At 55.0% G+C, this 231,011-nt stretch overlaps 8 protein-coding genes, 1 long non-coding RNA gene and 1 pseudogene across 15 annotated transcripts; 3 read left to right on the top strand and 7 right to left on the bottom strand.

The window, feature by feature from the left end:
- Window positions 1-691: 691 nt before the first annotated feature.
- On the bottom strand, window positions 692-37,819 carry SRL (sarcalumenin). 2 transcript variants are annotated; one of them, XM_055561262.1, is made up of 7 exons: window positions 37,729-37,810; window positions 14,117-15,064; window positions 12,263-12,364; window positions 11,053-11,148; window positions 7,296-7,412; window positions 5,438-5,671; window positions 692-3,942 (listed from the first exon to the last, which is right to left on the bottom strand). In XM_055561262.1, the coding sequence occupies exons 1-7, from the start codon at window positions 37,787-37,789 to the stop codon at window positions 3,131-3,133; spliced, it is 2,370 nt and encodes a 789-aa protein (XP_055417237.1). In that variant the 5' UTR covers window positions 37,790-37,810; the 3' UTR covers window positions 692-3,130. The 2 variants fall into 2 exon arrangements, with proteins under 2 accessions (XP_055417237.1, XP_055417238.1); XM_055561263.1 differs by lacking the exon at window positions 14,117-15,064 and having other exon boundaries at window positions 37,729-37,819.
- Window positions 37,820-49,870: 12,051 nt separating this feature from the next.
- Window positions 49,871-85,212, bottom strand: TFAP4 (transcription factor AP-4). 3 transcript variants are annotated; one of them, XM_055561791.1, is made up of 9 exons: window positions 85,152-85,212; window positions 83,407-83,533; window positions 64,571-64,661; window positions 53,876-54,041; window positions 53,672-53,770; window positions 53,097-53,267; window positions 52,470-52,610; window positions 51,673-51,828; window positions 49,871-50,861 (listed from the first exon to the last, which is right to left on the bottom strand). In XM_055561791.1, the coding sequence occupies exons 2-9, from the start codon at window positions 83,474-83,476 to the stop codon at window positions 50,676-50,678; spliced, it is 1,080 nt and encodes a 359-aa protein (XP_055417766.1). In that variant the 5' UTR covers window positions 83,477-83,533; window positions 85,152-85,212; the 3' UTR covers window positions 49,871-50,675. The 3 variants fall into 3 exon arrangements, with proteins under 3 accessions (XP_055417766.1, XP_055417767.1, XP_055417768.1); XM_055561792.1 differs by lacking the exon at window positions 85,152-85,212 and having other exon boundaries at window positions 83,407-84,644; XM_055561793.1 differs by lacking the exons at window positions 64,571-64,661; window positions 83,407-83,533; window positions 85,152-85,212 and adding an exon at window positions 61,635-62,013.
- A 19,630-nt stretch (window positions 85,213-104,842) lies between these two features.
- Window positions 104,843-111,322, top strand: GLIS2 (GLIS family zinc finger 2). The gene is made up of 6 exons (XM_055561248.1): window positions 104,843-105,085; window positions 105,953-106,125; window positions 106,650-106,826; window positions 106,904-107,037; window positions 107,136-107,254; window positions 108,580-111,322. The coding sequence occupies exons 1-6, from the start codon at window positions 104,914-104,916 to the stop codon at window positions 109,377-109,379; spliced, it is 1,575 nt and encodes a 524-aa protein (XP_055417223.1). The 5' UTR covers window positions 104,843-104,913; the 3' UTR covers window positions 109,380-111,322.
- A 621-nt stretch (window positions 111,323-111,943) lies between these two features.
- On the bottom strand, window positions 111,944-118,575 carry PAM16 (presequence translocase associated motor 16). 2 transcript variants are annotated; one of them, XM_055561250.1, is made up of 5 exons: window positions 118,543-118,575; window positions 113,709-113,793; window positions 112,779-112,915; window positions 112,379-112,444; window positions 111,944-112,098 (listed from the first exon to the last, which is right to left on the bottom strand). In XM_055561250.1, exons 2-5 carry the CDS (start codon window positions 113,764-113,766, stop codon window positions 112,012-112,014), a joined length of 348 nt encoding a protein of 115 aa, XP_055417225.1. In that variant the 5' UTR covers window positions 113,767-113,793; window positions 118,543-118,575; the 3' UTR covers window positions 111,944-112,011. The 2 variants fall into 2 exon arrangements, with proteins under 2 accessions (XP_055417225.1, XP_055417224.1); XM_055561249.1 differs by lacking the exon at window positions 118,543-118,575 and adding an exon at window positions 117,518-117,674.
- A 1,349-nt stretch (window positions 118,576-119,924) lies between these two features.
- On the bottom strand, window positions 119,925-172,788 carry CORO7 (coronin 7). The gene is made up of 28 exons (XM_055561246.1): window positions 172,652-172,788; window positions 170,196-170,292; window positions 169,305-169,379; window positions 165,672-165,742; window positions 165,106-165,289; window positions 161,777-161,853; window positions 153,803-153,853; window positions 148,170-148,256; window positions 147,631-147,713; window positions 127,676-127,730; window positions 127,224-127,281; window positions 126,990-127,135; window positions 126,816-126,908; window positions 126,564-126,695; window positions 126,014-126,140; window positions 125,525-125,700; window positions 124,940-125,048; window positions 124,740-124,826; window positions 124,517-124,659; window positions 124,337-124,441; window positions 124,174-124,259; window positions 123,110-123,251; window positions 122,924-123,013; window positions 122,021-122,137; window positions 121,622-121,757; window positions 121,119-121,207; window positions 120,718-120,804; window positions 119,925-120,590 (listed from the first exon to the last, which is right to left on the bottom strand). The coding sequence occupies exons 1-28, from the start codon at window positions 172,709-172,711 to the stop codon at window positions 120,585-120,587; spliced, it is 2,769 nt and encodes a 922-aa protein (XP_055417221.1). The 5' UTR covers window positions 172,712-172,788; the 3' UTR covers window positions 119,925-120,584.
- On the top strand, window positions 132,997-144,125 carry VASN (vasorin). Its single transcript, XM_055561247.1, has 2 exons — window positions 132,997-133,131; window positions 141,019-144,125. The coding sequence occupies exon 2, from the start codon at window positions 141,028-141,030 to the stop codon at window positions 143,041-143,043; it is 2,016 nt and encodes a 671-aa protein (XP_055417222.1). The 5' UTR covers window positions 132,997-133,131; window positions 141,019-141,027; the 3' UTR covers window positions 143,044-144,125.
- A 2,641-nt stretch (window positions 172,789-175,429) lies between the features above and the next one.
- Window positions 175,430-180,955, bottom strand: LOC129637262 (uncharacterized). Its single transcript, XR_008707404.1, has 3 exons — window positions 180,236-180,955; window positions 180,017-180,131; window positions 175,430-176,963 (listed from the first exon to the last, which is right to left on the bottom strand). It is a non-coding gene; the product is annotated as an uncharacterized LOC129637262 (long non-coding RNA).
- Window positions 180,956-181,363: 408 nt separating this feature from the next.
- On the top strand, window positions 181,364-212,272 carry DNAJA3 (DnaJ heat shock protein family (Hsp40) member A3). Of its 2 annotated transcripts, XM_055561507.1 has the most exons (12): window positions 181,364-181,620; window positions 190,354-190,487; window positions 195,308-195,391; window positions 196,137-196,337; window positions 197,347-197,499; window positions 202,345-202,492; window positions 203,542-203,606; window positions 205,038-205,166; window positions 205,618-205,733; window positions 206,481-206,578; window positions 210,477-210,593; window positions 211,157-212,272. In XM_055561507.1, exons 1-11 carry the CDS (start codon window positions 181,410-181,412, stop codon window positions 210,578-210,580), a joined length of 1,443 nt encoding a protein of 480 aa, XP_055417482.1. In that variant the 5' UTR covers window positions 181,364-181,409; the 3' UTR covers window positions 210,581-210,593; window positions 211,157-212,272. The 2 variants fall into 2 exon arrangements, with proteins under 2 accessions (XP_055417482.1, XP_055417483.1); XM_055561508.1 differs by lacking the exon at window positions 210,477-210,593 and having other exon boundaries at window positions 181,367-181,620.
- LOC129637893 (40S ribosomal protein S20-like) lies at window positions 193,027-193,552 on the bottom strand (annotated as a pseudogene).
- Window positions 212,273-214,742: 2,470 nt separating the features above from the next.
- Window positions 214,743-220,678, bottom strand: NMRAL1 (NmrA like redox sensor 1). 2 transcript variants are annotated; one of them, XM_055562188.1, is made up of 6 exons: window positions 220,624-220,678; window positions 220,385-220,458; window positions 219,998-220,236; window positions 217,376-217,625; window positions 216,050-216,240; window positions 214,743-215,031 (listed from the first exon to the last, which is right to left on the bottom strand). In XM_055562188.1, exons 2-6 carry the CDS (start codon window positions 220,422-220,424, stop codon window positions 214,852-214,854), a joined length of 900 nt encoding a protein of 299 aa, XP_055418163.1. In that variant the 5' UTR covers window positions 220,425-220,458; window positions 220,624-220,678; the 3' UTR covers window positions 214,743-214,851. The 2 variants fall into 2 exon arrangements, with proteins under 2 accessions (XP_055418163.1, XP_055418164.1); XM_055562189.1 differs by lacking the exon at window positions 220,624-220,678 and adding an exon at window positions 220,587-220,605.
- Window positions 220,679-231,011: the final 10,333 nt, after the last annotated feature.

Below are 231,011 nucleotides of genomic sequence, written 5' to 3' on the forward strand. Positions count from 1 at the left end.
CCGTGAAATTGCTCTGGCTAATCCTTATAAAAGGGACTTCAGTGCCCATTTGCTTGCCCCCTAAGCAGATTCAGAGCTGGGTGACTATGATGTGTCAATGAAGATGGTCAGCTGTAACAAATGTACTGTCGAGGGGGGGCATAGATAATGGGCAAGCCTTGTGGGGAGGGGGCATGTGGGAAACCTCTGCCTTCCTCACAGTTTTGCTATGAACCGAAAAATGCTCTTAAAAAAGATTTGTCTTCCTTAAAATCAGTATGTGCATGTATGCTTGCGAAGTTGCTTCCGTCGTGTCCCACTCTGCAACCCCATGGACTGTAGCCCACCAGACTCCTCCATCCATGGGGATTCTCCAGGCAAGAATACTGGAGTGGATTGCCGTGCCCTTCTCCAAGGGATCTTCCTGACCCTGAGATCCAACCCAGTTCTCTTATGTCTCCTGCATTGGCAGGCAGGTTCTTTACCACTAGACCACCTGGGAATCCCTTCTACTGGATAAAAAGAAGAAACAGTTTACACTGGGGATGGACCAGTGGTTAAGAGTCTGCCTTCCAATGCAGAGGGTGTGCATTCGATCCCTAATCAGGGAACTAATAACTCACATGCCACAGGGTACAGCCAAAATTCTTTAAAAATTTTTAAAAAGAGAGAGAGATTACACAGGTTGGAGGCATCGAGACAGTACGAGGTGTTAAAGAGAGATGGGAACTTTATTGAGAGTTTCTCCCTGATGAACTCAGAACAGAAAGAGCATTGGAAAGATTCCGCTTTGGAGAGAAACAGCAACTGTTCAGGCACAAACGTTCACAGATACTCCTCCTAGGGGATTCCTGACTCCCCACCCAGTTCCCCACGATGCCCCACCCCCACCCAAAGAGTCAGAATTCTGCTCGAAATCCACTTCCACAGAGCAGGGCACCAAATAGCGCTCAAAGCCCCGGCTGGTAGACAAGCCTGCGGAAAGTTAGACACAAGGGAAGTCAAGGGTGAACAGAGGAACAGAAAGAGTAAGAAAAGGAAGCCGAACGGAGAAAAGGGGGGAAGATCACTGATGATGTCACACGCACCCCCAGAAATATAAATACCGTATGAATGTGTTCATCTCATTCCAGCTGCTGCTCCCAAAGCAGTGCTGACCTCGGCAGCTACGACGATGCCCAGTTCTGCACTTTTTCTTCCCCTTCTGCGCTGGGAAAACAGAAATGCCCAAAGTAGCTGAGGGGGCGAAGGGGCATTAAGGAGCAAGCTGGGAGAGTAGCCCCTTGAGAGCGTAAAGGATAGAGAGATGAGGCCAGGGCTGGTTTTGAATGAGAAGGAAGCAGCTCCCCGGGTGCTGGTCACCAGGTTCCTCGGATGCCCCTGCAGACTTGTTCTCTCTGGTTGACTCTGTCCTTAGAAACATGTCCTGGAGGTGGTGGGGCCTCTGGTCTTCTTGTGGGAGGTTCTAGATCCTTCAAAGGAGCCAGAAGAAGCAGCCTCTGAGGCAGCACGTGTCAGACTGCTGATACTTTCAAGAAACTCAAGGAATTCCAGACTGCAGATCTGTGTGAGCCTAACGTGGCCACCAGTGTGCCCGTTTGCCTCCTCTGCCTGACTCTCAGGCCACTTCTCCCTCTGCCTTTGTCTTGGCTTTCCCTTGGGTCTGGGGGACTCTCTGGTGCTGGCGGGCCTCTTGGAGAAGTCCCCCAAGACAGCTCACTCCCAGGACAGGCAGAAGGAGGCTCCGGGTTGGGGGGGAAGGGGCAGCCAGGCCGGGTCCCCTAGACTTAGACTCGTCACCCACCCATCCTCCATCAAAAGGCTTGTCCCCTCCATGCCCCGTCCCTCCGTCCTCTCCTGTCCTCTGAGGGGGCACGTCCCCTCCATGCCCCGTCCCTCCGTCCACTCCTGCCCTCTGAGGGGGCGCGCCAGGCAGGCAGGACTCTCACCGCTCGCTCCCCCTCTGTGCCCTCGGGCATCTGTCATCTCCCTAATCTCTCTTGGACAACATAACACACACACATTCACACTCATTGGTACTGGAAGGCCAGGCGCCCCTGCTATGCGCTCGGTGGGCATCAGCATCAAGTTCAAGTGGGAAACTGTCAGGCCTGGGTTGCCAGCGGCACCGAGTGGCTGGTGCTGCTTCTGACTCCCCAGGAATTACGCCGAGTTTCGAGTGTTGTCGCATCAGGGAATGGAGAAGCGAAAGGAAAAGCTGTGTGATGAGAACCAGGAAGGAACGACTCCTGTGCCAAGTGTCTCCACGGAGAAGCTGTGGCAACAGCAGGAGCAAGCTCTCCACTGTCCCCTCTGAAACCCAAAGCCTTTGGGGTCTGAGTTTTCCAAGACATGCAATAGACAAAGACACACTGCAAACCAATTAACCCTCTGAGCCCTGCCGGGACTCTCACTTAAGTCACTTCCAGAAATGACCAGAACACATGGAACAGTCACCCTCCTCCTGGGGCCGAGAAAGGGACCAAGCTTCCGGCTGGCTTAGAAGGTGCCAGAGAACTGGCCTGGGGAGCGCTTGTTCTCTCTCAGTGTCCTGGTATCCCAAACCGTTCCCTGCCCCTTGCAGAAACAAGGGAGAGGGCCCGGGGGTAGGCTCAACACCCAGGTTGATTCAGACGATTGTCTCCTGTGAAGCCAACCCAAGCTCAGGAGGCAGACAAGGGCTGGGGACAGACAGAAGACTGTGTGGAAGGCAGCCACGTGCACGGAGCAGACAGCCCTGCAGAACTCAAGTCTCCTCTAGCCTCTCAGCTGATCCGGGAAAAAGGAACTTCAGCTGCTTTTAGCCTGTGTGACACTTATTAATTCAGTTTACACTAGAGTTTAGCTGCTCTCTGCCCCCCCTCCACCCCACTGCAGAGAGGGGACCCAGGAAAAGCAGGTGTGGCCTGACATGTCTCAGTCAGGCCCCTACTTGAAGCAACAAGACAAGCAGGCCCTAATTCACAGTTTCCACTCCCCCCCTCGACCCACCCCTTCCCCCACCACTGGCCTCAATTAACTCCCGTCTCCAATGCACAACGGTTCCTGCCAGTGTGGCTCAAAGGGTTAATAAACCGGGACTTCTCGGACAGTCAGGACACAAGCTCATTCACCGACGACGACGGGAGCCCGAGAATGGCAACGCGGCCACCTAGGGTTTCTTATAACGGTTCTTTGGGGTCTCACCACACCCTGTCTTGTCACAGTTGAGAGCACCTGGGTTCTTCCCCAGCCCGAGGCTGCCCAGGAGGCTGGGGAGCTCCTGGGTGATGGCCCGCTCGATCTTATCCAGAAAACAGCCTCCCATGTAGGAGCACTGCTGGGACAGGAGCTTGAAACTGGAGATGGGGTTGATCCCAAAGAAGTCCTTGTAGGCCTCGCGGTGGGGAAGGTCAAACTTGCTGACGTTGGTCTTGGCCAGGATGGTCTTGAAGATGTAGAATTTATCAGGGTCTTCCACGATGTCCTTAAAGACCAGCTCCCCGTCACTAAAGAAGGTCATCTTCTCCTTGTACGTCTGCAGGTAGCGGTCCACCAGGAGGGCGTGAATGCGGACCCGGATGGCATGCTGGCGGATGAAGGCGATCTTGTTCTCCAGCCTGTTCTCGATCACCTGGTTCAGGTCCTCCAGGAGGGAGATCTCTTCCTTGAGAAACAGGTCCCGGTGGGTGTCGGGCTTATAGTCGTAGGGCCAGAAGGAGCTGACGTACACCCGCGGAGGCTCTGTGACGTTGATGAGTGGGGCCAGGCTCCAGAAGAGGGCCCCGTAGACCCTCATGAGCATCTGCGTGGCCAGGTTGTCGGCCTTGTTCAGGATGATCCTTATCTGGGACTCACGCCCCTTCAGCTGGCGGAAGAGCATCTCCAGCTCCAGACCCACGTCCAGCTTGGTGGGGTCGAAGACGACGAAGATGAGGTCCGCTCTGTCAATGAACCACTGGCACACGTCATTGAAGGGGTAGCCTTGGGGAGAGGGAACGAGAAGTCAGGCTGGGAAGACCCCATCCACCCCCAGGCCCCCTGCCCCTCCTTCCGGAACCAGACCATTCTGTGGCTTTGAAGGGACTAAGAACGTCAGGGATTTTCTGGATTTCTGAAGACTTAAAGAATTCATTACACGTCTCCTGCTCCTTGTCAACTCTCAGTCAAGAATGGCCTGGGGAAATGTCCTGGCGGTCCAGTGGTTAGGACTCCACACTTTCACTGCTGAGGCCTCAGGTTCAATCCCTGGTTGGGGAACTAAGATCCTGCAAGCTGTGTGCTATGGCCAAAGAAAAAATGGCCTGATCCTTGTTTTAATCCACAGTGGAATTCAAGGCTCCAGGAAAACAAAACATTTCTGCCAAATGGAGATTTTCCCACTGCTTGAAAAGATCTGGGGCAGTGGCAAAAATGCTAAAGGAAATAAGTCAGGGAATTAGAAGGAATAAAAGAGAGGGTGCATCACTTAGGGGAAATAAATGTGGACCTACCATCGAGACCTGGACTAGAATTTGGGCTCCATCACTGACCAACTGAAAATTATATGCTTCTAAGCCTTACCATTTTAGTTGAAAAATGACAAGAAGAACAATACCACTTAAGGTGATATAAAGATCATGATGCTGCTAGAAACACAGGAAAGCACTGAACTAAAACTGCCATCCAGTCACAGGGTAGGTGCTCAATACATCCTAATTCCTTTGATTTATTTCCAAAATGGGAAGAGTAGGGATACCTGTCTTGAAATGTTTCTACAATGATCAACCAATAACATATGGAAATTATCCAGTGCGTTAGAAGAGTGCAATAAAGGTTAGTATATTACTGTAATTATTAGCAATAATATTATTATTAGCTATAAAACAGGATTTGGTTATAACAAAATGAGAGTTATAACCATAAACTGAGATTCACCATCTGTTCATATATTCTGACAAACGCCCTGTTATGACTCATCTCTGCAGATGGTGCTGCGTCACGGTGACATTCAATGGCACTCCTCTGCCACCTGAAGGCAAGCGGGGCTTTGGAAAGTCTGAGACAGGATTGTGTTGAAGCAGGTCTGGCAAAGCAGATACTGGGACGAGTTGAAGGTCAAGTTTAACCCTGACCCATGTTAGCCAGAGGTCAAGTGCACCAGGACAGGGATCCAATCAGTCCAGGCCCTTGATCACCTGGACAGCTTGTGCGTCCCAAAGACACAGCAGGGACCTCGAGGAGCTCCTGGCAAGAAGGCCAGCCCTCCCCCCAGGAAGATGCTGATGGCCTCCAAACCAGATCACTCCTCAGGGAAGTAAAAGGATGAGGTATTCACACCTAGGAGGCACCACAGTTATGACAAAGAAAGGGCTGGAAGCAAAGAATGCATCCCAGAGTCTTGGACAATGCTGGTCTCCTCCGGTCTGCCTACCATCCTCTGCCTTGAACAGTTTCCTAAGACAGTGCTCATGCTGTTCAGAAATGAGTGTTGAATTACCTCTTTCTTGCTGCTTGCGGTTCTCAATGATGCCTGGTGTATCCACAAATGTGACCCGCTCCAGAAGTTTGTGGGGAACCTCAATGCCGATCAGCTTCTCCAGGAAATTCTGGCCAAACTTCTCGAGGGGCGAGAAGGACCGGGCGCTGTCAGCAGCCATGACAATACCCTCGATGGTCTTCAGCTTGGGCCCGTGCATGAGGACCGTGAACTCTGAGGTGGTGGGCTCGGCACCTGCACACACAGGTTAGAAAGAACACAGTCATGTCACATCACAGCAATACAAAAGGAGGCACAGGAGAGATTACTGGGAGTGGAGAGTGGAGGAATGAAAGTTAGTGTTTATTTATTTTTATTTTTTGGCCATGGCACCTGGCTTTCAGGATCTTAGTTCCCCAGCAGGAAAAGTGCTGAGTCCTAACCACTTGACCACCAGGGAATTCCCTCTCCTGCACTTTCTGTCTCTATGAATTTGATGACTCTAGGGACCTCATATAAGTGAAATCATATGAAATTTGTCATTTTATGTCTAGCTTATTTCACTTAGCATAATGTCTTCAAGATTCAGCCATGTTGTGGCATGTATCAGAAATTAATTCCTTTTCAAGGCTGAATAATATTCCCTTGTACAGGTGGAATGAACACATGTCTTTTATCCATCATCAATTGATGGACATTTGGGTTGTTTCTACCTCTCAGCCATAGCAAATAATGCTGCTGTGAACATGGATATAACTGCTGGTTTCTTGCACATAATTTTCATTACTATACTGAAGATGTATATGAATATTTTCATTTTTCTTTTTTAATCTGTCAGACTCTAATTTTTAAATTGAAGTATAAATGATTTACAACATCATGTTAGATTGAGGTATACAACAGTGTGATTCAATATTTTCGTACATTAAGAAATGATCTCTACAGTAAGTCCAGTTACCATCTGTCACCATCCAAAGTTACTAGTGTTGTTTTCTATATTCCCTGTGCCACACACTGGGCTTCTCTGATAGCTCAGTTGGTAAAGAATCTGCCTGCAATGCAGGAGACCCCAGTTCAATTCCTGGGTTGGGAAGATCCACTGGAGAGGGAATAGGCTACCCACTCCAGTATTCTTGGGCTTCTCTGTGGCTCAGCTGGTAAAGAATTTGCCTGCAATGTGGGACACCTGGGTTCAATCCCTGGGTTGGGAAGATCCCCTGGAGAAGGGAGGAGCTACCCACTGCATTATTCTGGCCTGGAGAATTCCATGGACTGTTTAGTCCATGGGGTCACAAAGAGTCGGACACAACTGAGTGACTTTCACTTTCACTTACGCCGTACATTTGTTGCTGTTCAGTCACTAAGTCATGTCCAACTCTGCAACCCCATGGACTGTAGCTGACCAGGATCCTCTGTCCATGGGGTTCTCCAGGCAAGAAAACTGGAGTGGCTTGCCATTTTCTTCTCCAAAGGCTTTTTCTGGACCAGGGATCGAACCTGAATCTCCTGCATTGGCAGGCAGATTCTTTACCACTGAGCCACCAGGGAAACCCTATATTAATGCTATACCATAATTAAAAAAAAATAAAATTTCCTGTGTAGTCAAATACCCTTTTAACTTACTTCTGATTTTACATATATATATATATCTTTTTAAACAAATGTTACCCCTTTAAATCTTTGTATATTGAATCATAGATACCTCATTATCTCCAAGTTCTTCCCCATGGCATTACAGCTTAAGTTTAGTGGGTACAGGATCTCTTTCCTGGTACTTTGTGCCATACACTACAGCCCCTAAATGTTTCATTTTTTTCACAATGCTTTCTGCATGTGACATTGAAACACCAACAGGCACACAAGAAAGTCACACTGTTACCTGTGTAGAGCTGGTAGCGAGTATTTTCCAAGCCAAGGAGGTAGTTGATCATGGTGGATTTGCCAACGCTCCATGGTCCCAGGAACAAGACCATTGGCTTGGATGTGATCTCCCCATCTGTGGGCAGCAGGGACAAGACATGGACATGAACTCAAAGCTCCTCACTGTGGAGGGACGGGGTTCTTCACGTTGTGCCCCAGACAGTCGATCAGGAGCTGTGGGTTTCTACCCTGGACCGTAGAGCATGGTATATGGTCTGGAGCACGCCTTTTTCTGTGTTAGTGTGATGACCCAGTTAGCACCCACGAGGAGATAGCATTTGGACTGTGGCACACCAGCATTTGGACCATGCACAGACCCACAGCACACCGGCCCCCGAGAGGGAGGGATCCACTGAGGTCAACAAACAGTGACCCAGAGCTCACACTGGGGGAGACCTCCAGGCTCAGATCTGGGAGCGCACCATTCATAAGAGGGGCAGGAGAGAGCAGCCACCGAGGAGAGGCTAAAACCCTGCTACCTGTATTGGTTACAGAAAAACAGTCATGGAAGAGGTTTATACACTCTGGGATGGTCTGGACCAGGCACTGCCTGCCCCCTGCCTCCCTCTGCTTAGCTGCACCTCCCAACACCCCTCCTCAGGCTCAGCCTAAGCCGGCCCACAGGGCCAGTCTCAAACGTCAGCCTCTAAAGCCCAAGACGCGTTTGTCAGGGTCCACCAAGCACTGACTCGGCAATTCTCGGGTTCTTGTCTCATGTTGGGGAGAACACCCTGCCTGGGCCTCTCTAGTGCAGGTCCCTGAGAAGAAAAAACAGAATTTTCCAGTGCTTTCAAAACCCAGGGATGGGGAGGGGATAGTGAGAGGCTTTCCGCATGGGAGATTCACAGTCTCCTGTTGCAGACTTCCAGCCCTTAGGGCACATAGGGTCAGCCATGCACAGTTTTGTGTTTTTTTTTGTCCCTGCAGCAAGGCATGTGGGATCTTAGTTTCCAGATCAGGGCTCAAACCCACACCTGCTGCATTGGAATCATGAAGTCTTAACCACTGGACCACCAGGCAAGTCCCCAGCCCTGCACAGCTTAGTACCTAAAGTTCTCCAGACATCTTAGCCCCGCTGAGCCTGGCAGGCAAGGCCTCAACACAGGAGGCATTGTGGTGGGTTTGTTTGTTTTTTTTTTTTCTCTCTTTCAGTTATTTTTAAAATTTTTAATTGATTTCATTTCTTGATTCAAAAATCAGAAGTATAAAAAGGTATACAGAGAAAAGTCTCCCCTCCATGTCCTCAAGCTGCTTAGGCTATGCGTCCTTTCCAATACTTGAATGCGTGTGTGAGACCACATCTGTGATTCCCATCTCTTTAAGAATTTCCCAAAGTTCATTGTGAGATCAAACCAGTCAGTCCTAAAGGAAATCAATGATGAATATTCACTGGAAGAACTGATAGGTGAAGGTCCCTCCAGTACTCTGGCCACCTGAGGCAAAGAGCCGACTCATTGGAAAAGAGCCTGATGCTGGGAAAGATTGAGGGCAGGAGGAGACGGGATGGGTGAGGATAAGATGGTTGGGTGGCATCACCAACTCAATGGACATGAGTTTGAGCAAACTCTGGGAGATGGTGAAGGACAAGGAAGCCTGGCGTGCAGCAGTCCATGGAGTCAAAAAGAGTCAGACATGATTTAATGACTAAAGAACAACCCCTGGCTGGGGAGCAGGAAGGAACAGGAGGGTGGGGGGTGGGGTGGCAGGAATCCCCAGTCACAGCCACAGAGATCCTAGAAGGAGCGTCTTTTTCCCTGGCCCAGGCCCCACTAAGGGTAACCTGGCCTTCCAGCTCCCCTGCGAGACCACCTTTCCAGTTTTCCCAGCTGCTGTTTCCGCTCCCTGCAGCAGGGGGCGGCACTGGCACACGCAGGAGGCTACAGGTGTGGCACCCAGGAGGGAGGTCACAGGAGGATGACCCTGGGCTCGGAGGAGCCCAGACACTGGCAAGAGAAGAGAGGAGAGGAGGGGCGCCTGGACAGAGAGATCAGGCCCCGGGGACGCCCTCTCTGCAGAGTGCCATGCCCACCGGCCACCTGCCTGCCGTCTCTGGCCTGCACATTCTGAGAAGCCTGCGAGGGAATGGTGAAACAAGGAGAAGTTACAGCTCCTAATTCCAGCCATGTGGCCTGGGCAGCCCAGCATCTCTCTGAGCCTCTGGTCTGCCTTCTGTAAAGCAGGAATGAGGGAGGTCCTACAACACCCCATCCCTGCGCAGCCATCAGAACAACACAGGAGACATGCAGAAACAGCCAACTAACACAGGAAGGGACGTGCAATTTCATTCCCTGTTCAAACGCAAATTAGATTCCCGCCTCAGGCTGGGTCGTATCGGGAGACTGAGATTGGCATATACACTATTGAAGTGTGCGTGTGTGCATGTATGCACAGTTCCTCAGTCCTGTCCAACTCTGTGACCCCATGGACTGTAGCCTGCCAGGCTCCTCTGTCCATGGGATTCTCCAGGCAAGAATACTGGAATGGGCTACCATTTTCTCCTCCAGGGAATCTTTCTGGCCCAGGAATCAGACCCATGTCTCCTGCATCCCCTACATAGGCAGGCAGATCCTTTACCACTGCGCCACCTGGGAAGCCTATGAACTATGTGAAAATAGATAACGAATGAGAACCTACTGCATAGTATAGAGACCTCTACTCAGTGCTCTGTGGTGACCTAAATGGGAAGGAAATCCAAAAAAGAGGGAATCTATGTATAGGTATAGCTGATTCACTTTGCTGTACAATAGAAACTAACACAGCATTGTAAAGCAACTATATTCCAATAAAACATTTTAAATTAAATTTTTAAAAAAGAAAGGTGACCAAAGGTGAAAGAGGAATTTTTCTGCTGCCCCTTTAAAAAACAACAACTAGAACAATAATAGCAATTAGATGTCATTGTCAACAGGTGTCCAAGACAAGTGACACTTTAAAATGGCCTTGCTGTGAGGCAACAAGAACTCTATCCTGTTGCTGGGTACACAGAGGACAACCTAAGGCACCTGGGCGACAACTATCAAGACGCTGAATTCCAGCATTTTTTTAAAAAAACATATCCTACAAATGAACTTGTGTGAAATATGGAACAACTATAGTAGTGTCTGTAACACTAAAAAGGGAACGAGGCAAACGCCCAGTGGTTCATCAACAGGGTACGCTATCTAAGGTGGTGGGTTCACAAAGACCAGAAAGAGCAATTGTGTGCTGTGATCCCATCGTTGTCAAACAAAGGAAGGACACCCTTGAGCATGGAAGCAGAGTGCTGTCTGGAAGCCCTGATGAGAAACCTTAGCCACATGCGTCTCTGAGGGTGGAGTCAGAGAGCCTGTCAGAAAGCCTGGAAATCAAGACAGGGATTTTTTTTTTTTCAACTTATACTATTTTGCACAGAAATTTTTTTGGTTGCCAGTTTATCTTATTTTTAAAAAATTATTTTGAAAATCAATGTTTAAAAGAACCCAAACCCATGGGAAGTGGACAGGAGACAGAAGACTCGATCTGTAAGTGAATGAGGAGCCCCGTGGGGGCTGGAGCGCAGCAGTCAGGGCAGCTGGCATCTTTTGGAAACCCAAACTGCACTCATGGATCTCACGGAGGAGGAAACGTAAATCCCTGTGTAGATCAAGGGGCACGCCTGCAGGGAAAGGCTGGCCCTTGTCACTGAGGTCTCCGCCCCTCCCCTCCTCGAGGGCTCAGGGGAGAGATGTGGCCGGTACCTGTGATCTCGTGCTGCCGAAGCTCGTTGTATTTGTAAGACTGCTCCAGGGGCTTGATGGACGAGTGGTAGATCTTTCGAAGCCGCTGCAGCACCACTGGGGGCAGAGAAGGGTGAAGGGTTAAGGGTCAGGCAGGGGCTTAGCAGCTGTGGCACTGTCTAGAAGGCATTCCCCCTACACACACCCCTGAAAGTCACCACAGCATTTTTGTTTTTTAACTTAGCCCTCTGGTCCTTCCCCTCAACAGTTCACAGCACCACCTCGGCCTGCAGCTACCTCGAGGTGCTGGAAACTCCAGCTCCTTCTCTCTGCCCCCTGCCACTACCTGCCTTAGGATCAGAGGCAAGCAGGCATGGCCACCCCAGCCCTGCACCCTCCACCGCATCCCTGATGCCCCTGGGAGGATTCAGACATCCCAAGTGTCTTCTTGGGAAGAATGTGGCTCCAGGGAGAAGCAGCTCACGGGGTGAGGTGCAGGGAGGGACAAACTCGGAGCGCGAGGGTCAGGCTCTCCAGCTGCTCGTCAGTGGCCCATCTCCTGCTGTTGCCAGAGCAGACCCCAGCCTCACCCTGAGCTCTCACTGGCTCATCGATTAGGAGACAGAAAGCCCTGCCGACAGCCTTGGGTTATTATGAAGGTAAAATGGAATACTGAACACGAAAGGGCTTTATAAACTGTAAAAATTGAAGCCAGTGTGATGAACAACCTTTCCCCGGCCACGACTCGGATGCTGGCACCGTCAAAATGACCCTGATGCTGGGAAAGAGTGAGGGCAGGAGGAGAAGGGGGTGACAGAGGGTGAGATGGTTGGATGGCATCACCGACTCAATCAACATGAGCTTGAGCAAACTCCAGGAGTCAGTGAGGGACAGGGGACCCTGGCATGCTGCAGTCCATGGGGTCCCCAAGAGTGGGACATGACTGAGCAATTGAACAACAACAGTCCCCAGGTCGCAGCTCTGCCATGTGCTTCCCCAACCAGCCCCTCGGTTCGGATTGCCTTTCCTCCTCCCTGCCAACCCAAAGCCCTCCAGCTCACAAAGCCTCCTCCACGAAGAGAAAGCACTCCTCTCCCTTCAACTCCAGGGCTCTCCTCCTCCCCTGGCGTGTCTGCCAGCTTCAGCTACAGACTCAGAGGCTCTGCCTGGCCACTGGCCCCGGGGTTCTCCCAGCCCCACCCGGCCCCACCCAGCTCCTGCCTCTGGTTACCAGAGAAGTCATCAGCTGGCTTGTCCTCATTTAGCATCAGAGTTTTCTCGATGTGGGAGCGATCCCTCAGCGGGGCTTCCTCACTCACATCCTCCGCCTCTTCTGGGGAAAGAAGCAGAGATCGGGGGTTAGGGTAGAGCAAGGAGCCATTGGCTCTGGGGTCTCTCCAGTCAGGCAAGCTGGGGAGTGGGCAGAGTGGGGCAGGATCGCAAGCAAGTGCTGACCCGAGCCGGTCCAGGTTCAACTGCACGGAGTTCTGTCTCTAGGAGGGACTTTGAAAATCCAAACTCAACATCTGTGAAGCTCCACGATCCATTCTAGGTGTTCAGCAAATGTTGACTGAGCACCTACTATACACGCGCCAAGCACGGAGCACTGCACTGTGAATGCTGTGGTGCCCCAAACCGACCCAGCTCTGCCCACGTGGAGGTTTCCACAGTCTGCGGGGAGAGGGGGAGAAGTAACCTGGACAGCAATACAATTACAGGCATCGATGTGGCTTCGGGAGGAAAGAGTCCAGAAGCTGGGAGGGCCTAAGACGTGTGCCTATGACATCTTAGGTGGGGAAGTTGGAAAATTTCCTGAGGGGTGCCTGTGAGCTGAGATCCAGGACAAGGGAAGGAGTGGTTTATAGGAGACTGCCTTTCAGGTTCTAGGTGGACCACTGGCTTGGTCAAGTGAGCATTTCATCAGAAAGGGCTGCTACAGGCAGTCTTGGGGAGCAGAGGGGGAGTAGGGAGAGGGAAGAGAGAGTGGGGGTACACTGTTGCTTCTGACCGAGACAGAGGTGCCCGTGACCACTTGCGGCTCCCAGGGAGGGGTGCTCACATTCCTGGGCCTCTTAACATCACAGCCGTTTTTTGTTTGTTTGTTTTGTTTTGTTTTTATCCTAGGCTAACTGCACAAAGAATTTTAGGTGATGGAAGGAGCATGGACCTGGCCTGTGGGAACAAGGGGAGACCAGTTCCAGGAAGGATGGGAGCAGAGAATAATCAATGTGTCTCGACAGGATGATCCTTTCTGCAATCAGACCCAGATCTGGGAGGCCAGGGGAAGGGTCCCCCATTGCAAGTACCCAACCAGTGTGGAAATGAAGTTCTTGCAAGGAAACCTGCATCGGAAACTGAAGACTGACTCCAGTGCCTCCATCCTACAAGCCAATTCTGGGTCCAGGTCAGCGTACTCAGTGGATGAGGCCATGGCCAGCGCTGGACACACCTCTAATGCTGCCCAATAGCTTAGGTCCTGCCCACTTCCATCCCCCCACCCCGTCCCCTAGCCCGGAGAGTGGCTGCTGCAGCCACTCATCTGCAGGACAGACATCTGCTGGACGTTAGTGTCTCAGCCGGCCCAGTGTTTAAGGATCCTGACATGACCTAGTCTTCAAGGGGAGGTCCCAGGAGCTAGCCGACCAACGTGGTCCCCCAATGCCCCTCACACCCACCAGCCTGCCTTCGGCCTCAAATCCTGCCCGTGTCCCTTGTCCTTGGGGTTTAAGCACTGGTCTGTGTTAAAGGAGGGACTCTAACGGATAAGTTTCTGATGGCCTAACTCAGATGTAACCAGGTTCCTCTGGGCCCTCCAAGGTGCAGGCTCTCAGTGGGTCTCTCTGAAGTGGGGATAAGTGATTAAGGAACGGCCTGGAGGCACCCAGAGGGCCGGAAACCCCCATGGGGCCTATGCCCCACGACCCCCGCGGTTGGCTAAAGGCTCTCCCGCGCGCCCTGCGGGTCTCTGTCTGCTTCTACATACAAAACCTCCGGGAAAACTGCAGCCGCCAAAATGCCCGAAGCAGCCCCCTCCGTTGAGGTGCCGGGCCGGGGGGAGGTGGGCAGCCTCAGGACGCCCCCCTACCCTGTGGCCCCTCCTCCTTGGGCTCCTGCGCGTCGGCACCCTCGGGCGATTCTTCCGGGGACCCCTCCTCCCCGGGGCTCGCGCTTCCCGCTGCCGCGTGGTCTCCTTCCCCAGCTTCTTTCTCGGCTTCCTCCTCCTCCGAGGCGCCCCCGGCTTCTTCCGAACTAGCCCCGTCGCCGCTGTCCTCTTCGTCGCCGCTCTCCTCTTCGGATTCTTCATCCCCCTCTTCTTCAGAGGAGGCCTCGTCCGGGTGCTCTCGGGAGCCCTCCTCCTCTTCGCGCGCGGCAGCGTCTTCCGCGGCCGCGGCCGCGATGGAGCTGGGTTCCGCCTGGTCCTCCGTCCTCTGCGCGGCTTCTGCGTCCACATCCGCGGTTCCATCAGTCACTTCTGGCTCCAGACCGGGCCCTGGGCTGCCCTCCCCTCCTGTCTCGACCTCCTGGCTGGGAGAGTCCCCTGAGTCCTCAGGCTCTGGGGACCCCGCCGCTGCTTCCCCTAGCGCCTCCGCAGCTTCCTCGGGGACCTCGCCGCTCCCAGCCGGTCCCTCCGCCTCCTGTCCTGGACCCTCTCCGGAGCTGAGCTCCCGCGCCCCTTCCTCCTCCCCGGGCTCCTCCTCCCTTCCTGGAGGAAGGGCGCTCGCTGCTCCCGGCGGGCCCGCATCTTCCGCCCCGGGCCCCGCAGGTTCCCCGGGGGCAGCAGACTCGGAGGCCAAGGCGTTGGAGAGGCTGGCTTCGGGATCGGGATCGGAGCCCAGGCCGTCGGCGGCTGTCTTCTCCGAGCTCCCATCCTCCCCGCCTTCTGGGGGGTGAAGGAGCGGGCGCGTCTCTCCAGGGGCCGCCTCTGCCCGAAGCGCCCTTTCTTTCTCCTCTAGACTTGCGTCTCCGGCAGAGAAATGATTCTCCAGCAAATTGCCAACATCTTCCGTGCCACCCGAAGCGGAAACTTGCAGTTCTAGATGATCAGAACACGAGGGGTCAGTGTCAAGGGGTTGGCACGCGCTTTGCTTCTCACAACTCTAAAAACTCAGCCTGTCTCCCAGAGGCAGAGCGGTGCGGACCTGCGGGGACGGTGGGGCTCCTCCCTCCCTGGTCTTCGGAACCGCCCCGAGTGGCCGGCAGAGCGGGCGTGCCCCCTCCTGACCCGAGCCTGGGCTCTGAGCGAGCAGCTGACCCGCCCCAGCCCCGCCCCGGCATCCCGGGGGGATGGAAGCTGGGCGCCGCCCTTCCAGTCCTTCCTCAACCGTGCGGGCGGGCACGTGCAGCCTGGCTCGCCCCGCAGATCTTTCCAAGACAGGGCCGATGGGAACTGCCATCCCTGGTCAGTTCCTAGAGTCATTAAGCAGCATGCTTTTTATACTGCTATCGGCAAAGGAGTGAAAACAGGTGCCTGCGGGCCAGGTCCTCTTGGGTTACGGGGCACAGCACTCTGGGGATTACTTATGGCTCTCAACCTTATTAAGTCACACATCCAACTCTGTCCTCTTAAGGGCAAGCATCTGCTGGCCTCTCTACCTTAGATTAGAGGGGACGTGTGGCAGGAGGAGATACCCATGGGGGCAGGCCTGGGCTTCTCGATGGCCTTCGCCAACCCCTTCCAAGGGGATTCCCTTCTAAGGGCTGAGGGCTTTAAGGGGAGAGCCAGGGGCACTGGGAGGGCAAAGCAGAGGGCAGGTAGGGGCCCAGAATGTGCCAGGAGCCTCTGTCAAGGGACGAGCGTGATGCATTTGGACAGTGGGGTCAGAAGAGAGGGTGAGGTCTAGTCCTTCCGAGCCCTCCCACCCAGGTGGGGACGTATTTAAGGAGGAGCCCTGCAGAGCAGGACATCACAGGCACAGGGGGAAGAGGGCAAAGTGGGGGCCCTGCCTCAGGGTCGCTGAGACGCTCCTGGGTCTCCCTGGTTTCACAGGACTCTTTCTGAGGAAGGAGCATCCTGCCTCAGTGCCAGCTCAGCTCTGCCTCCCGCAAAGAAAAGCCACTTCTTGGGAGTACCCACCCCCTTGTTCCCTGAAAGCTGGGGAAGCCTCTTAAGGGCCAGGCACAAATAGTTTCTCATTAATCCCCACAGACACAATCTGCTATCAAATTCAGAAGGATGGGAAGTTAGGGTGCCTTTCGTTATAAAGGAGCCCATATGTTGATGTAACACTCCCCCCACTCATGTTTGTGACCCCATTCACCTCCGTTATTACTATCAGCCAGATTTCAGAGCTGAAGGTCTAGAGTGAGTGTTTGATTTGCCCAAAACACCAGGTGGCTAGTGGGCAGGTGGAACCCAGAACTGCCCACTCCTTGTCCAGGCCTTCCATGCCATGCTATGTTGAGAGGAGCACATGGGAGCCCCTTCTGACTGGTACCTCTGCCCTCCCTGGATGCACCCACTCTGGCTCCTGGATTGCAGGCTGGGAACCTGCCTGACCCACCCCACCCCCAACCCCAGAAAGTGCTGTGAAGAGGTCCATGGGGGAGATTTGGGTACATTCATAATTCCTGGTCCCTTAGTTGGGGAGCTAACGCATTAAAATTTTCTTTCATTACCACCTGAATACCTGTAAGTCCTCATTCTTCTGCCTGAATCTCTTATCTGCCCTGCCCCCAACCTCTGGGGAAATAAAAATCTATGGCAGAAATTTGGTTTAACCCAAGAGCTTGACATGGAGAAGGCAATGGCAACCCACTCCAATACTCTTGCCTGGAGGATCCCAGAGGACAGAGGACAGAGGAGCCTGGTGGGCTACAGTCCATGGGGTCGCAAAGAGTCGGACATGACTGAGTGACTTCCCTCTCACTTTTCACTTTCATGCATTGGAGAAGGAAATGGCAACCCACTCCAGTGTTCTTGCCTGGAGAATCCCAGGGACGGGGGAGCCTGGCGGGCTGCCATCTATGGGGTTGCAGAGAGTCGGACACAACTGAAGCGACTTAGCATCAAGAGACTGACAGGCCTTTGAGCAGCAAGATAGATACATAGATATCATATGAGATACATTTGGACAATTATTCAGGGTTCCAGGCAGTGCTTGAGCACTGGATGTATAAAACATGAACTTGATCTTACTCTATTTGCTTGCTTCTGTGAAACAAATCTTACTCACCCCGATTTTACAGATGAGAGGACTGGAATCAGAGGCACTGAATGTCTTGCCCCCAACATCACACAGCTAGCAACTGGCTGGGGCCATTTAACTTCGGAACTGCAAAGGAGATTTTCTGATCCTGCAGCAGGGGTTCTCCCCCGCCCCCTTCCCCACCCCGCACCCCTCCCAACACTCCTCAGCCTGTGGTCCAGGCACCTGCAGCATCAGCATCACCTGGGAGAATCAGTAGAGATGCCAACTCTCAGGCCCCAGCCCAGAACCACTGACTCAGGATCACTAGTCAACCCGAGCCTATAAAACTGCCTCTAAACCCGTGGTTCTCGCCACTGTCTGTACGTGGAAACACCTGGCTCTTGATCCCACTCCTCTCCCCCTCCTTAAAGGTTCTCATTGAATTAATCAGTCCAGGGTGTAGCCCCAGCATCAGGACTGTAACCCCCTCCAAAAATTTAGCGGGGGTGATTCTACTCAGGGGCTTCCCTCATAACTCAGTTGGTAAAGAATCTGCCTGCAATGCAGGAGACGCTGGTTCAATTCCTGGGTCGGGAAGATTGGCTAGAGAATGGATAGGCTACCCACTCCAGTATTCTTGGGCTTCCCTTATGGCTCAGCTGGTAAAGAATCTGCCTGCAATGTGGGAGACCTGAGTTTGATCCCTGGGTTGGAAAGATCCTCTGCAGAAGGGAAATGCTACCCAGCCAAATAACCCTGACCCCAAGGCTTCTGCTCCTGGCCTCTCCACTCATGTGCCCACTGGAGGCTTCCAAATTAGATAGGTCACCAGGGCTTGGCAAATGACCTTGGAATAGCAGTGATCGGGGCTTCTCCTCTGGGGAGTCCAGCCTCTTTCAACAGGCCCCGTCACCCTCTGCTGTTAATGCTGTTGATGCTGGTGGTGATGATAATGAAGATGGTGATGATGGTGATGTTGCTAGTAATGGTGATGCTGGTGGTGATGCTGATAATGGTGATGGTGATGGTCATGATGGTGGTGGTACTGAGGATGATAATGGTGACTCTTGTCATTCAATCGCTAAGTCGTGCCTGACTCTTTGTGACCCCATGGACTGCAGCATGCCAGGCTTCCCTGTCCTTCACTGTCTCCCTGAGTTTGCTCAGATTCATGTCCATTGAGTTGGTGATGGCATCCATCCATCTCATCCTCTGTCATCGCCTTCTCCTCCTGCCCTCAATCTTTCCCAGCATCAGGGTCTTTTCCAGTGAGTCTGCTCTTCTCATCATGGTGACAGTGACATGATGGTGATGTGATAGTGTTGATGGTGGTGACGATACCAGGCTGAATGGACTCTGGGTCTGACTACCTGCAGCATTTCTGCTATTCTCACAACACCCTCTGGCCCAGTGGAGGTGGGAGGGCTGCATCATCTGAAGGGAGATAAGGAGCCCAGACTCTTGGGATACACATGACCTTTGCACTGCTGTGTATTTCCACACCTGGGCCCTAGACAGGAACTCAGGTGTGTGCATGTGTGTTTACTTATTTACATCCATACTCTTCCCTGGTTTTTATGACTTAGTGCCAAGCTTCCCCTACCCTTCCAGTGACAAAGAGTGAGGGTGATGACTTCATGCCCCATGATCTTCCTTCCCAGGCTAAAAATAACTTCTCTGAGAGAAAGTCTCTCAATGAAATAAGCTGTGCCATTGGGTCTCTAGAGCTCAAAGCCCAGGAAGCAGCTGTGCCATTGGGTACAATCTCTCCTCCTGGAAGCAGCTCAGAGGCTTAAAGAGCCTCTGGTTAAACTTAGTTCAATTCTGTGACATCAAACCACCCACCCTGACTTCCTTAAATTCTTGCGGAAGCCCCCCAGCGGCCCCGGAGGAGGGGTGGGGGGCGCAGAGGACCCAGGACACCCTGGCCAGGTTGAGAGCCTGGTAAGATGGGTCTCAGTCTCTCCCAGGACATGCAGTACCGCACTGTATGTGCTGCCGCCAAGGTAGCCGCCCAGGCCCCAGGCAAGCCGGGGTGCTAACGTCAGCGTATGCAAATAGCAAGCCCCTGGCTCAACCCTGGAAATCAAGGAAGGCCCCTGAGCCCGACAGGTGCCCCAGGGCAGAACACAGCATAAACTGGCTCCGTTTTCTCTCCTGACACCCTCTCTGTCATCAGCTTTCTCTGCGGGGGTCAGCTTCTCGGCTGCTCCCCTGCCCATAGCCTCAGTGGGGGCCCCAGGCTCAGTTCCTCTCTCCACTGCCAAACACCAGATTTTTTTTCCAGCTCCTAACTGTTCCCAAATGCTTTCACAGGGACTCAGATTACTGTGGAATTGCCCAGGGCCTTGGTGAGTTCATTACAGAGGAGGAAGCTCTGGCTGGGGGGAGGTTTAGAGACTTGCTCAAGGTGAGGGGTAGGGTTGGGACAGAGCCCAAGGTCATGGCCCTCAGTCTAGAGTTCTTTCTGCTCCCAGAGACCATGTCCCATGGGGTGCTAGGGTTCCATGGAAGGGTCTAGGGGGTGAGGGGAGATGAAGGAGCTAGGGTTCACCCACCCCCTTGGTACTTCCTGCCCAGCCAGCTCTCCTTGGGTCTGTCTGCCCTACTGCCTAAGGGGGGTGTGACAACCACTATTCTGCCTCCGCTGCCTTTTTCCTGAGAATTCCTCCTCTTGCTCATTTCCTCTAACAGCCCAAGAAGCCTCCCCAACAGCATCTTTTCACTTTGCTGATCAACATGCGCCTGGCAGGGAGCTAGAGGCCATCTGACCTTCATGCTGAATTTCAGGCTTCCCCTCAAATAGCTCTGTGTTCTTCTCCACCCCCCAGTGGTCCTCTGAAGCAGGGAAAGCAAGGATTATTAACTGATTATTCACTTCTCTGGAAAGGAGGAAGCAGACACAGGAAACTCCAGTGGGCTTGACAGGCCATCCAGGAATGGGCTAACATTCTCACCAAGGAACAACGCCCGAGATCTCTTGCCTGTGGCAAGTGGTACCCAAGCCCTGCAGGGCTTTCCCAACAAAGATGCCCTGTGTCCAGGGTTGGGTCAATGTGAATCCGGGTGTTTCACAAGGTGATTCTAACGAACACCTGCATGTGAGAAGCCCTGCTCCGGGTCACCCCCAAGTGTCAGAGAATCTGTCCTGAGGTTGGGACTGGACCTCAGGAGAAAAGAGATCATCACAGGTAAGATATACCATTACTCATACACCAGAATGCACATGCAGTAAAAAAAAAAAAAAAAAAAAAGTCCCCGGGGGCACAATCCCTTTCCACTTCTACCTCCAGACACGTCTGCCCCCAGGAGCCAAGAATACTGGTCAGGGTGCCCAGGGAGTCCCCTGTCTTTCACTAGGCTTTCCTCTGCCCAGACACTTGGATGTCTCACCGGCGGTGCCTCAGGTACAGCAGAGAGCACTTCGGAGTTCACGTTCACGTTCACATGGCCGGGGCGGCAGGCTGACCCCTCTGCGTCCCTGCGCACTCCTGGACTGAGCAGATGGCAGCGGCCCCTCTGGCATCACATTTTTTCTCGACCTTATTTTACGGAGTAAATATTCGCCACTCGAGGCCCCTTGTTCCTTCGCTTCACAAATGAGACTTCAGATGGTTTACAGACGCTGATACTGGAAAGGAACTTAGGAGGGAAGTACCCACTTCCCCCTGGGGACCCTAAGGCCCTCTCCCTCGCCATTCTGTGGACACCCCCCTCAAGGGGCCCCGGCAGGCAGCCGTTCTCAGAAGGTTCTTTGGCTTCCTAGCCAAGCTCCTAAAGTCAAGGCTAATCCTGACAGGACAGCTTGTCCCAGGCTGGACTCTAGCCCCAAAATGATTCACCCAGGGCATGGGGCAGGATGACAAGGGCAGTGGCCAGTGGGAACCATGGGATAGGGGGTCAGAGGGGACCTCCTCACAGACCAACTGGTTTGATTTCACTGGTCAGGATCCTAGAACTCTGATAAATGATTATCCCAAGATCACAGGGCTAGTTAGGCTAGTCAGCAGTGAGCTGGTTCTGGGACCCAGCTCTGTACCAACTCCAAGTCTCATGCACTGTCCCTGTGCCTGGTTGCTCCCCACCAGCCTCGGAATGAGAAGGGGTGAGTGAACCTCAGAAGGACAGCGACTTCTCAGCCTGCCCTCTTCTTCCTTGCTTTGAAAACCATGCTCAAGACTTTAATACAATTGTTCTTAACCCATAAAGTCCAGAGACTGACAGAATAACTCCATCCCCATTCCCCACCCCTAATTCCCAGGAAGTCTCAGTTCAGGAGGTACACTGGGAAATTCGCCCAGGATTCCACAGCTGTGGTGTATACACTGATGCCCAGAGGATTCATGGATAAGGGTAAGCACTCACTTTCAAAAGGCAAGTACCTTTGGAAGAAGTAGGACATTAAGCCTTAAGCCCTGGGGGGTGACTGGACACTCCATGGAGCACACGGCTTTCCCTGCCTCGAGGGAGCACAGATCCTCGCAGGAGTCGTTGGCAATGCTTCCTCCGTTCAGAGGGGCCTAGCTGGGCGGGGGGGAAAGGCAGGGAGTAGGGACACAGGCTGGATTCTGAGACAGGCTGAGGTAGGCAGGTAGCCTCCCCCACCTCCACCTCCCCACCCAAAGAAACAACCTTCCTGGGAGCGTGATGACCACCTCTGGGAGGACTGATGGTCTAACTCTGGGGCACCGGACAAGGGGCGACCGACCGGGGGCCAGAGGAGAGTGGCTCCCGGAGGCCCCTGTCAGATGGATGCCTTGGGTTCAGCTCAGAGCTGTCCATTGTCGTGGGTTTGGCAGGTGGGGGAGCAAGGGCACAGACCCACCTCCTCCCCAGGCCGGGGAAGTAGGGGGAACTCAGCTTGGTTCTTGAGCTAAGGAACTTGATCTGACACCTTCCTGGGCCACACCCTCATCTCAGGGCTTTCCTTTGCCACGAGACCCAGAGCCAGACTGATCCTTCTGGACTCAGTCAAAAGCCAGGAGAGCTGGGCTCTGCTCTTTGACGTCTTCCTCACCGCCCACGCGGTTAGTATATAGGCTGCCCCTCACTGACTTGCACCCAGCTCCTTCCCCCCATAAAACGCAGCAGGGAACGATACCTGCTCGGCCAACCTCTTCAGAGTATTTTAAACATCGGTGATGTTTAAAACACTCTACGGGGAATTCTTCAGCAGCCCAGCGGTTAGGACTTGGCACTTTCACTGCCGTGGGCCCAGGTTCAGGGAATTAAAAGCCCGAAAGTTGGTACAGAACCAAAAAAAAAAAAAAAAAGCATTCTACAAATGTCAAGTATAATAATAATAATTTCCTAGAAGAGCAAAGATGCCAGATTGAATCCCAAGTTCACTGGGTAGGGCAAAACAGAACTGGCTTCGGATGAGAGCCACCCTGGCTCACTTGCACCCTACTCCTCTCAACCTCGTTTCTAAGCGGTCCATCCGTGGGCCAGGTGAGGTCTTTCTGCCCTGGGTCCTTCTCCCCCTTTTCCAGCTGGAAGCAGCTCAGAGAGGAGCTGTGGGTGTCCCTGCTCTCTGCGGTTCCCACTGGCGTGGGACAGGAACAAGGCTGAGCTACTGGCACGCTTGTGCCCAGACTTTGTCCTGCCGAGCCCCAGGCTAACTCTTGAGGTCACTGACTCCCACTTCCATGCAGCCCCGACTCACTCAGAAACTTCCACGACCATGCACAGCTCCCCCTCTGTCCTCTGCCTCCCAGGCCCCTCCTGTCACTCCGAGGTGGCCCTGCGTTTCACCCCAACGCAAAGGCACGTGAGGGGTCACATCGGCATGAGGACAGGTGAAGGCCTTTCCCGCTCTGGGAAATGGCAGCACAGTGGGAAACAGGCCACTCGGGGGGCCCGAGCAGCCTCGACACCATCCCCCTGATCAGTGAGCACAGGGAGCATCAAGCCCTTCAGGAGCAACTCGGGCCTCGAGACACAGCTCTGGCTGCACCTGAGCTGGTTGAGGGCGGCTCCAGCTCCCGCTCAGCGGCACTTGGCAGCTCGGGGCGGGTGCCTCGCATACCACTCTGCCCGGCCCAACCACAGCCGGCTGTCCCTTGGCCTGGGCGCCGCCAGCAGCCCCGCCCCCTCAGCAGCCCCAGGCCCTCTCCCGCCTGCTCGGGAGTGAGGCATCATCCTTAGCAGATCCCACCCTCAGGGGCCCCCCAGCCCTAGGTCCACTAGAGGAGACTGCAGAGGAAGGTCAAGCGAATAGGAGAAGCTGGGGCAGCAGCAACACAGGGGATACTCCACCCTATGGACCCTTCCAGAACAGCCACTGCCCACAGCCATGATGCCAGATCCTCTGCCTTTTCTCCCAAAGGGCTTCCCCAAATTCGAGACTGGCAGGTTCTACCTCTGAATCTTTAGGTTCATGGCCCCCGAGCTCATCTCGTTGTTCAGCCTTAGAGTGGTTTTCCTATTACAGCCTTGTTGAACTAAAAGGAAACTTAGGAATTCTCTAACCCAGCTCTTTCATTTCACAGATGAGGAGACTGAGGCCCAGAGACCAAAAAGAACCTGCCTGTATGTTGCCAAGCCCCTTGGGGCAAAGCCAGATGTAAAGGGATGGCTCCTAGGCTTCTAGCTCTGGCCTTTCAGGAAGGCTCCAAATAGTAATGGTGTTCTTGTTAACCTGATATTTCCAACCCCTTACACCCAAGTCTTACCCCGTCCCTGGGGCCCGGTGTTCCTGGGATCACCCATCCGTTCCCCTATAAAGTGCAGCCTCCCAGAAAGAGCCAGGGGAGGGCGCTGATATCAGGCTGGGCCCCTGAGCACAAATCTGGACACATACTTGGAGAAGACCTGGGGTCACAGAGGAAGGGCAGAAGACCACCTCCCACCCGCTGCTCCTTGAACTGCACCAACCCCCAAAGCCTCCAGAGCATTGATCAATTGGTAATGGATGGTTACCAGAGCAGGCAACCATCTGTTACCCTCAGTCATAGCTCCAGAGCTTGGACTCCATAGACAAAGATGTCTGGAACACCTAGGCTGCTCTCTGGTGGAACGTTCTGGAAATCCACATCTCCTCTGGAAGTAGACTTGTTTCCCGTTTGTAGCCTCAGACACGTGGGCCACACTTTCCCAGGAAGCCAGGGTCTGGCTCCCTCTCAGGACCTCCCCACTCTGGGGAGGAATCATGAAGGCAGTTAAACCTGAGAGCAGCTTCCTTCCCATGTGAACCCAGTGTCACTGAGGACCCAGGTACTCCTTCTCATCTCTTCAAACACTAAAACCCCAGACAGGGCTCTGATTGTGCAGGAACCTCTTCTTCCTCTGGTACCTGGTGGCCATGCAGAGGGCCAGGGCCAGTCACCGATTCCTTAGTTCTCGGGTCTCCCCTGGGGAGGGGAAGGTTAAAGCCAAGGGCAGGACAGAGGGCGGGGCAAGAGCGAGTGGACATTCCGCACACACTGTCCCCAGGGTGACCCTTCCTGGTCATTGGTGCCAGCCAGACTCCACCAGACTGCACTTGAGGATCCAGCAGGCCACCTGCCCAGGGGGCCACCCACCCCCGCCGGACAAGACTTCCAAGTCCCTGCACAAAACCTGAACCTGGTCTTGTATTCCTTTCCTGAAGCTAGTGTAACAAAGTCCTGCAACCTGGTGGCTTAAAGCAACAGAAACGTATTCCCTCATGGTTCTGGGGCCAGAAGTCCAATATCAAGGGGCCCTGTTTCCCCAAGGTTCTAGGAGTGGTGCCTTCCTGTCCTCCAGTTTGGACGGCTCTCAACAGCCCTTGGCTCATCAGTGGGCATCTCCAGTCTCGCCTGCCTTGCCCTGTGTCAATCATGGCCTGTTCCCCCTGCCTCCATTCTTTGTCTCTCCTCCTCTTCCTCTCAGGACACCAGTCACACGAGCTTACTACATCTGCAACAAGCCCATTTCCAAAAGTGGCCGCCCTCTGAGATGCTGAGGTTAGGATTTCAGCATATCTTTTTGGGAGACACGACCTAACCTGTGATGGGTCTGCCGACAGCCAGGCTACCGTGCGCCCGGAACGCTTTCTGCTTCCCACAGATCTGGCCGCAGGATTTCGGGTCAGCCTCCCCAACACCAGTCGGTTCCTCTCTCCCCGCTCCCCAGTGCTGCCTGGCTAATTCCAGCTCCCGTTTCAGACTTCAGCTTCGAGGCCGAACCCCTGGGACACATCCCTGGACTTGGTACTGAGGGGCTTCTGCTCTGTGTCCCCACAGCGCCTGTCAGCCAATGTGACAGCCTTTTTTTTTTTTTTTTTACTACACCAGGTGTTAACTGCAGCATAAGGGATCTTTTGTTGCAGCATGTGAATCCTTAGTGGTGGCTTGCAGAATCTAGTTCCCTGACCAGGGATCAAACCAACACACCCTGCACAGCAAGAGTGAAGTCTCGACAACGGGACTAGCAGTGAAGTCCAGAGTCTGCTTTTTTAACGAGCACCCAGGTGATTCTCACACATGCTAGAATCTGAGAATCACTGTCCTTGGGCCTTGACCTTGGCAGTCAACCTATACCCATCTTCCCAGGAACCTACTGGGTGCAAAGTGTGGACCACGCCTGCCCCTTGTTCTGCTCCCAGCCAACAGCCCTTCTAAAATGACGCTGATGGTTGCCCATTTCTGTGAATACACTAAAAACTATTGAATTGTGCACTTAATTGGGTAAATTGTATTACACGTGAATTATTATCTCTCAAGAAAGCTGTTTAAAAAATAAAGCATCTACAATTCTTTTCCTTCTCCAAAACTTTAGTTGAACCTGTGGTCTACTTTCAAAATCTCTCAATCTGTTTCCCTCCCACCAGCCCTGCCCCCCTGCCCCACCCACCCAGCAGCCCAGGACCCAGGTAGGCAGGCACTGCCCTCTCTCACCTGGATTATGGAACAGCCCCTCCCTGAGCCCTATGCCCTCCTCTGCACACACCCTCCGAGCCCTGTTCCCCATCATCCATTTCTGTCTCTTTGCTTTGCTCTTCTGGGAGCGCCAGGCCCCCCCTTGCCTCCCTATGCTGTGCTTTCAACTGCGGAATGCTCCCCTCACTGCCTGGCTATCTCCCATCCTCCCCTGAGTCCTGGCTCCTTGTCACCTTCTCCGTGAGGTCTCCCTGGCCACCCTGCTGAGGCTGCCTCCCAACCCTCTGTCCCCTCTTTTCATCCTAGTCTCTCTTTCTCCACTGAACCTATAAATGTCTAAAAGACTAGATAAGTTGCTTATCTGACTGCCTGTCTACCAGAGATTGTATGTCCTGGCATCTAGAACAGCCATCGGATGGATGGATGGATGGATGGACAGACAGATGAATGGATGGATGGATGCATGCATGGATGGGTGGATGGGAGGAGAGGATAGGTGAATGGTGACAAAATGTAAGGCCTTCCCACAAATCAGAAAGTTCAAAGTTCCAGAAGAGAGGAATTCAGAACCAGGATTCAGAACCAGAGAAGCACCCATGGGTGGAGGCACTTAACTGGCCTATTATTTTGTGATCAAAGGGTCCTAGGAGTAGCTGCCAATGTGGATTCCTGAATATAAAGATCCTCCCCTCAAAGACAGAGCAGGTAATTGGAGGGAGTAGCAGGCAGGGAGAGAGAAATTTCGTTCTGGTAGCGGAGTCTCAGCGCCAGACAGGGATGTGGACCCCAGGAGCTCGTTGCAGGAGCTCCTGGGGTAGGGGTAGTGCATTTGGGTGTAAACTGGATTCACTAGTGAGCATTTCTGGAAAGGGGAGGGGACCCTGGAGACTTGCCCCCCACCTCTTCGTCCCTCCAGAGCCAGGACAAACCACAGAGCTACAGCCACCAGCTTCCAGAGCTGGCTGACACCCCAGTCTCTGGGTTGGGGACCCCTAACTCCACCCTGAGGAGCCCCAGATACATTGCAGCTGGGGGTCTTTCCGGCGAGGGGAGCATAGGAGGCTGAGAAGTGAACCCCTCACAGATGGTGGTGGAGGGTCACCCAGACGTTCCTTCTGCATGTGATATCTGCTGAGTATTAGGAGGGCCCCCCATCCTGCTCCTCTCTGGCCACCCCCCCGCAGGAGACAGTGCAGAGCTGGGCACAGGCACTCCCGGGGGAGTTTGCTGGTTCTCAGTTCTTGCTGCCTCTCTCCATCACACGACGGGCCACCAGGAACCAGACCCCTGCCCTCCAGATGTGTCAATTCCAACTCACTCTGTACCTGGACACACGTGACCAACCACAGGGAGCTGGAAAATCTTCCCCACGATCCTCCCCAGGACCACCACTAGGCGAGTAAAATTCCTAAAATTCCCTATCCCTGGCCAGCTGTCCATCCATTCATTCAACACACTCACCCTGGGAGTGTCTGCAGAGTTCCATATTAGCCTTTGGGGACAATTGTGTGGGCTGTGGGGCCGGAGAGGGGACCAAGGAAACAGGTGTGACAACCTGGGAGACAGACGAGAACTGCTCAGAGCCAGCAACGAGGGAACTTCTGGTGGTCCAGTGGGTAAGACTCTGTGCTCCCAATGCAAGAGGGCCTGGGTTCAATCCCTGGTCAGGAAACAAGAAGATCCTGAATGACGCAACTAAGAGTTCCCATGCCACAGTCAAAGATCCTGAGTGCTGCAGTGAAGACTGAAGACCCTGTGTGACCCAGCTAAGACCTGGTGCAGCTATTAATAAACAAATAAATAAATAAATAACAAAAAGAGAGAGTGTTCCGTCTAGAATCTCAGGATATGACATTATTTGGAAATAAGGTCTGTGAAGAGGTGATTAGTCAAGATAAGTTCATATGGGATTAGAGTGGACCCTGAGTCCAAGACTTCTGTCCTTATAAGAGGGGGAGGAGACACACAAAGAAGAGGCCATGTGAGGACACAGGCAGAGATCAGAGAGACGCACCCAGTAGCCAAGGAAGGCCTAGGCCTGCTGGACCCGCCAGAAGCTGGAAGAGGCAGGAAGGAATCTCACCTGGAGCCTCTGGGGGAGCGCGCCCTGCCCACCCCTCGACTTCGGACTTCCAGCCTGCTGACTGGGAGAAACTGAATTTCTGTTTTTTGATGTACATTACCACATGTGGAGGGGCTTCTCCGGTGGCAGCAGTAAAGGATCCACCTGCAATGCAGGAGATGCAGGAGACACGGGTTCGATCCCTGGGCCGGGAAGATCCCCTAGAGGAGGGCATGGCAACCCATTCCAGTATTCTTGCCTGGAGAATCTCATGGACAGAGGAGCCTGGTGGGCTACAGTCCACAGGGTCAAAAAGAGTTGGACATGACTGAAGCAACGCAGCGCACACATGCACACATGCACCATGTGTGAAATGGACAGCCGGCGGGAATTTGTAGTATGACTCAGGAAACTCAAACCGGGACTCTGTCGCAACCTGGAGGGCTGGGATGACGTGGGAGGTGGGAGGGAGGCTCAGGAGGGAGGGGGCATATGTATACCTGTGGCTGATTCATGTTGATGTATGGCAGAAACCAGCACAATACTGCAAAACAATTATCCTTCAATTAAAACAAATTCTCTCTTGTTTGAAGTCACTTAGTTTGAGGTCATTGGTTACAGCAGCCCAGGAAAATAATACAGGAACCAACACCCGAGCCGGCCCTACGAAAGCCTCCCAGCCCCCGCTGAGGCTATGCTGGTCGTGCTCCTCAGCCCCGGGGCCCCGTCCCTGCTCCCACTTACTCTGCAAGCTCTGGCCATTTATTTTTAGCCCCGATTACACCTGCCTTATATGGCTCCCTGCTCCTATCACCAACAGGGACGGCCTGCCCTCCCAGTCTGTAAGCTCGTGGAGGACAGAATCCAAGGATATCTGCAGCGCTGAGAAGGGGCAGCTGTGCTGATGATGAGATCCTCAGAGTCGCTCGCGTTTCATGATATTCGAGGAAACCAGAGGCAGGTGTCAAACTACAGGAATACTGTTCGCAGTGAGAGCCTGTAATCGCTGTCACAGCCCTTCTAACCTTAAAAAGTATCTGAGATCGAAAACCATCCTAAGCATCCGATAGCCACTTTCTTATTTTAGTCGCAAAACAACCCCATGCTGTAAATAGGGCGAGTATTATTCCACTCTACGGGCAGAGCCAACAGGTGCTGAGGTGGTAAGGGGCTCACTGGTGAACTGTGATGATGCCAGGGCTTGCTCTGTCCTCGAGTCTCAGAGTGCATGCCGCCCCCGCCCCCTGGTATCCTCATGGACAGCCTCAGGGGAGGGAGGTCTGGGTGGAGAGGACATCGGCCTACCTACCTACTCCGAAACGAAACTGAGGCAGGAAGAAACAGGAGAAAGAGGTGGATTCGCCGCCGGCCTTCTGTTCCTGGGACCCCTGGGACCCAGGCTTCATGTTTTGGGAGCCTGAGGCCGGGTTGGGCTCCCCCAGGCCACTGCGAGAGCTGTGACCCCTCCCCGATGTTTCCAGACCCCTTCCTAGGTCCCAGGGAATGTTCCTGGTGTCTTCAATCTCCTGGGATAAGCTAGAGAAATAAATGGTCTTCTATTGCCTGACCCTTGATTAATAAAGCATAGGAGGAAGTTTGGGGAAAAGCAAGTAACCAGCAATGGCTGGAAGTGTCTCTGGGGGGGCGGTGCGGGTATACAGGGCGGGCACCCATGGAATCAGAGGCACTTTGGGGACCTAGAGATCAAGGCAATGGCTTTGTATTAACCTGTTGCCATCTAGGGAAAACTCTATGGGAGGCAACTGCGCTGGCTGAGGTCCTAACTGAATGGCCACTTGGAGGAGAACCAGGGGCCGCAGGTTTGGCAGCGGCCTGAAGCAGGGAGGGAGGGAGGGCAGGGGCTCCAACACCCCAGGGCTCCCCTTGGCCTGGTTCTGGGCAGGGCTCCCGGTGCAACCCACTTCCCACAGGCCCCAAACTCCAGGCCAGACTTTGCCTGCACCTGTATGAGCTCAGAATGCAGTCCCTGCTCTAGAAGGATCCAAAAATATGTGAGAGGGAAGGGAAGGAGAGGAGCTTACTGGAAGGGGAGGGGCTACAGCATGCTGAGGGCTTAGGGAGACAGTGGCTTGGCTCAGCATTCAAGGCCCTTTCCAGCGGGCTCCAGCCCATCAGGGTGGTCTGGTCTCCCTCAACGGGAGCCCCACGTTCGAGCCAGAGCTCTTCTCATCCCGTTTCTGCCAGCACCACGGTCCGAGCTTTCCCGCTCCCGGCTCTGATCCCCAGCTCCAGATGCTCCCCTACCCCGCCCCGTCTCTGCTTACACGAGTCACCTTTCATCATTCATCAGACATTGCCAAGCACCTCCAGTGAGCCAAGCGCTGTGCTACGCATCGGCGATGAGGCGGTGAGCAAGTTAAACAAATGCTCAGCCCCGTCCTCTTGTAGCTGACCCAGTGCAAAACCCTGCCCTTCCGTGAGGCCAGACCTCCAGCCCTCCTCTGAACTCCAAACAGAGCTGCCCAGAGCATTAGTTACATCTTTTTTTCAGTGCCTGTCATCTCCCCAAATAGAAGGCAGCGCCTCAGGGCAGGGGCATAACCGGTTCCTGCCAGCACAGTGCGGCCAGCCCGGACGTCACAGTGGGCATGGCCTGGCCTCAGGGCTAGAGAGCTGGGCCTTTCCGAGAGGGACCCTGCTTGCCTAATCGGTCCTGCCTCGCTCCTTGAGCCTCCACCCTGTGTGATTACCCAGCCCTGCCCTTCCTTCCCTCTTCCTGCCATGTCTGAATCCACGTTGCACCCTCATGCCTCTTGATCACATACTGCCCATCACCCCGAGTCACGTGTCCATCCTGATTCCCGAGGCAGGGCTACATTGCCTGTTTCTTTAGGGAGCTGTGCTGAACCCTCCTCCCCAGGGTTGGCCACACAGTCTGCACTCGTCCTTTGCCCTTGGGCACTCTGAGCTGACAGAGGACTAGAGGTCAAGGGCCCTCAAGGTTGTGGAAGACAAGGACCCCAAGGGCCAGAGGAGAAAAGCCTCTTCTCATCACTTAACAGCCTTGCCATGATCATGGGGAGCCTGCCCCACTGGGCCAACGTCCCACCCGAAATCCTTCTGGGTCACGACTTGGGAACTGGACAGAGCAACAGCGACTGTGCCTTCCTATGGTCCCAACGACGTGGTCCCAGGAAGCACAGGCTCCTGGGATGGCACCAGGCAGGAGCTGCCTGCCAGCCCCACGGTCTCATGGGCTTCAGAACTGGGCACACCCACCACCAGCCTCGGGCTTCCCAGGCAGCTCAGCAGTAAAGAATTTGCCGGCCAGTGCAGGAGACCCAGGAGACATGGGTTCAATCCCTGAGTCTGGAAGATCTCCTAGAGGAGGAAATGGCAACTCACTCCAGTACGCTTGCCTGGGAGATCCCAAGGACAGAGGAACCGGACAGAGGAGACTGGTGGGCTACAGTCCCTGGGGTTGCAAAGAGTCGGACACGACTCAGCAACTAAACAATGACACCAGCCTTCCCTGCACACCAGCAGGGAAGAGCTGGAGGGTGGAAGAGGCAGATGCTCTAGGCCCTGCCAGGGGTGTGAATGGCGGACCTGACAGCTCAGGCATTTTAAGAGCAGACTCCACCGCCCCAGCCCCTCACCCTGAGGACTGGCGGCTCAGGAAAGGCTGACCTGGAGGTCTCTGAGGGGACAAGGAAGTGACAGGGGCAAGCATCTGCCCACGCCAGAGGGGTGCCTGGGACCTTGACTCTGAACAAATCCGTCTTCGTGGCTGGAGAGGGATGAGGCTGAAACCAAATGGGATGGGATGTCCCTGAGCCCCGAGAAAGATACATCCCAGGTAACACAGACCAGGAAACAAATGTCTCCAGAAACTCAGCACAGATGAAAACTGACCCATCCCATTGCTGAATTACGCCACCCCCTTTACCTCCTGCTGACTACAGCAAGGCTGGGGGTGAGCAGCGGGTGAGTTTTTTAACCGCAGAGCAAGTCCTACAGCTGTGGCCACCGTGGCTCCAGTCCACTCCCTGTCTCCCTCCTTCAGGGTCAGGTAGAGGAAGCCCTGCTCTACAGCTCAGGACTGGGGACTATCTATTGCCTCAACACCATGACTAGGGACTTAGGGTAAGACCTTGCCCACCAAAGCAATGAGAAATTCCATGTTAGAGATGCATTTGTTGAGCTAAAATCTTCTGACTCCTTTCAAACAAAAAGTGACTTGGGAAAGTGACAGTTTAAGTGTTGAGCCATTAGCCTTTGCTGGAATGAGTTTCAGGGTACGTCTCATGGGGACAAAGCAAGGCCAGTGTCCGGGGAGAGAAGGGAACCTCCAAGGAGAGAAGGAAATGGACAGGGCAGAGGCAGGCGCTGAAGCCATGTGTCTGAGTCTAGAAGGCCCCTGAGAAGGCAGGTGAGGAAGGTGTGGGGGTTTCTGAGGGCCCTGGCCGCCCGGAGCAGATCCTGAATTCCCTCAGCCTGAAATGAGTCTTGCCGATGGGCCAGGGAGCTGTGGAGGGAGGCCTTGTAGCCACCTGGAAAACACCCAGAGGAAACCTGAGCCTGGCTACCTCTGGGCCCCGTGCCCTGCACCATGCCCTGCGCCAGCTTCCACCAAAGTAATGGTCCCTGCAGAGCCGAACACAAGTGCTTCCTGGGATCAGGTCGGTGCATGTCTGCAGAATGAACACCTTGGGACAGAGCTTGGGGTCGGGTTTTGCCCCCTTCTCTGCAGCATCTGAAGGCTCAAGAAGGCTGGTTCACCAACAGCGAGAGACCAGCGTTTGCTGTGATGAAAATGCTGATTCACTGGTCACCTCCTGGCCTCATCTCAGCTGGACTGGAGACCAGATTCTGGTCTGGCCCTGCTGTTCGATCCCACGCATCTCAGGACAACCGGCCTCCTTTTCTACCTCAAGGGGTTCTTGTACAGCTCTGGCTGGTTCTTCCCCTCCACGGCCTTCTCCCCGCTCTGTAGCAATCCTGTTGTAGACCAGGATCCTCACTTCCTCATTGAACTCCCTGGTGGGCACAGACACTGCTGAGTGAACTCGAGTGCACGGGGGATCCCTCTGAGATCCCCCCTCAAACCCCCTCGGACCTGTCCACCTCGCTCTCAAACTCTGACGTCCACCCTATGCCCCATGATCATCAGCCCTTCCTGCTCCTCTGCATCCTCCCCGTCGGCCCAGGAACACACTGCCTCCTCTGCAGACTCAGCCACACCACCTCCTCTCACTGTCCTCTAGCTCTCGTAGACTTAATATTGAAAGTCTCTCCCAGTGAACATGCCTCTGCGTCCTCACTGAGTGACCGGTCCGCAGCCTCCTGGTGTCCAAGCCAAGGCCTCACTTTCCCTGGCCTCTCCTCAGGATTCACAGCCTCTGCAGGAAGCACCCTGTCCTCTGCTGCCAGGTCACGCCTCTGCCTGGATCTCGTCCCATCTTCCTGAAATCCATTTATCTTCCTCCTCTTCCTACTCCCCAGGGACTGGTCCTGGACTCTCTTCTTTTTCTCTCTCTGCAGCAGTGTCCTCAGGGATCTCACAGCCTCGCCCTCATCTTTACCCAAATGAGCCTCATTTCTGGATCCCCAGACCCGACCTTCCTCCGAAGCTAACCGTCTGCGTCCAGGCGTTCCCCCAGGATCCAGAATTCACGATGATTTCAGATGACCTTTTAAAATCAGTTATTTTACGATCCTAGTCTTTTCTTATTTTTCTGGCAAGGTGCTGCCTGCTGTGGCCTACACGAAACCCTTGGGGGCTCCTTCCTGCCCAGCTTGCTGGGCCAAGGAGTCCCTCAGATTATTCCCCAGCATCTGTGGGGCCTGCCCTCCAGTCCATCTCTCTCCCTTGCCAGAGTACACATCATCCCAGCTCGGTCTACTCCTCCCTACAAACAACTGCCAGACGTACTTTTCCAAACCACGCCCCCCCAACCCCGTGGTTTACCTGCCACCCACAGAGCAAAGCCCCCTCCTCAGCCCAGCACCCCTCACACTCTGGCCCCAACCCAGCCTCCCGGACTCCCCACAAACCCCACCTCACCCTTCCTCCCCGTGACCCTCCTGGGTCTTGCCTGAGCCCCACCTTCCCTGCTGCATGAATGTGCTCATCCCTGCTTTTCCTCAGCATTCTCTTCTGAACCCTATGCTTCTCAAGGCCCATCTCAGATCTTCCCCTCACCTGGAAGACGTTTCCTGATCCACTCAGATCTACTTCCGTCCATCCCGCCCCATTTACCTGGACCTCCCTGAGGACACGCGTGTGTCTTCTTTGTGTGTGCACAGCCACAAGGGGGACACCCTATCTCCCCCAGCCCCAGACTATAAGCGTGCCAAAGACAGAATGCCTATCTGCGTTCCCTTGGCCCCACACCTGCGAATCAGCAGGTACACACTAAGTCCGGGATGAATTAAGGAAGGTGTCTGAGTGAAAGTGCTTTGCATCCTCGAGCAGTATTTAAACAGAAGGGATGGTGAGTCTGGCTTTAGATTGGATTTGGAGTAGAGGGGTGCACCCCATAGTGGCAGACCCCATCCACGCCCCCCTCTTCCAGCCACACCCCTCCTTCCAGGCCAGAAGGCATCGTATCTGTGCCCTATCTTGATCCCTCAGGCCATATCAACGGAGGAACGGTCGTCTTCCTCCTGAGTCCACAGGGATCAGGCTCCTTCCTGGCCACCACACCTGAGTGAGTGCCCAAAGGCCAGGTGGATGCAGCCAGCCTCACCGGACCCCTCTCTGGTCCAGGATTCCAGCTCTGGCCTTTGAGCTAGCTGTGTGAGTTTCACTGCCACACCCACATGGGAGGCAAAGCCCGCATTTCCCAAACCTTGGATCCACAGGCCACCAGGCTCAGTGCCCACATCTGGGGGCTGCATCCACTGAGCAGATCCAGACTAGCACCTCATGCACCCAATGTGGAAGTGGACCACCTGCTCCTCACGGCTCGTCTGGCAGCACCAAGCCAGGAGCTGGGGACCTCGCTGGGGACACAGCTTGCAGTGGAGGGGGAACATGCTGGAAAGGCTTCTGGGGTCTACTCCCTCCCTAGGATCCCCCAGCTCGAGCCCTCCCCAACAGTTGGATCATGGAACCTGGGCTACCCTGCTGAGGGGCTGTGAAAACCACTTCCTTCTGGGTGGGAGAGGAAATGTCACGAAGGGGTTCCTAAGAGACCCCCATTGCTCTTGGAGGGCCTTGGGAGCCCCAGCACGCACCAACCTCTTGCCATTGGGATGGCAGAGTGGGGCCAGAGCAGACGGGGTGAGTTTGCAAACCAGGGCTGGGCTGGAGGAAGCAGAGGAGCAGACTCAGACACCCTGTCGTCCCTCAATCGTTGCCTCTAACAGGTAACAGGAAGCAAGGCTGTCCTGAATTCAGCCTAACAAACACCAGCCATTTAAGCCCAAAGAAATGTTTTCCCAGCACCCCCATCCCAACATGCTCTCTGGGGAGTCAAAGTTCAAAGGCATTGGTCTTGCCCTGTATCCCAAGGCAGCCATGCGTGGCCCCACACCCACAGGCAGAGGAACTGGGGTGTCCAAGGAGGACTGGGGTGTCCAAGAAGGACTGCAGAGAGAAGGGCCAAAGGAGGCCAGGAACTCCCGGGTGGGCTGAGACCGGCCCTGGCCCGGCATGCCTGCCGTGGACTCGCTGTCTGACCTTGACCACGGTTCTTTCCTCTGGTTTTTGCTCCCTCACCTGGACCATGAGCAGACTGAGTAAACCCTCTTGGGGCTGTTTTCCTCTGTCCTTGAGCAGGCTTGACCCCAGGCCAGGTCCCCAAGACAAAGAGGAGGACGCTGGCGGTTACAAAGGACTGGGGCGGACTGGGGGTCGGGGAGGCTGTGGAGCCCATCACCCTGGTGCAGAGGACCACGGGAGCAAGGACGGCAAATAAGAAGGAAGGGCGGCTCTGCAGGGTCCCCCCAGGAAGCAGGAAGGGGGCCTGCCTCCAGGGACGGGTAAGCAACACGCGGATGGAAATGAGGATTCAGCACAGGGGTGGGAAGTTCAGGAGCAAAGCTGTGTCTGTGGGCATGGTGGCATTTACTGGTAGCATATTCTACAGGCAAGTCAACCGGTAGAAAAGATTGTCACTATGGGGTGGGGGAAGCCATTCATGGAATCCCCTACCCCGGATCATAGGAGGAAGCCATCTGGGGTTTATAATCTGCAACTGGGGGTTAGGAAGCCCACCACTGTGAAGAACACACAGCACAAGCCATGAGCATGGGGAGGAGGGCGGGGACCCCGCACACGAGTGGCCAGGCCAGGGCCAGTGGGGGTGCTCACTGCAGAGTCCAGGAAGGAAAGGACTGCAAAGAAAGGATCTTTGCAGAAAGCACCTGCCTGCCTCCTTTCCCAGTGGCGAGGTCCCCCAACAGGGCCTGTGGGACATTCCAGATGTCCAGTTCCCTTGGTGGGAGGAAAGATAAAGGATGTCCCTAAAAGGCTAAAAGTTCCTGGGGCGCCGGCGTGGAAGCTGCGGAGCTGGCAGCTGGGGCTGGGCGGTGCAGGGGAGAGGTCGGCAGTGGCTCCCGGGCTCAGGCTCCGATTACACGACTGTTTCCATACTTAGCTGCCTGACAGCCGCTTGGAATCCTTGCCACCCCAGCCACTGCAGCCCCACGGAGCCCAAATTAAACTCAAGGGCAGACAAGGGCAGGGCCCAGTGGCACATGCGAGGCCGGAGCCCCCCGCCTCGGTCTCCAGCCCTCGAGGGACTGGCTTCTGCTCCTGCCTGCCATGGGCTCCCCGGTCTGGGTCTAAGAGCTCAAGAAAGAGAACCCCCAAGGCCCCACGGTCCCCAGCGCAGATGAAGCCTACAGTCATCATGAAAAGGCAAAGCGGAACTCCTGTACTCCTGGGGGGTCCCCAGGGCACCCCTGAAGCACCTTGGAAGGGCATTCAGCCCCAAGAGTCTTGGGAACAGAGGTGGCAAAATGCTCTGGTACCCCCTCCACACCTATAAATAACCCCTATGCTGTAACCGGAGCCACCGCCTCTGCCACACAAAGTGCTGAGATGTCACAGGAAAACCACGGCACACAGGCCCCAGCCCCCTTCCAGTGAAGCCCCCAGCCTAGCCCAGCTCCACTCCAGACTGGGTCCCGGCCCTCCTCTAAACTGCCCAATTTGGTTTCCAGCTCTTCGCTCCAATCCCACCCCAAACTGAGCCCCTCTCTGTCCCATTGTTTCCAAGCCGTGCCCCCCACCCGCCCTCACCCATGCAAAGCCAGGCACCCCTCCATCTCCACCAGGTGGGAGGGTCAACTCAGTGACCTCCAGGGGTTCCCTCCACCTCCACGAGCAGGGTCCTCTGTCCGCCTAGGAGGCTCTAGTCTTGACTCTTGGGGTCTTCTTCCCCTACCATCTACCGGCCAGCCCTTCTCCCCAGCCCCCTGCTCAGGCCTTGCACCTGCCTGCACCTCTCAGGTCACGGCTTCCGCTACCTCTGGCTTCCTCCCCACAAGCCCCCTGACTGCTCTCAGGTCTCCACACTCAGTGCCTTCTCAGTGAGACCAGCCGGGAGGCAAAGGGCTGCCATCAGCCTCCAGGAGCCATGGAGGCCTCATCCTCCGTCCACTGCCCGAGCCTCCCACCCCACAGTAAACAGAAAACCTCGGGGGCGTGTGGGGTTGCAGGGTGGCCCGGCCAACCGGCTGGGGGTTGTACCTGCTTGTCCTGGGAGCAGGAGTGAGGCCACGAAGCAGCAGAGCAGGACCAGCGCCCTCATGGTGACTGCCAAGAGAGCCCAGCTGCTCCGGGCCTCTATTTATAGGGCGGGCGGCGGCGGGGGCGGGCGGCAGGGTCACACAGTCACCGGGGCAACTGGGCGGACGTGATGGGCCAGCGGCGTGGACCCCGGAGGCTGCTCTGCGCCTGCAGCACCAGCTGCCACGGGGAAGGCAGGGCCCAGCTGACTCCTCTCCCACGACAGCCCCAGGGTCACGTGACAGGGGTCTCAGGGTGGGCAGGGGTGAGGGTTGTACAGCAGAGAAAAAGTGGGGTGTCCTTTTGGGTCTGGTCTGGGAGTCAGGGATCGAGTCTTCTCAGCACCTGCAGTCATGTGAGCTGAAGTCCGTGTGAGCAGTGCCTTTCACACACCTTGGCTTTGTGGACCAAAGGCCTATTAGACAACAGCCACTGACACACATCTGAGCCCCTCTCCGAAGGTCAAGAGGGTAGAGCCTTGATGGTCAGTTGAGGAAAGCCCGTGACATCTGACCTTTGAGGTCAATGGCGAGGAGCCTTGGCTTCCCTCTCCCCTGGAAGAGACAGAATGCTTACGGGAGGGAAAAGGTACATCGGATGCTGTGTGGTCGGGCAGAGCCTGGATGGACCGGTCCCTGTCCAGCAGCACTTCTGCAACATGCTACTTGATACACTCTTCCTGGGGGCACGTGACGGCCCCCTGAAAGCCAGCTCTAGAAGGGGTGGCGTAGGCTGGTCTTGCTGGGGACGGCGTCCCTGTGGGGGTGACTGTTGGCCGTGGGGGACAGGACAAAAGTCTGGTTGGCATCTTTCACGCACTTCCCATTTAAAACGGTTTTATGAGACACAATGGCCACACAGCAAACAACGTATTCAAAGTGTACAATTCGATATATCTTCACACACGTACACAACCACAATCAAAATGACAGATTCCCCATGCTCGAATTGTCCTCATGTTCATTACAGTCCCTCCCTCTTACCCTCTCCTACCCCTTCCCAGGGCTTCCCAGGTGACGCTGGTGGTAAAGAACACGCCTGCCAGTGCAGGAGACGTAAGGGACACAGTTTCAATCCCTGGGTCGGGAAGATCCCCTGGAGGAGGGCACGGCAACCCACTCCAGTATTCTTGCCTGAAGAATCCTACAGGACAGAGGATCCTAGCAGGCTACAGTCCACTGGGTCGCAGAGTCGGACATGACTGAAGCGACTTAGCACGCACGCATACCTACCCCTTCCCAGGCAACCACTGATCTGCTTCCTGCCACTATACATTAGTTTGCATTTCCTAGATTTTTATATAAATGGAATCATCCCATCTGCGTTCTTTTTTATCTGGCTTCTTTCACATAGTATAATGATACTGAGACATTTTCACATTGTAGCACATATGAATAGTTGACTCCTTTTGATTCTGGGTTGTATTTCATGGCCTGGATAGACCCCAATTTGTTATCCATCACCTGTTGAGAGACTTTAGGTTTTTAAAGCTGCTATAAACATCTATATACAATTCATTATGACATACACTTTCATTTCTTTTGGGTAAATACCTAAGAGTTGGGCTTTGCTGGCAGTCCAGTGGTTAAGACTCTAGGCTTCTACCTCAGGGGTCATGGGTTCAATCCCGGTCAGGGAGCTAAGATCCCACATGCTGCACAGTGTGGCAAAAAAAAATTTTTTTATTCTTTTCCATTATATGTTATAACAAGATATTGAGCACAGTTCCCTGTGCTGTACAGTAGGTCCTTGGTGGTTATCTATTTTATATATAGTAGTGTGTATATATTCATCTCAAACTCTTAATTCACTCCTCTTAGCCTTAACTTTTTTCTAAGATGATCATGCTGCTGCTGCTGCTGCTAAGTCGCTTCAGTCGTGTCCGACTCTGTGCGACCCCATAGACAGCAGCCCACCAGGTTCCCCCGTCCCTGGGATTCTCCAGGCAAGAACACTGGAGTGGGTTGCCATTTCCTTCTCCAATGCATGAAAGTAAAAAGTGAAAGTGAGGTCGCTCAGTCGTGTCCGACTCTTTGCGACCCCATGGACTGCAGCCTACCAGGCTCCTCCATCCATGGGATTTTCCAGGCAAGAGTACTGGAGTGGGGTGCCATTGCCTTCTCCGTCATACCATTTTATAATCCCAACATCAGTTACTCCACATCCTTACCAACATTTAATATGGCCTGTTTTTCAAATTTTAGTGATTCTTATAGGTGTGTAGTGATATCACATTGTAGTTCTAATTTGCACCTTCCTAACAACAAATGATATTAAGCATGTTCCTGTGTATGTATCTGTCATCCACTTCTTTGGTGCATCTTTGATGAAGTGTCTATTCAAATATTTCTCCATTTTTTATGTCTTCTGGAGACAATCCTTTATCAGATATATCATTAGTAAATATTCCCTATCCAGTCTCCGGCTTATCTTCTCATTTATATGTGTATTTCAAAGAGCAGAAATGCTTAATTTTTATAAAGTCCACTTGATCAATGTATTATTTTAAGAATTATACCTTTGGTGTCATACTTAAGAACTCTTTGCCTAACCCAAGGCCATAAAGATTTTTTCCTGTTTTCTCCAGAAGTAGTTTCAGGCTTTACATTTAGATCTATAATACATTTTCTGCTTTTTTAAAAAAATATGTTGCAAGACTGGACTAAAATTTAGATTTTAACAAATGGATATCCAGTTGTTCCAGCACTGTTAAAAGGACTCTCCTGAAGTGTGAAAGTGTTAGTGCTTACTTGTGTCCAACTCTTTGCAACCTCATGGACTGTAGCCCGCCAAGCTCCTCTGTCCGTGGGATTCTCCAGGCAAGAATGGGAGTGGGTTGGCATTCACTTCTCCAGGGAATCTTCTCAACCCAGGGATCAAACTCAGGTCTCCCATACTGCAGGCAGATTCTTTACTGTCTTATCGACCCTGAATTGCCTTTGCATCTTTTAAAAAAAATCAACTGACTATATATGTGGACACCTTGGTGGCCCAGTACTTAGAACTCTACACTTTCATTTCTTCTTTTCCCAGACTTCCATTTCGAGGGGCACAAGTTATATTGCTGGTAAGGGAACTAGGATCTCACATGTCAAACAACTTAATTGACGATATATGTGAGAATCTATTTCCGGACTATGTCCTGTTCCATTCCATATGTCACATATATCACATTCCATATGTGTCTGTCCCTTCACTAATCAAGATTATCAGGAGAAATATCAATAACCTCAGATATGCAGATGACACTACCCTTATGGCAGAAAGTGAAGAGGAACTAAAAAGCCTCTTGATGAAAGTGATAGAGTGAAAAAGTTGGCTTAAAGCTCAACATTCAGAAAACTAAGATCATGGCATCTGGTCCCATCACTTCATGGGAAATAGATGGGGAAACAGTGGAAATGGTATCAGACTTTATTTTTGGGGGCTCCAAAATCACTGCAGATGGTGCTTGCAGCCAGGAAATTAAAAGACACTTACTCCTTGGAAGGAAAGTTATGACCAACCTAGATAGCATATTGAAAAGCAGAGATATTACTTTGCCAGCAAAGGTCCGTCTAGTCAAGGCTATGGTTTTTCCAGTGGTCATGTATGGATGTGAGAGTTGGACTGTGAAGAAAGCTGAGTGCCGAAGAATTGATGCTTTTGAACTGTGATGTTGGAGAAGACTCTTGAGAGTCCCTTGGACTGCAAGGAGATCCAACCAGTCCATTCTGAAGGAGATCAGCCCTGGGATTTCTTTGGAAGGGATGATGCTGAAGCTGAAACTCCAATACTTTGGCCACCTAATGCGAAGAGCTGACTCATTGGAAAAGACCCTGATGCTGGGAGGGATTGGGGGCAGGAGGAGAAGGGGACGACAGAGGATGAGATGGCTGGATGGCATCAGCGACTCGAAGGACATGAGTTTGAGTGAACTCCGGGAGTTGGTGATGGACAGGGAGGCCTGGCGTGCTGTGATTCATGGGGTCACAGGGAGTTGGACACGACTGAGCGATTGAACTGAACTGAACTGAATACCTCACTATCTTGATCACCGTGGCTTCCTAATAAATCTTGAAAATAGGTAGTATGAATCCTCCAACTTTGATATTCTTTTTTAAAGTCATTTTAACTGTTCTACATGAATTTGGAAATCAGCCTATCAATTGTTTTTTAAAAGTCTTCTTGAAGTTTAATTGAATTATGATGAATCTGTAGATCAGTCTGAAGAGAACTGATGAGGTATCAGTTGCAATGGGTTATTTTGTGTGTCAACCTGACTAGGTCATGACACCCAGTTGCTGGTCAAAAACAGTGTAAATATTGCTGTGCAAGTGTTTTTCAGATGTGCTTAACATTTAAATCTGCAGTCTTGGACTTCCCACTTCCCTGGTGGTCCAATGGTTAAGAATCTGCCTGTCAAGGCAGGGGACATGGGTTCGATCCTCAGTCTGGGGAACATTCTACATGCCAAGGGGCAACTAAGCCCATGCCCCACAGCTACTGAGCCCACATGCCCTAGAGCCTGTGTTCCGCAACTAGAGAAGCCACTTCAATGAGAAGCCCGCTCACTGCAACTAGAGAGTTTCCCCCACTCACTGCAAGTAGAGAAAGCCCGCACACAGCAATGAACACCCAACACAGCCAAAAATAAATACTTTAAAAATAATTAAACCCCAGCCAGAGTCAAGTAGATCATCCTCTCTAATGCGGGTGGGTCTAACCCAATCAGTTGATGGCTTTAAGCGGCAAGACTGAGGTCCTGCCATGGGGAGGGAGTTCTGCTTCCAGACTGCGATGTCCACACACCTGACTTCCAGCTGCTGCCTCCCCCTTGGATTTCTGATTTTCTGGCCTCCTCTGTAAACACAGATCCCATTGACTGTTTCTCAGCAGACCCCGACTGACACACCAACATTAAGTCTTCCAACCAGTGTTCATGGCTGGGGAGCTGAGAGAGGGCCTCCTTGTGAGGAAGGGGGCCTCATTCGGTCACAGGAGAGAAAAGGACATCTGAACCAAGGAGGCACCCGCTCCACAGGGGGCTTCGAGGGATGGGAGGCGAACGTCACCACCTCACAGAGGACCCCAAGGCTCTGGGCTGAAGGGACTTGTTCAGGGTCACCAACTAGGAACAGAGCTGCTGGGCTTGAGCCCGGATCTGTCCGCCTCACAAACCTGATGCTTCTCCCATCAACCAAGTGAACAGCATCCATGGTGGGGAGAAAGGAGTTAGCACATCAGGGAAGAGGGTGGAGGGCAGGGCGGGGATGTGGGAAACAGACAGAGGGTCAGAGAAACCACAGGAACCCAAGCCAGGAAGACAGGAAGGGTGAGCCCAGCTCCGCTTAAAGGGTTGACTGCATCTGATTTAAAGATGTCCTGTTTGTGGTCAAACAGGTCCTTGTACACCCAGCCAACAACGCACCACAGCCAAAAGGTGAAAAAAGCCCAAGTATCCATCAGCAGATGAATGAATAAATTGAATGTGGTCCAGACATACAATGGGATATTATTCAGTCATTTAAAAAAAAGGAAGAAATACTAAGGTATGCTACAACATGTGGCTAAACCTTGAAAATGCTATGCAAAGTGAAACAAAAGTCACAAAGGACAGCATGTTACTTTGCTAGGATTGCCGTAACAAAATAGCACAGACTGGGGGCTTAAACAAGTTTATTTTCTTACGGCTCTGGGAGCTGAAAGTCCAAGATCAAGGTGTCAGCAGATTTCATTTCTTCTAGAGTAGCCCTCATCAATAGGACCTTCCCATTTACCTCAGGAGTTAGAGACTGTCTTCCTTGGAAGGACCCACATTCCCACCATCCTCCCTACAATAACCCTCACAGAGACCCCTGTTTGAATACCTCCAGTGACAGAGAGTACTACCACAGAGTACTGACTCTGCTGTTCTGCATGCCAGGTGAGGCCCACAGCCAGCCACATGCTCCAGACCTCCTCCCCACTGCCATCCCACCTCCTCGCAGGAAGCCAGGGACACGCACCATGAGGTCCCCGGAGAATGGAGACCGCCCCTCCCCTCATCTCAAACAAGCAGACCCCACTAATCCTCAGTGCCTGTCCACTCCAGACAATTTCTTCTCCCTACAAGGGAACAGGCTGCTATCAATTCTTTTTCCCCGTTTTCAGAGCATCCTCTCTATCTGCCTCAGATAGGCGAGAGGCAATGTGAGAGGGACGACTAATCTTTGGAATGTGTGCAGCACTCGCACGCAGGCTTCTCCAATCGCTGTGCGGTTTCCTCTTGAACTTGATCCTGAGGCTGCCATGGAGACACGCCGCACCCGCGGGAACCTGTGACCTAGGCCCCCTAATTCAGGAAACCCTGCAGCTGTCACTCCTAGCTCCTTTTCAACACCAGGGGTGTGGTGAGGGGGACAGCCGGTTCAGGGAGCTCATTCCTTCCTACGGCTGCCGGATTCAGGGCCCATCCTGCCCCCCAGCCCCCAGTCTTACCCCCCTCCTCTCAGCCAGCACGTGCTCGCGTCAATCAACACCAAAATCTGCAACTCAGCAGGGCAAGAGGAGAGAGGGGACCAAGGCAGGGGACGCCACTGACCCCACGCCCCAGCCCAGGACTTGCAGGGCAAGGGAGGGTACGCGGAACTCCAGACGGAGGGGGAAAGACAAAGGCGACAAGGACGGCGGCCTGCAGGAGAGCACAGAGAGGCAGCTGGATGAAGAAGGGATTGTGGAATGGGTCCAGGAGGGGCAGGGGCAGGCAGGGGAGAGCCAGAGACAAATCTGGGGCTAAGAACAACTTGGCCGGCCAGCCCCAAGAGGTGGCTGGAGGATTTGCACGGGCTTTATGTACTGGTCTGAGGCCAGTTAACCAACTGCTAAGGAGGCCAAGGTCACAGGGAGTCCCCTCCCTCTTTCTGCTAGATAGCCCTTCAACATCTCACAGAACTAGGGGGGGCAAATGTTCTGCTGCCACACACCCCCAAATCAGGGCACAAGCAGCGTTTATCATAACCCACCCTGTGCCAGAAAAGCATACAAATGGCTCCCAAATATCCATAAAGTACACCAAGAAAACAAGAATGGGAAGTAATAGGAGATGAAAACCACACAAAGACAGGCACACGAAATGGAGCCATGTGTAAGGCTGATACAAAAGCAAGCGGCAGTGCATACGTAAACCCTCACGTGTGTGTAACTTGATCACTTGCCAATTCAGTATCCTTAAAATAAGAACAAACCAACTGTTCCAGAGAAGTGAAATTATTTCTGCTGCTGAGACTCGACAGGAATTTCTTCTGAGGATCTTCACAAAGAGGACATGGTGCAATGTCACGATCCTTGAGATCAGAGCAGACATACATTTCCCATAAGATTTAATCCCTAACAAAGACCTTAAAATAGGGTGGGGGAGGCCAGTAGGAACCAAGAATGCCTAGTCCCCTCCCAAAGAAACCACCACAAAAGAGGGTCCATGGCACAGGCTTACGATGCCCCTTCACCGTCACTCTGGTGACAGAATCCATAGGCTGGCACAATCTATTTGGGGGACAGTCTCTACTAGAATATATTCACAATGGTCATAAGTTAGAAACACCCTAAGTGTCCATTGTTAAATGACTGGCTAAACAAATTGTGGTATATTCATACAATGCAGTATTCTTAGAAATAAAAAAGAACAAACTGCTGCTGCTACTGCTAAGTCACTTCAGTTGTGTCTGACTCTGTGCGACCCCAGAGACGGCAGCCCACCAGGCTTCCCCGTCCCTGGATTCTCCAGGCAAGAACACTGGAGTGGGTTGCCATTTCCTTCTCCAATGCATGAAAGTGAAAAGGGAAAGTGAAGTCGCTCATTCGTGTCCGACCCTCAGCGACCCCATGGACTGCAGCCTACCAGGCTCCTCCATCCGTGGGATTTTCCAGGCAAGAGTACCGGAGTGGGGTGCTATTGCCTTCTCCCAGAACAAACTGCTAATATACACAAAATCAAATATGAATCTCAGAGAATTATATTGAGAAGCCAGACAGAAAGCGTATATATACTGTACGATTTGTATGACAATATAAAATAAGCAAAACTAGGGACTTCCCTGATGGTCTAGTGATTAAGAATTCATGCTTCCCCTGCAAGGGGCAAGGGATCGATCCCTGGTCAAGGAGCTAAGATGCCACATGCCCAAAGATGTGGCCAAAAATATAAAAAATAGAACTGCTGTGAGATTCTACTCTACACCTACCAAATTGATTGGAAAAAAACCCTGAAAAATATAGTGATCTGACAATATAATATCAAGTAGTGGTGAGGATGCAGAGCAACTCCAGTTCTCAAAATCGCTGTTGCAAAATGGTACAGAGCAACTGTACACACACGTACGTAACTGAACCCATGCAAAACTGTAAACTCTGAATAAGTCCTGTGGCCTGCACCAACAACACTCACCTGGTTTCCATGGGGTACATTAGGTAGGCAAGATGTTAGCACTGGGGGAGGCACGGTGCAGGTGGCCTCCTGTACATTTCTGTAACTACTTCCAACAATTTTTTGTTTGTTTAAGAAACAAACCACTTGAAGTCTTGGTAAGATGATGGCTATATGGGTGTACATTCAGTCTGTGAAAATTCATAGAGCTAAACGCTTCATTACAAGCCCTCTAAGTGTACGTAATACAGTACTTCAATACAAAAGTTTATAAGAAAGGTTTTGTTGAACTTCGCATTGGTCATGTCTCTCCTAGACTCCTTTCCTTTACAAAAAATACAGTCCAAGCTTCTTCTTTTCAGGTCAAGTGGCATGACCTGAAAGTCCTCTACAATCCAGTTCCTACATTATCTCCACTTCTTCCTCCTCCCAGGCCAGTGTCTGCTGTGCCCTTTGGACACCATGCCCTTTCTGAACCCTAGGCCTGGCTCCTGAGTGCCCAGATCCACGGCCTTCCCCACAAAGGTGTGGCCAGAGCAAGATGCACACAGTTCAGTTCAGTTCAGTTCAGTCGCTCAGTCGTGTCCGACTCTTCACGACCCCATGGACTGCAGCATGCCAGGCCTCCCTGTCCATCATCAACTCCCAGAATTTACTCAAATTCATGTCCGTTGAGTCAGTGATGCCATCCAACCATCTTACCCTCTGTCGTCCCCTTCAATCTTTCGCAGCTTTTCAAATGAGTCAGTTCTTTACATCAGGTGGCCAAAGTATTGCACACAGGGCTCCCAGATTCAGCAGGAAGAATGAGCTATTTCATGTGTAGTTTGTAAACAAGAGGGAAGTGGGTAGGGCACAACCTTTGAAAGAATGATGGACACGAGGTAAACTGATTAGAACCAAATGGGTCCAAGATGGCAGACAGGTCAACTTCAACTAGACCTTCATCCTCAGTAACAGCTCAGCAAGCTAAGTGACTCACCAGAAGCTCCAAGACAGTTCCAAGAACATCAAAGACCAAAAAGTGGGTGGTGGTCCAATTCCTGGAAATCTCCACCTCTTCCCCAAAATTGTTGGAATAACTGTCTCACTCATTAGCCTATGAATTACCCAGTCCTTAAGAGCTAACTACCACATTTCGGGGCTGCACTTGCGTTCTTCCATGGTCCACTCGGTGGCATGAGTTTCTCCTGAAACTGCTCCTTCCTTCTGAAATGGCCCACATACTGTGGAGCGTTTCTCTTTAAATAAATCTACTTCTTACCTACCACTCTGTCTCTCACTGAATTCTTTCTGTGACGAGACATCAAGAGCTTGAGCTTCATTCGGTCCTGAAACCAGATGTATGATCTCACAAGACAGTGAGTTTTGGCCACCTTCGAGTCCCAGCCATCTGGGTTTAACTTCCAAGCTGGGCTTTGGCAGGGTCCACACGGGTTCAAGTCCCAATTTGAGGTGAATGGTTTCAGTTTCTTACATTCACTACCTGTGAGGAAATAACATCTCAAACATTGTGGGTTAAAAGGAAACAAGTTATTAACTCTACGGTCATTTGTTCCTTTTCTGACTGCGACATCGTTAAGTCACTGGATCGGCGGGCGCTCCAAACTTCTGCGGCGAAGGAGCCACCACACGCCCCAGCGGGCACAGCAGAAAGCCTGCGAGCGCCTCCGTGCGGAGGACACGCGGGAAACGCACGTTTGCCGCGTCTGCGTGCGGAGCGTGCGTGGGAGGGCACGGGGCGGGGTCGGGCCAGAGCCAGAGAAGCGTGCTATCGGGAGCGCGCGAGATGGCCTGAGGCACCAAAGAGCATGCGCACCGAGGGGCGGGGCGGGGCGAGTCCGGGAAGGGGCGGGGCCGCGGCCGCGCCCCCGATTCCCGCCGCCAGCTCGTGAGACCGCCTACGGTCGCTGGGCTCCCAAGGACAGGTCTTGGGTATTCCCTTGACTCCGCCCCCGAGCTCCGCCTCTGGCCTATAGGAACTGAGTAGTCCCGCAGACACCGGAAGGAGGCGGAGCCTCTGCCCTTGCTTGCCAGACATCCTGGTTCCACAGCGCCCTCTATTGACCCTTTTAGGCGCTGCCTGCAACCCGTAGGACGCGTCTTGCACCTGGCTAAAAGGGGTCGCTCTGCTGGTCTTGGGAAGTGGTGTTCCCGCCCAGATCCTAACTAAGCCCCTTCCCTCAAACACGCGTTTAATTTATGTAAATACACCTAGATACACCCCCCAAAAGAGAGAAACCTACAGTGATAATGCTAAGTGAAAGAATCCAGATTCAAAAAGCTAAATATGTAATGTCATATACTATAAATGAGTATATTTATAGCATGACATTTTAGATAAGACAAAACTACATAGGAATCATAGGAATAGAGTCTTGGTTGCCAGGAGCTGGGTGGATCACAAAAGGACAGGGGGAAACATGGGGATGAAGAAACTAATTTCTATTTTGATTATGGTGATGGTAACACAACTATATACATTTGTCAAAACTCCCACAACCAAAATCAAAAAAGTGAATTTTTACCTAAGATAAATTATACTTTAATTTCTTTAAATACTAAAAAACAAAAAGTAGATTGGTGGTTGTCAGGGGATCAGAGAAGAGAGGAATGGGGAGAGATTGATTAATGGATCATTTTAAAACGAGAAATGTTTTGAAACTAGATAGAGGTGATGGGTGCACAGAATAGTAATGTAGTAAATGCTGACTCATTGAAAAGACCCTAATGCTGGGAAAGATTGATGGCAGCAGGAGAAGAGGGTAACAGAGGATGGGATGGTTGGATGGCCTCACTGACTCAATGGACATGAGCTGGAGCAAACTCCAGGAGATAGTAAAGGACAGTGAGGCCTGGAGTGCTGCAGTTCATGGGATCTCAAGGAGGCAGACATGACTTAGTGACTGAACAACAACAAAATGTCATTGAACTGTTCACTTTTAAATGCTTAATTTTAAAATCTGTTAATTTCACTTAAAACAAAAAAGTATTAAAAGTTAAAAAAAATACAGGCCCCTGCCTTCCTTTCTATCCAACAAATTCACATCTAGAAGCATTCAATGTGGGGTGAGGTGTGAATCCACTATTCTGCTCTGACCTCAGTCCCCACATACCTGTCACATACCTGAGGAAAAGCAGGTCAAGAGTGAGATGTTATTAAGCCATTTCTGGTCATACAGGATTAAGAAATTTAACCTTGAGCCCTTATGATTCCCAACTTTCAGAAGAGAAAACTGAGTCTCAAAGATCAAGAGATGTGGCCGAGGTGAAACTGATCAACACCAGACTGATTCCAGGACCTGAGCTCTTAAACACTGCACCTTACTGCAGTGCTCCCTTCCCTTCTGTAGATGAGGATCCTGTGGTTCAGAGACGTTACACAAGCCAGGGAAGTGGCAATCGGGAGCCCTGAACATCCTGGGTCCTTTCTCTAGCAGATAGGAACTATTGGCTTAGCTGTTCATTCTCTCCTGTCTCCCAACCAGGAGAAACTGGGAACTGCTCACCTCAATCCCAACACCATCTCCCATCTTTGCAGAATCCCCAGAGTAAAGCCAGGGAATCTCAGGACCCTGATTTCTCATCATAACACCACAATAATAAGTTGGGGGAGTAATCACGCTCATCCACATCCAGTCCCCTTCCAGCAGGCCCAAACAGTACCCCCAGGGAGCTTTCACCAGCCCCTCAGGACAGCACACACCCAGGAGACAGAGAATCTAAAAAACAAAGTACAAACTTTATTTTGTTTCTTTATAAAGGCACAGGGGCCTCTTGGTTTTCCCCCCCACTTTTTTAACAAAATATAATAGTTTCTCCTTGAACACAAAGACCTCAAAATTGTAAAAAAAAAAAAAAAAAAACCAAAACCAAAAAAGAACCAACAACAGACAAAACAAAGAGAGAGACAAAGACTTTTTTGGGGTGCAAGATGGGAAACCTGGAGGGAGAGGTGGGGGGCCGGGTAGTGAGGGAGGGGAGGGGAGAAGGGCAGCAGCAAACCCCAACCGAGAAGCAATGGAGACCCCCCGGACCCCCAGAGCCCCGACCCAGCCAGACCCCCAACCCATGTAAGTGCTTAAAGGAGAAAGAACACCAAAAAAAGAGGAGGGAAGGGGTAATTAAAAACTGACGGTCCCGGGTTGGCTCCGGAGAGGGCAAAAATACCTTGGGGTTTTGTTTGATTTTTTTCCCTGGTCTTAAAAACATGTTTCATTGAAAAAATGCTTTTTTGGCGGAGAGAGGCCAGTCACCTCCACGTCCGCTTCCCCAGCCTCCGGGGCCGAGGCCCAGCCCCAGGTGCCCGGGTGCTGCCAGGCGCTCCTGCCGCCCCAGCCCGACTTCGGGTAGGGCGGCTTCACTCAAAGGACGATTTACAGTATTGAAAAAAGAGGTCATAAAAGAGACCCAAATGACGCCGTAAATTTTGTAAAAATTTCTCACTCGTTCACCCTCGTCTCTCTCCCAGTTGCTGCCCCGCCCCCTCCAGCCCCCAGAAGGGAGAGGAGGGCTGGGGGGCTGGTCAGGGAAGCCCCCCGTTCCCTGCCGGCTCCTCCCGGCCCTGGTCCATGGCGTCGCTGTCTGAGGCCTCCGAATCGGAGGCGGTGTCCGAGGCGTGGGCCTCGGGGCAGCCGCGGACCTGCTTCACGATGACGACTCGCCGCTGCTCCTCCTCCTGGCCCTGGGTGCCCTCGATGTGCTGGATTGCCTGGGATTGGGCGGGGGAGGCTGCCGTGAGGATGCGGGGGCCATGTGGACCGCCAGCATCTCCAGCAGTGTCTCCCCCACCACCCACACACCCCAGAAAGGACCAGAAGGAAGCCTGGCAAAAGGAGCAGCCCGTTCAGAGTCAGGGGGAAAACAAACTTTAGACGCTCTCTCCTGAGCTGAATCTGGCTTGGAAGAGGGACAGTGCAAGCCTGCCTGAAGTCATAAGCCTCTCTCCCTCATTTATGTATTTCAAAAGCCTGCCTGTTGGCTTTACTGAAGGTCTCTGTTATTAATTTTATTATTCAGTTTGCCGGGTGCAACTCAAGTTCCCAGGACTTCAATGAACTTTTTTTTTTCCGTTTGGGCCTTTGGGTTGTTTCTTTCTTTGTAATGTCATTGGGCCTCCTAAAGGGGGTCTCTGCACGAGGCTGGGCATAGCAGGGACTTCAGGCTCAACCTTCAGAGTTGAGCATCTTGTTTCTTCCTCCTCCACCTCCACCCTCATCCCAAAACCCAAGAGACAGATGCAAGAACTCTGAAAGCAGGAGGCTCCTGGAACAAAGGACAGCCCCAGCAAACCCCAACGAGGGAAGGAATGGGGTCTTCCCGGCCATCCGGTCCCTCCCTCTCTGCCCCTCACCCAGGATACAGAGATGGAGACCCATCTGGCTTCCAGACCTCCTCCCCCCACTCAACGCTCAATATCCCTGTCTCTATCCCCTCCACCCCCCCACTTTCTAATCTCCCCCCAAAGGGCCTGTTCCCAGGGAGCAGCCCCCAAGCACTGCCCTCTCCCCAGGCCCAGGTACCTGCACGATGGTGTCCAGATTTTGCCGGGACGTTGAAACAGAGTTGATGACCGAGGAGGGGCCCATGGTAACGACGTTGATGTGGTGGGAGGGAGGGGGTGCCGGCGCCGGCACTATCACCGTGGGGTGCTGGGTGGGGGCCGGAGTGGGCAGGAGCTACGAGACAAGGGGCCCTCAGTCTCTTTGCAAAGGTTCTAGGAGAAGCCCCTTCCCTTCTGTCCATCACAGAGGGTGCGGACAGTCCTCCAAACCATCTCCCTCCGCCCACCACCTGGGGAGCCTCCACCAAACACCCCAGCAGCCCATCAACCTCCTTCACTCACAGCTCGGGGATGCCCAAATCATGACCCCTCCCACCCCTCTTATTTTAAGAAATGAAGGCAAGGTGACCTGGAGAGGGACTTCTGGCCATCTGAGACTGCACGGGCCTTCTCTCTCCAGAGCAATGCCAGCATTTCACATTTAATAAATACAGTGGTTGGGAGTTCAGATTGAATCTAGATGGCCAGGGTTCAAATCCCGGCCCCACTTCACTGAGAAATCTTGGGCGTATTAGTGAACCTTTCTGTGCCTCCAATTCCTCATCAGTAGAACAGGAGTAATAACAGCTTAGGCCTCAAAGCGCTGCTATAAGGAGTCAACGTAATCATGTAGGCAAGACACCTGGGAGCCAGGAATGTCCACACTACTGCGACTGAGGCCCTGGGTCAGCCCTGCTGGACACCCGGTGGCACTGATGTTGGGTCTGAGAGCCCCAGCCCAGGTGTGGGCGGCCCCTGCAGGCCCCTCCCGCTCACCTGGGTCCGCAGGTGCTGCTGTTCCCGCTCCAGTTTCTCCTGGTGCAGCAGCCGGACCTGCTCCTGCTGCTGCTGCAGCTGCACCTGCTGTGCGATCACCTTGAGCTTTTCCGGGTACATGTGGGCCTCCAGGGAGCGGACCTGGGGGTGGAGCAGTAGGGCTCAGGGGCGGGGCCCTTCGCAACGTATTCAGGATGGAGACCAAAGTCCTGCACCATAGCCGCGGGGCCCAAGCTGACTCCTCTCCCTCCCGCAGGCTGTGCTCCCTCCCTGCCCACCTCCAGCCCCAGGCCTTTGCCCATGTAGTTCCCTCTGCCTGGAGCACCCTTCTCCCCTCTCTGCTCCTCCCACCCTCACAAGGAAGCTGTGGGGTGGAACCAGCCCAGATCCCCCCTCGCTGATGCCCACTGATCCACTGTGGCCTTTATCACGGATGAGTGTTTACAGTGTGAGTGCCTCTGACTTATCTCCCCAGGCGCAGACAGGGACCACCCCCCCCAGGGCAGGAACCTGTCTGGTTTGCTCCCCACTGATCACCCCACCGGACACCCGACTCCCAGCCCCGGCACAAAGCAGGAGCTCTGAGCCAACAGCATCGCCTCGCCTGCCTCACCCCACCCGCCTCACCTGCTCCTCCAGCATCATGCGCACTGAGCGCTCCTTGTCCAGTTGCTGCCGCAGCTCGATCATCTCCCGCCGCAGATCCTCTGCCTTCTCGTCCTCCCAGATGTCCGGTGAGCCAATGCCCTCGTCTTTGTCCTCTGCCCGCCGCCGCTTGGGGGACGAGCCGCTCAGCTCCTGGGGAACCCCCAGGGGCTGATGAGTGTGCGGTGATACTGCATACATCACCACCACCACCACCAGGGCAGTGCGGAGCTCCATCGCAGCCCCCCCCAGAGCTGTCAAACCCAGGTGCACATGCACGAGGGAGCCCCCCTGTGCAAATCCACCAAGCCAAGGCTGGAAAGGGAGGCAGAAGGGACCTGCTTTCCCAAAGTCACTCGGTTGCTTCTAGAGCCCGCCCCACTGCACTGCACTTGCCCATGGCTAAGTCAGGACCCTGGGCAGGAAGGCAAGTGCCAGAAGTAGGCAGGTCAGTAGGAAATAAGGGACCCACAGCAACATCACAGTCCCAAGCCAGTGGTTGGGCCCGGACATGCCCATGCCAGGGAAAGGGCACCAAGAGGAGGGCAGAGCGCTACCTGGATAAAGCGCTTGAGCTGTGTGTTCTGCTGCAGGAGCCGGGTCTTCTCCTGCTCCAGGGAGAAGATGTACTCTGCCGTCTGCTGGAGAATGGCTGCCTGAGGGCAGGAGGGACGAGTCAGGGACCCCAACTGTTGGTATCTCCCGAGTCTCCCCCTCCAGCCCACCTCCTCCTCCAGGAAGTCCTCCTGGCACTCGCTCACCTTGCTGAGCTTCTCTCCATCTGTGTGGGGGATGAGGGTCTTGAGGGACTGGAAGCCCGCGTTGATGCTCTGCATGCGCCTCCGCTCGTTGCTGTTGGCGATCTCCCGCCGAATCCGCCGCTCCTGGTCCCGCTGAGTCTCAGGGGTCAGTGGAATGTTGGCCAGGCTACGGGAGAACAGGGATGGGCTCAGGCTGGGTGCCCTCCATGCCTGGTTCCCAGTGGGCCCCTGTCTTCATCTCCAGAGGGCCCAAGAGTAACAGGCAAGCTGCCCCTACAGAATATACCGACTCTGTCTGATGCCTACACCCCCCAGCAGACCAGGGGGCTGATGGAGTAGCATGTTCTGAAATGCCTGGCTGTCAACGTCAGCGTGTGGACCCCAAGTCTTGACCCCATTGTCTGGCCAACAGGCCTGAGTGGGACCCGGAAACCCACATGGCTAAGAATCCCTGTGATTGGATGTGGGTGGCCTCAGGTGATAATCAGAGACACCTGCTCTTGGGACATCTCTGAGCTCCTCGCTGTGCCCCCAGGGCCCCCTCCTTCAGGGTCGCAGGCTTGACGATGGAGGAAGATGTCCCTCCTCCCTTCCCATCTCCGCAGCCACGTACGCTCCTACGTAAGCCTCCAGCCCAGCCCAAGACACTGTGCTAAGACTGCCAAGACAAGCCGGGTACCAGTCGCTCTAGGAAGAAGACCCAGCCAGCACCCCCTAGGGACAGTTTGTGCCCAAGCCCACCCACCCTGAAAGGCAGGCCCACCCTGGGCCAGAAAAGCGAGGCTCCCAGCACACAGCAGGCGATGTTATTGCATAGTATGTGATCGCATCTCGCAGGAGAGGCAGCCAGTGGAAGGGGACGAGGCTGCAGGCTGAGAGGCGTTGGCGGGAGACAGAGCCAGCAGCGGGGCTGTGGGCCCAACGCCACTGCTCCCGAGGGGTGGGCCTGTGTGTGGCCTGGAAGAGGGAGGCTCCCCTCCCCGGCCCTCTCCTGCAACTCCCCCACCCTGGCCTGATGGCTTCCAGATGCCAGGCTCCCAGAAGAGGCCACCGGCCCCACCCAAAGCCACAGCCCCAGCTTCCTCCTGAGGGGCCCTGCTGGGGTGACCTGGTCCAGGCCCGGGCCAAGACAGCTCACACCCCCAGATCTGAGGAAACGTGGGGAGACGGTTCTGAGCAGCTTTGTTCCATCGATGGCGGAGCAGCCTGCGCTCAGAAGCAGGTGCCCCGGCCCCTCTGACCACCCCCAGGAAAAAAGGAGTTTGCTGGGAAACCGTGGAGGGGAGCGCATCTCCCGCAGCTGGAGACCAAGGTCTTCCTGGCCCCCCACCCACCCTACCTGTCCCTCCTCATTCCCCTGAGCGACCCCCTGAACTTGCCCTTGCCCCTTCCTGGGTCTCTGCCACCTGTCCCCACGTGAGGGTGATCGGCTAGGGGTGAGCTGGGAGCAAGCTTCACATCAGCTGCTGCCAGGGGTCCACAGACCAGCCCTGTCCTCCACCAGCAGCCCCAGCGTCTCCCAGGGAGCCCCCCAACCCCCCCGCCAAGATACAGTTCCCTCAGAGCACTGGAAAAGGGGGCCCATGACCCCCCGTTTACAAATGAGACTGAGGGCTCAGAATGGGAGGGATGTGGTTTCCCGGTTAGCCGGGCACCTGGCTCCCCCATTTCCGGGCCAGGGGCACCTCACATCTCTCAGTTTCCCTGACCTGACAGTGGGAAGCTTCCCGGGTGGCGCTAGTGGTAAAGAACCCACCTGCCAACGCAGGAGACATAAGAGACGCGGGTTCGATCCCTGGGTGTGGAAGATCCCCTGAAGGAGGAAATGGCAACAACCCATTCCAGGATTCTTGACTGGAGAATCCCATGGACAGAGGAGCCGGCGGACTATATAGTCCATAGGGTCGCAAAGAGTAGGACACAAATGAAGTGACTTAGCATGCACCCGCACAGTGGGGGTGATGGAGAAAAAAAGAAAATGAAGGTCAGAGACCTGATGCACAGTGGCTTGCCTGCCCTTTGCTGGTTGGGGGAGAAGGGAGATCAGAGCTGAGTCTGGGCTCCCAGGCCTGCCAGCACCCTCCAGACCCTCTGCGGCAGGTGGATTAAAGAGATGGGGAGAGATGTCCCCAGGAATCCAACGCACCTGGTGACTGACATCCATCTGGGAGTTTCCTATTCCCCCACCCGGAGAGATACAGGGAGAGACGCCCCCACTCACCCATTCCCTGGGTTCCCTCCTGGTGATGCCCAAAGACCAGAGCTGACCAGAGCATTAAAGGGTCAAAAAGGAGCCCCACCTGCACCCCTGGGCCGCTCTGAGTGCTGGCCCTTCCAGAAGGCCCACCTGTAGAGCCTAGCCACAGAGTTACTGTTTTTTTAAAGTCTTGAGAATTAGGACTGGTGCTTTCACTGCTGAGGGCCCAGGTTTAACCCACCCCTGGTTGGGGAACTAAGATCCTGCAAGCCACTTGGTGAGGCCAAAAAAATTAAAAAAGTAAAAAGTCTTAAGTTCTTAACATAATATGCTAAAGACTCACTTCGCTGGAATTATCTCACTGAACCATCTCAACCTTCCTCTGAGTCAAGTGGCCTGATGGGATGAAGACACTGAGGCTTGGGAAGGGAACAGCTTTGGTGTGTGCTGAAGCTGGGACTTGAACCCCGGTCCCAGCACCACAGGTCAGATGCCCTGACAGACAGGTGACAGTCATGGCGTAGAGAGGCTGCGCACAGGTGTGCACTGTCAACCGGTCAGCTCTTACTGCCATTCACAGGACTTTTTTGTATTTTTCCTTGACCGCCATGGACACCTAGTGGCTGAGCTGCAATGAGGAATCCAGGGTTCTGGGAGGGGAACTGGCATGCCCAAGGTCCGGCAGCCACACCAGGATACGACAGGCACCTGCAGGAGCCAAAATGCATGCTCTCCTCCACTGCCTTCGGGCGGCACCCTTTACTGAGGGCTCACATACAGCCCTGTAGCCCCCCTGCCTCCCAGCCGAGACTCACCAACTCTCCAGCCTGAAGCCAGAACCCAACAACCCACCCCCTACCCCGCCTGCACCCCGCCAGCCCACTCATCTGCTCAGGAAACCTCAGTCCTGGGGAGCCAACCTCTGGCCCTTCCCTTCTCCCCAAGATGCCCACGAGGTGGGGTGACACCAAAGGAGACCACAGGACCCCAGGCCTGAAAGCTCCAAACCTCCCCAGAGGGAAGGGGGCCTGGCTCTTCTGAATGGTCCATGCTGTCCCCTTCAGCACCAAGTCCCTCAGCCCTGCCTCCTGGTTCTGGAACCAGCTGCTGGTTAAGCTCGTGCAGACTTAAGCTCAGAAAACAGACTTCACCCCAAAGCCATAGTTCTTCATAGGGATTTGGGCTGCCACCAAGACCAACTCACCTAAATAGCCCTGGAAGTTTCTTTAATAGAATGCAGACTAACCCAAAGTTCTGATGAGTGGAATCACGACTAACCAGGGGTTCTGACTGCTGGCCTGCCAGGGGCTCCTATAAAGTATGGCTAATTAGCATTTCCAGCTGCTACTGTACTAGATAAAGTGGGTTTTTCTGCAAACGCCTGGAAGTTCCTTACCTTTCTTTATGAGTTTTGCAGAAGTACACCCGATTTACAGTAATTGTAAGGTCCTTCCACTCTTTCACATCAACTTCAGAATCCCCAGGTCAGCGGTGAGGCCTGGTCCACAGACACTGTCTCTCTCTCCTCTCCCTCCTTGACAGCCCTCAGCCAGCCGGTCTCCTGGGGTTGGGCAGCTGGTGGCAGAGCCTCCAGTGCCAAGACCAGAGCTGCTGCTCCCACTCTCAGGGTACCCCCACGACAACCCCTCCCTCCCTCCCCACAGAATAACCCTGGCATCCCAACCAGAGGCTCAAGGGCAGGAAGCAGGCTCTTCAAGTCTAGATCCCAACCTATACCCTTCCCTTCTGCCCAGCCCAAGTGCAAATGGGTATCCCATTCCCCACACCCACCCCCCAATACCCACCCAGCTCCAGCCTCAAATTAGCCATTGAGAGCTCTCATTTCACGCTGCCCCAAAGTCATTCACAAACCTACCACTCAATGTCTACGCAGTCAGAGGTGGGAAAGCCCACTTGGAGTTTTTCCTATACCCCAAAAAGGAGGACAGGAGGAAGATGACCCTCTCACCAAGGATGCCCAAGGCCCCCATCCTTCTCCTGCAGCAGCTACTGAAGCAGCCTGAGGCCCTGGCCCATGCCCGTTGCTTCTATCCATACACCCTGCCTATGGTTCCAGAACAAACCATGTCCGGACTGTCCCCATGAGAAATACCCCCTCCCCCCAGTTCCTTCAGCCTCTCAGAGGGAGGCCTGTATTGGGTTCTAGTGGAAACTCCAGTCCTGCCACTTACTAGCTGTGGAATCCCAAGCTTAGGCACTTTGTCTCTTGAAGCCTCAGTTTCCCCATTCAAAAAATGGGCACATACTGCCTCACTTCACAGGGTCATAGTGAAGTTTAAAAGAGATGGAGGAGGAGGACTTCCCTGGTAGTCCAGTGGCTAAGACTCTGAGCTTCCAGTGCAGGCGGGCCTGGGTTTGATCCCTGGTCAGGGAACTAGATTCCACATGCTGCAGCTCAGTGTTCTCATGCCACAACTAAAGATCCCTCATGCTGCAATGAAAATCGAAGATCCCGCATGCCACAACTAAGACCCAGCGCAGACAAGTAAACAGAAAGGTAAATAAATAAGAGAGAGAGATCGAGAGTAACAAGATGCTTTGCTTTTCCAGAGTCTGTACCCAAGACTCCAGAATTCACGCACCTAAGGAAACTGACAAGACTCTGTAGCACCATGAGACTTCCATCTCTTAGGAGAGGGGCAAGTTCTAGTTCATTGCAGTGTCTTCAATCCCAGCACATGGTGTGTATGCTTAGTCGCTCAGCCATGTCTGACTCTTTGCGATCCCATGGACTGTAGCCCACCAGACTCCTCTGTCCATGGGATTCTCCAGGCAAGAATACTAGAGTGGGTTGCCATGCCTCCTCCATGGGATCTTCCCCACCCAGGGATTGAACCTGTGTCTCTTATGTCTCCTGCACTGGCAGGTGGAGTCTTTACCACTAGCGCCACCTGGGAAGCCCCAGCACAAAGTAAGTGTCTCATAAATACCAGACCAGGGACCCAACACACACTCCAAAGCCCCTAATTGTTCTGTAGCTCCCTCTGAGGGGAGCTGGCCTCTTTCTCCCTGGCAGCGGGTAGCTAAACTCTTTAAGACCACCATGCTCCTGATTCTAAGAATCCAAGCGCCACTTAATAGCTACCAGGCACTTTCCACACGCATAGCCAAGCTTCACAGGTGCTTCATTTTACAGACGCTGAGAGCAGTTAGTCAACGGGTCCAAAACCACACAGTGTGTGAGGGTGCCGCTGTCAGGTACGCCCATTCCGTCCCACCCCCACCCCCGCCCACGGTCCGGTACAGTTCACTCCTGCAGGCAGGTCTGGGAGACCGAGAAGAGAAGCAGGGAGCCCTGCTAGTCAACGAGGGATGGAGCAAAGTCCACCAGCCTGAGAAGCCAGTATATCCGGCCAGAAGGTCCTGCCCAACCCACACTCAATCCTACCTCATCCTGCAGCTCCGTCTGAAAATGAATAAACCCAGAGGCCCCAACTCCACACCCAGCACATAGGTTGACAACTGCCTCACAGCTGGGCAAGCCAAGCAGTCCCCGTGCCCAAGCCTGGGGCACTTGGTCCCTAAGGAACTGCTGGATTTCTCCGAAGCGGGGCTTGGAACAGAAACAGGTCAAGCTGGAGTCCTAGGGGGCCCAGAGAGGACTCAGCCAAGGCTCAGGCTTTGTGGCCAGAGGGTCCTATGTTGCCACGCCTGCCTGAGGTCGGGCCCAGGATGTCTGCTCCAGCATCTGGGGCAGCTCAACCCACCTCCTCACTGCCCAGCCTTCCCTTCCCGGAGCAACCAGCAGCTCAGGGTAACAGCAGGGATCAGAGTTCAAGTCCCAGCCCCACCACTTGCCCTACCTGTTCCTTCCCAAACCTGTGTCCTCCACCCACACAGAAATTATAAAGCCACTTAACTAACAGAGGAAGACTGTTAACAATTTGATTAAAGAAGTCTTGCAAAACGAGACCCTACAACGTATTACAAGCTCCAGAATTGTTTTCTTTTTCTTTTCACTTATTACAGCTAAGCCCTCCAGGTGGATGGACCTTGGGGAAGGGCCAACACTCAGGACTGCTGACTGCCTACCACCTTGAACTTGAGAGTAGTTAAGGCAGAAGCCCTGTGAGGGGAGAGGGGGCGGGAACGATGTATACGTGTGCAGCAACCTCCCCCTAGCCTGGTTTCTGCAGCCCGCGGTGTCCACCAGCCTTGGCCACACCGCCTGCGACTCCTCCTCCCTCAATCCCCGCCTTGCCTGCCCGGGGCGGCAGAGCACGTGGCCCCAGCCCTGGGGAGCCATTTCTCTCCGAAAGCCGCACGGGAGGAAAGGAGCCACAGGTCCCAAACTTGGACCCGCAGAGAACAGCCCACGCGGTATCGCCGTCCCGCAGACAGTGTTCAGTATGCTGATACACAGGCCCTTCTAGCGATCGGAATTGCGGGCGTGTGCATTTTAACAAGTGTCCAGGGCGACTCCCCTAACCCATTACTCTTCTGCAAAGGATAGATCCCGGAGCAACCCGGGCCAAATTTAGGGAGCAGCTCCTGGGGAGGGCTACGGATCTTGGACCACCCACCCACCCAGCCTGCTGGGCAACTGGATGCTTTCGGTTTATGACTGGGGGGAGGGGCGTGAGACACGAAAGTTTGCAGCCGAGGCCTACATGCGGCGGGCAGAGATCCGGCGAGACTACGGGTAGCCTACGGTGCCCACTCCCCAAAAAGCCCCCTACCCGGCCTGCCTCGCCCATCCCGCCCGCGGGGGCCGAGCTTTGTGCGGGTAAAGCATGGCCTGGGCGCGCCTACAACTCCCACAATGCCGCAAAGACGCGGCATGGAGAACTACAGCTCCCGCGAGGCTGCGCGCGGAGGTCCGCCTACTCCAAGAGGGCTGCAGAGTCACGTCCAGGCCTCGCTAGTAAACAGCGCCCGGGCGCGGGCGGCGAGCTAGTAAGCGGCCGCCAACGTGCCCGGGTCCGCGGCGCTCCTGGCGGGCCGCGCTGGCTTCCCGGGTCCCGCCCACTCCCTCACCCACTCTCCAGCACGCCCCCAGACCCCGCTGCAGCCCCGGTCCCAGCAAACACTCACAACCACCCGGCTCCCCGCACCCCCCTCCCCGCGCCCGAAGCCGCGGCATGGCTGCATTGTAGCCCCTGGCCCCTTGGCCCCACGCGAGACACGGGCCCCCCAGTCTCCCTTGGAGTGGGGGGGCCCAGAGAGAGCGATGAAGGAGGGAGAGGAAGGAAGCCGCTGCGGGAGGGGGGAGGAGGAAGCGCGGGGGGGAAGCCACCAGCACCAAGCATGGCCGGGACTGCTGCAGAACCACGTGGGTCTGTTTGCAATTTACAAACGTCGCGACTCGCCCGCCTGCAGCGGACAAAAGTGACCGGGGCCGCTCGAGGCCCCCATGTTCCGAGGGAGGAAGGTCCCCAGACGGCCCAAGCCTGGCGCGCGGGGCTGCAGCCGCCTCGGCGGATAAGAAAGGCGAGAGGGTCCGCGGCGCGGGCCATGCGTGCGCACACGCGCGCCCGCCCGGGCTGACTGGCCGGGGGCTGCAATCTTGGGAAGGGGGTGAGGGGGAGGAGGAGTACACACCTACAGAGCCCTCCTATCACTTCTTTCTCTGTTTTCCTGAAATGTTGCAAAGAGGGCACCTTCTGAGTGGGCATCATGAAATACTCCATAGCGATCAGCCCCCCTCCTTTGCACGAGCCAGGTCCCGCGGTCCGCCGGAGAATGCAAGATGGAAATCCGAATCAAAGGGCAGCGCCGGACGGAGGTGCAGAATCGGCCGGTCCCAGATGCTGGCTGCGGCGGCGGCGAGGGGAGGGAGGCGGGCGGGAGGGGCGGGAGGGAGGTCTCTCCGGCCTGCCTCCCCGGGCGTGTGTATGTGTGTGTGTGTGTGTGTGTGTGTGTGTGTCTGTGTGTGTTTGCAGCTGATCAGATGTCTGTTTCAAGGCGGGAAACAGCTGGTGAAAACTCAGCACTCCCCCGGCCTCCTTCCGCGGAGTAAGGAATTGCATGTAAACAAAGGACTATTTGCAGCGCCCCCCGGGCGGCGCGAGGCCGGGGCGAGAGGGGCGCGGGCCCCCGGGGGCGGGTGGTGGCCCCGGTCTGCGGGCCACCCCCCACTCCAGCTCCGGGTGCTGGGGCCGCGGGCGGCCTTGGGGGCGCGGCGTGAATGGAGCGAGCTGCGGCCGAGCTACATGCGCCACTATGGGTGATGAGGTCCATCAGCTGACAGGTTGGCAAGCGTAGCAAAAAAAAAAAAAAAAAAGAAAGAAACGGCCAGCCACAGCTAGGGAGCCCAGCTTGTGCGCCCGGGGTCCGACGGGGACTGCCCGGTACAGGGTCTGCGCCCTCGAAGACCCTCGCGGGGCGGGAGCGCGCTGCTGGGCCCGGCGAAGCCGAAGGCGGCCTGGGGTGCTGCTCGGAGCTTTTTTTTTTTTTTTTTTTCTTTTTTACGGTTGCAACTGCTCCGAGAGGAGCCGCTCTGGCGCGCTCCCTCCAAGCCCAGGGCCCCCTGGAAACTTGCGTCACAGCCACCGCTTCCCACATGTAACTTGGGGCCGACTTCAGAGGCCGAACGGCCCCCTCCCTCCCTCCCTCCCTGCCCAGCTGCCCGCCGCTGGCCGCTCGGCCTGGGCTCCGGAACCTGGGAATCCCGGAGCCGGGGAGGGGAGGGCAAAGGGGTGGGGGTGGGGGGCGCCGGGCGCCTCAGATCCTGGGGCTGCCTTAGGCAGCAGGGGCCCGGGCGGGGAGGGAAGGGTGGAGGCGGGCCAGGACAGCAGCAGCCCCGGAGGCCGGCTGCCGGCGCGGCCCGAAGGTCCGGTGGCTGCCGCGCGTCGCCTCCTGTCCCCTTCTCTTTAGCCCTTCGCTGGGAGGCTGGACAGCGAGAGGCCCGCCGAAGCTTGGCCTAGGCAGGCGGAAGGCTGCAGCTGCCCATTCGTGGCGAAGCTAGGGCGAGACTTGCTCCCCCGGCAGGGTGCGCTCGCTACCAAGGGTGAAGGCCTGGGACTGAGGAGGAAAGGACTCCTGGCCGGCGAGCTTCCGTCCCCCGCTTCCCGCGTCCCCTCCCCCGGCTCCTGGAGGTTGGCCCCTGGCTCAGGAAGACCGCGCCTGCCTTGGAATGTCCTTTCTCCTGCCCACCGCCTTTCCCAATCCCATCCGCCTTTCTGGTTCCCGCCCAGATCGCGCCTCCAGATTGAAACCCTCTTAATAACAAGGATTACTGTTATAATTAGGAAATGTTATTGTTTTTAGATATTCGGAGCCCCTTATAGAGGCCTGGCAGTTTTGCCTGAATGTTTTGCAATCCTTCAAGTCAGCTGTTGGGTAACATCGGGGATCCCTGGGAGGCTTCACTGCGGGAGCAGGAAGGATGACATCGGGGACAATAGAGGATACAGGGCCACTTAACTGTGTACACTGAGCAGTGTCCACAGTGCCTGGTGAATGAATGAAGGAGAGCTGGGGGAAGTGCGTCCACCCCTCACTCTGTCTTCTTCAGAAATCCCTTGACCCAGCCGGAGCCTGGTTCCCTGGGCACACTGTCACTCCAACTGGCCTCCCCATTTCTGCCAAAGGCACCTTCTCTTCTAGGGCCCTGTCTTGTCTCCAATGCACAAAACCACACCCCCTGGCACAAACCCACACCCCTGGCTCAGCTGCACCAACACCTGAAATACCACTGCCCTCAGCACCCACCCAACTCTTTCCTGTCACCTCCTTCATGACAGTAGCATGAGAAGTCCCCACACTCCAGGCTGGTTTTTTTCTTTTTGGGTGTGTTGAGTCTTTGTCGCAGCCAGTGGGCTTCTCTAGTTGTGGTACCTCAGCTTAGTTGCCTGACCAAGGGTCAAACCTGTGTCCCTTGCATTGAAAGGCGAATTCTTTACCACTGGACCACCAAAGAAGTTCCTCCAGGTTATCTTTCATTCCCAGGAGACTCTGTAGACGCCCCCCCTACCTCTGACCCTTTCTTATTTCCTTCCTGACTCCTAAATCTGGGCCACTGTGCCCTCTAGAGTTCTCAGAGGCTGTTCCGCAAAATTACTTTGATCCTTGGACCTTCCCCCTCCCCTTCTTACTCTAAATTAGGCATCAGCAAACTTTCTTTAAAGGGAATGTAAAAGTTATTTGCACGTGGAATCTAAAATATGACACAAATGACCATATCTAAGAAACAGAAACACAGACAGAACAGACTCATGGTTGCCAAAGAGGGAGGAGGAATGGAGTGGGAGTTCGGGATTAACAGATGAAAACTATTATATATAGGATGGATAAACAACAAGGTTCTAGTGTATAGCACAGTATTCAATATCCTGCGATAAACCATAATGGAAAAGAATATAAATATATATATATTAAAAACTCAATCACTTCGCTGTACAGCAAAAATTAATACAACGTTGTAAATCAACTACACTTCAACAAAAAAATTTTTTTTAATATTTGTATAAGCTTCCTATTGCTACTATAACAAATTACCACAAACTTAGTGACTTAAAACAGCACAAGGGAGTTACCTGCTGGTCCAGTGGTTAGAATCTGCACATTCATGGCCATGGCCCGAGTTCAATCCCGGGTTCCTGGTCAGGGGGACTGAGATCACACAAGCTACATGGTGCAGCCAATTAGAAAAAAAAAAAATATATATATATATATATATATTTATATACACACACTTTCTGGAGGTCAGATGTCCAAATGGGTTGTATTTGGCTAAAACCAAGGTGTCAGCAGGGCTGCATTCCTTCTGAAGGCTCTAGGTTAGGAAGGGGAATCCATTTCCTTACTTTTCCAGCTTCTCGTGGTTGCCCACCCCTTCTTGGCTCCCAGCCCCTTCTATCTTCAGAATGCATCACTCCAACTTCTTCAGTCATCACATCTCCTTATGCAACTCTGACTGCCCCCCCCACCACTCCCTTATTGATGACCTTGGGCCCAAGCAGATAATCAGGAATAATTTCCCCATCTCAAGATCCTTAACTTAATTATATCTTCAAAGTCCCTTTTGCCATAGAAGGTAACTTATTCACAGGTTCCACAGATTAGGACATGAACATCTTGAGGAGGTCATTTTTCCATCTACCGTACAATCTCAGTTCATACAAAACCTGGCAGAGGTTACAGTATGCTCCATCAATTTCACTCCTAGGTACACATCCCCCAAAAAGTGAAACCAGGGACTCAAACACATGATCATATACCAGTATTCACAGAAGCATTATTCACAACAGCCAAAAGGTGAAAACCATCAATGGATCAATGGATAAACAAACTCTGATCTATTCAAACAACTGCGTATTATTCAGCCTTAAAAAGGAATGAAGTTCTGATATATGCTACAGCCTGGCTGAACCTTGAAAACACGATGCTAAGTGAAAGTCAGATACAAAAAGTCACACGTCGTATGACTCCACTTCTATGAATGATCTACAATAGGCAAACACATTGAGACAGAAAGTAGATTAGAGGTTACCAAGGGTGGGGGAGGGGGAGGGGAGATGAGGAGTTATTGCTTAATAATGGGTATAGAGTTTCTGTTTCGGGTGATGGAAACTTTTGGAAATAGTGGTGGTGGTTGCGCAATATCATAAATGCAATTAATGGGACTGAATCGTGCACTTGAAAACAGCAAAGTTACCATTCAGGTGAACACACAAAAATTTAAAAATGGCAAATTTTATGTTATATGCATTTTACCACAGTTTTTTAAAAAGTTAACCAAAAAAATAAAAAAGGTCAGTGGTCTGGATTTGACTAGTGGGCTATAGTTTGCCTGACTCCATAGGTGAGGGGAGGGGGCTACCGCAAGCCCCTTCTCTTCTCCCTTTGCTCCTTCTCCAGTTTAGGTTTCACAGCCCAGCAATCTAATCATCTTGCATGCACGCTCCCTCCTGGGTCCAGCCCTCCACCTGTCCTCCCCCTGCCCCCACCCCTGGATCTGAACAGCGCTGGGAAAAGGAAATCCCACCATCTTACTTTTAAATGCTGGACCAAGATGCTCAAGTGGATCCTTTGCATAGCTGGCCATCCCCTCGTATGGCCCTGGTCCCTCCTCCCTCCCTTCCCAAGGCTTCTCTGCCTCCCCGCTGGTACCTGAAATCTGCTAACCAGCCAGCACCTAAATGTGGGTCCATGTTCTGTTGGTGCCTGGAGAACACCTCCACGTGTATTCTCTCCAGCAACTGTCCCCCACTCCTGCATCCTTCCCTCCTGCCCGCTACTGGCTCATTCCCATGTGGAGAACAAGCCATTTTTATTCCCATTTAAAAACGGTGGAGTCCCTGGTGGTCCAGCTTTCACTGCCATGGGGCTGGGTTCAATCCCTGATCAGGGAACTAAGATCCCATCAGCCCCGTAGTTTGGTCAAAAAGGAAAAAAAAAAAAATCAGACAATCATACATCCCCTTCCAGCTACCCTCTTGACTGCAAAGCTCCCTGAAGTGGCTGTCTATGCCCACTTTCTCATCCTGTTCACTCCATCCAGAGCCAGGACTCCATGAAAACTGCTCTCACTGGTGACTCCAAGGAGCTCTGTTTCCTGTCTTCACTGTATCTAACTTTTTTTTTTTTCAGTTCCCCTGTTCAGGGATCGAACCCGGGCCCCCCTGCAATGGAAGCAAGGAATCCTAAGCATTGAACCACCAGGGAAGTCCCTAAATGACCTTCTTGAAGCTCTTTTCTGCTTGGCATCTGAGATATCCGGGGGCTATAGTCTTCAGACCTCATCTCTGTCTACACACACTCCCCACTCTTTGGACCACAGAGTTTCCAGAAAGGACTCGAGGCCATGCAGTGTGATTCAGAATCCAGGAGGTTCTGCCCCAACCCCAGCTCCTGGTGTTATCAGGGTGACCGCAGTCAAGTTCCTTAACCTGAATCAGCTTCCTGGTCTGTAAAACAGAAGCCCTATAGTACCTAGCTTGCAGGCTGACTGTCACAAGAAGTCACTGGCACACCTGGCTTGTCATAGCATTAATAAGCGGTATTTCCTGGTATCACTGGGTTGCCATGGGTGACAGTGGCCAGAGGTAGCTGGCCAGGGAGAACAGGGGAGGGACAGAGGAGGGGCCCAGCTTTCCCCTTCCCCTGCTCAAACTTGTCACAGTAATGAGACTTCCCTGGCAGTTCAGTGGTTAAAACTCTGCACTTTCAATGCAGGGGGTACGGACTCAATCCCTGACTGGGGAACTAAGACCCCATATGCTTTGTGGCACAGCCAAAAAAAAAACAAAACAAAACTTGTCACAGTGAAAGGAAGGAAGCATGTTGCAAGTTTCTTTTCTGTTGATCGTGGTGCTCACCGGCTTTATAGTAAAGACACTTACAGGTAGGATCTGGTGTGAAAACTGGCCTGCAGACAGTTTGCCCTTTAAAAGGAAAGTCTCTGTGAAGACTGTCATCAAATAACTGCCGGTGGACAATAGGTGTTAGAAACGCAGATGATCAGAAATGCAGATTACAGAGCTGACAGACAGCCAGCCCACCTGCAGCAGGGCTCTGGGGCTGGAGACCCTGGGGCAGACAATGCTTTGGAGAACAGGTGAGGGGACCGGACTGACTCAGCCTAGGGGAAAGAGCCAGGGGCCACAGTGTGGCCTAGGACACCGCAGAACCCCTCCCTCCTTCCTCTATATTGTCAAACCCAAGCCCAATCAGCCCACTTCCCCCCATTCCCCTTTGCTGCCTTTCCCCCAGCCCCACTCCCAGATTCCAGGTAGGAAGAGTGATGAGCAACAGGCTCTATTGATGACTGGATACAGAAGCCATGGTCTATTCACCCAGTGAAGAATTGCTCAGCATTGTAAAGGGATGAAGTACTGATACATGGCACAAGGTGGATGAACTTTGACAACGTGACGACCAGTGAGAGAAGCCAGACATAAAAGGCTGCATATTGTAGGATTCCATTTCTATGAAGTGTCCGGAATAGGCAAATCCACAGAGGTAGAAAGTGGATTAGTGGTTGCCAGGGAATGAGGCAGAGACATTACTTTGCCAACAAAGGTCTATATAGTCAAGGCTATGGTTTTTCTGGTAGTCATGTATGGATGTGAGAGTTGGACTATAAAGAAAGCTGAGTGCCAAAGAATTGATGCTTTTGAACTGTGGTATTGGGGAAGACTCTTGAGAGTCCCTTGGACTGCAAGGAGATCCAACCAGTCCATCCTAAAGGAAATCAGTCCTGAATATCCATAGGAAGGACTGATGTTGAAGCTGAAACTCCAAAACTTTGGCCACCTGATGTGAAGAACTGACTCATTTGAAAAGACCCTGATGCTGGGAAAGATCGAAGGCAGGAGGAGAAGGGTATGACAGAGGATGAGATGGTTGGATGTCATCGCCGACTCAAACATGAATTTGAGTAAACTCTGGGAGTTGGTGATGGACAGGGAGGCCTGGCGTGCTGCAGTCCATGGGGTCGAAAAGAGTCAGACACGACTGAGCGACTGAACTGAACTGAAGGGAATGTGGGGGAGTCAGGGGGAAATGGAGGATGGGTGCTAGGGTACAGAGTTTCTTTGGGGGGAGTGATAAAATCTTCTCAATCGATTGTGGTGATGGTTACAAAACTGGTTGTATTAAAAAAAAACCCACTTAATTTTACACTTTAGATGGGTGAATTATATATAATAAAGCTATTATATTAAACAACCGTATTTCTTTAAAAAAATAGCTTTGTTGACCCTGAAGATTTCCAGGAGCCCCAGAAACCTCAGGGATCCCCTACAGCAAAGGGTTCCAGAGCATCTTTCTTCAGCCAAAGTGGGATATGGCTGCCCTCAAGGTGCCATCAGCGCTACCCCTCCCAGAACACACTTGCCCTCCTCTGAGGCTGGTTGTAAGCTCAGGCGAGAGACGTGAGCCCTAAGACCATGGATTTAAACTGCAGCCAGGAAGGTGGGAGTGGGGACCATCAGCACAGAGGCTGTGGCAGGTTTCCACTCTACATAGCGCCCGAGGAGCAGGGGATGGGTTTTTCTCAGTTTTAAACTTTTATCCTACATTTGCATCTAGAATACTGTTCTCCTCTTTGGAATGATGATGGACTTATTCCCTGTTGCCACATAAGATTTCCGTCAATGTATTGGCTTGAAATGGAGAAGGCGATGGTACCCGACTCCAGTACTCTTGCCTGGAAAATCCCATGGATGGAGGAGCCTGGTAGGCTGCAGTCCATGGGGCCGCGAAGAGTCGGATATGACTGAGCAACTTCACTTTCACTTTTCACTTTCATGCATTGGAGAAGGAAATGGCAACCCACTCCAGTGTTCTCGCCTGGAGAATCCCAGGGACGGAGGAGCCTGGTGGGCTGCCGTCTATGGGGTCACAGAGTCGGACACGACTGAAGCGACTTAGCAGCAGCAGCATTGGCTTGAAACAGTACCATTTATCATTGCCAGACGTGGTATGGCTGGGCTCTCAGCTCAAAGTCCTGCTGAGTGAAACTGAGGCGTTGGCAGGTCTACAATCTCATCAGGGCCTTGGATGGTTTTCCAAACTCACTGGTTGTCAGCAGGATTCAGTTCCTGTGGCTGTAGGACTGAGGTCCCATCGTCGTGGGTTGTTGGCTCCTGTAGACCATTCTCAGGCTCTTATCCTGTGGTCCCTCCATCTGGGGAACAGAGGGGGTCCCACACATCAATTCCCTCTCTGGCTTTGAATCTCTCTAATCTCCTCTTCCACAAGCAGCTGGAGAAAACTCTTTTTTTTAAATGGCTTTGAGTGATTAGGTCAGGCCCACTTGGATAACCTATCTCTTAGGCAACTTATAACCTAATCACGGGAATGATGCCAGGGTCACAGGTTCCACCCACACCCAATGTAGTGAGTTCACGAGAACAAAGGTCATTGGGGATCATAGGAGAATTCTGCTGCCACAGAGGGAAGACCATGAAGGAGGTACAGAGAAAGTTAAGGAAATTCCCTCAGGAAGTAAGGAGAATTGGAGATGGAGCCTGAAGCAGAAACGGGGGCCCCAACCCTAATCTGAAGCTTTATCCTCTACACAAACGTGACAGGAGCAGCGGGTGGATGGACAAGATGGCCTTTCGGGCTCCGGCTGATGTTTTAGGCCCCAGCATGCTCACGTGCACACGGGGAATCCCAGCCTTCTTGGGGTTGAGGGGTGTGGATACCAGCTATGGGAGCAAGGATGAGGCCCCATAGAAGCATAAAGCCCTTGCCTGGGAGATGGTCCTAAATGCTCCCAGGAAGGCAGAATGGGGGTCAGACGCCTCTGTTGGAGTTTGGAGCAAATCGCAATACCCACCAATGCCCTGGTCCCCTTTCCTACTCTAACCACAGGGAGAGTCCTGGGCCAACAAGACTGGGATCCCCCAACCACTAGGGGGCGACCAGCACACACAATGTTTTTTGTCCAGGCTCACCCTGAGTACATCTGGGAAACCCAACTACACATACCAGGGTGGAAGCTCTGACCACCCAGCTTCCCACATCCCCAGGGCCTCAAACCCCCGGGCACCAGACCCCGATCTCCAGATGCCCGCTTCCTTCTAACAGGCTGATCTGATTCACTTTGCTCACAAGTGAGCCCTTGACAAGGGGGCTGGAGCCCACCTGTGACGTGTCCCCTGTCCCCTCTCTCTGGTCCCACCCTCCCACTCCGTGTTTCCAGGCCCGACACTGCAGCCCATGGTGGGGAGCCTCCTGGCTTCTCTTCTCTTCCTCCAGCAGCTCGCCCTGTCCAGGCCCCCCTACTCCCCAACCCTGCGAAATGTTCCTCTGCTGCTTTGCAACATGTCAACTAGGAGGAGCCAGGCTGTCGCTTCGATTGGGTGCATCCCCATTATAAAAACTCAGTGAATGGCCATCCTGGCTGGACTTTCCATTTTAGACAGCAATGGCTGGCTGACCACTCCCTCAGTTGGTTGTAAGCCGTCAGGGCAGTTACAACAATCCCACCAGGAGCCTGAGTCTCAGCATAGCAGTAAAGGGGGACCAGGGGTGCAGGGAGAGGGAAGGACGGGGCCTCTGGGCCTCCGGTCAATATAAAGGAGGCTAAGTCGGTCAAGGCACCAAGGGAACTGTGGCTGGAGGGGACAAAGGGTTAGCAGAGGCACCACTGGAAACCGGGAGGGAGCATTTGGGGTTCAGAAGGAAAGCAGGAAGCAGGAGAATCAGGGAGGAGGACTAGAGGGGTGCTGCTGAGCTCAAGAGGCTGTCCAGTCTCCCTCTGAGCTGCAGGCTTTCCTCTGAAGGAGACAGGGATGGGGACAGAAGGCAGGACGTCCAGCCCCATCTGAGGATGGGATCGGCCAGGCCAGGGGAGGGACGGATGCCTGCTCTGATGAGAAAGCAGACCTGGGTGGGCTTCGAGGGGGGAAGCTGATGGGAAACGGGAGGAGCTCTCCCTGGGGAGGGGGGCTGAGCGTGCCAGGAGGCCCCTGTGTATATGGGCACGAGAAGTCTGGGCCACACGTGTGCCTGACACCTGCTGCTCTGGCGGCTTTATCTGCATCCCCCATTTCATCCTCACTATGGACCCCCAATCCTGTTATTTCCCGGGGACTTGCCAGGGTCACATGGCCAGTCTGTACCAGTGCCTGGCTCCCTTCAGGCTCCTCTCAACAACCTTGCTGTGATCGTCCCCAGAATAGCCATCAGGCTGAGAACTCACTCACCTGGTCCCAGGGGCCCAGCCCTGCCCAGGTAAGGCCAGGTGCAAGAGGGAAGCTGAAGGATGTGTAGGGCGAGAACTCCATCTGCTGAAACAACAAGGCCAGGTTCACAGTGATATAGGACCCACGTGCTGTGGATGAGAGTCAGGGCCAGACAGCCAAGGGAAGGAGCAACTCCTAAGGGTCAGGGAGGGCTTTGGCTTCAAGTCTGGGCGGACAGGGAGAAAGAGGGCGAGCAAGCTCCCTGGAGGGGAAGCTGGCTGGAGCGAAGGAAGGTTTCCCGGTGGCGGTCTCCTCCCTCGGCCTCTCCAGACCGTGCGCCCACGTGCTGCTCCCACCAGCACACTGGGGGTTAACGTCTGTCTGGTGCAGTGACCACAGCGGCAGGCTGTGATGCCAGTAATGCAGAAGCTGAAATTTGAGAAGCAGAGGGGAGAGGGGCAGGGCTGGGAAAGGCTTGGCGGCAGAGAGGAGAGAGGGTTTCCCTGGCAGGAGCTGCAGCTCCGCTCCAGCGGTCAGAAAAGGCCCTCCCTCCGACCCCATCCCCTCTCTGCATCACCGCCCCTCTGCTTTAGGCTGTGGGCTGTGGCGCCCACTCAAGGTGGTCCACAGCGGGCCAGCGTCCGAGCCCTTGGGCCACGGGGCTGCAGATCCCGGCTGTGGATCTGGGGAAGGCTGGAGGGCGTGCCCAGGCGGCCAGCGGAGAATGCGTGAGGCCCTGCCCGGCACTGCCGGAAGCGCTGGGTGGGGAGCAGGCCGAGGGCAGAGTAGGCAAGAGGAGGACGGGAGGTCCCTAGGCGCCCGACCTCAGAGGCCTGGCCTTGACTCCCCACTCCTTGAACAGGACTGAGTCATGGGAGATACATGAAGCTCCCTGCCCCCTCCCCAGCCCACTGCCAGCCTGCCTCTGCCCTGAGGACCGACCTCGAGTTCTTCCCAGGCCTGTGCGAGGTGCTGGGGACAGCGCGAGCTGCTCATCTCCCTGCCCTTAGTCAGTCCCACAGAGTTTCGGCGGGTCTATTATTGTGACCCCCATCACAGATGAGCAGATGGAAGCTCAGGAATGTGCCCAAAGCCACACAGCCAGAGTGGCAAAGCTGACTCAAACCTGGGATATCTGACAGCAGTTACCCACCATGCCACGCTCCTGGGAAGGAGAAAGGAACAAAACCCACCAGAAGGTGACCCGGGGCTGCATGCCAAATCCAAGAAAGCAAGAGATGTAAGGCAGCCTGGGAACCCCAGGAAAGAGGCTGCAGGTGAATGAAAGGGGCAGCAATGTTTGGGGCTTGTACTCCCGGAGGTGGTGCAAACGGCATCTGGAGGGAGCAGGACCGGGTCTGGTCCAGCCTGGATCCATGGATGACGATGCTATGGCCACAGGGACCTCTCGTAACCCCCTAACGCACATCCCTTGGAGCTGCTGGATCACTACCGAGCAGGTGACCCACTCACCTTGACAGATCACAGAGGACTTCTGGGACTTCGGGTGTGCATGGCCCTTGTTTGAAGAGTCAGCAGCACCTACTGTGCAGTAACAGTGGGCAAAGCTCTGCTAAATACAGGAAGAAACACGAGAGTCTGTTGACCAGGAGGCAGGAGGGTCCTGGCTCCATGGCTTCCAGCTGTGACGTGACCTTGGCTCACCTCTCTGAGCCTCGGCTTCCTCACCTGCAGGAGGGGGATCCTGTCAGCACTGAAACAGAGGGCTGCTTTGAGGATTAAATGAGGTGTTTGTTAAAAAAAAAAAACACTTAGACTGGAAAAACCTCATCTTTACAAAAATTTGTACATGCCTGTTCCTAGCAGCATTATTCACGAAAAGTGCAATCAACCTGAATGTCCTCTGATGGACAGATGGATAAACCAATGCTGATCAATTCAGACAGTGGAATATTATTCACCCATAAAAAAGGAATGAGGTGGATGAACCTTGAAAACATGGTGCTCAGTGAAAGAAGCTAGATACAAAGGACCACATATTATAGGACTCTGCTTATATGAAATGTCCAAAACAGGCCAGGGCCAGGCAGCGTGGTCCCAGCAGTCTGGGATGCCTGTCCTAGAGTCAGGCTCAGGGCACGTAGGATGTGGACAAGGGACGGATGCTGGAGCCCCCCAGCATCTGTAGAGTCAGAAAGCAGACTAATGATTGCCAGTGGTTGGGGGTGGGGAAGGAGAGGAATGGGGAGTGACTGCTAATGCATTCAGGGTTCTGTTTTGTTTTAAATCAATGTAGGGGCGGGTTGTGCCATGCAGCTAGCAGGATCTTAGTTCCCAAACCGGAGACTGACCCCAGGCTCTGTGCAGTGAAAGCACAGAGCCCCAATCACTGGACCACCAGAAAATTCCCAAAATCAAAAAAAATAATAATAATAAATAAATAAAAAACTAGTTTTAAGTTCACAGCAATATTGAGCAAAGATTCAGAGACTTTCCACTTACTCCCTGCCCCAATATGTGCAAAGCCTCCCCTGTGATCAATCCCCACACAAATGGTACACATCTTACAGTTGATGAATCTGCTGGGCTTCCTTTGGGGGGATGATAAAAATGTTCTGGAATTAGATGCTGGAGACGGATGCACAACTCCGTGAATACATTAAAATCCACCGGATTGTAAATTTTATTTTTTTATGTGTACAAACTGCTTTATTTATTTATTTTTGGCTGTGCTGGGTTTTGTTGCTGTGCAGGCTTTTCTGTAGTTGCAGGGGGTGGGCTACTCTCTAATTGCAGTGTGCGGGCTTCTCATCACAGTGGCTTCTCTTATTGTGGAGCACAGGCTCTAGGTGCACACGGGCTCAGTAGCTGCGACTTGCTGGCTCTTAGGGAACGAGGGCTTCAGTAGTTGCAGCCCAGTTGCTCCATGGCATGTGGAATCTTCTTGGACCAGGGATCGAATCTGTGTCCCCTGCATTAGCAGGTGGATTCTTTATCCACTGTGCCACCAGGGAAGTCCTGGATTGTCCATCTTAAAGGGGTGACTTTTAAGGTATGTGAATTATACCTCAGTTTTTAAAAAGCACTTAGTAAGAGCTCAGAAAACGTAGCTCTCGTTACTATGTCCTTCAACTTCAGAGAGTCCGTCGTCTAATGAAAGAGACAGATGAACACGTTGAAAAATCTTAGAGAAGAGAGCCAGGCAGCGTGGTCCCAGCAGTCTAGGATGCCTGTCCTAGAGTCAGGCTCAGGGCATGTAGGATGTGGACAAGGGATGGATGCGGGAGCCCCCCCATCGCCAAGGAGGCTGATGTGGTGATAAGCTCCACACAGGAGTACCACGCCCACCATGTCCAGAGGAGAATAACCGTGAGTGCGGGAGGCTAGCAGGGATCTGAGGAGGTAGCATTTGGACTCAAGTCCTTAAGTCGGAGGATGTGGGTGGTTTGGTGGGGATGAGCAGACGCCCAGATGTGTTGCATCCCAGAGGGATGCTGGGAGGCAGGGCTGGCAGGAGTGGAGGGTGCTGAACCCAGGGTGGGGTGGGGTGGGGGCACACTCTGTGGAGCATGTCCTGTGAGCCAGCAGATTCTGGGAGGGGCTGCACTTCACAAATAGCTGCAAAAAGCTTACAGGAGGCCGGCCCTCCACCCTCCCAGAACCTCCAGGTTTCTCTTGAAGCCTCCAAGAGGTTCCAACCACTCTGGGCACCGGGTTTCCTCTTCTGAGGCCTGGGTTCCCCTTCTGAGCCACCCCCTCCCCCAGGTCCCCGGGTTCCAGGAGAGACAGGATAGGAGACGGGTGAGCCTGGGTCCCTCCCTTCACACACACACACACACCACCCCAGTCAAATGACCAGGCAGGCTTATGCTGCGCAGGGAGGGACAGACCGTCACTCCCAGGAGTGAGCCTGGGCCCCTCCTCCAGCCCTGGTGGAGCTGAGGGCACAGGGAGGAGACTCCCAGGGGCAGGCCTGAGCCTGCAGGCCTGCAGGTGATGCCCACCCACTTTTCCCCCCAGCTCTTTCCTGTCCCTCCTGCCTCCACCCTCTGCCCGCTGTAGTCCCTAACCCAGGGAGAAGCCAGACAGTACAAAATTCCTTGGAGAACAGAAAGAAGCCTGCATGCTCACTCCCACATACACACACACACATGCACACACCATTCTTTCAGCCCACAGGGCAGATCACAGAGCACCTAGATTCAGGACAGAGCAAGGCACCAAGGTCACTTAGCTCTGTGTCTTCTCCGGGCCAGACAGGTGCCAGAGGATCTGCAGGCATGGTCTCAGTCAATCCCAAAAAGAATCCCATGAGATTTCATAGATGAAGAAAATGAGCTTTTGAGAGCTTAGGGAATCTAGCCAGTGGGACACCCCAGTAGGTGAGGGTCATAAGGCCGAGTGCATTGCCTGGCAGAATTGCCAGATGCCAGTCCTGTGGAGGCAGCTCACGGAGTGGCTTCTGCCTATCCTCTGGCACTGGCTCCTTTGGGGGACCACCCCCAAATCCCACCTTCTCTGTGTGGCTCTCAGGGTGTCAGCCATGCACTGGAGCGAGCTCCTGACCCAGACCTGTCCCATCCAAGTGTCCAACATGAGCTGGGCCCAGCTGAGCCAAGGAGGGGCAAGCCGAGGGTCTCGCTGGAGCCCCAGGGAGAGGCAAGCTGGGAGTTCGCAGGCCTTGGGGAGCGACGGCTTGAGTGAAGCCACACCAGACACTGGGCCGGGAGATGCAAGCCCGCGTCCCAAGGCCACTGACAGCAGGGACGAGCTAGGCCCTCAGCCTTTGCAGTTACATGAGCTCTTAAGCAACTGGTCTTTGAAGGAGGGCCCCAGGCTATCCTGCCCCCTTAGGGGCTCTGGTGGCTGAAGGGGTGGGACAAGGCTAGGGACGGGGCCTCACCTCTCTTCCAGAATCCTGGGTGGGGAAGCGTGGGACCCTGGCAGCCTCTTCCTCCTTGGCTCCCTTGCTCGCTTTGACCTTCAAAGCTGACATCTGCCTGCAAGACTCCATCTCTCCTCCTGGAATCCAGCCTCCAGATGTCGGATCCGAGTCGGAGGCGGCGGCCGGCGGCAGCAGTGGCTGCCTGCCTCCCCTCAGAGTGAATCAGCCACATTCCAAAGGTGCGAACACAGACGCCGCGCCCTCGGCAGCCTAGGGCTGCAGACTTCCTCCCCAGGCCCGCCCGGCCCCTGCTCCCCTCCCTGCCCGCCTCTTCCCAGCCAAACCGGGCTTTGGGCTTCCTTTCCAGAGACATTCTCCTGGAACTGGAACAGAGAAAAAGAAAGCCACTGGGGCTGGGAGGCACCCCGACCCGCCCTGCTGGCTCTCTCCCCTGCAGGGAGTGCAGACCCCAGCCCAGCCCGGCGCCCCGGCTGTTATCAGTACTTGCTGTTCATTCACGCTGCAGGAATTTACTGAGCACCTACTATGGGGCAAGCAAGAGAGAGGCAAGCCCCTGACTGGCTGGAACCAGACCCAGCAAGAGTCAGAATTAGCTCCACAGACAGACAACAATTCCAAGTGCAGGAAGAACTCTTTAAGAAAGAAAGAAGAGGCTGAGACAGAGGACATGTAACAAAGGGAGGGTCTCTCTCAGGAGTCACGTGTAAGCTGAGATCTGAAGGATGAACGGAAACCTTACCTACAGTCACTTCTCTATGTCCCGAGAACTACAGCAAAGCAACCCCAAAGAATGTCTCTCGATTCCTCAGAAAGTTTTTGAGTTCTTGTGTTCGTGCCTTCTGTCAGCATTGATGCAGGGAAGTCTGGCTAATTATTCTTTTTTTTTTTGACCATGTTGTGTGGCATGTGGGATCTTAGTTTCCCAACCAGGGAGCAAACTCGAGTCCCCGGCACTGGAAACGCAGTGTGTTAACCACTGTCCCCCCAGCGAAGGCTCCTGGCTAGTTTTTTTTTTTTAAATAAAAGCTTTATTGCAATATAAGTCACATAGTATATAACTTACCATTTTAATGTATACAATTCAGTGATTTTTCAGTATTTCAATGTGGTGCAACCCTCACCACAATCCATTTTATTTTATTTTTTTCAGTTTTATTCTTATTTATTTTAAATTAGTAATAATCATGACTATTATTTGGCCACTTCATTTATACTGGACAGCAGGCTAAGCACTTTCATTTATTTTTTTTATCTTCTCAACCTTCGAGGTAGTATCTCCAGTCCCACACAATAGAGAAGTAAACTAAGGCTCAGAGAGGTTCAGTAATTTGCACAGTCACCCAGCTGAAACGTGGATGAACTGGACAGAAAATAAGGAAGGAAGGGTTAGTTGCCCAGTTGTGCCTGACTCTTTGCGACCCCGTGGACTGCAGCCCACCAGGCTCTTCTGCCCATGAGATTTTCTAGGCAAGGATACTGGAATGGGTTGCTATTTCCTTCTCCAGGGGATCTTCCTGACCCAGGGATCAAACCAGGATCTCCTGCACTGCAGGCAGATTCTTTGCCAACTGAGCTACAAGGAAAAGCCTGTGACAGGCTAACCTGTAACCCGGCTAACTCTAAAGATGATGATTTTAAGCATGGCCTTGGACATACTGCATAACGTGCTACTGCTACTTAGAGTGAACTTGATTTTTTCTATTGAGCTTGTTCTTGTTTCTGCAGGACCAGAGAAGGGCCAAGAATGGAAACGTTTAAGTCCTAAGAGAAATACCAGTCCAGTCCATCCCAGAAGTCCTTCAGTCTGCTTATAATATGTGTTTTTTCTGTAAAACAAGCTCAGTAAGGAGCTGGTCATCCTCTGAACCTCTACGTTTCCCGTCACACTTGTTGTTATCCCTGCTGCTGCTGCTAAGTCGCTTCAGTCGTGTCTGACTGTGTGTGACCCCATAGACAGCAGCTCACCAGGCTCCCTGGTCTCTGGGATTCTCCAGGCAAGAACACTGGAGTGGGTTGCCCTTTCCTTCTCCAACCACAATCCATTTTAGAATATTTTCATCACCCTCAAAGAAACCCTGCCCTGCTTACCACTTACCCATGCCACCCCAGCCCCTGCCCCAAGCCTCTGGCAACCACTCACCTATTAACTATCTATGGATTGGCCTATTCTGAACATTTCAGAGCAAAGGAATCATACAGTATGTGGTCTTTTGTGTCTGGCTTCTTTTGCTGAAAGAAGTGATGTCATTCATCCACATGGTAGCCTGTGTCAGTACTTGTCTTTTTCCTGGCTGAGTAATATTCCAGTTTGTTTATCCATTCATCCATTGATGGACCTTCGGGCTGTTTCTACCTTTTGACTGTTGTGAATAACGCTGCTGTGAACATCTGTGTACAGGTTTTTCGTGGACATGTGTTTTCTCTTGGGTGCACACCTGGGAGTGAAGTCGCCAGGTCAAATGGTCTCTATCCTGAGGAACTGCCAGTGGCCGCACCACCTGATATGCCCAACGTGCCCACTAGCAGTGGGAGAACGTTCCAATTCCTCCCTCTCTTCCTCAACACTAGCTGTTGCCCCTCCTTTTTTGTGACTGCCGTCTGCTGGGTGAAGTGGTACCTCACTGGGGTACCAAGCTGCACTCCCATTCCTTTCGTGACTGCACTGTCCCACTCCCTGAGGATTCCAGTGTTTCCAAGCCCTACAACAGGTCTTGCTGTGATCCACCTCCTCCTCCACAAGGGTCAAACCTTAATCCAGTCCAGCGCCTGCAGACCTTCAGGTATGAGGAGGAATGGAGACGAGAGATGGGCATCCTGGCCTGTGCCTCCAAGGAAGCGAGTGTGCAAGAGGAGCCTGGGAACTTGCCTCCAGGAGTTCCTGCAGGAACTGAGGCCTTCCTCTCTGCACCTTCACAAAGTGGGGTTTCACCTGTTCCTTCATGCCACGGCCCTGGATAGTAGGCACACCATAAATAACTGCCGAATGGGTGAATGAACGAACAGAAGGTGAAGAAAGAGAACCCAGAGTCAGGATTGGCGGTTAGAAGCTCAGGCTCTGGGGTGAACTGTTTTCCACTGAAGCCCACCTCTGCTGCTTTACAGCTGCGTGCCCAACTTCCTGGCTTCTTTGAGCCTCCCTCACCATCTACAAATTGGGCCTGACAGTGACTTTCTACCTGACAGCATTTTTTTTAAGATTTATTTTTTATTTTTGGCTGCATGGGGCTTTGCTGCAGCACAGGCTTGGCTCTCTCCAGCTGCCACGTGCCGGAGTCTCACTGCGGCGGCTTCTTTCATTGTGGAGCACGGGTTCCAGGTGCAATCGGGCTCAACAGTTGTGGCACACGGGCTTAGTTGCCCTGCAGCACGTGGGATCTTCCCAGACCAAGGATCAAACCTGAGTCCCCTGCATTGGCAGGCTGACTGTTAACCACCTGACTAGCAACGAAGTCTCTGACAGCATGGTTTTGAGGATTAAATGCGCCAAGCAGTGTTTAAACTAAATTAAATGTGCCAAGGAATTCTAGACACAAGGTCACATATCATCAATCCTCACAAGTGCTTTGTGAGATAAGACTGTTATTAATACCTGCTTTGCCATTATAGACAAGGAAATGGGAATTTGGGGGGCTCAAGGAATCTGTCCAGGCTAAAGGCCAGGAAGGGCAAAGCCAGGATCTGAATGAAGACCCCGACTCCAGGCAGGGGCACTGACTCAGCGCCACGTGGCCCCTGACACAGATGGGGAAAAGCCAGGCAGCCTCCAAGTAGTCCAGCTCAGCTGACGCCCCTGGGCTGAGTCAAGCTCTCAGAAAGTGAGGGGGCCACTGGGGAGTTCAAAGGCCCCTAACTGCAGTGGCCAGATGAAGGGACTTAAGGGATGTGTGATGGGGGGCGGGGGGCGGGAATAAAAGAAAAGGTATTAATACAAAGAGACCCCTAGCCTGGGACACCAGGACAGACACCCGTGTGGTGGGTGGGGGTGTGTGTGCAATCAGGGGTCTGGAAGGTGAAAGGGCACTGACTTTTAACAGGGAAAGCAGAAATAAGTCAGAAGTTTCCAGCAGGAAGCCTGGCTACTGGGATAGGCACTCTTTCCTGTCAGGAGTACAGCTTGGAAGGAGGATCGAGGAATCCACGGTGGGTGGACCCCCCTCAGGGTGACAGGTGTGGGCAGACTCCCCTCAAGTCAGAGCCTGTATCGAAGAGCTCCATGGGGTTAGCCGAGGGGAGATATCAAGCTCGCCCCTGAAAATGTCGGGCTGATGCACCTCAGAAGCTGGGTAGCATTGGGGGGACTCTCCTGAATAGAGATGGGGTTCCTCTCTCACTTTAAGAAAAATCCATTTATTTATTTGGCTGCGCTGGGTCTTAGTTGCAGCAAGAGAAATCTTCCTTAGGGCATATAGGATCCTTTAGTCACAGCACGTGGGACCTAGTTCCCCAACCAGGGACTGAACCCAGACCCCTTTAACTGGGAGCACAGAGTCTTAGCCACTGAACAGCCAGGGAAACCCCTCCCCCTCACTTTTGCCTCTTTAACTGAGGAAAGGCATCAGACAAAAAAGGACCAAGGAGGGAATCCTAGGCAATACCCAGTTTTAGGGGCTCACAGGCAGGCAGGCGGTGCAGACCCCGGAGGGCTTAGGGAAGGACAGCTGGGAGGAGGTGTGCCCAGGGGGAAGGCTCAGGACAGCCCGGCGGTAAGCGGCTCAGCGTAAGCGGGTGATGGGGCAGCCTGCTCTTTGGGGGAAACAGCCAGGGATGGATCGAGGCAGAGCTATCACTTGAGACGCCATCATTTATTTTAAACAGGGAAGAAGCTCAGCTGATGACAGCACCCCAACGCAGAGTGGAATGCACTTAAATCCAGTCGTGGAAAACATTTACACACACACCAGGCTCTGGATCTGCTAGAAGGCTCCAGAAGGGGTTTCTCACGGCTGCCTGGCTGGGAGGTCCAGGACAGTGGTTTTCCAGGTTTAGTCAGAGGACCACATGCATCTTAACTGCTTGGGAGCTTGTTAGAAATGTGTATCCCTGGGCCACACCCTCAGTAAGTCTCTCAGTTTGAGAACCACTGGGGCTGTAAGGCTCAGAAGCTCTCCAGCTCAGTAGGCGACAGACAACACAGAGACTGATCTGAGGGGACCAGCTCTCAGCTGGTTCGGGCATTCTCTCCAGGTTCATCCCTGTGACTTGCAGGACTCAAATGTGACAGCTCAGACCTCTCCCCCTCCACCCGGACACTCCCATACTCTCAGCCTACCTGGTCAGCGGCCAGAGCTTCAGCCATCCCCTCAGTTCAAGGCCAGGGTGTACGGAAGGTCCCAGGAGCCCAGGTAGGATGAGTCATTCTCCTGGGGAAGCCCTCTGCCTGGCGGGTGCCCCCAGGGGTGCCTCTGGCCCCACCTGAAGCACTCCCACCCTGAGAAGGGACTGACCTATCTGACCCAGATGCAAAGGCCTGGAGACTGTGTGGCTGAGAAGAAAGAAGAGCAGAAAATGTCTCCATCCCCTTTGGTCATTGTCCCCTCTGCCACCCCTACAACTCCACAGAGTATATGTGTGTGGGGGGGGCGGGTGGCGGGGGTGGGAGGGTGTCTCCAGGCCAAACACGAAATATATCTCCTCTACAGAGTGAATCAGCTCCCTGAGGGGCAGGGCTCTGGAGTCAAATGATTTGGACTAGGATCCCACCTCTGGTCCTTTAAAAAAACAAAATTATTTGGCTACACTGGGTCTTAGTTGGGGTACACGGGATCTTCAATCTTTGTTGCAGCATGCGAGATCTCTGGTTGTGGCATTTGAACTCTTAGTCGCAGCATGTGGCATCTAGTTCCCTGACCGGGGATCAAACCCAGGGCCCTGGACTGGGAGCCAGGAGTCTTGGCCACTAGACCACCAAGGAAGTCCCCTCTGCTCCTTGACTGCTGTGCACGCTCAGGCCAACCACTTAACCTCTCTGAGCACCTACCAAACGGGCCTGATGGTAAGTTCCACTGTGGTCCTGCACTACCAGGACTGTGCTCCAACACAGAGGAATGGGGCACATGCCGAATCCTCCCAGTGCCACATTTTACACCACGGCCCAGAGGCCGAGGCTGGAGGCTGTGCCCGGCTAGAGGAGGGGCAAAACTGAAGATTCACCACCCTTGCCCTGTTAGAAACTCTCAGGATCAGAGGCATAAGCAAATCTTCACAGGAGATTGCCCCTTCCCACAGCAGAGAGCGGTCAGCGTGGCCAGCCAAGCCCAGATAGGAAGCACCGAGGCCCTTTCCCTCTGGTCTGCTGCTGCTAAGTTGCTTCAGTCGTGTCCGACCCCACAGTTTGTGTGACCCCACAGACGGCAGCCCACCAGGCTCCGCCATCCCTGGGATTCTCCAGGCAAGAATACTGGAGTGGGTTGCCATTTCCTTCTCCAATGCATGAAAGTGAAAAGCGAAAGCTAAGTCCCTCAGTCGTGTCTGACCTTCAGCGACCCCATGGACTGCAGCCTTCTAGGCTCCTCCGTCCATGGGATTTTCCAGGCAAGAGTACTGGAGTGGGGTGCCATTGCCTTCTCCGCCCTCTGGTTTAAGCAGTGGCCAAAGAATGCGCTGCAGGTGCAGACACGGGTGGGTTTCGTTTCATGTGTGTGTGTGTGTGTTAACCTCTCCAGGCTCCCAGGGATGTTTGGGGGATTCTGCTTGTTCTGCACTTGCTGGTTGCACGCACACAGAGCCTGCCTGTCTGGTTGACTCCGCCTTTGTTACTGCTCTGGAGCACTGAGGCTCCCAGGGCTCTCCCCCGCCTCCCCCTGCCTCCAAACAGTCTCTTCCAGCCTCTGGGCCTTCTGTCCTCCCTTCCCAAGCCCACTTGTACCTGCTCCAGAGCCTGGAGGGGTGACAAATGCCTCCCAGGCAATAAAAGCCTCTCCTGGGTAGGCGGACATCCTCGAAGACTCCTGCTACATCCTCCTCCTGTGTAGATTTCAGGCTGGATTTCAGGGCTGGGTATGAATTACAGCAGACTGGCTTTGGTGAAGATTGTTAAGCTAAAGGGCCCTGCCTGCCCGTCCTTCCCTTCGGGGGGTCAGTCACACCCTCTCCCTCCAGCACTTTGGGAGGAAATTGAGGTACAGCACAAGAACCTGACTGGGTCAAAGTCACCCTATTCTGGGTCTCCTGGGTGTATCGGGCAATGATGCCAGTCTCCTTGGGCTCCAATGCTGTGTGTCCTTGGGCAAGTTATTTAGCCTGCCTGAGACTGATTTCCTCTCAGATAATGTTAGCGCCCAGGTCTGGGCTGTCCTGAGGCTTAAAAAAAATAATATACATAGAGCACCTAACACTTTGCAGGACACCTGCTCAACACTGAGCCATTATTATCATGATTCCATCCCTTCCTTCTGCCTGTCTCCATTCCAGCCACACCAGCCTCAATGGCCGGCTGCCCCCGACACTCCCAGGCACCGGCCTGTTTCCTCGCTTCCTCCGGGTCTTCGCTCAAAAGTCACCTTCTCCAGGGCCCCCCCAGCGACCTGGGTGGTGCCCATCCCGTGCTTTTGTTCTCACCCTGACACTCATCCGACATACTGGACGTTCTACTGATGCACCCGCCGGCCTCTCTCGCTCTGGAACACAAACCCCGTGAGGTGCAGGGCTTTTGCAGCCTTCTATACCCGGGGAGCCCGCGCTGGAGTGAATGGGTTCCTGTCGCGCCTTCCGGGTTGCGGGCGCGACTGCGAGCCTGACTCAGGGACCAGATCGCGCCCTGGGGGCCGCCAGGCCGGGTCTGAGCTAGAGGAGCAGCGAGCACTGGGGCCTCGGGCCGGGCGGGTGGTGGAAACCCAGGCCCCTGGGGCCGGCGCCGGAGACAAAAGGGTGCCCTACCTGCGATAGGGGCGCGGGTACCTCCCCCAGGGCGGTTCCGGCGCGCGCCCCCGCGAGGTCACGTCCGGGGCGCGCCGGCCGGAAGCAGGCCCCGCGCGCAGGGCGGGAGGGGCGGGGCGTCTGCGGCAAGGCCACGCCCCTCCGGCCGCGGGCCCGCGGCGAAGGCGGGGCCAGCAGGGGCAGGGCTGCCTCGCACTTCCGCTCTCCTCCGCCGGCTCGTTTATATTCATGAGGCGAGGGGCGGGTCCCAGGTCCCCCAGCCCCACCCCGCGGCGCCCCGCCCCGCCCCCAGGCCGCGGATCCCGCTTCGGCGGAGGCTCCGGCCCCATTGGGGCGCCCCCGGCTTCCGCCTCTGGGAGGGAGTTTCCACTTGGTCACGACTCAAAAATGTGTCGCTCCCGCTCCCCCGCCCCCTCGTCCCTACCACGGTGGGGTCTCCTCCCTCGGAAGACAGCGGGGCGGGGGCGGGGGAGGGGCGGCTCCTCCTTCCCGGGGCAGGTCCGTAGGGATGGGGCTGACCCTTCCCTCACTCCCTCCCTCCCTCTCTTCAAGTTAGCGCCTGTAAGAATCCTCCTTTTTAAAAACGATATTGATAATAGTTCTAATGGATTGAGCGCTTACTCCACCAAGCACTGTGTGTTATATGAACTACCTCTTGAATCCTCCCAGTAGTCCAACTCAGCTAAATAAAACACTGTCTCAATAATCAAAAGATCAGAAAGTTGAGTGACTTACCCACCACCACACAGCCCCACTCCTTGGGCTTTTTTCCGGAAAGGTTGGTACAGTTAGGCTGAAGTGGCAGGTGCTCACCCCCGCCCCTTTCAAGAAATGGGCTTATTACTTAAGGCACTCCAGGCTGGCTGGGCGTGGCTGAGGAGTGAATCTGAAAACCTCCTTCACTTGGGGAAGACTGGGGGGAAAAAACAAAGCAGGGGGGCAGGACAGGCTGCACAATGGACCCGATCCAGTGGAAAAATGAAAACGCACTGGGTCTGTTCAAAATTATTAATAATCCCAAGATGGTGAAGGCAGAACATTCAGTGAAGTATGGTGGTGGTTTAGTCGTCAAGTCGTGTCTGACTCTTGCGACCCCATGGACTGTAACCTGCAAGATTCTTCTGTCCCTAGGATTTTCCAGGCAAGAATACTGGAGCGGGTTGCCATTTCCTTCTCCAGGGGATCTTCCCGACCCAGGTATTGAACCCGGAGTCTCCTGCAGTGCAGGCAGATTCTTCACCAATTAAGCTACCAGGGAAGCCCCAAATCACCCTTGGTGGTGGATGAGCCCTGATAAGTGTCAGGTTTGTGCGACTGAACAGGTGAATGTCCATAGAGCCCTGATGAAGGAGCTGGGGGCACTTACAGGGGCAGAAGAGCCAGCATGGACACCCCCACCTCCAGTGTCTGTCCCTCCCTGCCCAGGAACCTCACTCCAGGCTGACGTCTAGAGCTCAGCCTCCAAAACTCCAAAAGCTGAGTGCTTCAGGCCCTCTAGGGGTCAGGTGTGTCTCCAGTGGGAGAGTGTGTGGCAAACCCAAAAGACCCTACTGGTCCTGGGGGCTGTGCCTCCTGGGTGTTCTCAGTCAGGGGCCCTGCTGGCAGGTGTGCTGGGTCATACATGCTGGGCCCAGCAGGGCCCTCAGTTCTGACTCAAAGCCCTTCTTTCTCTCTGGAGCTGAAAGTGAGGAACAGTCAGGGCTGATTCCCAAAATAAACACCCCACCCATAGTCAGCCCCAGCCTTGCAGCCATGGCAAGCCAGCACCAACGGGGAGAGAGCTCTCCAGGCTGACTGCTCAAGGTTAATAAGTCACCCTGATCTCACTTCTTGCCACAGCTCCATCCTTGTGCCTGGGCCCCACTCACAGTGGGTTGCAGGCTTCATTAATAATAATAGCGCAGCTACTATTTGCTGCGCTGTTTCTCCCTTCCAGCCCTTTGTGTTCTCTCTTAGTAGAGCCTCATAGAGCCCCATAGCAGGCATGAGGATCATGGTTTCCCAGAGAGGGAAATTAGGAGAGAGTTGATGACTTGGCTGAGGTTAAGGGCTAGAGTTTGGGGTTTGATAGATACCATTCATCTATCCTGGTTCCTATTAACTCTCCTACATCTGAAACATTCAGGCTCACATGTTGTCTTGTATTATTCAATTTCAGTCCCTTGAATAGATTAAAGGCTCTGGAAAGAGAAGAACCATATTTATACAGCTGAGTTTCTGCTGGACTGAAACTCATCATGTGTTAACCAAAGAGCCATGTACTAAGTGGGCAGGTACATGTGTGTGAATGAGTGAGCCATGTCCCCTCTGGGTACTGGGTAAGGAGCCCACCCTAGACTGAGCGATCCCCTTGGAAACCTGGATGAGTTTGCTAGCCCAGCACGCAGCATACCCTCAATAAATGTTGTTGAATGAACACGTGATAACAGTTTAATAGGCATCTGTTGAATGTACGGGAACCTAGGAGATGTTCAATAAATATTTATTGGGAATTCCCTGGTGGTCCAGTGGTTAGGGCCTGGTGATTTCACTGCCGGGGCGGGGGTGGGGATGGGGCGGCCTGGGTATGATTCCTGGTTGGGGAACTAAGATCTTGCAAGCCACACAGCATGGGGAAAAAAAAAATGTTCATTGATGAACGATAAGGGACAATATTCAGCCCCCAAATATATTTAGCAATTATCTTAGTTCCAGTGGCTATAACAAAATACACAGGCTGGGTGGCTTAACCAACCATTATTTCTCACACTTCTGAAGGCTGGAAGTCCATGATCAAAGTGCTTACAGACTCAGTTCCTGGTGAGGGCTCGTATCCTTGCTTGTAGACAGCCACCTTCTTGCTGTGTCCTCACATGAGAGGAAGAAAGGGAGGGAAAGAGAGATCTCCAACTTTCTTCCTCTTCTTATAAGGGCACCGATCACATCATGGGGACTGCATGAACTTATTTAAACCTAATTACCTCCTAAGGGCCCCATGTGCAAATATTATCCCCTCAGGGTTGGGGGTAGGGCTTCAGCATATGAATACAGAGGAGGACACAAACCTTCAGTCTCTAACAGCAATATTTATGATGATGCCAGGCCCTGGGCAGGACCCTGTAAGGGGGGTGACAAAGCAGATACTGTCCCCTCTTCTACTTCTTGGGAAATTTATGCTCTAACAGAAGAGACAGTACATAACACATGGGGGGGAGCAGGTGGCAAAGGATGGGTACTCAGTATAAGGGCTCCTGGAAGGAGGAACTCTAATGTCTTACTAGGGAAAGAAGACATCCCTGTTCACCCATCTTGCACTTAGAAGGAAGAAGCCACACTTGGCCTGACTGCCATAACAAATGCTGCCTCCCAGAAAAGCATACCATGAAAAACCCTCTCTGAGACTGGCCCTCTGAAATGTCCCACACTCCATCCCACCACTTAGCTGATGCCCCAGGGAGGCAGCAATTATAACAAATGCTTTGGACTCAGACTGATTGAGACCACAACTTGGTCTATGCCTCCTTCTATCTTCTAAGACCTTGGCCATGTCACTTAATCTCTGCCTTAGTTTCTTTCTCTGCAAAATGGGAATAATCATAGGACCCACCCTCAGAGTTATTGTGAATATAATGAAAGTAAAGCATCTCATTCAGAGAAAGAACTGGTCTGGCTGAGAATTGAGGGTTTCTGGTTGGGTCGACTCCACCAAAATTATATATAGAGTTCCTCATTCTTGTTGGGTTTGCAGGTGCCAAATTTAGGGGTTTGTTTGCAGCTAAGGGGACACCAACTGGGTCCTGGAATTGAAAAGCAGTGGGTCAGGCTTAATGCTACCTGCTGTGGGTGTACATATGTGCCAAGTTGCTTCGGTCGTGTCTGACTTCTGTGACCCTATAGATTGTAGCCTGCCAGGGCTCTGTCCATGGGATTCTCCAGGCATGAATACTGGAGTGGGTTGCTGTTCCCTCACCCTCTCCTCCCGGGGATCTTCTTGACCCAGGGATCAAACCTGGGTCTCTTATGTCTCCTGCATTGGTAGGCAAGTCCTTTACCACTAACGCCATCTGGGAAGCCTCTTGATTCCTAGTAGTGATTGCTAACGTGTATTGAGAATATACCTCATTTAATTCCCATAACAACCTCAGAAAGGAGATACTATTATTTACCATCCAAATGTGGGAATCCTAAGTCAGAGTTCTCACTGGGAGCAACGTGCTTGTCCATGAAAACACAGGGGAGCAGAAAAACAAATGAGAAAGTCCTCACGGGTTAAAGTTTCTTGTGGTCAGGTCCCCTCATAGTGTGGAGACCTGTGGATTTCACTTGAATCAGTTGCAGCTGAACTGTGAGACCTCGAAGGGCAAGGATGGCTGGGATTGTTCACTATCTGTCCCCACTGTCGCTGGCATCCTGTAAGCATTCCATAAGCAGTTTTAACAGATTTAAAACTAGCCCCTTGTGTACCTTTTATTACCATCCACCTGCATTCCCTCGCCGCTGGAGCCTGCAGGGCCAATTGGAACGAAGTGAGGCCCCAGGCTGCAGGGCCCCCGAGGGCCAAATCCGGGAGGCCGGAAGGGGGCGCTCTGCGGCCCTCGGCCCCTGCCCCTCCCCACGCACTGACTGGTCAGCGGACCCAGAACCCAGAGCGTCGGCCCTTAACAGCCCCCTCCTAGGAGGTGCTAGGTCCCGAAGCTGGCCTTCCCTCGGGACCATCTGCCGGCTAATGTTTAACCCGGCCTCACTCCACATTATTCACACAGGGAAACTGGGGTGGGGTGGGGACAGGGGAGGTCACCTCCAAATGGTGCGGGCCTACTGGCCTCTCATGTATCACCCAACAGCCTCTTGTCTGTTCATGCAACAGTCATGAGTACCTATTACTTGTCCATTTATGCAACCTATTATGTATCCGTTTGCTGGAAATGTAATGAGCATTTACTACCTGCCCACATAACAGCTCACAGCACCAATTATGTGCCCATTCACCCAACAGTCGTGAGCACTACTATACCTACCTGACCACTTAAGATGGAATGAGCACCTGCTCTGTGTCCATCCGAGAAACATATCCTGAGCACCTACTATGTGCGGGAGCATGGGGCCGGGCACTGAGGACGCTGAGTGATGAAGACCTGCTCCTCTCAGGTTCTGGCCTGGCACCAAGCGCACGAATGAAGGCAAAATTACACCCAGAATCAAGACGCCTCGCTTAGAGTGCATGGTTTTCCTCTCCCGGACTCCTCAAGGCCAACTGGCAGCTCTGGCCAACACCAGGAGGGTTTGTTTTTGAACCAAGATTTGCCACCAGACAGCAAGAAGATAATTGGGCGGGGTCTCCGGGTTGACCCAAACAAAACACACTTAAAGAATTCGAGTCTGGGATTCAATCTCAGGAGGTGGAAATCAGCTTAGCCTGCTGCAGCTGATTTCTCCTTGCACTTCCTAATCGCCCGCATCGCGCTGGGCGCTGAGGGTCCAGGCGCGACCAACGACCCTCGCAGGCGCTCGCGCTGACGATGCAGGTTGTCCCCAACTGCTGGCACCAAGACCGCGGTGGGGACTCCTCCCTATTCCACCGAGAGGGAAACTGAGGCCGAGGACAAAGCGAGGACCAGCAGCCCGACGTCGGACGGGAAGGAGGGGCTGAGACCAGCCTCGAACCCTCGCTTGCGCCGCCCCAAATCCGGAGCCCGGGCCGCTACCCGCCGGGCGCTGCCCGCGCGTTCCTGGAACTGGGCTGGGCGGAGAAATCAGGGCCCGCGGAGAGGCACTGCCGCCGCCCTCCCCGCCGCCCCGGGCCGCTGGGGGCCTGGCCAAGGTGACCCCGCGGGAGGCAGACGAGGGGCCCCCGCCCCCTCGGCCGCCGCGACCTCCTCCATCTTCCCGGTCTTCGGGTCTTTTCCTCTGGGCCCACACGCCCTCCCGCCGGTCCTCCTCCGCACGCCGCCCCCTCTCCGGGCTTCCCCGAGGGCGGGACGTCCCTCCCCGCCAACCACCCCGCCCGCCCGCCCGCCACCCCCAGGCCACCTCCCAGGCAGTGTCCTAGCGCTGCCCTCGGGCCGGGGGCGGGGCCGCGGGGGGGTGGGGGACCCGAGGATGGGGCAGAAGAGGACGCGCGCGCGGCCCTGCCGCGGCCCGGCGCCCCCTCCCTCCCGGTTCCCGCTCCCCGGGGCCGCGCCACCCTCCCTTCCTCCCCTCCGCCCCTCCCCCGGCCCAGCGCCGGCTCCCGGCCGCCCCCTCCCCCCGACGCGCACGCCCCGCCTGGCAGCTGGCGCCCCGGGCCTGGGGCCGCGGCGGCTAGAGGGGTTTGCTGGGAGGGAAGCAGCGGGGGAGGGAGGCGGGGGGGAGGCCGCCCCCCGCGCCCCTCCTCCTCCCCCTCCTCCGCGGCCCGCCGGTCCCTCCTCCCGGCTCCCTCCTCCCTCCCTCTCTAAGACATCCCCGCACGGCCCGGCCGCCGCGGCCACCTTCCCTGCCGGAGCTGCAGATGTGGCGGAGCGGCCGGGCGCCGGGCGGCCGTGCCAGGGGAGCCCGCGCCCCGTGAGCCTCGCGCCCCGGCCCCCGCCCGCCCGGCCCCCTCCCCCGCTCGCTCCCCCGCCGTCCCCGACCGCCGGAGCCCGCAGCCGGGAGCCCGACCGCCCCCCGCCGCCGAGGTAAGAAGCGCCCCCCCCCCGCCCCCCCGGGCATCGCGCCGTGGGGAAGGGGACCGGCGGGAGGGGCCGGCCTGTTGGCGGGGGCTGCGGGACCCGGGGGTCGCCTCCCCCGCGAGTCCGCGCCTCGCCCCGGGCCATTGTGAGCCCTCGCCGGGGCCCCAGCGCTCGCTCCCTCGCTCGCTGGCTCGCGCGCTCCCTCCCTCGCCGGCTCCCCCGGCCGCGTCCCTCCGTCGCTCTCTCCTCCTTCCTTACCTCCGTCCGTCCGGAGGCTGGGCAGAGCCGCGGCCGGGCCCCAGGAGGGAGCAAACTTCGGCAGGGAAGTTGGGCGGCCGCGACGGGGGACGCGCTGCGGGGTGAGAGGGCCCCCCCCACCCCAAGGCCGGGCACGAAGTTGTCTGGGGCAGCCGGGAAGCCGCCCCTTCCCACGGCGGGGCTGTTCCTAGGACGGGAGTTGAGAGGTGTCTCCTCCCGGGTCCAGGGAAGCCTCCCCCTGCTGCCCCTGGCTCGCCCTGGCCTCCCTCGGGCCGAGGGTCAGGACTGGGAGCTGGCGTCCTGTCCAGCACTTGTTCCCCCCTGCTGTCCGCGTGCTCGTAGGAGGGCCGGGCTGAGTAGGGAGGGCAGGGGTTTCCAGCCCGCCTGAGGGAGGGTCCGGAGGGGGCGGGAGGAAGGGGCGAGGCAGGTGCATCCCGAAGGAGGGAGATGCCTGCGCCCTGCTTCCCCAAAGGCCCCCTGGGATGGGGCTGGAATCCAGGCTGGCACCTGGAGGCCTTGGCACATTGCCCTGCCCAGCCGGGTACTCAGGCCACAGCAGGGCAGCTTGCCGCCCATAGGCCTGTCCAGGAGGGCCTGCCTGGCTGGCCACCCTGGGCAGGGATGGTTGCAGGGAGCTGCCCAGCCCTACCCTGGGGCCTGGGAAGCGGGAAGGGATCCTGGGAGGAGCCCTGGGCCCCCAGCCATCACAGCCCAGGATCTTGGCTCTGGAGGGAGCGCTTGACACTGAGGGGGCAGCCAGGCCAGCTGGGGACCTGGCCAAGGCCTGGGCTCCCATGGTTCTTGGTCTAGGCCAGGGACAGGGCCTGAGCTGTGGTCCTTGGAGGCGGCCATGTGAATATCCAGCATGCCTGGTTCTGGCATCCAGGAGGGAGAGTGGGGCTTCACGGGCAGCTTTGGAAGAAGCTCGGGGAAGGGGATTCAGTGTGCCCACCCGCCACATCTGTTCCAGCCCCACTCACACATCCTCTCCACGACCTCTGAGCCTCCCCTTTGCTCCTTCTGCCTTCTGGGCCCAGGCTGGGCCTCCCAGCTGGCTCTGGCCTGCACTGGGGGAAGGGCTGCACCTGGGGACCCCCCTCCTGGGGACACCCCTTTCTGAGCTCCAGCCCAGCTTGGCTTGGCCCCGTCTGCAGTCATCTGAGCTGGAGACAGTGCCAGGGGCTTGGGCACCGTTTATGGGAGTTGAGGACCCCTTGGGAGCGGCCCTGTTTTCCTTAGCTACTTCCCCTCCCCCTTCTTTCCGGAGCTGCCATTAGCGCTGACCCTCTGACCCCTATGCCAGCCCGCCCTTCCCTGTCTGTGACCTTTGACCTTTGATGTTAAATCCCTCCAGCTGGGGCTCTTTGGCCCCTAAGTGACCCTGGTGTAGGACCTCTGGGGGGTGCGCCCTCTCCCTGCTCCTGGCTCTCTACATAGGGACACCTGCCAGTCTCTCCCTCACTGGTGGGGAGGTGGTGCCCCAGGAAGCCAGACAGTGAGTCACCCCAGTTCCAGGCACCACTGCTTTTGGGGTCAGTGGCTTTGGGGGATTTGCTGGAACTGGGCCACAGCCTGGAGGGTGATTGGGAAAAGCCCCTGGCCTGGGCGTCTGACGTCCTGGATTTGACTTCTGGCTGCGCCACCAACTCCCAGGGGTCCTTGGCCAAGCCAGGCTCTTCCCCTTTCTGGGTCTCAGTTTCCTCATCTGTAAAACCAAAGAGTTGTACAAGGTGATCTTCCAGAACTGCAGAGTCCACTAGAAGACCTGGGGGTCGGGGGGGTGCTGAGAGGGGGGCTAAGGCCAACAAAAGCCAACTCTCAATTATCTGTGGGTGGAGCCAGGATGAATAACTGAATGCCACAGACATCCAGAAACCTCATTTTAAACAATCGTGTGAACTGAGTCCCGCCCCCACCCCCCCCCCCTCAGGCTTTTGTTGTTTCTGAAAAGCCCAACTGCAAATGGGTAGCCACAGAGATGTCTTCTCCTGCCTGGGCTCCCCGCCTTGCTGGGAGCGCCCGCCCACGGAGGGTGACAGGACGACACGGTGCACCCTGGCCTGGGGAAGACAGAGCTCTGCCAGGGCCCCTCCCTGGGGCGTGTCAGAGGGCCTGCACCCCTCTCAGCCCCACCCTGTGGATCCCTCTTCCCTCCTTGCCTGGCTTGGCCTTGGCCCAGGTGGTGGGAGTGTCATCGACCACCTAATCCTCCCAGGGTCTGAGCTGCAGTACAGAAGGAAGAATGTGTTTTTCCTGACAACATTTTCCCATGTGCGTTTCCATCTACCCCGGCTCAGCTCGCCAGGCATCCGAGTTTCCCACTTGGGCGAGAGGGCGGGGACGGGTGCCAGGCAGAGTTTGGGGCAATCCCAGGATGGGCAAGGGTGGCGACAGCTGTGGCCGGGGGACCAGATGTGGGACTGGGGCATGCAGCTGAGCTCTCTGGGAGGCGTATGGGGTGGGCCCCCGCACCCTGGCGCTGAGAGGCACGCTGGTGGTGGGGGCTGTCTCCAGTGCCCTACGCTTCCCCAGGTTCCATGTCCCAGGCGGTGCTGAGGAAGCCCCTTACCCAAGTGGGAAATTCAGATTGCAGTGGAGAGGCCCTGAGCTGGACGCAATGGGGCTGGGTCTTCCTCTGTTGGGGTTATTGTTATTTTACATTTCACAGTGAGGCCAGAGGGGTGACCCCTGGAAGATGCTGGCTGGTCCTCCCTTCATCTCGATAAGCACCCTTTTCAGAGGTGGGAGGTTTCCATGGCTGGTGAGGGGGATCTCTGGGGCCAGCCAAAAGATGCTGATCTCCCCCAACCCAAATCGCCTCCCCTCTCTGGGCTTGTGAAAGGGTCCTAGAGATGGGCCGCAGCCCAGACATGAGTCTGGGGGCTGAGCTCTCTGAGAATGCCTGGGCCAGCCCTGGGTGGGAGAGATTACAGCTTTTGCAAGGCCCTTCAGACACAGCTGCCCCCGAGGTTTCCCAGGTGGCTGCCTTAGCCCCTCTCTGGGGGCAGGGACCTACACTTTCAACCAGGACACTCGTGCTTTGCTCATCAGCCATGGTAGGGGTGACCCTGACACCTGGACAGGAAAGGACTTACTTGGGTCGGGGGGTGTCTTATGTAGTGGCACAGTCTGATGTAGACCCAGATTTGTCTTCAGGCTCCAACTTGGCCCTACAAACCCCTGCTGTCTCTCCAACTAGTAAAAATGCCAGGGTAAGGTCCCGGGGGAGTGGGGTGAGGTGAGGGTGGGGAGGTGAAGTGGGTCAGAGGATGGAGCAGCAGTTGGGGGACACCTCTGACAGCTCCTGAGAAAATCCGCAGGATGCCTGCCGGTGGCCATCACAGGCGTTGACACCCGTCAGCTGAAGTTGCTACATGAGCTTCTTGAGAGAGACCCACTGAGCCGTTTTTGGTGGAAACAGAGGCACCGGGATGGAGGAGGGCTGATGGGCATCTGGGCCTGAGTTCCTGGGTCTGCCATGGCTCTTGAGGGTGGCAGTGGGGTCTGGTGGCCACTTTCCCAGCCTGGCACAAGAGAGGAGCCCGAGCTGGCCCTAGCAGCTGCGTGCACTGGGCCCCACGCCTCCATCCTTTCCCTGGCACTGATCCTCCTGGCCTCAGCTCCAGACTTCTCCATGGGGGAGCCGAGGCCCAGCCCAGGGCTGCAGGGGACCCTGGTCCTTTTTCCCATTCCAGCTCTGGGGCTGTGGGACCCCTCCCAGGGAGCTCCGGGCAGCCCCTCTCCCTGGGGTCTGACCTACCTTCTGCCTGGGACATGTCTCTTCAAGCTTCCTCAGGCTGGGCCGAGTAGAGGCCCTGGCTCTGGGCACCTTGAGGGGCAGGGAGCTCTGGCTCTCCGCACCGCCCCCCCCCCCCTCTGATGGATGGAGGGTCTGGTTAACTGGTAGCCAGGCGGAGAGGGGCCTCCCGGGCACAGAGATGGGAGGTGATTCCAATGGGGGAGGGCTTCCATCTGCTCCACGTGCCCCTGGTGGGGGATGGGCTGCGGGAGCTGAGACTCTTCCAGGGACATAACTGTTGGGGGTGGGGGGTGGTTGGCTGGAGCTTCCGAAGGTCCTTTGTCTTCCTGCTAGACAGCCAGGTAGTCCCCTGCAAAGGGCGGGCCTGGCGTGTGACCTGCGTGTGTCCGCGGAACTCCAGTCCTGGCAGATGGCTGTCTGCAGAAGGGCTCAGGCCCGGCCCCCGGCCCCCGGCCCCCGGCCCCCCTCCTCCAGTCTCGGCCAAGGGCGGGTGGGAACCTGCGGAGGCCCCAGGAGACTGCTGAGCTGCCTGACTCAGCCCTGGGAGCCTCCAGGAAGACGTTCCTGCCTGGCTGACTGAGGGTCACAGGCTAGCATTCCACTGGGACTCTGGCCGCAAGGAGGTGGGAGGCAGACACTGAGGCTTGGAGATTTGAGGGCCTGGCCCAAGGTCACTTGGGGTCAGAGAGGGCCAGAGGGGAGCCAGAGCCTTGGACTGCATGGCCCTGGCCCCTGAAATGTCAGTTCAGTCCAGAGCCCCTCCTGCTTCTCTGCTGCCCCCCGTCCTCTGCACAGTGTGGGGGCAGCTGTGTCCGGAGGAAGCCTCTCTCCCTTCCCCCCACAGTCCACCTGGGTCTGCCTGGCAAGTCCCAGCCTGCCTGAGCCATTTCTCCCCAGGGCCACTCTTTCCTGTGTCCAGGACCCCCCAGCCCCCACCCAACCCCTATCACCACACTCCTAAGCTGACTGACCCAGAGCTGTGATGTCCCTCTCCCCACAAGGCTGTGGGGCCCCCCATTGTCCGGCCTGCTCCAAAGTGCTCCCCACTCCAGTGCTGCTGGCTATCTCCTCCTCCAGACCGAGCCCCCAAATCCCCGGTTCAGGACACCTAGTGGATACCCTGAGTGATTCTGTGGGCCCTGGGCCCCAAGAGCTTGAAACAGGCCAGGCCTGGTACGGCCCCACCCAGTGGGTGTTTCCTTTGGGTTTAGAGACAGCCCCTGGCTTCTGGACTTGCTTTCCTGCCCAGAGTGGGAGCAGGGGCGGGGCAGGGTGGCTGGGAAGAGGGTGCAGGGGGTGGAGTCCAGAGTTCACGCTGGAGCCCCTGCTGGGCCTGGTCTAAGCCAGCTGTTCTGGGGAGGCTCTGTGCCAAGGCTGGGGGGATGGGGGGGCGGTGGCAGGAGATGAAGCTGGGGGAACTGGACCCTTCTGGTCATCTTAACCCACCAGGGTTACACCTTACCCTCACCACCCAAATCTGCTCCTGGGTCCCTCGCCCCAAACTTCTGTGGGTAAGCCACTTCCCTCTTTGGGCCTTAAGCCCTTCCACACCTCACCCGGCTGGTAGGTGCCACCAATGGATTCATCCCCTCAGCAAACTCAGTACCAGGTGTTCGAGAAAAGTGAAGGGCAGGTATGATGGTGCCCTTAGAGGGATGGTTTGGAAGTTCAAGCTCTGGTCCTACTCTCAGCTGGCCCCCGCCTTTCACTGATGGGGGAACAGAAGCCCAGAGCCCTGTCCACATCAAATTAGGAGCAGGCCTGGTTCTCTGGGTCTGAGTCCCCAGCAGCACTTCAACTGCTGCTCAGTTCCCTCTGGTTGAAAGAGTGGCGTTAGTGAGGACTTGGACCAGGGCACCTGTGCCAGGCAACACAAGGCACTGCAGGCCAGGGAGGCTGCCTTCAGCATTGTAGGGACAGAGGCAGGCCCCTTGTAACTCTGAGGCACGTGGAAGAACAGCCCACGTGTGGCTGCAGAAGGCAAAGATCAGAGAGGGTGAATCCAGGGAAACTTGCTGGAGGTCAGAGGAGGGTAACAGCTGGAGGAGGAATATGGAAGTGTGGAAGGTTGTGGAGTAGGAGCTAGCACCCGAGGGGGGAGCATCAGGCTGGCAAGAGGCAGGGAATCCTGAGAAACGAGGTGCTGAAGGGGAGAGTCTGGGCTGGAAGATGGGCTGGAAAGGAAGACAGCAGTCTTCTGTATAGAGTACTCTGTGGCTCCCCAGTGCCCTCCAGGTCACTGCCCACTGGCCTGGCCTTTCTCTTGGGCTTCCTCCTTTGCTGAATGATAGGGAGACTTGCTGTGGGTCAGTTGGGGCCACACCTCCAGGCCTCTGCTGTGTTGGGTGCAGACTGGGCTTTGGAGCCTGGAGGTAAATCCCAGTTGTGCTATTGATAAGCTCTGTGATTTTGGCAGATAGTGGAACCACTCTGAGCCTTGATCTCCCCATCTGGAAAGTGGAGAGGACAGCACCTAACTCTCAGGGTCCTGAGGATGGACAAAGATGGCGCACAGGAGGCACGCTGGCCATTCCTGGCCTGCCGCACGCCTGAGGCCCCTAGCCTGTCACCCCCTGTCCATGTGGCCGACGTGGATCTTAGCAGCCCACTCCTGACACTGTTTGCCTCTGTGCAGGCTGGGTGACCTTCATTCTCATTCATTTGTGGGCCCCCAGGACCTAGCGGAGGGCCTGGTGTTGGAATGCATAACTGAGTAGTTGGTAAATGAGGCGCAGGGAAGGGCCGAAGTCCAGAACCTGCTGACTGCCTCCTGCCCTGTGAGTTGGCAGGTGCTGTTCCCAGTGGGCCTGATCCCTATCCTGGGGCTGTTAGGGGGGGAGGGTTTGCCCTCCCAGGACGCGGGAGGCACTCCTGGGCTCATCCTGCAGCCAGGGTCGGTGTGGGAAGCGCAGTGTTTCCTCCTCAGTGGGGACTGGACCTCACCCGTGCTCCCACCCACAAGCCCCAGAGTCCTGGGTCCAGGACCCTGACGCTGGTTACCTGCCGTGTCCCACGTGCACAGGTGTGACACATATGCGTGTGCCTCTATGTCTGGGGGTGCCCATCCATGTCCTGTGGGATGCTGGCCAATGCCTCTACAGGCCCTCGAGAGCACTGGCCGAGCGCCCAGCGCTGCCTGCCTACTGTGAGCGGCGCTGCCTGGCAGGGTCCAGGGCCGTGCCTGAGCCTTGCCTCGGGGTGTGTGTCTCCGTCTGGCTCCCCTGCTGCTGGCCCCTCCCCGGGATCTGGGCGGCCCAGGGCCCAGCCCTTCCCTCTCCACCCGCCCCCCGCCCTCTTCCCCGGCCCCAGCCCTGGGCGTAGGGGCTGCTTGGCGGGCTCCCCTCTGGCCCAGGCCCAGGTGCGGGCAGTGCTCACAGCCCCACGCACCACCTCCCCCCCAAGCTGGGCAGACAGGAAAATACCAGACATAGTTGTGCAAAGGTGGCTGCAGGCAGGCAGGCAGCAGGGGGCGGGGGCCCGCCTTGATGGGTCTGGAGCCACCGGGCAGGGGAGGCCTCTGTGCCAGGCTGGGCCCTGCAGCTGGACGGGTGTGTGTGTCTGTGTTTGAGCTGCACCCCCCACCCCATCCTGGAGTCACCCGACTGGCGTTGGGGAGGGACGTGTGGATCCTAGGGAGCTGGAGCTGGGGAGGGGTGTGGGTGAGCCAGCTGCTGGCCTTCCAGCAGCAGTGCTGCCTGACCCATCGGGGTGACCCTGGAGTTATTGTGTGGGCCCCCCCCCCCACCCAGCCCAGGGTTGGCAACAAGAATCCTCAGGGCTACCAGTTGCTGGCACCGCCTGTGTGCCAGGTGCCAGGCAAGCTTGCCCCGTGAGCTGGCACCTTATCCATGGCGCCTGTGTTCCTGATGAGGAAACCAAGTTGCAGAGGGGTGGCTGGGAGACTGGGACCTGATATCTAGACTCTGGGTCCCTAAGGTCCATAAGCCACTAGCAAGAACCACAGGGGCATGCAAGGGTGTGTGTGTGTCTGACTCTGGGACCCCATAGACACTAACCTGCCAGGCTCCTCTGTCCATGGAATCCTCCAGGTAGGAATACTGGAGTGGGTTGCCATGCCCTGCTCCAGCTGACTCTGGGTATGCTCCCAAGTTGGGACTGCCAGCCTGCACCCTTGCTCAGGTGCTGCCCAGCTGGGAGCTTTCCCATTTATGGCTGAGCAGAGAGCTTGGCCCTGGCTGTGTCACCTGGGGGCCGTTGGTTCCCACTTGGGCAGGGTCTAGCCTCCAGGGGACCTGGAGAAGCTGTCCCCCCTCCAATCTGTGTGCTGGCTGAGCGCCCATCTTGGGGTGAGGGCAGGGTCTGCTTTCCCATCTGGAGGTTCCCGGGAAAGGCGAAACCCCACACTTCCAGGAAGTACTGTCCTCCCCACACTGGGCCCTCTCCTGGGACGTGCACGGGCAAGCCCTCAGGATAAGCCCCTCCCTGGGTCCTGGGAGGAGGCCTGTTTCTTCCAGGCTGCTCAGAGACTGTCCGGGACCTCCCAGCGCTCTCTCTTTGATGCAGTCAGGTTCTGGAAGCAGACTGGGGCCAGCTGGGGCCACCCTGTGGGACAGCAGGGCCTGAAGCCCTCCCTGTCGAGGGCGCAAGCTTGTTTGGTTGTGTCCTCAGCTGAAGCAGGGGTGGTCCCAGGTGAGGCCGAGGCTCTAGGTCTGTGGGTACAGCAGGAGGGCTGGTCCCCTCTGTCCTCACAGCCCCCCAACTGGCCAAAGACTTGGGGCACTCAAGTGCTGGTGACACTTTATTTACAAGTTTAATTACACACCTACTATGCACCCGGCACTGTTCTAGGTGCTGAACATTATATAACGGGGAAACACTAGAGTAATCATTGGATGGGCATCATCATATTGATTTCTCCCCAAAATCCAATGGAGGGGGGCGTCTTACACTATTGTGTGTGTGTTTAGTCGCTCAGTCATGTTCGACTCTTTGCAACCCCCATGGACTGTATGTAGCACACTAGGCTCCTCTGTCCATGGGATTTCCCAGGCAGGAATACTGGAGTGGGGTGCCATTCCCTGCAGTATTATCATCATCTTAATTTAGAGATAAGGACAATGAGACCCAGACTGGGAGGTGACTTGCCCTGACTCACGTGGGCAGGACGTGGCAGAGCCAAATTGGAGACTGGGTGGTCTGACCCATACTGGAGCCCTGCTCTGCAGCCTGCTCAGGAAGCGGGTCGGAGGAGATGAGGCCTGCGCCTATCTCTGGCTCCTGCCGCTGGGTGCCTGAGGAGGGCGGAGCCCTTGGCCAGAGCAGGGCACAGCAGCGGTTCCCAGGAATGCGGGGCTGTGCGGCCCTTTGCTTTGGCAGCACATCTGCCCTCAGCTCTCCAAGCCTCCCTGTGGGACCCCCAACAGTCGGCCCCTCCAGCGCCCACTCACTGCCTGCTGCCCCTCCGGGGTTTGGCACGCAGCTCCCACAAACCCCTGGGCAGGGCGGGAGTGGGAAGCCAGAGCCCCTTTGCCTGCCCCTTCCCACATCCAGGGGCCCCAGGGGTACCGATGGGTGAACATGGCTTCTGGGGTCACCTGGGCTTGAAACTCAGCTCTGCCAGAGACGAGCTGTGTGACCTGGGACAGTTCACTTCATTTCCCTGAGCTTCAGTTTTTGCATCTGTAAAATGGGGATGAAACAGCACCTGACTTAAACAGGTGCTGGTACATTGCCCGACTATCAACAGCTGGTGGATGGTGGTGATATTCGTCCTTGGCTTCCAGTCCCAGGCTTGCCACCCACTTGTGCAATGCGGGTGAGCGGTGTCCCTTCCCGGCCCTCAGCTTCCCCCCATAGGACCTGTGTACTGATGGTTTTGGTCCCTGTACCAGACGCAAAGGGCATCCTCTGAGCAGGTGGGAGCTGATGGGCACAGGGGAAGCCAGGGACTTGCTTCTGCTTTCATTCCATAGCAAGAAAGCCACGTGGACTTTTGAGAAGTGCCTCCTGGGCCCTTGTCCCCAAGTCCTAGGCTGGACAGGTCATGGCTGACCAAAGGGCAGAGTCAGGACTACGCCCCCACACCCTACACCCCCATCACCTGGGAATAAGGGGTGTGCCTTTTGTTGCCTGACAACACTGCTATCTTGGCTTCCACTCACCTGGGTCCTCGCAGCTGTGGGGTGGGTGGGACGGTGGGGAGCCATCTTACAGTGGGCCCTGTCCTCTATTTTTGCCAAGGAGATCCCGAGTGCCTCTCAGTGGGGTGTGCCGAGCTCGACACCTCCATCCACACCCGCACTTCTCCCGGCTCGGGGCCAGCCAGCGGGCCTCTCCCAAGCAGTGACGAGGGGCTTTCTCCAGGACAGATTCCTGCCAGCGGCTCTTATTAGCCTGGTGACCTTGAGCCTCAGTTTCCTCATCTGTGCTCAGCAGAAGAGGCTTTAGAGGGTTCGGGGCGCACAGATGGCTCCCGGCACATGGTGGGAACGTGGTAGATAAAGACATCGCCCACCGACCCCCTTGAGGGTCCGCGCTCCGCCCCTCGCCGCGGGACCTGGCGGAGGCGGGGCCTCCTCCGGGTCTCAGTTTCCCCGGGGGCCGGCCCCGCCGCGCGCTCGCCCCGCCCCTCCGCCGGGGGCCGGCAGAGCCGCCAGGTAGGGCCGGCCGGCCGCTGCGGGCGCTGCAGCTGGGGGCCGTCTGCGCGCGGCGGGCGGGCGCACAATAGCGGCCATTGTCTGCGCCAGGCGGGCGGGCGCGGTGGGGCGGGGGCCGGCCCCCCGAGGGCCAGCGCGGCCCACCCTCGGGGTGACCCCGCCCCGCCCCCGCCGCCCCGGTGGTCCCCGCGCGCTCCCGCTCCCTCCGCCCTAATTAGTTCCTTTCGCAGCTGGAGCAGCGGCGCCCGGCCGCGCGGCCACCTCGGCGCCGCCTCCCTAACCGCCCCCTTCAGCGATCGGGGAATCGCACAACCCCGCGGTAGCAGGGCGCTCGTGGGGTCACCTCGCGACTAGCGAGAAACTGGGCCGGGGCTTCTGCAGCCAGGCTCCGGGCGGCACCTGCTGGGCACCGGCCCTCTCTGGGCTCCGCGCTGCCTAAGAAACTTGCTTCTGCTCTCGGCGAGGCGGGTCCCTGTCCTTATCCCGAAAACAAACACCGAATGTCCACCCGCCCACCCCCGAAAATCAATCCGGTGATGGCTGGCTAGCCGGCCTCCAGGGGGGTGATTGCCGCGCCAGTCCCGGGGTTCTGGCGCGGGTGCGTCCCGCTCAGGGCCTCTGAGGCCCAAGAGAAGTGACACTGGCTCTCGCCTGCCCCCCTTCATCCAACCCGGGAACAAAGAGCAGAGCCCGAGCCCAGAACTGGCCACCTCCCTGCCTGTGGGGAGTAAAAGGGGACACTTCCAGGTTGACCACAGTCAAAGCAGGAAGGAGGGTCACAGGCCTCTTACCCTTGGATGGATGGGGACAGCCTGGGGTGGGGGAGTGCTGGGAGCTGTGGGTTTTGATGGCTGATCCTTCCTTCTTTTCTAGGAGTGACCAGTTTTGGTCTCCTGGCTTTGCTCTGGCTCCATCAGAATGAACCCCTGTTCCCAGGGCAGGACCAGTGGCAGGAAGTAGAGGGCTTAGGGTGGGGTCTCTGGGGACTGGGTCTGCTGATTGAGGGGGTGCTGGAGTCCCAGCTTCACCCTGGGAGACTAGCTCCTTTTGGGGTCCTCCCTCTTTCTGAGCTGAAGCAGTGTCTCCTGCAAGTCTCCAAACCAGGTGACCCATGGTTCCTCCCTGATTCCCCTCTGGCGGGGACCTGGGGTGAGGTGGGGTGCAGTAGGCAGGTGCCAAAGGACGTTACTTGAGCAGTGTTGCTGTTAAGTCAATGTCAGTCTGAATTCCCAGTTCCCAAACCATCCTGCCCTTGTGGTCTCCTCCACGAGATCGGGTAGGGGGCGGGGGATAGGCTGTGGGGAGGCCTGTGGCCCTAGGCCAGCTGAAGGACCAGGCCACCAGCCCTTCCTGGCTCCTGAATTCTTAATCAGCATAAATATTTACTTCCTTCCTCCCCTTCCAGGCTCCCAGCACAGAGGAGCTTCAGGGAGGTTGGACTGGGCCTGTGTCTAAAAATAAACAGGTGGAGGGACAGGCAGACACACAGACAGACAGACATCACTGGGGGGTGGGTCAGGCAGAGGGCAGCTCCCTGCCCAGACAGAGGGAGAGTGGAGGGGGCCCAGGTCCATTTATCACTCTCACCCACCCACCTGCCTGTCTAGGGCTGGAACTCCTAAGGGGACAAGGTGGCAGTGTGGTCCCAGCCCTCGGTGTCACTGAGAACTCCCCACCTGTGCATGCCCTGCGTGCGGGTTCATCCAAACGGATCTGCCAGCTCCCACCTGATGTAGGAACAAGTCAAGTTACAGATTTCGGTCCCACGGCCAAGTGCAACCACCAATACCGTGATAATGCAGCCCCCTCCCCAGGCTTAGAGACTCCAGCGTTGTTTCGCCATGTGCTGGGGTCTTGGGATGTGTCTTCAGAAGCAGAGGGCCCTAAGTGAGGACTTTGTGACCTGTGTGCACACAGGGTCTTGTCTGGGAGATGGATGAGAGGAGGCTTGGAGCTGGGGCAAGGCTGGTTTAGTGTTGCCTCAGGGCTTGTCCTGGAGAAGATGACTGGGAACATGGGTCCCCACCCTCCATGGAAAGCTCCAGGCAGCTCAGCAAGCACACACACTAGTGAAATATACAGAGTCTTTTACCAGGTGGTGGTCTTGGGGATGTTCTGTATAAAATTGTGAAGAGCTGGAGTCGGTGAACGGCAGGGATTATCTTCTTTGGCACATAGATTGTCAGGATGCAATCATCTCAATGAACAAACACAAGGAAACAGTGTTTCCCCGCATGTGAAGTTTGCTGCCATGAAAAATGATCTTTGAATTTGGAATGAATAGTTGATCTTGCTCTTGGGTTTTTTTACATGTGAAGAATGTTATGCCGTTGAGAAATTCTAAGGAAGTGGTGAAAATATACCACTCAAAATAAGAGTATCATCACTATTTAAAAAATTATGTATGTCTGTGTTTTACTAACCACTAGACAGCTGATCACTTTCCCCTATGCTGGTCTTGGCTGGGCCATAGTCCCCAGCTGCCCCCTGGTGGTGGCCCAGAGCCTCTGGCTCCCCAGCCGGTGGGGCCCTCCGTCCTGGAACGCAAGGCCACCCGTCTGTCCGCCCAACCCTTGGAACCAGGCCGTGCTTTGCAAGACTTGCCTGGGACAGGCTCTGGGCCTCATTCCCTTGGAGTTTTGGGGGCTGCCTAGAGGGGTTGGCTCATTGGTCAGTAGCTAGGCCCTTTGAGGGCTATCTGGGAGGACACTCATTGCCCTTCTGGCCTGGTTCTGGGTCTTCTGGCTCAAATCAGGCATGTGTCCCAGGCATGACCTCCCACCCGGTCAGAAATGACCTTTGGGACTTGCCCGGCCAGTTCCAGGGAGAAGATCTGGCCTTGAATCTGAAGGCTGTGCTACTGCCTAGTTCTGCAGCTTGAGGCCGTCGCTAAAGCTCGGTTTGTGGCAGGCTTGGACCCTGTGAGCTTTGCTTCCCAGAAAGCCTTGCGGGAGATGAATGCGTTAGATTTGGGTCAGTGGTTGGCTCTCTCTGATATACCTGCTGTCTGGGGCCACCGAGAGGGTCTCTGTGCCCAGGAGACAGCCTTCACACTGCCCTGCACACACTGCCTCTCTGCTCCTTTGGGCTTTAGTGGGGGCAGCCTGAGGACGAGTCTGGGGTCCTAGTGTCACAGCACAGCTCCTGCTTGCTCTCAGGTTCCTGCCTGAATACCAGCTCCGGAGCCCTTCGCTGTCTGCCGCTGCTGCCGCCCCCACCCCCCGGCCCCCACCACCATGCACTCCTTGGACGAGCCGCTCGACCTGAAGCTGAGCATCACCAAGCTCCGGGCGGCGAGAGAGAAGCGGGAGAGGACGCTGAGCACAGCCCGGCACCGAACCCTGCACAGGGAGCTCGGTCTGGCGGACGACAGCCCCACGCCCGGCTCCCCGGGCTCCCCGCCATCAGGTACTGCATGCCTGGGGCAGAGCAGCGATCTTGGAGCCCTGGTGATAGGAAAAACGTCCCCCGATGGGCTCACCTGGACACAGTCGCGGCCCCTCACAGCCTCACTTAGGGTGCCCCCCCCGACACTGTCTACCCACCCTCCCAGCAGTTCATCTCTGCGTGTTCATCACTGTCCCTGGGAGGAGGGGACTGACCAGCCCAGCTCCTGAAGCTGGCTCAGCAGAGCTAGTATTCAGACTGAGGCCTCTGGGTGGATTTGGGGGAGCTTTAAGGGGCAGCAGGGGATGCACAGGTAGTAACAGAAGGCCTTGTGGCCCTGTGTCTACGCTCTGAGGCAGTGTGGTCGGCCAGCCAGGCAGACGGGGGATCAAGCCCAGCAGGTGCTTCTCTGGGTGGGGGGTTACTTGAGGCCCAGGTCTTCCACTCCATTTCTGAATGTGGACCCTGAAAACTGGATCTACCATATCTGAGCTGGGCCACTCAGCCCAAACCTTTCATGTTACAGAAGTGGGCACTGAAGCAGAAAGGGACTTGGAGGGAAAGTGAGTAAAGTCCTTAACCTGACATTGTGACGGGAGCCATGGGCCCTGGATTCAAGTTCCTGTTCAGTTACTTACCCTGTGTGCCAGCCCACCCCCATCTGAAGAATGAGTACTTCCTGTCTTAACCAATGCCCAGGCCTCCCACCTTGGCAGACGTCACACCTGTTGGCTGTGGAGGCTTCGATTCCTGGGTTCTGGGGTGGCCGGGGATGGGGGCGCCATGGCTGGCGTCTGCTCCGAGTCACAGCGGAGGAGTCATGGGCAGGAGGGCCTGGCCCGCCGGGACTCCTGGCTCCAGTACCCCAAAATCCTGCCTTTGCCCTAGGCTTCCTGCTGAACCCCAAGTTCCCTGAGAAGGTGGAGGGACGCTTTTCGGCAGCCCCCCTGGTGGACCTCAGCTTGTCGCCACCGTCTGGGCTGGATTCCCCCAACGGCAGCAGCTCGCTGTCCCCGGAGCGCCAGGGCAACGGGGACCTGCCCACAGCGTCCGCCGGCCCGGTAAGGGGGAGGCACGCGTTCTCAAGATGGTGCACTTACCTCCTGGGGCCACTGTTACAAAGGACGACAAACTGCGTGGTTTAAAGTGGCAGAAGTGTATTCTGGAAGCTGAAGTCCAGAATCACCGTGCTGATGGGGCTGGGTGCCCTCTCGAGGCTCTGGAGGGCTCTTTCCTGGCCGCTTCTGGCCACTTGCCTTGTGGCCACGTCACTCCAGTTTCTCTGCCTGTCATCACATGGCCTCCTCCCCTCTGTGTGTGTCTCCAAATCTCCCTCTTTCTCTTGTGGAGACACTGTTCACTGGGTTTAGGGTCCCCAGGCAGCCTGACCTTCTCTAAACTTACATCTGCACGGACTCTTTCCACAGAGGTCCTGTGCACAGGTACCAGAGTTTGGGGTTGGGACATGTCCTGTGTGGGGCACCGCTCAGCTCCTGGACAGAGGGAGATGGGCCAGGCAGGCAGGGGTCTGGGCCAGCGGGCCCGCGGGCAGCTGCTGACCCACTCTGCCCCCTGCTTCCCCCAGGACCTCCAGCCTCTGCGCTACCTGGACGGTGTCCCCAGCTCCTTCCAGTTCTTCCTGCCGCTGGGCTCTGGGGGGGCCCTGCATCTGCCTGCTTCTTCCTTCCTCACCCCTCCCAAGGACAAGTGCCTCTCGCCAGAGCTGCCCCTGCCCAAGCAGCTGGTGTGTCGCTGGGCCAAGGTGAGCGGGGAGCTGGGCGGGCCAGGGTCTGGGGTGGGCGGCCCCCTCGCGGGCTCAGCACGCTCCTGGCCTCGCAGTGTAACCAGCCCTTCGAGCTCCTCCAAGACCTGGTAGACCACGTCAACGACTACCACGTGAAGCCTGAGAAGGACGCAGGCTACTGCTGCCACTGGGAGGGCTGCGCCCGCCACGGCCGCGGCTTCAACGCCAGGTGAGGGGGGGCGAGGGGGCAGGAAGGGGGGCCCGAGTGTCCAGCGGCTGAGCCGTGCTCCCCACCCCCCTTCCCCCCCACCTCCCCCCTCGGAGCAGGTACAAGATGCTTATCCACATTCGCACTCACACCAACGAGAAGCCACACCGCTGCCCCACCTGCAGCAAGAGCTTCTCCCGCCTGGAGAACCTGAAGATTCACAACCGGTCACACACAGGTGAGGACCCCCGGCAGCCAGGGGATGGACACGCACCCCACTGTGTGGCCGTCCCTTCCCAAGCACCACATGCTGTGGGGGGTGGGCCTGTCCTGTGGGGGGGAGAGTCGCCCCACCTGCTCTCGGGGCACAGATGTGTCTTCCTGTGTCGCGCTCAGCACTGTGTTCGTGTGGTTGTTGACTTGTTCCCCCTCTGACTGTGGCGTGTCCGCTCGCCCCTCACGGACCCTGGCACGCACAATAGGGCCAGCACTGGCCAGCAGAGCCACACGCCTAATTTTAAATTTCCTAATCACCCTCACTGCAAAAAAAAAAAAAAGTACAAAGAAATACATGGTGAGATGAGTTATTAATACAATGATACATTTTCTTGAGCCCAGTATATTCAAAATGCAATCATTTTAATATTAAAACATCAACGGGACACTGAAATTCTTCTTTTCCCACAAAGTCTGCGGACTCCAGGGTGTATTTTATTTATTTATTTGACTGCCTCGGATCTCAGTTACATCGTGAGAGATCGTTCGTTGCCGGCACACGGACTTTGTAGCCATGGCACGCAGGCTTAGTTGCTCTGAGACATGTGGGAATCTTAGTTCCCCAACCAGGGATCGAAACCATGTCCCCTGCATTGCAAGGTTGGTTCTTAACCACTGGACCACCAGGGAAGTCCCTCTGGTGTATATTTCATACTCGAGGCACTTTTAAAAGCTCACAGCCTTGTGGGGTTCTGGCCGGCCCTGGTTGGCGGGGACAGCCCTTTAGTAAATCTGGAGCCACTGGTGAAAGTGAAGTGAAAGTGTTAGTCACTCAGTCGTGACCAACTCTGGGACCCCCATGGGGACTGTGGGACTGTAGCCCACCAGGCTCCTCTGTCCATGGGATTTTCCGGACAAGAATACTGGAGTGGGTTGCCAAGCCCTTCACTGGGGGATCTTCCTCACCCAGGGATTGAACCCCCGGTCTCCTGCATTGCAGGCGGATTCTTTTCTGTCTGTGCCACCAGGGAAGCCCTGGTGTAAGCCTGGAGCCACTGCTAAGTCAGGGTCAAGGGCACCCCTGTGCGCTCACTGTGAGCTAGGCACCAGCAGGGCCTGTGTGTCATTACTTGTGAAAGGGGTCGCTGTCATCACAGCCTGAAGCATAGGCCCAAGGCCGAGGGTACATACAGCCAGGCCACTGGAGTCAGAGCTTGTGTAGGTGCTGGGGACACGGCCGCCCCAAATCAAACAGGTCTCTGCCGGAGTTGAGTGGGTGGGCGGGGCTGGCCTGGGCCTGCGGAAGCCCCTCACGCAGGCCCCGCCCCGCCCCGCCCCGCCCCGCAGGCGAGAAGCCGTACGTGTGCCCCTACGAGGGCTGCAACAAGCGCTACTCCAACTCCAGCGACCGCTTCAAGCACACGCGCACCCACTACGTGGACAAACCCTACTACTGCAAGATGCCCGGCTGCCACAAGCGCTACACGGACCCCAGCTCGCTGCGCAAGCACATCAAGGCCCACGGCCACTTTGTGTCCCACGAGCAGCACGAGCTCCTGCAGCTCCGCCCGCCCCCCAAGCCCCCGCTGCCCGCCCCCGACGGCAGCCCCTACGTCAGCGGGGCGCAGATCATCATCCCCAACCCCGCCGCCCTCTTTGGCGGCCCTGGCTTGCCCGGCCTACCCCTGCCCCTGGCCCCCGGCCCCCTGGACCTCAGCGCCCTGGCCTGTGGCAATGGCGGGGGCGCCGGGGGTGCGGGGGGCATGGGCCCTGGGCTGCCCGGTCCCGTCCTGCCCCTCAACCTGGCCAAGAACCCGCTGCTGCCCTCGCCCTTTGGGGCCGGCGGACTGGGCCTGCCCGTGGTCTCCCTCCTCCCTGGCTCCGCTGGCGGCAAGGCTGAGGGGGAGAAGGGGCGTGGGGCCGTGCCGGCCAGGGCCCTGAGCTCGGAAGGCCGCAAGACCCCCCTCGAGAGGACTGAGGGCAGCCGCTCCCGGCCGAGCCCCGACGGCCTGCCCTTGCTGCCGGGCACCGTGCTGGACCTGTCCACGGGTGTCAACTCTGCCGCCAGCAGCCCAGAGGCGCTCGCCCCTGGCTGGGTGGTCATCCCGCCAGGCTCCGTACTGCTCAAACCAGCCGTGGTGAACTGAACCCGCTCGGTGGACGCTGACCACCTGCAGCCCAGCTGGCAGCTCCCAGCTCTGCCTGCCTGCCTGCCTGCCCCCGACGACGAACGGAAACTCTTCTGCGAAATAGCAATAATGTCCTCCTGCCCCGGGGGCGCCCCTGGGCAGCAAGGATGGTGCTAGAAGGGCATGGTGGGCACCTGGGCTCCTGAGGGGGGAACCGGGTCTGCCAGCCAGGGGAGAGCATGCCCCTGGGAGCTGAGGCCTGGCTCACCTCCGGCCCATGCCTGCCTGGCCCCCACCCACTCTGGTTGTCTCCTTCATATCATGGCCAGCTGGGCAGGTCTCCCTTTCTCCCTTGCCCACTTGCCAGCCCTGACCCAGCAGTGGGGGTGGGGCTGGGGGTGGCTTCGGCCCTCCCATCCCCTTCAGTGGTGAGGTGGGAGGAGCCCCCTGGGATCGAGGTCCCATCCCATCCTGCTTACTCATCGGGCCCCTGCTCTGGAGGCTCCTGACCCCTCTCCCTCTGGTCCACCCTCCAGAGGGAGAGCAAGACAGACGCAGGCCGCGGCTAAGCCACAGCAAGAAGCCACCTCCCCCCCATGACAAGGTGCCTCCCGGCTGAGGGAGGGAGGCCCGCTCGACCAGCTGCCCCCCACTGCCTGCCGTCTGCGGTGGCCAGCACGCTGCCCGAGGTGGGGGTCCCTGCTCTGCGCTGGCTGGCCACTCGTCTGCCCCCGCATCCCTCTGCTTTCAGGGAGCCCTGAGTCGGGAGAGGTGCCCAGCTCAGGGAACAGGCAGGGCTGGGCCTGGCCTGGGACCCTGCACCCAGGGACAGGGGAGGCCTGCAGGGCAGTTAGAGCAGGGAGGCTGGCTAGGGACAACCCCAGGCCGAAACACGGCTTCTGTTCTTTGGGCGCCAAGGTAGAGCCGGTGCAGGGGAGGGGGCTCTGGGCCGGTGCTGGGCATGGGAGCGTCCCAGTGGCCACGGACAGATGGATGGATGAAGGACCTGGGCTTGACAAGGGATGAGGGGCAGCGAGGCAGCCACGGAGGCCGGGGGGACAGGGGAAGCCAGAGGGGAGAGCTGGCCCTGTGGCCTGCTTCCTTTGGCTTCTCTGAACTGAGCTCCTGCCCTCCAGGGACCAGGGGAGCTCAGGGTGCGGGGTCTCCACATGCCCCTGCAGCCCATGCTGCTGCCCAGCCCAGTGGCCGGGCTCTCCCCACCAGGCCCTGAAGGGGCAGCAGCTCATCTCGTGCCCCACCCTGGGCCCTCGTGCTCCCTTCTGTCGGGGGCCCAGCTTCAGTCTGGGGGGTCCTGGCCTTGGCCTTGCCCTGGGCTGCACTCTCCACGTCCCAGCTGCAGGACAGGGGAGCTGCGGGGCTACAGGGGGACCCTTGGCCCCCGTGCAGTTCCGGAGTCTCCCTGCTGCTTCTCTGCTCACCCGCCCTTTCCTGGACCGCCCTTCTATCCCAGAGGGGTCACCCTGACCTGGCCCGCTGATGGGCCTGCAGCGCTGGCTCTGCCCCTTGAAGGGGCCACAAGCAGAGCAGGAGGGAGCTGGTCTCCTTCCCTCGCGCCCCACCCCGGACCCAGGCCCCTCACCCCTACAAGGGCCCCAGGCCTTAAGTCCCCTTTGGGGCGAGGGGTTGGACTCAAGCCCCAGGAGCAGAGGAACAGGGCATAGGAAGGCGACATTAGCTCAGCACGTGACTCGGTGATAGACCAGGCCCGAGGGGGCCGGTGTACGTGTCGTTGTTGTGGGTCTGTTGTTGCACATTCCAGGATATCAGTATTCTAACAGGTTCTAAGTGCCTTTCTATCGTAGCTTGTTTTTCCTCCTCTTGGCTCCATTGCTGTTAGCATAGAGTTTAAAAAAAGAAAAGAGAGATAAGCTAATGACTATAACAATATATTCCTCCATGTGAGAGGAAGTTTATAAAGAAATAAAAGTGCGTTACAAACATGCTTTGTCTTAGATGTGCCAGGAGCTGGGCCACGCACAGGAGACCACCTCCGGCCACCCATGCCTGGCTCTGGGGTCCCCCACCCAGGCCAAGACCCTGTTCCGGGGCTTCCTCCCAACCCTGTGGGCGCCACAAGCTCTCCGTCTGCTGCTGGGAGCTGGATGGGACAGGCGGTGCTGAGATGGAAGGTTCTGGACCACATGTTGTGGGTTCAGCTGCACCCGCCATGAGCACCTTGGCTCTGGGAGGGGCCGGGCTCCCTGGCCTCCTCGGGGCCATCAGGCTGGAAAGGTTCCTCTTCCTCGGTTGTATCCTGGAGCTGACTCCCCAGATTACTGAGGGGCTACCGCCCAACCCAGCTCAGCAAAGGGAGGCCTGTGGCAGAGCCGGGGCCCCGTCCACAGAGGGGCGGGCAGGGCTGACCTGAGGGCGGCGTGGGAGTGGCTCCTCCGTCTGGTGTGTGACGGCACGACCAGCAGCCCTTGCCTGCCCCGGCCCCGCCGGGTGTCAGAGGCCAGACCATGGGCGGGTGAACACCACCGCCTCCCCTCCGTGCACAGCCCCACAGCTGGCAGGAAGAGCGGCCTGCCTCTGGAATCTGGACATGCATACTCAAGAAATGCGGAAAAGACATTTATTACGGAGCTATAAATTAGAAGCGGGCGGGTGGGCGGGAGGAACCAAGCGGTCACGTTTTGGGCGGCTGCTGTCTCTCCCTGTCCTCCTGGGCCTGGATTCTGAGTTCCTCCTCAAGACGCTCCTTCGCTCGGACCACCTGGGGAGGGGGTCACAAACAGTTAGGCTGGGTGCCCCCTCCCTCCCCAGGTCCTGCTTTGGCTTCCTGGAGGGCCGTGGGCAGGTCAGGGAGCTGGTTCCAGTTTCCGCCAGCTAGCAGTCCGGGCTCTTCGAGGCCATGGCTGCTGGGGGCCACCATCCAGGGTGACAAAGGGCGCAGGCAGTTCAGGGGGCCCCCTGAGCCCTGGGCACCCTTCTCCTGCCAAGCTCTGAACCGCCCAGAAGTGAGGGATGCCCCGGCCCACCCTCCCCGTGCTCACCTTTGACTGCAGGTAGAAGGAGCCACCCACGGATTTATCGTTCACCTTGAATAGGTGTTCGTAGTTCTGCAGAGGAGGGGAGACGGTGAGTCCCTGGTTACAGAAGCGGGGGAAGCTAGGAGATGACAAAGAAGGAAAGCGAAAGGGCTCGCCCCTCAGAGCGCTCCAACGCTGGGAGCCACTAAGGGGCGGAGAAGTGGACAGGCGCCCATGAGACAAGGCCTGTGCCTCCGCCTCTGTGGCCTGCACACCGACAAACGACGGTGGCCTCCTCGAGTCCCAGCCGGCCGTGCTCAGGGCCCCCACTCCTCCTCCCTCCCCTCCCCCCACCAGCTGGCAGCCTGTCACCCTCTCCCCATTTATGGGCGGCTTATCTCCGAGCCGGCCGGGGGCGCCTTACCTTCTGGATCTCCTCGGGGCTCAGCTTGGAGACGTTGAGAATCTGCTGTGCCTCCTGGAGGCTGAGGCCTGAGAGGTTGGAGGCGGCCGCAGACTGGTGTCCTGCGCGTCCCCGGGCGTCCGCCGCTGCTCGGCTGGCTGTGTGAATACGTGGGTGAGCGCCCAGCTCCCAGCGGCCCAGGGCTGTCCTGGGGAGCAGCTCATCCCCGCCAGGGGGTGCGGGAGGAGACGGGCAGGGCCAGGGGGCATGTCCTCCAGGAGTGGATTTTGAGGGGCCAGGGGTGGGTAGGCAAGTGAGGACAGGTTTTCCCCACTAGAGGACGGGGCAGGGGCTGGTCAAACCCGGCATCAGGTCTCCAGCCTAGACCAGGAGATGACCCTGTCCCTCATCTTCCCCACCCTCTCACCCCGGGCACGCAGCAAGTCGGGGAGCTTAGGCTGCTAGGGGAGCAGAATGAGGCTGCGGGCAGGGGTGGCAGCCCAGATGAGACCCGGCTGACCTGTGGTCACCGAGGCCACTGAAGCAGGCCGCCTTGGGTGACCTCTCAATTCAGGAGCCAGTACAATTTTCCTTAAAGCGTCAGTGAATATATTTTAGATTCTGCAGGTCAATTAGTCTGTGTTGCAATTACTGGACGCTGGCTGACTGTTCAATAAAACTTTATTTGCAAAAACAGGCAGGCAGGCAGGCCAGTGTGCCCACTTTTGGCCGGATGATCGTGTCAATCAGGTCTCCCTTCTCTGGGAATGTCCCAAGATCAAGCACTGCCCCCGAGAAGAAGTGTCCCAGGCTACCCAAGCTGCCAGAACCCAGCCCACAAGGGGTCCCTGCATTCACAGGTGGCCCAGCGTGAGGAAGGGGCCCACAGCTACAGGGAAAATCTGACCCAAGCAGGATCTCCCAGCGCAGGGAGAAGGAACCCAAGCTTACCTGCAAACTCCTGCCGCAGGGCCCGGGCAAAGGCCCTGCCCACCACCTGTGCGCCCATCACAATGATCTGGGCCAGGTACTTGGCCTGTGGGCAAGGAAGGCACCTGGTTAGTGGACTGCATTCTCAGGGCCCCGGAGATGAGTCCTGGAGGTGCTGGCCGAGTGGCAAGGCTGCTGGAAGGCTGAGGCGAGGGACCCCAGCGCAGCAGCCACAGGCCACTTCCTCCCAGCGCCTGATACAAGAATCTGCTCTGGGAGGCATCGGAGGCTCACAGGAGAACAGTCTTGAGTTTTGGGGGGCAGGTACCCGAAAGAGTCCCCCAGAGGGAGATAGGGCTCTCTCTCAGCCTTCGGACAAGGCAGACAGGAGCGAACGCAACATGGCCTGGGAGCCAGAACTCGGGGTTGGTCCCAGACTCACTGCCAGCTCTGCATCTGAGCTTGGCAGGTCCAGCCTTCATCTGCTGGTGGTGAGATGCAGGGCCATTCTGATTCTCCCCACGTTATTCAAGTCCATTCCATTCAACACAACAAGAGAGCCAAATGCCCTCCACCCTAGGCCCCCGTTCCTCCACCGGCTCACTGCTTCACTCAAACCCCGCCTGAGTCAGTGCCAGGGCGTCAAACACACAGGACCTAGCCCTGCGGGAATCCCCCCACTGCTGTGCAGAGTGGGAGGCTTCCACTCTGAGACCACGTGGTCCAGTGCCCCATGGAGGTGAGTGGGGCATCAAGCAGGACCAGAGGTGTACACGGTCAATGGAGGGAGGGAAGCCCTCAGGAAGGACGTGGGGACACTTCTCCCGGGCAAGTAGGATCATGATGGTTACACGGGGGCTTTTTCAGGTGAAGCCTGAAAGTGAAGCCCAGACTAGGAGAGTGTAAGGGATGCCTGGGAGCAGCCAAGAGCCTGGGAGACTTGGGAGGCAAGACGAGTAGGGTGGCTGAGACGGGAAACATACAGACCTTACTATGACTAGGGACAACAGACAGCACATGCATGTGAAATGGTACACACGTGTGCATAAAAGATACTGGTGAATGCTTGCTGCAGGTCACCACGAATCACGTGGCGCCTCCAAGTGTTGGTGTCCAACAAGAACTTAGCCAGGGTGTCGAGCGCTGTGACAGACACATTTTATTGTGCCATCTGATCCCGACAGCTTGAGACACGCAAACACAGTGTTTAGTGACCAACCTGAGGACACATAGCTGGCACCCAGGAGGAAGATGGGCAGAAAACCCACAGCCCGTGCTCTCAGCTGTGGTGTCCCCAGGCTGCCCACCTCACGTAGGGTCGGCAGGGAGCGCGACCGAACAAAAGGGCAGGACCCAACTCAGAGGCTGAAGACGAGCTTGTCAGATTCCAGCAGAACCCGGATTCCAGAATTGGCCTTGCTGGGCCTCCCTGATGGACGAGGTGGGTGTGGTTCCGGGCCAAAGGAGAGGTGAGTTTGGATTTCACAAGCCCCATATTTCACACCAGAAGGCAAAGCTCTGTGAAGACTCGCCAGTGGTCAGAGGAGGGGCGAGGCTGCAAGTGCTGAGATGAAAAGGCCCAGGAGGATGCGCTTTCGGTGGGAGAGTCTCACCTGGCTTTCCCCCACCCCAGCTTGCCTGAAGCCTGCCCACGTGGGGCAGGAGGCTCTGAGATGGACAGCTGGTCCTGCCTGAGGGACAGAGAGGCTAACAGGCCTGCCAGTGGTTCCGAGGATTCCCTTGGCCAGGAACTCCCATCAGGCCTCGGACCTCCCCTCCTGCTGCCACACTTGAGAGCCTGCATCACCACACGCCTGCACTGCCGTGTCTGGGGAACAACACAGCCCAACGTGGGACCAGAGCCCTGCAGCTGGCAAAGGACCGCAGGTGGCGTTGGGGGCTGGGGAGCACTTGGGAATATGCTTTGTCCCATGTCAAGTGCATCAAGAAGGGAACCTGGACCCGGACAGACTGATGTGCAAAGCTCCCTTCACGGCACAGTTCCTTGGGCTGGTGAGCCGAGCCAGCATGGATCCACCCTCTTGTCAAGGACACACTGGGATAGAAAGGAGGCTGTCTTCGCCCAGGGCGCCTGCAAACAGCTGCGGGCATCACAACCAGGCAGGAGGAGGTCAGGACCAGGACCATCACATCTTCCAGGGCACATCCAGGGTCTGGGCTATGGTGGGCACCAGTGGGTGCCCAATACATATCTGAATGAATGAGACACTTGACAGGGCTTCCCAATGCCTCCCTCTGCTGAAGGAGGGCTCTGGCCTTCCCACAACAGACACACACACACACACACACACACACACACACAATTCCCCACTTCTGTTGCTGCTGCAGCCAATACAGTCCACCCCCCAGCTCCATCTGGTTACAAAGGACTTTTCTGGTTTTATCTTCCCTCACCACTCTCCACCCCACACACTACAGCCACGCCCTTTACTCCCTGACTCCAAGATTAGTTCCCCTACTTCCTTACTCCACAGTCTCGGTAACTCTGAATTCATGCACCTCGGGTCACTGTTCTCAAGTGCACAATTCAGCACTTTTTAGGATATTCACTGAGCTGCACATAGCATTTTCATTATCCTACCCCCAACAAACTCCATACCTACTAACCCACTGAATACCCTCCTTCCTATGCCAATATTGTCAAACCCCAACATCCTTCAAGATTTGGCTTGGACACAGCTGGCTGTCCAGTGGTTAAGACACCATGCTTCCAATGCAGGGGGTTACAGGTTCAATCCCTGGTCAGGGAACTGAGATCCCACGTGCCACCACCAAAAATAAAGACAAAACTCACATCACCCCCATTTCCTGGAGTGAAACCTTCCCAGGCTCCCCCCATTTCTACCAACCCATCCTGCACTGTCTTTCTTTTCCCATTAATATATTGTCCTATTTTATGGATTCGTTGGCTTTCTCTTTTAAGGTACAAACTCCTTGGGGGCCACGTTTTACTCGGTCCCTCAAGGCTGACTGAGTCACGTGCAGGAGCATCTGTCAGGGACCCAGTTGGGGGATAGTGGGGAGTGGTCCTCAGAAAATGGCAGTGACTATTACAAGACAAGAACAACCACTAAGTGTGGAGTGTCAGTTAAAACCAGGACGAGAGACCCCTGAGAAGTCAGACTCTCGGAGCTCCAGGTTGTTTACCTGGAAGATGGGGACAATGAGGGCATATGCTTAAGAATTAAATGAGAATCTACATAAGCCCCAGGGCTCCGGGCCTGGCACTAGAAAGCTCTCACGATCAATTAAGAAGTGCTTCCTCAAACCCACTGCCTCAGTAACTTGGGGAACAATCCTCTGTCAGGGGATAGATCTCAGGACTCTGCACTGTTAAAGATCCCCAGGTGACCTGACTCTGCTAGGGTGGCCCAGATCTGTGGGCTGGCTCGGGATGATACCGCAGATACGCTCAATTATCGGTGTCGCAGGGTCAAGTCCCACGTCTGCCACTTGCTCGTGAAAAGTCCCGGAGCCCGATTAACCAGCTTTCAAATGGGAATAATGGGGCAACACCATCAACTAGCTCGGGAATCGAGCAAGGACCCCTACACAAGGCTGGTGCACGCGGCGACCGCATCTGCTTGGTATTCCCTGGCCCGCCCCGCTCTCCAGACAGATGGCTCTCCCTCGGGCCCCGAGGTCGCCAGCGCCCGCAGCAGGGCGCCCGGTGGCGACCCCCGCCTAGTCCCGGCTTCCCGCCGTGCATACAGCGGGGCGAGCGGCGCCCGCAGCCCGGCTGGAGCTACTCGACCCGGCCCCCGCCCCCGGACTCGAAACGGCCTCTTGCCCCCCTCCTCCGGTCTCACCATGGCGACCACTCAGGTTCGGGGGCCCGACTTCCTGGCCCCGCGGCCCCGGCTCAAGGGCGGCCGGCGGGTCAAAGGTCAAGGGAGCCTCAGAAGAGCGCATGCGCCGGGCATGCGCGTTGCTCCATAGACGCGCGGGGTGTAGGCGGAGACCTAAGGTCTGTAGGCGGGGCCGTGGGCGGGGCCTGCCTCAGCCTCAGACGCTGGGGAAACCTCCTGAGGCTTAGGACACCGGACACCGTAGGCCCCGTGACTACCCTGGGGTGCTAGGAACAAAGAATAACGCCTGTTCTATCCGGGGCGGGGGGGGCAGATACTTCTTCCGTTCATTTTGCCAAAGTATTTGGGACTTAAAGACATAGAATAAACATACATTTCACAAACGTGATAAGGAGTAAGATGCTAAATTCTCACCAATATTTAAGACAGGAAAACTTCAAAAAAGGCTTCAGGGACATCCCTGGTGGTCCAATGGTTAGGAATCCACCTTGCAGCGCAGTGGACAAGGGTTCGATCCCCAAGTCCAGGACCTAAGATCCCACATGCCACAGGGGCAACTAGGCCCAGGCAACAACTGCTGAGCCCTCATGACAAAAAAGATCCCATGTGCTGCAACTAAGACCCGACACAGCCAAATAAATAAATTATAAAAAAAATAACTAGTAGTTAAAAAAAAAAGAAAAATCGGTTTCATTCCAGGTTCTTTCTGTCTAGGAAGGACGGCTCTTCTCACTCCTCCAAGTCTTTGTTCCAATGTCACCTTCTCAGCGAGGCCACCTTGACCCCCTACCAGGGCTGCAACTTGTACTCCATTCCTTTGCTTTTTCAAAAATTTTCGGTTGCATCACACAGCCTAGGGGACCTTAGTTCCCCACCAGGGATTGAACCCATGGCCTTGGCGGTGTAAACGGTGGAGTGAAAGTTCCTCTTTGCTTTTCTACTACCAGCTTTATTGGGAGATAATTCACACCCCACACAATTCGCCCCTTCGAAAGTCACAATTCAATGCTTTTTAGTATACTCACAGTTTGCAACCATCTCCACTAGTTCCAGAACATTTTCATTCCCTGCTTAAAACTCCACACTCATGAGCAGTCACTACCTATTTCCCCCTCTCCTAGTCCCTGGTGACCACTCACTGCCTCCTCTCTCTATGAAGTTCTCTTCTGGGTGTTTTACAGAAATGGAATCATATTATATGGGTTTCCCAGGTGGTGCTAGTGGTAAAGGACCCACCTGCCAATGCAGGAGATGTAAGCAAGGTGGGTTTGATCCCAGGGTGGGAAGATCCTCTGGAGAAGGAAATGGTAACCTGCTCTTGTATTCTTACCTGGAGAATCCCATGGACAGAGGAGTCTGGTGGGCTACAGTCTATAGGGTTGCAAAGAGTTGGACATGACTGAAGCGACTCAACATGCACGCACGTGTCTGGTTTAAACCTCCATTCTTGATCCCTATTTTTTTTTTCCCTGAAACTCTTATCACATTCTATCAAATTATACCATTTATCTGTTCCCTCCCACTAGAATGTGGATTCCTGGTGGGCAAGACCTCTTTTCTCCTTTTCTCTACTCTTGGGCATCAACACCTGGAAGAGTGGCTTTTTAAAAAAAATTTTATTTTCGACTGTACTGGGTCTTTCTTGCCGCACGCAGGTTTTCTTTAGTTTGGGTGAGCGGAGCTACTCCCCTGCTGCAGAGTGTGGGCTCTGGAGCATGGGCTCTGGAGCATGGGCTCAGCAGTTGTGATGCACGGGCTTAGTTGCTCCACGGCACGTGGAATCTTCTCAGACCAGGGATGAACCCATGTCCCCTGCATTGGCAGATGGATTTCTAACCATTGGGCCAGCAGGGAAGTCCTTCATTCCCTGCTGAATGAACAAGAGTCCGGCTGCCTCCTACCGTGTTCTGGACCACCACCCTTCTTTCTTTTCCTCTGGGTCTCCAAATGCAGTCTTTCCTCAGCGCCCTTCCTTTCATCTGAAACGTTCTTCTCAGGGCTCTCTCCAGGGCTCTGTGACCCTTAGGTCTTATCTCTTAGCTTCATCACTTCTCAGACCCTGACCACGGTCTCCCCCTGCATCCCAGGGGCTCCCTTTCATGAAGTTTATCTACTTCACAGTTCTCTGCACACTGTCCATCTGCAAACTTGAGCATAGTCCGGCTCCCCTCTGCCTACTAAAACTGTGCCAAGTGCCTTGAAAAGCCTCGTCTCTCCGGTTCATGACCGGAGCTGCCATCCAGAGAGAACCCGGCCAGGTACCCTTGTGTCGGATGAATGAATGAACTCCCAGCAGGAGCAGAGTGAGGCCTGGGACCAGGTGGAGCCCAGGGCCAAACTACCATCACCCTTACCGCTGTCCCCTTCCCCTTCCAGCCGGCCCAGAGACCACAGTGGCACCAGGGTGGCCAGCTTAGAAAAGTTTAATTGTTGAAAACATCCAGGACACGTGCAGGCCAGTCCCTGCGGGGCTCACACCCCCTTTAATTGGGCTATTAGCTCTGTGACACCCATTTCTTCTGGCTTCAAGTTTGGGGAGCAGGGTGACTGATCCCAGGCCCCTGAGGCTGGAGCTGCTCCAAATGGCCAGGTGGGGGGGCCAGCCCCCTAGACCCTTGACTGGAACTGGGGCAGCAGGCAAGATGGGACGGCATGTGATAACTGAAGGTGCTGAGCGAAGCCAGCCCAAGCTGGGACCAGCCCAGGTCAGAGGAAGGGGGGACAGGGAGCCTAGCGCCTGCCCAGGGACATGCCCCTGAGCTCTCACTCCACCCCACCCCTATGCCCCTGGCTCCACATGCTAGCAGGCAGTGAGGAGAAGTGCCCAGTCCCAGAAAGAGCAGAGATGCGGACAATCCATGGAGACTGCAGCAGGGCCCAGAGGCTGTGGAAATGCCCAACACTCAAAGGAAGTTTGAGTCAACTGACAGATGGGGCTTCTGGAATGAGGTGTGCCAGGGCCAGGAGGTGGCTTCCAGTTTGAGGGAGAGACGTGAGGTGCGTGGGGGCACCAGGCTTTCCTGGAGGCGGCAGTGGAGGGCGAGGCTAGAGGCGGCTGGTGCACAGGCTAGTCCTGGAGAGATGAACCAAGAAGCAGGGTGGAGTTGGGAGGGCCCGGGACGGGGGGGTGGGCGAGCAGGCTGCAGGCCTGAGTCGGGGAGGGATGGGAGAGGATGCTGGCCCCCAACCGGTCCACTCACCCACTCGTCCTCGTCCACGCCTTCGAAGGAGTCCTGTGGGAGCGGGTCCTCCCGGTTCCCCAGCTTTGCCACCATGGCACTCAGCAGCTGGGGACGGGGTGGAGGTGGGAAGTGAATGGTGGTCTCTGCATACAGAGGTCCCAAGTACACTTGGGTCTGGTTGGGTTGGGCCGGGCCAGGCCAAGGTAGGGCCTCTCCCTGCCCTTCCCTGGCTTCCTGAGCCCCACCCCACTACGACGGTCAGTTTCAGAATTTTGGAAGACCTCCCCATCAAACTGTCCAACTAACAGATGGGTGACACCGGCTCCTGGCCCACTCGGGGCTGGACTAGAGAGCTGAAAGGCTGCGCCATGTGCAGCCAGGACCCCTCCACCCCTGCAGCCAGCCCTCTCCCTGCCTACCTCTTCTTTCTTCTGCTGGTCTGACTTCTCCTCCAGGTAGACTGAGGAGGGGGCCCGCCGGGCAGGGGCTTCACGGGGGGCCTGGCTCACTGGGGCGGGACCAGGGACAAGCATCAGGCAGGAGAGAGGCCCCTTGGGACCAGGCTTCCTGGTCCGACCCCTGGGTTCCAGCCCATAGGGGATTCCGTGGCACAGAGTCCAGAGGTGGCACTCACAGCTACTCAACCCTCAGTTCACGTGGCCTGCCCTCGGTACCAGGCTGTGTGCATGTGCTCATGCATATTTGGGGTGGGGGGCTTCTGACAGAAACACAGACCCTGGGCCCTACCCTCTAGGGGCTCAGAGACCAAGTCCAAAGTATAACCACCTGTCCCCAGGAACGCTAGAGCTTCCTGAGTGCCAGCAGGGGTGGAGGGTCAGACTAGGACCTTCTGCCCCTTTCTCCAACCCCTACCTGCTCCCCTTCATCCTCCCCTCCCCCATCGCCCAGGCCCTCATCCTACCTGGGGTCATGCCGGGGGGCTGCAGGCTGAGAAGCCGAGGCGTCCCATTAGCACCTCCCAGCCAGGCCTCAGCACTGAGTGCCGGCTCCCAGCTCACGGCGGTGTCGGGGAACACGTCGTCCTGGAAGAATTCTTTCTGCAGCGATGGAGGAAGGGGCTGCTCTGAGGCACTGAGCAGAGGCCCAGGGCGCACAGGCCTCCACTGGGCAGGCAGTTATGGCGAGACCCAGGACCCCAATCTGAGGTTTCTACGGGGCTCAGAATGTCAGCAGAGTAAGGCGCGCAGATGCCCCACAGAGCAGTGGGTGGGGCAGTCTGGTGACAAGACTAGCCAGGACCCAAAGCCCCTGACAGGGGCCGGGGAGGGCTGGGTGTTACCATGTTACATCCCCAACTCACCCTGACTCGGGGCAGCCGGAAGGCGACAGGCTCCAGGGAGCTCTGGCGAAGTCGCAGGCATCGGGCAAACTCCACCTCCCGCACATCACACTCTGTCTTGGGCAGGAGGATGAATCCCTGGGGTGGCAGGGGAGTGTGAGAAAGTCGCTCAGTCGTGTCCGACTCTTTGCGACCCCATGGACTGTACAGTTCATGGAATTCTCCAGTCCAGAAGACTGGAGTGGATAGCCTTTCCGTCTCCAGGGGATCTTTCCAACCCAGGGATTGAACCCAGGTCTCCCACACTGCAGGCAGATTGATTACCAGCTGAGCCACAGCCTACGCTAGAGTCCAGAGTTCGCTGGCACCCAGACCCCCGGTACCCCCTCACTTAGGACCTCCAGGAGCAAGGCCTAGCCCTGGATGGTGGTGTAATGTTTAAAAACTAGCTCTTGGGAGGAAAAATGTCCTGGTTTGTAGCATTTGCCTAGTTCTATGGTGTAAAAACTGCCCGCCTGGCCAACTTCACGCCAACAATGTGACTGGGGGGATGCAGATACAGTAAGAGAAGCGCTGTAACAGCTCGTGGTAGATCTCTGGCAGACAAGGGCCCACACATTAAGTAACCTCGACAGCACAAATAACAGTGAAGTCAAATAAAATAACTGCTAAGTGATAAATTAAGTATCTATTGCCTTGGTCTTTAATGCAACTTATTTGTGGGTTCATAAAACTTAACCTTATGTAGTTTAATTTTCAGTAATGGGTGAGTTTAACAACCAGGTCCTGAGGCTGCCGGGCACACCCTGCCAGCCGGCGACCCGCGGGTCCCATGGGCCTGTGCAGTTTGCCCATATGGCCACTAGGGGGCGGAGAGCCCGCGGTCCTACCTGGGGACGACCCGGAGTCCGCGCGCCAGCTCACCTTGTGGGGATCGGGCGATGTGAAGCTGTTGCACTCCAGGAAGAAGGGGGCCTCGGGGAGCAGCTCGTACAGGAACACACGGGTATCGCCCTAGGGGTATGGGGTATGGCAGCAGTGAAGCGGCTAGCTTCAGGTGCCTTCCCCGCCATACCTGCCCAAAGCCCCCACCTGTGCGCCCCGGCCCACCTTGCCGGTGAGCAGCACCAGGCCAGTGTCTGGGTCATAGCTGGGCAGCAGGGTTGAGGGAGCCACGTCCAGCCCCAGCACTGCGGAGGGGCCACCAGCCAGGGCCTTGGCTGAGTACAGAAGGAGCTGGCGCTCGCTTCGGCTGCAAGGGGACAGAAGCAGGTCCTCAGAGCAGGAGGGGCCTGGGGCAGGCATGATAAGGACTCCACAGCATGTCTGGGCTTTTTTCCCCAACATTCTGCTCTAGGACCCTTGCTCCAACCAGGCTGACACCCTCTGGGCCGTTCCACCCAGAGTCCACTGCCCTCTCCTCCGGATCTGTGGTTACCAGTCCCTTTGTGACCCAGGTCAGAGATACCTCTCTTAGGAGGCCCCCCCACCCCCCGATCCTCCCCCCAGAGCACAAAATGCCCCTCCCCTGGACCTCTCCAGGAGGCTTGGTTCTGTTTTCTGTGCTTCATCTGGTCCCCACCAGGAATGGGCTCCTCACACCTGGGACAGATCTCATCCTTCTGGGCCCCCAGTTGATTCCTCCCCATCTCTCTCCCTCTCATCCACCCGTCCATCCATCCACCCCACCATCCATCCACTGATCCACCTATCCATCCAACCATCCATCTATCCATCTACCCATCCATCCACTCAACCATCCATCCATCCACCTACCCATCCATCCACCCACCCACCCATTCATCCTTCCAACCATCCATCCATCCATCCATCCATCCACCTACCTATCCATCCATCCATCCATCCAACCATCCATCCACCCCACCATCCATCCACTGACCTACCTATCCATCTATCCATCTGTCCATCCATCCATCCACCCAACCATCCATCTGTCCAAACATCCATCCACCCACCCACCCAACCATCTATTCATCCTCCCAGCCATCCATTCACCCATCCATCTATCTATCCATCCATCCACCCAACTATCCATCCAATAAGTGAGGGTGGGGACAGCTTCTGCACACCTAACAGGTGTACATGTATCTTGGGGACGGGGCACGGTGGATGCTGAGGTCTGGGGATGGGAATGGTGATCCCAGAGTCCTCACCTGTCAAAGCCTGACACCAAGAGATAGTGACCGTCACACACCCACACAACGCGGGCTCCACGGGCCCCCTCAGGCCCTGGGCCTTCCTGTTAGGATACAGCATATAAGGCCCGGCTGGGACCCCCACCGGGTCTGAGGGCTGCCCCCAGCCCATCCTGCTCACCTGCAGGGGCTCAGGGCTACCCCGGGGCTCGTAGATCCGCAAGCGCCCGTCTTTGCAGACAGTGGCCAGCTGCTGCCCATTGGGGCTCCAGGCCAGGCCAAAGATCTGGGGGCAGGTGGAAACGTTGAGAAGCAGCCTCTTGCCCCATGGCTGGGCACCTGCCCCCCAGAACTATCCTACCTGATCCCGGTGGCCCTGTAGCCTCAGCCGCTCAGCTCCAACCTTGAGGTCCCAAATCCGAACAGTGAGATCGTAGGAGGAGGAGGCCAGTACATCAGCCGCCAGAGGGTGGAAGCGCAGAGAATAGATCTTCTCGGTGTGACCTGGGGTTGAGGTGTGGGGTGACACTGAGCCCCCCGGGAGCCTCTACCCACCCCCCAGCCCCCACCCAGGCCCCCCTCACCTGTGAGTACGGCCTCGGGCATAGTGAGCACCTCCTGCAGGCCCTTGGGGGGCACCCGCCACAGCCGGATCCTGGCGTCCTCCCCGGCTGCAGGGTGAGCAGGCTTGTTACTGCTGGCCCAAGGCCCCCAGGCTTCCCTTGAGCCCATTTGGGGCCCCAGGACCCTCCCTCAAGCCCAGCGCCCAGCCCAGCCTCTTTACCCACGGCGAGGCGGTGGGGGTCAAAGGGATCCCAGGCCAGATCGGTCACAGCCACCCCATTCTGCAGCGTGGGCAGTGCAGTGTCGGGCAGACGGCCAGGCTTCCGCAGCTGTGGGAGGTGCCCCCACCCCGAGGCCCATCAGTAACAGGCAGGAGAGCCCGGTCCCAGTGGCTGCAGGGCAAGCGGCATGTCTGGGCCTCACTGTCTGCAGCTGACGACCCCCCCGGGTGATGCCCAAGCTCTGTGCTCAGCCACCTTGTGCTCTGAGCCCCAAGTGCAGACCGTGAGGCCCCCAGGAAGTGAGGGAGTGGTGGGAGGAGCTCAGGCTTGGGGCTCAGGGGGCCTGGGTTTGATTCCCAGCTCCACACTTACACAGCATGTGACCCCATGGGTCACTTATCTTCTCTGTGCCTCACCACTCTCATCTGTAAGACGAGGATAAGAATGGCACCCCCAGCACGGGATACTTGGCGGGGTGCCTGGCACATGGTTTCAGCCTAGAGAAGGTGAGCTGGCATGGGCACTCAACGCCTTCAGCATCCTGCAGGGGGACATGGGGGCTGAGTGGTGGGGCTGGCCCTCACCTCCAGCACGGCCACCTGCCCCCCGCTGCTGAGCAGGGGCACAGCCACACGCAGCTGGTTGGCGCAGAAGCCGTCACTCTCGCCGGGCGTCGTGAGGTTGAGCCCCTTGAGGTTGGTGATGTGGCTGTCTCGGTGCAGGACGTTGCCCTGAGCGTGCCGGAACTTGGAACTGGGGCCTGGGTGCAGGGGGCAGCAGGGACATGGAGCCACGTGAGGTGAGGGTCCCCAGCCTGCCCACCCTGGGAAGTCCTGCAGGGGCACCCGGGCCAGCCCTGAATCTGGGCCTCCTGCTCCCCTCGGCAAAGGACCCCAGCCTCTGCTGGTCCAGCCAACACAACCGCCCAGATCTCAGAAAGTACAGGCCATTGAGACTCACTTCACCCCACAAGGAAGTGACTTGTACAGGAGGGGAGTCAGGACTGGGGTGCAGAGGAGGGCGGCTGGGGTGGGGGGTGGCCCACGGCACCCGTGCTAGGGGCTCACGCTCACCCAGCAGGCTCTGCAGGGACCGCTGGCTGGGGCTGGTGCCGATGCCACTGGTGCTGGTGAGCGAGGGCCCCAGGCTGGAGGGCGTGGAGGGCGAGGTCAGCGAGCTGGGTGTGGAGGAGAAGCCCTCCTGGGGGAGAAGCATCTGGTCAGCCAGCGGGCCCCCTGTGGGTGGGTGGTCCGCCAGGGTCTGGGGTCATCACCCTGGGACACGGGTGGGCGGGAATCCCCACTGCAGGATGTGGGGTTGGGGACACAATCACTGGCGAGGCAGGGGGTACCATGGGGGTGAGCCGAGCTTTAGCGCACGGGGCAGCGGGTGGCAGCTGCCGGCTCCTGACTTTGTGGAAAAGCGGGCCCGGAGTGGTCAGGATTGTTCAAGAGAGGCTAGAAATTTAGATTTTTTTTGTGTGTGAAAGTCTCACTTCCTAGGCGTTTTGCACGATTTTGAAAACGCTGGGGTTCTTCACTTCTGCTTCTCGAGTTTCTCACACTTGTGGGGCAGGCCACACACTGCGGCCCGCCTGGACCCCTGCCCCCTGCTGATACTCACGCTGGGGTCTGCGTCACCCACAGGCGTCCCCACGGGCTGGGCTGTGGCAGGGGTGAGCTCTGCAGGGGGTGCCAGGCAGGAAGTGAAGCTGGGGTGGGCCCGGCGGGCGGGGTGCAGGCTGACCCTCTGCACCTGTGGGGAGAGGTCCAACAGTGGAGGCAGGAGAGGCAGGGGCCCAGGGAGTGGGGGGGACACTGGGCCGCTGAGTGCCAGTCACGGCTGGAGGGGCTGTCAGCCAGGCCCCGGCCTTACCTGCTGGTTGCTCCCCGCCCACCAGGCGTGGGAGTCGGAGGCGGGCACACAGCCTGCGGTGTCCGGGAACAGGTCTTCGTGGAACTCCACGGTCTGGCGGCAGACAGGGGCAGGCTGGTGAGCTCGGGGTCCCCCACCCCAGGCCCTCAAGGCCCCTCCCGCAGGACCCCTCACCTTGCGGGGTACGTGGTAGCTGATGGGCACGATGGCCGTGTCGCTCAGCTGCAGGACTCGCAGCACCTCGCAGCCCATGACGGCCAGCGCCCGCCGGGGCACGAGGGCCGCCCCCCGCAGCACGCTCTCCAGGAGGCACTGGGTCACTGGTGGGGACATGGCGGGCGGAGGACTGTCAGGGCGGGCCAGGGAAGGGGGTGATGGTGCAGGGTGGGGGAGGCAAGCAGGGCTTACCCGGGCTCAGTGCTGGCTGCTGGGGGGCCACCTCATAGCAGTAGAGCTGGTTCTCTCCCTGTAACGAAGCCCACCCAAGCGCCGTGCTGACCGTGCTGGCGGTCTGGGCTGCCCGGCCCCACTCTGGCCACCCCATCCCTCCCCAAGGACTGAGTCAACAGCACCACCATGGCAGATGCCTATTAAGCACCAAGCCGAGCTGGGGTGCCGCGCCCTGGAGATCAGTATCACAAGTGACAGCCGGGTGCTCGTCTGCTCCATTCCCAGCCTCGTCCTCAGGCAGCTCATACTCTGGGCTGTGACCCTGACTGTGTGCCCGTAGCCCCTGGCAGGGGCTGGAGCCCAGGCAGCACTGTCCCAGCTCCCCCTCTATGTGGGGGCGGTGAGCATCCTACACTCTCTACTTTGCCAGTCGGGTCCAGCTGTGGCCTGACGTGGGTGGTTCTCCTCACCTTTCCTGCCAGGACCAGGAGCCCCGAGTCTGGGTCCAGCAGGGGCATCAGAGACCTGGGGGAGAGAGACAGCAGGTCGTGGGAATACAGCCAAGTCCCCATGACCAAGGGGCGGCAGCAGGGCTGAGACTGTCACAAGCCTAGACAGGGGCTCAGGCCAAACTCAACCAGGGCCCGGAGGGGTGCAGTGGCATCCACGCTGGTGTCCGGGGACCCTCCAACCACCCACTCTCCCCATGCTCCTGACATGCCCCCGCTTCCCAGCCTTTCTTTTCTGGGGTCCATCTGCCCAGGGCTTCCCTAGTGGCTCAGTAAAGAACCCATCTGTAAGGCAGGAGACCAGAGTTCGACCCCTGGGTGGGAAGGAAATGGCAACCCACTTCAGTATTCTTGGCTGGAGAAGCCCATGGGCAGATGAGCCTGGTGTGCTGCAGTCCATGGGGTCACGGAGTCAGACCTTACAGAGTGACTAACACCATTTCCATCTGCCCAGCTGCTTCCTCCCAGGACTGTGCCAGGCCCTGGGCACAAGGGAGCTGCTCCCCACCCCCCCTTTCTGTACCTCAGCCCTGATCTCCTCCCAAGCTCAGTAGTGCCAGGAAACCACCCCACCCCCACCAACCCCCAATGTAGGTTTTGTCTGTGGTCTCACTCCAACAGCCTAGACACCAGGCCAGGGAAGGTGGGAGGTGGTTGGAACCGAGGACTGCCTCCATCCCTCCATCCCTACCTGGCACAGCCCGGACTGCACTAGGGCTTGGGGCTGTCGCCTCGGTCACCCGGCTCCTAGGCCTCGATGGCCTCGTAGAGGCCCAGCACCCGCCTCGGCAGCACTTGTGAGCCCGTGCCTGAGCCTGAGCCAGGGGCCGAAGGCAAGGGCTGCTTCCTGCCCTGCTTCCCAGCCTCTGTGCTCTCCATCCCCCCATTCCCCAGGTGGGCCCTGGGGCAGGGCAGAGGCTGGGGGCAGAGGGGCCAGGCTGGAAGCCCCCGGCGTCCCTGCCGCTCTTGGCCAATGGCCTGTCACTGCCCAGGGGTTTACTCCTCTTTTTCTCCTGGGCCCTGCAGAGCCCCCGGCAGCCCACCAGCCCTGTGAGTGCCGCCTTCCAGGCCCTGAGTTGCGGGGAGGAAGGCGGGGAGACACCCAGGAGCACTCGGACAGGCGGCTTCATCTGTTTCCCGCTTCTGGTCTGGTGTCACGTTCCTGGGGACCCCCGGGCCTGGACCCCCACCTCAACACGGACACACTCATCCTCAGATGCAACCCCACCGCCCTCGCGGTGGTCCCAGGGGTCAGAGGTTGCCCAGCTGTGGCAGCTGCCTTCGGCCCTCACCCAGGCAACAAAGGGCCCAGCCTACACGGTCCCCTGCCAGCCAGCTGCCCACCTGCCCCCGCCCTCACTGGAAGGGAGCCAGGGAGGACTGGGAAGCTGGGTGGGGCCCTGGGTGTCTCCAACAGCTTCCTTGAGCTCACCTGTGAGCAACACAGCCTCTAATTACCTCGGGCTCTGCAGGGTGAACTGGGCTCAGAACTGCCGTTCCTGGCCTGATCTGACCACTGCCCGCTGTTGGGGGGGAGGGGGAGCAGGGGAACAAAGTGGTCATGTGATCTCTGACATCTCCTGCCCTAACACCAGCTCCAGTGGGAGGGCAGACGCAGGTCCCTTTGGCGGCTCTAACTGGACTTTCACTCACGTCATTCATTCCTGGTTGAGCTGGTTGGTGCCCAGACCTTAGCTGGGCTGTCAGCTGTGACCAAAGGTGAGTGTAACAGGCCCCCATCTCTGTCCTCAAAAGCTCACAGCCTAGGTGATAGGCAGATACAATTCCACAGGCAAACACGTGAAGGAAGAGCTTTCTGAGGACACATGGCAAGAGGGCAGAAGGGCCTGACTCTGGCTGGCCACAGAGGAGGGGGCGTTTCATATGACCCAAAGGTTAAGGAGGGAGTTCCAGGCAGGAAGGGAACTTCGCACGTGCGAAGGCCCTGTGGCAGGCAGGTGCACGGCCTTGTTTGAGGAACAGGAAGTAGGACGACCTGGCTGGTGGCCTGGGCAGTGATGGAGGGTCTGAGGCCAAGGGTGGGGTGGCAGAAGCCACCCAGAGCAAGGCCTGGGGCATCAGGAAGGGAGTTCAGCCTCCTCCCGTCAGGTGAGCAACAAAGAAGCAAATGACACATCTCGAGAAAGGTAGGATTAGATTTGTGCAGAGCAGAGATCACAGTGTAGAGACGGGCAGGAGGAATGAAAACAAGAGTCTGAGAGCAAGTGGGCTGGGCAGGGAGTCTTGCCATCCTGCTGCTGCCATGGCGAGAAATGGTGGGAGCGGCCTGCCGGTTCCACCCTGGCATTGGTGGCTCACTGGTGCTCTAAACCAACCTCCTGTAGAGGCTCGACCTGGCACCCCCCCCCCCCAGCCCCGTCGGCCCTGGCTGGCCGGCCCACTGACTCAGATGCTAGGGGCGCGGGGGCAGGAAGTCATGGAGGGCAGGGCTGGCTTCTCTGACAGGTCAGGCCAGTCTTCCTCGCCTTGGGCAGAGCTACCTGAGCAGCTCCGCCAGGCAGGAGCATCCTGCCCCTGCTGTTGCACAGGCCAGGAAACGGGGTCATGGCACTCGGCCCTGAGGGTTGGCCAACAGCTGGCACGGGCCTGACCCCAGGCCTTGTAAAGACAGCCAAGCCAGGTCTGGATCTGGAATGCAGAACCAAGCCCCAGCCTGGCACGGGGCCAGAGGGCATGAAAGCTGGCGAGGGCATCTCTCCTGCTGCTGTGGCACCGGGGGAAGGGCTGGAATCTGGGACTGCCACTAGGAATGGGTTTGACCTGGGTCTGGAGGTCTGCTCTGGACTCAAAGCCATGGAAAGTCTAAAGCCTGGATCTGCCCCCGACCTCTGAGCCCAGGTCCCAAAAGATGGGAGAACAAGGGTGGTGTCAAGTGGGTCCTGTGGGGGAGGGCTTGTTGTTCACTCGCAAAGTCGTGTCCTAGTCTTTGTGACCCCATGGACTGCAGCACTCCAGGCTTCCCTGTCCTTCACCATCTCCCGGAACTTGCTCAAACGTCCATTGAGTCGAGAGGGGTCAGCCTCTGATAATCCCACCAGCTTTCCCAACACTGCTGCAAATAACACAGGAAGGACTGCAGGGAGCCTGCCAGGAAAAGCAGCTTCAAGAACCCTCCCCTAGTTCTCTCCGCTAGCCCATCACTCTACTCAGACCCACCACCTAGACATCCAGGCACTGCCACTGGTCCAAAGCAGTCCAGCTCCCTTGGTTCTGTTCTTATCACCCAGGCTGGCCAGTGGGGTCTGCCCAAATCAAGCCCTGACCCCCACCCCCACTCCCTTGCTCCCTTAGAACGAGGCCCTAAGACAGGGTAGTGCCTTGACACCAAAAGAGGACAGGATGGAGAAACTGGGGGGTGGTGTCTCCTGGAACCTCCTTCAATTTCTGGGTGGACGGGAGCATGGCCAGTGTGAGCCTAGGCTCGGGATCAGGGAGGGGGCTGGATGCTTTAAGCAGGGGGTATCTCACTACCAGCAAGAACAGGTCACAGAGGTGAGAAGCCCAGGACCTGTCAGTTAGTCCTGTTCCTTTAGGAGCGTCGGGCTGGACTTCCCTGAGAGCCTTAGGGGGGACATGGGGCTCAAGGGCAGAGGCACAGGGACAGTCTGAGCAGAGCCACAAGGTACCGACCGCAGACTCAAACCCTGAAGGGAGCAGGGGGAGTGCAGCAGTCTGGGGTGGGGTGACGGGGCACAGCGGGGACGGGGGCGACCTGTGAGTCTGGGCCTTGGTCACAGGGAGCAGCAGCCACCCAGCCTCGGCTGACAGTTTCCGCTCAAGGCAAGCCGGGAAGTTCCATTCTAATGTGAAAGCATTGGACTTTTCAGTGTGGCCAGTAGCTTCCAACTTTGAAAAAGTCCCGCGTGAGTCAAATGAAATACATTTGAGGGCCTGCACACTGACCTAGGAGCAGACATTCAGGGGTTTGCAAGGCACACCCCACATCCACATAAAACAGCAAAAACGAGGGGTGCAGACCTCTGCCCATCCTGGAAGGCGGCCCTGTGGGGGGAGAGGTCCTGAGGAGGAGCAGAGCTGAAAAAGAAAGTCTGGGAGGTCACTGTTGGTGGCTGAATCCCGCTTAGCCCTGCAAGAGACTAGACATGGAGGCCACCCTGCCTTCTGGGGGCCATCAAGTTCTTCAAAAGCCACTCAACTGCCTCCCTCAGGAACTGGTGTGGCCGTCTGCTGGGATAAGCCATCAGGCCCCCCGAGATTTGAGCTGGCCCAGCCAAAGGCGCTGGCTGAAGGCTGGGCTGGATGGGGTGGTGGGTGTCCTGGAGCCTGGCTGCAAGTCAGGAGCTGAGCTGGTCTCTAAAGGCTCCAAGGCACAATTCTGACCACAAGTGCCGAGGGGGTGGGGTCGGGGGGAGGGCAGAGCAGAGTGTTTTCCTGGAAGCCTCCAAGGCAGGGGATTTTTCTGGACTAGTCCAGCCCCTGGCACCCTCCCCTTCTGCCCCATCAAAGGGCCACTGTCAGCGGCACTCAGGCCCCACCTACTGACAGTGAGGCCCAACCTGGCGCTTCAACCCAGCATCCCCCAGCACATCTGGCCTTGACGCTGCCAGTAACTGTGGCTGGTGTGTCACTTTCCCTTCCTGTGTCTCAGCCCCTCCATCTAAGACACAGGGAAAGCGGTCCAGAGCAAAGGTCGGGCAAAAGGACCCCAGGACTCAGATTTGGCATATCGAGGTTGTGCCTATGAGGCTCGGAGAAAGGCTGTGTGTGTGTGGCCTCCCAGAAGTTCTTGAAATTGGGATTAGCAACCAACAAGAGCACACTTAAAGAGATTTCACCTAAAAATGCAGATTTCCAGTTTTCCCTGAAAAATCGCAAGTTCTGGCAGGCTGGGACAGGTCATCGGGGCTGCCCTCCCTAGGTCTCGAGAGGCTCTGGGCAGGTTGGGGGGCATTCCTTGAGTTTAAATCACCTGCCTGGTGTGTCCTACCTCATCTAGGTTTGGGACGCTTGGTCTCACTAGATATTCGCTCTTTTTTTTTTTTTCCCCCACAAAACACAGGGGTCTGCAAACTGGACCGGGCTGGACCGCGGGACTCCTATGACTCTCTCCCGGTCGCCGGGTCGGTAGGGCGGCCGGGCGAGGACCAGCCTGCCGGGCCTGAAGACCCTTTCGGCCAGGAGAGGAGGCGGGTCTCCGCCGGCTCCGCCCCGGCCAATTGGGGGCGGCCCCGCCCCCGGCAGCGGCGGCCCCGCCCCCCGGCTCTTAAGGCGGGACCCGCCTCGGGCCAGGCGACTCCGCAGCCCGAGCTAGGGGCAGGGAGACACGGACGCCTACTGCTTCGGGATCTAGCGATTCGGGACCCCGGTAGCCGGGCTGGGAAGCACTGAGGCCGCGGCGCGTCCCGCCCGGCTCCCGCCGCCGCCGCCGCCGCCCGGTGAGTGTCTGCTGGGCTTGGGGGCTGCGGGGTGGGAACGCAGGGCGCCCCGGGCGGGCTGTGCACACGCGCCGATCACGCGCGCGGACCTCCCGCCACCGCCTCCCCCCTCCACCACCCCCGTCCGCCGCGCGCACACGCACCCAGGGCGGGCACGCGGGCCCCCAAGTCCTTGCAAGATCACCTGGGCCAACTCGCCGTGTGCCCCAGCCCGTCCCCCTATCTGGCAGTCCTCGGGCGCCGACAGCTCCACAGCCCGGGGTGAGGGCGCGCGCGCGCGCGTACGCGGCTCACCGGCCTGCGGGGCTGCGAGCAGACGAAATAAACACCCCCTCCCTCGCTTCCTCCTCCCACGGCTGGGCCCTCCGGCATGACCAGTTTTATGAATCAAACCCCTTTGAGGGGCTGGCTAGGACAGTCTTAGGTTACTTCTACCTCCTGGAGTGACACAGTCTGGTTCTGGTCACAGATAACCCCTAACCCCGATCCCCGCCCCCCTGTGCAGATCCACGGCCTGGGCTCGGCGCTGAGGGCCCCTGACACTCAGGGCAGAGCATGGGGGCCACTGGCATGCAGCCCCATTGGAGCCGGGTATGGACCTTGCCTGGCTGGCTGGGGTCGTACTCCAGGTATTAGGCTGGCCCATCTCTGCCTCTTCCAGGGAAGGGGCTTTGCTCAGGCTGAGAACCCAGTGGCCTGGAGCCAGCCTAATCTATTGTGTCCCTGGGCTGGCAGCCCTGGGGCCTGAAGGCTGCGAGGTCCCCTGTGGTCACTGGCAGGCCAGCTGATTGGTGCCAAGCATTCTGCCTCACCCTCATTCGTTAACGATTACCACACCAGGGTCGCTGACTACCCCTCCTGTTGGGGCTGAGGGGTGGAGTGTGAAAGGTGGGAAGGAGGAAGTGGCCCTGAGGGTCACTCTGCTCAACTTCTGCACCAAGGGCAGGTGAGGCTCCGGATGGAGTGTGGCACCAAGACCCAGAGCCCCCTCTCTCCAGGCCAAGAGCCTCCAGGGCCGGGGGCGGGGGGGACTCAACTAAATCTCGAGGTCCCATCCAACTAGGCTAGACTTTGGGCATTGGGGACACAGAGGGGTGGCTGGGCAGGTGACCTCTGAGTGGGGTCAGCAGGTTCAGCGGGCCATGATGCCCAGTATGGGCCCAGCTGTTGGCAAGGCCCAAGAGGGCTGAAGCAGGCGGGCGCAGGGGGATGGGAGAGCAGTCTCCTGAGTTTGCGGTCTTCTCCCAAGGGAATCAGCCCCCAGAGCTTCTGTAAACAGAGTGTCAGAGGCAGGAAGAGGGCTCTGGTAATGAGCAGCCCAGCTGGATTCCCTCCAGACCATTATCTGACCCCCCACCCCCCCTCCGGCCCAGGGAGGATGAGCACACACGTGCCAGGCTGGGGGCCTGGGCACTGACTGTCCCTACCTCCCCCGGCCTCCTGCAGCTGCAGACTGGGACCTGAGGGTCCAGAGGGTCACCTTGGGCGGGTGGCCCAGGGCAATAGCTGGTATGGCACCACGTTCTCCAGACCCTGGACGTGGAGGAGGAGGGGTTCAACATGATAAAGTCCCTCAGACAGTGCCCACACCTGTGCTTGCCCCAGGCAAATGTCCCCAGGGAGATGGCCTGGGCAGGAGAGGGGTCCTGACCACCTCCACTGGTTGGGGAGCTAAGTCAAGTCCCAGGTAAAGAGAGCTGAGTCCTTGTGGGGACTTTTAAGTGGACACCACCCCTGGGCCGGGCAGCTCCTGGGATCAGGGGGGCAGGGTCTCAGCTGGGCCCTGGAGGCAGCTCCCACCTCAGCAGGCCAGCCAGCCAGTTCTTCTAAGTGACCGGAGAGAAGGCTGGGTGAGCCCTCTGCCCACAGAAGCAACCCTGACACTGGCAGGCCCTGAGCTCATGGGAGGGACAGCAGTGCCACTTCACGGGGTTAATGATCCCTCCTGGAGCCCCCCTCCAAGTCCCCTCCCTGGGCCAAGGAGCCCAAGGCTCTGCACTGCCAAGAAAACCAGCTCCCCTCACTGCTGTGGAATTTGAGAGTTCTTGGAGAAGGGGGAGGGCGTGTGTGTGTGTGTGTGTGTGTGTGTGTGTCTCAAAGCACAGCCCAGTGGGCGTGTGTCTGGCGTGGGCATGTGTCTGCGCGCGCGCGTGACCAGAGCACGGCTGTGTTTAGGGGCAGGCAGGGGTGCCCTGAGGGGGGGCAGGGGCTCGGCCTCCCTCCTTTTATCGGTTTCCACATTCCAGAGGCAGCCGGACTGCTTTCTCTCAGCTGGCTGGGCCGCCTGGCCGGCCAGGCCCGTGGGCCTCCCCCGCGTTTCCTCATTCCAGCCTCCCCGGGTATGAGGAGGCTGGAGCGGGCGCCCCCACACATGCACCAGGCCACCTTAGGACTGGAAGTGGGGGCAGGCGAGGGGCCAGTTTTTTCCTAAGGTGGGGGACAGCCCCCACCAGTCTCCTCCCGGGGAACGCAATAAGGCTCTAACATTCCTTGGAGGCTGCCTGAGAGATTTAATTAAGGAGGAAGGAGGGAGCTGGCCTGAGCTGAGAAGAGGCTGCGGTGGCCCTGGGGCCCACATGGGCAGCAGTGAGAGGTGAGAGGCAGGGTCGTGGCCCGCCCCTCGACTGACGCCACCTGCCCACCGATCAGCTCACAGACCCTGCAGAGGGCCTCCTCTGCGGCAGGGTGACCAAGAGCCCCAGGCATGAGGGCATCAGAAGAGCAAGCATCCCTCTGGGGGAGGGGCTTCTACCTCCTTCTCACATCCCGTCTAGGCTGCACACAGCCTGGGCCCAGCTCACTTGGGGCTGGTGGCCTCCCTTAGTGACTAAGGTCTGTCTTCCCCTGGCAAATTCAGGGTTAATTGCAGGGTTAGGGCCCTACCTGATGGGTGTCTTGGCCCTGGGTGGTGACAGGGCGGTGAGGAGGCCCCGTCTCTGAGCCCAGCCCCGGTGGCATCACACTGGCACGTGCCGATGGTGGCATCTAGACCAGCCCATTCTGAGTTGGGCCGCAGGTGTCCTGCAGGGTGGCACCTGCACTGACCAAGAAGGCGCGTCCTGCTGCCCCGAGGGCTTCCTGGAGCTGGCAACTGCCCTTAGTCACCGGTTTCCCTCCCCTGGGCTGACAGGTCCGGCGGCTGCCAAGTCACACACAGTGCCCCAGACGGCACCCACCCAGAGCCAGCAGCTCCTGCCGTGGAGTGGGGCAGGGAGGGGGCCTGGCCCGGCTCTTCCGGTGCTGCCAGCTCAGGGATCAAGGCTTCCGGGGACAGGGAGACAGGCTGCCATACAGACTGCCTGCCTCGGCGACCCTCTGCCCGAGGATCTTTGAGGCCAGGCTAGGCAAGGAGACCCACCCACCCAAAGAGCTCTGAAACACAACTCTGCCCAGTGTTCACCCCAGAAAATCTTACTAAATTGCCTGGGGGAGGGCTGGGTCCGAGCACTAGAACTTTTCTAAAGCTTCCTGGTGATTTTCAATATGCAGCCCTACAATTGAGAAGCCCTACAGGTGGGAGATGGAAGGGAAAGGAAGGGAAGGGACCTGGATGAAGTCGTGGTGTGGTGTGTCGGGCCCTATCCACAGCAAGAACAGAACCGGCTGGAGGTGGTGACACCAAGAGTGGTGGGCCCACCCCTGACTGGCTTAATCACAGGGCAGGGCGAGGACCCCCCCACCCTCACCCCAAGGGCTATCTCTGGGGAACCTGAGGCTCAGTTCCCTCGGCCCCTTCCACCAGGGCCCAGGATCAAGACCCCCGCCTGCTGGGCCAGGGGCTGCTGCCCGCTTAGGGATGGGGAGGCGGGTGGACCCGACCCGGACCCAGAGCCTCCTCAGACACGTCAGCGAAACCGGAGCCAGCCGTCCTGGCTGCCGGCACAGTCTCGCCTGCCTGGGGGGTTGGCAGACTCCTGGGCTGGGCTACTGCCAGGCCCAGCCGGCCGGCGTTGGGAGCTGCGGGGTCAGAGCCACAGCCCAGACCCTGGGTACCCACTCTGAAGCATCGGGTGCAGGAAGGGGCATGTGCCCACTGCTGTCTGCCTGTACCCACCCCTGCCCAGTGAATAGTCACGGAAGACGCTTCAGCCTCAGGTCTGGAGCCTGGGTCCCGCCCGCTTGCCAGTCCTGCCTGACCCAGGGCCTGTGTGTGAGTAGGTGCCCGCAGGTGTGTCCCATGCTAAGGGGTGGGTGGGGACACTCTGGGTCCCTGAGAGCTGAAATGACCACATTCTTACTCACAGAGTCCCTCCTCCTGCTCCCCACCCCCCATCACATGCTGAAGTGCCGGCCAAAGGACAGCTCACTTCCCCACCTCCTTCTAGAACGAAAGATGCCCCCAGCACCGCCCCAGCCTGCTTGCTCCAGCTTCTCCCACTTTTCCATGCCCAAGCCCGGTGGGCAGCCCGTGTGTGGAGGCCCCACCCTGGGCCCACAGGAGCCTTGTCTGTGCTGAAATGTATGCATCATGGCTCCCCTACCCCACACGTGCAGAGGTTTCATGGGTGACACCCTCAGTAGGTAATGTTTACCGACCCACTTATTTAGAAACCACTCAGAATGTTCTCCAAATACAAACTAAACAGCCCTGAGACTCAGGGGCTGTACCCACCCCACAGCCCCTGCTTCACAGATGGGAACTGAGGCGAAGGGCTGGGGCCAGGCGGCCAGTACAGGCAGTTGGACCCCAAAGCCCCACCCTGGCTCGGTCCCCTGGCGGGCCCTGTAGTGGGGCCAGGCCAAGGCAAGTCCATGAGGAGTGGGCAGGCCCTGGACACTCTGCCCCCCACCCCAGGGCTGTTGCCAGCACCCCCACACACCCTCTGCAGAGGGCGAGGTCCCGCCGCCCTGCTGGAGTCAGCAGATCAGATATCAAAGCCCAGGCCCCTGGTCCTTCAGAGCTGCTGAAATTGCAAGGGCCAGGGCAGCCGTGACCCCGGGGAGACGCTCCCGCCCCCAACGCACAAACACACGCCAGCACGCGCCCAGACGGGCGGAATCGCTCCCAGAACTTGTTAAAGGAACTTCCCCATTTCAAACAGACAGGAGGACATGGAACCACAACCCTGGGTGCTCAGAGCCAAGTCCAGGTGAAGCAGGGCTGGGGAGACACAGTCCACAGGTGAGGAGGGAGCTCAGAACGTGTATGGGGCGGAACTGGCCTTCGGCTGCCCCACCACTGCCCCTCCATGGTCAGCCTTTACCCTCTGGGGCCCTCTCATTGGTTCCTGGTGGCAGAGCCCCCAGAGCTGACTGCCCCGAGCTGTCACCTTCCCACGCCTCAGTGCCAGCCGCTCTCTGGATGGGGGAAGTGGGGTTCAGGTGAAAACACTCAGCCCTGCACCTTAGGGCTGGGAGGCAGGGTGGCTGCTGCCTGTGGGGTCTCCCCAGCAGAGAATGCCACCCCCTACCCTCTGCCAGCTCGGCCAGACAGACCCCCAGCATCCCTGCCTCCCCCTGCCCAGGAGGACTTCACTGATTAAAGGGCCAGCAGACTATAGAGGGAAGCTCAGAGTCCATGCCGGGCCTCTCCTCAATGCAGAATGGGAAACACACCCAATATGCATCTCAGGCCCCCAGAGACCATGCCTGGCCTCTTGGTGCCAAGCACCCCAGCCCTGGGAGGTGTCCTTTCTGAAATGCCCGGGTGCACAGATGGGGAAACTGGGGTGCCGAGAGGAGCCTGCTGCCTGTGACCTCACACCTCGAATGCCCCTGACCCAGGGCTGCCAGACTGGAGTGTGGGGCTTTTAGCCGTGACCTTGTGTAAGGCCCAGGGGGAGCTGAAGCTGTAGGGGTGGCCGGGCTGGCTGTGGGTAGGGACCCCCCTGTCCCCGAGCCTGCCTACTCCCGTCCTGACCCTGCTTGCCCCCTGCCAGGAGGGCAACTTCAAGGAGAGGCGGCTCACCCCAGACGCGGGTGAGGGGGCGGGGGTCGCTCCCAGCACATCTGGTGGCCAGGCCGTACCCGCCCCTCTGAGTCAGTACGGGTGGAGCGGGCCCAGGCGGGGGCGGAGGCTGGGTGCGGCCCAGAGCCCCCTGGGGATGGCGCCAGCGGGGCCACGGCGCGCCAGGCCTCTGGGTTCTGGCCGAGCTTCCCCGCAGTTCACTCAGCAGAGATGTTCTCTGGGACGCAGGGAAGCAAAAGCCGACACGGCCACCCCTCGGGGAGAGGACTGCAGGACCTAGAGAGCAAAGACCAGGGCACAGGCCAGGGTCAGGCCTCCGGAGGGTGGTCATCGGCGTTAAAGACCGAGGGTCAGAGGGGACCCTGCAGGTGGGCAGCTCTAGGCAGGCCCAACCTGGTGATGGGCTTTTACCCAGAGCTGGCCCGACACCATCGCGGCCTCTGGGGGACAACCTGCCCCTTCTGGACTCAGGTCCAGGAGCCCACGACCCCAGAGAGGGCAGCCCAATGCACAGCAGTGGGCAGCACGCCGGCCGGGGGGCCCTGTTACCTGCGTGGCTGGAAGGCTGGCCAGTGTGGGGGAGGGGAGGCTGAGCCTCAGCACAAAAGGCCCTTGTGTGAGCTGGAGACACCTGGAGGGGACGTGTGCTGGCCTCTCAGGGGGTCTAGGGGCCTACGGGGCCGGGGGACTGCTGCTAGCGTGGCCCCCGGCTCCCCGCAGAAGCTTAAGTGAAGGGGGCCCGTGCTGTGGCCCCATCCTGTCTCAGGCAGTTCCGGCTACGAGTGGGAGCTGGAGCCGCTGGGAGAGCTACCCCCACAAGGGCAGGACTGGGCCCCGCGTCAGGAGGGCAGGCCCAGCCGCACCTGGACATGGTTAAGGAGCTGGGCTCCAGCTCAGATTTCCTGGCGACGTGAAGGCAGCAAGTGCCTGTGCCTCCAGGAGCCCCTCTTCTGTCATCTGGGAGCACGGAGAACAGCTCCCACCTGGAGGAGCTGCTGGGTGACGCTCGGTGCCGCTGGCGCGTGGGGACGGCAGCTGCCCCTCCTGTGCCACGCTTGGCCCAGAGTGCATCCTGAGAAATGGCGGGGGATCCACTCTGGAGCATCTCCAGGCTTGGTGTTCTCTCTGGGGCCACCACGTAAACCGTATCCCCCAGCCTGCACCCTGGGCCACTCCAGGGAGGCCAGAGCCCCCCACCTTTAGTTCTGTCATCATGGCTCAGAGATGGGGGCGCCTGGAGGCTGAGGTTCCCTGCCTCCCCCTCCCCAGGAACTCTCCTGCTGGCTGCGTCCTGGGCAGGTCTGACTTCGCAAGTGGAAAAACACCGATCCCATAGTTTCCACATGAGGTCTTCCTGCTGTGGTCTCTCCTCACTTGCAGGACGCGGAGCGTGGCGGCGGCGGCCGGGGGCAGCCAGCTTCTCTACTTACGCGCTCGGCCGCCTGCCCGCCCGTCTCTCCCGGATGCTGCGGGAGGGGCTGCTGCTCCAGGACCTGTGTTCTCCCTCCTTTCCCGTCTGCCTCCGCAAAGATTTTTGTGGGGGGGGGGGCGGTGTTTCGGGGGAGGGCACAGAGCCTGATGCTTTTTGACCAACACGTATTCTCTCTGAGCTGCAGAGAGGCTGGAGGGCTGGAGCTAAGGGGAAGGGGGGCAGCTGTTCGTGGTCTCTGAGCGTTTGGGGGCCGGACCCCCTCTGTGTGCGTCAGTCAGCCCACTGAACCCTGGTGTCAGTGCAGGAAATGGCAACTGATACCATGACGAGGCCACGTGACCGCTCAGAGTCACATAGCGAGGGAGTGATGGGGCAGCTCCAGGAGCCCGGCCCCGGCTCAAGGGACCTGACTCACAGCTCCTGTGTGCTGTCGGGTCTGAGGGTGGGGAGAGGAGGGGGGCTGGGAATTCCCCTCCTGACCCTTCCTGGAGTGGCTGTCCCCTGGGGCCCCTGACTCACGATCTCCCGCTTCCCTCTCTGCTCCCAGGGACCAGAGATGCGCTCCAGGGCCCCCCTGCGCCTGCTGCTGCCGCTGCTGCTGCTGGCCCTGGGGCCTGGGGTGCAAGGCTGCCCATCTGGCTGCCAGTGCAACCAGCCACGGACCGTCTTCTGCACCGCCCGCCGGGGGACCACCGTGCCTCTGGACGTGCCGCCCGACACCGTGGGCCTGTACGTCTTTGAGAACGGCATCACCACACTCGACGCGGGCAGCTTTGCTGGCCTACCGGGGCTGCAGCTCCTGGACCTGTCGCAAAACCAGATCGCCAGCCTGCCTGGGGGGGTCTTCCAGCCACTGGCCAACCTCAGCAACCTGGACCTGACTGCCAACAGGCTCCGGGAGATCACCAACGAGACCTTCCGCGGCCTGCGCCGCCTTGAGCGCCTCTACCTGGGCAAGAACCGCATCCGCCACATCCAGCCTGGTGCCTTTGACGCGCTCGACCGCCTCCTGGAGCTCAAGCTGCAGGATAACGAGTTGCGGGCACTGCCCCCGCTGCGCCTGCCCCGCCTGCTGCTGCTGGACCTCAGCCACAACGGCCTCCCGGCCCTGGAGCCCGGTGTACTGGACACTGCCAATGTGGAGACGCTGCGGCTGGCTGGCCTGGGGCTGCGGCACCTGGATGAGGGGCTCTTCGGCCGCCTGCGCAACCTCCACAACCTGGACGTGGCCGACAACCAGCTGGAGCGCGTGCCCCCTGCCGTCCGGGGCCTGCGGGGCCTGACACGCCTGCGGCTGGCTGGCAACACCCGCATCGCCCAGCTGCGGCTGGAGGACCTGGCCGGCCTGGCAGCCCTGCAGGAGCTGGACCTGAGCAACCTGAGCCTGCAGGCCCTGCCTCACGAGCTCTCCACCCTCTTCCCCCGCCTGAGGCTCCTGGAGGCTGCCCGCAACCCCTTCAACTGCGTGTGTCCCCTCAGCTGGTTCGGCCCCTGGGTCCGGGAGAGCCGCCTGACCCTGGCCAGCCCCGAGGAGACGCGCTGCCACTTCCCGCCCAAGAATGCCGGCCGGCTGCTCCTGGACCTTGACTACGCTGACTTTGGCTGCCCGGCCACCACCACCACAGCCACGGTGCCCACCACGAGGGCCCCTGTGCGGGAGCCCACGCTCCCACCTTCCAGCCCAGCTCCCACCCAGCTCCGCCCCACAGAGCTGGCCACTGAGGCCCCGAGCCGGCCGCCCCCCGCGCCCCCCACTGCGGGGCCTGTGCCCCCGCCCCAGGACTGCCCGGCATCCATCTGCCTCAATGGGGGCACCTGCCACCTGGGGGCGCGGGGCCACCTGGAGTGCCTGTGTCCTCAGGGCTTCACGGGGCTGTACTGCGAGGGCCGGGTGAGGCCGGGACCCAGGCCCAGCCCCGCCCCGGCCACGCCGCGGCCCCTGCCCCTGGGCATTGAGCCCGCCAGCCCCACGTCCCTGCGGGTGGGGCTCCAGCGCTTCCAGCAGGGCAGCGCCGTGCAGCTGAAGAGCCTCCGCCTCACCTATCGCAACCTCTCGGGCCCTGACAAGCGGCCGGTGACACTGCGGCTGCCCGCCTCGCTCGCAGAGTACACCGTCACCCAGCTGCGGCCCAATGCCACCTACTCCATCTGCGTCCGGGCCCTGGGGGCTGGGAGGGTGCCTGAGGGCGAGGAGGCCTGCGGGGAGGCCCGCACACCCCCGGCCGTCCGCTCCAACCACGCACCGGTCACCCAGGCCCGCGAGGGCAACCTGCCGCTCCTGATTGCGCCCGCCCTGGCCGCCGTGCTCCTGGCGGTGCTGGCTGCTGTCGGGGCGGCCTTCTGTGTGCGGCGGGGGCGGGCCGCTGCAGCTGTGGCGCAGGGCAAAGGCCAAGGGGGACCCGGGGCTGGCCCCCTGGAGCTGGAGGGCGTGAAGGCCCCCCTGCAGCCAGACCCCAAGGCGTTGGAGGGCGGTGGGGAGGCCCCACCTGGAGGGCTGGAGTGCGAGGTGCCGCTCATGGGCTACTCGGGGCCTGGCCCACAGGGGCCCCTCCCAGCCAAGCCCTACATCTAAGCCTGGGAGGGACGGACCACCAGGGCTGGGACCAGCCAGGAGGTCTGGTTCCTGCTGCCACATCAAGGAGCTTCTCAGATCCGGACCATGAGGATACATCAGGACCCAGGCTGGGTGACCACGGCACATCCCTGTCCGTCTCTGAACCTTGGTCTCCTCTTCTGTGAGACCTGGAACCCAGGGGATGACCCTCTAAGGGTCCCCCTGCCCGAGTGTCTGGAGAATGGTGTCACCTCGTCCTCTGCAATGGGCAGCCCCTGGGGTGGGGCTGGCCCGGCTGTGTGCTGGTAACACAGGCCTGGGGCTGCCAAGCCCCACACCCCAAGGAGACTCTGGGGGGCCCGTGAAGGAAGCCCCCGGAAAAGAGAGCAGAGGGAGAGTGGGTCTGGGGATGGGGGCGGGTGATCCTGCCTCGGCCCTGGGGAGCAAAGGAGCAAAAGAAACTGGAAAGAAAGATGCTTTAGGAACAAGTTTCGCTTTTGTTTTTTTTTTTAAATGTATTTATAAAAGATCTTTTCCCATTTATTCTGGGAAAATGTTTTTCAAACTCAGAGACAAGGACTTTGGTTTTTTTTTTAAAGACAAATGATGATATGAAGGCCTTTTGTAAGAAAAATAAAAGATGAAAAGAAGCACGTGTGTTTCTCGGCACGGCCCCAGGGTACCTGCGTGGAGGCGGGGTGAGGGCTCGCAGGGCTGGCCTAAAGCGGGGAGCTGGGAGCCGGGACCCCGCTTCCCAGCAGGTGCAGGGCCCCAGTCGGCATGCCCTGGGCTGTCCAGCTCATCTGAGGTGCCCGGTCTAGCCTCCCGGGGAGACGGGACCAGGTGGGAGCAGGGAAGGGAGAGGGGCCACTTCAGCCTCGGGGCAGGGGAACGCTGAGGGCAGCCTTCCCCTCCCCAGGCCCAGTTTTCTGCCAGCAGGAGCTGCCAGGCTCCTGGGAGAAGCTGGGGAGAGGCTCGCAGCAGACACAGACCCCCAGAGGCCCCTCCTCAGGGACGGGTCTGACCAGCAGCGCACCGCTTGCCCTCCTCTGGGGAGGGATGCCTTGAGCTGTGTCCCCCAGGCCCACGACGGCCCTGGACCAGGCGGGGTCAGCCCTGCCTATGGCCCCCTGGCCCCTCCATGTGGGCTCAGGCAGGGAGACCCCAGCCCAGCTTTCTGCTCCAGCCACAGAGACGAGGCTGTGGTGGAGAAAGCGAGGTCCTGAGTGGCAGGAACCCTGTGGGCAAGCAGGCGGGGGCCCAGCCAGGGCTGCGAGGGGCAGCGCCCACGGGCAGGAGGTCTGCTGACCCGAGACTCCCCTCTACTCTCTGCACTAGGGGGGTACCCAGGCTTCCCAGAAACCCTGGACTTTGAGTGTTTTCCTGGAAGCCACCGGCCGAGACAGGGCAGGACCAGGGAGGCTGTGCACAGCCCTGGCTGGACCAGGCGCTAGGAGCTTGGGGAGAGGAACCAACACAGACACAGACACACGCCACCACCTTTTCCGGTCACTCTCTGGCGAGAAGGGAGGTGGCCCTGGGGCCACGGAGGTCCTGCAGAGGCCCGCGCGAGCTTCCCCCAGGCCCCTGCCCACCACCCTACACAGGTCGTGGCCCCCTGGCCCCCGGGCTCACCCTGGCGGGAAGGAGGCAGCCCGGCCAGGCCTGCAGAGCAGGCCCTGCGGCTCTGGGCGTTGATGTCAGTGCCGGCCACGCGAGGCTCTGGATTCAATTATCGGCTGCAGAGGGTTCTGGCGTGAGCAAGGTGGAGGCAGGCGGGGGGCCGCGGTGGGCAGAGGGACTGGGGTGGGGCCCTCCCCCTGAGGCGGCGGCGGCGGCCCAGGTGGGTTTCCTGTGGGCCTGGGTCCCATTAGGGGAACGGCTCTGGCAAGGCCGGCCCTCTCCTCTGGTGGCCCCGTCAAAGGGGCCTTTGTGGGCCTGTGGGCTGCTGCTCAGCGCAGTGGCTGCTGAGGGAATGTTTTCGCTGCAAAGCTAAACCTGGCGAGTGGGGCGGCAAGGAGGGTGGGTGGCAGGGCCTGCAAGAGGCAGGCGGGGCACTCATGCCAGCCCCCCCAGAAAAGGTCTTCGGGCTCCCATCAGAGGAGGGGCTGGGAGAGGAAGGGGGGACTGGGGACCGAGTGGGGTATGCAGCCAGGAGGCAGCCGCGACCCAGGGTGACCCTGGGTGGGGAAACACCAGTCCCCAACCGGGTCCTCGAGACCCCGGGGCTACGCATGCCCTTCAATCCTTCTAAGGAGGGGCTCCCGGGCTGCCCACCGCAGAGCCAACACCTGCTCCCTGGCCCTCAAGGGGCGGTCAGTCTCCTGCCTCCAGGAGCTGGGAGGGGCCGCAGAAGCTCCAGGCCTCCAGGGAACACGCTGGGATGTGGGATGGGTGCCTCTGGCCAGAGCACGCTCCCAGTCTCCACCCTTAGGATGGCTCCCGGGGTGACCTCAACAGAGAATTGATTTCTCTGGCTTCAGCTTTTATGCACTGGTAACATCTGGAGAAAAACCTCCATTAGCCTTCACCCGGGGCCAGTAACTGCTGACTGTTCACCCAGCCCAGGGGCAGGGCACCCGGGACAGGTGGTGTTTCTGCCTCTCCAGGGCTGGAGTGTGAGCTGCTAGGTCAGCCCCAACGGTAACCCCCGCCTCCACCCTGCACAGGAAGTGTGGGGTGGCCGTCTGCCTGGGCCCAGCCTTAGGGATAGGACCTGCCGCCCCCAGGGAAGGGCACAGGTGAGAGCAGAGACAGAGACCCCTGGGAGGGTGGGGCCCTGGGTCCTCCCTGGGAGGGGGCAGGCAGGGGCATGTGCCTGACCCCTCCCTGGCCTCCTGTGGCTCTTACTGTTCTACCCAAATGAAGATGGAAAATCTGTAAGATAAAGACAATGAGAGGGTGCGGTGGAGGCCTAGGTGATGCCTGCAGCTGACACCCTGCACGATTCCCACCTTTAGCCCAGTCAGCAGCCCCCGACGTCCCAGGGGGTCCCTGTGGGGTTCTGGCTTCTGGGGAGCCTGGGGGTGGGGGGCCCACCAGCTCTCGGGCCAGCCTGGAGGCTGGCATGCAGCCTTGGCGTCCACCAGCTTTGCAGAGGGCTGGAGAGTCCCAGCTCCTCTGCCAAGGGCGTGGGCCCAGTGGGGCAGCGGCCAGGACTGGGGGATGAAGGGGGCGGGACACTGGCCTGGCCGCCCATCTGGGAGTGATTTGAGAAATTCCAGGCCTCACTGGCCCTGCGAGGCTATTCTTAACTGCTATAATTACAGGGTCAGCCTTGGCCAGTGGCACCATGGGGTCTGGGCATCGTTAACTCCCCCAGGGGCCACGCTGGGGCTGGGCGGGGGCCGCTCCTGTGGGGTGGGGGTGGGTAACCAGCACAGATCAGGGGCGGAGTCTAGAAGGCAGGAAGTGGTGGGGTGATGAGCCCTTGCTGGTCAGTGCAGACTCCCTTGTCCAGGCTGGGCCAGTCCCCTCCCTCTGCTGGGGGGCCCGCAGGGAAGGGGGTGTCTGGCCTGGGGAGGCCTAGGGGATGAGATACCAGTGCAGCATCAGGGCTGGGGGAGGGGCTGCTGGACACGAAGCCAGGAGGCCTGAGAGCCCTAAGTCCTCTCGTGCAGGGAGGAGGTCCTGGTAGTACCCCCTGGGATCCCCATGGCCAAGAGCAGGCAGAGGCCTCATGCCCACTGTGCACTTAAAAGGAAGGTGGGGGGCCTCACTCACCCTCGCCCCACTCATCTGCAAAACGGGCCTTTCCAGCTCCCCGTCCTCTCCCTGTGTCGTGAGAGAGGACATGAGTGGAGGGTCCCTGCCCCCCAGCCGTTTCCCCTTCCCTGGGGCTCTCAGCGGGGCCACCCTGGCAGGAGCTCCTTGGGCACTCAGCCTGCCCCCTCACCGTCCACCCTGCTCCTGGAGCTTGGGCGGAGTGCCGCGCCACCTGTGACTGTTTCCCCAGCTGTAAAATGGGAGAGAAAGGGGCTGGATGGACATCCAAGAACCAAGGCCCTGTCCTGGCTCTGCGGGTCCCTGCCTGGGTAGGGGGTTCAGCAAGCCACCCCGAGTCAGAGCTCAGGGACCAGGTTCCGCCTCCTCCTCCCCCAGCCCCCTGTACCTGATCCCCTGAGCCGGCCTCCTCAGGCCTGGGCAGTCCTGGCACCGAGCTGGCTCGGCCAGGACCCCGTGGATGCCATGGTAAACCCTCCTGTATGCACCTGCAGGAGGGTGGGAGGATGAAGTGACTGCCCGCACCCCCGACCCGGCCAGGACTACCAGTGACAGCGTGGGGCCTGGGCTGGGGTCTCATTGAGCCTGCGGGTCCAAGGCCTGCCTCCAGACCCCACGTTACCCCACGTCACCCCACGTCCACCTCTCGATCGGAGCCTCGGTGTCCCAGTCCTCAGCCCCACCAGAGCGCTCACAGAAAATCAAGTGCATCCCCACGTACCTTATCCCCCACCTGCGGAATCACAGTCTCCTCCCCGAAGGCCAAAACACACCGGCACAAGCCCCCGTGCAGAAGCCTGCCCCCGACCAGCGGCGCGCACTTATACACATCACGGGGCCCTCGACACCCGCCAGCCGACCCGACGCTCCGGCCGCTCCTACCTGGGAGACGTGTCCAGGGTGAGCGAGGTGAGGGCAGCGGAGAAGAGCCGGGTGTCCCAGAGCTTGACTTCACGCTCTCGCATCTGCAAGGAGGGGCAGAGAGGGGCTCAGAAGGGCCCGTGCAGGAATCCCGGGGCCAAGGACACGGGCTGGCACGGGGGCACTTGCCCCAGAGCAGAGCTTGGAGGGCAGTCACGGGAGTTGGGGGCGGGGGGGGCGGTGAGGCACGCCAGGGAGGGAGGATTTGGATTTTCATGTCCTGCCCCTTTAAGAACCCATAGGTGACAAGGGGGCGGGGCCCTCCGTGGACTCTGGTCCCTGGGGGTGTCCATCACAGTTCCCAGGGTCAGGCTTAGCTATTGCAAATGGAATCTGCCAGTTCTCAGCGGCCGTCGGTCCCCTGGGGCTCTGAGACCCAGCTGCACGCGGGGCAGGGCCGTATATGGACAGGCCTGGAGCCGGCCGCGGCCCCTGCCTCCCAGAGGGGCTCATCCCGCCCTCGTGGTGTTTATGTCCAGTTTGGCCACGAGGAGCCCTACCTGGTTGAAGCCAGTGGACACAAGGTGCTCCTGGGTGCCCGTCCACACCAGCCGGCCGTCCCTGCTGTTCTCATGGGCTGATGTGCTCTGGGGGAAGAAAGATGGCACTGAGCTCCAGGGCCCTCCTCAGGGGTCCACTCGCCCGAGGGCCCCTTGGAGGGCAGGAGCGGCCAGCTGGGGCCAGCTCTGCACCCAGAGGGCCGACCTGGCCACCAAGCTTGGGATTAGTCTCTGTCCGGCTGCTCTGTGCACTGCCAAGGCCCCTCTTGACGTGGCCATGGGGCTCGGGATGGTGGCACATCCCTGTCCCTGTGGGTGCCCCAGAGGGGGCGCTCGGGTGCTGGTCACCGACCTCTGCCGGTCACCGTCCTCAGGCTCTGGGACCCAGTGCCCTCCTAGAACTTCATTTTCCCGGCTCATGGCCCAAGCCGCCTGCTTCCCAGAGCTGTCGCGAGGATCAACTGAGACCACATGTGATAGGAACAGGCCTGCCACAAAGCGGCGTGCAAATCGGGGGATTACAAGAATTACTGCTGCCTCCTGACACTGCCAGGGGGCCGGGGAGAGGGCCTGGTGCTCAGCGCAGGGAACAGTCACTGGAGGGGGCAGAGCACGGCCCTCCTGTGGTGCTGGGGCTGCCAGTAGGAAGGCTTCCCGGGCCTGGGGAGGGGAGGCAAGTTCACACTGCGGGCGGCCCTGTCCCTGGGGCCCAGGCGGTGGGGGGGAGCCAAGGGGGCCAGAGGAAATGCAAACAGCTCCCTCCCAGTCACCCTGGCCCCTAGAGCCTGAGACGAAAGACCCTGTTACCAAAAATAGCTCACCCCAAACCGTGGCCAGCTTCCTCCAGGCTTCCCACGATCTCCTTGGGAATGAATGAGGGAGGGAGGCGGCTGAGGAGAGCTGGCCCGGCACCCCCTCCTCAGCCCGCGGAGGCCGACCCCGGCGTGGGAGCCCGTCGGAAACGGCTCCGTGTCGTTCGAGTAGCTTTTCTCACTGCTCCCTTCCCACCCGGCTGGAGTCGGCACAGGAAGTTAGGCTGAAGCCTGAGAACTGGGGCCCGACGTCCCTCGCTTCACGCAAGATGGGCTGAGGGGTCGGGGCGAGGGTCAGTTCCGGAACCGGCACCCCAGGGTCAGTCATCAGCGTCACTTGGGCTCTCTCGCCCTCTCATCAGTGTGCAAACATCCCGTGTAAGGAGTGCCAGACGGCTCGCACAGCTTTCACACACCCTTCGTTCATTCCACAGCCCTCTCCCTGGCCAGGCACCACGCTGGGTGCTGGCGGTGGGGCTGGACACTTCTCAGATGGACGCTCACGTCCTGGGTGAGGCAGGACTGTGCACTCATCTGTTCTTTCGTAACGTGAATATCCAAGCTGCACGTGACACTGGGCACTGGGGACACAGTGAAACAGAAAAGGGTCCCCACACTCGGAACACGCAGGCTGAAGGGCCCACGTGAACCAAAGAGAAGCAACGACGTCAGCAGGTTAGGGCGCAAGCTTCGGGTCAGACTGGCTAGGGGAAAGCCCTGCTCCCAGCAGCGTGTGCCTGACAGCCGCACTGTGACTGAGGAGGGCGTGGGTGGCTGATGGGGGGTCTCACCTGACTGTGCAGGTCAGTTTTGTGACCTGAGCACTGTAACGGACTTGCTACGGCAGAAGTGTTTGGGGGTGAGTCCAACACATGGCGATGTGCGCTTTTCAGAAGCACGGTCACGGGGCACACGAAGTACAGTTGAGAAAAGGGTTAGGGTTTGAAAGATATGAAAGATCGACGGGCGCGAGCCAGCGTGGGGACTGGCATCTGTGAAGGGTGGGGCCTCGGAGACTCAGGAGGCCGGCACGGCTGGCACGGGGGTCTCAGGGGAGGGGGTTTCAGGGGAGGCGGTGGCACCCAGGGTCTGCAGAGGTTGTGGGCAGTGGGGGAGCCTTTCCCTCTAGAGGCACAGGTTTGGACAGAACGTTCCTTGGCCCGTGTCTCCCACCTTCCTATTCCAGGCCTGCAGAAACCAAAGGCACAGAGAGGGGAAGCTGTCTGCCCCCAGTGACCCAGCAGGGCAGTCGCCCGCCCACCTCCTTTCCTGTTCTCAGTAGACGGAGCTGACGGAGGACCGGCGAGGGGACAGGGGACCGGCGAGGGGACAGGCTCGACCAAAGGCAACAGCGCTGACCAGGAGCTGCCCGGCAGGCCGGCCCCCCAGGCAGCTCGGGTGTGCAGCTGCCGCCCCGGGGAAGCAGGCGGCGGCGGGCAAGGCAGTGCGGACAGGCCCATCCGGCTCGCCCCGCGGCTCTCCATCCCCGCCTCGGGCCTCAGAGGGCACAGCACTCAGGAAGCAGAGGCCAGGTCGGAGCTTAGCCTGGGCCCAGCGCGCCTGCTGTGGGTACACCCGACTCAGTCTGCCCAGGGACCACGAGAAGCCCCAGCAACTAGGAGAGGCCTCTATCCCAGAGGTCTGAAGTGACTTTCGTTTTCAAACCTGCCAAGTTCTCTGCTGACCTCAGTGGGACTTGAGAGAAGGAGCCTCCCCTAGGGATCCCCAGGTTCTCCTACTCCTGGGGCAGAGGGCAGGCGGCAGCATGGACCCAGCCTTGTCACAGGGAGCCCCTGACGGTGAGCCAAGCCTGAGGGCCAGGCCCTGGGGTTCCCCTCTCACAGATGGCTGGGTGTCCTGCAGTCGGAGGAGTCCCCCCTCCTCCGTCCATGTCTCCCCCACACCTGGCCCCAAGGAGAGAACAGGAGGGCTGCGGCCAGGCAGCGCCTGCCCAGCTCGGGCGCATACCCGGCATTCCAGCTGCTGCAGTGCCGCCAAACCCCCTCTCTGTCGCCACGGCAACGCTTCCTGTGAGGGGCAGGGCGGCTGGAGGAGCAGCCCTGAGCTGGTCTGGGCTGAGGGGACCTCCTCCGGCAGTAAGACCCCCCCATCACCCACCCGTGCCCCTTCTCAGTCACGATGCCGGCCCCCAGACCTGCCTCTGTCCGCACCAGGGGTCCTTTGGCTGCTTCTGCCCAGACCGGCCAGCCCAAGCCTCGCCATCCCTGGGCACCCCCTCACCACGGCAGCTACCTTCCCTGGCATGGCCGTGGCTTCAGGGCCTCAGCCATCCCCTCTCCCCAGCCCCTGGGGCCCTGGCACAGTGAAGGGGCTCTGGAGCCCCGGGGCTCCAGAGTCAGATGGACCGAACCTGCCTCTGCAGTGAGCTGTTGTGACCCTGGGGACAAAAGTGACCAAAGGGCTGACTTGACAGGATGCTCAGGAGGGTGGAAGGAGGTTGTGCACACCAAGGGCCTGGGACACAGCAATCCGTCATCAATGGACCCAAAACACAAAGCAGGGGGCGTGAGCAGGAGGGAGCCGCCCAAGCATCTCCTGCTCCAAGCTCTGGTTGCCAGGGGCCAGGCCCAGAAAAGACAGTAGGGGGAGGAGCCCCCAGGTCCCAGCCCACAGGGATGGCCCGGGGGGCAGGAGGGGCAGAGGCCGGAGGGAGGGCAGTACCCGCTTTGGTGGGCGAGGAGGGTCCCGGGAGGAGGTGCTCCCAGAAGGCTTCTCCCCCGAGCTGGCCCCTCGGCTCACGCCAACCTGGCCGCCAGCAGTGGTTTTCCTAATGGAAGCCAGGTGCGGGCCAGATGCCCTGGCGGAAGCGGGGGGCAGGGCTGGGCGGAGGGCGGCATTCCAGGCCCCGCTGCCCCCGCGCCCGCAGGCTGAGGGGCCGAGCACAGGCACGGGCCCAGGAGCAGCGAGGGGGTGGCAGCCACCCACGCTCTTCCCAGGTCTCCTTGGCCCAGAAACCCCCTTCAGGGGGGCTCCCCCCGCCTCACTGAACTTGCAGCCCTTGGACGGCGGCCACCGCATCTCCACCTCAGTGCCGTTGCCGCCTCCCCCTCACTGAGGGGGACGGAGGGGAGGAAAGCGCTCAGCTGGGGGACGGGCCAGGGGCGCTGCCTGGCTGGGGCTGGGATGGGGGTGCCCTGCGCCGGGGCCTGCACAGACCCTGGCGAGGAGAGGGCGACTGGAGAAAGCTGAGCGGACAGTGCCCTGTCTCTCTCCTCGAGCTGAGCCGGGTCCTTCTCTTCGGGCAAACACTGGAGGTGTGCCGCGGAAAGCTGCAGGGAGGCTAGCTGCTCAGGCTGCCCTGAGGCTCAAACGGCTGGCCCACTGGTCACAGGGCGATGGGGCCAAAGGATCAGGGGCCAGCCTTGTGGGTGGAAGCACGGCCAGGGTGGGGCCAAAGCCACTTCTGCTGGGCCTGGCTCACCTGCCAGGACGGGGCCTCCTTTAGGTGGTTGGCCAGTTGGAGGTGGAGCTGACCGCCCTGTCCTAGGCAAAGAGCTGCAGCTGGCTGTGTGAAGGGGTGTGTGTGTGTGTGTATGTGTACGTACTGGGTCGGGGGCATGTAGCCCCCTGGCTACTACTGCTTGGGTTTAGACTGTGTGTGTGTGTGTGTGTACGTACTGGGTCGGGGGCATGTAGCCCCATGGCTACTGCTGCTTGGGTTTAGACTGGTGGATGTGTGTGTGTGTGTCTGTGTGTTGTGTGTGTGTGTCTCAGGGAATACAGCCCCCTGGCTACTGCTGCTTGGAGTTAGACTGGTGGTTCAGCCTTGACCTCGGGCGGGGAACAGGCCCTAGATACGGAGCTGAGGCATCTGTGCTGGGCCTGGGGCCTCGCTGGGGAGCTCTTGCCACCAGCTGGTGCCAGGACCCTGAACTGCACTGCACCTTCCTTGGGAAAGATAGCACCTCAGCTTCTAGAAAAACTTTGAAAAATGTAAACCCATCCACCTCACTGCTGCCTTATAACCCCGACGGCTCCCACAATACAGGTGACAGGCCCCTCGCTCGGGCTCCTGGGCCAGCCTGTCCTGCCCCAGGCTGTCTGCAGCATCACCCCAGCCTCTGCCCCGAGAGAAGCCCCCAGCCTCTGCCCCGAGCCAGCTCCCCAGGGAAGCGTCAAAGCACTCCCACAAGAGAAGCCCCCAGCAACTGCCCTGTGTTGTTCACTGCGGAACACTCCGTGCCTGGCAGCGGGCTGCCCTCGAATGACTGAACGAGTCCCCAGTGGCTCGGTGCCTGCAGCATGAACCCGCAGCCCGGCCTCCCTCTTGGAACTTGAGGGGCCACACGCACCTGTGCACAGCCAGACACGAACCAAACATGCTCAGGGCCCACGGCCTGTGGGTCGGGCAGGCCCCCCAGCGCTGGCTGGGACACTGGACCAAACACACTCAGGGCCCGGGACCTGGAGGGGTGCAGAGAGCAGGGGCTGGGTCTCTTTGCTCCTCTGTGGCCAACCTCCGCTGACAGTACCAGGAAAGCTGGGTGGGGATGAGGGTCTCAAAGAAGAGGAACTTGGCCTCTCAAATTAGCTTCCTGAAGCCACAGGATGGCCCCACTGAAGGCCTGTGGGCAGCCTGGCTGCGCCCCACCCTGTGGTCAAAGCTGGACCTTCCCTTCCCAAGGCCCAACACGCTTCCCAGAAGCAGCCTGAGCAGCAGGAACCACCACCCAGGTGACCCTCATGTGCCCGCTGGGCCTGGGCCAGGGCATGGGCATGGCAGAACCTGTGTGCCAGAGGCCAGCTGCCCTGCCCACACTGCTGCAGCCTCAACCCAGCCCTGCTGCCCACACGACTCACCTGGGCAGCCTCGGGCTTTGCTCTGGGGTCGAAGATCCGCAGCTGCTTGTCCTGGAAAAGCCGAGAAGAGAAAACAGCACAGTTAGGGCAGGGAGGGTCTCTGGGGGCCGGTAGGCCAGCCTCTCCCAACCCCAGGCTCTGATGGTCCTCCTGTAGTACACAGGGTGAGGCATCACCCACCAGACAACCCTTCTCCAGCCCGGGTTCCTCCTCCTCACAGCAAGGGGCAGGCCCCCTTGCCAGCCCCAAGCACCCACGACAGAGAACCCAGTGACAAGGGTTCACATTTCCTGAGCACCTACTATGCATATGATCTCACCCCATCTTTCTAACCACCTTGCGAAGCTGTGCTATTCTACGACCCTGTCACAGACAGAGAAACCAAAGCCCAGAACCAAACTCGAGGTTCCCAGCTGCCGCACGTGTCTGGGCCTGTCCAGGCTAGAGGGGCTCATGGGACAACATCACTTCTACACTGAACCTGGCGTCTAACCAGGATGGCAAGCTTACACATCTGTCCACTCAGCATGCAGTTACTGGTTCAGAATACCCAAGGGTGGGGATGGGAACAGATAGAAAAAGAAATAAAAAATACCAAAATAAAATGCCCATGCTTTAAACAGCTTTATTTCTGTGGAACAATCTCTCTGCGTGTGTGAGTGTGTGAACGTGTACACAAACACACATGCATAAAGAACTGGGGGAGGGGGACAGAATCTATATCCACTGACTGTTTACAGGCTTGGCCGTCATGAATTGTTAAATGCAAAAGGGAAGATGCCCAGTAATTCGTGGTGGTGTGATTCTACTGTGGTTAAAAATAAACAAAACCCCCCTTTGTCTGACCACATTCCTGTATGTTTTGCAAGAGTGCTGAGTAAGGAGAAAGGTCTTGACAGGCACGGGACGTGTGTTAACACTGGGAACCAGGGCTGAGGCAGGTGAGGGGTGGTCAGCTTTTCCTTTTTACATCTTAGCATGGTTCCCCTTTGTTTCAATCAGCACAGTTCATATTTTCTTATTTCAAACAACAATCAACCAGCGATGAACAATTGGAATTCGAAATGAAAAACAATACTGCTTATATCAGCACCCCCAAAAAAAACCCCAGAAATATTTAGCTATACATCTAACAAAATATGTATAAGATGTACACAAGGAACACTACCAAACTCTGATGAAAGAAATCACAGAATTAAACAGAGAGCTAATCCATGTTCACAGTCAGGAACACTCAGTATTGTCAAGATATCAGTTCTTCCCGACTTGACATACAGATTCAGTACGATCCCAATGAAAATCCCGACAAGTTACTTTGTGAATATCAACCCACTGATTCTGAACTTTATGTGGACAGGGAAGATACTCACAATGTCGACACAGCAGAAAAGGAGGAGAACAAAGGTGGAGGAGGATGGCTGCTCTGGAGTATATTCTAGAACTCTGGGAATCAGGACAGTGTGGGTCCACACAAGACGGACAAACAGACCAACGGAACGGAACACAGCAGAGAGAGACCTCCTTAGCTACAGCCAGCTGGTCTTCAACACAGGAGCAAAGACAGTCTTTGCAACAAATGGCACTGGAGCTGGGTGTCCACAGGCAAAAAAATCAATCTAGGCATGGACTTTACGTCTTTCACAAATATCAACTAAGACTGGATCACAGATTTAAACATTAACGTGCAAACCTTTATTATAAAACCTCTAGAAAACAGCATATGAGAAAACCTCGGTGACCTTGCGTTTGACAATATAAAGAACTCATACAACAACAACAACAAAAAACAAACAATCCAATTAAAAATGGGCACAGGACTTCAATAGACATTTCTCCAAAGATACACAAATGGCCAACAAGCATGTGAAAAGATGTTGAACATGATTAATCCCCAGAGAAACAGAAATCAAAATCATGGTTAAGATTGTGCATCTCACATCAACGGAATGGCTGCTGTCAAAAAACCCCAGAATAGGACTTCCCTTGTGGTCAGGAGTTTAAGACTCTACCCTTCCGATGCAGGGAGCATGGGTTTGACTCCTAGTTGGGCCAGTTCCACATGCCATTGGGTGTGACCAAAAATAAATGAATTAATTAAAAAAAAAAAAACAAAACAGAATATAACAAGTGTTGGTGAGGATGTGGAAAGTTGGAACCCTTATGCACTGTTTGTGGGAATATAAAACAGTACAGATGATATGGAAAACAGTCAAGCAGTTCCTCAAAAAATTAAAAATAGAATTACCATATGATCCAGCAATTCCACTTCTGTGTATAAACCCAAAAGAACTGGGAACAAGGTCACAAAGAAATATTTGCACACCCATGTTCATAGCAGCATTATTCACAAAATCCAAGATCCAGAGGCAATCCAAGGGTCCACTGACTGATGAATGGATAAACAAAACGCATTCAATGAAACATTATTCAGAATGAAAAAGGAAATTACGTCACATGCTATAATATAGATAAAGCTTAAGGACATTACGGGCTTCCCTGGTGGCTCAGAGTAAAGAATCTATCTGCAATGCAGGAGACCTGGGTTCAATCCCTGGGTCAGGAAGATCCCCTGGAGAAGGAAATGGCAACCCACTCCAGTATTCTTGCCTGAAGAATTCCATGGACAGAGGAGCCTGGTGGGCTACAGTCCATGGGGTCACAAAGAGTCGGACACGACTGAGCGACTAACATTACTGAGGGACATTATGCTAAATAAAGTCAGTTACAGGAAGACAAACAGTGTATGATTCTACTTATATGAGGTATTTAAAGTAGTCAAATTCCTAGGTGTGGAAAGTAAAATGATTACGAGGGCCTGGAAAAGGGGGCAAAGAGAAGTTGTTCAATGGGTGCAGAGTTTCAACTTCAAAACGATGTAAGATACTTAATATGATAACTGTACACTTAGAATGGTTACAGTAGTAAATTTTATATGTTTTTATGCCAAAATTTATAAAATAGCTATCAGTCCACAAAAAGGTAGGGAAGACCCATACATAAATGCATATTACTAAGTAAATGAAAGAATTCAATCTGGAAAGGCTACACATTCCATGATTCCACCTATGTGACACTCAACATCCAGGAGAAGTCGAATCTCTTACGGAGACAGCAGAAAGATCAGTGGTTGCCGGGGGTCTGGGAAGAGGCAGGCAGGCGTGAACGGGTTAAGCACGGCCCACCTTCTTTGAGGAGCAGAACTATCCTGTGTGATGCTGTAAGGAGGGACACATGACGTCGTGCACTAGTGGGAACCCACAGGAAGTACGTGGAGTGAACCCTAATGTAAACTGTGGGCTTTAGTTACTGTAGCAACATTGGTTTAACTGTAACAAGCGCACCTCATTGATGCAAGATGGAGCGGGGATGGAAGGGGATATACGACTCCCGGCCCTGACTGCCTGGTCCCTCCCGGGTGCTTGGGATGCAGACAGTGCTGGTGTCTGCCACTCAGAGGTGGTCACAGGTTAACTCTGGGGAGGAACCAGACCTGACCTGAGCCCAAAGGACAAGCGGAGCTTGGGCTGGAAAGGGAAAGGCATTCGAGGAAAGGGACAGAGCATGATCGAACATGAGGAGACGGGAGTCTGCTGGCACGTGACGTGCAGGGAAGACAAAGTCATGCGGGGAGGGCATGGCATAAATGGGGGGGACCAGGCAAGCACACAGATGGACAAGGCAGGGGGTCCAGCCTGGAAAGTCCTTGAAAGCCACGTCTTCCTGACACCCGGCAGGGTCCCAGGGTTCTCGGGTCTCGCCCAGCACAGCCTTGCGGCTGTAGTTTACTGAGCCCTTGCTATGTGCCAGGTGGGCACCAGGCACAGTCCAGGGATTAACCTTGAGGCACTGTCCACTCCACAGTCTCAGGTTCGGGACAAGTTTGCTTAGAGACAGAGATCAGACAGACGGGGCCAGTGAGGGACACAGGACAGAGGCAGAAAGAACAGTGAGAGACAGAGAGAATGGGGAAAAACAGAGACACAGAGAGAGACAGCAATAGACTCAGAAAAGACAGTGGGGGCCAGGAAAGAACCACCGGAGGTTGAGGACAGAAACAGCAGCAGGAGCCAGACGGAGGGCGGGTTAAGCAGTGGCAGGGACTGGATCTCGAGGTGACAGGCAAGAGAGAAGGCCTCCTGGCAGCAAAGGGCACTCCCCCCACCGTGGAGACCAAAGGGCCAGGGTTAGGACGCCAGCTCCACCACTCACGTGCTCTGTGACCTGGGAAAACCCAGGGTGGGCTGGGCGTGACGGCAGCAATTCTCAGAGGTCAGAGGCACCTGGGGAGCTGGGCCATGGAGTGCAGAATCCCAGTGTCAGGTCCAGACCAGGGTTCAGACAGGGCACTGGGGGCTGGGGTGGCGCCGGTGGGGGCTGCAGGGCTGGGCAGCGGGGTCAGCACAGCGCTGGGCTCACGGGCCCAGCCCACCCTGCCGAGGGGGCCTAGCTGGACACGTCCACCATCTGTGGGGGCAGTGTGCCCCCTAGCGGCCACTTTTTCTTTCCCGCAGCAGCAGCTGGGAGGAGAGCAGGAAGGGGCTTGCGCGGGCCAGCCCCACAGGCAGAGCAACTGAGGGGGCGGGGGGGCCTCCAGCGGGCACCACCCCAGCGATGCCCTTGGGCAATCTCTGCTTCTTGTCCCTGCGCCTTTGGGCTCCGGGTGCAGAGGGCCAGAGTTCCACCAGACTCGGAGCTGGATGGCCGCACCAATCCTCCCCACGAAGACACCAAGTAGGCAAGGATCTGAGTCATCGCCTTGGGACCCGATGGGGAAGTGGGGCTCTATGACTAGATGGATCTTCTCTCTCCACTTGCCCCAGTTCGCACCCAATTTTGATGCTAAATGGAGCTCAGACTGCTGGTGAGAAGGGGCTGGACAACACCCCCCTACCTCCAGCCCGGCAAAGCAGGAGGCCAGTCTGGAGCTTGGGAACCCCTGGGGGTGGTACCTCAGGGGCAGCCTGGCCGCAGGCTGGGTAGTGAGGGCCTTCAGCCCTGGATGCTGAGGGCCCACAGCGGTGACCCCTCCCGCATCGCCACCCACAGCCACACACACGGTCAGCGTGGGGACAACGTGAGCCCCTTGTCTCAACAGGGACGGTTCCCATGCAGCCCCCAAGCACTCCATACACAAGCCCCAGACCGGAGGCTCTCACTCCGCCCCGGCTTCTCTAGGTTCTCCTGGGCTCCGGCAGTCCCTCCCAAGGGAGTCACTCCTCACTGTCCTGCCCCCTCCCAGGCTGCTGTGCTCCTCGCCATCACCCCACCCCCACAGCGCCATCTGATCAGGTCACCCCATACGCTAGGCCCCCAGCCAGGGTGCCTAATGCCTTTCAAAACACATCCTCACTTGCCCTCAGCCCACCCTCCCCTCCCCGTGGCCGCACGCCTTCACTGGCCGCCTCTGAACACGGCAGGATCCCCGGGAGACACGCCTGCCTCCCAATTAATCCCTCTGCAGCCTCATTTGTGACCCTTCTGGGGGCTCCAACCACACTGCGGTCCGGTTCACACCAGGCCCAGCTGGGCCATGAGCTCCGGGGAGGGCTAGCACCTCTGGCTGCTCCACAGGAAATGACCCATGTCCAGCCCCTGGACACCTGCTCCCCAGACACCCTGCCTAGGGCTGGGGTGGGGGCCTGGAGCCGAGGGGACGTGGGGCAGAGGCCACAGGCTGGCCTGGCCACGAGGCTGCAGCTCTCACGTCATACATGTACTGTCCACGGCTGCCACTTTGTTACCAGGCGGCACTGAGGGAGACAGTCTGGCTTGCAGAACCTGGAGTCTCTACCACCAGGCTCTTCACCGAAAAAGTCGGCCCCTGCTCCAGGCTAAGGAAGTCACAGAGAACGCAGGGAAACAACGGTCTATAGAGATACATACAAATGTTACAGTTTATTACACAGTGAGGCAAAGTGGAAGTGATCCACACTTCTGAGAGCAGGGCTCCACTAAGCAAACTGTGAATCTATGTGATAAAATGTTTCCTGTCACACGCCTTAAATTTTTGATAAGCTGAAAGAAAAAATGATTATTATGCTGGACAAAAAAAAGTACAGGGTAGACTAATGTGGATACTATGTACAGAGGGACTTTCCTGGTGGTCCAGTGGCTAAGACTGCACTCCCAATGCAGGGTTCGATCCCTGGTCAGGGAACTAGATTCCACAGCCCCCAACTAAAAATCCCACATGCCACAACTAAGACCCAGCCCAGCCAAATAAATAAATAAATATTAAGGGAAGAAAAAAAAAAGAGAAAAGATGCTATGGAAAAACCCAGATATAACGTTTTGGTCAACCCAACACTATACTTGGGCTTCCCAGGTGGCGCTAGTGGTAAAGAACCTGCTTGCCAATGCAGGTTTGATCCCTGGGTCAGGAAGATCCCCTGGAGAAGGGAATGGCAACCCACTCCAGCATTCTTGCCTGGAGAATCCCATGGACAGAGGATCCTGGCAGGCTACAGTCCATGGGGTCATAAAGAGTCAGACACGACTGAAGTGACAGCAAAATACTGTATTTGGGTGATCAAAAGGAAACACTTTGTGACAATCCCCTTCCCTCCTTGTCTCCATGTCTCCTCCCTCCCTGTCTCTTTCGGTGTCTGTGAGGACTGTGTCTAGGTCAGTCCCTCTGCCTCGGACACCTGTCCCCTCCTCAGCTGGGTAGCCCCGACCTCACTGTCCCTGGGAAGCCTGAGCCACACTTCCCATAAGAGCCTGTGTAGGCTCCTTCTTTCATGGGCGGCTTCAGGCAGAAGACACCCCACAGGCTCCTGAAGGTCGTGCAAGACTCGAGTCCCGGGGTACGCTGTCAGCTGCTTCCATGCAGACTTCTCCCCGGATGCGTCCTCCACCCACTGGGGGCTCCCTGTCTCCTCACAGGTTCTGTCCCTCCTCGCTCCCTCTCCCTCCTCTCACCCCTTCCCTCCCACTCGGGGCTCCCATCCCTGAGGGTGCCACATGAACACAGGCCCCCACCTTCAGCTCAGACCGCTGCCCAAAGCCCAGTCCCTGGACTCAACGGACATCACTGGGACGTCCCAGGGGCCTCCGACCCCAGTCTTGGGGGCAGGCCCTCCTCCAGCCTGCGACCGGGGAGCCGGCCTCGTGACTCCCCCAGCCCTCACGGGTACTCTGTCTTGCCTGCATCGCCCCCTGCCCAGAAGGCTCCTCCTTCCCTCCCTTGAAGGTCGCTCCACCCCTGCTTTGGACACCCCTCCTTCCTTCCCCTGTCCACACTGTGGCCGGGGAGCCTCACGGTGCAGACCTGCTCCCCTCACACCCTACCCTGTCTGGCTTTAAACACTCCGCTGCTTTCCAGCTGCTTCTACAGTAACAAGCGTGACGGTGTGCTCACAGTTCTGCCCTCCGCCACAGCCCGCTCCCCCGGCCCTGCACCAGGAGCCCTCCCCTCCCAGCCCCCAGTCGGAGGCCAGGCCTCCCTGGCCTCTCCAACCACTCAAAGCACCTCTGGTCCCTCTTTAAACAGCCTGGGTCACCGTCAGGGGTCACAACTGTCTTTTCATCTATGATCCCCGGACCTACATGGGCCGCCCCCACCAGCACAGGACCTGACGTCACCAAGGATCCTAAGGCTTGCTGACTGCGTAGGGGAGAGGGGCGGGCACAGTGCCCCGCTGTGGATGCTGCCTGACACAACCCTCCGCCATGGTCACAAAGTGGCCAGCAGCCAGGAGGCGCAGGCTGAGGGTGATGAAGGGAGCCCCCAAGGGCCAGTGCAGGGCTTTCCTTAGTGGGGCGGGGGCTTCGAGAGACAAGTATGAGCCCGAGGAGTGAGGGTAGCAGAGAGGAATAGCCATCCTGGCTTCAGTTCTCTGCTGCTCCCCAAGTACCGCGGAGCCTCACAGGTACTGCTGGGGTCCTGGGCTCTGCGACGCGACGGCCCTGGCAGAGCCGGGCATGCCTCAGGCCCTGGCAGGCATGTTCTCGAGTCTCACCGCCCACCCTTACCTTGCATGTCGTGCCCAGCAGGGCTCCGTCCCGGCTCCAGGCGGCACCCTGCACCAGGTCCCCGTGGGTCGCCAGCTCTGCAGAGAAGCAGCCAAGGTCAGGAGGGGTCCAGGGTCCCACCACTCTGTCCCAGGCAGTGAAGGTCTCAGGGAAGCGGGTGCAGGCGGGCCTGGCTTGGGGGTAGCTCTGCCAGGGCAGCAGGGCCTCCAGGTTGGGGGCGAGGCTTCATTCAGCTCCACCCTTCTCAGGCCACGTCCCCAGCCAGCTCCCTGATCCTGGGTCACCTCGCTCGCTCCGCCACCAACATGCCTCCCCATCCCCCTGCAGTGGGCCACACAGCCCATGGAAGTGTCACACACACCCCTGCCCTGGGCACCTGCTCGGGCCCTCCTCACTCCCTCCCCGAATAGCATGACAGTTTTAAAATGTGTCCACAAATTCTTTGACACCCCTCCAGTTACAGGCTGAATCGTGTCTCCCCCCCAAAAGATGTGAAAGTCCCAATCCTCAGCACAGGTGAATGCGACTTTATTTGGAAATAGGGTCTTTGCAGATGATCAAGTTAAGATGATAACTCTAGGACGGACTCTGATCCAGTATGAATGGTGCCCTTGTGAAATCAGACCGAGAAATAAACATGCACAGAGAGAAGACATGAACAGAGGGAAGACAGCCATCCACAGGCCACGGAACATAGGGGCCATGGGAGCACCGGAAGCCACGGAGCACGGGAGCCATGGGAGCACCAGAAGCCAAGGAGCACGGGAGCCATGGGAGCCCTGGAAGCCATGGAGCACGGGAGCCATGGGAGCACTGGAAGCTGTGAAGCTCAGGAGCCACGGGAGCACCAGAAGCCACAGAGCCCGGGAGCCACAGGGCACCAGAAGCCATGGAGCATGGGGCCATGGGAGCCCCGGAAGCCACGGAGCATGGGAGCCATGGGAGCACTGGAAGCTGCAAAGCTCAGGAGCTACAGGAGCACCAGAAGCCACAGAGCCCGGGAGCCACGGAGCCTGGGGCCATGGGAGCACTGGAAGCCATGGAGCCTGGGGCCATGGGAGCACCACAAGCCATGGAGCACAGGAGCCATGGGAGCACCGGAAGCCGTGGAGCATGGGAGCCATGGGAGCACTGGGCGGGGAACCTGGTCCAGAGTCTCCTGCGCAGCCTCAGAAGGAATTAACCTTACCAACACTTTGATTCCAGACTCTGGTCTCCAGAGTTGCGAGATAATAAATGTTATGTTCAGGCTGCTCAATTTGTGGTATTCTATTATGGCAACCCTAGGAAACTAACACCTTCTCCTTTCAAAATGTGCAGCCCAGTGACTTCCCTGGTGGTCCAGTGACTAAAACTGGGCACTCCTAATGCAGGGGGCCTGGGTTCGATCCCTGGTCAAGGAACTAGATCCCACGTGCCACAACTAAGCCCTGGTGCAGCCAAACAAATGTAAAATATACATGAACAAAATGTGCAGCCCAAGTCCTTTCCTCTTGAGTGTGAGCAGGACTTGGTGACTGGCTTTTCGCAGAGGGCGTGCACCTCCCAAAGCTGCGGCATAAACCGCGCCGTGGCCTCCTCCTTGCAGCTTCTCTGGGACTGTCCCCTGGAGAAGCAGCTGCCAGGTGGTGAGGGTGATCAAGCAGCCCTCGGGGAGGCCGACAGGGGAGAACTGAGGCCTCCCACCCACAGCCTGCACCGGGAGAGTGAACCACCTAAAAAGCGGATCCTCCTGGCCCAGTCCAGCCTTCAGGTGACAGCAGCCCCGGCTGACAGTGGGACCCCTGACCTCATGAGAAACCCTGAGCCAGAGCCACCCAGCTAAGCTGCTCCCAAATCCCTGGTGCTGATAAATGTTTTCAGTTCTCTTAAGCCTCTGGGTTTGGTGGTAACTCTTTCTGCAGCCCAAGGTAACTACCATGCCAAGGTCTATCCCCAAGTTAATCCCAGCCCTGTCACCCGCTTGCGCTGCGGCCTCAGTCACGTTATTTAACCATAGCTACTACACGGGAATGGCAACAGCCCCCTGTGTGAAGCCCTCGGCACAGCGCTGGGCAGACGAGGAGGGCCTGAGACGGAAGTTACAGCTGCGGCGACTCCCTGAAGACACACCACCTGGTGGCCTTCACCTCCACTGCAAGGTCGGGCTGGTCTCAGCTGCACCAGGAGCACGCTGGGGGTGAGGAGCACCTTGAATTTCAGGTCCCTTGGGGCACAAGACGGCTCCATGGTGAACACTGAGTGACTTCTCAGGAACTGATGCTGTCAGAAGGCGGGTCCCTCAGACACTCCGTTATACTGTTGGCCCTTTGTCCTGCCCCAGAGGAGGGGACACCACCACGGTGACCCTGCCCAACCCTGGACAGTCTGCACAGCCCTGCAGGGCAAGTCTGTCCTTCAGTTCTCTGAGCTTCACATCTTTCCCCTAAAAAGGGGATGAGCTTGTCCAGAAGGACTCCACAGAAAGGATTTGGTGATGCTGTCACAGAAAATGCCTAGGCTCCGTGGTGGGTCATGCTGATGGGTCAAAACCACACAAACACTAAAGAATCTAACCCACAGCCGTCGCTACTTATTCATGGTCTAAATGTTGGTGTGCCCCCAAATTCACAGGTTGAAACCTAACTCCCACTGGGAATGGAATCTGGAAGTAGGGCCTCTGGGAGGTGATGAGGTCACACTCATGAAAGGGCTCGGTGCTCTTATAAGAGAGACCCCCGAGAGCTCCCTCACCCCTGCCTCCGTGTGAAGAGACGGCCACCTGCAAACCAGGAACCAGGTCCTCTCCAGTGCCTGGATCTCAGACCTCCAGACTCCGAAACTGAGAAATCAATGTTGCTTACAACCCAGTTATAATCCCAGTCTGTGGGATTCTGTTGTAGCAGTCCAATGGACCAGGACACTACACTGGGGGAAATGAAGAAGCAGCTCTGTAGGGGGGAGGGGCAAGTAGTGGAGACAGCAAAATTCTTATCTCCTACAGGAGAAATTAGCAGTCTGCTTTCAAAACTGAAATGACACATAATTCAAGAAATAACAGTATAAGGAAGTTATTTAGACATATGAAAGAGAAAGCAGAAAAAACAGCCAAATGAGGTGAAAACAGACGTCTATGGAAAGTGGGGAGGGTCAGGGTGCTTGTTAACAAGTCTTGTAAATTATATATACATGCACAGATGAACAAATACACACGTAGCTACATACACACATATATCACACACATATGAAACCCAACACGTGTCTTGAAACTCACGTTACCAAAATTGCAAACAGACAGAAAGTGCTGCCAGACGGGGCTGCCCGGGGAGGGGCCGTCGCAGCGGCCCTACCTGTGAGGGGCTGCTGCTTGGTGGCGTCCCAGACCTTCGCGGCCCTGCCCGCCGCGCTCAGCAGGACGCCGTCGGCGGTGGGGTGGAACTGCAGCACCTCCACCTGGGCGTCCTCGGGGCCCAGCAGCAGCCCGGGCCCCGAGGGCAGTGCCTGGCCAGACGCCGGCAGTCGCCACAGTTTCACCTGCAGAAAAGAGTGAGTCTCTAAGCCCAGGGCTGGCAGGGGGCAGGAGGGGGTCTCGTTGCCTCCATCCAGCCTTGTCCGGGGTGCCCCCACCCCAGGGGAAGGGAGGGGGCGGGCTCGGGGGCCAAGAGGAAGATGTGGGAGTGGGGGAGCCAGGTGCTCTGCTCTGTTCCCTCCAGGCCTCCCACCACCCGGGCCCTCCTGTCTGCAGGAGCTGGGCAGCAGGGCACAGGTCACGGCCGTGGCTCAGAGCAAGTTCCTGGAGGCGCACGAGAGCTGATGTTGGGTGGGGGCGGGACTTAGCAGGAGGGGCTGGACTGGGAACCAGCAGGGCCCTGGGCCTCATAAGGCCTCAAACAGGTCTTCCAGCTGCTCTACTCACCGTCCTGTCGGCTGAGGCCGTGGCCAGGAGGAAGTCATCGAAGGGGGAGAAGTCCAAGTCCGTGACCAGGTCTGTGGGAGAGAAACAGCTGACATGGCCAGACGAGGACGAATGTCCTGTTCCAATCCACTGTGCCCTCTCCCAAGGTGGAACCACAGCCCAGGGCCTCTGGGCTGACCCCTCTGCCCACACGATGGCAGGCTGGAAATCCTCAAGGGGAGTGCACTCTAGAGATGGTGGGCCAACACCACAGTACCCACCTGCCAGACACAGGCCCAGAGCCCTGTTGCCCTCAGTGGCCAAGGGCCCAGCAGCAGGAGACTGGCAGGATGGGTAGGAAGCTCCCCACGTCACCAGGCACCTGCATTCGCCCGAAATCCAGAGCCCAGTTCGGGTGAACAGACACAAGTGTCAGCCCCCAAGGGAATCACAAACAGGACAGACCACAGGCCACTCAGCGCTCACGGACCCTCCCCACCTCCACAGGGACATGCACTTCTCTGCGGATGCAGCCAGAGGAGGGCTGAGCATGGAGGGGGGCTTCCTGGAGGGGCACACTGGGCCCGGGAGAACACTGAGGGTGGCACAGGTCAGGGCACCGGGCAGGAGGGGGCTGGGGTGGCACTGCCGACCTAGGAGCTCACCCTCCCCAAGCCCAGGTGCCAGCTTCTCTCTGAAGGGAACAAGACTGGGAACAGGAGGCCAAATGGCAGGGCACCTTAGGGACTGGCCTGGGTGGAGAGCAGCCAGCCGGGAGGTGGCGGTCAGCTCTGAGCAGGACCCTCCCAAGGCCTGTGTGTCTAGTTGCGCCTTCAGTTCTGGAAGCTTCCCAAGAGTCTCCCAATAAAGCCCTCTGTGGCTTATGAAAGCTGGAGTTGGTCTCAGATCCTTGCAACTGAAAAACCTGAACTGCTGAGCTCTGGGGGGATGAGGAGGGGGGATGGAGCACACGGAACGAGCCAGAGCCCAGAAGGGAAGTGAGACTGGGGGCTTCAGCGGGGTAGAGCTGGTTGAGATGGGAGCAGGACAGCCAGGCCTGAGTCACCAAGGCAAGGAGCACAGCGACCACCCTCCTGCCAGCCTCCCTGGCAGGGCCAAGCAGATACACTGTCATCCCAGGCCAGTGGACCCTGGAGACAAGGAAGAGAAGGGGTGGACAGGGACAGGCACTCCTGGGACAATCCCAATCTGGACTCATGATCACAGAATCCCTGCCACCCAACCCTGTGGGCTCCTGACAGGACGGGGCAGGGCCCAGGCTGGGTGTAGACTCTGGCCTCCCCAAGGGAATGAGCAGCAGCCAGTCTGGGCACCCAGCTGTGCTGGGTTGTAGGACCGTGGCCTGACCATGGTCCTACATCTCACCAAATCCTCACAATGACCCTCAGGATGGCAGTGTGACCTCATCCCCAAGTGGAGGATGAGAACACGAGGACAGAGAGGTTAAGTAACTTGCCCAGAGCTGCACAGCTAAGAAGGGGCCAGGCTGAGGGTCAGGCAGTCAGCCCAGCTTCAGAACCTACAACCTCAGCACAACAGCTCGCGGCCTTTCCCACATCAGAGCAGGCTGCTGGCCACTGCTTCCCAGCCCAGTCCTGCAGAAATGGTCTCCAGATACTGCCCAGCCTTCTGCTCCCCGGACCAAAGCGCCACCTGAGAGCTGAGAGGCAGAAGGTGTCCCAGAAGGAAGGGCACCCCAAAGTCAGAGAAATAGCCAAAACCCCTGTCACTGTAGTCCCCCCCTACCCTCAACCAGCACCCAAAGGGGAGAGGAGTGCCTGTGCCCCAAGGGTAGATTCTGAGGAGCTGGAGTGAAGCGCCCCCAGGAGCAGTTTCCGGGCAAGGCTGCTCCCTTGGGCAGAGGTGCTGAAAAGCTGGAGCCACAGAGAGGCTATGATCCACCAACAAAGCCCAGTCCAGCTTCCAGTAACAGGGCCCTCACCACTCTATATGCAGCTCCAACTTGGGGCTGCTTCCCTGTGAAGAAGAAATCACAAAGCCAACAGCACTGTACCTAAAATACCTGGGTTCTGACTCTGGCTCTGCCAGCAGCAATGCCAACATCACTAAGTTCCTAATAATCCCTTTGAGCCTTGGTTTTCTTAGCTGAAAAATCGGTTATTTAAAAACCTACTTCTTGGGAATTCACTGGTGGTCCAGTGGTTAGGACCTGGTGTTTTCACTGCCATGGTTCCAGGTTCAATCCCTGGTCGGGGAACTAAGGTTCTGCAAACTGTATGGCGCAGTCAGATAAAAAATAAAAATAAAAACCTACTTCAGAAAGGTATGAGAGCAGAATTCGTCTATGGGCTACATTAGATGGATCACAAAGACATTATGCCGAATGAAACAGACCAGATTTGAAAGGCTACATATAACGTGAATCCATTTATGTGAAATGTCCAGAGAAGGCCAGTCCACAGAGCAGAAATCAACCAACGTTTTCTGTGAAGGCCGGGACAGAAAACATTTCAGACTTCGAGGGACATACGGTACCCATCTCCTTAGCTCTGCAGTTGTTGGGAAAAGCAGCCACAGACCGTAAGTCAATGAAGAGGCGTGGCCGTGTTCCAATAAAACTATTTACAAAGACAGGCAGCGGGCCAGTTCTGGCCACACAGTAGCTCGCAGCCCCTCCTGCAGAGGCAGAAAGGTCCATGAATGCCTGAGGCTTCAGCGCCCGAGGCAAACACATTAACTGCCAAGGGACATGAGGGGGGTCTTTCCAGGATAATGGAAATGCTCTAAAACTCAATGGTGGGATACCCGACCCTGTTACTTTAACAAAAGTCATCAAATGCGTCATATAAAACAAGCAATATTTATAAGTGTGTAAACAATACCTTGACAAAGTTTTAAGTTTTAAACAAGGATGGGGTAAGAAAATGAAGACAGCGCTGAGCGCCCACGGAAAGCTCCATCATTCTTCACTACCATCATCTTATTAACCGCCACCCTCTGCATCAGGACCGAGACACTGAGCTGCACACCCAGACTGGGGATGAAGGATCAGCGCCCTTCTCTCACCCCAGGCCACCCAACAGGCGGCCAGGAACACAGGCCAGAGGGTCTGGGCCCGTGGCCACTGCAGCTGGACGGGGAAAGAAGAGGCGCTGCTGCAGCCTGAGAAGACCAAACTGTTCCCTCGATGCGGGCAGGCTGCCAGGCGGACTGCTGGGCGCCCCCAGAGCAGCTGCAGGGGTGGACAAAAGCTCTCTTTGTGAGGGCCCATCTCTGGCTCTGCAGCCCAACCCGCCCCCTCCTTGGAGGGCCCTCAGCAGCCTGCCTGGCTGGGAGGATGCCTGCTGTGAGAGGTGATTTGCTGGGCTCTAGACGAGCACACAGGGCTAAGAACCACACGAGCTTGAGTCTTCCACAGTGACAGGGAGCCATCATCAGCCTGGACCACAGGCCAGTGCATACACCCCCCTCCTTCCAGCCTGACCACCTGGAGCACCAGCTTCCCTCCTCTCTGCCCAGGCTGGAGTTCTCAACCAGCAACAGCTTTCCCACAGAGAGGATGACAGGAGGGGCCCAGCCAACCACGGGGGTGCAGGACCAGGTGAGTAGGAATCCCTGGCCCCAGGGCAGGAGGGGTGAATTCCAGGCTTCCTGGGTCCAGTCTCTACTCACCTGAATGGCAGCCCAGGTGGGTCACCTGTCTCTTGTCCTCTCCCTGGCTTTCCAGAGGCACGATGCCCAGTACACCTATCAAACAAACACAGGGGCTCTGACTTCAGGCCTAATGGGGGATCTACTGCCCAGGGCTCCCAGAGGACACGAGACCCAAAAGCTTGGCCTTGGACCTTCCCGGAGCCTCCACCAACAGTAAGACCACATCCTTCTGGACGGAGTGGTTGGCCCGGGTTCGGTTCCTGCCCCACACAAGACTCTTCCGTGATATCGACTATGCAAAGACACAGCTGTCTCTTTACGGTGCTGTTTGGCCTTAGTAGTCAGCTCGGGGCCACCAGCTGCCACCTTCCCAATTCTACTTGAGAAAGAAGCCGTCACCCAAGAGCAGCAGAGCTGAGGGACAGGATACAGTGAGATACAGCTTTGCCTGAACCCCCTGGAATTTAGTTATATAAACCAAATTGTATCTGTTTTATCTGTTTCTTGCTTAAGTCAATTTGAAGTCTGAGTCATCACTAGCAACCTTCAGAGTCCCAACTAACACAGGGAGCTTTTACCTCCCTATTGATCTCAGCTGCCCCGACATGAGGAGTGGGTTGCATATGGGGACTGTTGGAAACAAAAGCAACAGCCCCCCACCCCCACCCCAGACCAAGCTCTTGAAGACCACAGCCAACACGTTTATACAACATGTGCGGTCAAACGCCCAAACTGAAGTCCATCTGCTTACTGCACATTGACCGCTTTGCAGGCGTCTAAGGCCCTTCATGGTGCTGACTTCTGAACCCCGAGAGGTCCCTCCAAGCCTCTGGCCTACAACGAGCCTGTCCTTCTGCCCTTGGTAGGGTGACAACGTTTGACTCTCCACATCCACGTTCACCTCCCTACCTGGACGGTCAGAGTTGAATGCAATTAAGCTGCAGCTGGCTTTGATATGGTTCCCACATGAGGGGGCAGTGCCTGCTCGAATGTCATTGATCCAGGCCTGTAAATAGAGAACAACAGAAAAAAAGGGTTGGCTAGGGCTCTGCCTAAAGCAGGGAGTAGGGCATACTGGAGGGAGACTCTACCTTAAAGCTGCACCATTAGAGATGCAGCTTTTGGATCAAACCCTGTCCCCACACACAGTCCCTTAGAAAATACAAAAAATGTCCTTGAAACAACAACCTGTCATAAGGGGGTCAATTTTGAGTATTAAATAAGTTCTCTAATAAGGGGCAGGAAAATGTCAGAAGGAAGCTCAGGCTGAACGAAGTCAAGGGGCTAATTGGGCAGTGTATGTGTTGGCTGGGGGTGGGGACTGACTCTGTTAAAAGGGAGAGAGAAGCAGAGAAAGGAGAAGTGAGCATCTAAGATAGATGGACTCAACTTCCTCAACGGCATTACTAAAGGTCTCCACCAAGTACGAGTCTCCTCCAAGCTCTGGAGGGAGAAAATACACAAGCTCAGAAAGGGGACAGTCAAGGCCTTTCCACGAAGTCCTATAGTCAGGTGAACGATGCACCCCCACGAATAGACAATAATGTTAACACCCACGGCAGAAGAGCAGAGCAACTCTTTTTCTAAGACTGAGCTCGGCGAGGTCCCAACATGTCTTGTATCAGCACCTCACAGCATCCCTGACGATCATCGAGCACCCAGATGTCCCAGCCCACCCGCTGACAGCATCCCGGAAACCACCCCCACCACCCTAGTTTCTTTTTTTTTTTTCCCCTAGTTTCTATTTCAATGTTCACCTGCTGGGGTAGGATGTTATCATCCACTATTATTGTTCCCTCTGGAGTCGTGTTTACTGTACAAATACAGTGACAGGAAATACAATAGTTTTGACAAAGAGAACAGACCACCTGTCTTCCCATCTCCCTAACATGTAAACCGTGTTAAGCTCTCTCTGCTATCTCTAGTTCCACACCTGCCTGCTTGCCTTGCTGGACTGAAGTCCACCAGGAACAAGTCCACTCGAGCCCCTCAAGTCCACTCTAGACCTCTCCAAGTGTACTGACTACACTGAGTGACGGTCTTAAACGCAAATGTGAGAACCTTTCCGCCACCACCCCTTCAACCCTTTGACGGCTCCCCGCTGCACTCAGTAGAAAACCCAGCTGCTTCCTGGGGCTCTTGGGCTCTGCAGGCCCACTCTGCACTAATCTGACATCATGCTTCCCTCTCACTGCCCTCCAACCACTCTGCCCCACTTTCCTTCCTCCACCTGGCTCCTTCTCACCCCTCTTCCCGAATGCCCAGCTGCTTCTCACCCTTCCTGCCTTAGCTTAAATGTCACCTCCTCCCAGCTGACGTCCTGGACTACCCTACTGAGGTTAATTCCACCTCTAGGTCCATCTCCATCTTAATCCCAGCGCCACCGTGTGTGTTCCCCAGTGCACTTATTAAATCTTGCATTGCCCTTGCCTGCCTGCATGCTTGCTGTCTGTCTCTCTCCTGAGCCTGTAAGCACCAGAGAGGGAGGAAATTGCTGTTGTGTTCACCGCTGTGGTTCCAGCAGCTGCACACGGCACGTGGGACGTGCCCCGGAAACACTGTCCAGAGGATTAGAACCAGGCTTCTGCCTCAGGTTGTCCTGAGGTGAGATGGCCTCTGATGGGGTCACCAGAGGTCAGTTTCTCCTCTTCATTATTGGAAGACACTCCCAGGCCTTCCAAATAATGTTTCACTGCAGACCCGGGTTGGCATCGACTCTGAAGAACATCCCTCATCAGGCCTCCTGCCTTTCCGGGGGGCCGTGGGGACTCCCCCGCCACCTGGTTCAGCTCTTTCTCTGGCCTCCACCTGCTTCGGCTTCCCACGCCCCACCCAGGCTTTGGCAGCATCACCCTGAGTAGGGGAAGAGCTCAAGCCAGCCGCGAGAGGAAGCGCCGGCGGAAACCCAAGGGAGGGGCGCGTCTCTGGTCGAGGAGCTCCCCCTCTCCAATGACACACCCGGACTCGCCAAGGCCAGGACAGAAAGGGGCATCTCTCTCGCACCCCAGCCCCGGGCAGGGGCGACCGAGGAGGCGGGGAGGAGGGGTTGTGGCTCCCAGGCGAGGCCGACCGGAAGCCGGGAAGGCAGGCAGCCTCGTAGGCCTCAGGCCTCGGCCCCACCGGGCGGGCGGCGCCGCCTCGGGGGTCCCGTTGCGAGGCAGGACCTCGGTGTTCAACGAGAGCCCAGAATGTCCCAGGAGCTCCAGGCTCTGACCGCCGCGCGGCCACAGGGCGGCCTGGACGCCTGACCCGGGCCTTAAGGGGGCGCCCCCGGGGCAGGCGGGCTCGGGGGGGGGGTCCCCGCGCTGGGCCAGGGGCGGGGGAAGGGTTGCCGCCGGGCAAGGGGCTACGGAAGCCGGGCGTACCTCGCGGCGGGGCGGCCGAGCCTCCGTGTGCCGGAACTTGGACACCTTGAAGCGGTTCATGGCGGCGGGGACAGCAGCGGGTGCAGCTTCGGGGACACGGGCGTCGGCTCTCAGGTGCACGGCTCGCGGCCGGGACTCCCGCCGCCTCCGGCCCCACCCGCCGCCTGCCGCCCGTGGCCACGCCCCCAAGCCAATCGCAGCCCTCTCCGGTCTGTCGGGCCACACCCCCATCCCCCTCTCACTCCGCGCGCACGCCGCAGGCCCCACCTTCCGGCCAATCGCCGCTCGACCGCCCCTCGAGGCCACGCCCCAATGCCGGAGGGTTGGAGTCGCGGACTGAGAGGTCACGTGCGGCGAGCTGTCCGCCCCCGGCCGGGTTGGGCGTGCAGGACCCTGGACCACGGCTGCGATTTTGTGGGCAGGGTTTGTCCCCGGGAGGCTTTCCAGGGTTCGGGGCACGCCCTTCTCCGGGAGGAGGGAAAGCAGAAATGAACTAGCTCCATTTCGGAGACAGGGAACGCTCTCAGGCGCCGCTGGCACCGAGTCACAGGGATAATGAATGGCAGCAGAGGAGAGCCCGTATCTGATGCAAATCCCTGCCGGTAAGACCTAAAGGCTCCGCTTCTCACCCACCCTGCTTAGGTCAGGTGGGCTCCGTAGGAGGGGGTAATGGAGCCTTCAGCGTCCCTTATAAGGGCAAGTCTTGGCCGCAGGCCTTGGGCGCTGTGGGCCAAGACTCCTGGTAGGCAATCAATCAATTACAGATAAGCTGAAACGGCAGTAGATAAGAGCTATGGAGAATCCCTTGAATGGCCAATTTGCCCAACCAGCGCTTCTTGTTTAGTTACCGAACAAACCTGGGGTCATTCATTCCACAAGCCTTTCTCTTCGCTTTGAAAATTGACTCTGTGATTCCAGAATAGGCTTTCTGCTTGATACCAGACAGAACACCTGCTCAGGCGTGTCTGGAAAGGGGACTTTGATCTGAGGAAGACGAATGATCAGTCGCAGTGGCCAGCTGCTGTGAAAACTCGCTTTCCGCAGCCGGCTGCAGACAACAGCTTCAGTTGAGGCAGAATGCCTAGAGGGTCATTCTGAAAGCTCAGCCTGGCGACACGCATGCATGGATCCCTAAAATCCAAGTTCTTGTTTTCAGTTCTCACAGGTAAACTGTGACCACTCAGAGGCCATTACTGAGTTAGGAGGGAACTTTGATCTCCATAGACTGTCAGGTTAAGTTGACTGAACTGGGATTTTGAATTTTGAGCGGGCTGGCAGCCACTGAAGTGTAGTTTTCCCACGACATATTCTTCAGACAGTGGAATTCCAGCAGCTTTGCAAAAGGAAACATTAGTGCAATCTTGAGTTGGTTGGTTGTGGTGCTCAATTATTGCAGACATCGCTTGTGCTTTTTATAAAAAAATTGTGGCAAAAAAAATATAATTTTTACCTATACAGTTCAGGAGTGTTAAACTTTTTCATGCAACACTGGAACTATAGCCATTAGACAACAGGTCCCCATTTCCCCTTCTCCCCAACCCCTAGTAACCATCATTCTGCTTCCTGTTTCTATGAATTTGACTACTTTAGATACCAAATCTAAGTGAATACTACACCATTTATCCCTCTGTGACTGGCTTATTTCCTTTGGTGTAAGGTCCCCATATCTGTAGACCAAATTTAGCCCATGGAATGTCCATTTGATGCTTTCAAACTGTGATGCTAGGGAAGACTCTTGAGAGCCCATTGGACAGCAAGGAGATCTAACCAGTCAATCCTAAAGAAAATCAATCCTGAATATTCATTGGAAGGACTGATGCTGAAGCTGACACTCCAATACTCTGGCCACCTGATGCAAAGAGCCAACTCATTGGAAAAGACCCTGATGCTGGGAGAGATTGAGGACAGGAGAAGAGGGCAAAAGAGGATGAGATGGTTGGATGGCATCACCGACTCAATGGATATGAGTTTGAGCAACTCCAGGAGATAGTAAAGGACAGGGAAACTTGGCGTTCTGCCATCCATGGGGTGGCAAGGAGTCAGACACAGCAGAGTGACTAAACATGTCCATTTGTTACCTCTAGGGGTTCAAGTTCTGACCCTGGCTGTGCTGGGTCATGTAACTCTTGCTACAAACTAGGGGCTGGTGGAAAAAAACTAGAAGAATGTCAACTTTTCGATTGCCACAGTGACCAACTTGAGTGCCATAGCAGGGGAGAGGGAAGGGCCAGAGGAACATCATCAAGGCCCAGAGAGTGACCATCCCACATGTAGCCAGGTCCATTCTGGCTGGAGAGAATGATTCTAGTAGAGAGTTCAGACCTGGAAGACTGCTGCAGACTTGAGTAGAATAAATTTCTTCATGGATTGCAAAGCTCAACTGAAGCCTGCAGGATTCTTTCTAGCCCCCTAGGGCTACAATTACTAGCTTTGTCTCTGCAATCCTAGAATCCCAACCTCTCTGTTTGCTTATAAGGACACTGGAAGACACCTCTCCACCCTCAAAGGCAGTCTATCAAAATGTGGATCAAATTTCAACAAAGAGAGGATGTCTGGTTAGCTAGGTGCATGGCAAAATGATGTTGATTTCACAGGTCCTATTTCCAAGAGTCATTAATAATGAACAAGAATTTGGGAGTCCAGTTGTAGCGAAGTCCTCATTCTGGAAAAATCAGAAGTGCTTCATGTAACCACAGGAAGAGACATCAGCAGAAATAAAAAGCACAAGCAAAAAGAAACCAAACACACACACACACCCAAAAGCATTAAAGAGCCGTAGGATGCATCTTTATTTTATACTATGATGCTAAAGAAAAGAAATATCTGACATGGTGTTCCCTTAATCTTCAGCAAGGTCAGTGGTTTCTGTAAAGTAGAATTTTTGCAAGAGAGGGAGGTATGAGGCCAGCTGCAGTGCCAACAGCAAATTATTTAGATCTAGTTATCTGCCCCTGAAATGACTGTTTATTAAAAAATATATTGAAAACATTTTTTATGCATAAGCCATGTTCATTTCAGGAGCTGGCATAGAAAGGCATGTGTAGTTACGTCAACACAGGAAAAGAACCATTAAGCAACAAAATACATTTCAAAAATAGAGACATTTCAAAAAAAATGACAGTGCAGCTTGTGTTGTTATTTTCTTGTTTATGGAGGTGTACCCACGTAGTCTTGGGGTTCAGGAGTCTTACTACATCCAGTGATTTGTTCTGATTTTTTCCAAGTTATGTATATTTATTTTTGGCCACACCATGCAGCATGGGGGAATATTAGTTCCATGACAAAGGATCAAAACCATGCCCCCTGCAATGGAAGCTCAGAGTCTTAACCGCTGGACCACCAGGGAAGCCCCCTGAATATTTTAATAGAAACACACACTTTAACTTTTGTGGTGATAATTCACAACTAAAGGACATTTCCATAGAAAAGTCTGTCATTTTCTAAGGTGATGTTTTGCACTTTGGAGTCTGCTAATCACTGGGGGATCCAGAGTTCTCAGCATCTGTGATCCACCCCCCCCCACCTTTTTATTCCATTTAAGAGTTCCTTTCAGGGACTTCCCTGGTGGTCCAATGGTTAAAAATCCACCTTGCAGGGCTTCCCTGGTGGCTCAGACCATAAAGAATCTGGCCACAATGCCAGAGACCGAGGTTCAATTTCTTGGTTGAGAAGATCCCCTGGAGAAGGGAATGGCAACCCACTCCAGTATTCTTGCCTGGAGAGTTCCATTGATGGAGGAGCATGGCGGGTTACACGGCATAGGGAACCACCCCCCTATAATTAAAAGAAAATGATAAATAAAAATCCACCTTGCAATGCAGGGGGACATGGGGTCAATCCCTGGTTGGGGAACGAAGATCCCACATACCACGGGACAACTAAGCCCAAAGATCACAACTAGAGAGTCCATGAGCCACAACAAAAGCCCCGTGACATGAAGAAGATCCCCAGTGCTGCAGCTAAGATCCCACACAGCCAAATTAAATAAGTATTAAAAAAAAAAGTTCCTTTCATTTCTCAGATTTGTAAAACACTGCTGAAGTTTAAGCCTAGTTTGGGCAGAAGGGTATTCAGCTGGGACCTGGAGTCACTTGTGGTTTAAAGGGCTTTTAAGGAAATCATTACCACGAAAGTCCCATTGGAAGTACCTGGGTGAGCCATGCAAGGACACAGTTCATCTCCTGCTGCAGGGAACAGCACCCATTGCAGAGGTCAGGCCTGGGAACATCTGGGCCCGACACTCCACACTTCCTCGGAATTGTCCCATACTCTCTTGGGCTTCTCTGGTAGCTTAGATGGTTAAAGAATCTGCCTGCAATGCAGGAGACCGGGGTTCAATTTCTGGGTCTGGAAGATACCCCGGAGAAGGGATTGGTGTCCCATTCCAGTATGCTTGCCTGGAGAATCCTCACGGACAGAGGAACCTGGCGGGCTACAGTCCACAGGATCACAAAGTCAGACATGACAGAGCAACTAACACACACACACACACACACTCTTGGGGAGGAAAGAAAACACTACTAGAGAAATGGTGAGCTGGCTTGTATTGCCCTTGAAGGCTTAGGCCCTTCTGCCCTCGCTGGAAGGGCTCCTCACTCACAGTGGAGAAGGACCAGCCACTCCATCACAGAGACAAGGACTTGGGAGGTCCCTTGTACCTCAGGTGGCCAGTGTCCACTGGAAATCATAGGGTAGACCCTCTGGTCTTCCTTGGCCTTCAGTCTGGCATGTCCCGGTGGACCATGCTTCAATTCCCTGCTAGCGCTCACAGACCTCCTCAACTTGGGGGAGCCGGAGAGGGCCCAGTGGAATAGTAAAATGAGAAGTGAAGACGGGGAGAGGCTTGCGCAACTTGTCTGCCTCTTGCAAAACGTTTGTTTCTCCTTAAAGCTCAAGTTTTTGGCTTTAGACTGGAAAAGGGGGCAGCGGGAGTTGGGGGGAAGTGGTGGAGGAAGCAGACCCAGGACATATTCTGCCCGACAGTGTGGGTAGCTGTGTCCTGTGTGCTCATCCCAGTTTTTTAATCACAAGCCTGGAGAGGATCTGTTTGCTTTTCATCACAGCTGAAAGACTTGCATGGCACTGAAATAGTCTGTAGGTGAGGGTGGTAGTAAATATTAGCCCTGCTTCCTTTCGCTGTGAAAAGCAAATGAAATTCTGCATGAGGAAGTGCTCTGTAAGCCATCCAGAGCTGTATGACTGGAACTATTGATCATAATCTATGAAGGCACATGGTTTAAAGGAAAGAGCTCTGGTTTGACTGTTAGAAGATCTTGGTTCACTGACCCACAAGCTGTGTGTCGTTGTAGAAGTCTTTCCACTTTTCAGGGCTTAGTTTGGTGTTGTTTTGCAGGACGCTGGGGAGAGGGTCCATTCGTAAAAATGGGGCTAGCCTCTGCCCTACTTAACCTAGAGGGCTGTGATTGTATCAGGAGGGAAAACATGAGGAAGTTCTTTGTGAACCGGAAAGAGACTGCCTGAAGTTGGTCCTGTAGATGTCTCAAGGTGGTTACCTCCAAATAAAGATAATTCATTATCAGACTTCGCTGGTGGCACAGGGGATGGGAACCTGCCTGCCAATGCAGGAGACAGAGGTTTGATCCCTGGTCCGGGAAGATTCCACCTGCTGCGGAGCCACTAAGCCAGTGCACCACAACTACTGAAGCCTGTATGCTCCAGGGCCCAAGAGCCACAACTAATGAGCCCTTGTGCCGCAACTACTGAAGCCTGCACACCCTACAGCCAGCAAGCCAAAACCACTGAGCTCACATGCCTAACGCCTGTGCTCTGCACCAAGAAAACCCAAGCACTGCAGTGAAGACCCAGCGTAGCCAAAAGAAAAAAAAAAAAAAACCACTTCATTATCTTTTTCCCCCAAACCGCTCCTTTCCCAGGATTTTTAGTTTGGCATGACCACTGCTTAAAGAACATAAAAAGAGCATATTCATTGTCTCCAAACAACCATGACTCAGGCTGATTCAGGAAGCACAAACCAAGGACCACTTCTGTGGAGACTTCGCAAGCTTTGTACCATACTCACATTTAGTAATTGTATCATCTCCTGTTTTTCTATGGTGATCAGCAGTGAGAGAAACCAGGAGCAGGCCTAGGCTATTCTCTCCAAGGAGTCTTTTTTTTTTTTTTCCCAGCTGTGTCTCTAGTTGAGGCATGCAGGTATAGTTGCCCCTAGTTGAGGCATGCGGGTATAGCTGCCCCGTGGTGTCTGGGATCTTAGTTCCCGACCAGGGATTGAACCCATGTCCCCTGCATTGGAAGGTGGATTCTTAACCACTGGATCACAGGGAAGTCCCCTCACCAGGGAATTTTGCCAGAGGCTTTCTGTGTTGAGTTGAGGGCCTTTCTTCCCTCCTTTAGTATCCACCCTCACCCACTCCACTACCCTGGGGCTCTCTGCTTCATAAGAGGAGATATAGGCTCCCTGACAAATAGCCTTCCAGCTACCCACTAAAACAAGAATACGTACCCACTTTCTGTATGGAGGATCTTCGCTGTTAATCACTACGGGGAAATAGATGGAGGAGGGGGACTAAAATACCAAAAAATGAGGGTTACAAGGCTGACAAAGTTTTCATACTAGTGAGCCCTCATTCCTAACTTACTCTGAGGTGGTAAATGAAAATCTCTTTGGCTCTTGTTCTCAACTTTTATTCCTCAAAGCTGTACTTCTCTCAACCAGCACCCTCCCGCCTCCCCTTAGGTTTTGGGATCCCTGTGGGCAAGTAACTATCAGCGTTCTCTCTGGTGTCCCAGTGCTTAGCACAGAGCCTCAGCACATACTGAGCACCTACTACATGCCAAATACAGTATGAAGGCTTTACAAGGATTATCTCACTCTCTCCTCAGATGATCCCTTGAGGTATCACTACGCCCTGGTACTACTATGTCCATTTTAAGAAAAAGGAAACAGGCACAGAGAGGTAAAGTAAATTGTCAAGGACACACAACTGTTAACTGGCAGAGCTGGGATTCGGTCCCAGGTAGTCTGACTCCAGAGCCCACACTCTTAAAGCGCTATGCAGTCCTGTGCTTAGTCGCTCAGTCGTGTCTGACTCTTTGCAACCCCAAGGACTGCAGCCTGCCAGGCTTCTCTGCCCATGGGAATTCTCCAGACAAGAATACTAGAATGGGTTGCCGCACCCTTCTCCAGGGGATCTTCCCAACCAAGGGATTGAACCCGGGTTTTCCCAATTGCAGACACATTCTTTACCATCTGGGCCACCAGGGAAGCCCAAAAGCACTATGCTGGAGACATTTAAATATTTGTTGAATATATCAAACAAACTTATACCCACTTCCCATCCCATGTCAATCTTTTCCTGTTTCTCTATGACATCCCTTGCTCACCTCAGTTCTCTGAATTCCCTAGCCCAAACTCTCAAGTATTTCTTGCAGTTTACAGCAGCCTCCTAACCGTTCTTCACTGGACCAGTGGTTTTTAACCTTCTTTCAATCTTAGAGCCTGTGGAGAATTTGACTGATGAAAGCTATGGATATTTCCCCAGATTAATAACCACATACACAAAAATCATGTGTAATGGGGGAGGGGCAAGGAGCACACATCACCTTAGATCCATCCAGGAGTCCTCAGGTTCCTTTCTATTGTTAGGGGTGGTGGTGGTGGGAGTGTGAAAGCGGAAACCCCTCTGCAGGACTAACCAGGCCAGGTTCTTCTTTCTAGACTCATCTCCAGTCATACATCCCAAGTTTAGCTAGCGCGTACAGGGCAAGTACTTTCGCATCTGCTTTTGAAGTTCTTGCTACTTAGAACACTCTTCCCCTCCACTCCAACCTGGCGCAGTTTTCACCAAAGTCCAACTCAAATGTTGCCTCTTAGATGCCTTCCCTGACACCAATCTGTCGGAGAAACCCCCTCGCCTGTGTGCCTCTAACACTGTTTATACCTTCGATAGCACCGACCACGTTATCTCAGTGGCTAAGATGCCTCTCGCCTCACTGTGTGCTCCTCCAAAGCAGGGATGGTGAGTCAGTCATCACTGTATCCTCGACGTTCTAGAACGCGCGTGGCACCGTGTAGGTACCCACAACGTTTATTAAACTCGTTTTTGGGTAGCTCGGCTCACAGTCCGCGATCGGCAAGTTCACTACAGGTTTGGAGAAGACAAATGACGCTTAGCAGAGAGCCGAGCGATCCAAGTCCTTTTCGTGGTGAATCAGCCAGAGGAAGAGTGAGCGTGGAGCCTGGCTCTGGGAAATAGGTTAACCAAGGTAACCGCTTGCGCACACGAGTGAGTAAGCCTCAGCTAGAAAACCTGAGACTCAGGGTCAAGAAAAAGGAAGCCGCACGGCATGCTGGGATCTGCGGGATGTAAGGCCGCATTGCACGCCGGGACTTGTAGTCCGGTCCCCCCCAAGCCCCCGCCACGCGCCCCGGCCAGGCCTCTCAGACCCGTTACATTCGGCTACATTCAACCACGTCTTTACACAGATAAGGTGAAGTATTGATCGTCCAGCACAGAATGAAGGGTCTTCTTAAGCCAAGTTACCAATTAGCACTTTTTAGAGTAAATACCTTTTCGGCGTCGGCAACCGAGAAAGCGCACTGGGTGCGGATGCGCACGCGCAACGCTAGTAGGTTTTTTTTTTTTTTCTCCTCCCCCTCCCCTCTAGAGTGCCCGCAGCAGGCCCCGCCCCCGGAAGCACCGGCTCCGCGCGCGTGCGTCGTCCTCGTGAGGCCGCCTTGAGCCGGGTGGCGCAGGCGCAGTGTCCCCGGGCCAAGATGGCGGCGCGGCGCTCCACACGCTGGTTGCTGGTAGCTGTGGGGATCCCGCGGCTGCCGGCTGCAGCGGGGAGAGGGGCCCGGCCGCCCATGGGGGGCGTGGTGGGGGCGTCGCTGGGCCGCAATTTGAGCGTCACCGCCTTCCCGCCTTCCCTGGGAGGTCGCGGTCCTGGGGCGCTGCTGACATTGAGACCCGGTGTCAGCTTCACAGGTGAGGGTAGGCTCTAGCGCCCAAGGCCTGGAAAGGAGTGACTCTCTTCGCTCCAGCTACGAGCGTAGCGGGATGGAGTGTGTCTTCTGACCTACTTGCGGAACCGCTCTGGGGAGGTGGGCCGGCAGGAGGCAGAGAGGCCCAAATGGCTGCTCAGAAGCGGTGAAGGAGGAAGAGCTGCGTGGAGCCTCGAGCGGAGGGGACGAAACGCTCCGAGGCCGTGAACCTTCACCTCTCTGGCAATATTTCTGGAGGCCTCTTTCCCGCCATCTAGTGCTCCCCTGCCCAATTCCTTTTTCATCCCTCTACTTCCTAGCCTGTAGCGGCGGGGCAGAGGTAACTGCCATTCGGTGAGCACCGGCTCTTTGGCTCGGTAGGCACTGTGTACCTGGTCTCTCTTGATGGTAACAGCCCTACAAGGTGGGGATAATCATCCCCACTTTAAAGAATGGGAAACTGAGGTTCTAGCAGAGTTGACCCGCCCAAGGTCATAAAGTTAGATAAGGAGAGTTGTCTCGAGCCTAGAATTGTTCTTTCAGAGCTTAGTCTCTTCTGCCACATGATGTAGATCGAAGGGCACACTGTTTTTTAGAGGTCTTTATGTTGGTTATTGGGCTTCCCTGGTGGCTCAGTGCGGTAGAGAATCTGGCCTGCCAGTGCAGAAGATGCAGGTTCTATCCCTGGGTCGGGGAGATCCCATGGAGAAGGAAATGGCACCCCACTCCATTATTGGTACCTGGGAAATTCCATGGGCAGAGCCTTGCGGGCTACAGTCCTTGGAGTCAGGAAGAGTCGGACACTTTAGGGACTGAGCACAGTGTGTTGCTTATTGCAATAAAAATGCAAACTAATATTTACTAAGCACTCTCTATGTATGAGGCAAGGATTGCTTCCATGAGGTAAACACTTACTATTATTTGGCCAAGCTGGTGGTCTTGTGGGATGTTAGTCCCCCAACCAGGAGTGGAGCTGGGCCCCTGCAGTGAAAGTGAGAACTCCTAAGCACTGGACTGCCAGGGAATTCCTACTGTTATTCTGTTTTATAGGTTAAGAAACCTAGTCTTAGATGTTAACCTGTAGAATGTCACAAAACTAGAAAGGGATTGCTCCTTGCCTGCTGCTTCTGTAATTGATGGAGGTGATGTTGAATTAGCATATATTAAGCTTTTTAGCTTAGCCATGGTGGTTTCTTATGCTGTGTGTTTGGACAATGTCCTTTATAGTGAGATAAGGAAGGAGGAAATTGAACCACTAATTATGTGCCTGAATTGTGCTCGATGTTTGTGTCCCCTAGAATTTGTGCAAATGCTATTTATCTATAAACTTACAGAGATGATTAATTAGAGGGGCCTGACAAGGTAGTTTACTTAAGATAATGTCCCAATAAGATCCAGTTTTGTAATGCTTACATAAAAGCCAGTCATTATGTATCAGTAATTGTGATTGCCTTGTACAGTGAACACTGGTTCTAGTTGTGTGTGTGTGTGTGAGAGAGACAGAGAGAGACCTGGGTGGATTATTTAAATCCTTTTGTGCTTATCATTCCTTAATTGAAAATATTTTAGTTTATAGGTATTTATTGAGGACTTGTCATATGCCAGGTTCTGTTCTAGGTACTGGAGATACAGCAGAGAACAAAGAGATGGGATGTGATTTTGGTCAGGTGATCCCATTTGTTTATTCTGTTCCTGCTACCTATATTTCCTCACAGTAGTCTGCCCTGGTTTCCTCAGGATTTGGAAGTGATGTCATGCTGTATTTCTCAGTATGAGCAAAAGTGGTCATTTTTAGGTTTTGCCAACATTTTCTAATATCAGGGTTGTTGTGAATAGCATTTGCCTGCATCTTTATGCTGAAATATAATTCCTTAGATATCTGTGAAGGTAAATTTGTTCATATCACATATGTACACATTCGGAGAACATTTTTTTGGTGATTGTGTATGTGTGAAAGGAGGCAGACAAGCGCTAAATGGGAGCCTGGCATGGGGTCATTACTGAGGAGCTACGCGGTCAGCTGTCCTTTTCTTCAAGTTAGCCCAGTGCCCACAGTGGGCATGTTTTGTATCAGGTGTTGAACATGTGTGAGAGGTAGTGTCCTTCATGGTGCTCTGTTACCTATCACATCTTAGGGCATCAACTCAGCTCCCAAACGTTGGTCTGCGATCTCATCGCAAATCCAGTAGTACAATTAGATGATGTTAAAACAACACTTTATATCTGACTTGTTCTCCCAGAGTGGAAGGTAGTTTCCTCACACCTTCTCCCAGAGTGGAAGGTTGGCTATTCTTGGAATGACTTTGGAGGCTTATCCTGTTCTGGCTTGTTCTGAAATTGTCCAGACATTTATTGGTCATATCTTGGGTGGTGGGGAATGTATCTATTAAGTGAACTCTTGCTATATCATTGCTAATCTTTGATGCTTTGGGGATGGTGTCAGAAGCCATCAAACTTCTAGTTCAATGTGACTTGTCTTTATATTCAGTTTTACACATTACTGTCTTCCTGTTCTTAACCCAAGCCCAAGTTGTCTCCTCATGATGTTGAACCTGCAGCTTCCAGAACCTTTGCCACTACCGACCTCTGCCTTCTGGATTAAAGGGGGATGGGGGGAAGAGGCAGGGTGGGTCAAGGTAACCCCTCACCCCTGCAGTGAAGCGAAATGCTCAGACACTAGCTCTGCTATTTTTTCTCAAATATGACCAAAGAAAGTGGTACCTGCTGCTCCCTCACTGTCTGCTTTTCATATTTTAGAAAATCTAGGGTGAGTCGGGGTGGGGGGGATCCAGAAAATATGGATCCGCTTCCTGCTTCTGATTTGTAATGGCAAACCAGTATTCTTGCCTTGAGAACCCCATGAACAGTATGAGAAGGCAAAAAGGTAGGACACTGAAAGATGAACTCCCCAGGTCAGTAGGTGCCCAATATGCTACTGGAGATCAGTGGAGAACTAACTTGAGAAAGAATGAGATGGAGCCAAAGCAACACCAGTTGTGGTTGTGACTGGTGATGGAAGTAAAGTCCAATGCTGTAAAGAGCAATGTTGCATAGGAACCCGGAATGTTAGGTCCACGCTGCTGCTGCTGCTGCTAAGTCACTTCAGTTGTGTCTGACTCTGTGTGACCCCATAGACCGCAGCCCACCAGGCTCCTCCATCCCTGGGATTCTCCAGGCAAGAGTACTGGAGTGGGTTGCCATTGCCTTCTCCATAAATCAAGGCAAATTGGAAATGGTCAAACAGGAGATGGAACATCAATATTTTAGGAATCAGCAAACTAAAATGAACTGAAATGGTGAATTTAACTCAGATGACCATTATATCTACTACTGTGGGCAAGAATCCCTTAGAAGAAATGGAGTAGCCATCACGGTCAAAAAAAAGTCTGAAATGCAGTACTTGGATGCAATCTCAAAAATGACAGAATGATCTCTGTTTTGTTTCCAAGGAAAACCATTCAATATCACAGTAATCCAAGTCTATTCCTGACCAGTAATGCTGAAGAAGCTGAAGTTGAACAGTTCTATGAAGACCTACAAGACCTTCTAGAACTAACACCCAAAAAAAGATGTCCTTTTCATTATAGAGGACTGGAATGCAAAAGTAGGAAGTCAAGAAATACCTGGAGTAACAGGCAAATTTGGCCTTGGAGTACAGAATGAAGCAGGGCAAAGGCTAGTGGAGTTTTGCCAAGAGAACGGACTGGTCATAGCAGACACCCTCCTCCAACCACACGAGAGATGACTCAACACATGGAGATCACCAGATGGTCAACACCAAAATCAGATTGATTATATTCTTTGCAGCCAAAGATGGAGAAGCTCTATACAGTCAGCAAAAACAATACCAGGAGCTGACTGTGGCTCAGATCATGAACTCATTGCCAAATTCAGACTTAAATTGAAGAAAGTAGAGAAGACCATTAGACCTTTCAGGTATGACCTAAATCAAATCCCTTATGACTATACAATGGAAGTAAGAAATAGATTCAAGGGATCAGATCTGATAGAGTGCCTGAAGAACTATGGACGGAGGTCCATGACATTGTACAGGAGGCAGGGATCAAGACCATCCCCAAGAAAAAGAAATGCAAAAAGACAAAATGGCTGTCTGAGGAGGCCTTACAAATAGCTGTGAAAAGAAGAGAAGTGAAAGGCAAAGGAGTAAAGGAAAGATATACCCATTTGAATGCAGAGTTCCAAAGAATAACGAGATATTTAAGAAAACCTTCAGTGATCAATGCAAAGAAATAGAGGAAAACAGTAGAATGGGAAAGACTAGAGATTTCTTCAAGAAAATCAGAGATACCAAGGGAACATTTCATGCAAAGATGAGCTTAATAAAGGACAGAAATGGTATGGACCTAATAGAAGCAGAAGATACTAAGAAGAGGTGGCAGGAATACACATAACTATACAAAAAAGATCTTCATGAACCAGATAATCATAATGGTGTGATCACTGACCTAGAGCCAGACATTCTGGAATGTGAAGTCAAGTGGGCCTTAGGAAGCATCACTATGAACAAACCTAGTGGAGGTGATGGAATTCCAGTTGGGCTATTTCAAGTCCTAAAAGATGATGCTGTGAAAGTGCTGCACTCAATATGCCAGCACATTTGGAAAACTCAGCAGTGGCCACAGGACTGGAAAAGGTCAGTTTTCATTCCAATCTCTAAGAAAGGCAATGCCAAAGAATGCTCAAACTACCACACAATTGCACTCATCTCACACACTAGCAAAGTAATGCTCAAAATTCTCCAAGCCAGGCTTCAACAGTACATGAACCGTGAACTTCCAGATGTTCAAGCTGGATTTAGAAAAGGCAGAGGAACCAGAGGTCAAATTGCCAACATCCATTGGATCATTGAAAAAGTGAGAGAGTTCCAAGAAACATCGCTTTATTGACTATGCCAAAGCCTGTGACTGTGTGGATCACAACAAACTGTTGAAAATTCTTAAAAGAGATGGGAATACCAGACCACCTGACCTGCCTCCTGAGAAATCTGTATGCAGGTCAGGAAGCAACAGTTAGAACTGGAGATGGAACAACAGACTGGTTCCAAATCTGGAAAGGAGTATGTCAAGGCTGTATATTGTCACCCTGCTTATTTAACGTATATGCAAAGTACGTCATGAGAAATGCTGGACTGGATGAAGCACAAGCTGTAATCAAGATTGCCGGGAGAAATATCAATAACCTCAGATATGCAGATGACAGCACCCTTGTGGCGGAATGTGAAGAATAACTAAAGAGCCTCTTAATGAAAGTGAAACAGGAGAGTGAAAAAGTTGGCTTGAAACTCAACATTCAGAAAGCTAAGATCATGGCATCTGGTCCCATCACTTCATGGCAAATAGATGGGGCAACAGTGGAAACAGTGACAGACTTTATTTTCTTGGGCTCCAAAATCACTGTCAATGGTGACTGCAGCCATGAAATTAAAAGATGCTTGCTCCTTGGAAGAAAAGTTATGACCAGCCTAGACAGCATATTAAAAAGCAGAAACATTACTGTGCCAACAGAGGTCCGTCTAGTCAAAACTATGGTTTTTCCAGTGGTCATGTATGGATGTGAGAGTTGGACTATAAAGAAAGCTGAGCACCGAAGAATTGATACCTTTGAACTGTGGTGTTGGAGAAGACTCTTGAGAGTCCCTGGACTGCAAGGAGATCCAACCAGTCCATCCTAAAGGAAATCGGCCCTGAATATTCATTGGAAGGACTGATGCTGAAACTCCAATACTTTGGCCACCTGATGCGAAGAGCTGACTCATTGGAAAAGACCCTGATGCTGGGAAAGATAAGGTGGGAGGAGAAGGGGACAACAGAGGATAAGATAGTTGGATGACATCACCAACTCAATGGACATGAGTTTGAGGAAACTCTGGGAGTTGGTGATGCACAGGAAGGCCTGGTGTGCTGCGACCATGGGGTCGCAAAGAGTCAGACATGACTGAGCGACTTGTTCTCTTGTCTGATTATCCTTAATCTTGGCACCTTTCCTGGATATGCTCAATACCCTTGGCTGTCTTTTTTGCCTACACAGATTTTAAGTAGTTTCCCAGTCCTTGTTGTTAATGGTTTGAGAGTTCTTTTTTATGCAAATCTGATCAAGTCTCTGTTTAAGACTTGCAGTAGCTCCCTGTTGTCCTCAGGATAAAATCCAAACTTTAGCATCACTGACTCGATGGATGTGAATTTGAGCAAATTTGGGGAGATAGTGAAGGATAGGGAAGACTGGTGTACTGCAGTCCATGGGGTCACAAAAAGTCGGACACGATTTAGCCACTGAACAACAGCAACAACTAACATACTCAGAGGCCCTTCTGTTTATTCCCAGCACCTATCATTTTCATCATCATCTCTAACTACCCCTCTACCCTACCCCACCTCCACACACACTTACTTGAGTCTCTAGTCCTGTCGTAGCACCTGCAGTTGCACAAGGACTTTCTCCCTCCAAACCAAAGGTGATCACATGACGTAATTGCCAAAGGGAGAACTTTTGAAAGCGAATGAGAATGCTATTGCAAACAACGCCAGGACTGCAGGCATAAATCTGGATGGATTCCAGCCCTCCTTAGCCAGGACTGCAGGCGTAAATCTGGATGGATTCCAGCCCTCCTTAGCCAAATTAATTTCTGCAGCTTAACAGCAGCTGCCTTAGAAGACCTTCACTGAAACTTCTGAGACTGGGTTGTGCTGGTTTTCAGCTGCGGGTGATTCTGCCCTCCAGGGGGCAACTGGCAGTGTCTGGAGTTTTAGTTACCTGTTTGAGACTAGGAGGTGCTCCTGGTAACTAGGTAGCTGAGGATCCTGCTAACACATCCTCCAGTAAGCACATAGGTATGTTAGGATATAAATAAATACACGGGGCAGCAATAAGAAAGTACCAGAGAATAAGTGGCTGAAAAAGATAGGTTACTTTTTTCACAGTTCTGAAGGCTGTAGTCCGAGACTTTTGTTAGGGTCCTCTTTAAAGATCCCTGTTTCCAAATACAGTCACGTTCTGAGGTGCTGAGTGTTAGGACTTCAGCATATGAATTTGGGCGGGGGACAGAATTCAGCCCTTAACAGCACCCCCACCCCCCAGCAGGGAATCTGATCCTCCCATCTTCAACAGTGTGGAGGTTGAGAGGCCCTGGTTAGGGGATACTGTTGTGAGTTCTCACTCTACGTCCCTGTGCACTAACATCCCTTCTCACACTGCTTCCCACACGCCCCTGCTGGGTTGGAAGCTCCTTAAGGGCACTGGCTTTGAGTCTTTCACTCAGTCTGTGTCCTCAGTGCCTAGTCCAGTGTTGAGATCATGAATGAATGCAAGCTCCCAGAGGGCAGGACCTTTGGCGTGATTTGCTGCTGTCTGCTGCAAGGAGCCCAGTGCCTGGCAGGCATGTTTGCTGAATGAGTGCTGAATCTCTGGCAGGGGAACCTTTGACTTAAAAACCTGGAGCTGCCTCCTGGTCCTCATTCTCTTGGCCCTCCCCTCCGCCTTAACTTGGCCTGTTCCGCAACCCCCCAGCCCCGCCTTCCCCATCTTCAGTTGTCACAGGATGGGTTGGGGGTTAGGAGGCAGGTTGTAGAGCGGCTCCCCCACCTTCACTTGGTGACAGGTCGGTAGAGTAGAGGGAGGTTGAGTAGCTGTGTCGCATCAGCCTCCTCCCTGCTGCTGATGCAAGAGGCCTGAAAGGAAGGCAGGGCGTGGAGGTGGGGCTGCCATGTGCTCTGACGTGCTCTGGGGTCAACAAAGGTTCTGGCATAAGGTTGTTTAACCTTGTGCGTCTGTATATATGTATTGACTGTTTCTAGGGGAGGGGTCAGTGCTTTTATCAGATGCTCTTAAAGAGATCTGTGATGCTGAAGACCAAGAACCATTTCTTTAGCCCAGCAGTTCTCAAACAGTGTGTAGCAGAATCGTCCCCTGGAGGGCTTGTTAGACACGGCTTGTTGGACCCTACCTCCAGAGGTTTGGATTCAGGTTTGGGTGGTGCCTGAAAAATGTACATTTCCAGGAGGCCGATGATGCTGCTAGTTCAGGGACCACACTCTGAAAACTACCCTGTAAGCAGATGTTCAGGGTTGCACGGTGGCGGGAGAGAACCTGGGGAGCTCTTGAGCTTTAAGTGAGATGAGGTCTCTGCCAGCACCTGGAATGTGGCAAGTGCTCTGCCGGCTGTGTAACAGGAGAGTGAAGTCGATTTTCAGTCATCCCCAGGTGCAGCCCCCATCTCTGGAGAGGTAATGAGGCTGCAGCCCTTGTGTAGTCCAGCAGGACTAGACACACCCCACACTCTGATTTTTGTATTTTCCGTATACTCTGGGTTTAGCCGGATTTGGTTTTGGTTTTGGCTGCGCCGGGTGTCTGTTGCTGCACTCAGGCTTCTTGCAGTGGCTTCTCGTTATGGAGCACAGACCCTAGAGCCTGTGGGCTCGGTACTTGTGGCTCACGGGCTTAGTTGCACCACGGCGTGTGGGATCTTCCTGGACCAGGTATCAAACCCATGTCCCCTGCATTGGCAGGTGGATTCTTACCCACTGGACCACCAGGGAAGTCCCTTTAGCTGTTTCTGAGGTGCAGTGAGTATGGTCTCCAGAAGGCTTGGAGGAGAACAGCCTCCAAAAGCTGTGACCTACCTCTGCTCCTTCATAGGTGTGGCCTGGCTGGTTGCTTACTCGCAATTTCCATTTGTTGAGTACGTTCCCAGAGTGATTTTCTTTCCTTTTTTCTTTTTCAGGAGTAAAACGGTACCCTTTTGTTTGTACTGCCTCCTTCCACACGAGCACCCATTTGGCTAAAGAAGATTATTACCAGATACTAGGAGTGCCCCGGAACGCCAGCCAGAAGGAGATCAAGAAAGCCTATTACCAGGTCTGTGTAGAAGCCAGATTTTAGAGCCGAGACTGTAGAAACGATGGTGTGGATCTAGGGTGACCTTGAGCCATGCAGTGCATGCGCCCATACATGTGGGTTGTGTGCTGGCTGATAAAGCTGGCTTTGCTAGATCATGTTTCTCAGTGCCTGTGGCCACGCTGGTTAATGTTTCAGGAAATGGAGACTCAGAACCAGAGATTTTCTTTTAATATTTTTCCATGGCTATTTTTGTATTTAAGTCTATTCTGTGTCTTCTGAATCGGTAGATGTGGTCGTCTAAATTTTAGATACTCATTCTTTGCATTCAGATACAAGTTTATGAATTTAGAATTAGTATTTTTTTTTAAACTCAAAAAGTGTGAAACTCCCATCATCATATCCCAGAATGTGTTGGGCTGATTGGTGAAGTGGCCTGTGAGGTATCTCAATCTGTGGTTTCTACACTTTTGCTCTGATCAACACAATAAAAATTTAAAAAAACTAAAGAGCAAGGGTGCCAATGTAGGAATGCTATCTTTTGTATTTTGCCTAATACAGATGTTAAAAATAATTAGGTACAATCTGTTAATATCATTTGATGGAAGAAAGAGCACCTTAATACCATAAAACCTAGGGAAGCCATAATGTCAGAATAAAGAAGATTAGTTTAATAAGGTTAATAAATACAATTTAAATTTTAAAAGTTACTTGGAGTTCCCCGGTGGTCTGGTGGTTGGGATTCCAAGCTTTTACTGCCGTGGCCTGGGTTCAATCCCTGCTTGGGGATCTGAGATTCCACAAGCTGTGCACAGTGTGGCCAGAAAGAAGAGAAGTTTTTAAAATTATTTTTATGTAAATTTGCTATGAGTCTTGATTTTTTTTTCTTTCTTTTAAAAATTTTTTTGGTGGGGAAATAAAAACTTTGGCTAAGCCTAATATTTGTGAACCAAGTACTGATCAAGACCAAACCTAACAGCTTATGGCTTGAGTAGCTATTCTCTCCACTCTCTGTCTCTCTTTCTCTTTTTTTAATGGGTAGAACTCACTGGTCTTTAGTTTATTCAAAGAGTTGTATAAGCAGCACTGCAATCAATTTGAGAACACTTTCAGCACCTCGAAAAGAAACCTCACACCATAAGCCCTTATTCCCCATTCTCCTCTCTCTTCTGTCTTTTAAATCGCTAACCTACTTCCTGTCTCTAGGGATTTGCCTATTCTGGACACTTCATAGAAATGAAATCATGTAATATGTAGGCTTTTGTGACTTTTTTTTTTAACTTTAGAATAATATTTACCAGGTTCCTCCACGTTGCAACAGATAGTAGTACTTCATTCCTTTTAGTGGTCAAATATTCTGTTGCATGGGTATACTACGTTTTATCTATCTGTTCATCAGTTGATGGATACTGATTCTCCACACCCTCTCAAACATTTATTTGTAGAATTTTTGATGATGGCCGTGCTGCCCAGTGTATCATACCTTACTATAGTTTTTTTGTTTTTATTTTAAAGCCAGAACATATATTGCGCGACTAATAGTTGAAATCCTTAAGATGAACTGGATGCTGAACAGCTGCTCCCTTGGGTTTAGGTGCAGTTCTGTCACGGAATCCATGCCTGAATCTGGGGTATACAATTTTTAGGTGCCTCATTCGACCAGTCCTGGTGGTATTTGGTCTTTTAGCTTTAGCACTGCAATTATACTTTCTCTTCGCTTGGCAGGGTAGCCACACTTGCCACAAGTCGACTTGTGAAGGTGGTAGGCCTTGGAGCCACAGCGGCGGCGCAGCGTGTGCGTCTTACTCCGTCGCTTTCCAAACGATGACGTTCCCTTGGTCGTCTTGCTTCTGCCGCGGAGACCGAAGCCCTTATTGTAGTTTTGATTTGCATTTCTGTAATAATTAGCCATGTTGAGCATCTTTTCATGTGCCCTTTGGCCATCTGTTTGTCTTCTTTGGAGAAATGTTTATTTGGGTCTTCTGCCCATTTTTTGATTGGATTTTTTTTTCTTTCTAATATTGAGCTAGCTATATGAGCTGTTAATATATTTTGGAAATTAATCTCTTTCCCCCATTCTGTAGGTTATCTTCATTTTTAGCTTCCTTTGCTGTGCAAAACCTTTTAGGTATAATTTGGTCCCATTAATGTATTTTGTTCTTTTTTCCATTACTCTGGGATACGGATCCAATATGATGTTGCTGTGATTTATGTCAAAAGTGTTCTGCTTATGTTTTCCTCTAGGAGTTTTATAGTATCCAGTCTTATATTTAGGTCTTTAATCTATTTTGAGTTTATTTTTGTATATGGTGTTAGAGGGAGAAGGAAATGGCAACCCACTCCAGTGTTCTTGCCTGGAGAATTCCATGGACAGAGGAGCCTGGCGGGCTGTAGTTCATGAGGTTTCAAAGAGTTGGACATGACTGAGCGACTGTCACTCATGGTGTTAGAAAGTGTTCTAATTTTATTCTTTTATACATAGCTGTCCAGTTTTCCCAGCACCACTTATTGAAGAGACTGTCTTTTCTCCATTGTATAGTCTTGCCTCCTTTGTTGTAGGTTAATTGACCATTGGTGTGTGGACTTGTTTCTGGTGCCAGACTGTTTTAGACTGGCTGCACCGTTCTGGATTTTCACCCACAGTGTGTGAGGGTTCTGATTTTTCTGCGTCCTCGCCAATACTTATCTTTTTTTTTTTTTTTTAAACAACTGATTATTGGTTTATTAAAAAGGTGGTAATAGGCATCGGCAGTGGTGATTTCCACCTTGCCTCCTGGCTCAATGCTGATGGAAGTGATCTGCTTGACACTGTGCAGGTCGATGAGTTGCTTGTGGATCCTCATCTGCAATCGATCCCAAGTCTTAGAACCTTCACTGCAAGGAGTTTTCCTTGTAGTTATTCTCAGAGTCTTGGTAGGCATCCAAACAGGTCCTTTCACTTAGAGATTCTTTTCCTTCTCGCCTCTGATCAGATCAGCACACACCTTCTCCAGAGACTTCACGTTGCGGCTGGTGTGGGTGATCCTAATCCGGTGAATGGCCACCACCGGCCCTACGGGAGTCTTGCCGGTATCTTTAAAGGCCATGGTGCGGCACGGCTTCCTGACTGTCTTGTTCCTCGGCCAGAGTGAACAGTGGTGTCAGGAGCAGGAGCAGGTGGCACCGAGCTCCGCTGCAGAGGCGACTGCATCTTCCTCAAAGAGCCTGTCTTTTTGATTCAAGCCACCTTAGCAGGTGTGAAGTGATATCTCACTGTGGTTTTGATTAGCTTTTCCGTCTTGGGAGAGTAAATAGCTTGTCTCTCCTTTTGAGCTGGAAGGTCAGGTACCTGGTGGCAAAGGTAGGTGAAGATTGGCGAGATGGAGACTGGGACCAACTTATTGGGACATGTGAGGCCCTTAGCACGTACTAGAGATTTCGTTTAAGAGAGAGTAGAAACCATCCAAGTTTTTAGGTGTGAAAATTAAAAAATTGGGTAAAGTTGTGTAATTTGAAACCGAAAATTTAGAAAGTAGGCTTTATGGAGCATACTTTATGCTTTATGGAGCATATGCTGGGGTTGGACCTTGATAAAAACTTTTCATGTTTACATCATTTAATCCTCAAGGCAGAAGACTTGGCTAGGTTATGACATGCTGCCGAGGCCTCACAGCCAATCAGTGGCATTTAGGAGACTAAAATGCAGGTCTTTCTGAGTGCAAAGGGCCTTTCTTTGATCTCAAGCGCATCAGCATTTCTTACCTTGGCCTGGAACCAGGCTTGCGACCTACCGTGATCTACTTTGTTGCCTTCAGAGCTCCCTTCCGGCCGAGCCTCTGCCGTGCTTCTATCACATGTTGGTGTGAGGACCAGTGTCTCGGGTGCAGAGTGAGCAGCCAGCTGTGGGCAGGGATGGGGCCGGCCGTCCCCACAGTTCCTTTTGGCTTCAGGACTCTGAGCCCTCCTTGCCCTCACACCAGGGAAACCCACTGGGAAGGCATCAGTAAGCTGCAGCAGAGAGTCAGCACCTGCAAAGGTGTTGCACAGCACTGCTCAGCGTGGCCAGGAGGAAACCTTTGTGTTAGAGCTGCTCAGGTCTCCTGTGTACTCTGGACAGCCAAGTTAGGATCGTGTTTGGATTTTTAATATTGAAATCTGTGTTTTGAATAGGTAATGCATTCCCCTTGTTCTGAATTCAGAAAGTACAGAGAAGTGTGCAGTGAGAAGACCTCTCTTTCCCATCCATCCCCTCCCCTCTGTAGCAGTCAGCCTTTCCAGCTTAGTGTCTGCTCTTCCAAAACTAATTTATACAGCAGATGTATCTATCCAGTTATTTCCCTCTTTTTACGTAGATGATAGTCTAATCAGATTTACTCTTTGGCATCTCTCACAAAGGGCCCCAAGTTCTAAAGAATTAGTTGTTATTTCTGTTGAGAGATTTGTTGCAGTTGAAAACCATATACACATCTCAGAGTTGAAGAGAGAGTTTTCTTTCTTTCCCTTTCCCAAAACTCAGTTTGCCATTTTGTAATAAACTTTTGATCAGAATTGAAAACTGAGCACAGTTCATGAAGTGTATGTTCTTAATTCTGGCTGTGTGGGTTTCGCTTTTAGTTTGTTTTTATTGAGGGGTAGTTGACATATTAGTATCAGGTGTACAACAATGATTCAACATTTGTATACACTATGAGATGATCATCATAAACATCTAGTTAGGGATGATTTAGTTTTAAATCTTGTCTTAAGAATTGCTGTTGTGAAGTCTGATAACTGCTACAAAGGAGGTGAGGTGTGACTGGTGTCTGGGGTTCAGTTTTAGTGATCATCTTGTGTCCATACTAATTGACCGTTTCCTCCCTTAGCTTGCCAAGAAATATCACCCAGACACGAATAAGGATGATCCCAAAGCCAAGGAGAAGTTCTCCCAGCTGGCAGAGGCCTATGAGGTAACACGGCCCACCAGTGTGTGCAGTCCCTGTCATTCAGCTGTGTGCGTGGGTCAGAGCGTGTTGCACTGGCAACCTGACGTGAGAAGGTTCAGTGGGAAGGCCATGTCCCCCTCCAGATCACCTTGTTGAAGGGGAAAAAAAAACAAACTTCACAGTTCCAAAATGCTCACATGAGATCTCACTAGAAATCTCAACAAAGAACAGAACCCAATAATCCGTATTCCCAGTCCCAGTCACTGGGATTTTAGCTGGGTCTGGGACCTTCTTGTCAGATTAAACAGTTCCATGCCTGTTCAGTGACCTCCCCCTCGTAGGGATGGTGGATGTTATAAAAGCAGAAACCACCACTGCCCTAGAGGAGTGTAAAATGTCATCTGAGAGCGAAGAGGGTGTGAAACAGCTGCTGAACAAGTGCAGAGTTAAATGAGAGCGGACCTCCTTCTCAGACTCAGCCGTGCTGAAGGGGAAGGGGATATGTAGGGTGTCGTGTATCAGCTGTGTGTGTGTGTGCATCCCCTGCCCTGCCTCCGACCATTTGAGGGTAAGTCACAGATGTGTTCTCTCTGTTCCTAAGCGCTTCTGTGCGTGCTCTAAGGGCAGGAGCATCATCTCCATAGCCTCAGTGCGCTTGACAGGATCAGGACGCTTAATGTCGATAGGCCGCCACCACCGTCTGTACTTGATGTCCATGCCCGGGGCCCCGGGGCCTCGGGGGCACTGACTGCCGGGCTCTTCTCGGCAGGTCCTGAGCGATGAAGTGAAGAGGAAGCAGTATGACACCTACGGCTCTGCTGGCTTCGATCCCGGGGCCGGCAGCTCAGGGCAGAGCTACTGGAAAGGCGGTCCCACGGTTGACCCAGAGGAGCTCTTCAGGAAGATCTTTGGGGAGTTCTCATCCTCCTCTTTTGGCGATTTTCAGAGTGTGTTCAATCAGCCTCAGGAGGTAAGCCCCTCATTTTGAAGAATTGTTCAAATTTCAGCTGCTAAGTGTGATTTTTTAGTAGTTTCTGTTTCTCAAAGAAAAAGATAAAGCAGCTTAAATGGAGTGATTTGGAGGCAGCCATCTTTGTAGGAAGTGGTTCCAGTATTTGAAAAACCATTAATAATGTGTACATTCAGTTCTACTGTATTCTTAGTTGCTTAATCAGGGCAGCCCCATGGCTCTGAGAGTCTGTAGTTAGTGATTATTTTATGGAGAGCCTGTCTCGTTATTCTGGGAGACGCAGTCCATAGGGAGGCACTGCCAGTCCTGCCTCTTCCGTGTTTATGTCTTGTTTCAGGCATTATCAGAAGAGAACCCAAGGGTGGGGGGAAGTGTTTTATGATGTAAGTTATGATTGTGGATCATTTGAACTGTTAGGAACATGTGCAGATATTATCTGTGAACATTTTCAGTTTGTTGAAAAGCACATTTTCATTTACACAACAGGTATTATCTGTTGAAAATCGTGAGGAGTAGAGCAGAATCAGTTGAGTCCCATCTGTTCTTAACTTGACAGAGTACAAGTTAGAAAGTAAAAGTAACTAGGGGAACAGATGAATTGGTGGAGCCATGAATAGGATTTTTAGGACAGTGAAAATACTTTGCATGATTCTATGAGGAGGATGTTTGTTATTATACACTTGTTCAGACCCATAGAATATCCAGCACCAAGAGTGAACCCTAATGTAAACTGTGGGCTTTGGATGGTCATGCTGTGTCAGTGTAGGTTCATCCTTGATAAAAAAAAAAAAAAATGTATCATTCTGGTGAGTGATGTTGATTACAGGGTAGGCAGGCTGTGCACGTGTGGGGGCAAAGGTGTGAGAGAAATCTCTACCTCCCTCTCCATTTTTTAAACTTAAAACTGCTTTAAAAAATAGAGTCTTTAAAAGAAACAGTAACTGTAATCTCCTAGCTAGCACTGTCCCTTACTTTCAGAGCGGTAACAGTGGTCCCTTGATTTCTCTAGTACATCATGGACTTGACGTTCAATCAAGCTGCCAAGGGCGTCAACAAGGAGTTCACCGTGAACATCACTGACACCTGTGAGCGGTGTGATGGCAAAGGGAACGAGCCCGGCACCAAAGTTCAGCACTGCCACTACTGCGGAGGCTCCGGCATGGTGAGCCTGGTGGGCCCTGCCTTCCCCCCGGGCTCCTACCTCTGCCGCCTCCCTGTGCTTCCCCACCTCTCCTCTTCTCTGTGTGCCAGTGTACCTGGGGCTTTGAGAGCTCTTTAGTAGGTGGGACTCTGTGATCTAGAACCTTCTACATTGTCCCAGGAGTGCTCTGTACAGAAGGAGGAAGGAAATTCTGCTGTCTTCTCTGAAAATACATTTTGGGGTATGGTGGTAATTTAAAATTGGGGGAGGGGAACTTAAATTTTGCTTGAAGTGTAATCTTTTTTTCTTTTTCTTTTTGGTAAGTTTTAGATGTAATTCACACTTGTAAGACTAGTATGAATAAGCACTCCCTCATTCCTTTTACCAAGCCTCAGCAGTTGTTAACATTTTGTCCCATTTGGTTTGTCATTTATAGTGTATATTTTCTAAGAGCAAGAACATTCTTTGATGTAACCACAGTATGTTCTCAAGATCAGGAAATTTAATGTCCAAACAATATTGTTATCTGTACTTACTCAGAGTTTTTCATTTGTCCTTATAATGTTCTTTTTACCCCAGACTCAGGATGCCAGTCTAGGACCTTGCGTTGTGTTTGGTTGTCATATCTTTAGTCTCCTTTAATCAGTAACGATTTCTCAGTCTTTCTTTTATGACCTTGACATTTTTTAGGATTGCAGACCAACTGCTTTGTAGGATGTCCCTCAGTTGGGTCATCTATATTTCCTCATGATAAGATTCAGATTATGCATTTTTGGCAGAAACAGCACAGAGATGAAGTGCCCTTTGCGTGGATCATGTCAGGAGTCATGAAGTGTCAGTTTGTCCCATGAGCGATGATGATTACATTTGATCCCAGTCAGTCAGTTAAGGAACTGTCCACCAGGTTTCTTCATTATAAAGTTATTATTTTTCCCTTTGAAATTAACAAGGAATTTGTGATTTACCTTGACACTATATAAATGTCCTGTCCCATCAAACTTATACCCAGTACCTACAGCATCCATTAATCAGTCTTGCTTAAATCAGCTATTACTGTGACTTGAAAAATGGTGATTTTTCTGATTCCAATGTCCCTTCTCTGTTTTTTTTTTTTTTTTTTTTTATTAATTAATTTATTTGGCTGTGCTGAGTTTTAGTTGCAACATGTGGAATCGAGTTCCCTGACCAGGGATCGATCCCGTGCCCCTCCATTGGGAGCACAGAGTCTTAGCCACTGGACCACCAGAGAAATCCCCTTTCTCTGTTTATTAATTGGCATTCTACTAAAAGGAAGAGCTTTCTTTTCTTCTCCATTTATTTATTCTTTCATTTGTATCAGTGTGAACTCACGGATTCTTATTTCATTCACTGAACCATCATCACTATTCCTCTGATGCACAAGCTGTCCCTGACTGTGCTTGTGGAAGTCTCTTCTGGCTGGCTCCTGTATTTTGGTGTGTCCCATCATTCTTTCGGCGCTTCTTTACTTTGTGTCCCAGCTTGCATACACTTGCCTAGCCACATCCTGGAACCAGCCATTTCTCCAGGGAGTCCTGATTCCTTTTAACTGTCTAGTAGGATTTAGGAACCAAGATCTGTGCTCCTGGTGTACTCATTGTATCTGGAGTGTCACTGCTTCCAAGTCCTCTCAGCTGACTGAGACAGGAAATAAGTGTGTGTGTGTGTGTGTGTGTGTGTGTGTGTATGAGTGCACATTCCTGGGTCAGGAAAATGCCCTGGAGGAGGGCATGGCAACCCGCTCCAGTATATTTGCCTGGAGAATCCCCATGGACAGAGGAGCCTGGCAGGCTACAGTCCATAGGGTCGCCGAATCAGACATGACTGAAGCGACTTAGAACATGCACACATGTGCACTTACAGACATATGTTCGATACCTATCTTGTCTTTCCATATTTTTCATGTGATAGAGTATATATATATATATATACGTGTGTACACTGATCCATCCATTTAACAAACCAGTGAGTGCAAACTGATAGTTCCACTTTCAGCCCAACACCACAAGGCTTGTCTAGTCTTCTGCCTGCCTGTCCATATTTGAAACTAAATAATAAAGAGAGATTATTAATTTCTAACGAAGAGAAATCTGGCTCGGTTACCCTGTATATTTACTCATTTGCTCAATCCTGTAACATACAAAAAGTAATTTGAGAACTGTCACTCATACCACTGCAAAAAGCAATCCTGCTTAACTGACATTTGGGTATATGGCCAAAATACTGTGCTCAGCTTACTCAGATCACTTCTTTTTCTCCCCCTTCACTGTGATTATATTATCTGCTTAAAATGCAGGTAGGTTTCCACTGACTATGTTTGTATTCCATTTATATGGTTTCTTGTTTTAAGGGGGTTGGGAGATTCTCTACTGCCCACCTTTAAAATAAAATCCTTGCCTACCTGCAATGCAGGAGACCTGGGTTCAATTCCTGAGTCAGGAAGATCCTCTGGAGAAGGAAATGGCAACCCACTCCGGTATTCTTGCCTGGAGAATCTGATGGACAGAGGAGCCTGGCAGGTTACAGTCCATGGGATCACAAGAGTCGGATACAACTGAGTGACTAAACCACCGCCAAGTGTGTGTGGGGACACAGAAGTTGTCTTTGAGTGCATAGAAGAAAAGCATAAAAAAGGAAACAAGTCCCTGATAATCCCACGACTATTAGTGTTTTGATGTGTCTCCTGCCAGTTGTTGATGAGGAATATCATTTTTGTTTTATATTAACTAGTTTTTGAACATGTTGTACATGCAAATCATTGAAATTCAGTGGGTACAAACTGAAAACTGTGTACGATGAATCTCCCTCTCATTCTTGACTTTTACCCTTTGAATTCCACTCTCCAGAAGCATCCTGTCTTTCTAGATGCAAGCCTGTGTAGACAGGTGTGTCTGTGTGCACCTTATTTTCATACCAAAGATAGAATACAACTGTTAGCCCCATCTGTACCTTGGTGGTTTTGTTTTGTTTCTAGTTCTCACTGTGTTTGGGAAATAGTCTATGTTTATAGCTGCCTCAGTTGTTCTGTGGCCATGGTATTCCTCCCTATGGATACATCCCCTTTTGTTCAGCCAGACCCCTGTTGCTGGATGCCTGGGTTCTCATCTTTTCGTTTTTTTTGGCTAAGCTGAACAGCTTGCAGGATCTTAGTCCCCAGATCAGGGATTGAACTCGAACCCTTGGCAGTGAGAGCAGAGCCCTAACCACTGGATCACCAGCTTTTGTCATTGATTTTAGTTGTATTTGTCTTTTGACTTTGGATGTATTTTTGCCTATTTGTATGTAGATTTCATCAGTTGAGAATCATAGTGAAATTTTTCCTATTTTTCATTTATTATAATGAAGGCATTTTTCCGTATCTTTGAGTACTTTTAAACATTCTCTTTGTTGGCTGAATAATAGTCCACTGATGAGGGCTTCCCTGATGGTCCAGTGATTGAGACTCAGAGCTCCCAATGCGGGGGCCTGGGTTCGATCCCTGGTCAGGGAACTAGATCCCACATGCATCCACTAAAAATCCCACGTGCTGCAACTGAGACTGGGAGTAGCCAAATAAATAAATAAAAATAAGTTTCTTTAAAAAAAAAAAAATAGTCCGCTGATGGGAGTCCGCAGTTACCTGTACACAATCTTATAGCTTAGTCTGAAAAAATAAAATTGTGCCTGCTTTCCTCTAGAGGGCGTGCTTGGAGAGGATGAAGATTGTCGTGGCTACTGTTTTACCATCGGAGTCACTGCCTCTTGTTACAGATACTTTTTATTGATCCCAGTTCCTCTCACATCTGAGGTCCTTTCTCCAAGGTCCTGAATTGTTGTGACTTTCTTTTTTCATATTTCTTTGGTGAACATTGAGATAATACGGTAAAACTGAAGGGTGTCTATGTGCAGAGATATTTTTTCTTTAGCATTGAAACAAAAATATTAAAATGGAAATTGAGGTCTATGTACATTGGTCATGATGCATCATGAAGGTGAGAGGGAAAGGCATGTTGCAGAGTGAGAATGCAATACACTCTTGTAAAATATTTACTTAAAAACTTCTTTATGGTGAGAAAGAGAGTGAGTGAGTCATGGGAGGAACACCTCAAACTGAGCTCCTATGAGCAGGTCACCCTGGGAGTCAAGGTGAGGGGGAGATTAATTTTTTATATATCTCTGTATCCTTTGATTTGTTACAACAGCGTGTTGATAATTTACCCTCACCCCCTAAAAAATCCCAAGGATGTTGAGTTAAAGAAAATGGTAACTGAGTTCCATTGTCCAGTGAAGAGCTGATGGGAGTGGCCACAGACCATAAGGCTCCACTTGTGCAAGGGGCTGGGAGCTGAGGAGGCTCCTGGAGCACTGGGGTGAGGGTGGCTGCAAGAGGAGCCGCTTGCCTCCTTGCTTATGGGCATCTGTGACGAGGTGGGACTGTTGGGGGCTGTGGGGGACAGAGGCCTGTGCTGCTCCTCCCTTGGGGCAGGCAGGGGCAGCTCTGGGTGGGAGTTGCTTCCAGTTGTCACTTCCCTCTTTCTTTCCCAGCTGTCCCTTTTGTAAAGGGAAGAGAGGGTTCTCTTTAAAGTGATTTGCTCGGCTCTGGGGGCTTGGGCACCTTCTGTAGAGAGGCAGTGTCTCATTTTCCTGTCTCATATAATCAGGTTTGGTTCGGGATTCAGGAGGCAGTGTGCTCTAGGTCAGGTTAACAGTTTGAGCTCCTGCAGCTTGTCCTCAGGCAGTGTGTTGTAGCGCAGGCGCACACCACACATACGGGTCTTCGGTGAGACGTTTCTCATGCTCGTTGTGGTCCTAGGGCCTTGCTGTCAGGGTGCACTGGTGTCTAAGGGTCCCATTTTTTTGTCTTTGTAGGAAACCATAAACACAGGCCCTTTTGTGATGCGCTCCACGTGTCGGAGGTGTGGTGGCCGGGGCTCCATCATCACGTCTCCCTGTGTGGTGTGCAGAGGAGCAGGACAGGCTAAGCAGAAGAAGAAGGTGGTGATCCCCGTGCCTGCCGGTGGGTCTGGGCTCCTCCACACTCGGGGGCTGGGAGCTGAGGCCATCTGCCCTTGTTTTTGGAGCCGAAACTCGAGGAGAAACCACAGTCTCCTGTGTTTTCGTCTGTACCAGTTACCCTTAAGATCTGTGCGTGTCATAGGGAAACGGCACCTCGCGTGCCTGCCCTGCTCCTGCAAGAAGCAGCTCCTCCACCTCTTTCTGTCCCAAGGCCAATGTTGTAGCCACTGCCCGCCCAGCTGGCCAAGCCACCCTCTGCCCCCAGGGCCAGCCTATGACCCCCACCCCCCACCCCAAACCAATCCTGTTCCTGGAGTGGTCTTTGCACAGGGTGGTCTGATCACGTCTCACACTGTTGAAGACTCTGTGGCGATTCTCGGGCCAAAAACTGACTTCTAGCCCCTCTTGGTCTCAGCCTCCTATCTTCTTAGGCTCCCCCTTGTTGCCTTGCTGCCTGCAGCCTCCTCATCCCCAGGGGAGCCTTCTGGAAGCATTTCCTTAGATGTTCCTTTGGAGCTGTGATCCTTTCCTTCTAAGCACTTATCTCTGTTTGTAGTGATAACGTGGTGTTGTTATTCAGCTAATAACTGTCTCCCCTGTGGGTGTGCTCAGTGGCATCCAACTCATTGCAGGGACTGTAGCCCGCCAGGCTCCTCTGTCCATAGGCTCTCCATGCAAGAATACTGCAGTTGGTTGCCATTTCCTTCTCCAGGGGACCTTCCCGACCCAGGGAGTGAACCTGCTTCTCCTGCATCTCCTGCGCTGGCAGGCGGATTCTTTAGTGCTGTGCCCCACTAGACTCTAAACTCACTGGGGTACTAGGTGGACCTGCTGGTAAACTTGAATAAGTGAATAGAAGGTGCTTTCATTTGGTTATCGATTACTATATGCCGCACCTTTGAAAAGTGACACTTTACTTGTTGCCGTATTGGGTGACTGTGTTGTTCCTTGTTAACAGGAAACAGGAAAGAGTAAGTGGGTGGGTTGTAAATAGATCCAGTGTAGAAAATGCCTTCAGACATCCCAAAATAATTGTTCTCTTGCTTACAGGAGTCGAGGATGGCCAGACTGTGAGGATGCCTGTAGGAAAACGAGAAATTTTCATCACATTCAGGGTAGGTGCTCTGTTTGCACGGCCTCTTTTGGGCCTTTGCTCTCGTGGAGAGGGTGCAGCCCAGGCTTCTTATGGGTGAGATGGGAGCTTCATGGAATGTGTCTGGCTGTTCAGGTTTCTAAGGCAAGTGGTGGCCACCTCAGCGGGGTGATTAAACATGTGTTACATCAAGCTTTTGTGCTAAATGTGGAGAGAACAAAGTTACCCCAAGGTGTTTACAAGTTGGCAACAAAGCACTCATAAAAATACAGAAAACATCTTTTATTTTTTATTGATGTATTGAATTGTTCATGGGGACAGTAGGTGCCAGAGCTACAGATTTACATGTGATGTGCAGGCAAAGTTTTCTGAGGCAAGGGTAACAGAGGAAGTGGCACCTCTGCCACTGATTCCACCAGGCATGTCCCTGAGGTGGTGCGGCAGGCGGAGGCAAGGTGTGTGCCAGCCTCGCCTACAACGGCGAGCACTGCCGGCGGCCTGCTGCCTTCGGGAGGAGATGGCGAGGGGGCTGCACTGTGGGCACCTAGGAGCAGAAGCTGGAGACACACATGTTGGCGTGAGACACCCTGGTAGCTCTCGGTTATGGACAGGGAGTGAGCGGGTTGCAGGCCGAGGAATGAGGTCATCTGTGTAGTTTCAAACCACACGAGGTGGTGTCATGTATTGTTTAGGGACATGTAGAAAAGGTAAACAGACGCTCCTAGGAAAGATGGAGACTAAATGTAGTGGCTGCTGCGGAGGGGTGAGCAGGAGGGGGAGAAGTCACCTGTGTCCTGGTCTTCTGTGACCTAAGCAGGGTTGTGTGTACAGCGTGTGCTAATTACTTGTGCTGATTTACATATGTGTGAAATATTTCATAGTTTAAAACAAAGACAAAAATAATGTAAAGGGTGAATCTTTAAGACTGAGAAATTGAAGAGAAAGGTCTCAGTCTGGAAGCCAGTCTATGAAGAAGGTTTGATAGCGAATTCAGATTGTTCCCAGCTGATAGTAGAGAAGAAAAGAAGAAATCACTGGAAGACAAAGAATGTCTTTGAGATAAAAAAAAACAGTGCTTATAAAATCAGAATCATTCCAGTGCTGCTAGTCTGACTTGAAGGTAGCTTGTACCAAAAGACTCTGGAAAGTAAACCCTTTCTTCCTTTGTAGACTGTATTAATCTGTGTCTCTAGTAAAGTAAGATTTTTATATTTTTTTTAATTTTCAAAATTTAGTTTTATTTCCCTCAAGACTTGAATAGCTTCATCTGAGAGGACACTGTGGCATTGCAGTGAAGGAAGAAGCTGCCCTGTAACTCCCGGAGCCTGGGGGAGGTGGGCGCTTTGGTGAAAGTACGCTGTCTCCCTGGATGCTGCACGCTGAGCCGCGGCTGTGGTCTGCTCTCCAGAAGGACTTCTCTGAGTGTTGATAACCCTCCTTTGCTTGGCCATAGGTGCAGAAAAGCCCTGTGTTCCGGAGGGACGGCGCAGACATCCACTCGGACCTCTTTATCTCCATAGCTCAGGCCATCCTCGGGGGCACCGCCAGAACGCAGGGCCTGTACGAGACCATCAACGTGACGGTAAGAGTGCAAGCCCATTCTCACTGCTCTTTTCTTTCTAAAACGGAAAATGGCTGAAACCTGGGAACAACCTGGCGGAAGGCAGGAGGAGTATGGGCCACACCTTGGGTGTGACTTGGCTGGGAAGCAGCTCCTGGGCCATGTCCATCCTGGTGGGCTTGGCAGCAGCTTCAGTGGCGCCCCAGGTTGGCTCTGCTTCCTCCCAGGTCCTACTCCCTGAGCTCCTTTCCTCCTGCTGTGGGCTCGCCACCCCAGACTCCTGGCCCCCAAGCCCGTCACAGGCTCTGCTTAGGGTGGACCCAGCCTAGCCAGTTTCTGTGTGGTGTTTGGTGGGTTTTATCTGGAAACCTGAATGGAGTTCTTTTTGGGAGTAAGATGGTCTTCATGTCGTGAGATGTTTTCATTTGGGCAGCTGGAGGTGGAGGAAAACCTGAGGTTCCTTTCTTTATAGATCCCCCCTGGGACTCAGTCAGATCAGAAGATTCGGATGAGTGGGAAGGGCATCCCGCGGATTAACAGCTATGGCTACGGAGACCACTACATTCACATCAAGATCAGAGTTCCAAAGTAAGTGCCTCCTGGTGTGATGAGGCCCACCCACTCACTGCAGCTTCCAGCACCAGCAGGAGCCGGTCGAGGACTTCTCACCTGGCAGGCAGGTGCTGAGCCCGACCGCCCGGCCTGTGTGGCACTTCTGCTGTAAGCACTGAGGCTTAGGCAGGTTACTTCTCCCTCTAAGTCTGTCCTGCCCAGGTGCTCCTTCTGAAAGCGGACGTGATAAAAAAGTTCGACCTCGCTGAGTTGCTGGGAGATGAAATGAATAACCCATAGGGAGCAGTTAGCTATTATTGCTGCTGTTGGTTTTATTATTATCACTCTCGGGTCGCCCTCCATCTGAGAGATGATCTAGAACCAGCTGGCGGCAGGTATCGTGTCTGGCCTTCAGGAGAAAAGTCCTAGGGGGAGCTGTGGACATCTGGAGCAGGGCTTGCCAACTCCTCTCAGTGGGCTGGGTTTCCAGCACTCTCTTTAATTAGATAATTTCCTACACACACACTTGTAACAGCTTTTCATCCCTCTGGTAAACTGTTTACCATGGCCACAGTGGCAGTTGTTTAGAACAACTCAGGGTAGTTGAAGAGGCTTACTTTACAGAAGCTTTAAGGGTGTGGGCTCTTGGGTTCAGGGTGTGCCCAGTGCCTGGGTCGAGGGTCCTGCCTTTCCCACATGCTGCATGGGGACCGGCCACGTCCACATCCTTTTGAAGAGCTGCCCAGAGGAGCCGCTTGGATACTGACTGCGCTCGGTCCACAGGAGACTGACAAGCCGGCAGCAGAGCCTGATCCTGAGCTACGCCGAGGACGAGACCGATGTGGAGGGGACAGTGAACGGCGTCACCAACACAAGCACTGGTGAGACAGCCCTGCGGCCCGTGGGAGCCCCTCAGTACCTGGGAGGGCAGATGGTTTGGAAACATGTTGGGGTTTCCACTGGGGAATCTTCCTGGAGTCTCCAGAGGGCCCAGTAGTAAGAGAGGGGCTGAGTGTTGGGCAGAGTGGCACAGGACCGCCACACTCTGGGGAAAGCTGGCCAGCAGGGCCCCCCGCTCTGGCCCTCATCCTCTGTGTACGTGCTGCTGGCCGAGGTCAGTAAGTTCTCTGACGCTTCCCTCCAGGGAGCATCTCTGTGTTTTAGGGCTGCTCTCCTGAGTTCTAGCCTTGGTTCTGCCACTTGCCCTGTGACCTTGGGCTCATTCCTGCATGAGATCTTCCACCAGCTAGATTCTTCCACCTCATTCCTGCATAAGATCTTTCACCAGCTAGATTCTTCTAGCTCTAGCTTGTAGCCACTAAAGGAGAAGATGCATGTCTTCCTCGCCCAGGCGGCTTCCCCTGGATTTCAGAGTGTCCTGTAAACAGCAGCTGCTACAGGCTTAACAACCCCAGATCTGCCTGTGTGCAGCAGGTCTAAACTCTGAGCTTCTAGGGCCGTGAACAAACAAAACGCCTTGTTTACTCTGAGCTTAAACATCTATAGAGTGCAGTTAAATATTGGTGATTGGTGAGTAGCCATGTTCCCCCAACTCTGACCACAGGCAGAAGCTTTGGCTACAGGCACCTTGGCTACAGCCCTCGTCCCTCTGGATGGGGGTGCTCTGCTGGGATGGGGTGCTCTGCTGGGATGGGGTGCTCTGCTGGGATGGGGTGTTATGCCGAGGAAATGCTGTTCCCTGTCGGTTGGGCCTCCTTCTGGGCTGGGACAGGCCATGCTGAGGGTGAGTTGGCTTCTGTTGCCCAATGTGTTGGCTCCTGGTTGCATCACTTTGTTTTTGTCTGGGTCCGGAATTTTCTCTCACCTTCTCGGAACTTGAATGGTATTAGATTAGTGTACAGTCAGAGCAGGTGATCAGAGCTGAGGGTGGGGTCTTGGTCTGGGGGCCCTGGGGCAGGGCTGGGGGTCCTAGTGGCAGCAGCCTTTGCTTGGAGTTGGCCAAGCTCCCCTAAATCCAGGGGACCAAGTCCTCTGTGAAAAAACAGCTGCCGCAGATTCTATCTGTGGCCAACTGGGCATAAAGTGGGCACTTACTGTAGTGGTTTGGTTCATAGACGTTTTCATATTTTCTTGTTACTATCCCTTGGACTAAAAAGAAGTGGGGATGATTCTTCCACATAACTCTACTTATGCACCCCTAGGTTTTTTTCCTGAGTCCCAAACATTCCCACAGTCACAGAGCATGCGAGATTTGCTCTGCAACCAGCTTTCAGCCATGCGCCCCTCCCCCAGGGGAACTCAAGGTCTTCCTGTCTGAGCTCTGAGTGAGACCCTGGGCCTTGTTCACTGTTTGCATGTCGGGTATTATCCACCAGTTGTTATCAAGCCCCTTCCTGAGAGCTCAGATTGGGAGTTGGTCCTGCAATCAGCTTCTGAGTAACGTCCATGGTTCTCATCCTGTTAGTTCATTCCCTCTCCCCTCGTTCAGCCGAGATTTATTGGGAGGCTCTTAGGTGCCAGACACTTTGCCAGTTCTTCGTTTTAAATTTCTATTGACATAATTTTGCTGAATATATCATAATGTTAACATATGTGTTGCATGTGTTTGTGAAGAGTTCATAAAGTGAAATGAGTGTCCTGAATTATTTTTTTTTTCCACTCACTTCCATTGTCATTTCAGAATTGTATTCAGTGGGAAATTTGGCTCCCAGATATAATTCTTTAAATGGCTTTTAAGAATCTTAGCACTGGAATGCACTGTCGGTCAGTCCGCAGCCTAGGTGTGGTTAAGCCTCTTGTTACTGTGAAGAAAGTTCCTTTTGCCGTCCACGTGTGAGGACACACCGGTGCACACAACGACCTTTCCCGACGTCTGTACTAAGGTGCATCCTGCTTACTCAGTAGAGCCTGAATCTCTGCTGTTAAAGTTACACTGGAAGCAGTTGCCTGCAGTCATCAGTGGTTCTTGGGCTAGCGTATCACTTAATAGCCCCCAAGGGCCCGTGGAGATAGTCACTGCAGATGCAGACTGATTCCTGGGTGTCTTTGCTTTCACCACGGGAAAGGTATCGGGAAGGCATTTAGAAAAGTTACCATTATGTAGGAAAACAACCTAAACGTTTTTGGTGGGTTTAGTATCACTTGTTTATTTTTGTTCTCTGTAGCCCCTGCTGAAAACCTTAATAATGGCTGACCCTGGCTTCATTCCCAGTCTGAGAAGCAGAAAAACCGCAGCGAGCTGGGGGCCTGGGGCACTCTGAGGTTACCGAGTGACCTTTTGGGTTTAGAGACAGCATGGCTCGTTGTTTGTGCTTGTGGGTTGTCATTAACTCCTGTGACGACCCCTGTACGTCCATTTAGCTGTCGTGCAGGAACCTCTTCCAGAGCTTGGATCCACCTGCAGTATCTTCTCTGATGAGCTGACGCCATTGACTGTTGAGCCTCTTTATTTAGGCAGGGTGGAGGCAAGAGGAAGATGAGGAAAAAGACATTTTAGTGGAACAAGAGGCGCTCTGCTGGCTCTGAGCGTGTAGTCAGCTCAGGTAGTCAGACTGTGCGTGTAGACCCCGCACCTCTGCCTGTAGGGTGGGTCCAGTCCTCAGACGTCACCCTGGAGTCCTGTTGGCTTCTGTTTCTCGCACTGATGGTCACCAAGCATTTACCATGTGCTCAGAAGCGATGACCAGAGAGACGGGGTCCCTGCCCCGCCCAGCTTACAGTGTGAGCGGGGAGGCCAGCAGGCACTGAACCCCCAAGTAAGTGCCAGACTTGCTTATGACACTAGGAGCTTGTACCTGTGGAGGAAAAGGTGGTGCAGATTCATGGAATGAGCTTACCTGGCTATTCATCACCTTTTAAAGAGCCATGGATTACCTTCCCCACCTCTTCTGGAGGCCTGCCGCCCAAAGCTGTGGGCGTCTCACCGACAAAGACGTCTCAGACTGAGATCCTGGGGACATGGGCATTTTGTCCCCTCTACACACTGTCCTTGACATACATCCCCCCGCACGTTGACATGCACTGATTCTCCTGGCACAATGAAAAACATTGAGTCCAGTCCAGCTCATAGGGCATCGGTCCTCTTGCCTTGTGACATGTTTGTGCAGAGGGGCTCTCACGGCCCCTCTGGAATCAGAAGGGCGGCCTCCCCATCTTGGGGCATTTGGAGCCAGGTGCTTGCCCGGTGACACGCGGGGCCCTTGGCTGCCCCATCCCAGATGAGCAGTGCACATGTCCTGGGGTCCCGGGTGCCCTGGAGATGGTCCATGCGCACTGGCCGGGTGTGGAAGCTGGTTGGTGGCTCTCGGCACATGCTCTTCACCTTCTCAGAGCCTGGGCTTTGGTGTCTGACTGCTTGGGTCTGAACTCGGACCTCCTGCTCGCTTATTTGCTCTGCCTTTTAGTCATGCCACCTAACCCCTTTGTGCCTCTGGTTTTTGTTTCTTTCATCTGGAATTTACCTGTAAGGTTATCATAAGGATTGAATGAAGTATGGACGCCATTTAGCCTGGCCTGGAAGGCATCGGCGCTGGCTGTTTTTCTGTTATGGTTCTTAAGGTGGGACAGCTGCCTGTTGTCCCTTTCTGTTCCTTGTTTTCCTCTCGAGGGCCAGTGACTTGGGAGCAGTTGGGATGCTCTAAGTGCTGAGTCATCTGATGAACGGGCCAACCCTGGACAGCCTGATACGGCCACCTCTCCTCTCGGGGTGGCGCTTGGTGGCTCTTGGAGCACAAGCCCTGGGTGGCCAGGCGGGGCCTGGGGTGGGCTGTGAGGAGATCTGCACCCTTGACCCCAGTTCTCTCTGCTGTTTATGCCCAGGTGGCAGCACCATGGATAGCTCCGCGGGAGGCAAGGCTAGGCCTGAGGCTGGGGAGGACAAGGAGGGATTCCTTTCCAAACTTAAGAGAATGTTTACCTCCTGATATCCCAGCCGAGGTAGGAAAACCCCTGAGGTTCCTCCCCTTCATGCCCCTCTGAACTAATGAATCCCTGTTTTCCCTCATTTTAGCCAGTATCATCCCCCCACCCCCAGAGGTGAAGAGGTTCCCATCCCAGGCGTGGTGTGAGCCCAGCCTCAGCCCAAGGGGAGCTGGCCGGTAGTGAAGGGCTGAGCCACTCCTGGAGCCCCTCAGCCCTCCTTCCACCAGCTCCCGGGGGCACTGCATCCCGCTGTGGTGGGAACCAGGTTGCCCATAGTCACAGAGGGCAGGTCACAGCAGAGCCAGGCCTAGAACTCAGATCTCCCCAGCCCCGCCCTGTCCTGCCTGGGACGTCTAGGGCAGTGTCAGCTTTAGTGTGGGGTGGGGCGGGGCAGTGACCGGAGTCCTGCTTGCTCAGCATGGTGTCTCGGGACTCACCTTTCACTTGTGCTGGTCCCTGATATCGGGGGCTTCTCCCCAGGGACCGCAGAAGTTCACCCAGGGACCGCAGAAGTTCACCAGCAGGGCGTGTCCTTCCTGCGAGGCTAGTGAACTATACCCATTTGTGTCTTGGCTCAGGAAAACGGTCCACCGGGAACTAGGCAGGGAGCAGCAGCATCTCCTCGTGGCCAGGGCACCTTGGACGCAGGAGGATTCCCCACGGCAGCACTGAGCCCCTGCCTGCAGAGGCCTCCGGACCACCTTGGCAACAGTGAACTCACGTGACCACGCAGCTCTTCACGGAAGGTCACTGCGGACGGGACAGACCCTGGGCCGTCAGGCATGGCCGGCCTCAGGGCTGGTAGTTTCCTGTCTGTGGGTAGGTAACTTGGCCTCTTCAGGCTCTGGCAAAGTCAGACGGCTGGACACTTCCTGCAGAGCTGAAACTCTTAATTTGGAACTGAATGTGGTTAAAGAATTAAAGGCCATGCTTACAGCTTGAAAATGAAGCCTTAAGCTGCACCGAGTTGTGACGTGATTGATTTCCCTCTCAACAAACCTCCGGGACGTTCCAGAATGAGTCTTTCCTGACAGGTTGTCCTTTCCGGGAACCTGGGGCACACACCCTGCTGGTGTCACCCACCCTTCAGCTGGAGTTGGTTTTAATTCCCAAAGGTACTGAGCAGCTGGGACCTGGGGGCCTGGGGGGCCTGGGGTGACGCCTAGAGGACAGTCCCTGCAGAGGCCACTCTTGATCACATGGGCTGTGATCTCTGTCAGGACGGACAGGGTGGCCCTGTCCCCCGACAGTTGAGTTGTGTTGTTCTAAGGCACGCATGAGTGGGGCTCCTGCCCTTCTGCTGGACCACAGCCGGCGTGGCCTGGGGCTGACTGAGGGCCTCTCAACCCCAGCCCTGCCCCGCTGCTATCAGGGCCTTGGGTCTCACCACTCACTACTGACTTGTTTTCAGACGTGTGTTTAAATTATTCAGTGCTGAGAATCATTGTCTTTTCCCATACGAGTGTTTGTTCAGAGGAGAGCGCAATCTCAGCAATCGAAGGTTCTCCAGCATCCAGCCAGACCAAGCACCATTTCCCAGCCTTGGCTCCTGGGACGTGCAGGTTCCCCTGTGTTTCCAGATCCCCCCGCTGTGGCAAGACAGGCTAATGGAGAACCCTTCTGATTAGTGTCCTTTCTGTTTTCCCCCCCATAATTTACTAAAATAAAGCATCTGCTAGTGTCTGCTCTAAGAATGTAAAGTGATTCTGTATCAATGTAAATAAGATTATCTACTGCAAAGAGATATTTAAAACCTGAATTGTGGTCATCTCTTCTTTGAAAGAGTTCGGACAGGTCTCTGCAGGTGGCCCAGCAGTGGGTGCTCACCTGCCCGTCAGGCCACCCCACGTCTGCTGGCCTTCCTGGGGGTGGCCGGAGGTGGCTTTCCTCAACATCAACCCCACCGAGGGACAGGTGTCTCTCTGACAGGCACGGACCCTCCCAACCTGAAGCAAGGAGCTTATCCTGCAGTGATGTGCTGATCTGAACGAACGTTCTAGGATTCAGCGTGTAGCTTTTACTCTGGGAGCCCGCTCCTCAAAACACCTGTGGTGTGGCCTCCTTAGGTCCCTAAGCGTCACCACCACCATCACTAGATACTTTTTGTTTCCTCCATTGTTCTCAGAGGAATATTAAGGTATTTTGTGTGTATTGCGGTCTTCATCTGGGCTATGGTGGCTGGAGTGGGCCCCAAGCACATGACTCTGCCTTGCCCCGGAGTTCTGGGCTGAGCAGGCTGTAGTGGAGGGGGGGTGGGCACTTGCTGGATTGGGTGAAGAGGCTGGGAAGACCTGGTGGGCAAGAAGGAGGCTCAGCGACTTCCTGCCAGTCTCCAAACTCTTCCTCCGTTGAACAGAAGTTTGCCAAGCACCTGCTGTGGACTCAGCATGGGTCCACAGCATGGGTCCACCTGGGCAGGATCTGAGACCCCAGGGTACGGTGGTGGAGGGCTCGATCACGTTTCTCTTGGCACCTCAGGTCTTCTTCCTAAAGAAGTCAGCCAAAGCCATGTTTTTTGAAACTAGCAGTCTAGTCTTGGAAAGGGGAAAGTGGATTTTCTTTCCAGTGAGACATCTTCACGGCTGTGCCAAGGCATTCTTCCCTCCGATGGTCAGAAGGTGGCGGGGCAGCATCTGGAGGTTCGGGTCCCCCTCGAGGCCTGGCTGCACTAGGTTTGGCTCATTCCCACAGCTGGCTCCTGAGATCTGTCTCCCGACCCCTCTGCAGCCTGAGGTGGGGCTGGAGCATGAGCTGAGCCATTTAGAAACACAAGAGAGTGTCCCTAGGCCACTGGGCCTTTGTGGCTGGGAGGCGAGCACTTGCTGAAGTGCTGGAAGGAGGGCGGACAGGGGAAGGCACTGGAGGCTTGTGAGGCCTGACCACAAGGGGCCCGGGAAGTTAGACGCTGCCTCTCCCCAGTTCCCCCATGTAGTCTTCACAGCAGCCCGGCCAGGGGGCACCAAGTGAGCAACCCACCCCAAGAGGCCTGGTGAAACGGCCAGCACCAGCCGGAGCCTGCCCTCAGCTCCCTGCAGCTTGCCCTGGAGCCGGCGTGGTGGGCTCTCCCCAGGCTTGGTGCCGACCAAGGGCCACTCCTGGATCCCGATATCATGAGTCAGGGTTCCAGCAGGTGAGTCTCCCCTCCAGAGGGCCCGGGGCACTTGGGCATCACAGGGCTGGACATGGATGACCTGTTGGGTTCTCCTGCTGATACGGGTGGGCTTGGAAGCCCATGTCATCACGTCTGCTCCCTCCTACCCTCCTGGGAGGCTGCTCCCTCAGGCTGTCCCTGTGCCCCTGAAGTGGGCCCTCCAGTGTTCATCCCCCCCGCTCTCTGCAGCCTGATGTCGGTCTGAAGTCGTCCTGCACACTGGTATCTGGCTCTCCTGCTAAATCAGACTCAAGACACGGCGCATAACTTTCCTGGTTAACACTGCATTTAGGGTCCAGCACACTGGATAAGTTGTTGAAGAAGTGCTTATGAATCAACAGGTCGAATGAATTTGGCAGCCCTGCTATCCTTTCAGTGCCTCTGCAGGTCCCAAGGCCAGAGCAGGGTAGAGACCGCAGTGGATGTCCCGCAAGCCCACAGAGACACCAGTCTCCCTGCCGGCTGTGTCCTCCAGGCCTTCGCTTCTCTTCTCTATAGTGAGCGGGAGAGGGAAGCAGTCCAAATGCCTGGGGGGCTCTGCCCACCGAGCAGGGTTGGGTGGTCACATCCCTGGTTTCCCATCCCTGCCCGTGCTGTGGACAGCATCACCTCTTCTCCACAGTGCTAAGTTCTCGTGCCCTGGGGTCCACAGCTCTCTTCACGTCCCTTCAGGGGTTTCTTTCTTACCAGCATGTTTTGAGATCACATCTCGAGGCTGCTGCACCCGGGGGCCCAGGAGGCAGGTGAAGGGAGAGGAAGAAGGGGCTGGTCTTCCCACCCTGAAACTCAGAAGGAACACAGAGATGCCCGGATGTTCTGGGGTGGAAGAGTGCGTGCAGGGGTGTCAGACGTCGTCCCTGGCTGCAGGGCCGGGGGCAGGGGGTGCTCTTGGCCCCCCACACTTGGCTGGGCACTTGACGCTTCCTATTGGAATTTTCATGGCCTTGGTGCCCTAGCATCTGCCACCACAACCCCAAACCATGAAACAAAGCGCTTTTCTTTTGGAAGCCATCTGTGAGAACAATGGCCTTTATTTAAAAAATAAACTTTCTTGTAACACAAGAGAGGGTCACTGTGACCGCACCCCCAGTCCCCCCAGACGGGGTTGAGAGGTGGGCAGGGTCACAGCCCTGCGAAGTCCTCTTTGTGCTGCTCTAGCCACTGGTCCAGTGTCCTGGCCTTGGGGTTGAGCTTCAGGGTCAGTGCGATGTTGCGGTCGGGTTTCAGGGCATAGAAACGGAACATGTCGGCCAGATCCCGGGCGCCAGGGAAGCCAAGCTTCTCGTAGTCCTCAGGGCTTGTCTGCAAGCAGAGGGGCGTCGGTACCTCAGTTCCTACTCTGTCCCCCTGAATTCATCTGAAAACCGTTGATACTAAAAAGATGAAACTTCAAAAACCACTGTTTCAGGGCAATTTATATCCAGTTCTTCCAAGATCACGAGGTGCAAACATCTCAGTCCCTTCTATATCAGGACTCTGCTTTTGTCACTTTCTTGCTCAAAACACCAAAGCTGTTCCCCTTTCTTGACCAAACTGAACCTTAACTCCTTGGCTCCCAAACCCTCCATGACTGCCTCAGGCTTTCGTTGTTTAGATAATAATATACAGCCCTTTAGTGCACGTTTTGTAGAACATTCATTGTGCCAAGGGAGCGTCTACATCATTATTCCGTTCATTCTTCACAGCAGCCCGAGGACAGGATACGCTCCGTACACTCACTTTACAGATGAAGAAACCGAGGCAGAGAGGGGCCAGGGGCTAGGCCTCTGGTCACACACAGGTGGGTGTTAAGGGCTGGGAGCAAAATCTGAGCCCAAAACGTGTCTTTCCCTGGTCTCTCCCCTCTTTACTGCTCTGCTTGCGTCTGGGGGGCTCTGTGGGTGGTTTCTTTCATTTAATGACTCTGAGTATCCCAGACTCTCAAAATGATTAGAAACAACAAACCCAGGGGTCTGGACAGGACAGGGTAGGTGAGGGAAGGAGGGGACTGTGCCAGGCCAAGAAAAGGGGCCGGATGGGGCCTACTGCAGCCTCCATCCCCTCCGCCAAGCAGTCCAAAACACTCCGTGCTCTCCCTCCTTGCTTTGGCCCCTGCTGGGCCCTCTTCCTGGAGCCCTTTCTTGCCACTTGGCCCTCTGCCAGAGCCAGACATCTCACTCGGCAGCCACACTTCACTCCTGAGGACAGCACAACGTCAGCATTCTCTGAGGATGAACTTGGCTTTGTGATGCTCAGAGCGTGGGGCAGCCCAGGATGCCACTCCCCTGCTACCTGCAAAGCCCCTCGGATGGGGCTACCGCGTTCCCGCCAGGCCTCTCACCTTGGCATTGCGCACCGCCTTGCCCGTGTGCTTGGTGAGCAGGGCGGCGTACTCCTCCGCCGTGTGCCTGCAGGTGCTGAGCCCGATGTTCCTGCCAACGTACTCCTCTGGTGTCTTTAGCAAGCTGAGCACCACGGGACCCAGGTCGGCCACGGACATGCCGTCTATGGGCACGTCACCCATGGGCAAGCCTGGGAGGGGGAGAGGGATGTGCTGGCCTGTGTCTCTTGAGGGGTCGGTCTCCACCAGCTGGTTGGCGCACAGGTCAGCACCTGGCCTAACTCAGACACTTCAGGGTCAGCAGCAGAACTGAGTCAGGAAACGGGACACGACAGAGCTCTGCCGCTGGCAGGCCGTTCAAATCCTGGGAGCCGGGCCGGGGAGAACTCCAGGCCTGCCAACCCGTCAGGCCTGAGACCGCAACAAGCAGAAGGAGAGCAAGGGGCTTTGAAAGGCGCTCTGCCCAAGAATGGGTGCAAACCCCAGTTCCTGACATGGACTCCCACAGAGGGTGCTCCAAACGCCAGAAAGAAAGCTCGGGTGGCCAAGGCCGGGGCCGAGCCCAGAGCAACGTGGTGGGTGGGTGCTGATAAACGTGTTAATGAGTGACTCTACCGGCCGCGGTGTGGCTTTCGGGAGGGAGCAGCAGAGCTCTGTCTAGATGAGGCACCTGGAGCCCTCAGACCCTGCCTGTGAAGTTTCCACGGCTGCCCATTCAGACCACCCAGGAGCCTGTGGGGATGAACTCCAGCTCAGTGATGGGACACAGGTGACTTGATGATGGCCCTGCAAACTGTAAAGGGTGGTGTTGGGGTGCCAGGCCCAGACTCTGCCCAAGGGAGAGTGAGCAGGGATCACGCAGAGGTGAGGAGCCAGGGGAGGGTGCTGACCCCTCCGCTCTGCCTGCCGAGCCTCCTGCACTGCCCCGCCGGCGGCAGGACACAGGTCGGACACGGTGCCCTCCAAGCTGCTTGCAGATTTGGAGACAGGCACTGAGAAGAAAGTGCTTTCCTACCCCTGGGAAATCTACAACTGGACCTAGCCCTCCAAACCCTCTCCTCACTGATGAAGCAGAAACAAGAACCACGCTTGTTTCTGCAAAGCTCTCGGACAGACACAGCACAGCGTTCCCACAATGGACAGATCTTCCCTGGGGAAGTCTGGGCCATGCCCGTCTCATGGGACAGGACACGGATGCTCAACAGGGTCATGGGTCTATTGTGAGAGGGCCAGGGCTCGGACCCGGAGCCCTCGGAGGACAAGCCCGCTCTCTGGGCCACCGTGGCTCTGCATGGTGCCAGGAGATGCCCGAGGGAGCACACTCACTCAGCAAGTAGCTCCTTCCATCCGGGGCTTTCTGGGGCAGGAAGTAGGAGAGGAGGTTCTCAAAATAGCAGGGCAGCCGCACACTGGTCATGGGGACGCCGATGTCCCGGAAATACTCCTCCACCTCCCCTTTGCCGTCAAAGTGTCCCGCTGTCAGTCTCCCCGCTGTTAGCTTCTTGATGTTCTCCAGGCCGCTGTAGACCACGTAGCGCAGGCCCAGGCGCTTGGCCAGATCGGCCAGCAGCTTTCCCTGGCGGGCGGGCGGGCGGGAAAGGAGAAGCCACAAAGCTCAGAGGAAGGCTCTGTGGCCAGAGGCCACTGTGCCAAGAGCCACAGGCCACTAACCCCTCTGATAAGGTTCCCTCTTTCCTGTGCAGCTCCCACAACATCACATCCTCTACCTCAGGATTATAAGCCTCCCGCCAGCCACACAGCCTTAGCGCCCCTTCTCCAGATCATCCAGGTTGTCCCACCTTCCAGGGTACTGGGCTGAAGTCCACCATGTGCCACCTTGGAGAAGGCACACAGAGGCTTCCCGTCTCTGCCTGTGCTCAGACAGCATCTTGTCCCCGTGCTGTGCAGTCTTCCTTGGAGAGCCCCAGCCGTCCCCTACGGAAGCGCTATGGCTCAGCTGTTCAGCACACAAAACACGCCACCTGGGATCCAGACTGGCTCTGCAGCGCCCTGGCTGTGCCTTCCAGGACAAAGGGTCTAATTGCTCTGGCCTCATCGGTTAAATGGGGACAGACCACCTGCTGCACAAGGCTGTGTACGGTGCTGGATGGTGGCCTCCCAAGAGATATGTCCACCTCCCATCCACCAGAACCTGGGAATGTCACATCGTTTGGGAAAGGGTCTCCAAAGATATTTTTTAAGTTAAAAAACTTGAGATCATCCTGGATTACCCTGGTGGGCCCTCAACCCAATGACAAGTTGTCCTTATGAGAGATGGAAGAGGAGACAGGGAGAAGAGGAAAGGCTGCGTGAAGACAGAGGCAGAGCCCAGAGTGATGTGACCACATGGAGAGGCACCACCACCAGACTAGAAGAGGCAAGCCTCCAGACAGGGCAGGGCCAACACCTTGCTGTTGGACTCCTGGACTTCAGAGCTGGGAGAGAATGAATTCCTGTTGTTTTAAGCCACCTGGCTTGTGGTCATTTGTCATGGGGCAGGCGGTCAGGTTGATGGGATCTGCATGAACCAGAAAAGCTGTCTTTGTCCAGTCTCTGAGATGGGCTTCCAGGTAAGACAGCAACTGAAGGCTCAAGGTTAAAAACGAAGAGACCAGGGGTCCAGTCCAGGTTCCCTTTATGGACCAAAGTGGTCCAGTAAAGCTCCCCTTTACGTGGGAGGAAACACAGACGAGCTCAGGGAAGTCACGTCCACAGCCAAGGCGGTGGGGAGCTGTGGACGGGGCAGGACTGAAAGCTGATGGCCAGGGGTCTCAGCCCTGGAACCCTGGCTGCACCAGTCATACCTTCTACAAATACCCAAGCGCCTGCTATGTGACAGGCCCACTGCAAGTGTCTCCACGTTCCAGGAGATTTTAAAAAGATGCATGTTTGTCTCACATCCCTCCCACAGCAGCCTGGGCTCAACAGCCACCGACCAAAGAGAAGCTGGGTGGAAAACAGAATAAAGAGAAACGTGAAACATCTAAAAGGGACCTGGCAGATTTGGGGAATGACGGTGATGTGTTATACTTTGTTGTTGTTGTTCAGTCGCCAAGCTGTGTCTGACTCTTTGTGACCCCATGAACTGCAGCACGCCAGGCTTCCCTGTCCCTCACCATATTTTGATTAGAATGTTAGTTCCATGCGTATGTGTGCTGTGTGTGTGCTAAGTGGCTTCAACTGGGTCCCACTCTTTGCGACCCTGTAGACTGTAGCCCTCCAGTCTCTTCTGTCCGTGGGATTCTCCAGGCAAGAATACTGGAGTGGGTTGCCATGCCCTCCTCCAGGGGATCTTCCTGACTCAGGGACTGAACCCATGTCTCTTATGTGTGCTGCATTGGCAGGTGGGTTCTTTACCACTAGCGCCACCCGGGAAGTCAGTTATATGGGTATATTTATCTTCAAAGTTCATCAAATTGTACAATTAAAATGTGTACCTTTTAAGAAAATTATGGGTCAGCAGAGTTGTTAAGAAAAATGTGAAGTCACTGGATGACATAAAGCAGACTGTGCTTGCCTGGGCCTGGGGAGGGGAGAAGGGGAGGGGAGAATGGGGAGGGGAGAATGGGGAGGGGAGAATGGGGAGGGGCTGCCACCAGCTATGGTGTTTTCCTTTGGGGGTGATGAAATGTTCTGGAATTACTAGTGGTGATGGCGGCACAACTTTGCGAACATGTGAAAAAACACTGAACTGTACACTTCAAAAGGGTGAACAGTATGGTGATACCTTAAGTCATTGGATGAAGAAGCCACCTCCTGCCCTTATCAAAGTCTAGGAGGGCTGCATGGAAGAGGGGAAAGGCTGCAGTGTCCGTCGTCACAGGCAGGGGGCAGCCCCTCTCTGACAAGTCAGAGCTGCCCTGCAAGGGCCAGCAGAGAGACCTGGGAGCTCTTTGAAGATGCCTGGCTCCTGCCCTGGCCTCCTGACGCCCAGCGGCCTGGCCTCACCTGCTTGACCTCCTGCTCCTGGCTGCAGTTCTCCCAGTAGTTGGTCACAATGAAGGTGGCGTGAGCCCCGCTCAGGGCCAGCTCCATGCTGGCCTCGTCATCCTGGTCTCCCTGCACTACCTCTGCACCTTGCAGCCTCAGCTGCTTCGCTGCCCTCTGCCCAGGGTCCCGGGTCACCACTCGGACCCTAAATGTCCCATCTTCCAGGAGTGTCCGGGCCACTGAGCCTCCCTGGGCACCTGCGGAGAATCAGAAAGACCTGCAGGGTGGAACCTGCATGGGAGGCCTGCCCAGGGTGGCGCCCCTAGCGCTGGGGGGCGGGGCCGGCCGGACCCCCGGGCTGTCCTGGGTAAGGGGTCCAGCGCCTCCTTTTGGGGTTTCGCTTACCTGTGGCTCCAAACACCACCACCAGCTTCTTGTCCGCCATGTGAGCGGGAGCGGAAGGTGTGGTCCCGAGAAGTCTAGGGGCAGTGAGAGGCGCAGAGTGGGCGAAAGGGCGCGCGCGTCGCGTAGGCCCCAGGGGGCGGTCCGGCCGGGAAATACAGGGACTCCGCCACCCTCGTCCTCTCGGACTGACTCCGGGTCCTACCCGCAACCCTTTCCCGGGCCCTCCAGACCAGCTGTACCTCCCAGTGGAGGTCTAGGTGTGAAACGGTCCGGAAACTGGGGACCCGTGGGGCTGCAGCCGAGTCCACGGCGGAGGGGGGAATGCAACCCTACATGTGGCGCCGACCCTCGCCCTCAGCTCCAGTGGCAACCTGGCAAAGCCATGCTTTCCCAGACACCCTGCATGAAGGGATTCCAGGCTGGGTAGCTTCCGAATCCTCGCCGTCCGGGCCCTCACTGCGCGAAGCGGACACGCCACCCCTCTCCGCAGGCACAGATGGTTCGTCCCGACTCGGGCGAACTCGGCCGAAGGTCTGGAGACGCCGGCCCGAAGCCTACGTAAACCGAATTTGCGTAAATCGGGTCTGACCGAAATGCACTTGCAGAGGAGGACTGCATAGGCGAATGCTGGTGGTGACGGCTGCGCCAAGCAAAAACAAGTAACTAAATAATTTTTATTTTGCATGAACATCTGATCTTTGAGATATGGGTGTCGCCCAAAGACAAATCTATATTCGTGACTCTTAACACCCAAGGCTCTGTCTCAGTTCTTGTATGCCTGACTCATACTTGAGGTTGCTACTACTTGCCCGGGTTTGAATTCTTTTCAACAGAAAAGATCTCTCTCTCTCTTCTCTCTTTCTATTTTTTTTTTTTTTTGACCACGCCCCAAGGCATGTGGGATAGTTCCCCGACCAAGAATGGAACAGGTGTCCCCCTGCAGTGGAAGGAAAGAGTCCTAACTACTGGACAACCAGGGAATTCTGCAAATTATATATATATATATATATATATATTTCTTTGTTGTTCAACTAAAACTCAAAAATGACCCTCTCACTCCTCTTCTGAAATTGTATTGCTGACTCAGATAAAAGCATTTTTTTCCCCCTCCCTTCATTCCAAAATGTGTACTGACCGCTCCGGAATGTCAGTTTCATGACGGTAGGCACTAGTCTCCATTCATGGCTGAATTTCCCAGCACCTAAAATAGTACCTGGCACAAGTAGTCGCTGAATCAATATTTGCTGATTTGACTGGTTGTCTAAACATTTACTACGCACTGGAGTTACAGGGAAATCAAACTAAAACTGGTGTTATTTTCCCGAATTCATTGGAGGAAATAACCCACGAAGTAATGTGTATTTTATATATGTAAAATAGTGGTCATTATGTATTGTAAGATGTGTATATTTATTTTAATAAATACACCTTTGTGTCTATAAGTGAAGGTGTCATCTAAATAGAATGTTGATCTTGCATAAACCTTGCATTGCTTCCTCAACAGGCTATTATGTTATTCTCGGAGCTCAGATTGTACACCTACCTCCCACCACCTTCAGTTCAGTTCAGTTCAGTTCAGTCGCTCAGTCGTGTCCGACTCTCTGCGACCCCACGAATCGAAGCATGCCAGGCCTCCCTGTCCATCACCAACTCCCGGAGTTCACTCAGACTCATGTCCATTGAGTCAGTGATGCCATCCAGCCATCTCATCCTCTGTCGTCCCCTTCTCCTCCTGCCCCCAATCCCTCCCAGCATCAGAGTTTTTTCCAATGAGTCAACTCTTCACATGAGGTGGCCAAAGTACTAGAGTTTCAGCTTTAGCATCATTCCTTCCAAAGAACACCCAGGACTGATCTCCTTCAGAATGGACTGGTTGGATCTCCTTGCAGTCCAAGGGACTCTCAAGAGTCTTCTCCAACACCACGGTTCAAAAGCATCAATTCTTCGGCGCTCAGCCTTCTTCACAGTCCAACTCTCACATCCATACATGACCACTGGAAAAACCATAGCCTTGACTAGACGGACCTTTGTTGGTAAAGTAATGTTTCTGCTTTTAAATATGCTGTCTAGGTTGGTCATTACTTTCCTTCCAAGGAGTAAGTGTCTTTTAATTTCATGGCTGCAATCACCATCTGCAGTGGTTTTGGAGCCCCAAAAAATAAAGTCTGACACTGTGTCCACTGTTTCCCCATCTATTTGCCATGAAGTGATGGGACCAGATGCCATGATCTTCGTTTTCTGAATGTTGAGCTTTAAGCCAACTTTTTCACTCTCTTCTTTCACTTTCACCAAGAGGCTTTTTAGTTCCTCTTCACTTTCTGCCATAAGGGTAGTGTCATCTGCATATCTGAGCTTATGGATATTTCTCCCGGCAATCTAGATTCCAGCTTGTGTTTCTTCAAGTCCAGCGTTTCTCATGATGTACTCTGCATATAAGGTAAATAAGCAGGGTGACAATATATATACAGCCTTGACATACTCCTTTCCAGATTTGGAACCAGTCTGTTGTTCCATGTCCAGTTCTAACTGTTGCTTCCTGACCTGCATACAAATTTCTCAAGAGGCAGGTCAGGTGGTCTGGTATTCCCATCTCTTTCAGAATTTTCCACAGCTTATTATGATCCACACAGTCAAAGGCTTTGGCATAGTCAATAAAGCAGAAATAGATGTTTTTCTGGAACTCTCTTGCTTTTTCCATGATCCAGCAGATGTTGGCAATTTGATCTCTGGTTCCTCTGCCTTTTCTAAAACCAGCTTGAACATCAGGAAGTTCACGGTTCACATATTGCTGAAGCCTGGCTTGGAGAATTTTGAGCATTACTTTACTAGCGTGTGAGATGAGTACAATTGTGCAGTAGTTTGAGCATTCTTTGGCATTGCCTTTCTTTGGGATTGGAATGAAAACTGACCTTTACCAGTCCTGTGGCCACTGCTGAGTTTTCCAAATGTGCTGGCATATTGAGTGCAGCACTTTCACAGCATCATCTTTCAGGCTTTGAAATAGCTCAACTGGAATTCCATCACCTCCACTAGCTTTGTTCGTAGTGATGCTTTCTAAGGCCCACTTGACTTCACATTCCAGGATGTCTGGCTCTAGGTGAGTGATCACACCATTGTGATTATCTGGGTCATGAACATCTTTTTTGTACAGTTCTTCTGTGTATTCTTGCCAGCTCTTCTTAATATCTTCTGCTTCTTTTAGGTCCATACCATTTCTGTCCTTTATCAAGCCCATCTTTGCATGAAATGTTCCCTTGGTATCTCTGATTTTCTTGAAGAGATCTCTAGTCTTTCCCATTCTGTTGTTTTCCTCTATTTCTTTGCATTGATCGCTGAGGAAGGCTTTCTTATCTCTTCTTGCTATTCTTTGGAACTCTGCCTTCAGATGCTTATATCTTTCCTTTTCTCCTCTGCTTTTCGCTTCTCTTCTTTTCACAGCTATTTGTAAGGCCTCCCCAGATAGCCATTTTGCTTTTTCACATTTCTTTTCCATGGGAATGGTCTTGATCCCTGTCTCCTGAACAATGTCACGAACCTCTGTCCATAGTTCATCAGGCACTAGTCTATCAGATCTAGTCCCTTAAATCTATTTCTCACTTCCACTGTATAATCATAAGGGATGTGATTTAGGTCATACCTGAATGATCTAGTGATTTTCCCTACTTTCTTCAATTTATAGGGCTAACTCCTACTCATTCCATAATGCATCATATAACCATCACTTCCTCCAGGAAGCCCTCTCTGACTCCTAGGCTAAGATAGCTACTATTTCATTCCCATCTCTATTCCACTGGCAACATGGTCTCTACCATTTTAGACTGTGGGCTTCCTAAGAGTTGGTCCCATGTCTTTTTATCTCTATCTCTCTCCTTCCTGGCACAATGTCCAGCATTTAGTAGGAACTCAATAACTTACTGAATGGAACCCAAGTGCATATTATTCTGTGAAAAGATGGGACTTTTCTTCAACTGTGTGGGTTAAGCCACAAAACTCGATATTCTGAGGTCTCCACTTTAAGGAAATAAATCCAAACAAGAAGATCCTCAATGGGACCAACTGCAGAAATCTTTTTTTTTTTTTTTTCCAGCTTCAGCCCACAGTATCTGGAATCTTAATTTCCCAGACCAGGGATCAAACCCATTTCACATGCAGTGGAAGGGTGTGTCTTAATCACTGGACCATCAGGAAAGTCTCAGGACCAGATGCATATTGTGTAAGGCGCAGTGCAAAAAGAAGATGCAGGACCCATTTTTTAAAAATTACCGAGAATTTCAAGACTGTGGTAGCAGAACCTAAACCAAGCCCAAGAACCTTCTGAGCCTGGGGACCCAGTATAACTGCTCTAGTTACAAGCCCATGAAGCTGATCGGCCCTGGTCGCTGGGTTTGAGAGGAGCCTCCCACACTGGGACTTGAGTAACTCCAATGCCCTTTGGCATCATTGAACCCAAAGCTTGGAAATCAGTGCAGATAGTGAGTGGCAGAGAACAGCATCTTTGCCCTCGGCTTCTGGTCAATGGTGCTGGTACTAGGGAGCTGTCCCAAAGTGGGTGGGTAGACAGGCAGCCAGGACAAAGGTCTTGTTTCTTGAAGCCCCAGCTACCCACCTCAGGAGGTTCCCTGAGGCCTAAGGGAAAAGATTTGGCAACTGATTGGCATTAGCTCAGCCGTGACTCAGCACCTCCTGTGGGACCTTATATCTGACAAGGGACTTCCTGCAAAGCACTTGTCAGTCCAGCCAGCCCATGTACTAATGTTGATAACAGTGAGAACTGTTCTCTGGGGTTCTCCTATGTGTCAGACACAGACTTAGGACCTTGTTATCTCACTGGAACCTTGAGGCAACCCCTCGTCCAATCACTGCCACTTGATTTAGTTCAATTTTATGTATGCGTGTTTCGGACAGAAGGCAGCCTTAAAATTCATTCTTTTACTTATCTATTTAAAAATATTTGTTTGGCTGTGTCGGGTCTTAGTTGCAGCATATAGGATCTTTCGCAAGGACTCTCTAGTTGCAGCATGCAGGTTCAGGAGTTGCGTATGCAGGCTTAGTTGCTCCACTGCATGTAGGATCTTGGTTCCCCAACCAGGGATTGAATCCACATCCCCTGCAGTGGAAGCTCAGAGTCTCAATCACTGGACTACCAGTGAAGTCTCAAGATTCATCCTTTTAAATTTGATTTTGCATGACTCAATTATTCATTCTCATAAAAATGGTACAGATACATAGCACAAATGAGCTTTCCCATCCCTGTGTCATTCTAGTGTGTAAACCTTCCCTCTTTTGGATGGATTTACACACCTAAACACAAATGTGTAGAAAGATAACATTTGTTTCTTTGTTTTTAAAGAATGTTATTTAGCTGCACAGGGTCTTAGCATGTGGGATCTAGATCCCTGATTAGGGATCTAACCTGGGCCCTCTGCATTGGGAGGGTGGAGTCTTAGCCTTTGGATCACCAAGAAGCCCCAAAGATAACGTTTTGTAGTTGAAAAAATAAAACAGAAAAAATTTTAAATATATTTAAAAAAAGGGATTGTTGACTAAAAAAATTAAACAATGGCCAATCTAAGAAAGAAATGGAAAATTTTATTCCAGTCAACCTGAGCTCTGAGAACTGTTCTGAAGAGATGAGGGTGTGATTTTGAGGAAAGGTTACAGGTTACAGGCTTCCTACCCAGCACTAGTGGTAAAGAACCCACCTGCCAATGCAGGAGACATAAGAGAAGCAGGTTCAATCCCTGGGTTGGCATCCCATGGAGGAGGGCATGGCAACCCACTCCAGTACTCTTGCCTGGAGAATCCCATGGACAGAGGAGCCTGATGGGCTGCAGTCCATGGGGTCACAAAGGGTCAGACACAACTGAAGGGACTTAGCGCACATGCACAGGCAACCAAGCACACATCTTGGGAGAAAGTTACTGCTATTCCTGAGGAACACATATCTTAGTTACTGGTTTTAGTGCATTTCCAAGTATGGGAAGATACAAGAAACTGGGTTCATAAAAATTTCTCCTGAAAATATCTACCTGAGGGCCATTTCTGCCAGTGTTCCTAGAGCACAAAGTGCTTCATCCCAGTCTTTACCATTTCAGGGTGTGTTGTAGGTCAGTGACTATTGTGACTAATGACTCAATTCCTGTAGAACTAGATGGTGGGCAACGTTCTTTATTTTACAATTCCTTCCCTTTTGATCTCAACTTCAACCAAAGTTCAGGAGGCATTTCATGAATAGTTTGTCCCCTGGTACTAGGAATGCTCATTCTCAGGTCAGAATTTCATTGATAGGCCATTCAATGCACTATTACTGGACTAGGCCCTATTCGTGTTGTTTAGTCGCCCGGTCGTGTCTGACTCTTTGTGACCCCACGGACTGTAGCACGCTAGTCCAACCAGTCCTTCACCACCTCCCAAAGTTTGCCCAAGTTCATGTCTATTGCATCGGTGATGCCATCCAACCATCTCATCCTCAGACGCCCTCTTCTCCTTCTGTCCTCAATCTTTCCCAGCTTCAGGGACTTTTCCAATGAGCTGGCTGTTCGAATCAAGTGACTAAAATTCTGGAACTTCAGCTTTGGCATCAGTCCTTCCAGTGAGGATTCAGGGTTGATTTCCCTTAAGATTAACTAGTTTGATCTCCTTGCTGTCCAAGGGACTCTTAGGAGTCTTCTCCAGCACCACAGTTTGAAGGCATCAATTCTTTAGTGCTCTGCCTTCTTTACAGTCCAGCGTGCACAACTGCACGTGACCACTGTGAAGACCATAGCCTCGACTATATGGACCTTTGTTTGGCCACTCTTATCAGGGAGATACCGCACGTCCAAGGTAAGAGAAACCCAAGTAAGACAGTAAGTGTTGCAAGAGGGCATCAGAGGGCAGACACAATGAAACCATACTCACAGAAAACCAGTCAATCTAATCACACTAGGACCACAGCCTTGTCTAATCAATGAAACTAAGCCATGCCCTGTGGGGCCACCCAAGACAGGAGGGTCATGTTGGAGAGGTCTGACAGAATGTGGTCCACTGGAGAAGGGAATGGCAAACCACTTCAGTATTCTTGCCTTGAGAACCCCATGAACAGTATGAAAAGGCAAAATGATAGGATACTGAAAGAGGAACTCCCCAGCTCGGTAGGTGCCCAACACGCTACTGGAGATCAGTGGAGAAATAACTCCAGAAAGAATGAAGGGATGGAGCCAAAGCAAAAACAATACCCAGCTGTGGATGTGACTGGTGACAGAAGCAAGGTCTGATGCTGTAAAGAGCAATATTGCACAGGAACCTGGAATGTTAGGTCCATGAATCAAGGCAAATTGGAAGTGGTCAAGTAGGAGATGGCAAGAGTGAATGTCGACATTCTAGGAATCAGTGAACTAAAATGGACTGGAATGGGTGAGTTTAACTCAGATGACCATTATATCTACTACTGCAGGCAGGAATCCCTTAGAAGAAATGGAGTAGCCATCATGGTCAACAAAAGAGTCTGAAATGCAGTACTTGGATGCAATCTCAAAAATGACAGAATGATCTCTGTTCATTTCCAAGGCAAACCATTCAATATCACGGTAATCCAAGTCTATGCCCCAACCAATAACCTGAAGAAGCTGAAGTTGAATGGTTCTGTGAAGACCTACAAGACCTTTTAGAACTAACACCCAAAAAAGATGTCCTTTTCATTACAGGGGACTGGAATGCAAAAGTAGGAAGTCAAGAAACACCTGGAGTAACAGGCAAATTTGGCCTTGGAAGCAGGGCAAAGGCTAATAGAGTTTTGCCAAGAGAACGCACTGGTCATAGCAAACACCCTCTTCCAACAACACAAGAGAAGACTCTACACATGGACATCACAAGATGGTCAACACCGAAATCAGATTGATTATATTCTTTGCAGCCAAAGATGGAGAAGCTCTATACAGTCAACAAAAACAAGACCGGGAGCTGACTGTGGCTCAGATCATGAGCTCCTTATTGCCAAATTCAGACTTAAATTGAAGAAAGTAGGGAAAACCACTAGATCATTCAGGTATGACCTAAATCAAATCCCTTATGATTATACAGTGGAAGTGAGAAATAGATTTAAGGGACTAGATCTGATAGATAGAGTGCCTGATTAACTATGGATGGAGGTTCGTGACATTGTTCAGGAGACAGGGATCAAAACCATTCCCATGGAAAAGAAATGCGAAAAAGCAAAATGGCTGTCTGGGGAGGCCTTACAAATAGCTGTGAAAAGAAGAGAAGCGAAAAGCAGAGGAGAAAAAGAAAGATATAAGCATCTGTATGCAGAGTTCCAAAGAATAGCAAGAAGAGATAAGAAAGCCTTCCTCAGCGATCAATGCAAAGAAATAGAGGAAAACAACAGAATGGGAAAGACTAGAGATCTCTTCAAGAAAATCAGAGATACCAAGGGAACATTTCATACAAAGATGGGCTCGATAAAGGACAGAAATGGTATGGACCTAAAAGAAGCAGAAGATATTAAGAAGAGCTGGCAAGAATACACAGAAGAACTGTACAAAAAAGATGTTCACGACCCAGATAATCACGATGATGTGATCACTCACCTAGAGCCAGACATCCTGGAATGTGAAGTCAAGTGGGCCTTAGAAAGCATCACTACGAACAAAGCTAGTGGAGGTGATGGAATTCCAGTTGAGCTATTTCAAAGCCTGAAAGATGATGCTGTGAAAGTGCTGCACTCAATATGCCAGCACATTTGGAAAACTCAGCAGTGGCCACAGGACTGGAAAAGGTCAGTTTTCATTCCAATCCCAAAGAAAGGCAATGCCAAAGAATGCTCAAACTACCACACAATTGCACTCATCTCACACGCTAGTAAAGTAATGCTCAAAATTCTCCAAGCCAGGCTTCAGCAATATGTGAACCGTGAACTTCCTGATGTTCCAGCTAGTTTTGGAAAAGGCAGCGGAACCAGAGATCAAATTACCAACATCCTCTGGATCATGGAAAAAGCAAGAGAGTTCCAGAAAAACATCTATTTCTGCTCTATTGACTATGCCAAAGCCTTTGTGTGGATCACAATAAGCTGTGGAAAATTCTGAAAGAGATGGGAATACCAGACCACCTGACCGGCCTCTTGAGAAACCTATATGCAGGTTAGGAAACAAGAGTTAGAACTGGACATGGAACAACAGACTGGTTCCAAATAGGAAAAGGAGTACGTCAAGGCTGTATATTGTCACCCTGTTTATTTGACTTATATGCAGAGTACATCATGAGAAACGCTGGGCTGGAAGAAACACAAGCTGGAATCAAGATTGCCAGGAGAAATATCAATAACCTCAGATATGCAGATGACACCACCCTTATAGGAGAAAATGAAGAGGAACTAAAAAGCCTCTTGATGAAAGTGAAAGAGGAGAATGAAAAAGTTGGCTTAAAACTCAACATTCAGAAAATGAAGATCATGGCATCTGGTCCCATCACTTCATGGGAAATAGATGGAGAAATAGTGTCAGACTTTATTTTTTGGGGCTCCAAAATCACTGCAGATGGTGATTGCAGGCATGAAATTAAACGACATTTACTCCTTGGAAGGAAAGTAATGACCAACCTAGACAGCATATTCAAAAGCAGAGACATTACTTTGCCAACAAAGGTCCGTCTAGTCAAGGCTATGGTTTTCCCAGTGGTCATGTATGGATGTGAGAGTTGGACTGTGAAGAAAGCTGAGCGCTGAAGAATTGATGCTTTTGAACCGTGGTGTTGGAGAAGACTCTTGAGAGTCCCTTGGACTGCAAGGAGATCCAACCAGTTCATTCTAAAGGAGATCAGTCCTGGGTGTTCTTTGGAAGGAATGATGCTAAAGCTGAAACTCCAGTACTTTGGCCACCTCATGTGAAGAGTTGGCTCATTGGAAAAGACTCTGATGCTGGGAGGGATTGGGGGCAGGAGGAGAAGGGGACGACAGAGGATGAGATGGCTGGATGGCATCACCGACTCAATGGACGTGAGTTTGAGTGAACTCTGGGAGTTGGTGACGGACAGGGAGGCCTGGCGTGCTGCATTTCATGGGGTCACAGAGTCGGACACGACTGAATGACTTCACTTTCACTTTTCACTTTCATGCATTGGAGAAGGAAATGACAACCCACTCCAGTGTTCTTGCCTGGAGAATCCCAGGGACGGGGGAGCCTGGTGGCTGCCGTCTATGGGGTTGCACAGAGTCAGACACAACTGAAGCGACTGAGCACCAGCTGACAAAGGGCCGTGTTAAGAATAGCCATAAGCCTCTGGACCACCTGTCTTACCATTGGTCATGGTCAGGGAAATGGCTCTTGCTTGCTGTTTCTTCCATATCTAGAGTTACACTCTTATAATCATGTTATAGATGATCTTATAGGATCATCTATAAGGTCAATTGTTTCAAGTTGTTTAATTGTCATTAATTTTATCGGAGGCTCAGTCACAGGTCTGGTAATGCAAGAAACCTCAATCCCATAAAATAGGCAGAATACAAGTAATATATCTAGTAACATTAATAAGGTGTAGCCCAATACCGCCCTAAGATATCTACATCCTGACTCCTTACAGGATTGAGAAAGGAATGTTATTATCTCAGGAGTTTCATGGCCAGTGGCAGGAGAAAAATTGATCTTTATGG

Source organism: Bubalus kerabau, chromosome 23, assembly GCF_029407905.1.
Source record: "Bubalus kerabau isolate K-KA32 ecotype Philippines breed swamp buffalo chromosome 23, PCC_UOA_SB_1v2, whole genome shotgun sequence".
Classification (NCBI taxonomy): domain Eukaryota; kingdom Metazoa; phylum Chordata; class Mammalia; order Artiodactyla; family Bovidae; genus Bubalus; species Bubalus kerabau.

Coding starts and splice junctions, on each gene's coding strand:
- SRL (XM_055561262.1), bottom strand. CDS start 37,789: ATGAGGGCGCTGGTCCTGCTCTGCTGCTTCGTGGCCTCACTCCTGCTC. Junction 15,065..37,728: donor CCTGCTCCCAGGACAAGCAG/GTACAACCCCCA, acceptor CTGATCATCTAG/AACTGCAAGTTTCCGCTTCG. Junction 7,413..11,052: donor TCGGCAGCACGAGATCACAG/GTACCGGCCACA, acceptor TGCTGCCCACAG/ATGGGGAGATCACATCCAAG.
- TFAP4 (XM_055561791.1), bottom strand. CDS start 83,476: ATGTCCGCCTACCCAGGAGAGGCTTTTATTGCCTGGGAGGCATTTGTC. Junction 53,268..53,671: donor AGCTCAAGCGCTTTATCCAG/GTAGCGCTCTGC, acceptor GGGGTTCCCCAG/GAGCTGAGCGGCTCGTCCCC. Junction 51,829..52,469: donor AGCAGCACCTGCGGACCCAG/GTGAGCGGGAGG, acceptor CTTGTCTCGTAG/CTCCTGCCCACTCCGGCCCC.
- GLIS2 (XM_055561248.1), top strand. CDS start 104,914: ATGCACTCCTTGGACGAGCCGCTCGACCTGAAGCTGAGCATCACCAAG. Junction 106,126..106,649: donor CCACAGCGTCCGCCGGCCCG/GTAAGGGGGAGG, acceptor TGCTTCCCCCAG/GACCTCCAGCCTCTGCGCTA. Junction 107,038..107,135: donor GGCCGCGGCTTCAACGCCAG/GTGAGGGGGGGC, acceptor CCCTCGGAGCAG/GTACAAGATGCTTATCCACA.
- PAM16 (XM_055561249.1), bottom strand. Junction 112,445..112,778: donor GCCCCGAGGAGATCCAGAAG/GTAAGGCGCCCC, acceptor CCTCCTCTGCAG/AACTACGAACACCTATTCAA. Junction 112,099..112,378: donor CCTTCTACCTGCAGTCAAAG/GTGAGCACGGGG, acceptor CCCCCTCCCCAG/GTGGTCCGAGCGAAGGAGCG.
- VASN (XM_055561247.1), top strand. CDS start 141,028: ATGCGCTCCAGGGCCCCCCTGCGCCTGCTGCTGCCGCTGCTGCTGCTG.
- CORO7 (XM_055561246.1), bottom strand. CDS start 172,711: ATGAACCGCTTCAAGGTGTCCAAGTTCCGGCACACGGAGGCTCGGCCG. Junction 126,696..126,815: donor GGGCGGGGAGCAACCAGCAG/GTAAGGCCGGGG, acceptor CTCTCCCCACAG/GTGCAGAGGGTCAGCCTGCA. Junction 124,442..124,516: donor TACAGGGCCACCGGGATCAG/GTAGGATAGTTC, acceptor ACCTGCCCCCAG/ATCTTTGGCCTGGCCTGGAG.
- DNAJA3 (XM_055561507.1), top strand. CDS start 181,410: ATGGCGGCGCGGCGCTCCACACGCTGGTTGCTGGTAGCTGTGGGGATC. Junction 195,392..196,136: donor AGCTGGCAGAGGCCTATGAG/GTAACACGGCCC, acceptor TCTTCTCGGCAG/GTCCTGAGCGATGAAGTGAA. Junction 205,734..206,480: donor ATCAAGATCAGAGTTCCAAA/GTAAGTGCCTCC, acceptor CTCGGTCCACAG/GAGACTGACAAGCCGGCAGC.
- NMRAL1 (XM_055562188.1), bottom strand. CDS start 220,424: ATGGCGGACAAGAAGCTGGTGGTGGTGTTTGGAGCCACAG. Junction 217,626..219,997: donor AGGAGCAGGAGGTCAAGCAG/GTGAGGCCAGGC, acceptor CCCGCCCGCCAG/GGAAAGCTGCTGGCCGATCT. Junction 216,241..217,375: donor TGGAAGGAGCTACTTGCTGA/GTGAGTGTGCTC, acceptor TCCCCCTCCCAG/GCTTGCCCATGGGTGACGTG.